Source organism: Drosophila yakuba, chromosome 3L (assembly GCF_016746365.2).
Source record: "Drosophila yakuba strain Tai18E2 chromosome 3L, Prin_Dyak_Tai18E2_2.1, whole genome shotgun sequence".
Classification (NCBI taxonomy): domain Eukaryota; kingdom Metazoa; phylum Arthropoda; class Insecta; order Diptera; family Drosophilidae; genus Drosophila; species Drosophila yakuba.
In genome coordinates this window covers 12557720-12839392 of record NC_052529.2, presented here as the reverse complement: position 1 = coordinate 12839392, position 281673 = coordinate 12557720, and the positions used below count along the sequence as shown (strand labels likewise).

General features: G+C 43.2%; 27 protein-coding genes, 5 long non-coding RNA genes and 1 pseudogene across 54 annotated transcripts; 18 read left to right on the top strand and 15 right to left on the bottom strand.

Moving 5' to 3' along the window:
* Positions 1–36707: 36707 nt before the first annotated feature.
* On the top strand, positions 36708–39813 carry LOC26534831. The gene is made up of 5 exons (XR_001454110.3): positions 36708–37030; positions 37093–37180; positions 39180–39232; positions 39287–39406; positions 39470–39813. It is a non-coding gene; the product is annotated as an uncharacterized LOC26534831 (long non-coding RNA).
* Positions 39814–43277: 3464 nt separating this feature from the next.
* On the bottom strand, positions 43278–63392 carry LOC120321466. 6 transcript variants are annotated; one of them, XR_005561089.2, is made up of 8 exons: positions 62879–63392; positions 58795–59104; positions 57209–57708; positions 57068–57149; positions 45137–45380; positions 44970–45080; positions 44874–44908; positions 43278–44818 (listed from the first exon to the last, which is right to left on the bottom strand). It is a non-coding gene; the product is annotated as an uncharacterized LOC120321466 (long non-coding RNA). The 6 variants fall into 6 exon arrangements; XR_005561088.1 differs by lacking the exon at positions 58795–59104 and adding an exon at positions 58030–58252 and having other exon boundaries at positions 62879–63390; XR_005561090.1 differs by lacking the exon at positions 58795–59104 and adding an exon at positions 55697–55803 and having other exon boundaries at positions 62879–63390.
* Positions 47091–48325, bottom strand: LOC26535116 (annotated as a pseudogene).
* A 6842-nt stretch (positions 63393–70234) lies between the features above and the next one.
* LOC6533910 (homeobox protein caupolican) lies at positions 70235–82971 on the bottom strand. Its single transcript, XM_002094574.3, has 5 exons — positions 81690–82971; positions 74916–75410; positions 74509–74627; positions 73419–73741; positions 70235–72463 (listed from the first exon to the last, which is right to left on the bottom strand). The coding sequence occupies exons 1-5, from the start codon at positions 81738–81740 to the stop codon at positions 71382–71384; spliced, it is 2070 nt and encodes a 689-aa protein (XP_002094610.1). The 5' UTR covers positions 81741–82971; the 3' UTR covers positions 70235–71381.
* Positions 82972–96976: 14005 nt separating this feature from the next.
* Positions 96977–112780, bottom strand: LOC6533909 (homeobox protein araucan). Its single transcript, XM_002094573.4, has 5 exons — positions 112286–112780; positions 106953–107519; positions 103413–103528; positions 98520–98851; positions 96977–98452 (listed from the first exon to the last, which is right to left on the bottom strand). Exons 1-5 carry the CDS (start codon positions 112334–112336, stop codon positions 97359–97361), a joined length of 2160 nt encoding a protein of 719 aa, XP_002094609.1. The 5' UTR covers positions 112337–112780; the 3' UTR covers positions 96977–97358.
* A 7160-nt stretch (positions 112781–119940) lies between these two features.
* On the bottom strand, positions 119941–120742 carry LOC120321480. Its single transcript, XR_005561109.2, has 2 exons — positions 120338–120742; positions 119941–120266 (listed from the first exon to the last, which is right to left on the bottom strand). It is a non-coding gene; the product is annotated as an uncharacterized LOC120321480 (long non-coding RNA).
* A 462-nt stretch (positions 120743–121204) lies between these two features.
* LOC26534502 (ankyrin repeat domain-containing protein SOWAHB) lies at positions 121205–146556 on the top strand. Its single transcript, XM_015194838.3, has 4 exons — positions 121205–121427; positions 121541–122202; positions 128846–128986; positions 146107–146556. The coding sequence occupies exons 1-4, from the start codon at positions 121301–121303 to the stop codon at positions 146308–146310; spliced, it is 1134 nt and encodes a 377-aa protein (XP_015050324.1). The 5' UTR covers positions 121205–121300; the 3' UTR covers positions 146311–146556.
* A 2464-nt stretch (positions 146557–149020) lies between these two features.
* LOC6533908 lies at positions 149021–156965 on the top strand. Of its 3 annotated transcripts, none has more exons than XM_002094572.4 (8): positions 149021–149237; positions 150295–150297; positions 153265–153354; positions 153459–153464; positions 154065–154137; positions 154412–154501; positions 155939–155965; positions 156026–156965. In XM_002094572.4, exons 1-8 carry the CDS (start codon positions 149199–149201, stop codon positions 156703–156705), a joined length of 1008 nt encoding a protein of 335 aa, XP_002094608.2. In that variant the 5' UTR covers positions 149021–149198; the 3' UTR covers positions 156706–156965. The 3 variants fall into 3 exon arrangements, with proteins under 3 accessions (XP_002094608.2, XP_039229479.1, XP_039229478.1); XM_039373545.2 differs by lacking the exons at positions 149021–149237; positions 150295–150297 and adding exons at positions 152619–152789; positions 155492–155537 and having other exon boundaries at positions 156026–156470; XM_039373544.1 differs by lacking the exons at positions 149021–149237; positions 150295–150297 and adding an exon at positions 155492–155537.
* LOC120321393 lies at positions 151473–152172 on the bottom strand. Its single transcript, XR_005560991.1, has 2 exons — positions 151865–152172; positions 151473–151801 (listed from the first exon to the last, which is right to left on the bottom strand). It is a non-coding gene; the product is annotated as an uncharacterized LOC120321393 (long non-coding RNA).
* A 148-nt stretch (positions 156966–157113) lies between the features above and the next one.
* Positions 157114–159109, top strand: LOC6533907 (kelch domain-containing protein 4). Its single transcript, XM_002094571.3, has 4 exons — positions 157114–157401; positions 157463–157768; positions 157828–158248; positions 158308–159109. The coding sequence occupies exons 1-4, from the start codon at positions 157288–157290 to the stop codon at positions 158988–158990; spliced, it is 1524 nt and encodes a 507-aa protein (XP_002094607.1). The 5' UTR covers positions 157114–157287; the 3' UTR covers positions 158991–159109.
* Positions 158987–159966, bottom strand: LOC6533906 (phosphomannomutase). The gene has a single exon (XM_002094570.4). The coding sequence runs from the start codon at positions 159846–159848 to the stop codon at positions 159084–159086; it is 765 nt and encodes a 254-aa protein (XP_002094606.1). The 5' UTR covers positions 159849–159966; the 3' UTR covers positions 158987–159083.
* A 1122-nt stretch (positions 159967–161088) lies between these two features.
* Positions 161089–161535, bottom strand: LOC6533905. Its single transcript, XM_002094569.4, has 2 exons — positions 161453–161535; positions 161089–161393 (listed from the first exon to the last, which is right to left on the bottom strand). Exon 2 carries the CDS (start codon positions 161387–161389, stop codon positions 161213–161215), a length of 177 nt encoding a protein of 58 aa, XP_002094605.1. The 5' UTR covers positions 161390–161393; positions 161453–161535; the 3' UTR covers positions 161089–161212.
* A 316-nt stretch (positions 161536–161851) lies between these two features.
* Positions 161852–165141, top strand: LOC6533904 (melanotransferrin). Its single transcript, XM_002094568.3, has 7 exons — positions 161852–162011; positions 162091–162518; positions 162594–162727; positions 162793–162953; positions 163013–163464; positions 163523–163687; positions 163754–165141. Exons 1-7 carry the CDS (start codon positions 161951–161953, stop codon positions 164810–164812), a joined length of 2460 nt encoding a protein of 819 aa, XP_002094604.1. The 5' UTR covers positions 161852–161950; the 3' UTR covers positions 164813–165141.
* Positions 165142–165506: 365 nt separating this feature from the next.
* Positions 165507–168463, top strand: LOC6533903 (phosphoacetylglucosamine mutase). The gene is made up of 3 exons (XM_002094567.4): positions 165507–165726; positions 166515–167958; positions 168019–168463. The coding sequence occupies exons 1-3, from the start codon at positions 165626–165628 to the stop codon at positions 168115–168117; spliced, it is 1644 nt and encodes a 547-aa protein (XP_002094603.1). The 5' UTR covers positions 165507–165625; the 3' UTR covers positions 168118–168463.
* A 561-nt stretch (positions 168464–169024) lies between these two features.
* LOC6533902 (eukaryotic translation initiation factor 2 subunit 2) lies at positions 169025–170602 on the top strand. The gene is made up of 3 exons (XM_002094566.4): positions 169025–169176; positions 169384–169783; positions 170011–170602. The coding sequence occupies exons 1-3, from the start codon at positions 169162–169164 to the stop codon at positions 170532–170534; spliced, it is 939 nt and encodes a 312-aa protein (XP_002094602.1). The 5' UTR covers positions 169025–169161; the 3' UTR covers positions 170535–170602.
* LOC6533901 lies at positions 170536–171429 on the bottom strand. The gene is made up of 2 exons (XM_002094565.4): positions 171415–171429; positions 170536–171258 (listed from the first exon to the last, which is right to left on the bottom strand). The coding sequence occupies exon 2, from the start codon at positions 171242–171244 to the stop codon at positions 170600–170602; it is 645 nt and encodes a 214-aa protein (XP_002094601.1). The 5' UTR covers positions 171245–171258; positions 171415–171429; the 3' UTR covers positions 170536–170599.
* A 355-nt stretch (positions 171430–171784) lies between these two features.
* LOC6533900 (histone acetyltransferase KAT2A) lies at positions 171785–174910 on the top strand. Its single transcript, XM_002094564.4, has 3 exons — positions 171785–173163; positions 173216–173868; positions 173930–174910. Exons 1-3 carry the CDS (start codon positions 171902–171904, stop codon positions 174457–174459), a joined length of 2445 nt encoding a protein of 814 aa, XP_002094600.1. The 5' UTR covers positions 171785–171901; the 3' UTR covers positions 174460–174910.
* A 190-nt stretch (positions 174911–175100) lies between these two features.
* On the bottom strand, positions 175101–181007 carry LOC6533899 (protein LSM14 homolog B). 5 transcript variants are annotated; one of them, XM_015194837.3, is made up of 7 exons: positions 180478–181006; positions 178951–179448; positions 177866–178407; positions 177569–177799; positions 177205–177434; positions 176785–177140; positions 175101–176726 (listed from the first exon to the last, which is right to left on the bottom strand). In XM_015194837.3, the coding sequence occupies exons 1-7, from the start codon at positions 180596–180598 to the stop codon at positions 176719–176721; spliced, it is 1986 nt and encodes a 661-aa protein (XP_015050323.1). In that variant the 5' UTR covers positions 180599–181006; the 3' UTR covers positions 175101–176718. The 5 variants fall into 5 exon arrangements, with proteins under 5 accessions (XP_015050323.1, XP_039229988.1, XP_039229990.1 ...); XM_039374054.2 differs by having other exon boundaries at positions 176691–177140; positions 180478–181007; XM_039374056.2 differs by having other exon boundaries at positions 176691–177140; positions 177599–177799; positions 180478–181007.
* A 236-nt stretch (positions 181008–181243) lies between these two features.
* LOC6533898 (citron rho-interacting kinase) lies at positions 181244–188176 on the top strand. 2 transcript variants are annotated; one of them, XM_015194834.3, is made up of 7 exons: positions 181244–181661; positions 182019–182263; positions 182322–182684; positions 182744–184111; positions 184371–185873; positions 185934–186129; positions 186198–188176. In XM_015194834.3, the coding sequence occupies exons 1-7, from the start codon at positions 181376–181378 to the stop codon at positions 187805–187807; spliced, it is 5571 nt and encodes a 1856-aa protein (XP_015050320.1). In that variant the 5' UTR covers positions 181244–181375; the 3' UTR covers positions 187808–188176. The 2 variants fall into 2 exon arrangements, with proteins under 2 accessions (XP_015050320.1, XP_002094598.1); XM_002094562.4 differs by having other exon boundaries at positions 181245–181661; positions 182322–182672.
* A 180-nt stretch (positions 188177–188356) lies between these two features.
* LOC6533897 (zinc finger protein 420) lies at positions 188357–190817 on the top strand. 2 transcript variants are annotated; one of them, XM_039374057.1, is made up of 2 exons: positions 188357–189184; positions 189744–189968. In XM_039374057.1, exons 1-2 carry the CDS (start codon positions 188500–188502, stop codon positions 189818–189820), a joined length of 762 nt encoding a protein of 253 aa, XP_039229991.1. In that variant the 5' UTR covers positions 188357–188499; the 3' UTR covers positions 189821–189968. The 2 variants fall into 2 exon arrangements, with proteins under 2 accessions (XP_039229991.1, XP_002094597.1); XM_002094561.3 differs by having other exon boundaries at positions 188361–188970; positions 189744–190817.
* Positions 190405–191924, bottom strand: LOC6533896 (ubiquitin-conjugating enzyme E2 C). The gene is made up of 2 exons (XM_002094560.3): positions 191568–191924; positions 190405–191487 (listed from the first exon to the last, which is right to left on the bottom strand). The coding sequence occupies exons 1-2, from the start codon at positions 191672–191674 to the stop codon at positions 191058–191060; spliced, it is 537 nt and encodes a 178-aa protein (XP_002094596.1). The 5' UTR covers positions 191675–191924; the 3' UTR covers positions 190405–191057.
* Positions 191925–192308: 384 nt separating this feature from the next.
* LOC6533895 (EARP and GARP complex-interacting protein 1) lies at positions 192309–193699 on the top strand. Its single transcript, XM_002094559.4, has 2 exons — positions 192309–192554; positions 192606–193699. The coding sequence occupies exons 1-2, from the start codon at positions 192384–192386 to the stop codon at positions 193575–193577; spliced, it is 1143 nt and encodes a 380-aa protein (XP_002094595.1). The 5' UTR covers positions 192309–192383; the 3' UTR covers positions 193578–193699.
* LOC6533894 (kxDL motif-containing protein CG10681) lies at positions 193554–194694 on the bottom strand. Its single transcript, XM_002094558.3, has 3 exons — positions 194497–194694; positions 194269–194441; positions 193554–194210 (listed from the first exon to the last, which is right to left on the bottom strand). The coding sequence occupies exons 2-3, from the start codon at positions 194433–194435 to the stop codon at positions 193739–193741; spliced, it is 639 nt and encodes a 212-aa protein (XP_002094594.1). The 5' UTR covers positions 194436–194441; positions 194497–194694; the 3' UTR covers positions 193554–193738.
* A 187-nt stretch (positions 194695–194881) lies between these two features.
* LOC6533893 (1,5-anhydro-D-fructose reductase) lies at positions 194882–197854 on the top strand. 4 transcript variants are annotated; one of them, XM_039374058.2, is made up of 6 exons: positions 194882–195045; positions 195175–195342; positions 195417–195586; positions 195681–196023; positions 196093–196226; positions 196502–196589. In XM_039374058.2, the coding sequence occupies exons 1-6, from the start codon at positions 194974–194976 to the stop codon at positions 196587–196589; spliced, it is 975 nt and encodes a 324-aa protein (XP_039229992.1). In that variant the 5' UTR covers positions 194882–194973. The 4 variants fall into 4 exon arrangements, with proteins under 4 accessions (XP_039229992.1, XP_015050318.1, XP_002094593.2 ...); XM_015194832.3 differs by lacking the exon at positions 196502–196589 and having other exon boundaries at positions 196093–196420; XM_015194833.3 differs by lacking the exon at positions 194882–195045 and having other exon boundaries at positions 195210–195342; positions 195394–195586.
* LOC26535343 lies at positions 196042–197710 on the bottom strand. 2 transcript variants are annotated; one of them, XR_001454109.2, is made up of 3 exons: positions 197621–197710; positions 196502–196725; positions 196042–196226 (listed from the first exon to the last, which is right to left on the bottom strand). It is a non-coding gene; the product is annotated as an uncharacterized LOC26535343 (long non-coding RNA). The 2 variants fall into 2 exon arrangements; XR_005561113.1 differs by lacking the exon at positions 196042–196226 and adding an exon at positions 196389–196445.
* Positions 197855–199090: 1236 nt separating the features above from the next.
* LOC6533892 (clavesin-1) lies at positions 199091–204915 on the top strand. Its single transcript, XM_002094556.4, has 4 exons — positions 199091–199300; positions 203481–203938; positions 203996–204286; positions 204341–204915. Coding segments are annotated over exons 1-4 (1005 nt in total). The 5' UTR covers positions 199091–199299; the 3' UTR covers positions 204596–204915.
* Positions 204916–206541: 1626 nt separating this feature from the next.
* Positions 206542–210887, top strand: LOC6533891. Of its 2 annotated transcripts, none has more exons than XM_015194831.3 (6): positions 206542–207669; positions 208341–208444; positions 208502–208634; positions 208709–208904; positions 209347–209483; positions 210131–210887. In XM_015194831.3, exons 1-6 carry the CDS (start codon positions 207436–207438, stop codon positions 210755–210757), a joined length of 1431 nt encoding a protein of 476 aa, XP_015050317.1. In that variant the 5' UTR covers positions 206542–207435; the 3' UTR covers positions 210758–210887. The 2 variants fall into 2 exon arrangements, with proteins under 2 accessions (XP_015050317.1, XP_002094591.1); XM_002094555.4 differs by having other exon boundaries at positions 206551–207669; positions 208688–208904.
* Positions 210888–210965: 78 nt separating this feature from the next.
* On the bottom strand, positions 210966–211957 carry LOC6533890. The gene is made up of 3 exons (XM_002094554.2): positions 211743–211957; positions 211366–211683; positions 210966–211304 (listed from the first exon to the last, which is right to left on the bottom strand). The coding sequence occupies exons 1-3, from the start codon at positions 211806–211808 to the stop codon at positions 211143–211145; spliced, it is 546 nt and encodes a 181-aa protein (XP_002094590.1). The 5' UTR covers positions 211809–211957; the 3' UTR covers positions 210966–211142.
* A 619-nt stretch (positions 211958–212576) lies between these two features.
* LOC6533889 lies at positions 212577–223276 on the top strand. Of its 3 annotated transcripts, none has more exons than XM_015194830.3 (8): positions 212577–212771; positions 217827–218001; positions 219582–219892; positions 220351–221211; positions 221379–221854; positions 221913–222027; positions 222088–222304; positions 222362–223276. In XM_015194830.3, exons 2-8 carry the CDS (start codon positions 217939–217941, stop codon positions 222599–222601), a joined length of 2283 nt encoding a protein of 760 aa, XP_015050316.1. In that variant the 5' UTR covers positions 212577–212771; positions 217827–217938; the 3' UTR covers positions 222602–223276. The 3 variants fall into 3 exon arrangements, with proteins under 3 accessions (XP_015050316.1, XP_002094589.2, XP_039229830.1); XM_002094553.4 differs by having other exon boundaries at positions 212577–212865; XM_039373896.2 differs by lacking the exon at positions 212577–212771 and adding an exon at positions 216241–216451.
* LOC6533887 (protein odr-4 homolog) lies at positions 223192–226066 on the bottom strand. Of its 2 annotated transcripts, XM_039373897.2 has the most exons (6): positions 225734–226066; positions 225454–225628; positions 224981–225071; positions 224795–224920; positions 224654–224701; positions 223192–224438 (listed from the first exon to the last, which is right to left on the bottom strand). In XM_039373897.2, exons 1-6 carry the CDS (start codon positions 225824–225826, stop codon positions 223445–223447), a joined length of 1527 nt encoding a protein of 508 aa, XP_039229831.1. In that variant the 5' UTR covers positions 225827–226066; the 3' UTR covers positions 223192–223444. The 2 variants fall into 2 exon arrangements, with proteins under 2 accessions (XP_039229831.1, XP_002094587.1); XM_002094551.4 differs by lacking the exon at positions 224654–224701 and having other exon boundaries at positions 225734–226061.
* Positions 226067–228191: 2125 nt separating this feature from the next.
* On the top strand, positions 228192–228475 carry LOC6533886. The gene is given in 3 exon segments (XM_039373847.1): positions 228192–228302; positions 228305–228369; positions 228371–228475. Coding segments are annotated over 3 exon segments (267 nt in total). The 5' UTR covers positions 228192–228205.
* Positions 228476–229851: 1376 nt separating this feature from the next.
* LOC6533885 (homeobox protein Hmx) lies at positions 229852–235511 on the top strand. Its single transcript, XM_002094549.3, has 5 exons — positions 229852–230403; positions 231679–232008; positions 232860–233000; positions 233127–233713; positions 233895–235511. The coding sequence occupies exons 1-5, from the start codon at positions 230271–230273 to the stop codon at positions 234744–234746; spliced, it is 2043 nt and encodes a 680-aa protein (XP_002094585.1). The 5' UTR covers positions 229852–230270; the 3' UTR covers positions 234747–235511.
* A 31635-nt stretch (positions 235512–267146) lies between these two features.
* Positions 267147–278105, top strand: LOC6533883 (paired box protein Pax-6). 2 transcript variants are annotated; one of them, XM_002094547.4, is made up of 6 exons: positions 267147–267856; positions 272550–272807; positions 275048–275188; positions 276445–276900; positions 276959–277143; positions 277324–278105. In XM_002094547.4, the coding sequence occupies exons 1-6, from the start codon at positions 267622–267624 to the stop codon at positions 277975–277977; spliced, it is 1929 nt and encodes a 642-aa protein (XP_002094583.1). In that variant the 5' UTR covers positions 267147–267621; the 3' UTR covers positions 277978–278105. The 2 variants fall into 2 exon arrangements, with proteins under 2 accessions (XP_002094583.1, XP_015050315.1); XM_015194829.3 differs by having other exon boundaries at positions 277341–277844.
* Positions 278106–281673: the final 3568 nt, after the last annotated feature.

The following is a 281673-nucleotide window of genomic DNA, read 5'->3' as shown; positions in this document are numbered from 1 at the left end:
TGGCCATAAAACATTCTACATAGATTGCTACCTTTGGCAACTTTGCCTCCTGGCGGTTTTATCGTTTTTTGTTAGGCTTAAGTGTTTATCTTGGCTCTTTTCATTCGACTTTTTCGCTCGTATCTAACAGTTGTTGTATCCATCGTGTTGTTGCACTCGCTTCAACATGCACAGGGCGTGGCTTACGGTCAGCGAAAATGCTATGGAATGGATTGAATTGGAATGGCATGGCGTGGCATGGCGTGGTATGGCATGGCTGGGAAAACGGGAAACGGAAAACGGAAAAACGGAAAAATAATGCCGCTCCTAGGGGAAGGCTATAGCCGACTCTATATACTCGCTCGCTCAAGGGGTTGCACACGTACCGCCGCTTCTTTCTTTCCGCGTTTTTTTTTTTCAGCTTTTTCCGCTTTCAGTCCGCCATGCAGGAGTTGCAGGAGCTGCAGGAGCGACAGGAGCTGCATGCGCGGCAGGACCTCCGAGGATTCGGCAGAGGGATGGCCGAGGTGGAATGTATCCGAGGGATGCGACTGTGGCATCTCGAGGATGCGGCATTGTGAGGCGCTGCCTTGCTGCATTGTCATCGCATGCCGTGCAGTTGTCGGTTATGAAACCACTCGGACATTACGCAACACGGCAAATTGGTAGTACGACTAGCTGCTATTTGCTACCCATCACAGTTGGCTGTTTCCATCGATTTTATTTGCCAGCGCAACACAACAGCAATGCCAGTTTACTTTTCACATAACTTAAAGGTAAAGTTAAGTAGCTTCTCAAACGTAGTTATTTTGGCTTACTTAAAAGATTCGAATCTAGTGATCTGCACAAATTCTTCTTAAAGTTCTTAAAGTAATTATAAATAAAGATTAAAATATTGTATTTCCAGACAACGCTGTATAATGCATATAACTTATGGAAATTATAAATATTAAACGACTCAATAAGGATTTAAAATGTATTTTTTTTTTATCTATAGCTTATCTTATTTTCGTTCCAATTGGTTTCTTTTTCATTAACATTTTAATTCTTATATAAAGTTGATCATTATAAGATAATTGTAAGATATGTATATCAGGGTTTTTTATTAACTTTGCTTATATACAAATTTTAAAAGAAAATCTATTAATTGAAACCTTTGAAAGCACATATTCTAGCTGAACCTTCAAACTTTAAAATATCATCTCCAATCTTATCTCACTAGATCCCTTCGATCGCCTGAAGATATGAGGCACTCTCAACTGCATATGACTCTAATTTCTTATCATTTGGATACTCCAATTAAGCGAGGCAACAATTGCGCCAGATTGTCAATAACGCCTTTCATAAACCAATAAAAACGAATAGCTTAATGGGATCTGTCCAAGTTGCGCCTCACTGTGGGCGATAAAGTGGAAGATTTACTTTTTAATAGACTGCCGGAGAGCTGCGGACCTCTTTGCAACGCCAATTGACAGCGCGGCAAAGATTTTAATTTCACATGTTGACTGCGGACTTTGTTTATTTTATGAACTTTATTAACGCTCTCGCACGTTAACGGCTTCACGCCGACCAGGGAGTTTCTGCCCAAGGAGTATGGGCTACCCAGTACCCAGTACCCAGTACCAGAGTACCCAGTACCCGGTCTAATATTAATAACAAGCTTGAACCTAATTCCTTATGATAAATGATATAAGTCAACAACCCTCGACTTGCGCGCGATGCTCCCCCATTTTCGCTTCTGTTGTTACCACAATCGCAGTCGTTTTTCCCGCTGCTGAGCAAAGGAGGAGGAGGAGGAGGATAAATTCCGGGTGGGGGGCAGGATGGAATGGAGAGCCAAGTGGAAGTCGGGCAGACAAGGAGAATTTCATTTACACGCGGCGGGATAATGTTCTGATGATGGCATGTTTTTTTGCATACAAAGTATGCAAACGCAAAGAAGCGGAAAATATTTATGAAATTGCCGCAGAACTGGCAAGCGAGTGTCGTAAAAAGTTGGAAAATTAGATTTTTTCTGTGTTATACACAAGGCCGAGGGCTTTCCACCCCCGAAAAAAAAAATGAAAAAAATGAAGAAAGTGGGTGGATCACAATGATGGGGCGTCTGAGTTGCAGGAAGGGGGGGAAAGTTGGGGGGCTAACCAAGAGATATTTATACTACGTTAAATATTTGCCAACACTCAACTGAAGCATAACAACTCAACTTGAGCCGAGGATTCTCAGTCGAATGCTGAGTGGACGTTCTGGAGTTTATTACTGGGTGGTCCTGCAACTCGAAGTCATTTAACGCTCAAGTTTTAAAGCCCATTTCACTTAACACTTCTACTCGTTGACTTCGGATGATTTTGGTCACGGTCTTTGGGCATTTACGTAATCTTGAAAGCATTCTCTAGCCAGGTGATTTTTTGAGCCTATGCGCAATGCAAAATATTGTGGGATATTATTATCGCTGGCATCACAATCTCCAGCAAACGGACCCACCAAACGCTGCGTTTCATAATCGGATTAACTGCGGTGGGCATGGGCACTACATACTACATGGCACACAATATTCCCTGAATTTATGTACACCCATAAATCGTAGTGGAGTTTTTGATTGGGCTCTGCGCGAAATGGAAATTCCATAGAAGAAAGGCACTCGCGAGCCCATCTAATGTGCATTTTATACGGAAAACTCATTTAGAGAGTCGAACTCTTTGGACTTTCTACGTCTCAGGTATACTTTATTTCGAATTTGGTTGAGTGAGTTATGTTGTCAGAAAGGTCAGACATAAAGGGTACGCATTCACATCGGAAGCGATCTATTACAAGATCTGGTAATAAATATAGCCCAAATTGAAATTTAATTTAATAAAGTAATTTAGTCAACTTTAGAAGCAGCCCAAAGGGGATTTTCTGGGACACCAAACAAAGTGAAATAAGAGAAGTTTACTTGGCTGTTTGATTTGTTTGGTAATATAGCAATCACGTACTTGGCAAATGTTGTGTTTGGAAAGTGGCAAACTCCGAATCCGAGTGAGCACACAAATACAAAAGGTCAACCTGCCAAACTGCTCTGTTTAATGAAGTTTTAATGAAACCAAGTGGAAGACATCACCCAGCCAGATTTGATTGGTTGTGGCACTGTATTATAGATGGCTGGCCATTCTCATGAGGCGTTACTTTTGTTTGGGCTGGCAAACAAACTTTTATCACCTCGCCTATTTGCCTTCACTTATCGCCGAGTACACACTGTACCTCAGATGTCGTGTTAATGTGCGTAAGTGTGAATTGAATTGGGCTTTGGTGGCCCCGAGTAAATAAGCGTGTATTTAAAGCAAACGCCTCGGCGACAATGGCATCTGCCGATTGTCTCGCCTTCAAGTGCGCAAGGCCCTTTCAACATAACTCCATATATGTAGAGCCAGACCGAAAACAACCCATTTGAAGATGGCATACCATTCCATACCATACCATACCATACTGTACCACAACATAGCATATACCACTCTTTGCACATTCACATTCGGCCTCGCACTTAGCTATTTAACGTGTTTTCATAATTGATTGCTAAACTGTTTTGTTTAGACCTTTGCATATATTTTTATGCAAATAATTACGGGCGAGCACATAATGGCTTTGGTTCTCCTCTTCTTCGCTGGCGGTGGTGGTGGTTGCTCTGTTTCTGGCGCGGATTCCGGGGATTTTGGTACTTGGTATTCGGGATTGGGATTGGGATTGGGATTGGGATTGGGACCTGGATGCATGCTCACTTTGTTTGCGAACATTTGGTTTTGTCATTAAAATATTTTTGGTTTTGTTCGCATTTCGACGCAGTCCTTATCACAATGCTCTCTTTGCTCTCTTTGGATCCTTTATTTAAGTATTTTTTTTTTAATTTTTGTTTGCCATGCGAGCAGAGCCTTTTTGTGTGAGGCAACTTTTTGGCGCTTTTCTATTTTAATTTCAGGAGGCTGTGCCGGGTTTAATTATGCTGCAGCCAGCACATACGAGTATATTTTTGTCTCGTCGCACTTTTTGTCTAATGATTAACAATAACGCAGTCTTTTCCAGAGACAACCAGCCTGTCAGGATACACAGGATGCGGTACATCTGCATGTGTGCATATTTATATTAAAAAACTTTTCCACAATAAGCCATTATCTATGCTTATTACATATTATTCAGCGACTGCTGCTGCTGCGGCTCCAAGAAAAGAATTTCAATTGGCCAAAGGGATGGAGAGGATGTGGAGTTGTGGAAAGGTTTTTCCTGCATTAAATTAGCTGCTTAAAGGTGGGTGAAAAATTTCACATATTTATATTTATATTTATATTTATATGTACAATTAAATAAAGGCAGGAGATCTTTGTCAGGTGCAGCAAAGGTGCAAGAAATCCCGCGGACAAGTGAAAAGGACGAGATGCATTCTGTTGGCGGGGCGAACAAGTCTTTCGAAGGGAAATCCGCTTACAATAATTAAAAAGTTGCAAATTTAAGTATTAACTCGGCGAGTGCGCAGATATGGCCAAAACGTAAGCGGATTTCGCATTAACTGCAGACAATCGGCAAAACAAACTGTCCGTCGGTGGTCCATCACCTAGGACTCACATCCGCATCCCCTGCAGGATGGCAGATGGAAATTAGAATGGGCCTGGCATGGAATGGCAACAGAGACATCACTAGCAACATTGCAATTATTAAACGGATGAAAACAAACAATGTCCGGACAAAAGGGAAGTGACGGTGACAGGCGACGGCGAATAATGGACGACTGAACGAGGATACAAAAGGGGCCAGGATTTGGCGGAAAAATGGGAAAAACTCGCATATTGTCCACGTTGTCCGGGGCGAGGTGTAAAACCCATGAAATGAGCAAATTTATAATCTCCTGCGATCGCTGTGAGTGAGCAACCTGGGCTGACACTTTGACTGTCCCCGATAATCACGGCATTAAGGTATTATTTTGAGCTGCAGGTTTTTTAATCAATCGCGCTAATCCAGATGGGAAATTTTGCTCGGAAATGCATTCGATTGAAATGCACTTTAATTATTTATGAAATTCTTTGTAGATTTAGAATGTTATATCATATTATTTTTAACAACAAACTGGTTTATTTGTTGGCATTAGTCCCTTGAAATTGGATTTACTAATATTTTTTTGTTTTTTCAGACTCATTTCATTCCGTTAACTGGATCTCTATTAATCAAATTCTAAAAGCCAGCTTAGTTCATATATTTTTTATACCACCATACTGTTTCATTTAATTGCATTAGTCGTCTGGTATCGGGTTTATTAACGCCCTAATGCCCATGCCCCTTTTTTTTGCGTACAGAAGTTCTCAGTCGTGTAGACGGCGCAAAAAGGACAATCTCACAGCTCTTTATCCTTCCTGTCGTCTGCGCCGGCAACATGTGTCTCTGCTATAGTTGAATTATGTCCTTAATAGGATTAAAGTATTTGGCAGTTGTTTTGACCTTTTTATCGCCGGCTGCCGATACAGGAATTCCGCACAACTCACGATTTGCCCTCTCTTCACCCTCCACTCTGTGCATTTCCTTCATTTTTTCCGTGGTCTCATCTTTGCAGCATCCTTGGGCCTCCTTTAATCTAATTAGTGCGGAAAAATTGAACAGCCCTGTTAACTAACGCCGACAATGAGAACGCCTATCCTGCGGCTGTCGAGTCGACGAGTTGACGACTTGACGTGACGAAGCCAATCGCATTTCCCAATGCGGAACGCATTACCCACCTAAAATCCTAGAATCGGAGCAAACAGCAATGAGTGCTGCTGATTCTGAATGCCTTCCATGCAACTGCCACAGGATGTACAGGATGTTCGCATCCATGTGGCAGGAACAGAAGCCCAGGGCGTGCTTATTGGTATTAACACTATTGGGTTTGTTAACAATATGGGGGAGATATAATCTTACAGCGCCCGATAAGGTTAATCGGTTAGATATCAATCGATAGTGTAATTAAAAATGATTATTATATTTTTAATATAATTTATTTCATTTATTATGGTAATTTTCGTAGATAGAAAGGAGTTTCAAATTGTTAACTACCATTACTAATATTTTCTATTAACAGGAATCCTTTAAATTAAAGAAAACTTAAAGTTTCTATATAAACAACTGATTTCGAGCATAGTAATACACATATGAATAAAATCCAATATCTTTTAATGATTATTATACTTTATATGTAAATGCAGACTTCAAGCAACTCATATATATAAATCCCAATTAAAAATGGTGGAAAGTGAACTGCCATCGAAATATTTTTCTGTTACCGAATAATCTACTTAGGCAACATCGGTCTATAAATGGGTGCCCATGAATTGTATACCTTACTCCCTATACGAGTATTGTATATATACACATCCAGATCTCGGCAATGACAACGAATATTTTGTAAGTACATAAATTGAGTTACATACAAATTGGCCAGGGCGGAACCAACCACCACCACCGAGGCCACCACCCCCCGGATGTATCTTCCCACCCCGGTGGCGGTTTTCCAATTCAAAAGTATTCCCGCTCTATAAATTCCCGCTCCCCGCGGCGCAACCATAATGATCGGAGGGGTGGAGTGGGGTGTACTTACAAATACCACGAAGCAGGGTAGGCACACCCGAATTTGTTGTGAGTTGTGAATTGTGAGTTGTGAATGCTGCTGCAAATACTCGTATCTGCTGGCAAAGCGCAACGACAATTTGAGGATTCCACCGAAATAATGGCCGACCATTAAGAACGACGCCTATCTGAATCTGAATCCGGATCCGTATCCGCATCCGCATCCGCATCCCTATCCCTCGTTCCGCTCGCAGGACCTCATTTGCCCTGACAATCAATTATAGCAATATTACGCATTCGGATTAAAAATGCCGAGCAGCTAGTTATAATTTGATTTCACGAATTTTCCCAAGCTCATTAGCTCAGAAAATATTTGGGAAATGGTTCGCAAGTTAACAATCGTTAGGAAGCTATCCTGGCACAATAAAAAATACAATTCACCATCCAAATTTACAATAAAGTAGGTAAAGAAGTATGTAGTAAAACCTTAAAATAAGTAGTCTTCATATCTAAAACCTAATTGGTAATTTGAGGTACATCAAATATTAAAAATTGTGGGTTCTTCGCATACCATATTATTATCATAAAGCACTTAGAAAAAATCATATTGAGCTGAATCAATATTTTTTTTTTTAAATTTATTAATTTGAATAATTGCATTGTGGCACCAACAAAATTCGTTTCAATCGGCGGAGATTATTCACCTACTCATACCACCGCCTTTAATTTTGCATCATTTTGTGATTTTCAATTAGCAGCCAGAGCGGATTACTCGATATACTCGTAGAAGGTGGGGGCAGGGATCTCGACTCCACTGCAGACTGCCACAAGTGCAGGAGCCGGCGCAGGTGCTGTTAATTTACCCCGATGCACTCCGTCCTCCAACGTCTGCCATCCGAAGGACGAAGGACGAAAGACGGAGGACGGAGGACAGTTGGCATGTCTTTTGTGGGGCTGACGCGGAACACGAGTTCAACTCACCCGCAGTTCGGGAACAAGTTGCGTGTCGTAAATTTGCGTTTGGGTTTTGCCAGGCTGAAAGGAGCTGCGGAAAGGCCAACTCCTTGGGTCTACTTGGTAGCCACTATTGAACAGGTGCGAAGCATATTTCCCGTCGACAGCTTCGACGATGCCTCAGTTTCTGCCACAGTTTCAGCCTCAGTTTCTGCCACAGTTTCTGACTCAGTTTCACTTCCAAAAACCCCCCACCAGAGTGCTGAATGTTGTGTTCTGTGTTCCTCGCTGCTGAAACAAAGGCAATTATTTTGTTTGATTTATTTCATCATTGCGTGCGCGGAGTGCTCCCCGTTTCGCGGAGTGTGGGTGTGCGTGAATTCAGGCTGGAGTCGCGGTGTAATTGCAACTTAGGCCTTTCCTTTGGCCCCTGCGATGCGAGATAAGTGCGACCTAGACACTCAAATTATAGCTCGGTGTCTTCAGTCTCGCCATTTCGCGGCAATCGGTTTGACATAAGGACATAAACGGGTTCTCACCCGAAATAATTCATTTCACTGCGACTCCACATGCACTTCTTACTACAGTGAAAGATATGCGAATATATCTTAAGATACATCGATATTCGTATGCTTGAGTAGAAGTTAGGAAGGCATTCTAATGAATGATGTGTCTAAATGTTAATAACTTGATCACTGGATACTGAAAAACACATAGCATCATCTGACAAGCTTATCTGTAATACTCAAGCCATTTTAGCTAATTTTTCTCTGTGCATTCCGATTGGGAAATGTAACGCGGTTATCCGTTCCATTTCTACCAACCGAACTTTGTTATTACATTGAAAAAAGCAGGCAGGTACATAAATTGCCGATGTTATCTGCTGACAATTGGGGCGGTTGGCTCCGCTGTCACTAGTTACTGTTCTCTGTGTTACTTTTTGTATCCGTATCTGTGGCGAGTGCAAATGTAGATACGCATGGGTTACCTATGTCAGTACGTGACTGATCCGAATCCTTAATGTGCTACGAGTTCTACGAGTGGCGGGGGGATTGGGTGGAAACAAAGTTATGGTGGCCATATTCAAATGCCAAACGGCAGACTCCAATATATCTGCACTGGTGTTGTTGCGCAAATTTATTAGTATTTCTGCTTTTTGTTTGTTGGGCTAACCGATTACGACTATTTGCCGATCGTCCGCGTTGCGGCGGTAATTGTGTATTCATTGTATTCATAGTATTCATTATCGCCGCTGATAATGCCACGCGCTGTTATCTCCGCTCGCAATGCCATACATTTGAATTATAGATTACTTTCGCAGATGCAGGCGAAAAGCGAGCTGATAGCGAATTGAATGGAGTCCACTTCCCACTTTTCCGGGAAAACCATTGCCGATGGCCAGTTCAATTAGCGGATTGAACCCATCTAGCTTTTTGTTTGTACAGCGTTTACAGGCGAGTGTTCTCATTAGGCTGTTTTTTATTTGTTCTGGTACCGAACTCTGTATGGAGTGTAGTAGATACTTTATGAAACGTCAAGCGAAGCTTAAAATATAATACTCATAATTACTTTACATCAACAAGATGATAGTTTATGTTATTTTTTGTTGGATATTAATGTAATACAAAGCATAAACATGTATATTTAGTTAATGCTACATCCCTTTTTATCCGCACCTGTCCAAGCAGTTGTCCATTTCAGCCATTCACGCACTTTTAATGGATTTTTTAGAACCCATAATGCTACTGTGGCAACACCTGTGCCCGGCCAACAAAGTGGGAAAGGATTAAATATTGAACTCCCCAACGAAGACATAAAGGAATGCCAGAGGCGAGGTTCTAAATGCTGGACCATCTTCGTGGGATTTCAGGGCATTTCAGGGGATTTCAGGGGACTCCCCTCCCAAAACGGCGGCTGTGGAAATTATGAGGCGCGGCGGGTGGTTTATCTGTATCGGCGAGATACAGATACGCAAAAGGGCGTCAATAGCCAGACTTGCAGACACCAAGAGGCAGTGGCAGAGGCAGACAGACGCCTAAATGGCTTCCAAATTAATTATTTACGCATTTGAATTGAGGCATTCAGTTAAGAACTGATTTCGAAATGGCTGGCGCGAGCAGCGGGTTGCCGCGTGCCGAATTACGGATACGAACCGGCACCAAGTTCCTCATCTTCTTCAGCAGCCGCCCCGGGTGCCCGGCCTTAATTTACCAATCAAAAACTCGTAATTAACCTAATAAGCCGGGGCGAGAGCGGCGCGTTAAGTCGCGTGCCCCACGATCCGGGAATGTGTTGCCCCTGCCACACTTCCTCCCTTTTCACTTCTCTCCAACGGCCCAGTAGAAGTCCGAGTTTGGTGGCCAGGAGGCTCGTCATCTTTGGATTTACTGACGCAACTCGCTTCGGAACAAATTATGGCGTTTACTGCTGCCGACTAAATTGAAAGCGCAGCCATCGGCGCATGCGGGCAGTGCCAACATGGAGGTGGCACTTTGCTAAGTACCCTCTTACACTGGGAGAAAAGCCTAAGCCCGTCTTGAGCCCGTTCTGAAATTAAGTATATTCTTCCCTTCTTTAATTGAGTAATATTACTAAGTACAGTATGCAGTTTTATAAAGTTCTTAGCTTCGTTTATATAAATTGTACTTTTTTTGCAATAGTTAGAACTCACTCCTTTTTTGCTAAGTGCACGCAGCTGCACTATCTGTCAAGCGTAAAATTAGCACATACGGTTATATGACCATCTATGAGCATTCGGCCACTTTTGGGTTCGCCAAGTGATGGATACTCGCCGTTCCGCGTTGTTTCCGGTAGTCATTTGATTCCTGCTCTCGGTGTTAGAAGGTAGAACTGCTGCATTTGGAAGCCTGTTTACATTGGCATTTTCGTGCCTACTACGTCAATACATTTAAGCGCTAGGCACAAACACGGATTTTTGGATTTTTCACACAATAACCACGGCGGCAACCACTAAAATCACTAAATCCCTGGCAAAACAGTCGCTCAGCAAACATCGCATTAGCAGAATGGGCTAACCCCAAGCCGCTCTGTGCAAATATTTACTTAGGACTCGTTGCGGTTTTGCGCAGGCGCAGCGACCAAAGTGACCCGAGGTCGTGTGCGTCCCAGGACCAAGAGGTTAATGCAAGGACCAAATGTGCTGGTCAGGTTGAACAGATGTCGTGCCAAAGGACGAAGGACAGGACATTGCGCATGCGGCATTACCGCAGTTAACCGCACATATCCAATAACTTAGGATGTTAAGTAATCTTGAAGGATAATAAATACACAAAGTAGAGCCTTTCAAGATGGTAACTTCCTAAACGCGTTGTTTACACACATTATGGAGTTTTTATGTAAGTAGTAAATATGGTTGCCTCTTAAGTGCGGAAGTCGTATGTACTGAAGGGTAATTAACTGAAAGAAATACTATTTCAAATATAATAATTATATATTTTTTTTATAAGAAAACAAAGATTAATCTTATAAATATTCTCTTTTATTTATTGTAGGCATACATAAAAATGGCATCTCATTAATATTTCGGTTTTGCCCATTTCGCTGTCAATCTGTGAGTATTGGAAAATCATTTGAAATATATATCAGACCAGCTATTGCAGATCAAGCCAATACGTGCAACATTTAGAGGAGATAAAATATATATGCGGCCCTAGAAAGACAATAAAATAATAATTCGGAGACCGGAAAAGTCCGTGACATCATAAATTATCAATAATCACACTTTGTTTTGACAGGATGACGACTGTCGGAACTGAGCCGCATTGTTGTCCTTGCCGTATTGACACTGCCGAACACACACATTCTCGCACACACACGAACACACACACACTGGAACACACATTCATGCTCATACAGTGAAGTTCAAAAATAAATAACTGCACAACAAGGACTAACAGGGAGGTAGAGACGTCTATTCAACTCTCATTGTCAACAGCCATGATGCGGCAACGCTCCCAAAACCCAAACCCAAACCCAACCCCATTCTCTGTGCCCATGGGCAGAATTCTGGTCCTGCCAGGAGAGCTCGGTAAATAAGGACAAATAAATGGCAGGATGCGAGTGATACGCCAGCCAGCGCTGCATTTCCTCCAGCGATGTGCGATGGATATTGCATATGTTTCGACCACCGGGCCCGCTGCATTTTCCCACTTCCACTTCCCCATTTTCCCAACTTTTCCCACTTTTCCCACTTTCCCCTGCCACACGCATTAGCCGTGACAGCGAATTTCCATCGCTTCTAAGCTACATATAGGTACATATATAGCCCGATTGGTCGTATGCCAGAGTGTGTGTCCACTATTTCTCAAAGGCTTCTGGTTCGGATCGATATACACACATCGACTATTTCCTCATTTAAAGCGGTGTTTTTGAAAATATATTGCTCTGAAGAGCTGTCAAAATTGCCAAGAATCAAATAATTGGCAAGCTAAATTCTTAGCCAAGTTAAGTAAATACGAATTAACATAATGAGATTGTAGCCCATTAAAATTAAGTTTGAAGTGATGGGAACGCTTTTAGGCAAGCAAATTGAAACAAATAAAATGTGTTATTTAATAGTTCGAAACAAAAACTTTCGGGCCCAAAATGTATTCGAATGTATTTGAATGTTTCACCGCCAAACAAAGGCCAGCTAAGCAGCTCTTGTTATACTCGAATTATGCATATTCATTTGGACGGGCGACTTGTAAGGGCCAAATGCTACCACAAAGCTCGCGGCTGGCCTGAACTACAAATTTGAATAGCTATCAGCTATCAGCGAGATAAAGGGGGGCATTTACTAGCCATTAGACACACCACTAAATAAGCGAACATGCACACGTCTGCGCTCCGCAGCGAGTCAACATTATTAATATCATATTGATAAAACGCGAATAAAAACGTATATGGCCAGCCATTTGTTTTTTAGCCATTCGCCGACCAATCGACAAAATCGAACCAGCAGCACCAACGTCAAATAACTGCGGCTCCATGGGTTATATGGGCTATGAATTTTCGGGGAGCGACACAAAATCCGATACCGCGGAATGACAACGAAACACAGATACAACAATGCCAACAATCATGGGAGAGCAGCAACAAAAAGCTTTTTAGTCAGCGATAACACTTGTGTATGTTTGTATTGTACACGTATTATTAAATGTCATGTTTTGTTAACGGCCGCAACAGAAACAGCAACAGAATCTGAATCTGAATTCGAATCTGAAACCAACAACAGGCAACTGAAAACCGAAGCCGTTCCCAAAATTGTCAGCATCAACCTACACACAAACACACACATTCACAGAAAATACAAAAGGTAACGACAACATATCGGTGTTATAGCCTGGGGTCTCGCTTTTTTGGGGCCCACTGTGCTAATGTATTTTATGGCGATCTGAAAAGGGGACAAAATAAATAGGCGTAAATTAAGCATTTCGGTTGCCACTGGTTTTTGGGCATAACACATGTATATTATTCATAACCGAACAAATTTAAATGGCCAAATGTTTTCTCGAGCCCAAAAATGCAAATGATTGGAGATTGTTAATGTTTGATTGTAGATTGTTTTTGGTATCCGTCAGATAGATATGTGGATTATAATTGCTGTTCAACTGTAGAGCCATAAAGCTGTAGATATGTGGAGCTGTTGAGCTGGTAAACTGTTGAGCTGTTGAGCTGTAGAGCTGCAGAGCTCTGGGCCACGAACAAAACACCTTAAGTGGGGTGAAGTTGTAATTGAACTACTGGAAACGGCTCCTAACTTTCCAAAGAAAACATCGTTAGAGATACATATATACGACGAGTATTCGAATGTGGAGAAGTAATGCCTCGAAAGCAGCTCCAGTTCATCTGGCCGGTCGGATGAATGACAATGAGTGAACTGGGGCGCTGAAAGTGACTTGCCATTAAACACGAAACTCTTGCAACGTCAGTTCTCATAATTGTGTTGAGAGTCAGACGTTGTTGTTGACTCTTAATGTTGTTTTCTTTGCATGCTGATTAGTTGGGCTCGGGGTATGCCCCCGATCCCGATCCGTATCCCTATCCCAGTACCCAGTACCCATTCCGCTACCAAAAGTCGGTGCCCCGATAGCAGAATGAATATCGTTATGGCCGCAGATATGAGATATCCACCTCCACCTCCACCTCCACTTCTCCTTTACCGAACTCATATCAGCTCACAAGGCAGCGAGTGTTTTGATTAATGATGATACATGAAATTAATTTCAATTCCTACTCAGCGCGATTGTTTGCGTTTGAAATGAAAAGCCTTTTCACACCGCCGCTCCCCCTCGCATGTTCGGCTTCCAATTCTTTATTCAAAAAGTAAAAAACACTATGCGAGTACTGGTCTTTTTGTTAATACCTCTTTTCACTGCATCTGCATCGGCATCGGCATCAGCATCGCAATCGAACGGATTCCTATATCAATTCAGATACCGATTCAGATTCAGATGCAGATCGAGATTCCGAATCCGAATCGAAGAAGTCGTGTCTGGTGTCATTACCGCTGCATCATCCTACTGCCAAGCACTTAAAGCCGTTGAATAAATCTCGTCAGAATGGCTTTGTTGTGCTTACATTAGCCTCCGTAATGAGCTGATTTGGATTCGAGAATTATACTTTGCACTCCATACATCCATACATCCATAAATCCATGGGCCATGGCTCGAAAAGTCGTAGTCATCAATATTGTTCTACAATATTACTCCGGAGATGGCACTCTACAGATGACTCTTTTATCTGCCTTCCATTCATGTTGGCTTTTCACTGAGTCAGCGATCAAGGTTATTACAGGCATTCCATCCTGGCCATCTTATAACCATTAAAGGGTGTATAAGCAAGTTGGCCATTTGCATGTCAAACTCTTCACATAAATTAAAGTCGTATATTGATCAGTTTTAGTGCACTTTTGTCAGAGATTCTGCGATTGATTGAGATGTAAGCGTAAAGAGAAACCGATGTATACTTAATCATATATCTTATAACAAATATGATATAAGAGGTGGTATAACTTACTTTCTATCAAGCAGTATAACATAACATAATGATAACTTTATATATATTTTAATACCAAAAACCAACATCCAAAGATTCAGGTGACAAAAGCACTAATTCCCCTATCTGCAATACCATATGCGTATTAAGTGAACAAAGGTTTTACGTGCTCGCCGCCATTGCGTAAGCGGTGAAGTAAACTATGCAAAATAATGGGCAAGGTTCTTATGAATCCCCCAATAAAGTGCAGCCAACTTACCAGGTGCATTAAACTACGACAAGCCACCGAGGAAACCGATTCCTCCGCTCTTCCGTCACCCGTTTCCCCACAAGCAGGACCATCGCATTCCACTAATGAGAGACCAGGAGGCCCAAAACCAAACCCAAGACCAATACCCAGACCAAGAGTCCAAGTCCGGAATTAACGACACACGCATGGGTGTACGAATGGGTAGATGTCGGGGTATTAACATACGCATGTCCGTGAGTATATAACACAAATTTAAAATGTTAACGTTTCTACAAGCTAACATTGAAAATCGTTTAGCGGCAATTACCATCAAATGTCCGCGGCTCTTTGATGTCCACCGATGTTTGGACGCCAGTAATCCCAACTCGGCCTAAACATTTCAGGCATTCCTTTTGCCGGTGCCGCGGATCAGCGGCTCTGCCTGCAACTGCAACTGCAACTCAGCTGCAGCTCTGCGCCATGAGTGCATGCACAGCAAGAAAAATCTAGAAAAATAATAATGAAATTAAATAATAATCTTACACTATACATATTTAAAGAAGCAGAGTTTTAAATGTATGTTAGATAGTTATTAGAGAAGTATTTTATGTACAACTCTCATTGTAGACTGTTTATATTTGTGATCTTTGCCATTATTTCTCGCAGTGCCAGCTCATGAACTTGTCCCTGCGCCAGGCACGACTACAGTGAGCCATGTACAGTGAACACGCGCACGCGCACTAAACAAACCGGCGGCGTCTGATTCTCCATCTCCATCTCCATTTCCATCCCGGTTCCACTCCGTTTCTGTCTCCTTCAGCAAAGCTGACTAAATCCGAAGCATTAGCCGGGAAAAACACGCCATGAGGCCATGCAAATCGCCTGGCAATGCAAATATATACTCATATACTCGTATACTCGGCGAATGGGCAAACAGGCCGGATGATAAATGCAGCCGAGACGGGCTCGAAAAAACAGCGCTGACGTTTGTTGTATTTGGACACTTGTCATTCAACGACTCGGAACCGATGCGAAGATCTGAGGATGCACAGATCTTCACATCTCCAGATCTTCAAAACTGAAGTGCTGGCAGCCATCGATTTCTATTTGCCATCGGCAGATGCAGATTCAGATGCAGATGCGGATTCAGATGCCAGAGCAGCAGCATCGATGCATTTGTTTGCCGAAACGCATCCGCAAAGCCAGCAATCCGTTAAATGTGCGCAAACAGCACAGCAGTCTCAGATGTCATAATGGATCCGCAGATCTGTGGACAGGCGGAGTCAATATCCAAGAGCCTATCCAAATATTTGGAGTTGTTTCTCACACGATTTCCCTAATCGCACATCGGGCATCTGCGGCGGCCATCTGAGGCCCCTAGTTGCACTCCAAATGCGCTTAGACTGTTGTCAAAACAATCACAAACGGCGTCGATGGCCAATCATCAGTCGACTCTTCACTTTACCTCACTTTATTTCACTTTATTTCACTTTTCCCGCTGCCAACGGCTTTGGGCAATGGGCAAGTTGTAAGCCATAGGCCTTTTTGCTGACACCAAAGCGGTGCGGAGTGCTCAGCCGACGAAGAAGGTGCTCCGTAGGAAGGACAAAGTCCGCCAGAGCAAGCTCAGTGCCTTGAGCTGCATTGGGATGGACCTTAGTTTGGATAAATTCGGATTTTCTAACTGTTGTTCCATAAATGTATATCAAATGCCAACGTTTAGTAGGAAACTATTAAAGTAGTTAAGCTGATAAAAGTGTGCCAATTATGTTTGATTAAAAAATACAAATAATTAGCTGCTTATAATTCATATTCACTTATTAAAATCTTTACTTACAATGAAATGCTTTAATCTGCATACGCACGTGGCCACACTGCGTATGAGTAATATGCATATATCACAATAGCACCTATGAATTGCGATACAATATCTGCTCACATTTAAATAAACCATGCTAGAATGGCAAGTTGAAATTCGTAAACTGAACAATGAACAATAGTTGTCCATATCCTGATTCCTTTTCGAACACACCCTTTACAATGCGCACTAGTGAAACACCTGAAGGTCCACCTCATTGTGAATAATGAATCGCATTCAGTCGCTGGCGGATTAACGCACATGCGGCACTTTTATGCGTGCAGCTATAGCTGCTGCTATCGGGCGATCGGACAAATCGAACCATCGCACAGGTGACGACCAGGCCCATTGGCAGGCAGCGCATGTCGTCGCAATTAAAAGACGCCTTCTTTGGCCTGGCGTATCTGCTGGAGCTGTGGAGCTGGATTTCAGCTGGAGCTCTGACTGTAACTTTGGCATGTAGGCGCAGGTGCGGCATATGTATGCAGGCTACATACACCGCCTCTGCCCATAGCCATCCAAGCCATGACGCACGACGTCGGGAACGCGTCAGTATCGCATATCCATATCCATTCTGGGGCGGAAGAGGGGTGGCCGTGAGTAAGCACGCACAATAGCCATGCAAATTCCGCGGCCCCAACTACAAGCAAATTAACGGCCAAACGCAGTCCGTCCAAAGATCAATCGCGGAATCGCGGAATCGCTGGCGACACACATTCGAAATGACGGGGAAATGGAAGCCACCAGGTGGAACACCCATTGGAAATCAGCAGTGGTGACAGTGCGCTTAACACGGGCTATAGATTAATTCTAAGTTAGTGGATATGTTTACATGCAAACAATTGGTAAATTGTGCTACCATTTGAAAGGTATACATTTGATACTATCAGCTACTCTATATATATAGCTACCTATTAAAACAAGCAGTTATTATAGAGATACTCTTAGATATTTTATAGAATTTTAATGACTTTCAGTGTGCAACATTAAAATTACATTACATTTTATTCAACATAACTACATTCCCATCTTTTAATGAGCCTTTACTATTACATTTGTTAGTACTAGCTTAGGTTTATCTTACGGATCTGTAGTTAAACCATCAGTTAACCGATCTCGGCGCCTACGCCTATACAGTTCATAATGGCTAGCTGAAAGTAAGGAGAAATATGTATGAAACACTTTTATGTGGCCATTAGGAACGCATAAGTGCTGTCTTCCCGTAAAAGAGTAAAAGAGTAGAAATTATGTACACACCATTATCGCCTGATGGTTATATGTACCATGCAGAGCATTTCCTCTTTAAAACAACAGCAGCAGCTTTGCTCCGTTTTGTACGACTTTGTTCCGGGAAAAGTCGTTAAATTACTGCGTAACACAACTGCAACAAGGTGTTAAGAAGGTGCAACTGAAGTACTGATGTACTGAAGTGTAGGCACTTCCATGGATGCCACCGGTTGGTTGGTAAGCGGTGGTAACAATGTTTGGGCTAATAGAAGTAAAATGGTTAATTGCCAAACGGTTGACTTGCCTGTGCCGCTTGATTTATGCAGTCCAGTTTGCCGCTGCCAAACGTGAATAATTACCAGCGCGTTATGGTGAGTGGATGGATGCTCCAAATGTCGTGGGAACGCTCTTAGAATTCATGGAGGAAAAGCCCCAGGAATGTGTAGCCTCAACACCTAAACACCTCAACCGAGAATCGAGAATCGAGAACGCTGCAGTTGCGCAGTTTGTGCCACATGTCACATGCAGCCATACCCATACCAATACCCATACCCATCGAATTTAATTTCTAATTCGCATGCAGCCCGGCGCCGAATGTGGCCCACAGTGGCACTACAAGCGATTTGAGCACTTACCTACACATGTTTTTCCTCCAAATCCGAGCTGTCGCCCTGTCGGCACGTATAACACCTTCGTCCGGGCACCGGGATCGCTGCGCATGGGCAGTCGATCGGGAGCGGCATTAGTGCGGACCTAATGTTCCCAGTTAACCTCCATGGAGAACGGGGAGTAAGGGATCACCCACATGCCCCGATCTGCGTTTCCCTTTCGTTGATCTGGGAAGTGACACCAAAGACACCAAAGGTCGTAAGCGTTTGTTGGGAACCAAAGTAGTTTGACCAGCTACTCAAAAGGGAATGGATATGTAAATGGATTTTATTCGTGCAGTTGTATCTGTAATCCATAGAACATTGGTTCCGAGTGTTCCTGTTTTATTTCCTAAAAGTGCTATCCCACTGAGATCTGCACTTAATTAGGCGGCTGCAGAACAAGTGTTTAGAGCATGTTATTGTGCGAATGCCTGAGCAGGCAGCTGAAATGCTGAAATACTAAAATATGCACTGCGAGAATGCTTAATGCATAAGTGGAGCCGGGCAGACGTGTCTGCAGATTGCTGGATGCACTGCATCTAGGGGCCGTGGCTCGAATTGCTCACGCAAAACGCTGATAATGAGCTGGCAATTATCACTTTAGCTGCGACTCGCACACGGCGCGAAAGCACAGTTATCACTCCAGAGCCAGAGCGGATTCACACGGAATTACTATAGTCGTACATGTGTGATACACGGAATGGCGAGAAATGCATAAAACACTATGTGTGCACTATTAGTAACGGTAGACTTCCAAGCCAGCCCATGGAACACTCGTTTCGTGCTGCCAATCTGAAGACCGTACCAACTTGCCTCGACTCACGGATCACGGATCTCGGATAGGGAAGAGTGGATAGTGGATAGTGATTCAGTGGATACTGCGGAGCACGGAGCACCCAAGCTTCCCACTCGCGTGCACTGGCGCCAAATTGAGCGGAGATGGAATCAGTGACATCGCCTCCAGCAGTGTCGTCTCCCAGCGGAACAGAAACAGTCGGGCTGGCCGAAAAATGAGAAACCTCGAGACAAAGGTGAAATCCTAATACACTGTCGGGAAATGTGAGTCCAATTTCGAGCTTTCAAAATTATGATTTTTTAGACATAATTATTCATAATATATTCACAGATTTGATGCATTTTATAAGGTATGAAAGGCAGCGTTTTCAGCTATATATTCTTATTCTGTCATGTCCATCTGTCCGCACATCTGTCCGTCCGCCCGTATGAAAGTCTTATTAGTTTCAATCTATGTATATAAGAAGGGATATTTACTTTAACAGAATATCGAGTACTCAAAGTACTCGACTACGTACTTCCTTCTTCTTTTGTTAGAAGTTTAGGATACATATATTTTAAGTATCTTAAAAATTCAATGGCTATGGCTTTCAATGGTTTTTCAGCACAGCAAACCTTATGAAAATGACCATACCCTTTGGGATAGTGCATTCGTGGTCGACGTTTAATAACATGCTTCCATAAACAAGCTTGTTTATTGCCAGGCCCGAAGATGCGAAAAGCCAAGGAGAAGGGCTGTGCTGGCATCTCCCACTGTGAGTGCGACTGCGAATGTGTCGGCGGGTGTGAGTTGCTTGGCTCTGCATTCAATTCTGCAGCATTTGCAAAAGTCAATAACACTGCCGCCCACAAAAAAAACCAAAAAAAACCAAAAAAAACGAAAAGAACAAAAACGAGCAATAAGAAGTACGCCGCGGGGGGCGGCAAGGGCAAAGGGGCGGGGGCGGAAATGGTGAGGGGCTGGAGCAGGGCAAGAGGAAGCTAGTGGCGAGTGCCAGTGAAATTAATAATAATAAGTGCTGAAACAAAACAAAATGTAAACAATTAAAATGGGCTCGGGCTTGGCGAAGCGGCGCGCCGTTGCCAATTTGCAATTCCAAGCACCGCAGAGCCATCGGTTTCATAGGCGGAGCTGCAGTTGCAGCTGCTCAAGGGAGGCGGGGCTGTTCCCCCCTTCCGCTGAGCAACCACACCCCCACCACCCACAGTTTGGCCCCCTCACTTACGTGTGACATTGAGGCGCGAATCGGCGAGCGGCGACGCCAGCTGTTGGGAGCTTGTTTGTAAAACAAGCGAGAGGTCACAAACTATTTATGTAGAGTGGCGACCTCTGGCGCCCAGTTAGCGAGTGCCACGCAGTTCCGTTTCCTCCAAACCAACACACACGCACATGCACTGTGAGAAATAAGTAGGTAGTAAGCGTAAGTAGGTTTCAAAGTAAGAAAATTAATATATGTCCCACATTACATAGGTATCAACCATTAATAACCTTTTTCATAGTATATAACTATTATTTAGATAGTTTTAAATGACAAAAACCTTAAGAAAATGACTTGTTAATCAAGATATGCTTTTTTTCTTTTACTTTGAGATCCTTAATTAGTTGTAATTTTATTCAACAAATTATTACAAATGCAAATTCTTAAGTGCAAAGCAGTCGGTGAGTAACAAAAATATTTTCTTTTCGCTGTGTAAAGCTTACACACGTAATTATGGTGATAAAGATACAGATACAGATATGGAGCGTATTTTCGAGTAAGTGTTTTAATTGCAGTTGCGCAAATAGCACAAAGGCAATTAATTAATTGCGACCGCCCACCGCCCATCATCAGCCCCGCCCACGTGACAGCAGCACACGCACACAGTGACGACGATGATGTCGGATGACTATGTGTCTATGTGGGCTAGTTGCATGAGTGGGTGTTGGTATGCGTACGTACATAGTACATGTGTTCCTGGAATGTTGACATGTGTTCCCATAGATGTATGTACAAGCACGCCCGCACACACTCACAGAACACTGAACACTGAATACAGCATACAGAACACAGCATACAGAACACAGAACAGCGAACACTGAACAACGAACAACGAACATCGAACACTGAACATTTAACCGCTGCCATGGACAGTTGCAGTTGTCATGTTCATGAATTGCCAATGGGGAGCAAAACTATGCAAACTACAGAACAAACCGAAACACACAGATACACACTACCACCAACTACTGCCATTCCAATACACTGCACTCCACTCCACTGCACTCATCCGGCGCCCATTTAAATATCCAACTAAGAATATTAATGCGAACGGCGATCGGCGCTTCGACACTCCGTGTTACTTAATCAAATCAAAGCCACATTTGCATACGGATGTACACTGTACATGGGCAACTAAATACCAACTACACGGGCATTGTGCAACAACGTCCATATTTTCGTTTTCCATTTTCAATTTGTTTGCCATTTGAATTCACACACCCATTTGCACATCTGCATGTAATGGACGCACTCGCAGACATTCCGATTGTTAATTATTTCAAACTGAATGCTCAAAGCTTAATCAGCTGCACATGTAATGCAGTTTCATGAAGTTGTGTTAAATAGTGTGCCGAAAAATAAATTAATTCATTCGGAATATGAACAAGAAAATAGAGCTAAGGAAAATATTAAAGTATGGTTCAAACTTGCAAAATTTGTTAAAGAAGTCATTAAATTTGATTTCTATAAGTATTTCTTATTTATTTTTAAAGATTATATCTTTCACTTTACTATCAATTTTTTTTATAAAATCACCTTTAAATCTATACCTTCACAAAGGGTGAACTTCTTATTTCCGAAAACAAATTCCTGGCTTCCTAACCCCGTTTCCTTGCCTAAAAGCATCCATAAAAATACCCCAGACTTCTCAGAAATTATTCAGAGAATTTGAGTCACCCAGACAATTATTTCCACATCTTTCCACTTCTAAGGGGCATCACAACAAAGACCACCTGTACGAAGTCAACTTATTGTTATTGGCACCCTTTTCGAAGGCTCCTTGAGCTCCCTCCCAGGTATGCAGATACACACCAACATTGTTCATTAGTGCTAAGCCAACTTGTATACAGTATACACAGATCCCAGAAAGTGGGAAAGATCCCAGTGTTGGCGGGATAAAAAGCCATAAAAAACAAGTCCAGGGGCTACCAGCATTCGCCCGATCTGAATGCGTAATGCCTGCAGTGCGATATCAATCTCTCATCAAACAAATTCCTAAGCTGCTTGAACAGCATTTAACAATCTTTTGATCATTTATCTATAATTCCCAGCAGCCGACCCCACCGAAGAAACTGCGGCTGATTCCCGAGACCATCACGTCAGACATTGTGTCGTCGGTTCTGGATAGGGATTGGGATTGGGCTTGGGCTTGGGATAGGGATTGGATTCTCGACATAGATGGGCATCCGATAAGTGCGTTTGGGGCTACCGACGCTGCCTAATTTGTTTTCAAAGAAACGCCGCGACAAGCCCTATTTTGGAAATGCCATCCGATGGACTCTATCAACCGGTCGTCATGGACAGTAGTTTGATTAATGACATTGGGTCGTAGACCTCTAGTAGTATAAAAACTAAAAGTTCACTTTAACTTACAACTTTAAATCCAAACTAAGTTCCACATAATACCATATCTCCATGTAGCATGGAGCTTAAAAAAATAAAAATATATTTTATACAAGCTGATTACTTATACCCTGAACCAAAGAGCACCTTCATTGGTAATTTTTCAATTTTCAGGATAATTTTGCTTATATCATGCCACTGGATCACCCACGACTTCCGTCCAACTTTCACCTACAGAATTCTAGATGAAGATGAAGATACGCACCTTCGGAAGTGGCTGATGCCAGCGATGATATGCCCTGTCATCTGCGGCTCATTATGCGTATCTTTGAGATCCTTCCTGTTTATTAATATTTACCATGCTCCTTGTGCCCATTAGCCAGCCCCGCCCCCCTTGCTCCTGCGCCCATTATCGACGCCTCCCATCTAAGTGGAAAGCGAAATTGAAAAAATTACTCATTTCCACTTCCAAGGAAACGATCGACAAGCCGCTGGACAAACCAAACGCGTATCGGCTGCGTATCTCAGGCACATTAATAAATTTCAGTTTGCTCACCTCGCAGCTCGAAGTTAGTTGGGTGTTCGTTAGCTAAGCTACCGGGCATTTGCCGTTGCCCGGGGCTCCTTATTTCACTCTCTTTTTTTGTATTTTTTACTTATAAATATATTTATGTAAATGTGTGTTTAAACATTTCTTTCCACACCGGCACTTTTTTCCATTTTGTGGACGGGACCACCCGATTCGCAGGCAAACGGCAGTTCGCGCGCTCATTTGACTGCTACGAGTATTCGTGGCTCTGGAAATTCTTCCAAAAACAATAAAATGAAATTAAGCAAAACGGCATTTTAATAATGCTGCTGCTGCTGCTTTCTTCCCCCCCCCCCCCCGAATATTTCAGGTGTTGGCCGGTGTGTGTTGGTAATGGCCCATAATGGATCTTCCTAACAATTCGATGATTTATGTTGTGCACATAGCGGTTGGCTGTTTTCGTTTTGCCTCCACTTTATAGTAGTTTTATGATGTTAATAGCGTTTTTGTCTGCATCTTTATCGCCGCTACCCACACTCTGTTTCCCCAAAACGCTAGTTAGTGTTGCTGACGATGACGTGACGAGCTCCGGTGTCTTATGGTCTCTGGTCTCTGGTCTCTGGAACGTGGTCTCTGGACTTTGTTCGTGGGTCTTCTGTTTTGGGAGTGGGTTCAGGTGCCCCGATCTGGGAATCCAAGAGTGCTGCGCATGCGCTGTGTGCCGTTCCCTTAACCTTTGTGCGCTGAAATTTGGGTTAGCGTTTGTTTTGTCATAATAAACCACTAAAACGGGCATATAAAACGTATAACGTATAAAAAAAAGTCATTTTCCGCACCTGTCCGCCTGTGCCAAGGTGGGCAACTCCGGTAGCAGCGGTACTTCAAGGGCCCATCCCGCCGCATGATTTACGACCTCCACTTTGAGATCTAATCGGCCGACAATGGTGTGCCATTCATTGGCAATTGGGCTTAATTGAATATATTCCGCTAAATTATTAGATGTTGCACAAATAAATAAGCGGCGAGTGTGATTGCTTGAAATAAGGCAGTAAAGCTGTCATCATAAAGGATTATCTTGCTGTGCTATTCATTTAACACCTGGACTTTATCACTTCATTGTTTTATTTTAAAGATATTAAAACCATCTAGGTTGGGTGCTTATGAATGGGTCATTAAATGTTTAAATAACATTACATGTATACAGCAAAATTATGTTTATTTAGATAAAGACAAAATGCATAATTTTTTAACTTTTGCGTGAGAATGGAATAATATTTAACCCACTCATAAATGCATTACAATCGTGTGGTAATTTAGTACTTTTCCATGCAGCACGAAGTTCCGATTGATTGAAAATTAAATGGTGTAATTTCGTGTCCAAATTTCCTGTCACATTTATGATAATTTCGAATTTATTATGGGGGAAAATACTTACTCACCGTGTGTCCAAATATGAAAACTGTTTTTTCCCGCCAGGTGTGACGGCTTTTATCATAGCGACAGGGCCCATTAAAGCCAAGTTCGATTCGGCCGAAGCTCTTGTTTGGTAACCAAAAATGTTTGCCATGCTTTCGGGTGTATATCTTCTTTGGTTTTTGGAATTGCTATGGGATGGGATGTGATTTTTGGGTAAGGGTCAGAGAGAAACCGACGACTAGTCAAAGACGACACGCTGCGCATATGAAGCGTGAAATTCAAATATGATATTCCATCGATAGATCGGTGGGTCGATCCGCATCGCGTCTGATTTTGGTTGTCGTCGCACGCAGTTAACAATCGCATTACAAACGGCAAATGTGTCAGAAATATTGTCGTGAGTCTTTCTCATTTGTTTCTGGTACAATGCTCGTAATTTGGGACTTAAAGAGCTTTCAATGTGTCGTTTCGGCGTGCGCCGTTGGAATTTTAAATTAATTATTTCTTTGACCCCACACAAACACGCGCGCTTCGTGCCGTCGAGTATCTAAGTATCTGAGTATCTGGTCATCGAAGTATTCAAGTATCCAAGTATCTGAATCGATACTGGTTAACCTGGGAATGGCTGGCTGACTGAGTTACTGACATAATATTATTGTAATGTACCTCGACTTCCATTCCATTCCATTCAATTCGATTCGATTCAAATGCCCGATCGGCCGGATGACCGCTCTGTGCCACTTTCTGTCGACTCACGAAGACATGAGCATATTTTGTTTGTAATTTATTAGACAAAGCCCTAGCTCTGCCTACCAAATTAATATCCCCCCCTTAATTCCCGATGCTAAAAGCACTCGAACACATAGCGATACCGATACCGATGCCCATGCCATATACTATACACTGTGGGCAAGCTTAATTCGTAAGAAACAATTTGCATATATATGTCTTGTCGTTTCAACAATGGATTGGCAAGGTGTGAATTAATTTGCTCTGCACGCCAGAAGTCAGCCTGCTGAGCAGGAGAGCCACACACAGGGGACGGATTCCATCCTTCCGTCCGGTTTTTGGCCCTGACTTTGAACTGCGAACTGGGAACTGCGAACTGGGATTCGGGATTCGGGGATTCAGGGTATGGGTATGGGTATTGGGCTCTGGGACACTGGGACCTCGTTTCTGCGAAAAAAGCCCGCGTTTGGCATCCCTTTTACCACTCTGGCCGACTTATCAATGACAAATCTCCAAAATCGTTTACTCTGCCTTTGCCTGTCAATTTGGCTGGCTGACACTTCCCCGGCTTTGTACACTAGAGCATCTTCGTCTTGCTCCTCGATCTCCACTTCTTGTATCCCGAATCCTGAAGCCCGAATCCCGAATCCCAGTTCCCTGTTCCCTGTTTTCAGTTCACAGTTCTCCCAGTTGGCGGTGTTAACAAGCAGACAGGTTTTGGTGTACCGCCGCCACACATACCGCACTTTTTTGTGTGATTTCATGTCTCGACTCCTTATTTTCCCGGTGGGATTTGTGTGCCTTTCATGAATGAAAGGCAAAGCCCTGGACCTGCGAGACTTGAGCCCCAAAAAATCGTCAGCGGACAAGCGGAAGTTGGCCAGCGTCTTAGCCTCGATTGAGACAATAATCAAACACCCATGCTCATTCCGATCCCTCTGGTGAAAGTGATGAGCGATGCTGTATGGTTGATGGTTGGTGTTCCGAGCAGTGGAGTGTCCGTTCTGGACCTCACACAGCCATTAGGTCCCAAATCGCCTTCATTTATTGAGCGGACTTTCGTTGATTGAAGGGGCTCGCCTCTGCCTCTGGATTCCATTCCTCAGGGAGATGACTTGCACTGAACAAAAAGAACGTTGCTTCTATGAAAATAACTACAAAATTAAAGATGTAACAAGGATGCTAAATATATAATAAATAAATAATGATAATAAAATTTATATATAATAAATAAATAATGCTAATTAAATTTTAAAAATATATCTAAAGAATACACTTCTTAATGATACATTTTCAATCGTTGGACATGATTTGAACATAATTTAATGATCTATCCGTTCATTAGTTTTTCCTTAAAATTGTGTTAGATACAAATGTTTTGAGATGGCTATCCTTGAATTTTTCTGCCTGTTTATCGGCCGAGTTGAACCATGAATTTGTCGCCTGCACGCCGCATTTATTGTGGCCCCTTTGGAGCCGGTAGGTGATTAGATCTACGAGCTCCATTGAGCAAAAGCCAGGCCAAAAGCCAAAGCCACCGCCACCGCCGAAGAAAAGTCAAGAGTTGGAGGGAAAAACCTAAAGCCGTTGCAACAGGATAAATATCGGTGGAGCCCGTTGGGCCCGTCAACTTGGCCCGTCGTTCCAATCGAGACACATTTATTTAAGCCTCACGTTGCTCGCATTGCAAACGGTGATTGTTGCTGCTTCTTAAATATTTCGCGTTTCGCCACAGACAAAGCTGAAATAAAAGCCAACTCGGAGGCAAGAAAAGCGACAAATAAAAAAAAAGCTGAAAATGAAAAAAAAAATAAAATAAAACAACGACACAGACACGCTGACAATCGAAATTCGAAATTCTGAATGAAGGCGCAAAGTAAAACAATATCTGATTTGAAGCATCCGGTCGCGATTGTCATTGCCACCTATGCCATGCCACCGACTTGGCGACACGCGCGGCGGTTGGAGGAGTTGCTGGAGTTGGAGGCGTCTTTCGGTGGTGTCAACGAGGAGCAGGATGGGGCAGGATGGTGCAGAAGGTGGCTCAGACGGGGGCCGGGTTCAAATGAGGGCCCCAAACTCACTTCCTGCGCTGCTCCGTCCGTCTGCCCATCCATTTGTCCATCCATTCTGGCCATTCTGTTCATTCTGGCCATTCTGTTGCCATCCTTTTGGCTCTTAGCTGCTGCTGCTTCTGCTGCTCTTGCTGTTGCTGTTGCTGTTGTTTTGCTGTCGCCATTGTCACTGCTGTTGTTGATGGTGATGCTCTGCCTTGCCTCTGCCCCACTGCCCCCACTTCCATATCCAGATACAGATACATATAGAGGAGCAGGAGCAGGACCAGGACCATAGGACCATAGGACCAGGCCCAGATACAGATACTGCGGGGCGAGAGTGTGAGATCAATCGTATTTGATTGCAGAATGCGCGGTAGGTAAGCGTTAACGACGTTTTTGAAGTCTCGCTGGCTCTGTGCTCTTTGCTTTGCCCGTTGTATTTCGAACATTTCGATACGATTCGATGCCATGCGATGCGATGCGATTCGATTTTTGTTTTGTTTTTGCGGCAAGGAGAAGCGACAAAAAATTGCGACACGTTATTTCAATTTAAAATGTTTATAATTCAGTGTGTTCTGTTTTCAGTTTTTTTTTGTTTTTTTTTGGTTTTTTTTTTGCGCTACCTCCTCGCATTCACGAGTGCTGCTGCTTCTGCTGCTGATTCTGCTGCTGTCGCCACTTTTGTCATGCTCGACGGGAAACAAAAGCGCTGGGAAACCGAAAGGCATCGAATGAATCCCATCCCATCCCATCCTATTCCATCCCATCCCATCCCATCCCATCCAAGCCAAGCCAATCCAATCCAATCCAGACCAATCCAAGCCAGATTCGGATGCAGAATCGGAATCAGTTGCCGGCACAATGCCATGCCATTAGCGTATTGTATTTAAAGTTTCAACCTCAACCTAGCCCGCCTCAACTCCACAGTTTCCCCACTGTTTCCCATTCAGATGGCTACTACATTGTTAGCGTTTGCTTATTAAGTGTACGGATGCAGGCCTGTATATAGATTACCACATCATTTTGTTCCTGCGGCGTCTTGCACTCAAGATGCAGCTGAAAATGGAGCGGGCTGATGGCGATGCTGATGGTCCACAGATCCCGAGATACAGAGATCCGGGGGCAGACGTGCTAATATCCAATAAATGCAAATTAAATGCACTCACGGCGCCTCCGCCAGCGGCACTCCACATCCAAGTCCACATCCGAATCCACATCCACATGCACATACATCAGGATGTCTTCACGGTTTTATCACTTTATAGTTGGCAGTCAACAAAAGGCTCTGTTCTCGTCGGCTGCTCCTGCTAACCGGCAACATTGTTTTCCTGGGTGGCCATCCTGACACGCAGGAAAACATTTTGTCTAAGGTTATGTACACTGCGAACAATAGTTGACCCGATAGTTAATTCAAGACCAGCACTTGATGTGGAGTTGAGAAAACTATTCGTATAGCTGTAACGATTTAATACATTTAGTATGTATTTATAATGACGAGTTGAAAAAATCTTCTTACTTTCTTGTTTTACTGCACTTATATTTTATGATTTTAGAAATTTTATATAATAAGATATAAGTTATTATTATTACCAAAACATTCTATTACATTGTTAATTATAACTGTTTCTTGATTATATATTTTTTTTTTGTTTTTTTGCAATTTAAAAGAGCGAATGGCCAGTTTTTTATCGCTGTGCTCTTGGACCCACACACAGAGTCCGGAGCCTGGTCCATTAAACGGCAAATACATTTATGACCGTAATTACACCATAAAATTCAAATTATATCAACAGACCAAAAACCGCACATTGTGTCCAAGCCGTGACTCAATCTGCCCGAGAAGTGGAAGCTGGAGCAGGAGCAGCATCATCAGCCTTGGGGCTTCCATTCAGTGCCAGGGTTCTTGGCCTTGCGGTTCGCCGGCTACATGGAGTTGGACATGACACTGGCCATAAACAGTTGGCCAGGGCCAGCTGTGTGTGCTGACGGCTTGGAGGCAAGGCCTATTTAGCATCACCATCGGCATGGCATGGGCAGCTATGTTCTCGACCACTCTCACTCGCTGGTTTTTACTTAAGCAACTTGTAGGACAATGGTTGTGTTGGTTGTGGGAGGCACACGCCTCTGCCACGCCCCCTTAAAAGCCAAGGAGAAAGCCATCGTTGACTTGGCCTGACTTCACTTGGCCCGGCCCGGATTATCCAGCAATGCTAAAAACTTTTTAGAAGTCATTAAAACCTTGTAGTGGTAAAATTAATTACTTGTAGTTGCAAACAATGTAGCCACGCCGCAGGCAACATTTCCATTCCATTCCATACCATCGTCGTCTTGTGCTTCTTTTTGTTTTTGTTTTTGTTTTCGGATTCGGATCCCCCTCCTTATAGCTATATGTATATATAGCCTATATTAATACAGGCTGTGTGTTTGTTTGCCTTTGCCGGCGAAGAAACAAGGTCCGAAGTCCATTCCATACCATCGTCGTCTTGTGCTTCTTTTTGTTTTTGTTTTTGTTTTCGGATTCGGATCCCCCTCCTTATAGCTATATGTATATATAGCCTATATTAATACAGGCTGTGTGTTTGTTTGCCTTTGCCGGCGAAGAAACAAGGTCCGAAGTCGCCAGACGCCCCAAAAAACATTCCCGGGGCAGACTAAATGCATGATGGTGAAAACATATTCACTTTGAAATTTATTAACTTTGCGTGTTTTGTTGAATTAAGAATCCGAACGTAAAAGTTTCGAAAATGTTAGCTAAAAGCCGTAGTCAAACCCAGAGTAGTAAGTAGACCCACTCAGGTCCTCATGCATATTTATGTCGCATTTCCACTGCCCCGCCGCGAAAAGCAATTCGCATGGAGCGTGGAGCGTTAAGCGTTAAGCGACTTAAAGCGCTTCCATTAGGCGGTACACACTTTCATTGAGTGATGATCGCCGAATTACGGATTACGAATAACGAATTACGAAGTACGAATTACGACCAAACAAGTGCTTAATCCATGCCCAAACAAGGAAGCCCCACATGAAATTCCAATTCGGGCGTCTTGTTTAATTGCCGTGGCTATTTGCGCTCAATAATAACTTGTTTATATAATTTTGTATGATCGGGAAATTGCTACAAAGTATCATGCAGCTTTAGCAACCTTTGAAGAATAGAGAACTATCTAGCTTTCAATATTGCATAATAAATTTCCAAAAAAGGAGGCTATTAAGATGCAATTTAAATGAAGAGCCATTGTGAAGCATTTGGCAATATTTTTGCCAGAGCAGACTTTTGGAATTGATTCCGCTGACAAGTTACATGTGCCCAACCACTTATTTTTAAATGAATTGTTATAGGTGGGCCCCTCGTCGCGAAGTGCCACTTCCGCATTCCGCGTTCCGGCGGCTCCATTATCGATAAATGTTCATTACTTTCAATTAACGCTTCTTAATTGAACATGACGTATTTATGAGTCGAACACCGACCAATCGCAGTGCCACAGGACGATTGCCGGCCGGGCGACAATTGCATTGCTCTTAATTGGCGGCCAAACCCGTGGCCAAGTCAGTAGTGGCTCCATGGGGGCGATACACAGATACAAAACCGTGAATTGGGCGATATCGGGGCACAGAGATAACTCATATAACTCAGATAACTCATCGCTGCATCGACGGCATCGACGGCGGCATCGTTAATTGTTTATAGGCGACGAGGAAAAAGTGCAGTGGCGGCAAGAAAGCAACGAAAGTGCAAAACGCCATGAATCATATTTTTGCCAATTAAGCATGATCCGATGTAACCCCACAAGGGCCCATATACCATATACCCATATAGTAAGCATAGTAAGCATAAGCAGAAGCAAAAGCAAAAGCAAAAGCCGATGCCGTACCAAAATCAGTATCAAAATCAAAAAGCAGCGAATGTGCAAAGCAAAAGCGAAATTCAAAAGCCATTGAAGGCATTCTTACACCAGGCCGGAAATCCAATGTAGACAGCATTGGCGACTGGGGCGTCGACAACGCCGTGGAAGCAGCAGCTTGTCCGTCTTTCCGTCCGTCCAATCTGTCCGTCCGTTCGTCTGTCCGTCCGTCCGTCCGTCTGTCCGTTCGCTGTCCGTCCAATCATCCGGCTGTCCGACCGGATGGGCTATTGGGACCACCAAAGAACAACAAAATGTGCACACTTTCGACTGCAGAATGCGAATATGCAAGCGCTGCACTTACATTCGCGTTTGTAAATGCGATCGCCGATCATATTTCACTGCGCTCTCCCGCGATTTGCGCCCTTCGTTTGTATTTTCTTGCTGTTGCATTTGCTTTCATGTGGGGTCCGACCCCACACAGACTGTGTGTGTGCAAATCACAAAACTTTCGTTTAATTACAATTTGCATTTGATTTGCATAGAACAAACCACTGTAATAGAGCCGAGAAAATTAGCTCGCGCCTTTGAAGGTCGTGATCGCGGAATGACGCACACGCTTAAAAAACAACCAGCGACATGTACTCATAAAATAGTTTGTTAAACAACAGCACTTGCTAAATTAGCGAAATCGCATTTGAATTGCAGACGCACTTTTACAGTGCGACATGTGTATATAGTTTACCAAAAATATGTGCATTTTAAAGACAATTTTATTATGATATATAAACATTTTAAAAATATGTGCACTTTAAAGATAATTTTATCATGATATATAAGCATATTAAGATGTTCATAAGTTAATAATATTTTCATAATTCTAGTCTATATCTTTATATCTATGCTATTAGCATGTTATAATATTTTCTTTACAAAGTTCAGAAGTAAATTTCTGATTGACGCAGCATTCGCCTATTAAAATAAATCAGATATTATATGAGTACTATTCCTACCCTCATGAGCAAATATTAAGAGAACAGCTGAAACATTTCCATTGATTTTGGCATAGCCACATGCCAACCCCCATTTCATCTGCGTCATCGGAATTAATTCACAGCAGCAGCGAACATACTCATTTCGATTTAATAACCGAGGAGAACTGCACTTCTTTCTGAATGAAAACTCAGCGCTGAACTTTTCGCAGTGCCGATGTCAGCAAAGTTAATTGATCAAGCCCCCCTACACACACACACATGCAAATGTGTACATAAACTCCGTAGCCCCAAAAACGCTGAGATCGGGCTTTAATATAAGTGAGGCCAATAAAAAATCCAACAAAAAAAAGGTCTTAAAAAGAGGCAATCTCAACGAGAAACGGAAATTGACTATAGGCTAAGCGACTGGCCGAATAAGTTTAAATATGGCTGGGGTAATCAAAGTAATTCAATTAGGGAGAATGCATTTATCATTTAATAAGATACACACAGCGCGGTTTTCTGCACTTTTCAATTAATTAAGCCGATAGCATCAGAAGGCGGGTTAAGGAAATGAAATTTATCGGCTTATGCATTCATATTCGCCGCGATATTATACAGTATTATTAAATTTTTGGGTAACAAAAGGGCGCCTGTGCTCGCCTTCTTATCGCTGTCAAAGAAAGCCGCTTCCGAAGCGGACAGACGGCGTTCAAAGTGCAGAAACTTACGGATTTGTGGTTCTGACTACGACTGGAGTAGCTGTCAGATACTTCAGCCAGCTGGAAATCCATGGAAATTAATTGCCGAACGTATGGACATGACACGGAAGATCACGAGACCGAGAGAATGAAATCGAACTATTAATCGGCGCAGTAGAGTGACAAACATCTATTAGGCGTTTAATTAAAAGTTTCGCATGAACGGCTGAGTCGGTTGCCTTTGTTGCCATTGCTATAGATAGCAGCCATGGAGGAGGCTCCTCCATAACCATCACCACCACCACCCCCAATCCTGTAGTGCGATGTCCGATGTCCGATGTCCGATACTTGGACAGAGTGTCAAATTCGAGCATTTCAAGTTACCGCTTCAGATAGCGGCGAAGAGCAAACACAAATATTTGCCTACAATTACTTACCCGCCGGATAGATAGTCGATAGTCCGTGGTCAGTTGGCCGGATGAGACAATAGCCCAGGCATCGGACTTGGTCTTGGTGTTGGCCTCCGTATCGCCTCCGTCCGGAATGTCCGTGTGTATGTACATAATTGGGCTATCTGAACGATGGACGGCGCTCCGAATAAATACGGCAATTAAAATGCGATGGATAGATAGTAAAGCCGATCGGAGCATGAAGTGGCTATGGCGACGGGCAGGCGATCAGATCGCCCAACCACCCACCATTAGAACACATATCCCCCTGTCATCACATTCCTCGATTTTACACTTGAAGTAAATATTTCGAAATCTGAATGAATGTATCTGAAAGATACTTTATAAGCCACTCTCTGTTACTTTTGGCACAAGCTATATTAAACAAATGCCCTTCTGAAGCACATCTACCACACTTTAGGCAAAATAAATCGTCATTAAACACAAAGTGAAATTGATTATGTTAAAGGAGTTGGGACGCAACCCCTTTTAGATTGCGGACAAGCTGCAGACCTTTGGCCCATGGAATCAACGTTAATTAGTGCCGAAGGATAGACGCTGCTCCACATCCCCGAAAGCCATCTCGAAATTGCAACACCTGTCCGATGGTCGAGCGGTCACCTGGCGGCGATGCGGAAAGTCAGTGACTATGTAATACACTGTGTTTTGGTCAGCCTAACCGCACGGACTACACTCATCCGATTAAACTTTTAAATAGATGTCAAACAAACTACATACTGCTAACTACAAGGACTTTCGATGTCATCGTCCAGGTTCCACTCGCCAGGTTCGTCGATGTCTTAGGCCTGTCCGTATATATCTATATCCCTATCCATATCCACATGCACATTCCCCGTGTCCCTGTGTCCCCATGTTCCCGTGTCCAGTGTCCTTGTGTCCTTGTGTGTTATCCTGGACGAGAGTTGGCCATTCAACCACCTATGTGTGTATGTATGTATGTTGCCGGTCGTTCGAGGTCGTGACGGACAAATGTCCGAAATTTGAAACTTTAAATAGCAGTCTTTCAAGCATGATTTAAGGGGAGTAGTAGTAGTCCGGGTTTCGGGGTCAGAGGTGTCTACTCCGTTGCTTGTCTGCCGCATTTGGGGCGGAGACCTGATGAGCCGGGCTTGGAAATTAGTTCTGATTTACCACTGTTCCAACAAAGTGTCAGGCGGTGTGACAAGGATTGGCTTTTTGGGGCACATGTCGCCGTCTGTGTGCGTATCGTGTAAACATTTCAAAGGACCACACCTGCCGAAACACGTGTACATAATTGAACGTGCTGGATAGTTCATAGAGCCTATTAACTAACTTTCGGGCATTGGGCTTACAATTTGTATACGCAGATTATTGTAAATGAACGTTAGAGAGCTTTGAAAGTGTGCTACTTCATTGTTGTGGTTTTGGCTATCAAAAAAACATAAGCACTTAACAAATATAATGGTAAACTTTGTTGAACAATTCAGTTCAACAAAATTTTCTCAAAAATATCGTAGATTTCATTTTCTATATTAGTATTTAACAATATGTATAAATAGTGTAAGAATATGTAATTGGTAATTTATGCTCCTTCTTCGAATTTTCTTTGCTTTTAAATTGTATCTATAGTTGTTTTATGTAAAAATAGCATATCTACGTCTGCCACGAAAACTTATTGACTGCAATTTATACTTTACTTTGATTTTCCAATTGACACATCACATTCTTCTAAATGTCAAATAGGCCGTCGAGCAAGCTGTCGTTCACCATATTCACAGCAAATTTATCTTCCCCCAAACTGGAATATCAATGCGATTGGATAAGTTTGCCCTCTTTAAGTGACAGCTTCTCTTAATAAAAATGAATTATCCAACATCCGAAGGCGCGACGCAAACAATTTGTTTCGCTTTCAAATGAAACAATTAGACTCTAATTTTAGACTTGTGCGCTGAACAAGTCAATTTTGTATTCCGAAATATTTTTGGGGCGCATGAGACAGTGTGTGATAACTGAAAAATAAATTGGAGGATACAAAGAATGCTTTCATCCCTTACTGTAAGGTGGGCTACTTTAAAATCTGAAATATAACTGAATCAAATCCATTTAACAAAGAATTAAGTTAAGGCATTACAACTTAAGGTAATAAACTATATGTGTTAGATGTATAAAAAGCTTATATTAATATTTCCATTTTAAAATATTAAATAAAAACCGAATTAAATCCATTTCACAAAGTATTAAGTTAAAGCATTACAACTTGAAGTAATAAACTGTTTGTGTTAGATGTATAAAAAGCTGGTTATATAATTTTCTAAATAATTCTAAGAACAGCTGCCTGCAAAAATTCATTCATTGAATATATTTGAATATTTCTTAAAGTAAAAACTATTTTATTACATTGAAATCTGCATGATTTCACCGAGTTGCTTTTGCCTTCCGCTCAACAAAGTTTAAGTTACCAATTTACATTTTGATCAATAAAGTTCCTGACTGCCTTAGTCATATTTCAGTTATATTAGTGGCCAAAACCATTTAGAAAACACTTGGTAAACAGCAATTAAAATGGAGCCACACATATGTACATAAATATAACTCGACGAATTCGTTTTGCTTGCCGCTGGCTGCACAGTGGTTTAAATTGCCGCTTTGGGGTCATAAATCTGCGACGCAAAGTGACACATATCGCAGATCAATATTATCGTTGGGCTTTGGGCACTTAACCCCCGGTTACGTGCACACACATTTACATGTGTTTCCAGCGATTTCGAGTGGTATACAAATGTCTCTTTCTGTTACGACTCGCATCTAATACACTCCCAGGATCCATTAGAAGTGCAAAACACCAATTAAAGTTTTGCACGGATTACCAGAGGAGTGCAAGAACACACACAAAAAATAGCCAGTGTCGTGGTATTACACTCTATCGTGTTTGTATTCGTTGAGGGGAACGGCATAGCGAGTGCGAGCAAGACAGTTGCCGCTCTACGGTCGTCTCGCTCACTCGCGTGCTGTGCAGGCCGCAGATAAATGCGCAGCCATTTTTTAACGGGCGGAGCCTAAAATAACGGATGCGCTTGGGACTTTCTGGTCGCTTGAAAATAGTGGGAAATTTGTGTGTAGTGCGGAAATTTCCCCCACTGATTAGCCAGCTGTGCAGAATGGCTGAGTTTTCCGTGAAAAGTCGAAGGGAGTGCGCGCTTTTCGAGGCAATTTTCCCGAGCCAATGCATTTGGAAAAGTCGAGCCATCGGCTCCGTGTGCAGTGCTTACGGAAAAGCTCTCGAAGTAACCGAAAAAGCTCGGTAGGGAAAGCTTGCGCCGCTTTCGCAGATGCAACTTGATGCCAAGTCAAGCTGCACCTACTTCCTACGCTCAAAATGGCGGCTCTGTCGGCGGAATGCCGATAAATCAAAGTTCCTCATTTTAAAAATGCCAAGTGACCAACGCGCCATCACACAGCAGCGGGCACACTAATAGGGCTGGCACTTTTCCTTGACATTTATGGTGAGTTTGGATCGTAATTCATTTATTTGATTGCATTTGTGATTTGGTTTGCTTTATTATAGTATGCACGCTGGTGAAATTAGTCATTGCAATTGATTATCTTCCATAAAAGAGGAGTAAATCTTCGATGGAGTAATAGCCAATTAGAAGGTACTGACTAGTGCATGATGTTGATGCATGCATATAAATCAGGAATCGTATGGACCTCGTTTTAGTTAGCCACCATTAAGATTTTGTCCGCAACTGTGGGTTCTTTTGCGGCATCAAGTGGCTGTTGAATGCTGACTAGTGAGTGGTGACTGGGGAGCGGCATTTCATCAGAGGGAATTAATCAGAGCAGATGAAGCGACAACCGAAAAATAACGACGCGGCATCTCCCAAAGAGCCGGCCGCTGCTTATCTCCTCAATCTGAATCGCCGCAGCCGGCTTTTTAGTGCGTGTCCCCCGATCGTTGGGACGCTCGGATGCCGAGATGCATCCCATTTGCAGAGTATCTGTATCTGTATCTGTACTCGCATACGAAGGTGTGTGATCCGAGGAACTGGCGCTTGGAGGCGACAGCAGCGGAATGTCACCGGGGATCCGATCCAGAGACCCTCTTCTCACAGTTTTTTTTGTTTTTGGTTTTTGGTTATTGGGGGTCTTTCTCTTTTTTTATTGGCCATTCATATCCCAGAGCATCCATCAAACGCGCGCCCGTTCATGTCAAATTATAAAATGCGAAAAAATTTAAATCTAATTTTGCCGCAGCGACACAACGACGAGACGAGGACCATATTCAAATGCCTAATGGATTTTACTTTGTCCTGACAAGTACAAGCCCATTTAATCAATAATTAACGTAATCCATCAAGTACAAAGTGTCAAATGCACTCGCGGGCGACGAGCCGCCTGATGGGCTAAAAGGATTTCCAGCGAAAAGCGCATCGCGTTAACAAAAAATCAAGTTGTCGCAAAGATACACGAAACAAATCCGCGCCCGTCGCTGTCACATCTGCATGTCGAAAAACCAGCAGACCCATCACAACCCGCGTGTATAGCCCAGCAACCCCTAATTTTAACCCCTGCTTGCCGTCTGTCACTCTCGAGATGTTTGGGGGGAACGAGCATAGGAATAGGCATAAAGCAGCAGCAGCTTATCTAAGCCGAAAAGTCGACCCTAATCAACCACTTGCGGACCAGACCAGAGTCCGTTCACGTAGATAGCCCTTGTCCTACTCCAAATGGGTATCAAACTACAAATGTCCATTTTTCAATTTACCTGGCCCTTACGCACTTCGCACCACTCCCCCGCACTCACTCACCCACTAACGCATTGAATCTGAAATGGAATAATATACGGACAGGGGACGGGAAGTGGACAGACATACGGACATACGGACAAACAAACGGACAAACACCCACCGAATCGCCCTATAAATTAGCCCTCGGCCGTGGCGACCGTTGACCAGTTGGTTTTGCTGGCGGCCAAAAGACCGTGAAATTTTCCCAATATGCTGCGTTTTATTTGCGTTTCCCTCCACACATCCTCATCGCACTGGCCATATACCATATATATATCCCATGCCATATCCCATATATAAAATGGGAACTGGGAACTGGGCACTGCTCGCATTTAAATGGACAGCCTGTTTGACGTATGAATAAATTATGTTCTGCCCCTCGAGCCCGCACGATCGATTCTTCGGCTAGTTAACATAATTTTAAAGACAAAGGCTACGCTCCACATATTATCCACGGCCAAAGGGACAGTTGACATCGCTGCGCTTCGGTGGGGGAAATTTATATGCCGCAATTTGTCAATTGTTGCAATTTCTCTTTGTGTGCGCTCGCATCTATTTATACAGTTTATACAGTTTATTTCCCAAAGAATAGCCGCTCATAAATAATTGAAATGTTTGTTTATATTTCTGGGGTGCGAGCCTGCCGATTAAGGATTTGAACATCAGGTAAAATGATAGGAATGGCATTATGCATTCAATATAAAGGGAAGATTAATGAACTTTACTTAATAGTATTCAGTATTGAAATGTATATTTCTTAGTTAGATCTTTATTAATGCTACAAGGATCGTAATATATATTTCCTTAAGAAGTACATAAAAATCACTATTAATGCATATGATTAAAATACATTTTCCTGTTACAGTAACATGACGATAAGAATGCCACTCAATCATCAACAAAGTAGTCGTGTTAAAGGTTTGTTAATGGTTCAAAAACTGACTCCAAATTATAATCTACCCAATATTTCAGCGACTTATCCTGTCATGTATACATTTCCCTGAAATCGCCAGCCTTAAAGGGATGCGACCCGAGCTACTCAGCCAGCGAAAAGTAATTGTAACCCGATCCTGTGTCGCTGGATGTACATAAGTAAATGAGCTTTAAAATAATTTAGCTATCTCTTAAGCACATGTGTTTGTTTTCCATTCGCAGATACCAGTTCCAGTTTCCGTCGATCGCGTCCAAGTTCATTGGGAGTATGGAGTATGGAGTGTGGAGTTTGGAGTGGGGAATGGGCGATGTCCGGCCTGACGTTTATGAAAAGCCATCGCAGCATCAAAGCCAATTAAGATACCGGGGCACATACAAGCCCTAAAGGAATACGCGGCTAATTTCTGCGACAAAGCCGACAAACGATCGAGTTCGAGTTCGAGTTGGAGTCTTGGGGCACAAGAAGCGGCACTTTTGTCGCAACACACAGGCCGTAAAATTAAGAACTCTGATTGGTAACAAATGTTTTTGTTCATTCGAGTGATAAAAACGTAGCGAACCGAAAAGATATAAAGTTCTCTTTAGTGTCTTGCCAGTGCGGCGATGATAAAATATTTAAATGAGCGCCGAAATGGTAAGATTCTCGGCATCGGCACTGCATTCGATGGGGATCTGCTTGGATCGAATCGGACATTTAGAAAATCAGTGGGACAGAGCCAACGAAACCTTAATGGCCGCGCACACGAACCTGGCCAACAAGCCCCAAAAACAGTGGGCTTAAACATGGCCCAAGGGCAAAAGTGTGAAACATCGAGCGGCGTAACGCCAATAGCATTCGTCGATAACCACTGTGTGTCGCCGAGTAAGTCGGTCGGCTGTCATGATTAAACAAAAGTCCAATGCCAGCTAGGATATTAAATTACAGCCCATGGCCCATGGCAGCTAGGGACAGAGTTCCAGCTTGCCCCTTTGCAACCAGCCGACGACGACCAAGCCCAAACCCAAAATCCAAAATCCAAAAAGCAAAAAGCAAAAGGCTTGCTGCAGATACGAGAAACGGCCACGACAAAATCATAAAAGGCATAAACAGTTGTAAAGACCCAAACCACAAAGGGCGTAGAATCAAAATTGAGCACTAAAACGTTATCGAGGTCGGCACAGATTAACTAGCCCTTTTGCTGTTGACTTCGGGACGGACGAGGGACATGCGGACAAATGGACATACGGACATACGGACATACGGACACACGGACAAGTGGACAAATGGACGACGACATCCAGGCAGGTAGTTCATTCTGAAATATCGAATGCATCTTAAAGATACTTGTGCGACATTACGATCATTACTCTGTGTAACAGATATACACTTCGATGGCAAGGAGAGGAGGATGGGATGGAATGGGATGGGAAAGGGGCATGGCCTGCAGACAGGTCGACCTGTCGTGTAATCCGGTCCTGCCGCATGGCAATTATAACCATATATAGCCCCCGCTGGCGTCGGTGCCGCGCTGACGACCCACAACCGAGTTATTGTCCAAAAAATTGTCATTCACAACTGTCTCGCCGATAAGAAACAATTATCGGGGGCAAAGGGACGGTATGGAAGGTAGGAGAAATCACATTGAATGGCGCCAGTTTCACAATGAATCTTCACGGAAAGGACAAGTCTTGCGTTAAGATTTCGTCATGCCCTTTCAAAATGTAGGTTACATAAATGTGTTTATGGGATATGTTATGGAATGGCTACCACCGTGATCTTACAACGTGGGAATGAGATTACAGTAGGAGTAGCTACACTTCTTTAGTCTAATAACATTTTTGCTATTTGTAGATCAGTTTTACAATTTTCAATTAATTAACTGAAGTCCGCGCTTTTGTAATCAGTATCCCAAAAGTATGCAAGCTTATCAAGCAAAGGGATTTGATAAAGTGATATATATGCTATCACTTAAATAGGTTAATCTGCTACCTTATAGCGGCGTTAACTTTTCCACCCCAAATAGTGTTTAATGGTGCACCATCATCGATTGTGCGGAGTGTCCAAGACGCACTCGTCCCAATGGCCATCCAGCCCTCCAAGGAACATAATTTACTCCACGTGTCGGGGATTACATATTAACTACGCCACTGTGCTCATTTGGGGGGCGTGGTGCTACAAACGGCGGCTGTTAATCTTTAGCTGCCTGGATAGACATTTATATAGCTATTTAGGAAAGTGTGTGCTCACGTTTGTTTACATTACAATCCTCGATGTTGCCCTTTTTGTTGCTCAGAAATAAGTATTAAATATCACTTTAGGGGATGCCACTTAAAGCAAATATGCTACTCTCACATGAGATCTTGAAAAGAAATACTTTGATAAATATTATAGTAATTTAATGCCTTATTTTTGATAAAAATGGTGATTTCATAATGCTTAACTGTTATTGTGCCAACAAAAAATTGTAGATGTGGCAACCAGAAATACAACATTTTTAAGAGATTTTAAATAAGTTATGTTAAGTCTTGGGATTATTAAGTAATAATAAAATAAAACAAAAGTAAGATTATATGATAACATGAATTTACATAAGTTCAATTAAGTTCTGTGATTATTAAGCAATAATATTATATTTATAAAGTGAGATTGTGTAAGGACAAGTCTTCAAACATCTTATTTCATGAGTATAATACCACATATAGATATAAACAGAGCAAAATAATCCAAAAGAGAGGTGGCACTACAATTTGATGAGGGAAGCTTGTAAAATATTCATTTTTATGTAAATTTGATTGTGTTATCTCTGTTCTTAGCTCATAATAAGGTTTTCTCCCGTGCACAACACACAACATACAATACAAATTTGCTACCCATATGCCAGACTGCCATTCCATATTCAAATTCGCATTGGCGCCGGCGCCACCTGCCATTCGTCGCTGTACTTTTGCACGATCCAGTGCCATCGTGTAGTTGTTACCCCTCAGCTGGCTGCGGATCGCCCCGATCCTCCCCAGATCTGGGCCAGCAACTGTGAGTGGAGGCGATCGCCAACGAAGCAACTGCGGTGTGGCCATCGTTTGCAGGATTGCAAGAACATTGTTCTCGTTAAACAGAATCATGTAGAGAGGGAGGCCTGTACCTTGGCGGTCGATCGTGGGCACAATGTGCGATCCGATTGCGCATGCGGGCCACACAGGAATCCCCCAACTCCGGGCACTGGATAATAGAGACGAACTAACAGAGAGGTAACTTCATTGAGGATCGTGTTGCTGCCCGGTTTCTAATGACATCTATGCAGTCTAGTCGGGGTTATCTCGTCCTGCAGATTCGGGACTGTAGACGATCCCGAAAACCGCAATGACCCCGATCGCCGCATGCGCATTATCCGATCCGGTCTAGCGCTAAAAGGGAACTCACGGGGGAACACTGAGGACCAGGATATGGAGGAGTGGCTAATGCGCCGACACCCCGCTGCGAGGTGAGCACACAGCCGCCTATAATTGAGTTATACATTCGACTGGCCAACTGACCCCTCCAAATCCCGAGACCCGAGTCCCGAGACCCGATCTCGAATCCCTACCTCTTCGTGGGACTGGCTGGCAAAAGGTTCGCAGCAGCTAAGCGGACAATGTTTTGACATAAATAAATGCTTGAATGACTTTAAGTGATGGCAGTTTACTTTGACTTTCTATACCCAAACTCAGTTTGGCATGATTTATGGGGCACGATCCGGGGACTGCTCAAGACATTACTTTCGTATACGAGTATACGTTATAGGTTTCTATATGTTGGCAGGGGTGGAGTGGTTCGTCCCGATGCTAATTCGCATTCAGGTAGTCAGCGGAAAACAATAAATATATTCGCAGCCGTCCTTTGTCGACCAGCTCGGTTTGGGTTATTATGACTTATAACAATGCACAATAACTGGATCAAATTTATTGTGGGCATTAAGGTGATTGAGCATTGTTCCCTAACAAATTAGTTGTCTTTTAAATATTTGAGCTTTACGATGTATTTATAAGCGTCTGCCCAAGTCTTTCAATAAAATAGTTAATATGTAACGAATTTATAATATACTGAAAGATTTAAATCACAAAAGTTACTGGACACGAATTTATAATTCACACATATTAAAATGATCGCAAGTTGCTTTAGCCAATTATAATTTAAATTGGGAAATTTGTATCTAATAAATAATGACATTTTAAGCAGTTTAAAGTATCTTCGATTTTGAGTTGCTTTTCCTTAATTCAATTCTTTACAAATGTAATTTCTATACTTTTGTTTCTTCCTTTAATGTACAAATATTACCTTATATGAAAGTATGTGATCGTCTTTTATAATTAACTAAGAAGAGGGCTCCTTTAAACCACATTGTATTAGGTATTAAAACAGTTATTTAATAATATAAAATCCAATTCGAGATTGCACTTTAACTGAATTTAGATAAACAGAAGTTGGTATGAAAATATGTTGCAGCCAATAATTAACCACATAAGTATGCTTTAGAAAGTGCATTGAAAACTATGTTGCATACTCTTGGGCATATTTCAATATTGGTGCGCACTGCACTATAGTGCACTGGTTGCGTATGGGTGGGTGATCGTCTTTTACTAAGTTGATCGAAAATAATTAGGAAAATAATTTATTTCATGCTCAAAAACTCAGAATTGAAATCACTACATTACTAATTGTCTTGATCACTAGATAAATTGAGTGAAAGTAATAATTACAATGTATTTTACATTACATGTTCTTTCAAATTGGCACACATCTGCGTACGATCCCAAATATTTGATTTCGAATTTATTACAAATTTAAAATAAACTAATATATTATATATATTTTATTATATATTCCTTGTAATCGTAATCTCCACTAAATGCATATCATGTATCTTGAGCAGTATCTAATAAACAATTTAATGAAACATCGCTTCTTAAATAATAGTTATATTTCAAAATGTATAGCCTTTTAATGGGTCTGAAATTTGTTCATTGGTAAATAACTTCAACATAATTTATTTCTCCTCACTTTATTGTATGTCACTGTCATTTGAATGCAATTTTACATATTTACATCTTGTGACATAACTGAAAAAATGTCATTTCATTTTTATAGGTAATTTTGTAATTCTCTGAATGTAAGGACTAGAATTGTATTTCTTAATTGTACAGATTTCAATATTAATATCTACAAATTGAATTTTTAAAATATAAATATACTACAAGAATTCTTGCTTCAGTGGCCATATACACAATTTTGATTGCCATTACATCCTGGCTATATAAGATTTACATAAATAATTATATTCTGCTATCGTATGTTGTTTTGCAAAAAGTGATTCAATAAGAATACTGTCGAATATCAATACAATTTGCAGATACATAAACCTTTCCAACCAAATTCAATTGGAAAGTACAAAGCAAGCATAGGCAAAACATCCATCGTACTTTGATGACCTTTCTTGATATCGTATTATTTTGTAAATCTATATAATCATATAATGTGTATTGTAAATTAACATAATAATATCCATCTGCTTTCATCCCTTCCATCAAAAATCATTCAACAGTTATATGGTAGGTTCTCTGCAATTAAACAATGGATTAATAGTTTTAATCAACACAGAAATGATTCACAAACCCTGTTCTCTAGCTGACATTCTGGTCCTTGAAAACCTGAAAGTTAAATATTTGTAATAATAATGCATCGAGTTTAAGATTTTTCCAATATACAAACATCGAAATTTATCCGAGAAGTACTCTTTACGAATCTGGTTGACGATATCCTTTCATTAAGGGTGTCCTCTGTTTTTGCAGCCTTTCAAGTCACTAATTAGCCTTAAAGAATCTGAAATCTTTGATTATTAAAATGTGTGTTTACCTTTATTCAAAATAAATGCATACTTGCGATGGAAGAGGTGAAGTAGATGGAAACGAGACTCCAGTGCAAGTGGAGACAGTTTGTCTGGTTTGACTACCTGTTGGATGTGGACACAGTTGGAAGTGGCGATGCTGCCCGACTCATCCATCGGATAAGAATCTGACTCAATGGATCGAAAATGAATGAATCAATTTCATACCAAAATCAAGTTTATTTTTGTCTTAATGCCACGAATCGAGAATGCATCGGCATTTGGGCTTTCCACATCTGAAATATCAAGAAGATTAACCGTAAGATAAAGAGTTTCCGGTCAAACAAAATAAATGACACAACGTGCTGGGTACAGTGATGACTTGAGAAGATGGTCCTATACACAAAATAAAATACTATATATTTTTGTTTAATATATAAATTCAAAATAGTAATAAAAATTTATTTTTAGTTTATTTAAATAAATCCTTCTATCTGTTTCTTTATATTTATAATGAATGGATTTTATTGCAACATTTTAATGAAATCCTTTGAATACTCTACATATTACAGCATACTAAACTCGTTAATATGCATAATACGAAATATTTATTATACCCGCTGTTTTCGCTGAAATGTTGCCTAGGGACTTCGAAGTTTTCTTGAAACTGAGCAATTTTTTTCATATGCGAGGCCCCACTGTATCGAGCGGCAAAATATTTGAAAACAAAAGAACTCCTAAATGAAGCCCCAATACATTTGGGCTGTTGAACGGGCATACAAACCAAATAAACACGTCGCTTTCCATTCGTTCCCCACACTTCACGGCCAGCTAATTAATGACGTTGGTCAGTCGGTTGGCTCAGAGTTTGGGTTCCCTCGATGCCAACAAGATCGGACCGGGCCAATATAGAGTGCAGTCCCTATAGAGTGATGCCATTTTGGTTTTCGTTTTTGGTACCGGGCTTGGGGTCTTGAAACTGGGACCCGTGGCCGGGGACTCTCCTATATATATATGTATATTCTTTGGCCTGGTGACGGTGTCGTAAGTGAAGTGCCAATAAACACGTGATTTACTTAAGCTGTGATCCGAGCGGCAGGGACGTGGGCTCTCTGGATCTGTGGAACGGTCAAAATCATGGGGCTTATCGCTGCCATCGGCCATCAAGATGCCGCTCATTAATTTTAAAATTAGGCGGGTTTTCAAGAAGCGAAGAGGCCCCGGAGAAATGATGTCCACCTTTTGGTTGAAGACCGACTAAACTGGCCATCCCAAACCCATTTCCCAGTCCCCTCTGCCCAATGCCCGTTGCCCGTTGCCCGATCCCCGAGAGAGCCCGAGATGCATTGGCGACCGACCATGAGTGCATAAATTAATTAAGTCGGTCGGAATGGGAACGTGTCGACCTTTTGTCTGGCATTGTGGCGAAGATGGCGGCTGTGGCTCACAGTTGAGAGCCGAAAGCCCCACTGCACGTATATGTAGCTACAGATACAGATACAGATACAGATACATGAACGAAGGACTGCGGACTGAGGACGTAGGACGCAGAACGTAGGACGTTGTAAATTAAAAGCCGCGGCCGGGTCCTTTATATGCAACTCCACCACAGTCGCCACTCGCAGACTGAGTCATTTGCATTTTGCCAACCGACCAGCCTGATTATGAAAGATGCTGCGTGGGTGATAAATGGTCGTTGTCAGTCCGAAAAAGCGAAAACCCCCAGCGATTGTTGCACTTTCCAGTAGCCCGGCGAACGGGTTTAATTCAACCCCATCGTTAACGCCAAATGGTAACCCCTTGCTGGGTGAAGATTAGCCCAGAAGTCCTGCCAAAAATGTATTTTGTGTGTGTGTGTTCATCCCTCGACTGCTGACAAGGGCCGTGGCCAAAAGCCAATGCCAATGCCAAAGGCTACACAAATCGAATAGATGCCGATTGAGATTTAATTATTTCACTTAATTTCATGGCTGACTTCGTGGCTAACTCGCCTGTCTTCGCTGCGAACAAGTTAATGAAGCGAATAAATTTCTTGGCAATTATTTTGCGGATTGTTTTAATTGACCGCAAAGGGCTGCCGGCATAGATAAATGAGTGACTAGCCAATGGAAGCGAGAGGATAAGACGTCGAAGGACGCCGCAGGAGTTCGCTAATTAACTAATTGGCAAGTCGTTAACTTCTGAGCTAAAGGGATTTTCCCGCTTCGTTGTTCCTCTGAAGTAACTACATACACCTGCAATTTGTAGCAGTCCACATCTATTACATACCTTGAGTATCTTATTTTCTTTTTGTTGCACAGGATCTTCTCACATAAAAAGCGACTTTGTTTATGATGAGTGATTGTTATGAGTTGTCAAAAAGGCATGCCACCCAGCCGCATGTGTGAAGGTCCTTTTTTTGTTGGAAGGGATGGCTGTGTTGTGATGGCCACGGCCGTTAAGCAGGAAATCCACCAGGCTCTGGTTAGAGTATGCCGTCAACATATGCAAATAGACTTGTCTGCGGAGTCAAACCGAAGGTGGTCACGAGGACGAAGGACTTTTCCACCCTCGCAGAGGTACAACGCTGTCGACACCGCCCCCTGATAACAATCAACCCCGTGCGGCGGCATTCGCGGGAGTTTACTTTAATGTTTTGACAGTAAAATAAACATATCCAAGTGCGGCTCTCATCAGACGAGTGTGGCTGGGTGTATGAGTGGGTGAGTGGGTGTGCTGCAGTGGTAGCTGCTGGGTGGTTTTTTGGTGCGCATGCACACGTATTTGTTCCCATACCCTTGCAGTTCGAGTGGCATCAATGTGGCAGGGTACACACATGTTAGCACCGATGGGTGGAGGACTGCCGCCCAAGCACATAGATGTCAAATATAATTCATCATCCTGGCGAAACATCAAAGCCAGCCCCTGCAAAGCCCAAGGACCAAGCACCAAGGACCAAGGACCAAGGACCTGGGCACAAGGCTACCGGCATGAGCAAACACAAAGTCGCCAACAGCATCATTATCAGTTGGTCCACTGTTTTTGCCCGGTCAAGTGGGCCAAGCCAAAATCCTGAGTTTGGTCTGGAAAGGGTGTCGAAATGAATGGAGTGCACGGGGACTTTTAGAAATAAAATAAAAGTCATCAGACTATGATTATTAGATTGGCTTTAAAAGAGAAAAAACTAGCCAAAATCAACCAATGATTATTTTAAAATTTTTTTTAAAAAATATGGATTTATTCTCTTCTATTTCAATATACTTCTAAGCTAGATCTGAATTAAAGGATTTATTTGGAGATAACAAACGTGAAAAGGATATAATCTTCCCTATTAGAATAAAAACCCTTGGAGTTAGAATACATATTTTGCCAATATTCTGGAACATTTTCATTTCTGTTTACCGTGTACTGAATAGTTGGTAGCTTTGAATTCCCATTGCACCATCAACTTTTTGTAGCACGGCGGAGTTTTTCCAATTGCTCAACTTATTTATAGCTGGCTTTTTAGAGGAGCTGCTTTAGGAGGACTCACTGCTTTACCGCAGGGCAAAGAGCGGCACTTAGGTCGAAGGATTCGCATGACGTCCTTTTAAATAATTAATGTCAATTAGAGCCAAATCTAACTTTGGCCATCAGTCGTCGGCCGCCTGGAGGACTTAAAAAGGCATGAACTCTTACTCTTACTACTACTCGTTTACCTGTTCAGTTCCGCCTGATGTTGGGCTGTCTGTCATAAATATTTTATAACATCAATTACCAAGCACTTAACTTTCATGAATTTAATACGAAAGCTTCAGCTGCTACCAAGGGTAGACACTCACTCACTCACTCATTCATTCATTCATTCATTTATCTTGTGTGCCAGTGACGAACAATCAACACTCAGCACTCGATGTCACATTTTCGCAGACGCTTTTCTTCGATGCCAAGTTCGACAAGTGTAAGCCGGCAAAAAACACACACATCTGCCCACATATGTTTATAGTATTGATATATTTGTCCTTTTATCCTGGTCCAGCCTGGTCCTGGACCACCCCATAAAGGGGACCATCCCGATTTGGTGCGAATACCGAGACTGCCGTGATTTACTTCCCCTTCGGTGGCGAGAAATCCCAAATAAAATAAAATTAAATACGCATCAGGAGCACAAGTGCTTAAGGCCCGCGGCCAGGTCTTCAGTCCCTCGTCTGCCTGATAAAAACAATATCAATGGCCCACCCAAAACGGAAAAAAAAACCCAGAACCCAACCCCCTTTTCCCGCCAGCCGAAGGACGAGCGTTTGGGCCAAGATTGGAGGCAAGTATCGCATGAAGCGGCGCGTGCCGATGACGCACAATTCCCCCATTGATATTCATGGTCGATTTTCGACCCGATACCGAGTATACTCTATACTCCATACCACCCGTTCCCATACTCATTCCCATACTCATGCCCACACTCATACCCAATCCCATTCGCAGGGCAGAAAACAGAGCGGAAAACAAAACGGTGCACACATAAATAAATAAAATTTATGGCAGCCAGTCGTCCCAATTGGATTTCGGGGCACTTGTAGTGGCTCTTTGATATGCCCGATTATTTCTGTTTGATTAGATCGGCGGACCGGAATCCGAATCCGGTGAAATGTGGCCAAAGGAAAAGCACGCTTTGTGGCATATGCTGACTATAGTGAGTTACTCCTTCGGCAGTGGTTTTACAGGGTATTATACTGATTAATTCGATAGCAGGTGCAGAGATATTAATATATTGTATTGACTGACTATCTGAATTATTCAACTGAAGGTAAAGTATTTATGATCTGTAATCTGCACACATCATTAAATTTTAACTGAATATTCAATGGATTCATGTAAACTTTTTTAATAATAATTTTTATTTATCAAGGCATACGGGGAAAACTTGGAGCCCCTTTGTATGTATACTGTCACTTTAAAGAGATCAGACGCACATTCTAACTCTCCAAATGTGTAAGCTGCTGAGTTTATAAGTTCCAAATGATAAAAACATTATTTGCCATACAGAAATGTGCACTTTCGTACTTATACTTTCCAGTTACAAATATGTTATGATATATGACTCGCTAGTATTATTGGCTTGCTTATGTAAAGGAGCATATTTCACTATAAAAGTTACTAGTAAAAGATAGAAAAACCATTCAGCCATTAATACTGTTCCTAATTGTGTTTTCCCTTCTCTGCCCCACTGCAGCATCTATTAATTTCAATTAAATGGGAAAGACAAACTCCCCTTGAAATTCTATTCAACTAATCTGGCTACAAGGACGCACCCCCGCGAAGAAGGATTGATTTCCATCTGCCCAGCCTCTCCAGCACGGCGAACATTTCAGCATTCAGAATTCAGCATTTATTCCGGCCAAATCGAAAGGGCTCTAAAGTCTCGGTTTATCTAAATGCTGCATTGTACTGCTAAAGTGTCCCCTGAGATTTTCCGAGGCGTTGAAGCGTGCCACCCCGGTTTTGGGCCAACAAAATGCAGTGGTTTCCGGTTCGCCAGCGACCCCAGCGACTCTGGGTATACTCGATGTAGCTTACAGTGGGAGTTAATTCGCCAAAGTCAGTAACCTCATCAAAGAACGGCTAACCGTCGTCTGTCGACTATGAAGTCGATTGGTTGGGGGTCCTTTTGGGCTGAGCTGAGCTGGACTGGGGGTGTCGTCTACTCCACCGCCGCCACATTAAATTCACGCCAAACGACGTGAGGCGCATATGTTTATGAGTCTCGTCGAGATTGAAAGCCAGGCGGGAGTGGACGGAGTGGCACGGAGTGGCATGCCCATGGTTAACCGAAAGCGAGCCAGGACGCTCCCTGCATAAAAGCCTCATGGTCACCGTTTGCCGATGCTCGTAGCTGTTGGCTCTTGGCTCTTGGCTTTTTCTCCTCGCCGCACGCTGCCTGCTAATGGATTTCGTGGCACTGAATTGAAGGGTTAGGGTCACGGGAGAAGTGGCAGTGGCAGTGGAAGTGGCAGTGGCTGTGGCAGTGGCTGTGGATGCGGCAGTGGATGAGGCAACGGGGCAGGAGCAGCAGTGGCCGCTTTTGGCCGCGCAGCATGCTTTCAATTTACTTCCACTTCCTCCACCAAACGCGCCGGCTTTGTTATTGTTGTTGCTCTGACTTACGCACCGTGAATGAATGCCAAAGGCGCCGGGGGGCGGGGCAGGAGGTGGTGCCCCGGGATGCGATGCCACAGGACGATGCACGGCAAGAAATTGGAAGTGCTTTAATTAGCTCTAAGATAAATTCATTATACATTTGTATCTATAAACTTGGAAGGACACTTCTTTTCACTGAAATTTCACTTTAAAGTACAATTTGTAGAAGCTTCTTAACTAAGAATCATAAATAAACAAAAAAATGTTTGATTTATGCATTATATATTACATAGTTTTTGAGGGTTGAGTATCATAGCTTGAAAATTATTAACAACTTTAAGTTACTTTCTGTATGTACACAATGTGACTTTTTAACAGAAATTGTATGCAATTATTGCTTTTGCGATTGTAAATTCAGCTTATCTTTTGTATTTTATTGCTAAAGTTTCCATTTGAAAAATACCCCATTTGAAGTCCTGCTGATTTTTCTCTCAGTGCACGAGCGGGCTTTCGGTGCACGCGACTTTCACACTAACGTAATAAAGAGCTCAACGACACTCAAATTGAATACGTCTCATGGTGCGAATGCCGTAATGATTTTCTATGTGGAACTCGATGCAGATAATGGGGCGATCTGGGAAACCGCCCAAACATCCCCCTAACCGCCCAGCCACCCATCCACTCCCCCTCCCCCCCATCACTTTTCAAGGACCACCCCACGTAGCGTCTGCGGGCTGGGCGTTTTTGTTTTTGTTTTGGTTTTTGTTTGCCTGGTGATAGAAATTAACCCCTCAATTGAGGTTGAATTTAATTTGGCGCAAAATGGCAAGGGGGTGTGTTTCATCCGGCGATGGTGTGTGTGTGCGTGTGTGTGTGTGTGTTTGGGTGTGTGTTTTTGGGTGTGTGTGCGTGCTTTCCGGCGGCTGCTCACTTTGCTGCTGAAAGTAATATCGCTGTTAACGCTAAAGGGCCATTGTCAAATTGTCTCTTATTAATTATGATGATGCGTGTGCCGGTTTTCCGATGGGGTGGCCCACCCCCTCCCTTCTACACTTCCAATGTGGAATGCAAATTTCTGGATTTGGGTCTGGGACTGGCGTCTTTAACGTAATTTATTGCGTTCTGCTCACGGCGAACGGCTTATGGCCCAGTGAAAAGTTAAGGCCCAAAGGGTGCACATATCGGGTGCGAGTTTTTCGGGGAAATCCTTACTGTACTTTCGTTGCAGGAGGGATGAGGGATGAGCACGGAGTGGAGCACGGCGATAAGGTGGGCAGAGAGAGAGTCCTTAACTCCGGGTGAATTGATTTGGGACGAAACTATGCACAGCACCCATGCAAAGTTTGCTTAATTTAGCTCAGACAATGGGGCTCCAGTGAACAATGGCGCACAATGCCATCGCCATCATCATCATCATCAGCATCAGTGGGGGCACACACTCTTGTGGTGACCATAGAAGCACCCACAATCGCTTTTTCGGGGTCCTTCGAATGCAATTCGACAGCTTTAACTCCCACAGGAATTTCGAATGAAGACAGCTAAAAATTTTAATCAAAAAGGGTTAAGAACTTTTGAAGAACTATGAAGCTTTAACTTTCAAGTGCTGGAGGATTGACATAGCTTAAGATCTCTAAGCATAAAGTTCTTGAGAGAAAACAGAGATATTTAAATACTGTGAATACTTGTGAACTTAAAATAAGGCATAGTACAAATATTAGATTTGTCTGGCTTTTCAAGCAAAGCTCACTTTTAGTAAACCTATGCGTTTTGAAGTCTCACTAATTAGCATCTCGCATCTCATTGGATTTCATAATGCCCCCACGTTATGTGACCATTATAAGCCAGTGGACACCTCAGGTGTTGCGGCATGCCACATCTCTCAGTCGCTGCAGCTGAGGCAGAGTCACAAGTGACCCCCAGAGTCACAAGTGCCACAATTTATGGAGGCGCAGCAAGTCGCCTAGCGCCCGCTGATCGCCTCCTGCGAATCGCGTTGCATTCACCGGCGATATTTCACTGCTTTATTAAGTTAATTTCATATATCACAACTGCAGGCGCCAGTCGCTTGTAGGGCATTTGACTGGATGTGGAAGTGGATGTGGATGTGGATGTGGATATTGCCGCTCTGCTTTCGACCAGGACAAGCTGCTCCTCGCAGCTTGAGCTCGTTACTTTGATGCATTTGGGGCGCGCGTTTATTTGTGGACGCCACTTGAACAACAGCGGGGCACTCCACTGAGGGAAAATCTATAGAGCACTCTTTTTCTTCAACTTTAAGGATCTTTAAGGAAAGTCAATAACTTGGGGTCCTAAGTCAGTTAGTCAGAAATACACTTCGAAGTCGAATTCATATTAAGGATTTGTATATACATATGTAGTAGCGTTTCTATGATAAGTGACAAGAAAAATATATATTATTTATTTATTTGGCAACCGACTCAGAGAAATATTAGCTGATTATTAATTTCTGTGAGTCAGCATTTATTTATTAATCGATTTTCCTAAATTTGTATCTTTAAATTATAGTAATTAGATATACTCTCAAGATACTCTCAACAAATCCTTTCTAAAGTCCAATATATTATTCCTTTTATACACAATGGAGTTTTATTTCTCCAGTCTTGTTTTTGTTTACTTCATAGTCATTCGTTTTCTTTCAGTGCACCTCCTTCAAGCTGCTCCAGCTAACTTGTTCTGGCGTTTGCAACTGCATTGAAACCAGCAACTCGGCCTCGATTAAGATAGCTCAACGAATCCGTGGCCCAAACGAGTCATGCCCAAATTGGCAACATCACTCAATTGATTTGCAGGGTCTTCCTCCAACCCCCATCCCGTAAACCCCTTCCCCTATAACCCCAACCCCCTTTTCCAAAAATATCGAATGTTTTTTAGGGCCGGCGACCGCCCATTAGCCACATGCGCGCCTGCGTGACACAACGGCATCAATCAAAGTTTCACCCGTTCCCATGACGTATTTACATACACATGTGTGTGTGTGTTTGAGTGGGTGGTGTTTCCACTTTCGGGTGGGAGGTATATTCGGCATTGGGTTTTCGCGGCTGTCGGGGCGACTCTGTCCATAGGCGTGTTGTATTGGATTTGTGTGCGCCGGCTGCGCGTAAAAAGACATTTTGACAAATTCAAGTAGCGCCATCTACACTCGACTTTAATAGCTTTTATACTGCTTGTCACGATATTTCATCAGTCAACGGGGCCGTGGCCCAAACCACGTCCAACACACAATAATAAATGGGTTGACACACACACACACACACACACACATGCCACACACTGGCAGTTTGGCTATAAACAAAAAAAAAAAACAAAAACCCAGAGGAAGCGCGAATTTTATTCGATGTTATTCCCATTTGAAAATGAGTTATTGACACATGTAGCCACCCCCGAAAAAAAGGCAGAGCCCGAAAACCGCAGGACCAGCGCTAGATCCCCAATCCCCAATACCCAATCCCTCTATCCCCCGATTCCAGTCTTCCATTTTCCGATCCCCCGGAAAAGTTGGAATCATTGCGTGGGAGCGGCCGGGCAAAGAGCGCGCATAAATTTTGGCTGCCTAAATAGAAAAAAAAACGAAATAAAAGCGGGGAAAAGGGGGACTCCCCTTTGTTTTTCCCCCCATTACACAGTGGCGTTCAGATTGCGATTTGCCTGCTTTCTTTGCTCCGATTTGATTTATTTTATTTGCTTTGTGCGGCGCCGCAAGTGCTTCGCCCAATGCTTTATTAATATCGTAGGCGTTGCAAGTAACGTGCGGCTTTTGTGTGTGCCCAAGTGATTCGCCAGCCGGATACGTTATTATATTATGGCATATTATACCACATTCCCACAGCGCGTGGAAAGCGGCTAATCAAATATCCCTCATTACGGTCGTATTAACTAGCAACACGGGGATAGACCAGCTAATTTCGAGATTTGGGGGGTTTTTGGGGTAAAATCCTTATCGAAGTATGGTTGTGGTTAATAGTGGACAAGCTGTGGTTAAACGGGTAACGGTTGAAAGTAAGCCCTTTAATTTTAAAACATTTCAAACTCATTCTGTAAAAACTCATCTTAATAAGTACTAGAAAATATAAATAAGAAAGGGGAAATAGTTTGCTAATTACTGCTTAACATTGAATGAAAGTAGCGAAATGTTTTAGTTTTAAGAAAACAGTCACTAACTCATATGCCCAAAATTAAACTAAAAACTTAATATATTTTAAACATATCTAAGTGATTCATTGCAATATAACCCATAATCTTAGTTGAAAACAAACTAAAACTTTTTAGGCTTTAAAAGGCCCAAGAAAACAAATGGCCATGAAAATCTTTAAACACAGTTGTATTTACACAAGTTCCTCCCCTTAAAGACCCATGAGGCTATGAAGACTAAATCCCGACTAAATGGAGCAGGATGCCAGAACTAGTTAGATGACTGATTGATGAAGTAGCTGAGCGAACGGACGAACAAGTGATGAAGCGGATTGCGTACGTGTGTGCCGCATTAGATATTCATACGCACCGTGGTCCGTATTTTGGCCACCAGGAATAGAGATTGAATGTAGATGGCTGCCACTTTCGGGGGGCGATGAGACGAATGCCCTGGGGCCGCCCAGTCACTGTTGCTGTCTGATAAATCACATATTTTCGCTGATCAAATCAATCTAATTGACATCACTCAAAATGATGGCGGAAAAGTTTCCACATTCATTTTCGCATTTGCAAAAAGAGCAGCAAAAAAAAAGCAGGGGCCAAAAAAATGCGAATAAATGAGTTCCACCCCCAGGCGAAAGCCCCAGGCTCTGTTTTGGTTTAATGGTGGCTCTGTTTTGCTCTTGTGGTGCGTTCCCATTCCGCAGCATTCAGCATCCATCTCCACATATATCCCATCTCCCATGTATACCACCATATATTCCATCTCCCCAGTTGCCTATGCGGTAAAGCAGCGTGATTTATTTTCATTCCGATGGCAACGCCACCCAAATTCGACGCTCCGTCATCCTGACATTCGAATTGAAATGCAAATTCTGACGAATGTGCGCTGGTTTTGCGCACACAGCCATCCGGACGGAGTGGAGCGGTACGGTGCCAGGTCGTGGGCATGGGATGGCGGGAATACGGCGGGAATAGGGCGAGGATTGACTGACGAATGACTCCCGGCAGCCGGCGGCGACAGTAGGCGGTAAATGAGCGAGCTATCCATGTGTGTTACTTTCTCGAATACTCCTATATACATCCTGCATCAATGTACACACACACTAATGCCCAACCGTATCCACATAGATATGGATTCGGATTTGGATCTGAATCTAGATGTGGATGTGGCATAGGGGGGTATGGATGGGTACACCTTAGCATGTGCGTGCCACTTCACGTGCATCCCACGCCATTTGAATTGAATAGCATCTCATTTACTCTCGCATCATTATTTTTTATTCGAGTGCCTAAGACGCTCGAGGACGAAATCCGGCTGGCAGCCGTGTCCAATCGATTACCGGAGTCGTGGAGTCGCCTCCATTCATTGGAATATATCGAAGGAGTTATCCTTTAAAGTGGATTCAAATGAGCAGTTTAAGGCTAAGACTCCAGAGCATTAACTAGACGGGTTTATTTAAAGCTGTTCATATGATATGAATATAAGCAGTACAAGTGAGTTCTCCTTTCGTTATAATTGCTTTAAATTAGTTTTTGGAATAGTTTTACGTTCCTAAGCTTATTGCAGCATACTTTAAAAAAGTCATAGTTATTGCTTCCCAAAGAGCCCAGCTTTAGGAGCCCACTTCATCCACATGCCTGTCTGTTAGTTCCCCTTATTAATGTACAAAACCCGGGCTATGTAATCAGGACTATGCTACACACACACACACACACACACACATGGGCAAACACTCACCCGGCAACTCCAGGACTTTGTCCATCCGCCTTTTCTAATGAAAGCTGTCGGGCTGGGTGGGCATCGTCGGTTAATTCAACATCTGCAAAATGCAAGGATGTACATATTTTTAAAACAATGTCTGTTACCAGGCGGGCCTACTTAAAGCCGGGGCATCATCCGCATGGAAAGTGGCAAGGATTCCGTATCCCGGCGACCGTCCATCAGCCAGGACGTATGTAGTACGTGGTGTCGGCCAGCATGTAAATGCTGCTTACAGGCCCAGACAATATTAACAATTCCCCGCAACTTGGCCGACACCGTCCTCAAAGGGTCCTTCCTGTGTGTGCTAGTGTGTGTGCGAGTGAGTGAGTGTGGGTGTGCGCTTTGGGTGAGAGCGGACATTATATGCACATAAAGTGCTCTGCTCCTTCAACTGCAAGCGTCCTGCGGCAACCATGTTTGTGTTTTTGTCCCCGCCATAGTCGCTGCTCCTTGGCCACGTTAACAACTGTATCCCTTGTGGGCGCTCTCGCTTCATGTAGGCGAGGATGTGGATGTGGATGTGCACGAGGATGAACAAGGGATTGGGGCTGGGGATGTCCTTCGTGCCCTGTAGGAAATGCCGGCAGGCCGTGTCCTGGCAGCGTCCTAAAAGTATGCTGCAAAGTTTTTCCGATTTTAGCGAAATTCGGCTTGATCGTGAGGGTAGCAAATTTATGAGCATTCAGGGATGAAAGTGCAGCGTGATATCATATGAATTTTCTTTTTTTTTGTTAAGATACCATTTAAAAATTGCAAAAGACTAAGATTGAAATAAAAAAGCTATTAAAATGCAATATGATGTAAAATAAATATTTTAAATAATTTTGCTTAAAACTTTTAAAGATTTTTGTTTCGTGAATGTCAGGACCATTTATAAGAAGTGTATACTTTGTTTTAAGGAATCATTTAATAATATATTTGTAGTATTGGTAAGATACCATTGTCCTTAATTCGTAACAAATCCGCACTGCTTCAATATATGCTTAAGCATCCGCATATGAACCATCATGTGTGACTAACACTCATGTGGATGTGCCTCCTGTGTGTTGTTCTTGGACTTCCACTGTTCGCGTTGTCAGTGACGTCGTCGTTCTCGTTGTCGTTGTCGTTGTCGTTGTTGTTGTAGTTGTCGTTGTCGGTCTCGGCGGTCCAGTGGAGTCGCTGGTGAGGAAGGAAAGTTGTTCAAGTGGCAGCTTAATTCGCATAAAATGAAAACACGCTGTCTACATTGTTCCTACAACTTTTCGAGTTTTTTATGGCACTTAAAATGGCTGCTAGACAAAGGCTTAACAAACGGCTACTGCAGGATCTACGGCTCCTGCTCTCTCATTTTGTTACGTACGTACGAGTATGTGGCCCCTTTCATTTTGGCCAACTTGAAGACAATAATGGCGCATCTAACTGGCTTATTAAAGCCGGTCTATTCGCCAAACAAAATGCCATCTACTTCGCTCTATGCTGAGGCGCAAAAAACCCAAGTGAAAAACCAGTAACTGATTCGCAACGCGGATAGGAATATGACCTGTTTTTTAAAGTGTCACCTCCACAGCTCAGCACTCAGCATTCCGGGCCGAAAATCAATAAATGCAAATTCATTTTTATTGTTAACATTTAAATAAAAGGTTGGACTTCATGGGCAGGATACAATGTAAAAAGCCGGGGAATGCCACCTCCGATAAACCAACATCAATGAAAGCACTCACATTTTTTTATAAATTCACCGTTCCTCATCCGCAAGCACCAGACCTTTGCGGATCCACATCCACATCCACATCCCAAATCTCCACTTCACCCAGTCCACCTTGTACCAGTACTCCATGGACACCAGAATCAGACATCAGCCTTCAACCATCGGCCATCGAGGTGTTAAACGGAAAGTCCGCAAATAATCGACATTTTAAAGCGGGAAATTTAAGGAATTTCAACAATCACTTGCCGGTAATGAAAATTTAGTTACAAATTCGCCACTTAATTTCATTTTCAGTTGATAAATACTGTGTCCAGAAACTAGCACTAAAATTATATTTAAAACTATTATTTTTTAGGAAAATATAGTCAAGTTATTTTCACTTATTATTCATTCACTTAGTATGGTGCAAGTATTGGGCACCATTCATAATTATTTGTAATTATTATTTATATCGTCATTTACTTTACTTCCTTGGTAATACTATAAAATAAATATTAACCTTTTAAATATAATTAAAGAATTTGCAGTAGTACAGAAAATTCAGGTGCAACAAAATGATATTTTTAAGTAAATTGTCATTTCTACTTATAAATTATCACCCCTATGAGGCTCTACGTCTAGGGATGATAATCAAGACATTATATAAGAATTTGAGTCGAGAAAATTCCACTACTTCCTGCAATTGGAGGCTGGTATTTTTTAATGACAGCCAAAGGGGTTGCCAAACAAAGCGTGCCAAGCGAATGAACAGCTTAATCGCCAGCACGAACGCTAAACACTCACTGTACAAGTGGCTCCCGCTAAATGCGACCCCTAAAAGCCATAAACCAAACCTGTTCCCCCGTTTGATAGTTGGTCTTTTCATAGCTGGACGGTTTTAATGTCCAGTCTCAGCTGGTAACTCAACAATTCTAGATTTATGAGCAGTAAAAATTGTTCCGAAAAGCTTTGATTAATATGTGTCCCAAAGCTGGGAGCACATTCATATTACTTTATTGTTTTTATAAACAAATAAATTCTTTGTTTAAATACTAGTTATGTTTACTATGCACTGTGAAGTAGTGAAGGCGTTTCCTAGTCTTAGCACAACATATTAATCACAGAAGTAATTATAACAATAAGCACACCCCGTGATTTTGCATGGCCTTCTCATTCGAATGAAATTCCACGTTTTATGGTGAGAATGGGTTGAAAGCATTAATAAAATATGTTTGTTTAGAATGAAATTAGCAATATTTCGCAATAATTTACACACCTAACAAGGCGTCCCGAAGAAATGTGCGTGCAGCGCTGCTCTGCATTGAAATGAACTATTCATACGAGTATTCATATCGCACTCATATGGGTGAATGGGTTGATGGCTGGATGGGTGGATGGATGAGTGAATGGTAGGCAGAGGCGTTGAGTTCAGTCTACCAGCAAATGAAACAAATTCTATTTTAGTCGAACGCGAGAAATACATAGTTGCATGCGAACAAAGTAGACTCGTTCCTAGACGTGCATTATGAATATTCAAGTTTGCACCGAAATGTAGAAATTGACCCAAAACCCGGGAATTCTTGCAACGCGAGCGTGTCAAGCGAGTGTTTAGGAATTACTCTACCATATTTTGCTGGCACTGTCGAAGCCCAAAATGTATTCCCCATTTCTGGAGCAATCAATCGAGTGTATTTATGTAGGTAGTGCAAGGTAGTATGGCAATTCCCACAGACGAAAGCCAGGCAACGACCCTTCGTGTAAGTCCAACTTCTTGCTCCACTGCACCCAAGTGCAATCCGGTTGCATGTGGATGTGGATATGGTCGTAGATGTGGATGTGGATGTGGATGTGGCCAAATGGCCGTCTCATTTCTACTGTGTTGCAGTTGCAGTTTAGCGGTTATATTCTGCATAAATGAATATGTAATTCATTTTATTATGGTGCAAATTGCGAATTGAATTGTTTTTAATTATTCCATACTTCGCTGGCGACCGCCAATTTTTCCTAACCGCACCACAAAAAGTCTAGCCAGTCGGTTAGTTACGAGTGTATGAGCACGAACAATTCGTACTCATACTCATACTCATACTCATTATTCGCGATCGGAAACAAAATACTTTTGGACACAAAGACCAAACAAAACTGTTAATTAAGTTGCTTGTACTAGCGGAGTTTGCATGGCTTAAGCGGAATAGAGTGAGTTTATTTAAATATAGATGTTGCATGCTTGCCTATTTTGACTTTAATTATATTGCTTAAGTCGAAAATAATGCAAATGCGGAGATTCATGAAAAATTCTTTAATCTATTTACTCCAATTAAATTTAATGAGCTTAAAGTAATGGTATATTTTATTTTTGCAATTATATTTGAAAAGTTTAATTAATAAGAAAAGCAGAGAAAAAATATAAATGGTTTTACAAATTATTCGAATTCATACTCGTATAGTGTAGTTATAATGTTACGCTTCAGATTTATCAGAATATGCTTTTATGGTCCTAAATTAAATTGGGTAAATTAAAACTGGCTTTTAACAAATTTGTATTAAATAATATGCACTCTTAGCTATTTTCTTATAAATAGTTTTTATCCTCAATCTAAACCTGCATAAATTTGAAAACCCTCGAAAATCCAAAAACCGATAAATCATAACACTATGGAATTTGACCTGTGACATGTGCACTTAACACATACTTTAGTTTAATACACTTTACGATGACCGTCCTTCGGACCTTCGAAGTGAAACAGAAGTGGTATGCAAATTTGGCCTGCGTTTCGTGTGCGCTTCTCGACTGGTTCTCTCTCTACCTTCTGGCCATAACAAGAGTGCGGCTAACCTGGCTAAAACAGCCGGCTGCGACTGCGGCTGCTTTCTTCAACTAATTAAAAATTCCAGCGCCGCAATTGCGAAATTGGCCTCTTATCGGTTGTATCATCGACGCCACGAAGGCTTAAACATGATGCGCTGATGAATAGCTGCCTAGGCCAAAGGGTGTACTATATACATACACATATACACATATATACTGTATGTTTTAGATGGGGAAAATGGAAAAGCATATTTATGAATACGATTATTTAGCCCATGATAATTTTCCGTTTCTCTCGCTTTGCAGGTTTATTTTGCAATGTCGATGCGATGTGGTGGCCGCAAAAAGCAAAAAGCACAACAAAAAAAAAAACAACAAAAGCGACGGAGGCGTTTTGCGAAACAATTTCTGTTTATGGTCCCAGACACGCGACGTACATAGTTGCGTGGCTTTTCATCATACGAATAAAAAACATAAATAACAAGCCCAGGAGAAAACTCTTTCGCGCTGCCCCAGGCATTTTTTAAACGCATTGCATATTGCAAATTGCAAGTCATTTCTATTTGCTCGCTGGGGAAAATTCATGAAAACTTGGTCCAGCACCTTTGATTGAAAGGATTCAAGAATTGTGGTAAAAAAAGATGTGAGCTTTAAGATGCCAGTTTGAAACTGAAATAACATCCTTGAAATAGTTTTTATTATTTTCTATTCATGTAAATTATAGTTAAATAAATATATAACATTAGAACTAACAAATAACGTAAGAACATAAGCCGTGTTTTTTTTAAATTTAAGTATATCGAACCTAATTCCTTTAAAGTGCTTTTAAGTATTGACACATATTTATATTAAGACTTGTTTTAAAAAGAAATAATTGTGTAAAATAGTAGTTATGCCACCTTAACCGAATAAATTGATAAGCGTTATAATAATAATAATTAATTTTTTCTGGTAACCTTTTATCTGAATTATCAGCCCGTAGATATAAATCATATATGATTTTGATTAGTCACGGACTTGCTGGATATAATTAAATGTCACAGTAGATATTGAAGTTCCATAATAACATGGTATTTATTCTAATATCGATAATAAGTTTAGTTTGAATATCTCAAAAGTTTGCTATCTTACATATAATCTCATAATAAAATGCAATAAATTCACTAGAGAACTACTTTTTGTATAACAAACTTGCGTTATAAATACATTTAGATTTATAACGTAAATAAAATGCCTAAAATGCACTTTACCACCTTGATGGCTTGACTTTCTTATACAATATCACGCGATTGTTCTAAGCAATACTCACATGAAAGCGCTGTGGCACCTGAGCCACAGTTCAGTTCAGTTTAGTTGGTGGCAGTGGCAGTAGTTAGTGGTAGTAGTTGCCGTTGGCCGGGTGCAAAGTCCACCGAGAACCGAGAACCGAGAGCCGGGGGTCACTTGTAAAGCTTCATCGTGTCCGGGGTCAGGGCGTTATAAAACGAAAACGCCAAGACGTTGTTGACAAGCACGTGACAGTAAACTTTGGCACTCTGCTGTGTTTGTTTACGCCGTGTGGAATTGTTGATCTGGTTGATACGGTTGATCTGGTAGTTGATACTGGTACTGGGATACGGCTACTTGGCCCAATCAGGGGCACGCACTTTTGGGTTATTCACAACTTTCGGATATTCGCCGCAATCGCAAACGCACCCACCTCCGCCCCACCCCTCTCTATCACCTCCTCCACCTGCCACCCACCAGCCACCCACCGCCCAGTGGCACAACCTGTTTGTTCGGCCTTGCGCGCCCACTCTCGCCCATGATGTGCGCATTACCGAGTTCGAGCGCATACTAGTTGTGTGTTGCATGTTCGCTTTTGGCCAAAAGCGCCGCACTCGGTTGCAAAAGAGAGCGAGAGAGAGAGAGAGCGTCGGCGAGAGCGGGGGTTCAAAAGTTGCGCATGTGCCGTGGAAAACGGGTTTTTTCCACACTGGTGCAAGCGGGATGGTTGCATATTCGCGGGCAGCACTGCTCTTTCCAGGTGGGCGGCGGGCGTCGGGCGGTGGGCAGTGGGCGGTGGTGGCTGCAACTGGAACATGGAACGTGGAAAACGCTCCGCCTCTTTGGGCAACGCGAGATATATGGCCAAAATGCTACGGCAGCCTTGGTATTTTTAGGTTACGAATTTGCCAGCTTTTAATTAGTACACATGGTCGGAAAAGCAGGGCGGTGGGCGTTGGGAGGTGGGTGGTGGCTCGCATGGCCAGTGGGCGGCGGTGGGTGGTGGCTAGTGCTTCTTTATCATACCTGTGATCCAATTCAGAAATACCATGCAGCCGTTCGAAATAGCCAATTAACTCGCTTCTGATCAAAGGCAGAGCACTTCCCGTTCAAGGACTCCACAAAAAGGCCACAGGCGATCCGAAAATTGGACAGCTTTTGCTGGATTTTGGTGCACTCAACAAAATTGGGTAGTGACTATGCATTTCATTCTGTTGTTCAAGCTTAGTATTATAAGCTTAACATATTATAATTTTCAGTCTGAATGCAAATGAACCGAATTGCTGACACAACAAATTTAATCTGTAGTAATTATAAGCATGTATACTAAATTGATGCTTTTTAATTTAAAATTTGTAGGTATATTATGATCCTAAATAAATCATAGTAAATCAGGTAATGCCCAACCTCCCCTTGTGAAGTGTAATATGTGGATCCACTAGTTCAAACTCTTCCTTATTCCGATTTAACTGAGCTTATATACATACATTCTAGTAGCTAATTTCCCCATTTATTTGCTTAAATATATTTCATTTGATTTCCTCGGTGCACTCGCACCCCCACACACATGTGCATTAGCTAGGTGGAGGGGTAGAGGGTGGGGAAATGGGGAAAGGGGGAAAGGGGGGTCTGGGATATGGCTGCGCAGAACACGAGATAATCAGGGGAGACCAGAAAGGCAGAAAGGGGCCTAGTCGGCTCTTTGTCGAAAATTGCATCCATGTCATGCATGCGCATCCATTCATTACCTAGTGGCTGAGTGGTTGGAAGACAGCGTTTGGCGTTTTGTATCCCAGCAAATATGCCGTGTTCGCATGTTATCCCAAATGTCCCTGGGAGCTCAACAGCCACCCCCTTTTTTCCAGCTCCCCCTTTCCCCAGCCGACCAGACAGTGTGTACTTTATTTTGCCGAACGAACAAACATCTTGTCGGACGAGCAAGCAAATGACTTTTCCCTCTCCCAAAATTTCCACTTTCAGCCGTTGTCCTTTCTGCGTGCCGTCCTTTTTTGTAGCCCATCTATCGGCACTAGTTTAATCTCTGTCTTCGCAGTTTGTTGTTGGGGGTAACGCCACCGAAATCCTTTCAGGTGATTCGAGTAAGCCCAAAATATTGCACACACTTTGGTGGGCATTACGGGATTTTAACAAGCTGCAACAGCAATTGATTCAAATTATAGAAAATGAGAGCTAAACCTTATCTAAGGTAAGCCAACAATTTTTAATTTAAGTATGAATAAAATAGCCAAAGATTTTATATTGCAAACTCAAAGTAAGTTTATATCTAAGCTAAGTTGGGAGCTATAAAATAAGCTATTTTACCGCCGATTTTAAAAGGCTGGCCATCAGTTAAATTACTTAGAAACAGTAGCTACGACTGCTTGGCCATTAGCTACTGATTTAACAAAGTGCACTTCGATTAGAATAATTATTTAAGCTGGCATTTAAGCCACAAGAAACTCTAAAAACTAATAGGTTAAATTCGCATATGGAAAAACCCATTCACCAGCGAGCAGTATTTGTTTAGCATTTTATGAGGCGCTCGGCCACAATGGCGCAAATAAATTGTATCTCATGGATGCTGGGCAGCGCATCTGTACGGATGCGAGTGCTATCAGCATATTTATGGACATGGTACAAGCAAGAAACCTATGACTCGCCTATCATCAGCTGCAGCACCATGATCTCAACGATGGCGAATTTCCGCAACTACATGAGCAGTTGGTGAGTTCGAGTTTAGCAATGCGAAATGCGAAAATGCGATCTGTGGCGCAGGTATCCGCAAGATACTTGCCTCGCGCTGCTTGCCACATAATGGTGGTATATGCTGCCAACTGGCGACAGCACAGCCATCGCTGGCCGAGAAACATGAGCCAAATAAAAAGCCCATTTGCACACAAATTTACTTCCAAAATGCCCAAGATGCGCATCATTCAAACCGAGTGTCCGAGTCTCCGAGTCTCCGTGTGGATGGAATGGTATGGTATGGTATGGTGTGGCATGGTGTGGTATGGGCCCCGGTAACTGGACACCGGATGCAGATAAATCTTTGGACCGCCGCTGCCACCGCTGCCAGTTTGCTGAATCTTTAAAAGCAAGTTGCGTATGGCGGAGCCATTGGGTGAAGTCCACACCAGGTGAAGTCCCGTCCCTGGGCTTGAAGCTCGATCGGAATCACCAGATAAGCCCGATCACCAACAACAATCCCTGCTCGCGGCGGTGCGGCGACAAACTTAATTGCGCCTATTCCTGCATTAATTGCACACACACGCGCGAGGATGGCGTCGTTCGGCCGCCGGAATGTGTTAATTAAATATTTAAATTATTCGTATTCGCATTCGCATTCGTATTCCTATTCGTATTTGCATTCGTATTCGTATTTGTACGTTTTGGATCCAACGGATCGATCCTTCATTACGCGAATATCGGTCGAGAGTGCTAAATTTAAAGATGCGGCACGCACGGCTCTATACAGCACTTCCTTTCCTATCCGCGGTCCTGCCTCGCAGGACATTGTACACTTTTTGGTCTAGACTGTTTGCGGTCATCGGGAAAATAACAACAACCGCAGCGGCAGCATCTGCATTCGTATCTGTATCTGTATCTGCAGGGGCATCTGCATCTGCTGCCTAGAGACAAGCGGCAGTCGCGTTCGATCAGCGGGCATTTTTATTATTTTTATTCGCCATTCAACATTTTCGCTGCACAGGGTAAATGTGGCTGAGTGCATTCCAAAAACTTTAAAAAGTACTAAAATAAATACTTTCAAATTTATTCTGGTTACTAGCTGTATTTTATTAGCTTCCCAAAATTAAAATTTAAATCATATGTAAGATAAGCTTGGCAATTTAAGTTATTCATTGTAGGAAAATCTTATAGATATCAGACTTTATTATATTTTCACAAAATAGTTGTTATATTTACTGCATGCTCTTTATTTAAACTCTAAAATAATACATTTGTATAGTTGTTTTTTATACATTTTACAGAAAAAGCTAAGTACTATGATGAAGTATATATCATCCTAAGAGAGTTTTATTAAAATATAGATAAAATGAAAGATTTTATTAACTCGTTGTAATCAAAACTTAAGTTTCACATTTGTTTCAATACCTATTCAAACACATTTTTTTTAAACCGAATTACAAGTAATTTAGATATGAATAACAAACCTAAAATAACTTCAAAATTTTCTCGCCGTGCGCTTTTATTGAAAAGTGGAAAAATGACGCCACGCGTCCCTTGGGCAAAAGCCACAAAACATTTTCATTTTATTTTTACACGAGCGGGCCAAATAGAAGCCATGGAGGCAGGCGGTGTCCTTGCGGTGGAGCCGGGCAATTGGGATATATATACATATATTAATTAAATGTAGTTGCCCACGGCAGCGGGGCTCATTGCCAATTGTCCAGTTTTGTTCGCCAATTTGGCCCAGCTTTTTTGCGTATGTTTTATTATTTTTGCTGAATTGTTTCCCGGGGAAAAAATGCTGCGCACATGCAAAACGACGACAGGCGAGCAATAAACATGCAGGCCATCAATGCACGTTTCGGCATAGATAAATTTGAAAATAGCAGGGAGCTACAAATTAGAGCTGCTGGCCCAAAGCGCGGCCATTTGGGCCATATATCCATATGCGAACGTGGTAGTTCCATCAGCGGACGCATTGAGCCGTTTAAAAGCCAACCGCGTGCAAGTGGAGTGCAGTGTGTATGTTGTGTATGTTGCATTTTGTGGGTTGTGCAACCGCGGAAGTTTTAGAGCTGCCACGCTAGAGGGGAGCACAGAGGGGTGGAGCTGGGGGTCAGCAGGAACAGCAGAGGCGTCCCGTGTAACCGGCGGCGGGGGCAACTTGCAACTTCCAACTACCAACTGGGCAACTGGACAACTACCAACTGCAGCGCCAGCGCCAGCGCTGTAGAATGAGTTATTGGCCTTGTTGGCGATTTTATTGCCACGGCGCAGCCATAAAATATGGTAAATTATAGCGGTTTGTTGTTTTGGCCATTTTGTAGCCGAATAATGTTCAACGTTCCACGTTCCACGTTCTACGTGTGCGTCCTCAAGCCCCAATAGACCTGTTCATGTTTCAGCCCCGGATTCGCTGCACACGCCCACAACACAAATGTGGTCTTGTCAAATGGAAAACGCGACAAGTTTCTTTGTTTAACAAAAAGGCCCAAACACGCGCCGTTATCATATATCAATAGGCCAACCGCCGAATGCAGGCAATATTTTATTATTTCCAATTTCAAATTAATCGCGTTCGCAGCGCGTAAACCAATTATCCGAACAAAATCGCATTGAAATATGTTTATTTTGAATTTATTGTTTCCACCATTTGATGGAATTGTATTAAACCAAAAATAAATGAGCAGGCTTAAGGTAAAAAACCTTTCCACTTTTTTAGTAACAGCTAGAGAAAATTATATTTTTGTGAAAGAGCTTAGTGACTTTAGTGGGTAAAAAATATTGTTGATTGTTTGTTAGTCTGTTAAACGAGCTGCAGCTAATAGTTAATGTAATTAATGGCTTGTTAAGTTATGTTTTGTTTTTATGACCCAATCGCATTTAATATCTGCAAGCGTGCACAATTATAGAGATTATTTACACCACCCCGCTTTGCATGTGGCACAAGCATTTGATTGTGCCTGACTTTTCGGTTGCAGCCACCACACCGAAATGGGGAAACTGGGCATCAGATGCTGCAATCCTTTATGCAGGCGCACCGAAATCCTTTTTGCCACACTGCACCGAGGAGGCAATTGTGCGGAAAACCCCTAAACATGTTTTGGGTTAATTTAAAATGCGGCCCAGCCCGACTGGCACAGAACAAAGCGCTAAATTAATGTTGTCATTTTCCACTCGGCGGATAAAATGGCCAAAGCCAGCCATCCAACCATCCAAACAGCCAGCCAGCCTCCACAAAAGCCAACTGGACTCATTATGATCTGGACTTTGTTGCCTATGTTGCCTTGTGTGCGGCAAGTGGCAGTTGCCAGTTGGCAGTTGCATCATCCCATGCATTTGCGAAAAAGTGCAATTGACTGCAGATGCTACCACGATTTGAAGCGGCTAATTTGAAAATTCCAAAATTTATCTAATTGTCTTCAGAGGGCCACGGACACCCATCCATTCGAGCTTTAATGAGTTTTGCCGAGCCTGCGGATTGCATTTGACCAAGTTGCAGATATTAAAGTGCACGGAGCAATGAAAATATGACAGGAATAATTTAATAATATTATACCATATTATATTTGGTATATATGTATTTTTCAGAAAATAAATGATCAAAAAATATAAGGAATGAAATTACTAAAACAAGTAATAGTTTATAGAGAAAAAGTCATTAAAAACAAAGTACTCTTTAATTTTAGATTTTTATGGTGTGACGGAATCTATTGTAATAAAATCCTTACTAACTAAATCTAAATCGCCGTATTTTATGAGACACTTAAAGAATTTATATCCCACGTATACCATCTTATTATTATTAATTCTCATAGATTTATTCAATTCAATTTATTTGTTCAAAGATATAATAATAACGATACTGATTTAATAATAGAAAATCCCCAAAAACATAAGACAGTTTTAAGAAAGAAAACTTCTTTAAAATACTTAAGTTTAAAGTCAGTACAATATGACAAATCAACTTCCTTTTCTATAAACTATTCCTTAAGCGTGTATTATTGGTTCTAAAAACCCTTTTAACTCAATGCCGAACAGCTTGAGTGTGTGAGTCATTCACAGAGTTTATATTTGAACACGGCACATTAAACTCTTACGTAAGATCACCTGAATTCCGTGAAACACGTGGGGTGAGCTGCTCTAATTAGAAGCGTGTCCCTCGTGGAGAATAACAATCTGATAAAATAGAGCTGTGGCTTCCCAGTTGGTTACGCACAGGTAGCCAACTTTGGATTCCGATATGTGGCGATCATTATAAAGGGATCAACTGTCAATCTGAATTACAGTGTTTGATATTGGTATTGATCCGAGTCCGAGTGGAATTCCAGTGCTGAGCTGTTATGGGTAGGTCGATAATTATAATGCGACACCGACGATTTATTATTTTCATTTATAGATGTGACACACGACACAAACTCATGAGTGCCGTGATTGAATGCATACGAGTATCTGTATCTACATATTTCTTCGAAAAACGCGACCGCTCCCTTTTTTGCTGCGATTAATTAAGTTCATTGGGTCGCAGCGCGCACTTTTGTTTGTTTGAAAGCTTTTTAAACATATAGAGGTTTCATATAAATATTTCTTAAAGAATATATATAATATAGTACCATATTTCATCTTGAATCAACTGCCCACAAAACCAACTCATTAATCTCCCGCTTAAACCAAACTATTGATTATTTAGTTCAAATAAGAGGCAGCGTGATAAATGATTTACTCAACTTTATTTATCGTCAAATTTGAAAATTTACATAAATACTATTTACAATTACAAAATGAATGCCATTACAAATGTCTCGAATCAATTTTGCCGAACGCAAGTGCCTTTGTGTGCGAAGAAGTAAGTGTGAATTAACTAAATTAGCGCAGATAATTGCTCGTATAGTATGTGTTTATATGCATATATCACAGATACTTAAAAATTCTCTACAAATTTATCAAACGAACGGGGTGGCTAATTACATGATTACGTTTACGTAACTATCAATGTGTGTGCACGGATTAATTATTTGGCCGAGTATACGTTATTTGAAAGTCGAAGGGTTAGGCAAAAATCTTAAAACTAATGCTCCACTTCCTTCCCATTTGGGGATATTAGCACTAATACAACGTGAAGTTTCCTCCAGATCGGCTTATGCGGTAGCTATTTAAATTATTAAGTTGTGTGGATTAAGCACTTAAGGTAGGAAATGTTAGTCCTAAGACAAAAAGTTCGCTTGATTTATAACACGGTGGAGTAGTAGCTGGCATTATTTTATTGGCTTGCCAGCGAGACTCAACGTTCTCCGCCCGACGAAAGATGAATGAGTTCGTGTGGTGTGCGTTCATTTCGAGTCATTAAACTTGGAGCCGTATGACTCAGCCCCCGGGCCCCAAAAACGCATGACAAGCACCCAAAAGTGGGCGGCTCAGAAGTCTGTGCCCACCACCAGCAGCACCACCGCACCACCGCACCACCGCACCACCGCACCACCGCACCACCGCACCACCGCACCACCAGCACCACCATCACCACCGCACCAGTGAGACATGTTCGTCTCGCAAATTTTCAGCGGTCGAGTGTGTAAATATGCTAATTAAAGTTATAAAGCGAAATAATTTATGATATGGTAGGAAATAAAGTTTTATTGCCATACTTAAGCTACATTTATTGCAAAATAATTAGTGTAGTTATCGCTATCTGTTAAACGTACTCGTAATCGTAATCGCGGATTGCCCGCCAACTTGCACTTGTCCCGCCATCTCGAAAGTAGTGTGTAAGTAGTTTCGCTTGCTATTTGGTATCTGGTAACTGCTAACTGCTAACTGGTAACTGCTAACTGCTCTCCGTAACTAACCGGTTCAAGGTCGAATTACGACCCGGAACGCCCGCCCTCCGTCAGATAGGCATTAGCAGTGACGCCCATGTGCCCATGCCCATGCCCGTGCCCATGTCCGTGCCCATGTCCGTGTCCGTGGCCGTGACCATGTCCGTATCCACTGTCCGTATTACTGTACAAAATGTTGACCATGGAAGCCACCGTCACCGGAGTGACGGAATGCATCGATGAACTGTGGCTGCTCCCGCTGCTGCTGCTGCTGCCGCCGCTGCTGTTCAGCTTCATAGTGGGCGGTGTCTGGGGCGGCGTATCGGGCTGGATCTCGGGAAACCCCACACGCTGGGGCGCCGGATGGATGTGGCTGGGTGGCAGCTTGCCGGTGGAGGAAGTGGAACTGCTGCTGCTGGGCAGATGCATGCCCATGGCCTCGGTGTACGCCGTAGGTATCCGCGAATATGGCGATCCGCCGGCGTAGCTGCTCATCATACTCAGCGGCGAACCGAGCTCCATCGAGTGGTGCGTATGATGGTGATGCGGGTGATGGTGTTGCTGCTGCTGCTGCTGCAACTGCTGCAGCTGCTGCTGCTGATGCTGGAGCGGCTGATGGGGCAACGGCTGGTCCGCCGATGAGGGCGGGTAGAAGTTCTGGCCGAGGTACGCCGCGGTGGGCGGTGGTGTCTTGCAGGCGGCTGTGTCGGCCACGCTCCAGATCTTGGGCTTGCTCGCCGGAACTGGGATGCCACAGTCTCTGCTCAGCGGGTTTTTTTGGGCCGCAAAGTCGCCCGCTTCCTCCTGGCCATAGCCACCACCCGGATGGTAGTATGGCTGATCCATCGGATGGTGCTGCAGCTGCTGATTCTGCTGCTGTTGCTGCTGCTGTTGGTGGTGTTGCATTTGCTGGGGATGTGGGTGCGTATGCGTGTTGTGGGATTGCGCATACGAACTGTAGGCCGCGTGCATGGGATGGGCGCCGGGGGGTGTGGCATAGGGCGCCAGTCCACGCATGGCCACCAGATTGTGTGGCTCCCGGTCCAGATCCAGTTTCTGGTCACCACCACTGTCCACCTCCTTCTCCGCCTTGCCCAGTTCGGATTTGATAAGTTGATTGCCGGGATCTAAAAGATTAGAGCCACAGAGAGAGGGAAAGAGAGAGAAAGAGAGGGAGAGAGAGGGAGAGAGTGAGACCATGTGGAGACACAAAATAAATTTAATTAATTTCAAGTCAGAGGCAGGAAGCAGACAAGTTCTTAGAGGACTGCAAAACTTGGCACTTCCAGGAGGTGGAACTCTTGGCAGCTGGCAGCTGGCAGTGGCAAAAACCCTTGAAATTGTTGGTGGGCGTTGATGCGTGCAACCCTCGCAGCCAGCGGAGAAAGCTTTCAGCAGCAAAAGACTCGAGTTTCCGCCGACTACCGCCCAAGTACCCCCAACCCCCCTCCCCCCTGCTGCGCTGCACCATTTCTATGTGTCGCCAACTCGAACAAGGCCACTTTGGAGACGAAGTACACTGAGAAAATCAGTTGACAAACCACTGGTTTAAGGCTATTTTAACAGAAAGATTTTCAACTTGCTTAAACTTTAAAGCTTAGAATCCGCATACTTATATTCTTCATTATTCAAAACTGGTAACTACTCTATATAAGGGCCATATTTTCGCGCAGTGCATCTTAGAATCGGAGTGCGGGCGCAAGGCCACTTTGCCAACAATGTGCTGTCAACTTCCGGGGAGGATGTCGCCTAAGCAGTCAGACAAATAAACGGACGACGGACTGCGGACGGACTTTGGAGCGACGGACACGCGGACGGACGGGCAGACGAATGTTGCATAACATTCGCCTCGCCACATAAATTGTACTTAAAAGCCCAGTGCCACAAATCTGCTAAAGGGGCGGGTCAGCCATCCTGCCAGCCAGTCAGCCATCCAGTTAGGCCAAGAAAGGCACAGGAATCAATGGGGCAAGGCGTTTGGAAAACAATATGCCGGGGCTCAAGAAATTACAAAAGGAGATCGCTGAGTACTACTAATTGAGGAGGTCAGGCATGAGCATGGGCCATGGGACATGGACTCACCGAAAGCTTCCGTGGATAGTTTGCCACCATCTCCGGCATCCTTTTCCTTCTCATCATCGGACATCATGCCATCATCATCGTCCTCCGTCTTATTCTTGGGCTCCCACGTCATCTTGTTCTCCTTTTTCAGCCGACGGCGAGCATTGGCAAACCACGTGGACACCTGGGTGAGGGTCATCTTGGTGATGATGGCCAGCATGATCTTCTCGCCCTTCGTGGGATATGGGTTCTTCTTGTGCTCACTCAGCCAGGCCTTCAATGTGGCCGTGGATTCCCGCGTGGCGTTCTTCCGTCTGGCGGCGAGATCATAGTTGGGTCCGTATCTGCAGGTTGGAAATCATATAAGTATATATAGTACACCCCGAATCAATAAGGCTCATTGGTAGTTCCGCCCTATCATGGCCACTAATGAGTTTGCTTAGGGCAACACCGATTTTCCGGCCTGCTATCAGCTTTTTGGGCAAACAAAGCCCACACACCTTAAAGACACTAATCAGTTATTGGTAACAAGCGCTGATAAGAGTCCCCCACCAAACGGATTGCATTTGCAACTTCCTCTCGTCTAGGTCAACATCAAATGGCAATGGAATTGGTATTCCCATTTCAGCCAAAACCGCGCCCCGGGGCTCAAACTCTAAGCCAGACATACCCTTTTAAGCGATAAATAAAAAGAAACCCGGCAGACGACACGACGCGAAAGTTTTTGTCCCATGGCAACATTTTAAGCCCACTTAAGTTTCCCATTTGTATATTTGTACAGTGGAACTTCTTGCGCTGCAGCTCTATTGTTTCTGCTTTCGGGTATGTAACTCTATAAGCCACAAATGTTACTATATAATTTAACGATAATATGATGTTTAATTTGATTTTTCAAGTGATTATTTAGAGATGTACAAACCAAATGTCTCTAAAGCTGTTTATTATATAATAAGGTTTTCTAATGTTCTAAAGTTGGTGGCTTAATTTCTTTAAAAATATCATTAATAGTTTCTTAAAAACTTCGATTAGATAAGTTCCACTGTATTACCCCGCACCCTGTAAGTTTTCCCCCAAGCCTTAGAATCTTAAATCTTAGTTTTGAAATGCTCACCCGTAGGCCGCCAGCGTGGGATCGTAGGAATAGTACCCGGTGGTTGACTGCAGGCTGGCGGATGTCCAGGCGCTCATCTCGGTGCTGGGACTGGTGTCCTTGATGCCGTAGGGATTGCTCTGGAATTGAGTGCGGCCATGGGCCATCAGTGATTAGTCACAGAGCTGCTGGGAGCCGGAGGCAGTGAGCCCCGTGTAAGCTGGACTCCTTGGTAGCCAGGTAATCAGGTAATCGCGGCAGTTACAAGTTACCGCGCCTAACGAGCTGACGGCCAACATGGCGATATCTGCTTGGCCTGTCGATTCGCATTTGCGCGGACTTCCGCCCGATGCACAAAGCCAATTAGCCGGAGTCACCAGCTCACCCAGCTACCCAGTGCTTCCCATGCCCACACACCCGATCCTTACCAGAGGTGCATAGAAGGCCGAGTTGTCCACTCCGATGCTGGGGTACGGATTCTGTTCGTTGGATGGGTACGGTCCGCCATAGACGCCCACTCCGACGCCGCCGGAGGGCAGGGCCATGCGGGAGTAGCCACCGATGGCCAGTCTGGCCGGATCGTACTGGCAGGAGCACACGGTTTGGCCGGACACGGGATCCGTGATGATGGGTCTGCCGTTCTCGCAACAGGAGCCCCGGCTGGGCAGGTCCTGGGCGGCAGATGAAAGGCCTCCGGGCACATCACCACCACCGCCACCGACCACATCCTCCGCCGGCGATGTGGAGAGACCTTTGTGGCCCGCATGATGCGACGACTGGGAAACTGCACCTGGACTCAGAGGACCGGCGGTCAGGCCGGTGGCCGTCGAGCCGCCCGAGGGACTCAGGGAAGCCTCATTTGTGCCGGACAGCGGCGATCCTCCGCCATGGCCGCTCTGGCTGTCGGTGTTGGCGGTAGTCAGCTGCAAAGATGCCGAAGGGGAAAAAGGAGCACATTTTAGCAATGCCGAAAAAAGGAGCTCGAACCCAAAACATTTCTGCAGCGAGGGAATCCTACACTGAGCAAAAGTAACTAAATACGAGGATTTAAAAGGTAAGTAATTCGTTCTATTAATTCAAACACACTTTAAACACACCTTTTAGTGCTGAATAATATAACTATTCTAACAGCTACAAATTGTTTAAAAAGCATAGCAAGGTTGAGTTCTCGTTCCTTTAAATGTGTTACCACTCAAACTCCCTATTTAGCGAGTTGCTTATTTCTTGAAGCCCCTTTTCTCTCAGTGCACGAACAGGTGAAGTTGGCAGGACCCGCAAAAAAGAGAAGCGAAGAGACGAGGGAGAGGTAAGAGAGGTAAGCGCAAAGGCATGTCCCTGCCGACCAGGTCGAAATCAACAAAGCAGATTAAGATGATAACTCCAAATGTCAAAATATTTTATTGGCCTGGCGCATTTTGCGATCCGTTCCATCTATTTTCACTTCATTAATTTTCAATTTATCACAGTCAGATTTCAGATACCGCTTCGTCCCAAGCCGAGCACATCGCACATTGGCCACATTGGGCACATCGAGAATCCAGAATCCAGAGCCCAGAATCGGGGCTCTTTTGAAGAGGGTTCTGTTCTGTGAGTTTTCGAGAGTCCGAAGTTGAGTATCAGTGGACCGATCGATCGACCGGGAATGGGCACGGCCCTGGCCAAAAGGGCAATCAAATGATGAGGGACAGGGCAGGTAGACTTGGCTCACCCCCTCCTCCTCCACCGATATAACCCCCTATATGCCAGCATATATCCTCTGGAGCGATAACCGCAGCGAATCGGAGACATCTGAGCCGTCGGCTGAAAACCCCTCGTGATCGGAATCGATCGATCTGAGCCGGAAAATCCCGAATGCGTTAGCATGATGACTGCCTGTCAGATGCCACTTAAGGCGTGATATTCCACTCCCAAATCGGCACTGCATCTGACACCGATTGCCTAATAACAGTATCTAACAGTTCTTATATGCATAATGAAGTGGCTACCGTTTTGACCAATTTCTCCGCCCATCGCAGCCACTGAACTGATACTGATACTGATACTGAGATACTGCCCATGTGATTTAAATAATAATGGTAATTGAAGGCTAAACGAGCTGATTCGCCAACACCTCCTGCCGACTATCTAATCATCGGGGCAATTTTGCAACGACGCCGAAAAGCAGCAGGAAATTGTTGCATAATGAAGGTGTTTCATGAATGAAATCTAATGAATACTGAATGAATGCAAGTGGAGGTGGAGGTGGAGTTAAAAGTGGAAGTGGATCGTCGACTGTCTCCACTAATGTACAAAACGCTGCCCGCGCTCATTTCTTATTATACTTTATATTCCTTCTCTTTTTTATTTACTTTTTGTGTTTTTTTTTTTTTTTGGTTTGCGATTCGAACATCAATTTCAGTTTTTGTGGCCGCCCATAAAAAACACATATCGCTGAGGACGAGGACAGCCGACTGGGATCTGGGGACCTGGACGCGGAGCTGGACTTCACTGGACTTCGGTGGACTTGGCTGCTCAAGTTTTCGCTTGGAACAGTGCTTATTATCGGCACGCAAGTCAGTTTATTTTTAATGGTTCCCACTCACCCACCACTCGACTGCAAACATATAAAAAAAGAATCGCAGGAAGTGCAGCGATGAGCGCCCAGCCGCTGAGTTTATCGCAAGGTGACTGCAGATAGGATAAGCCACACTCTGGAGAACCAACTTCTGGAGGTTGGGATTGGTTTCGGGATTGGGAATGGGCTTGGGTTTGGGTTTGAGACCAAGTTGGGTTGGGTTTCTATTCTGCGGAAATGCTGAAACTTGTCTTCAGCTCCTAAACGCTGCCTTAAAGTTGGGCGCTCTTTTTATGACTTTTTGGACAGTTTTGCAGTCGGTGTCAAATTGCGGCAGGTTTAATAAGGAATATTTCCTGGAGTTGCGAGTTGCCACAACGAATATTTTATATTCACACTAGTGGCTGGCTATCTGCCATCTATCTTAATCACTTGGTGAGTTCGCTGAGCGATGTTGCCTGCCCATCAATTTAAACACTTAAAGCTATCAAGCATTTCATATGCGTAAATATTGTGGATAAAAACAGTTCTGGGAGTTTAATATTGTAGATACATAAGAAGTATCTGGAGTATAAATGTTGTAATAAAATGTATTGTTTGGGTATAATTTTAAAGATACACAAGTTATGACTTTCGCTTGCTGTAAATTTTTGATTGCTCTAATTAACCAAATAATTCATTGAATGTTTTTTTATGATTTTATTATTCTTTATGGCACTAATAACAATCTTATAATAACTTTATATTGCAGCAAGCATTGTCCATAAAAGGAAAATCAACCCAATTTGAAATTACTTTAAAGCAATAAATATAAAAATTCAACTAAGAGCTCTTATCTTTACTTTTTAGTATTAGATAACAGATTCCCAGCCAAAACAAAGAGCTACGGAAACTAGCCATCAATATGGCCAGAATGTGTTTCCCACTAATTGCCAGCAAGAATCCATCTGAAGTGAATCGAGGAATACGAGTCCGATTTTTATGCTCCATGACCAAAGTTCAAAGTGGCAATTCAACCTTGCATCTTCAGCCGCAAAGCAAACATGAAATCTGCAAAACAGCTGGACAAGCGAAAGTATAAAACAAGCTAAAAACCAACAAATACAAGAGCATAAAACCTAAACAAGAAGCAAAAAAGCGAAAAAAAAAGCAGGCGAATATTCATTGACCGTAATTCGGTTGAACCGGCATGGACATCGTGTAAATCTCTATCTCTGCCTTTGAAGTGCCCACATCCACATCCATATCCATATCCGCATCCAGATGCAGATGCAGCTCCAGATGCACAGATGCAGATACATATCTGCAGATGCAGATACCTTTACCGATACCGATACAGATACCGCTACAGATGGCCACCCGCACCCATTGGGGCCAAGATGCTGGTGGAGCTGGTGCCGTCACTTTACGGTTATTAATTTTATGATTTATGTTAAAGCTCACGAGTCCGCCTACCAACTCCTACCATCCCCTCCCCCTTTCCATTCCCAATTCACGAATGCACGAGTACGTATAGTGCGCTGCGATATGGTTTGGTTAGGATGGTATGGTATGGTATGGTATGATATGGCATGGTATGGAATGGTATGGAATGGTTTGGCATGGCATGGTATTGGATAGTCAAGACAAAGGAGATCGGCATTGTTGTGGTTATTGGGTGCTGCTGTTGTTTCTGCTACCGCTGGGGATGCGTTTATGGATTTGCTTTTTGCACTCCTAACAACAACGACTGCGAAACAAAAGCTATTGGGTTCACTTGGATTGCATTGGGTTGGGTTGAGTTGAGTTGAGGCTGGGAGTTGGGGAGTTGGGGACTTTCCTTCAGTTTGGGGGTTCCTCCAGTTGACGCCAGGCCAGAACAATAAGCGAAAATATGAGGATCCCAGCTACCAGCGACAAGGAAGCTGGAATGGCGAAGGAGTCCCTACAAACAAACACATGTTCGCATTCGAGTTCGCAGTCAGTCCTCTTGGATTTGGCATATTCTCACATTCATCCGCAGGATTGCGTTGCCAAACGAGTACGCCGTATTCATACAGATACCCATGCCCACTTTAAAGGATACACTGGGAAAAAACACTACCAAACTTCATATTACACCCTGTCCTGTTTAATTTCTAATTGTATATTGCTTTCATATCATAAGTCCAATTCTTACTTGCTTCTTTTTTAGATACATATGACAACTCTGATTGTAGTGAATAAAATTGCATTAAATCAATTGAATTTAATTAACATAAAACTTGTAAAATGTAGACCAAACATAAACAAAAACCTACTTAAACAAGAATGTTGTCTGTAGTTTACTGGTAATAAAGAGCAACAGAGATTCTATAGAATTTAAGCATATTTAAAAATGAACTAGAAATCCCTACCAATTGCCCATACTTTTCTCCCCGTGCATTGAATGCCAAAAGGACAGCCACGAAGTGCGTTTTTGCTAATGCGAATAAGTTGCTCCGTTTTTTTGTGGAGCTCGCTTATTGAATTAAGTTGGGGCGCAGAATACTATGGTCGCAGTGGAACAACTCTTTCCCAACTCTTTGCCAACTGCGGTCTCAATGTTTGCATTAAAAATTCATAAATCAATTATGGAATGCACACTGCGAAATATTAGTTTTTTCTCGCATCATTTACGGGCATGTCCTTTTGCGTCCCGAAGGAGATGGGGCTGCAATTCAGCTTGGGGATAGGAGATGGGGATGCGGATGGAGGATTCAGATGGAGCCTATGTGGATGCAGGACTCGACATCGTCGCGCACTTTTTGCGGCCTTAGAATTTTAGTTATTTTGCCATGAAATGCGTGAACAGCTCGCATGGGAAGTTAAGAATTCGATGTGCGATGTGCCTCCGAGTTCTTTTGCTACTGCCAACTGACAGCCGTTGATTAAATTCATATATTGTCGTTTTTTCGGAATGCCGTCTTGGCGTTGAAATTAAAATTAAATTAATGAGAGCCCGACTGTGTGCACTGCATAAATTGTGCGCCTTATAAATTTGGCACCCGAATAGCCAGTAGCCAGATAGCATCTACTGACCAGTCTTTAATTGGGCTTAGTAGCTCTTAGTAGCTGTCACTAGCTTTTGGTTGCTTTTAGTAGTAGCTTAAGGTGCAAAAAGCGAATGCAAATGAGCCAAAACGATGACAAAATTCTGCTGGCTCTTAATCAATGGTGAGGCAAAAGGCCTTTTGCACATCTGCAGCCATAATTATAGTCGATAATCTGAGCGTTCATTATTTTAATTATTGTAATTTACCAAGTTTGCATATTATAATAAATGGTGCACCACTCCGGCGGCGGCTTCATTAGCATAAATTTATGCCAGCCAATGTGGTCAGGATATACATATATATACTGTATATATATGGATGTGTGTATATAAATTGGCAGCAGGATAAACGCACAAGTCTAGCAATTGACGCATTGGAGCACATATAGTATGTTAGTAGTCGTTGAACAAGGCATTACACAGCCATTGCAAGGGCTTTGTAGCTGCAAGTGTTTCACTCCTCCTTTGGCCAACCTTACCCCCCTACCCTCTCCCCTTTTGGCCAGCTAATTTGAATTACTGAGCTCCGAATACCGGGTAATTATGACCAGACCTCGGACGATGCACTGCCCCCCGGAATGCCCCGCCACCAATTTGCATCCAAGGCGGTGACGGCTGTCCTGAATTGTGAAACATTTCTTGGCGGCGGGGCGGCCATTATGGCTATATCCACATATATATACATATATATATATAATATATAGGGATCCAGGAGCTCCAACCGTTGCCCAAGTGCTTGAATATTCATGTGCAGTGGCTGCTGCCCAAACCCGCCGGCTTAATATGTAAATTTAGAGTTATTTCGCACCGTCCATTATTAAAGATTTCCCATCGCACATGCCAAAAATATTCAACTGACTCACTTGCTTTCTGCTTTTATGAAGAATCTTTTGTGTGTGCCAAATATTATAGATATATATTATAAATAGTATATTCAAGTGTCTTTCGAAATGATTAAGTTATGGCTGCATATTGAAATGGCACAGCTGTAAATCAAAATATAATAAATATATACAACAAAATTGATAAATCCAATTTCATGGCCAATATAAATTATTATGACGCAGCCATATGTGTATTAAAATTTAAGGCGCCCAGTGGCAATAATTCAGCAAATTCGCTTTAATTAGAATGATAAACTCTTTCAACTGGTTTTTCTCATTCTACTAAATTTAAATCAATGTAGCATCTTAAGATGCTACTCAGAATGCATATTTTAAACAAAGTCCTTTGTAATATTATAATAAGTTGTTTAAGGCCTTCAATTTAAACAGAAATTATGAGTTTACAAAAATACTTCGGGCAATGTTCTTTAGTGATTTTAAATTTCTTATTTTGAAATTGAATGTATTATTAAGTCTTAAAGATGTAAAATTTTCAAAGCAAAATATGAGCTATGTATAAGATATATTCTTAGTTCCAATATGTATTCTCTGTGCTTAGTAAGCGTTTAAAACTTAAGTTAAGTTGCTATTTCAGTTGCTTGTTCCTGAGATATAAAGGCACTAACTAGTTAATCAATAAACTTGCTTACTAAGTAATCGATAAGGATTTAAACAAAACGTAGTAAAGAGTTAATCTTTTAACATTTCCCACCTGATTTGCCGTCGGGTAGCCAGCGTATCCAAACTGCGCATATGCAGCCATTGTCTCGCTGGCTGAGTTGGCCTAAAGAGCGGCGACACGCGAGTTCACTGTGCCTGGCTTCACTGTGGGGCGTCCCTCGTTGTTTGCTTGTTGTTATTTGGTTTTCTTATTTTTCGACCCTGCGGATGCGGATGTCGCTGTGGATGTGAATGCGGATGCGGATGCTGGCGGAGCCCTCGAAAAAGGGGTGGCCAAGGATGTGGGGATGGTGTTGGGTGGTGGTTAAGGGAGGTTCGAGTGGGTGGCCTTTGGGTTGCCAGTGGATAGTGGGTGGCTGGGTGGATTTGGCGTGCGTGCTCGACGGCTAAGCACTCTGGGCGCTTTTGTTGTTTGCTGGCTTGTTGGGTGTTGCGCTATTGTTGTTGCTGCTGCTGGCCTTGTTGAAAATTGATAAAACAAATTGTCGATGTCGAGCAGTTCTGTTAATGTCGCCGGAGCCGGAAAATGTTTTGTTTGTTTTGTGTGACTTTGCTGTTTTCTTATTTTCTCTCTCGTTTTTTCATCCGTTTTTACTCGTTTTTTTTATTGACTCTATTTGACGCTTTGGCGGCCGGTTTCAAAAATGTTTAAAAAAAGAGACACTCACAAAACCAGCCAGCAAACCAAATTGGCTTCAAGTGTTTGCCGCAAACAGATTTACAAATGTACGCGGCTCTTCAGTCTTCGGTCAAAAGAACGTGTCAGCGGGTCTTAAGTGTTTGCTTTGCGAGTTTGCCCACTGAATGGGTAAGTATTTTAGTTTTCTCAACACTGTGTTCAATATTTTCAAAGTCAGTTTTGAAGTTATAACGAGTTTCTTTTGATATTTGCAGCGAACTTGTTTATGTAGTACATTGTATCAGTTGGTTTTGATGCATTTCCAGAGAGGTTTGCATGTCTTTTCGGGGTTCCCTTTTCGTATTTATTTTTATCATAACTATTGCACGCACTTCATTATCTACGGCGGTTGCATCTGCCGATCCTAACCGATCCGATCCGATCCGCTGGCAACGCTCCAGTAAAAACGGGTTCCGCTCCAACCTGTCAGCGGTATCTGCACGGTGACGACGGCAGTGACTGCGACTCAATAACCGACTGTGACTTATCCGGTGACTGTAACTCGTTCCTCGACACTTTCGCCGTTTTGCCGTTTCGGCCTTTTCCGAGTTTTTCGAGTTTCACTGGGCGACGCGGCGGAGATGCCAAGATGCGAAGATGCGCACCTATTCGCGTTTCGGAACAAACTGTTTTTCGGCCGCTCAGCGAGCAGCGCGGTTGCGTCTGACAGAGACAGCAGCTGCGGTGCGAACGGGATGGCTGCCGGGTCGCGAGAGAGCCAGCCAGTTAGGCGCTCTCCCATTGGCCAGCGTTCCAATCAGACTGGCAGCCACGAGCAGCAGCTATCTCGCTTGCACGCCTGTGAGAGATCCTGTGGCGAGTGAGATGGGCAGACTCTCTGGGGCTGTTGTTGCTTTGCTCGTTGAGAACGCCCACCTCCAAGCACTGGAAAGTAAGTCGACGCTCTCTTTCTGCCGGCCCCTCTCTGTCACCGTTGGAAGCGATTTGATGGCGGACCACGATCGAAAGACTTCCCAATTGGATATTGTAGCCAAAGTTGGCTAAGAATTTTCCGATTTTGATAAAAAAAAGTACAATATAAAAATAATTGGGAAAACTAGCGAAGAGTTGCTCAAGATTGGCTATCATAACGACTGGTCAAAATGGTTCTAAGCTTACTTTGTTAGGAAGAAATCTAATATTTTGGGACCATCTTAATGTACAAACTTTATTTTATTTATTTTAAGGTTGTGTTAAAAAATATGTATGTACAAGTATTAATTTATTATGTAATATTCAATATATATTTTTATAGACCATTTTAAATATTTATGTAACAAAAACCGATGTAGGACATTTGTTATAAACCATACTGACATAAAAATAATTTATAGCAAAACAAACTGAAAATAGCATTTTTTCTTTTAAGTAAACAAAACGTACATAAGTCAAACTAATAAAAACATATTTTTATATTTCATTTAAACATACATATTTGTTTTGTTGAAATGGTTTCTAATAAAGATGTATAAGCAATTTGAAAAATACAAACTACAATAACATTATATTAAACAAACATATTTTCTATTATTTTATAAGGCTGCTTGTGCAAGTAATTAAGAGCAAAACTCGAATTTTATTTTATGTGAAATAAAGTCCAAAGATATTGGAATCAACAACATTTCATGATAAACCATGTTTTTCACAGTCTGTCACATTTCTTCAGTATGTTGTTTTTAAAAATAGCTTTATATAGCACATACATTTCCCATAAAAGTGCCTTATTTTCCAGCATCTCAAGGTTAAATCTCAAAAATCGCAGCTAATTGGGACTAGCTAATCGTAACAAGATACCGAAATGGGAGAAAAAACAAACAAACAATCCGATTCCATTCGATACTCATCCGAGGAAGGGGGCGTGGCAGGTCCACTCGAGGGTCCTCGAGTCGAGTGCGTTCTAATTAATGGAAAGCGGAGTGGGGCGAGGAGGGGAACGTTTTTGGGGAATTTCTGTAAAATGAGTATTTTGATGTTTTGGGGTGTTAACGCGCTGCCATTTATTATAAATGCGAGCGCATCTCAAAGTCAAAAGAGACGCACATGTGGCACTTTTTTTCGGTACTTACAAACGTACTCACATGTAAATGTGTGTGTGTGTGTGCTGCAGTTTGTCATTTGCATAGGAAAATGAAAATGCACCGGGTATTTTTGGGAAAAGTGCCCGCCTGCCCGAAACTCGTGATCGTTACACTTATTGTGGCATCAATTGCTGGACGCTCTTGGCGGCGCCACGAAATTCTACACCCACTTCATGAGTCTGGGGATCTAAAATACGAAAGGATGCACATGAAAGAGTCGCATTTGAGAATAAATAATTTATAGAAGAAATTTAAGCAGTAGTAAAATATACGCTTTAAAAAATTCACTGTCCTAAGAACAATTAAGTTAGTATTGCTAAATCATATATTTATTCAATTTTAGAATCCCAATGACTTTAGAAGATGATCTAGATAAAAATTTCCAAAAATATTAAACATACTTTTATCACAATTATTTTTTTATATTATACATATAATGAAAGAAGATCTATGTATTTGAAATTAATAAATGTAATTTATGAACCTTTTAACTCAAACTTTGATTTTCCGCAGTGCGGAAATCCTTGAATCAATATCTCTGAGTGATTTGTTTGATGATTTCGGACATGTGAACTGTGGCACATGTCGCATATCCTTGGGAGCACCTAGTCCGTGCCCATAAATGTCCTGATCCCAGGATTCCCATTGTCTGAGCTCTGTTTTCATTTAGTGCGACACACACTCGAACATTGCTCACTCGGTGGACAGGACATGCAGATTATATTGAAAACAATTTAAATGTAGATTTTGGCGTTAAGAGATATTATTCTTCGACGCCAGGTGCGTTGGTTCAGAGACACTCGCACACTCGCACACACACACACTCTAGGAAATGCGAGTGTGTGCACAAATTTAACTGCTAATGTGTGTGAGTGGGTGGGTGGGCGCAGTGGGCTGAGTGGGTGGCTTGGATACAGCTGCACAGAGAGAGTTGCAGGCTGAATATTCACACCCACCTCCTGCCCCTGAAAGGCTTCTTACTTAAGTGTTGTTTCATGTCACCTGGAAAGCATTTGGACATGAAATTGTCGCTTTTCAGTATGTGGCACACACACACAGATACTCACACACACACACACTTTTCTCTCGGCGAAAAATCTTCTGCCGCACACACACTCACACACACATATGCAAAGGCGGAAGGATAGTGCTTCTGGTGAATATAATAAAATCCTTTTCGCAAAACGATAAACGATAAAGTCACCGTAACAAGCACAAAAAGGACTCTCTCTTCATGCAAATTGCTTTAAATGAATTTGTTTTCGTTTGTGTTTTGGGTTTGCACTAGGAGTTACACTTGGAATTGAAGTTGGAGTTAGAGTTTGAGTTCCAGTTTAAGGCACGACTCCAAGGGGAGCCATGTTGGGTGCATTCAACACTAAAGATTCTGTTACAAATTGGCCATAATCCCCGGGCATATTTCTCCATTTTTAGCCGGAACTCTAACGACAGATAGAGCCGGTGGGTGGGAGCTTCACTCACCAATCAGTGTTTGGCGTTATCAGCCATTTGAGATAAGAGGCACTATTATCATCACCTGGCCATCTTATCGATGGCACTCGAAAATGAAATTGCTGATCAAACAGAACAGAAACACCAGCGAGAACAAACACATTCATAAATGGAAACATACTTATTTACTCACTTCTCAAAACAAATCAACAAATCGGTGCTCTTTGTGCCTCAAGTGCCGATCGCCCTCGGAGTCAAAAGCAACCGATTTGGAATGGGAACGACGACTATAGCTATTGGAAATGGGAATAGGTATAGATATATAGGTATTGGTATGGGTAGGGGACCCTTTCCTCCGAATTCTTTGCGCGTGCGTTCCCTTTTGTCGGCGTTTTGACATCGACATCCCATCCGCAGTCACGATTGATTGTCGCAACAATTGACGTGATTCCGAATCTCCAATTGGTTTTCCGTCGCGATAAGTTGGCTAGATACATATAGCTATGGTGGGGCCCTGCGGCAATTATAAGTAGATGCTTTGTATGGACAGCTGTCCGTCCGTCGGTGGCATGCGTCACGACCGACATTGCCACATGCCCCTGGAAGTGACTGCGTCTCCGAAACGAAGAGGATCTAGGTGCTTGGCATGATTAGCACGTCGAAAGTGGCTCGCGGTGTCACCAATTCATTCTAATTGCGCTTTAATGAGGCGCTGGGGCAGTCCGACGAAGAAAGTGAAGGGGAAGTGGCCTCGAAAGTAGAGAAAGGGTGATCGATATCCGCTGGAATATAATTTAACATGTGGCCCTAGGCTGCACTTAAAAAAAAAAACTAAAAATACCTAAGCTCAGTTATAACATAAATACTTTTTATTACATAATTTAATTTCAATAATTATAAGGGAAATTTTGTTTGATTTCCACATTTAGCATTTAAGTCATTTGTTATTTGAATTGCTCTTATAAAAATGCAGAACTCCAAAGAGAAACCCCATTTCCATGCAAAAAAAAGTGCAATTAAAGTGTCTCACTCTGCAGATAATAATAAACACTGATAATACCGACAAAATAAAAATAAATCTTTATTAGGCACTGAGCTCAACTTTCAGTCTGCTTAATTGACTACAATCCTGGTCGTGTCCTTGCGCATCCGTTGCAACAGCAAAAGTTTCCTCCGGCGATGTGGCAGGATGTGGCCACGTTGAGTCCCTCAAGAGGGAGTGGCATGCGAAGTTTTAAGCACACACCTGTACTTCGGAGAAGCGAAATGAGTTCAAGGATATACAAAGTTTACGAAATCACCGAAAAGTTCATTCGTTACAACACAAAAAGTGCGCCATAAAAGCGGATAATTACGAACTTTGAGCAAGCAAGCGAATGTTTTGCAATAGCTTGTCAAATGGGAGTTACTTAACTTTTCGCAAAACTAATTGAAAGGTGTTAAAATTGATTTGCCAACTAACTAGATCTTACACCAATTTGATGCCATTTTCACTAAGAATTTAAGGGTAATTACATTTGTATTCTCGATGGTTCCCCACAAATGAGTGAAAGAAAATTCCAAGAAGCACGTATGGTGGCAAGTTAATTTATTTGACAGCTTCTTCATGGCATTTAACACTCCCATTACCAAATACACTTGTGCAAATGCCAACTTATAAATACACCTCGTATATAAGCATACTTATAGATCGGAGATGGAGGGTGCCCATGACGGATTGACTATGATAGCACAATTATAAATAATGTCCACTTATCCCGCCAAAGGAAATGGAAATGGGGAATGGGAATGGAAAACGATGCCAAGGGAGGCCGCGGTGAGAGATTCATGTTTGCCACCCAGCAAGTGAACAACATTCGCGAATTTTGAAATTAAATTCCGTGTCATTCCGTGTAAATCATTTGCAAAATTGCCGCGATGTCGCAAATGCATCTAGTTGGAGCGTCGGCCGTGGCAATTTATCAAAAATAAATCATGTTGACGAGCTTGCCCGGGCCAAGTTAAGGCCAATTGCAAGTGCGGCATTACGGATCCGGTAATTGTGGATCCACATGGATGACTGGCTGCCTGCCTGCTGATGGTGCACTGGGTCCCAGGGAGTACGGAGAACGGAGTACGGAGTACCAGGGTCTGAGTTTACATACCTGTCGCCATAGTCGGCTGCGCCGTAATAAATTGCAGATTAGTTTGCAAATCGCACAGTGCGTCATTGAAATATGCGTACGCTACGGCTGCTTTGGCTGCTTATGTGTGTATTTGTGCCCGTTGATGCACCTTGACAGGCACTTTACACTCGGAGTTTCCACGGTTTGGAGCTATGGCGCCCCCTCCCCCCTCCTCCAGTCCAAAATCCCCCACTGAAAATTCCGCCCATTTAGCGACGCAGCCCAGTAATTAGTGCATCATCCCGTGTTGCGCATTTCGGTACATCGCCACCGAGGGATGTCAGTTCACTTCACTTCACGTCTGTGCAGTTGAGTTCAGTTCAGTGCCATGTTCATGTGAGCCAGCTCTGTTCATTCCACAAAGTTTTCATTTCCCCGGGCTAACGAGAATACACACTCGTACCTTACTTTATTTTAAACATGTTTATTCCCGCATGGCGGGCAGGTCAATGGGAAGTCAAATTAAAAATTAAACAAAAATTAACTACTAAGCTTGAACTTATATATGATGTATTTGGCAAGCTTTTGCCTATTTCTATTGTGCCCAAATATATTTTAAGTAAAAAGGTTCATGTAATACGTATTGACAATAGAACTAGGGCGAGATCACTGTTGTCATCAGTTCACATAGTGACGAAGCGACTACATAAAGATTTAAACGTATGTATGTACATACATAAAACATCTGTTGCAGTTTCTCAACATTCAAATTAATTAAAGACCTAACAGTATATTTCATTCGCTAAATAATTAATTTCAAAAAATTTACATTGATTAATAACAAACACCTACCACACAAAACACCTGATTGATTTATCATTTAGAAAATGATTCATTTTCCGGCGCAACAAAAGTGATTATGGCATTACTGGAAGTTATGTGTGCTAGAGGTGCATGTTTGTGTCAGCAATTCGTGTAGTTGAACGCCCGTGCCGTCGTCACTATGTAGAAAAGTCAGCCCAGAAAGTGAAACAAGATTTGAAAATTAACGCGAATCGATTAAAACAAATTGAAAACAATGCCAAACCGGCTGCCAGCATTAGCATCGTAAACTAATTGCGGGCAAGTGTAAATGCCCATGCTCCGGCGGTAAAAAATGGTTTTCCACTGGTGACAACACTCGCATGTCGCCGCACTTTAAAAGCAATCATCAATTATGCAGGCCTCCGTTCTGAAACCCAAACTGAACCTCAAACTCAAACACAAACGTCTCGACATTAACGATGATTAGTCGCGAGCCAGAAGACAGAAGCCATCGACCCACTTAGCCAGGCCGATTGTTTTCGAGTGCGAGTGCTGCACATTCTGCAGTTTTTCTCTGTCAATTTTGTGAAAAATTATCCCCAAATAAACGCGAGTTTGAGTCATTAGGGCAAATTGAGTAAGTCCATCACAACACTTTTCGCTTCTCATTTATACTTTCTAATATTTGGGAGTGTGATATGGTATTCTAGTGTGATTTTACATTATATACCAATCACTTAAATAGAAACATATTTTTCATCGAGCTAAATTTCTAAAAAATATGAAAGAACTATACGCTTGTATATACAACTAAATAAAGTAGACTTAACTTATTTCAATTAATGTAGTACACATATTATGTATTTATCATCGGATACTAGTATTCAAATGCTTTAAATAGTGATTTATTTCTATCAAACTATTTCAATCAATCACCAAACAATTCAAATGCTTATATCCAAAGAAAAGATTATTATTTTTTATCCACTTTACTTAAATACCCCTTCATTACACTTTGCGCAATAAATCAGATTCATTCAAGTGTCAGATCAGCTAAATAACCCCACCAATTCAGCAATTCCATGTCTGCCATGAAAAGCACTCCATTGGGTAAATAACATTTTACGGTCGCGCGCTCGTGAATTCAATAAATAATTATGTGTTGCGTTTACCAGGGCTCAGTGCAGGATGGTCAGGATATCACCAATGCAAGGAGAAGGCATGAGAGGGGAGGGGATGATATTGGGAGTATCTGGGTCTGCAGTTAATGTACCTTTCTGGCGGCCAGCCGCAGGGCAGCAGGCGAAATGCGAAAGGCATCCGGCGAGCGGCCACGAGGCGTATGCGCATTTATTAAATGCGCTTCGGTGGTGCCTCCTTTCTTGGCCATCGGACATCGGAGTTCCAATTTGCAGCACAATGCAAATTGCATTGTAGTCGAGTTATTGTATAATTGGTGCAATGTAGCCGGGGCCGGCGATGGTGGAAAATGAAGGAGTCCGGCTCCATGGACACTCCGGACTCTGGACACACTGGACTCCGGACAGTGGACTCCGGACTATGGACTATGGACTATGGACTCCGGGCATTCGATGTCCATTGCAATGGCGCTTGTGTTCGTGTCAATAAATTAAAATGAGAATTGATTCGCTTACGCCCGATTTAAGCAACAACAGGCTATATTATGGCCAGATATCCGCAGATACAGATGCATTTGCATTGGCATTCGCAGATACAGATGCAGATGCAGTTGTAGATGCAGATGCAGATACAGATGGTATATAGATATCGGTAGATTGGTCCTCCGAGCCGGGTACTTTATTTTCATAGCAAAAAGGGTGCAGCCTGCACACGCATTTCGAAAACTATTAACAAACAAATTAAATGTTCGGACCCGCACTTTAAAAACCAATTTCAGAACGCATTACAAGAAAATTCCATTAAACAATGCCCATGGATACGTGTGTGGAATCCAATACTGAATCGGAATTGGAATTGGAATCGGAATCGGGGAATCGAACTCAACCAGACATTCTGTCTCCAACATCGGCCGCATTAAGATAAGAGAAATCGTCTAACAAAACGCATAATCTGGACGCAGCTTTAAAAATCGGTAACACAATTTAAATTTATTTCAAACAGCGTGTATAATACAAATCATGTATGAACATAACACACTCAGGAACAAGATAAGTGAAAAGAATCGAAGCGAAGTGAAGGCATTTTTTCCGTTTTTTCTGTTTTTTCAGTTTGTTCTGTGTTTTTGGTTTTTGGATCCACGATGTCTGCGGGTCGAGGTGGATATCTCTGGGAGAAACGGCGACAAACCTGTAGATAGTAAATGTCAGCCGCATAATAAAATTAGCTGTTTTAACGACAGCGGAATCGGCTGAGTGTCTGGAACCAGGTTCCTCTAGGTTTTTAGGGTTTGGGCTCCAGATTCCAGGTTCCAGTTGCCAGTTGCCAGTGGCCAGTGGCCAGTTGTCTGGGGGCCCTCTTTAGAATCTGAGATCGTTGAAATATTGGCGGCAAGGAAATCGATTGGTATACCAATCAAACGGCATCGTAAATACTATCGTGGCCATCTGCAACCTTGCATCCATAGTGCTGTCCATAAATTTCCACACGTGACATTTCTTTGTCATGTTAATTAGACCGCCAAGTTGATGCTGAAACCCGATAGGACATCTTAAATACCTGCTCTAGGAATCGGAGACACCCATTAACTGCATACCCAAAAGGTTATATTCCCGGAAAAAGTGAACTCGTGGAAAACGCAGACGATGTGGCGACATTTTCCGAGTTCTACGCTCCAAAGTCATCTCATTAAGATGTGAAAAATTCTGTTTCATTAATAAAATATTCGTTTTCCTGTCCCGCATAATTAACTGGATGCCGTGTTGCTCTGCCCAGTTTGTTTGCATTGAAATTGATTTTTCCTATGTTGGCGGAAAACAAGGAAAAACGTAAACTCCCCTATCAGTCGATATAGTAACCAGTGTGTAAACTGCTTTAACAAATACCTTTAAAATATATTCGCCTTTTATGTTCAGCAATAAACCTCCATTATTGTACATTTTTGTTTAATAGTTTTGATAACATTTGCATTTAAGAATTTAACGCTTTTAGTAGTTTCTGCGTATTTTAAACACCTTCTAAGCTGTAATGCATTATCCAGTAATTATTCCACATTAAGAATTTATTCATGCATATTTTTAAAGTCTTTTTAGGATATTTGTTTCTTTCTTTGAAAACGTGAAAAGTCACAATATATAATGGAAATATAGAAAAACACTCTATTACACATGTGTTGCTCCTAAACACCTCCAGCAAACTAGAGACTTCCAATCTCAAGTATTTATCCCACAAGGTGCCGGAGATCGCGATCGCGGAGGCATCCCAACACCCGGAGCCTAATGTGCCCTAATGGTCATAATTATTTTAGCTTGTCTTATCAATGGCAGTTGTCTAAATATACATTTGTATACTCGAGTGTGCCGCACATGATGTCAGGAATAATCAGCTGCCTTGACAAAGGTGTCCATTGGTGCGGATTGTATTGGTCCCACATATTGTGGGCGCTTTTAGTTTGGTTATTTTTCTCTTTTCGGATTTCTTCTCGCGTAGTTTAATTCCGCGTTTCTTCAAATTTCTGGGACACCAGAGACCCACCAGACACCGAGGTATGGTCATGATTGATTGCCCACCATACATGTCCATTAAATATGACTCTAAGCCGAGGCGTGCGGATCGTAATAGATGATGATGAAATGTCTTTTGGTTGGCTGTAATCAATTATTCAGGAAATCCATTGACAAATCGCATACATTGTCTGCTAGAAAAGCTTCCAGTGCTTCCAGATTAAGTATTATTCCAAAACTTTTACAATGATTCATTCAAATGAAACCTATTTTTGACGATCGTTTTTTCAAAAGTAGTTAAATACAAATATCTATAAGAAGTACACAAATCTTAGTGAAAATAAAAACTATAAAGGATATAATTAAATGTCATAAATTCATGTGCTAAGAAACCTTACTAATTAACAGTATTTCGAATACATTTCGAACTTATACAAAATCATTAATCAAGATAGCAGTTGATGAAATTTACTTAATTAAATGATTTAATTGGGATTTCCTCAAGTTAACTTCCTTTAAGCCCAACACTCCGCCCAAGATCTGTGGCCATGAAGCAGGGGTTGCTCATTGAGTTGAGTCCATAACTCACGCACACAATTCGCAAGGATGCGGATTCTCGAAGGAAGGCATTAGGGAAATTAGCATACGCCATCAAGTATACGCCCTCGTGTGCGCTGTTCCTTTGGCAGCAGCAGTAGCAGCAGCAGCCGGAATAGACAGACTACACACTCATGTCACGATGCAATTTCAGGATATTAATTGTTATAGTTGCGAGATGTGTCTGCTTGAATTGTTCCTGAGGCCTTTGTGCGTTGCAACGAATTTCTAATCCTGTTGAAAACAAACGCATCGCATCTCCCAGCCAGCCAGGCTCTGTCAAAATCAGAAAGTGGCGGAGGCCGGAGCCAGTATTCCGAATTCCGGATTCAGGATGCAGAGAGTCCTGCCATCTCGGCAGTGCACTGACACAAGGATTTCCGTACATGACAAGCGGCAGCTATAATTTATAGAAGCTGCGTAAGTAAGCTGCGTGGCTGGGAAGGATGCACCAGCCGTCAGAGGAAAGGGTTCCTCCTTGGTCCTTGGTCCTTGAAGCTGGGAGCTTGGGGTTGCTCCTTGTTTGCCATCCACATCCCACACCATCGACATGGAGAACGCCTTGGATGCTGTGTATTTGTTCTCGTCTTGTTTCACTTAAATGACACTTTGCATTCTTGTAGCATCTTGGAACTCAGCAAACCCAGCCAGCCACCACCGAAAATGAAACCCATTCCAAGGGCTCAAAGAAAATGCCTTGTCTATTTCCAGTAGAATGTCGGCATCTCAAGGAATTTTCCCTTCATTATGCCGGGGCAAATTTGTGTTCTTGGTATTTTATAATTGAGTGTGAATACTTGCGATTAATATGAAAATTTGTGAAAATTTAATAAAATATCGTACACGATTTCCGGATCAATAACGTTGAATGCAACTAATTGCTTGACCAGCCTCAAGCCTTTAAGCCGACTTTAGATAAGAGAAAGCGGCTTTGGCTTAGCCATTTCCATTGTTTATGCTTAAGACGCACGAACATTGTGTTTGTTTGGCTTAAATATTTGCGAATTAAGGGGGTTAGCATTGCAAATTTATACAGCATATTTGCTCACAGCTACGGTACGCTGATTTATCAAATAAAACTTTTTCATGAGAGCGCACAATTTGTTTTCAGCACAAAGGTTTATTGCATTTTGGCTTGCACTAGAATAAAAATGTTTGCATTCTTCAAAAGTGGGTTGAATAATCCAATACGGATAAACAAATGCAATAAACTTTTTTTTGTTGCGCACACTGAACTCTAGCATTTAATCTTTAGTTTATAGATCCTTACTTTTATTGAATATTTGTGGTGGACTATTGTATTTTTATAAATATATATAAAAAAGATTGCAAGGAGTTTTATTCCTACTTATAGCTAATTATTAATGTATTTTAGCATCAAGTAGTTAATTTCACCTGTTTCTTAACCTATGAAGTTTAGATGGACGCATTGCCATGTAAATGCCAGCCATAAATTACAAATTAGTGTCATAGAACAATATATATAATTGAAATTAACAAATGTAATGGTTTTCGAAGATTTTGCCATCACAATGCACCATTATGATACTTAATGACTGACAGTTAAAAAACCTTTAATATTCGATTAGACACGAGGGTTAAATCAACTCAACCGCTTACCGTTTTCGACACATCGAACAAAAAGAAAATTGATGTGCCATTCACTTGGGTCCCATGACATTAGAAAAGATGCCCCTTGATGCCACTTGACCATGAAGATGCCCCAATCCCAATTCCAATTCCAATTCCCAATCCCGATCCCAGTGCCCGTCAAGATTTCTCGTCTGGGATTTTAGGCATAGGAGAAGGCAACTAATCACAAATACGACTGGTACCTACTACTGCGACTGTCAATAATAAATTACCGTGATTTTCACATGGTGTTGAAGGATTGCCCACACACGACACCATATCTACTTATATTTGGAAACGGGTAGAGATCGCTCGGAAACTGAAACTGAATCTAAATCTGAATCGAAGGCTGTGGAACTGGAAAGCAAATGCGACAAGTTTCCAAATGGGTAACAATTTTCAAAGTGATTAATTCGCCTGCTGGCTGCCTGCCATCGAGCATTCGGCCATTGGATTGATTTATGGCCGCAAGACGTTAAGTGGATGCAAGATAAGTTAACTGTCGTATATCCTCGCCGCTGGTGACCAGTTCCAAGTCCATTCCCAATCCCCAATCCCCCAATCCTCAATCCCCGATCCGATTCAATCCAAAGCAAAACAATACCGGGAATGTCGAGTGGCTGCAACCGGCGCGATCCCATGGTTTATGACCCATAAACGAGATCGCTTCACAAGCGCGGCACTGCGAAGGATCTCCAATGTGGCACACTATGGTATGGCATGGTATGGTATGGTATAGTATGGCATGGTTTGGTATGGTTTGGTATGGCATGGTATCATACCTCTTGGGTACGATTAATTTACGCGGCTTACTGATTGGCCCCCTGTGTAATGGGTAGATTTTATGCCCAGCGCGGTCATTTAGCATTGTAAAACAGCCCATAAACTGAGGCCCTGGGAACTGAATGGATCTGTTTGCTTTGCTTTGGATCGGATCGGATCGGAACTAATATCCCGCTGATGGCACCATACTATAGAATTAGTGAGCAAAACGTTTAAGAAATTTGTTTCACCGGTCCATGTGAGTGGCGCTCGGCATGTGGCTCTTAAAAATCAAGTACCTGTCCGTTGTCCGTTGTCCGTAGTCCGCTGTCCGTTGTTTGCTGTCCACTATCCACTTACATCGTGTAAACTGTGTCAAACGAAACCAAATTAATCACTTGCACTTACAAATACTCGTATTGGCCATCATCGCGGCTAATTCGACTGAATCATCGCGGCTGAATCACTTGCTCCTTCGTCGGCGCTGTCAATTTCAATTGAATTGGCAATTTGTTGCATAATCGAGCCACTGCTAAATGTTAATTTATCAAACGGCGATAGTCGTTACAAATTGTTATCCCCATAAAAGCCAACTTCCACATACACACAATTGCACCGCGTTTCAGGTAGAAACGTAGCCCACGAACACAATCGCAAAGATGCCGGCTTTTCGGTTTGCTATGGTTTCAATTCAGTTTGGTTTCAGTTTGGATTCAGTTTGGTTTGGTTTGGGAGGTTTTGTCTCGCATGCGGACGGCATTTTCCATGTCCCCGGCATTTGACAATTTCAGCGTCAATTCGGCAGAAACCTGCACTCGCAAAAAATCCTATTCCATCAGAGCACTGAAATAAATGTAATTTTTTTAATATATATATACTACCTCTTCTGCATATTTCGTCTTATTGCATTCGTCTTATTTTAAGTAGTATACTCTTTAAGTTCTTTACACCTCGCTCACTTTATATGTATAAATAAATAATATGTTTTAATAATGTTTTCTTTTCCCAATTTAATCAGTATTGAAAATAATTATTTCCATAATTTTGTATATTTAAATGCGCTTGTCTTCTGTCATATTTATTTTGAAAGCCTGTTGCAGTTGTCGCTGAACTATAACAAGTGTTCAGGCTATGTATAAATTGATGTAAAGTAATGCAAATGAGAGTAAATGTAATTAGCAATAATTCGAGAAAAAATGCTGCACGAAAATAATTAAAAAATCAATAGCGAGTGGAATGTGCTGGAATGAATGTACAAAAATAGCAATTACCAAAACAAAAAAGTTTCTCCTTTTCACATTTTGCTAGTTTGCAAGCTGTCATTGAATTAAAAGATAGAAAGAGGTAGCTACTTAAATAGCAAATTAAGAAAAACTTGTTATTTACACTTTATTAAGGCATAATAACAGTCCAATGTAATATACTTTAAACTGATTTAATTTGGGGGCATAAAAAGCATTATCATATAATTAAGAACAGATTTACTTACTCTTATACCCTATATAAGGTGTATTCTTCACCAATAATACCATACCATACAATACCATACAATGAAAACACTTCAGGCATTTCATGATTATAAAGAATTTTATTAAACGAGCTAAAATTATTTAGATTATGTGTTCCATATAGACGAAGTGTTTAGTGTGAAGTCTGTTAGACAATGAAAAACGTATCACAGTTTACAATCTTAATGCGCTAATTTAGTATTTAATATTTAGTGTTTTGTGTTTAGCCTAGGCTTACATTGCAGTTTTCAGAAGAGAAACATTTGATCTGGTACTCTAGATACTCTTAGATACATATGTAGATGCATAACTTGAATGAAACTTGAAGTTACTTAACGCGCTAAACGGCTACAGTTAATATTACACAATCCGTCTGGCTCTTGCACGATCCCACAAAGTAGCATATAGTACTATATAGTATTATATATAGTACCATTTCCGATTAGTTGGTGAACTTCTTGAAGAGCGGCTTGAACATGGCCTCATTCCTGTGCAGCTGCGGCGATGAGGAGCTGCTGCTGCTGCTGTTCCCGCTGCTGTAGTCATCCCGCGGGGAGTACTCCCCCAATCTGGCCGAGAAGTTCATGGGGTAACCAGCGGTGGCGGGGAAGCCGAAGGCGTTACTGCTGCGACAGGTAGCGGTCATAGGGACTTGAGAAGCGGTAGGCAGGAGACTCAAAGCTCCGCTCAGCACCTTCATATTCGGCGGAGTTTGGGGTGGAGTATCTGGTTGGGCTTCGAGAAACCCCATCGCCCGCTGACTCGCTGTGGATTGAGATTGCTGCTGCTGCTGCTGCTGCAGCTGCTGCGGATGCCGATTGTGAAACTGCAGCGGTATTGGTCCGCTGGTCGAACTTCCCGTAGTATGGATGGTACCGCCCTGCTGCAACTGCTGCTGCTGCTGCTGCGGCTGCTGCTGCGCCGGGTGCATATTGCTGTAGGGGATACTGTTGCTCGTAGTATGCAGCTGCTGGGTCGTAGCCCCTAGAAAACCCCCGTAGGCCGTGGTGTGCGGCCTCAGGTATGGAGTGGCGGCTCCATTGAACAGCTGCTGATCTCGTCCTGCCTCCGATGCTGGATACTGGTGTTGCTGCGCCTGTTGCTGCTGCTGCTGCTGTTGCTGCTGCTGCTGCTGCAGCGGCATCGATTGGTGACCCATGTAAGCCGGCGGCGGTGTCTTGCAGCCAACTGTGTCGGCCAGACTCCAGATCTTCGGCTTGGTAGCTGGAATCGGCACGCCACAGTCCCGGCCTAGCTGGTTTTTTGGATCCCCAAGATCCGTCTGCAGCTTGGAGTTCTCCCCATGAAATGGCAACATACCGCCCTGCTGGCCAGCCTGATAGTAAGCGGGATGCTGATGATGATACGGATGGTAGCCACCGGGGTGACCACTGGAGGAGCCCCCGCCACCGGGGTAGCCACCACCACCAGCACCACTACCAGCTGCGGAATAACCAAAGCCGGCACGCAATATGTTCGCCTGACCGAGGCACTTCTGGTCCTCATCTATGGCATCCTCCTCCTCTTTGGTCTCATCTGATTTAAAGAAACAGCAGCTGTAAGTAGGTAAACCTTATGAAGACCCCCCCCTAATAAGCTATACCTTTGGCCAAACTGCCACTCTGGCTGCCCTTGCTCGGCTCCAAGTCCTCCTTATCCTTCTCATCGTCCGATACCAAGGCGTCATCATCGTCATCCGTGCGATTCTTCGGCTCCCACGTCATCTTGTTCTCCTTCTTCAGTCGACGCCGCGCATTGGCGAACCACGTGGACACCTGGGTGAGGGTCATCTTCGTGATGATGGCCAGCATGATCTTCTCGCCCTTCGTGGGATACGGGTTCTTCTTGTGCTCATTCAGCCAGGCCTTCAACGTGGCCGTGGACTCCCGAGTGGCGTTCTTGCGACGAGCTGCCAGGTCGTAACTGGCTCCATAGCTGGAATTAGAAACAAGCAATCCTCTGTTTAGAGAACAGATGCAACCAACATTATCGTATTCATAAAGGAATGGCTTTTTAGGTTTTATACAGATTTTTATACAGGTTTTTATATAGATTTATTTAGAGCTTAACAATAGGTAGCTATATATCTTTGAAACTAAAGTATTTTTTAAGTTCCTATAATTCGTATCTATACCCAGAAAACTCAACATTTAAAAGGGCTTTCTACTCTTTGATAAAATTGCAGTAGTATTATCTTTCTAATTGCGTGGCCCAAAAAAAAATATCGTGGCAGCAGCGAAACATGGAAATTCATTAAAAATGCGGAAAACTCAAATTGATGTTTTCCTACAACCTACCACTGTTTCCCCCCCGGGACCTCCGCGCTCTCGTCTCTCGTCTCTCTGCCAGTGTAATACAACGTCAAAATATTGTAAAACATAGTTGTGAAACAGGGCACGGCCACAAAAAGCAACAACATTGGACCGAAAACAGCGTCTCCGGCAATAACGAGGAGGACAAGTGGGTGCCACCGGGTGATCCAGTTGTTCCATATCCTCCACTCCGCCAGTTCTAGGTTCACTTCGCCAGTGCCAGTGCCAGTGCACTTATCGCATTTTTTTTTTCAACCCACCAGAGGCATCTCCATCATCCGCCATTCGTCCTCTGCAATAATGGTCTTTTGGTGGGTTGGTTCTGGTCCTGCCACCCACCAGAAGTTCCTAGCTAAATTAAGACCCCAACCCCTGGCGAACTCCGCTGCACATCCGGCTCATCCGCTTTTCACTTTCGGGTTTTCCCCAAATCCTCCCAAGCCTCACAATCCCCCACTGCCAATCCCTTTTCGTCCTGCTTTATTTTGCGTTTGGTCCTTTTTCATGGGATTTTTATGGAGCCACAATCAACAGTTTGTGTGCGGTGAATTTTACAACAAGATAAAGAACGAATCTCGGCCTCGCTGCCCGTCGCATGTAAATTCGACGTCCTTTCTCCTTTCTCCTTGATCCTTCTGCTTTTTCCCCACTTTTTTCTTCACTTTTTTTCTCTTTTTTTTTATATCTCGATTGCGTGCAATGTGCAGGATGTTCATAGTGATTAGCACAAGAGTTTGGAGGAGGACTCGTGAATTTGCATTCAGGCAACTAAGTGCGGTGTATGTTCTCCCTACAATCTGTTTTTTATTTTGGGTCAGGAAGAACTACTTTAATAAGCAGATTGATAGAAAAATATTATAAAAAATGTATAAGAAAATACTCTTTATTATAGAAAAACTATTTGGCATGTTCTGCGTTTGCGAAAGAGACTTTAGTATGGGAACAAGGATATTTTACTTACTTAGTAATTATTTAAGAAATAAGAAATTCTAGAAAAATTAAATTTGGTTATTTGAATGTTAATTAAAGTGAACTATTAAGAATAAATGTTTACTAAGTCTAATGTATGTAGACATGAACTATTCATAAAAGTTTTCTGCATAATAACACCCTAGATAATAATGTTGTGTCCCGCAAAGGGATCTTTCACTGTACTCCTAATGGAGTAAGATTTGTCCAATAACCGTGACCAGAGGTTGTGAAGCCCGTAATTTTCGGCACGTAACCCCACATCAGCTACATCGGCTACATCGGCCAAAGGCGTAGCTATATAGCCCGGCTATATCATTATCGCGTAGTTCGGTAGACGGATTCGTTGGATTCGACGGATCTGAGCAGAGTGATACGCTTTGTGGGCTTTTTGTGCTGTTATGTTTTACAAGCTAACAAACATCAATTTGTCCGTAATTGGCACGCATCCTATTTTTGTATTCGCCATATAATTGCAGTGCCCCGCCAGTGTGTGCATGTGCACATGTGTCTGCGTTCTTTTGGCATAACTCGTAAACAAAATTAAAAAAATGATTTGGCTGCTGTTGTTGCTGGCGGGCCATAATCTTGTTAACAAATCACATTCTTGTTCACACAAACACACGGACACGGCCATATGGTCACATATATGTAGTGTAGCCGCATATAGCGGTTGGCCGAATGGGCCGCGCTTATTAGTTTTAGACCGGCTTACACCCATTTACATTTCAGCTTTTGTTCGAGCCACATGCAATTTGGTTGGGAGCCACCAATTACGGCGGCCATTATCTACAAGTTGCGATTTTCACTGGCGGTCGCTCGCATTTCGCATTTCGAACAAATAACGCTGGCTGCCAGCACAAATGACATTGGCTCCCGTGAGCAGACACGTTTCATGCCTGTCACTGGGTAATTACGTTGCCTGTCATTCCACCAAAGCCACCCACCCACCTATCCACCCATCCACCCATCCACAGATCCACCTACTCACCACCTCCTGCTCAAGCTATTTACAGCCCCATGCAATTGCCATCTGCCAGACAGACAGACATTCGTTCAGACACACAGATAGACCAACCGGCTGACTGTCAGTCAGTCAGTCGGATTTTCCACCTTTCCATCGAGTTTCCCGCTCCGCAGTTTCCCACTCCGTTGCCAATTTGTGACAATGGGCAAAACAAAGCGCAACCGTTGCTCTCTTAAATGTTTGTCAACCCGTGAATACGTACACGCCTACGCACAGAAAAAAATACATTTAAAAAAATGTAATTACAAAATAATGTCATTTATAATTATACTCGTATCTAGATTTAATCAAAATTGCCGGAGGAGTAAAATATAGTAAAGCAGTAGTATCTTTGTATAAAATATAGAACGTGTGAGTTCCAGTTTTACCATTACAATGGTTTGGCAGATCTACTATTAATTTGGTCAATTATTGCCTTAATTAATCAGTACTTTTCAAATATATTTTATCAGTTACATATTATTAAATTTCATATATTAAATCACACTTCTTAAATTTCAAGTACAGAACAAATTAATTCTCATGTTTGGACTCGTTTTGCGAGTATTTTTAACTATGAGGCGCTGAGTTGTTCATAGAACACACTGTTAATGAATAATGCTTATCACTCCCTACTTTTGATTAAGCTTTTTCGCTTAGTGTACTGCACATACAGGTCGCAATACATACAAACACCGGTAGATTGGTAAGTAAGTGCGTATGTACTGCCGCTCAATATGGCGGCCAACATGGCGTTCATTTGCGGCTCACACCTCACCGCCCCCCTCTACCACTACCGCCCGCCTACCGACCGCCCTGCCACCGGCCACCTGCCCCTTCCTCCATCCGCCACACCCCCCTCACCAGCGCCGCCCCCCTCCAATCAACATGCATCGCTTACAACTCACTCACTCATTCATTCACTTAGCTCACTGCAGCTCGATTTCATGGGCTTTCCGCACGCAAGCCGGGCCCAAACGAAAGCGAACCAAACCAAACCAAACCAATCCACAGTCGACCCAACCACACCAAACCAAACCAAACGATACCGTCCACACCGACGGTCCAACGGGAAGCCGCAGCCGTTGCATGCCACTCAGTCTTTCAGCCTTTCAGCCGACTCTTCCCCCGATTTGGGTTCGGAATGAGGCGATTCATGCCTCCTGTCCATCGAATCTCACTCCTGTGTACTCCGCATTCGAGTATATGTGCGTACGCACTTGTGTATGCACCCACGTGTGTACATACTTAGGGCTTAATGTATGTGCATACACAACAACAAATTCTCCGTATTTTTTTTTTTGCTCAAAATATTTATTTAATAGGTGCTAATTATACGGCACATTCCGGAAAATCACGCACTTACACGGAGAATAAATACCTGTCACAGTTCATGCAGTTCATTCACTCTTTAGAAAAGGTTTCTAACTTCAATTCCTTTCTTTATTTATTAAGTTTTAGGAAAAACCTTAAAAATATATATAATTTGTAAATTAAAATTGAATTCCATTATTAATTATTTATATTTTAAGTGAACTCTTTAAAAGTGATAATTTTTCATAATTAGAAGTCAGTTCATAAAGTTATTTTAGATATGTTTTTAAATAGACATATAAATTGCTGTAAAATTTAAATTTTTATCACATTTGAACAAACCCAACTTGTTGAATAAATGATTAATGACCCCCAACTTTCTCTCAGTGTAAGTCACACATCTGTGTACCTTTAAAGTCCAGTGTATGTGGTGCGTTGCGCGCACTGGCGTGCAATTAACTGCTATTATTTTTGCAGCAATCATAAATAAATAATTTCGCGCTCTCATACAGTTTCGAACAATTCAAATTTTATTATCGCCCGTCCCTTGCGGCAATTGCGCCATCTCATTGGGCGGGGGAAAATCGCGGGAAATTGTAGGAAAACGGCGGAAAAGTGGGGAGCGCAGGGACGGCGCAGCCGCCGCAGGCAATTAAATTCAAATCAATTTCAAGTACTCGCAAATATTTTGTAATTAATTATGGGCGCCCAATTGCATTTGATTTCGCGCGACCCCATCTACTTGTATTCAAATTGGGCTAAAAGGCTTTCTATTTATTTTCTATTAGACGCAATTAATTATGCCGCAGACGCATTTGATGCTGCCACATTTTTCGCAATCAAAACGAAAACTAATTGAACGAAATTAAATGAAATTAAATTAAATAATGCTTACCCGTAGGCCGACATGGGATCGTAGGAATAGTAGCCCGTAGTGGGCTGAAGTCCAGCCGAAGTCCAAGCTCCCATCTCCGGACCCGCGCCCGTGTCCTTCAGTCCGTACGGATTGCTCTGAAAATGGAAAAACGATAAACGATAAACAATAAACAATAAACGATGGAGAATTCAGTGATTCAGTGAGAGCCATGGAATTGAGTTATTAGCGAACATAGTATTTTCCCACACTATTCGAAGTTGACAATTTTGTTAACATGGAATCTATAATTTGGCAACATATTTCGCAGGCCGAGCTGGCGAACAAGCAAATGCCCAGATGTTGGCCATATTTTAGAGCCACAAATACACGCAGCGATACAGAAAAATACATAATTTAAGGCAGACAAAATTTTGGTATTTGTTACGTGTATTAACCAAGTCGAAGCGCCGATTATTGTTATTAGATTTGAAAGCGGTTAAGTCCAAATAAAAAAAAAAAAGCACAGCTCGAACACTTTGAATTTTAATTTGGCTCGATTTCTGTTTGTGGCATGCGGCGATTTATGCCCTCGGAAAATGACAGCCGGATTTATGAGCGACAACTATTGGCCAGATCGCCGTCCAATCTGGTTGGCCCTGTCGAGCCGGGCTTTTGTGTGAGCTCTTGATTTATGAAACGGTATTAACATTTTTAATTGCTTAACATCATGTATGCCGTTGTTTATTAATTTTTCACCCCACCCCTCTTTTCTTTTCATTATGGCCAGAAAACCGCCGCCGCCGCCGCCGCCGCTGCCGAGTGACAAATATATTTATCAAAATGTCGTAAATACATATGTATACATATACGAACAGGTATTGGAATCGCCCTACGCCAGATTTATTTGCCCAATCGAAACGATTGGTTGTGGGGAAATGTCAGAAGTGAGATTTTGCTAGATCTTTCTCCCCCCGCCCCACCGAGAAGGAAATGAATTCGGTTATTAACACCTCCCAAATTCGAAATTCGAAATTCCGGCGACATCTTATCGAGGCAACTCCGAGATATTTTCTTAATTAAAAGTATGCGCTTCGTGACAGCCGATAAAAAAAAGACACTCGCTCAGGTGCTTGCCAGAAAAAAGAAAAAATAAAGACCAAAAAAACAAAATACAAAAAAGAGGAGAAAAATAAAGAACGAATGAATTTCCTGTTGTTGTAAATAACAATTTAACATGACACTTTGGTGGCTGCCGCTGCCATTCCCGCCCCATTTCCTCCGCTTTTCCTCTCCTTTCCCGGGGGTTTCCCTTTTCCCTCGCTCACATCACTGCCATCTGAAGGAGGTTTTCTTTGAAGTACTCGTCGAGAGCCGCCCAAGTTGATTAGACCCTGTGTTCGTTCATATTAATTAGATCGTTCAAACTAATGTGCTTATTACAGCGCTCGTAAACATCGGGGAAATACTGTTGACAAAGTCGGACAAGTGTCTTAGGATTTCTTGAAATTAGGAGCAATTTATGAAACGTGATTCTTTAAATTGCGCGGAGTTATTATGGGTAAGAACGTATAATTTATAGAATTTTGTGAATATATTATAACAATATGCCACTCTAGGATGCTAATAAATTTATCAACTGGAAATGAGTGCTTAAACCAACATGGAAAGTACAATTAAACAAAACTATATCCAAATTTTCGAAATGTTTTTGATTGCTTTCGAGATTTAAGTCACTTTTAGCTGCTATTACAAATTAAGAGGTTCGATTAAGTATTGCCAACACATTTCTTGACAAATAGTTACTAGATACTGAAATTGCGCACACAAGCCACGTCGATGAAAATATTTATCTGCTGTGCGATGCGGCAACATGATGTCCTTATAAAACACTTGCTCGATTATTTGGGCACTTCTAGCTAAGCCTATCCATCTCGGGCAGTTAGCTATTTGCCAAGGCTAAATACTGTCCACATTGTTGTTATACATATTGTTGCCAATTTTGTGTGTTTGTTTGTTTGTTTGCGTTGGCCTTTCATTCAGGCCAGCAGCCTGAAAAGCAAAGCAAAAGCAAAAGCAAAGCAGCAGCAAGCACAGTGTGTTTTGCTTCAGTCATGCTGTGCTCGTGTACATTTCAGCGGTCACTTAGAGACTATACGAGCACAGTTGGGGACACAATAATAGGGATAAAATAATAAAAAAAATTTAAGAAGTAGAGAGTCTTTCAAAGTGTTTTAAAACCATCTATAAATTATTCAAAAATAATTATTAAACATTATAAACACAAGTTCTTATCAAAAAACATAAAGAAAAATAATTCTCAAATTAAAAATGGGAAAAGCATTTTGTCAAAGTTGTTTAACATTATTTCAAGGCTCTAAGTATCAAATAATCGTTAAGCAAACGTGCCTTTTAAGTAAAGCTTTAATTTTGTAATGATGAGCCATTACATAAATGTAAATAAATGATTTAATTTAACTTTTAAGCACACATATTTATTTAAGCTGCCTCTATGCTAACCATAAATATGCAACTTTTATAAATTACTAACTTACTAAATTCTTGTTCAGGATATCCTAAAACTGTTTTGCTATTATAATAAATAGGTTTTGCAGACAAAGTACTGCTATTATTATTATTACTGCCCCCCACTGTGTGGGCGCTCACACACACAGCGACATAAGCTTGATTAGCCCACACATACACGAAGAGAGTGGAGTGTAATTGAGGCCATGGGGCAATATGTTTTGTTACCAATGATTTTGCCTTTCTTTATGCAAAGTATCGAATATCGCAATGGAAGTCGGCAGTTGTCAGTTTGCAGGGAAGCGGCGGAGTAAACGGGCTTATAAATTAGGTGGATGGATAGACGGCGATAGAAAAGGATTGGCCATCGGGGGGATGGAACTCCGAATGGCTATGGGTATGGGCATGGGTATGGGTATGGGTATGGGTATGGGTATGGAATTGAGTCCCAGAGAAACTAAACCCCCGATACGGAGCCAAATGAGGTTTGACTGAGCTTCAGTCAGCCATAATGATAATTCGATTTAGTCGACTGCATTGACAAGCCATCGATGTTGCTGCTTTGTAGTTTTGTTGTCGTTGTCGTTGTCTTTGTCGTTGTTGTTGTCTCTGTCGTTGTCGTTGTTTTTGTCTCCCTCCTAAGCTGCGGACAAAAGCCACTGACTACACAATTAAAGTCATACGTTGAGATAATCCATTTAGCCCTCTGGCCCATGGCTCTTGGCCAACACACTCGGAAAAATAAATACACTCATTTTAAGTGACCTTAAAAATAACTAGTTGATTGATGCCAACAAAATATGATTACATGAATTTACTTAATGGCAAAGGTCAATAATCAAGCCACTACAATAGTTATTGAAAAAAGCTAAATAGATTTGAATTACATATAAATTAAAATTATAATTAATATGAACCTTTCTTTCCTTGACTTGCTAATAATTTCTATAATATTATTAGAACATTGGTTAAAGTCCTAAATAATATTTATGGGTATATAAAAGCCTTCCAAAATTCTTGCGAGTGTTCCCCCTTAAGTTGTACAAGTGCACTTACCAGCGGCGAGTAGAAGGCAGAGCTGTCCACTCCGATGCTCTGGTAGGGATTCTGGTCCGTGGAGGGGTACGGCGTGCCGTAGACGCCGACGCTGGCCGCCGGGAGGCGGGAGTAGCTGGAGAGGGCGAGGCGGGCGGAGTCGTACTGGCAGGAGCAGACCGTCTGACCCGACACCGGGTCGGTCATTATGGGCCGCCCGTTCTCGCAGCAGGATCCACCACCACCACCACCGCCAGCAACACCAGCAGTGGGCGTCGTGCCCACGCCGTTGCCGTCCAGGGAGCCACCGGTGGCCAGATCCGAAGGTCCACCTCCGCCCGCCGAGGATCCACCTCCTGCGCCAACCACCGTCGCCGCATTCGAGTTCTGCGAAAGCGCATTGGGACTCAGCGCCCCCGAGGAGGCATCTCCGCCAGCTCCGCCTGGCGGCTGGCTGCCCTGACAATCCTGACCTCCCGTGGGGCTCATCGCCGGGGCGTTTGTCATCACCAGCGCCTCGTTCACATTCACATTCACGTTCACGTTCGCGGAAGCGTCCTCCGTCGGCTGGACACTGGGGGGCAGGAGCTGGAAGAGATCGGATGGGAAGAGGCTCTTCAGTGCAAGTTCGTCGCAAATTAAAACACAAATTCGCGGTTTCCGCCGCTTATCTTATGGGTATATTAAATTGAATGCACAGGGGAAAAATCCAATGATAAATAAAAAGCAATCTAATCAAGCAAAATTCTAAGCAGAGTGAAATTAACCTCTTAATAAATCATTATTTTAACATTTTTTATTTTAATTCTTAAACATTTTTCGGGGTAAGACTAACATAGTGATATATAATGTTTCAGATGTGAAAAACTTCATTAATTTTACGTATCGGATTGCCTTTAATGACTTTACCAGCCAAACTGATGATGTCAAAAATGAATTTGACATTATCGAAATCATATTATATTTTCCCACTGTGCAGGTACTTCTAAACTCGAAAGGCAGTCGACTGATAGCCTTAAGTGATATATAAACACACATCGCCACTGGTTTACATAACTAATGCATGTTAATCAAGGGGCCATTTTAATTTTTATTTCAAACACCAAAGGCCGATGATCGAGAAATATTTTCCCTCGGCCGCAAAAGGGTCATTTTGAACACCTTATAGAGATACGAACCTCCGATAAAACCCCACACTCGCAGCTCCAAGAGGTGGGTCTTCCAAGAAGCCCCCAATCATTGTGCCATTGAATGAAAATATTTCATTTCGAACACAAAACTCAGCCCCTAAACTGACAGTGTTTATCTGAAAACAGTTCGCCAATGAATTAGTTTATTGCGCTGCTCAAATGATAAGATAGTTTTCGTTGATGGATCTAAAGAATGCTCCTACCACAGAAGTCTGCTGAATGATTTTTGTCACTTATTTATTTTGTAGTGGAATATATAAATGAATATATATCCGATTCTATTTCAAATGAAGTGAAATTTATTAAGAAGATATTTACAATAACCGAAATAAAAAAGTCTTTATTAAAAGATTTGGTTCTTTTATGTAACCAATATTTCGCCGCAAGTAGCTAGAAAATTGAGAAGTAATTTAATAATTATCCAAACTATCCTTGAACAGCGCCATAAACTAGATGTCAACTTGTTCGCCAAGAGGCGAGGATGAAAACCTGCCTGAGAGTAGATGCCTCCATCACATCACGGCACAGGAAACGCACGTCCATGTATAATGGCTAATTTTCTGCAGCATAATGCCGAGTAAGTCATGCTAACTGCCGTACTGGAAACTTCATAAATATTGATGTCCGGCAATGTTGTTTACCCACCCCATCACCCGATCACCCCATATCATCAACCCATGTAGCCGACCATCCTCCTCCTCCTACTGAAGACACCAAATCCGCCTGAATCGCTGGGTAATTGCGAATTTAATTCGAAAAATCGACAGTAGGCCCATTACAAGATGCATCGATAGCATGTAAGCGAATATGGTGTTAACACACAATCAATGCCACTGGCCACTGGCCACTGGTAAGCGCAGAAGCTGGACGGGATTCATAATCCCGCGGCGATTAAGTTCCCTTAATCAATGGAGTACTCTGCTCTGGGTGTGGAGTTCAGGATACGCGAACTTCGTTGCAATGGCGGCCAGATCAATAACCAAGCAAATCGATTTCAAGTGCCGGATCGGCAACCTGATGTGATGTCCTCCATCTTTACAGTGGAGCTTCGCCTATGGCATGCGCCACTCACTTGGCAATTAATATGCAAAATGCGCCAAGCCCATGAAGCCAGTTGTCTGGGGGCATTTTGAAAAATGCCAGAAATCAATGAGGGTGTGGCAGCCGACGCCTATAGGTCCGCACCAGACCGACTTTTCGGACCCATCCAAGATCGGATCGATATGGATATGGATGCCTGGAGACGCCTGGAGATGCCTGGCAATGATGCAGATGGAGATGGAGTTGGGCAACATGCTGGCATAAAGGCTTCTGAAAATTACCGCGGGCAATCTGCAAAACGAGCGGACTGCTTCAATTTCCACAGTCTGAAGTCTGGAAGTCTGGAAGTCTTGAAGTCTGTAAGTCTTAAAGTCTTCAAGTCTGGAATCTAAAGACGTCGGTCTTCTGGGCGAAAATATCGGCGCATCGAACCCATAATTAAGTTGAGTGCTCCGCCTGATGGACAGCTACAAATTGATCGAAATGCCCAGCAAAAGGTCATAATATCTGGGCAGCAACAATTTTAGCCCGGCTTACACGGCTTCTGTGGCGAAATTCGCGGTCAAAACTTAAATGCAGCCACCAGAACGCATAATTATTCCGCGTCATTAACATAATCTGACAATAGAACCTTTTTCTTCGCCCGAAAAACAAAGCAGTACATGCATATTATTTTATAATTATCAGATGCGATCGATTCGGGATTGATCCTCTTAAAATTCAGCAGGTGAGTGATCCACTAGAAGGTCGCTTGTCCGATCATAATTAATAAAGTAAAAATTTCCTTTTTTTTTTGAGTCGTGCTGAAACGCACAAATAATAGAATTTCGAGGCCAAGATCGCTGCCTCTATATAGGGACATCGAAACCAAAAAAAAAAGAAATATGAAAACGCACAGCCATTTATCAAAATTTTACAAATGAATGATTCAGTTGTTTTATGTTTTTTTTTTGTGTTTTCCACCATGCCGCGTGATTTTAATTAGTAAAAAGCAAATACATTTCGGTCGATCTGTATGGGAATGTTCAGCGATCGATCGAAACGAAACGAAAGGAAAGGAAAGGAGGAGGCTGTGCTCAACGTTCCCAGAGTTTCTCGGCACAACAATATGAGAATTATGACAACTGATCTGATAGGCGACACCATATAGGGAGCTCTATGCGCCTGCCAGATTCCTCAGCTCCTTGAGCGAATGCATTATTCATGAGGCAGAGGACTCCATTCCTGCACTACCTTTCCGCTTGGAGGAAGCGCCAGTGGTCCAGTCGTCCACTGGTCCAGTGGGCCATGTGAATTGGCCACGTCTTCGCATGGAACGTGGGGAACTTTCGATGTTGGCAGTTGGAGGATCCAGACGACGACGACGACTGGCAGGCGACAGTGCGCAGATAAGATCTGCTGGCCATGTGTGTGCCCAGTAAGCAGCAGTACCAGTAACCAGTAACCAGTACCCAATGCTCAATGCCCAATGCCCAATGCCAGATACCCAACTTCTGAGTCCCAGTCCAGTTTCAGTGGCTTTGGAGATTTCTGTGAATCGCAAACGCAGCGATCTAATCGCAACTTGTATCTCGTGGGTCCACCAAAGTGGCCCGGCTACCGCGTTTCTGCATCCGAATCCCTCCCCCGACAATCTCCGCCAGATGACCAAGTTGATAGCACCGGAGTATAAGCGCCACTTCGACCCTCACCCTCACCCTCACCCTGAACCTCAACCCTCAGTCGCCAATGTAAAGTAGATCAGAGAGGAGGCCAAGTCATTGGTCCATCGATCGTTTGGTGGATGCCCGATGCTATCCAATCTGCCATCTCCAGAATCAATGGATGTGGATGCTCCTCACGTAGCCAACAGGGCATTCCCAGGGCCTGCCCTCAGCTGTCACTTTACGGTTATGAATTTTATGATTTACGATCGCAGCAATTGAATTTTATTGACTTTTCAACAGTTTCACCTGAGCGTGCCTCAATCGGCACCTCCCATCTTCTTGGCCTTCTGATTGCCACGGCTTTTCCCTTTTCCCTTTTTTTTTTTTTTTTTTTTTTTGCTTTCGTTTTCGACTTTAGTTAATTGGACTCGTGTGGTCCGAAATGGAAAAGACGCCAGAGTTCTTCGGAGGCAGAACCATGCAATTGGTAAGCCCAAGTATCATAGCCTGGGAAATTAAAGTCTAGCCTAGAGAAGCTCAATCAATGGCAAATTCAATTTACTCTAGGTCTTCTACTCTAACTTCTACCACTTTTGCTTTTGCAATCCATCATAATATTTTACAAATATTGCAGTTGCACCTGCAGCCCTCGTAATTTGGCGCAAAATCCTTAAAGCAGCAGTTTTTGTGTGAATTTTAAAGGTTGACAAAAACGACTGATTCCTTGGAGTGCCTTTTTCTCAGGCCATTTATCAGCCATCTGATTTATTATGCTTTTTTGCTGGCCTTCCACCAATTTACTGTCATAAACATGGAAAAAGTTTGCCTCAAGCAGCTGTTTTTGCTGCTTAGTGAAAAGTCCGAAAGCGCTACAATCAAAGACTTTTAGCGGTTTTGCCCTGTAGTGGGTCCTCAAGATCAAATAATCGGATAGCTTTGACTGCAGTCGGTGGAAGTACTCAGATGAAAGTTGAAAATTGAAATTAAAAATTTGTCAAAAAAAGTGTCTATAAAAAACATTTACCCAAATAAACTTTAAACCCAACCAAACCAAGGAAATACATTTAAAAAAATATGTAGTTATTAGCAGTTAACTAGTTCAGTTTTTATGATGAGATGGAATCCAGTTGGTGATGATTATAAATAGAGAAATTAAAAGGTTGTATGAATACAAATGATGACTATAGACAAATTCAATTTAAACATGATTTTACAATGTTTTTGTTTTTAATTACTCCATAAATAAGAGCTGTTACAAGTATTATACAAATTATGAATCTTTGAGTCAATCATAAAAATCTGTTGATAGTATCAGTCTGATGAATAATATTGACTTTAATTTAGATCTCATTTCCAAGTTAATAGACAGTTCTTTCATCTGCTTATCTGGAAATCTCCTGTGACTTAATGAATATGAATAACCATTATATAGTATATACTTAGTATATATCTAGATCTGAATGTTTAGGAGACCCACCTGCGAGGCCGACGGAAAGCCTCCGTATCCGAATTGTGTGTAGGCAGCCATTTCGCTATGTGACTATACGACTATATAAGACCTAGTCTTAAGATACTCTCTCTCTTTCTCTATCTCACTCCCTCTCTCTCACTCGCTCTCGTGGGCAGTCTGCTGAAGGATATATGGTAAAGCTGCTACATCCAAGGATGTGCTTAACCGGTTAACAGCTCAGTTTCGATTGGGTCTGTTCACAGTGGGCACTGGCACGAAAGGAACCATAAACGACATTGGGCCAACCGAAAGTATCTCGTGGATTTGTTAGGTATTTGCAGTTGTATCTGTCACTTGTGTTGGATTTTTTTTTTATTTTGTTTATGTATATTATTTGGCTGGCACACGCAAAACGCGGCGGCAACGAGAAATCGACGAGAAATATCGACGGCAAAAACGCGGCGCTTCAGCACACGCTCCCTTTCAGATGTGCACCTTATAACGTTCGAACACGAACTGGTTGCGAATGCCGTTGCTGTTGGCCGTGTTTGCTGCTGTTGGCCGTCTTGCTGCTGTTGTTGTTGCTGTCGTTGTTGCTGTCGTTGTTGTTGTCGTTGTTGCTGTCGTTGTTGCTGCTGTTGGTGGGGCGCATTCCGCTGCAGTTGGCGCGGGAGCGGGACAACAATATGCCGTTTTCCCCGCTACAAAGGGGGGAAAGAGGGCATGCCGCTCGCCTTGGGAGCGAGCAACAAAACAATGAAGAGCCGGCAGTCTGGAAGTGTAAGCACTTTCGGGCAACGCCCACCCGGTTCTCCCGGTTTTGTGTGGTGGTGGCATTCTGGCCGCTTTCTCTCTTCGCACTTCCAATACGATTCCCCGCCAGCGACTCGTATTCGCGGCTCACTGGAAGTGAGGCCATCGCAACCACCAATCGTAGGGCTCCATGGGCTTCGGCTGGCTGATTTAATGGACAGGTGCGAGTTCGCCAGGCAGAAGAAAGCGAAAAAGAATACAAATGAATTGGGATGGAAAGGGAAGGGAAAGGGAAGGGCAGGGGTATGCATTTTCACAACTGTCGATGGTCTTGTTTTCCCCACAATTCCCGGGCAACGCCCATTTGTTTTGTTTGGCTAGTCATTTGTTTGTTTACTTTTCACAATTGTGCGCCCAACTCGCAACTGGAAGTGCATGCGATCGCCAGCTGGAAGTGGCAACAAAGTGGCGCGTTGGGATGGCCAAAAGTGGCGACACAAAAGCGTTAATAAGATCAGCAAATTCCAAGGCACTCGCACTGTATTTATCGTCTGTCATTATCTTCATCGCTGAATTGCGCTTTAGTTAACTGCCATTATCGATCCTCGCTAATTAATCTCGCCTAATCGGGTTTATATGAAACATTTCCAGCGGTCTTTGCTTAAATATCATGCCACTTGAATACCAGTTGCTCGAAATATCAACAAGGTTTCAGCTTTTTATGGTAGGAATTAATATCCTTACTCAAGCTGTCACCATGCCAATAATTCTTGGGCTTTCGCAGTATCAACGTTTTTACTTAGCTGTGATATTTATATTTTCTCTTGAATTTATAAAATGTTCATTTAAGAAGTATATTTATTATTTTGAGAATTTAGAATTTGTTTAGTCACAATGGGCAGACAATTAAAACGCTAACTAAACTAATTGCTGTGCTGCTTTAGTCTGCTAGCCACTTTATCTCCCCCACTTGAAATCACTTCTAGTACACAAGCAATTTTAATTGCAATTAAATAGCATTTGATGTGTATCCGAAAAACAAGAAAAGTCTGACCTAATTTTCTTTTTCGACGAATTGCATGCAACGAATTTTTCTGCGCAATAATAAATAAATTGCAAAACAAAATATCATTTTGCTAAGATATTTTTAGAGGCAACTTAAAACTCTTGAGTTTTGCAGCCAATTCAGTCGTTAGGAAATCATAAAAAATATATTATACTCACAAATGTGCCTTTTAAATTTAGAGCAAGGAATGACATATTTATTATGAACTTTTAACTATATTTAAAAAACAAATAGGTTTAGTGGGTGAAGAGGACTCACATGAAAGTGCTGGTTTTGGAAAAAAGTTTCGTAGTTAATGCGCACTAACATATTTGGACATCCGCTTTACGATCTATTTTTTACGATTACGATTCCCCGGCAGGATGAAGGACACCCAGGACACGCATTCCGGAAATGGAGTGGAATCTCCGGCGAGAGTCCGCCGTGGTTGTGATGCGATGCGATATGATGTGCCGTGAGGTAAACCTCAAATGTTTTTTTGCGGGTGCCGCGGATGTTGGCAAGCTTGTTTGCAGCGTGTTTCTGTTTGTTCTCTTTTGTTTTTTTGCTTTTTTTACGTTTGTTTATTTTTATGATAATGTAATAAAAGCAAATTAACCTATAAAACCGAAAAAGTGTGACTTACACGATGGAATTGCACCATAAGGTCTGGGCGTGTCCTCACCTCGCTCCGCACAAGAAGTATGTGTGTGTGTGGATGAAACGATCCACGTGGTGCGAATGGAAGTGTGGGTGGAGTTCGCAGTTCGGAGCTCGGAGTATGGAGTGGCCATGGCGAGTGGCTATGCCAAGTGGGTGTGGGTGGTTCTGGGGGTGGTGGCACCACCCACCGCGGCCAGGCATCGCCGGAAAATGAGAGCAGCCTGTTACCTCAAAGCAACAAATGACCAAAGCTGTTTCTCCCCCTGCCAAATGCAAACCCAAACCCAAACCCAAACGTGAATTAATTCCAAGGGAAGCCAAGTCATGACCAGGCCAAAGGCAAAACCCAGCGGCAACTGCACACTTGGCCAAAATTGGTCACCACTTTACGAACCATCGATTATTATATATTTGTAATATTTTATAGAGATTTTTTGGTAAAAATTTATCATTTTGCTTTTAAAAGTTGAGAAAACCATACATAATTACTATCGCAAATATTACGTGTGATACATTTTTATGAAAGATTTTTAAAAGCATTAATAAATATTATTTAGATGTACGTGCATCTATAGGGAAATCTTAATAATTCGCCTATAGTTACTTTACTGGCTAAGTTAGAAAAAATACATTCCAAGCCATATTAAGTATATTTTTATGCATATGTTTGTTTTATATATACTAGAAACTAAAAAAAAAAAAATAAAGTGGGCTTTTTAAAGTGGTTAAATGCATATTACTATGTTATATTAGATGCCTCAAGCAGTTTTCCTAGCAAAAGGCCTTTAAAAATATAACAAAATAAATTGAAGGACGCATTTTTTGCGAGTGCAGCGGCAGCAACAAGAGCGAAGAGTCCGTTCCAAGTGCCCCTCCGGGTGTTAAGTACAATATTTGCTGTGTTGCGCGTTTTACGAGTGGCGCTTTTGCAATCGCCGGGCTCAGGGGCGACAGGGGAGGGGGAGGCATAGGGCGTCTGGGGGCGGATTGGCGGCGGGGGGCGTGGCAGCGACGGGCAGCAAATGCAATCAATCAATGGGTCAGCATGATGGTACACACCAGACGACGACGAGTGGCAACCACATGGGGCGTTTCCATTTGCGGCAGCCACACACTGACCACCCTCTGAGTTGGAGATTCGAGTGGCCAGAATCCCAGAAAAAGCCTGAATCGGATCCGAGATGCGGACTGGCAACGCAATTGGCAGTTGCCACTTTCGGTGGCAAGAAGTGCACTTCACTTACAAATCAGTCGACGGCACTTAAAACCTATTTTGACAATTGAGCTGTCCGCCAGTCAAACTGACAGCGCTCACTTTTCACGCCACTCGATAAGTTATACACATATACTCTGTATAAACGAATATACGAGTATACTCGTATTTTGATCAAGGATATAGGCGTTTTTGGTGGTGGTATATTTCCTCCACCGTTTTATGCCGTTTTAATTGCAACATCTGTCACTGCGGTTTATGCATATATCAATTTCAAAATAGCCAGCAAATGGCAACGGCAATGATTGCATACCATTCCATTTCAGAAACGGAGACCAAACCCAAAACCCAAACTCAAACGAAAACCCAAACGCCGTGGAAAATGATATATATATTTTTATTTTTATTATATTCGCCGGCAAAAACTGTCACAACACACTCGCCGTTGACGCCTGTCGAGTTCGGTTCCGTTCCGTTTTTGGCTGGGATCCTCGTGGGAAGGGATGGGAAGGTATGAGGGATCCGGGTCTGAAAGAAGGGTCAGGATGCGATACGCACCACACACACACTCTATATGGCAACCTTTCCCTTTTCTCTTTTTTTTTTTAATTTGGTTTTTGTTTTTGGTTTGATGCCGCCACGTTTATTGTTGTCATTTTCAGCGGGCTCGACTTTAATGGTTGTCAGAAAACATTAAAAATTGTCACATGAATATATCGCATCGCTGCAAGCGCGTAATTGAGTTCTACTCATTATGCAATGTTTGGCTGATAGAATTGTAAGTACATACACATGTACCATTCACTTTCGAAAGTGCAACGATTTCACTGACTTTAACGGGCTCAAAATGTGCACAAGAATAATGGTTTAATTAAACAAACAATTGAAATCGAATTTCAAGGGAGATTAAAAGGCGTACTAAAATATATTCAAAATAAGCAATCATTTCATAATCATATGCCACAGGTGTTAGAAAGTTGGACACGCTATAATCCTTAGTAAAATATGAAAGCCTCATAAATTTTGCAATAACTGTCAGTAATAAAATCGATGATTGAAATTCAAAATTTGTTTGGTTGCGCCTACATTATTAATCATTAAGAGAAAAGCTGCTGAAAGGTGTTTATATTATGTTAAAGTTGATTAAAAGTATAAAAAGTTTATTAAAAGTAGTAAAGTGCACACAATTTATGTGTATTTCATAGCCTACAGTATGTTAGACTTACATAATGTGTAATATAAAAATTATTAAAAAAATGCTATAATCCATAATTAAACCATTTATAAATCTATTAATATTTAAAAAGAGGCAATAATCTTATTTAAATGTATATACATTCCTTAAAAGCGCTTAATTTCTAAAAACCAAAGTAAGTAATTCCCATATATAACATAAAATATTATTAGCTATTAATATTTAGATTTCCCCTTAACCCATTACCCTCTTAATCGACAAGTTAATAATTATCATCAGCTTAAGTTTGATGAACTTGTCACCCCCAAAGCGTAAATATTTTGAATCAAAGCACTTAAATACCGATTCATTGTTGCTGAAATAAGTGTAATTGAAAATCTCTTAAGCGCTTGGCAAATATATCCACTCGAAGTTGGTCGGGCACTTCGGGGGAGAAGGGCGGTGTGCAGAGGCACAAGGACGCAGGATGCAAGGACGAAGGACGAGGGACGCTGGCTGAACTGAACTGAACTGCAGGCGCTAAATGAGTTTGTCAATCAAAATGCAAATGTCACCGGGGAAGTGACATAATCCCACTTGGGAGTCGGGCTAAGCCGAGCGAAACCATCCAAAATCCCGGTGCGAGCTAAAGCATTTGACCACAGTCGTCAGTTCCCAATCCTCAGCACCACCAACAGCATGGAACCCACTCTATATGGCCATACTATATGGCATATGAGCGAATTCCCGGGCCCGGCCGACGGAAATAGCAACATATGACGAGATCTGAAGTTGACGTGATGCCATCGAGCAACGCGGAGAATTCTGCAGGGGATGAGGACCAAGTGCCGCACCAAGTGGGGGTGTTAAATTGCAGTAATCGGCTCTTGGGCTGGGCGACAACGTTTATGTTTTATGTGCTCATTTATAATGCGCATTGCTCATTTGGTAATGGTTCAATAATGACAGTCAGACTACTTAAAAGGCTGCCCAGGATTGCGTGGCATCGCCAACATCTGCTGGGCATTACGGCATTTGACTTCCCTCCAACAAGCCGTGCCAATCCAATTCAAAACCGATTCCCGGTCCCAATAAATCTGCGATCCTTGAGCCATCCGCGGTGACAGCTGCCCCGCATCCGCAAAAGGCCTCGTGTAATTTTAGGCGCCACTCTCCAGGGGTCAGGAGGAGCTAAAGGAGAGGGGATATAAATAATGTCGAATCGCAGGTTAGAAATGAGCGAATCTTGGCTAAAACGAACACAGAAACAAACTCAATCCGACCACGACTTCGATGTGACTGGGCCAGATAGACAGCCGGCATTAGTGGCCACACTCGAAAAACTCAACGGACTCTTAAACTGAAAATATAGTCAAGAAACAAATGATTTTAACTTCAGCGAGTTGCTTCATAAAGCAGTTATTTATTGATTGGGGTAAATATAAAAATTTTTGTGGTTTAATTTTCTTAAGCTATTAATTGCAATGAGTTAGCTGCTATTTTAAGCACTTCACAAGCGGTGGTACGAATAATTCTTCGAGTGAATCTGCCAGTTGGCAAAAAAAGTCATAAAGTCGAGTGAGCCCAGTGCCATTCTCATGCCCATTGTCATTCCTATTTCCAATACACAGCCATTCCCACTCCCGTTGCCATTTCCCAATTGCCAATTATGCCGCCGCAGCAGCCCATTCCATCTTATAGCCATCCTATACCATTCCATCCCATAGCAGCCCCATCCGCCAGACAAGACAAACGCTGCAAGTTGCAAGTTGCAAGTTGCAACTATCGAGGATCGTTCGCCGTCGATCGCTGTCTGCATTCAACACTGACGCCAACCGGTGTACAAAATAAGTAAAAAAAAAAAACGAACTAAGAAGTGCATTTTAAAGGGGGGTGATGAAAAGTATCTGAGGGATACACCAGTCAGTATGCGCAGCTACAAGATGGCTGCTGCCAATCCTCGCCCGCACCAATGCCAAACTGCCTCGCATCCGAGAACGCGACTCCCGTCTCCTGGACTCCTTGGGCCAGACGTTCTCTGGTCGTTCTCCCATCGTGGCATTCGATGGGAAAATGAGTGCCTCCGGATACAGATACAGAGACTCACTCACTCGCACTTCATATGGCACATAATTCCATTTGCGACGCTTATCAGGCGCCACTTTGCCACACAATCGGTGACAATTGCATAATCCGGCTGCAAATGCCGAACATCGCTCTAATCGCACTGAGTAGTATCTTCTCGCCTACCCGCAGATTGGAATGCCTTTAGTTGTGAGTTGGTAGCAGGAAAAGCTTTTAGTTAATTAATGTCCTCCAAGGAGCACTTGAAATTGCCTCGTTTTGAAATGTCGCGTTTTCAAAACATGGAGTAGAGTAGTAGAGTTCATGGGAAAGCATAACTAATATTTGATTTTGAGTATTAATAGAAATCTACAAAGCATATACAAGTGAAGATATTTTTTAAGTAATATGAACTATTTATATATTAAATAATATAAAATATTATGAATTTGATTCGAATTGATAAACTAATAGGAATAGGAGATAAGAACAACCATCGAAATGGTTTTGAGTATGAACTTAGTTGTAAAGTATAATTGATATAATAATGTTAGTATTACCAATCTCAACTTCATTATTATACTTGTAAACTGCTGAGCTAAACTCCCTTTACCCATCTTATTGTTCCAAAGAATGGTCTTCATTCATTTAAGTATTATTGTGGGGAATTTATTATGTTATAGCAAATTAGCAGGCAAATACCTTGAACAAACATGAGTTATATACTTTCTTCGCTCGTGGCGAAACTCGGATTTATATGGAACCCCAAATAAAATGATAAATAAGGGTAATTTATTTGGGCACATTTATGAGGCGAGCAGGCTGCCAAGATACATTTAACCATTTAACCAACGGAAAACGAATCCAAAGAGTGCGGGCATACAAATTAGTGCGCATCTGCGCCATCGAGGCATTCTGGAATTGAATCCTTCGAGAGGGGGAGGTGGGAGGTGGAAGGGGATGGAAATCCAGAGTACAACACGTCTTGACATTTGCATCTTGAAATGCAAGTGAAAGATACAATCCCAATCTGTGTATCCAGATGCGCCATTGTCACTGTCATCGGCTGTGGCTTCCTTTCGACTAGAACTCTGCTCTGCGGATGATAAATGACGTCGATTCAACAAATTGCCACACATACATGGCCCAAACCCAGCCCCAACGTACCATTTTGGCCAATTGAGATGGAAATCAACTCGGTCTGTGCCCCACATACACGTACTTGCATAGTTAACTCCCCGATTTCGGTGGGTATATGGATGGGGATTTGGATGAAGCTTTTTCCGCCCGATCCGCCCCTGAATTTACATTCGGCTGTGTCTCAGGAATTAATTCGGAACTGTTTTAATAATTCTTTGCATGGGGAAGCTACTTGGAAGCTACTTCGAAGCAGATGGATTCAAGTGGAATTAAATTTTATGCAAATTAACTACCACTTTGATTTACAAGTTAGCTTTCCAAAGGGATTTCACCATTGCTTATCAGCTTTTTACTTTTTAGTACTTGAAAATAACATTTATCATAAAATTTTTGAAAAAATATAAAGACAGATTTAATGTTTAAGCAAACTTATTGATGTAATTTTCTATGTGAAACAACGTTTTTTAATATATCCAACTGCTTGAAATATTGAAGAGAATAATAGAATAATACAATTTCTTATATTTCACTACTTCTTTCTATTATTATATTTTATGCATATATCATAAAAAACAACATTAAAATCGCACTTTAAATGTTCTTAAATAAAAAAAAGTTTATCATTCGAAATATAACAACTGCATCAATTTTATTGGTTATTTACCTTAATCGATATCAAAATTCATCAATTTGCTTATATTAGATAATATAAAGTTAAAATAACCTAAAAATGCTTTCCCTGTTATAACGTACTAGAGTTCAGCATTTATTTTTATAAAAAATAATAAAGATTCGAAAAATCTTTCCAATTTGCGAGTTACCCGACAGCCAGCCTTCTGTCATGCAGCGAAATCAGCGAGCTTTTTTCCACGAAGCATGAGGGATGCAACAATCGCAGTGCGCACAGTGCCCTGGTCGAATGTTTTTGTTTGTTGTGTTTTTTTATTTATTTCGTGTTTAAAAGTGTTTTAAAGTGAGGTTCCAAGTGCAATGGAGCTGCCGAAGGAGCTATCCATTGCGGAGATCCGCAATTACATGTTGGCCAACGAGTGCAAGGTGACCAATCACGCCTTGGTGAAGCACTTCAAGAAATTCCTAACTCACCCGCAGTCGCAAAGTGAGTCATTTGTGTTTGTCTTTTTGGATTTCGGATTTTGGGACCTGTTGAATGGCCAAGAAAACCCCATGGAGACTTGGTTATGAATTGGATGTTCCCATGATTAATTGCAGATGAGGCTCGCAAGCGATTCAAGACCTATGTCACACTGCTGTCCACGATTAAGAACGAGAACAATCAGAAGTTTCTGATATTGCGCAAGAAATACGTGAACGAATGCCCCACGGACGAGGTTGTGGAGCGCGCGGTGGCCGCCGCATCCAGTATTCCGGAGCCCTCGAGTCCCGGCGGCGCATCCCTGAACTTTGACTCGCCCATGCGGCAGCCACCGCCATATAAACCCCCTCCCATGGTCACCTCCCCGCCAGCGGTTTCCATGGCCAAGGAGCATCAGGAGAACTACCAGGAGTGCGTGGACGAATTCACGGCGGCCATAAAGCGCATTGAGCCCGCCCGTTTGGAGCGGCAGCCATCGGTCAAGTCTGAGGATCTGGATCAGCAGGAGAAGCGGGAGAAATCCTCTCGATCGAATTCCATCGATGTGATCGAGAACAAGGAGAACATACCTCGTTTCTCCTTCTCCTCAGAAGCCTCCTCGGCGTCCAGCACTTCCATCGAAAAGCCGGAGATGGCTGATCCCACTGCTGCCTCCGCCGAGGGCGATGCGGCCGAGAATCCCATCAGCGTGAAGGAGGCCACGCGCAAATTCAACCGGATGGCGTCCGAAGAAGAGGCTAAAATCATATCGCCGCCAGCCAAGAAGAAGCCAGAGAAGGTGAGTGCCTTAGAACCGGTTCCGGTTAACCGCGGCATTAGCCATCATGCGGGTAATGGGCAATGGAAAGGGTTCGTCTCGGGTGCGGGTGTTTTTAGGGGCTTTCCCTCCCAGCTCTGCCCCAATTCGTTCCACTTCCTGTGCGTCAGTGGGAAGATTCGCTCCAAGAGAATTCAAATATGCGACGTTTTTTGCACGGCTTAGTTGTGATTAATTAGCACAGAGCTATGAATGTTTTTATAGAAGTGTCCACTGTGGCGGGTAGAAATGTCTGAAGACGTAATTCCACTTACCCAGCTATTTTTCACTCCATCGTGGATTGTATCTACCACTCACTGCCTTTGTTTAAGCCAAAGAGGAACGACTCCTATTATTCATACCGAATTCTTCGCTTAGTGATAAGAGTTTTAGTTAGACAACCTGAAGTAGTTCTTAGCGTATATACACTGTAGAATGTGATTGAAAGCAGTAGTAGCTTTCCCATCACAGCATATGACGGAATGGCAACAAAGAACTGGCTGATATTCCGCTACAAATCAGGGTCAGATTAAATCTGCTGGCCCTGGAAACCCCGAGCAATTATTGTCAATGCATCAGTGGCTGTCCCAGGCATTGGGCCACCTCAAGTGGAACTGCTGGCGGACAGCTAGATGGGCAGAATGGCAGAGTGACTGGCTCGAACTAAGCCGGTCGGTTGGTCGGTCGGTCACCCAACTGTCTGTCAGTTCCCAGAGCCATGTCACGAATTGCCACCAGCACAGGCCGAATTGAATAAATCCATTAATTTTATTAGTGGACAATATAAATGTAAGTCTCATAAAACTACATGCGCCTGCATCGTTCCGTTTGCCGCCGCCTTCCTGTCCACTTTTTCTGTCCCGGCTTTTGTAGCCGCGCATTCAAGAGCTGGCGAACTGGAGAGCAGGAGAGCTGGAGAACTGGCGAGCTGATGCCCGACATGTGTACGTACATGTGCGGACACATGTACTCCGATTCCGAATTCGATTCCCGCCCGAGTCCGATGTGTTTAGTAACTTTGTTCCATCAACTGGCCATGACGACACTTTGCAAGCTCTTTTCCCCCGCGCCTTTTCATTTCTTTATTTTCCTTGATGCCCCAAAAGCCTATTATGTGTACAAATACATCGAGGACATGCCAAGTATGAGTTACGTGAGAATTTTTGCGGCCAGCAAATGGTATGCAAACACTCAGAAAAATGTGCAATGAGATGCAATTTTTAATAGTGCATCTAAATGTTTGAATTTAAGCTCATGGAATATTATTTATTTCTATTTTAATCATGTATTCCATTACAATTGAGGGACTAAGCTGCATCTTTTCGAATACCGAAAGTCTTTTAACATAGTTCATATCCCAACTGAAGTAAATGGGAGATAGAAACCTTTAGCACTTCAACAAAATCCACTCCACATACATACATAATTTGTAGCGTGTCCATTTCGAGTCTCTAATTTAGAAATATCAATCTCGGGGAGCATGTGGCAGTGGAATTTGTCAAGCGTTACGGAAAAATCGTTCCTTAGTTAATGTTACAAGCTATAGTAGTGCAATTGGGCCGAGTTGTCAAACAACTGTCATCCACTTAGACCTGTCAATCACGCAATTTAGAGTTGAAAACGAATATCCCCAGTGCATAAATCATCCGAATCTGGAATCTGTCTGCGAGACGGATGGTCCCATCCCCATCCGCATCCGTATTCCATATCTGTGGAGTGAGATATTGTATCTATTGTATCGTGTTTAGAGCAAGATGCTCCGCAGCAGTGGATGTACATCAAAGTGAGATTGTCAACGGCACGTCAGATGCTATAAAATACCCACTAAAACATCGGGAAGCGAACTTAAGTGCCTATTTGTACAGACACTCGGACATGGAGTCCTTATATTGGAAATCTGTTTCAAAGCATCAACGTTGCCGCAACTTTGAATTTCTCACGTATTTCATGTTTCCGGATTTACGCAGCCCACTTTTAAAGCAGCCAAATTAAAAATATCCAAATTAAGTCTATATTAAATGTAAGCAAAAGGGGGATTTTTACTGGCATTGGCTCTTGAAAAATATACACATTTCATGGAAACAAAGTTGTCTAAATTTCGTTGAAAGACAATCACTATTAAAAAACATACAGAATATAAATACTTCATTTGAATGAATGAATTCACTTGAATTGCTTGGCTTAGGCAAATTCCGTCTATTATTTCGCAAGTCATTATTAATTTGTCTGCAACATGAGTTCGGTAAAAAGAAGGGCTATCATTCACTTGATACGGATCGGGTTGATAGCTGCTATTTGGACCACTGAGAATAAAGAAAGTATCTGTGGCGTTTTAAGCGCTTACAGCTTGTTAACAAATTGATTCGCTAACAAGACACATACGCACACCAGCATTTCTGATGGCGCCAACCGTCTTCACGCAATTATTAAAATTCAGTTGTAAACAATATTGGGATAGGTTTGATGGATGCCCGTTTTCCCTATTATTCATCAGAGAAACTAACTAATCATCGCTAGACGAAAAGAAAGTGGCTCATCATCATCATGTTCCCCAGGAGTTTTAAAGGCGGCATTCTAGTTCATGGAATTCGTGGGATTGAAAAAGTGGGGAGCCAATGGATTAAAGTGTAGTAAAGTGAAGTAGATCCATCATGATGTACCGTGAAATTTTTGGCGTTGCAACTGTAACCATGGGATTCGGAGGAGCCTCGGCTAGCTGATCAATTAAATTCGTTTCGATCGTTTTTAATTAGCCCGATGATTTTGCATTTTGTACGCTCACTCAGCACCGTTGTGCGATGGCAGAGGATTGATTAATTTACGCCCCAAAACAACAAGCGGATTTAAAATGGGTTTTTCATTTTTTTTGTTTTTGTTTAAATAACTAATATTGATAGTAGTACTGTAGCTGGAGTGTTTGCTTTTGATTGATGAAATTTTAGAAGGCTAACGGGAAACTACATAAACTTTTCGGTTCAAGGGTAAAGTTATCATGAATTCCAGCTAAGCCTTCAAATCTAAAAGTAGGCATCGTGTTGTTAACTGAAAGAGATATGTTCGAAATTCGCAGAATTTTTGCAGAAATCGCTAATCGAAATCTTTATCAAATCAATCAATAACTTAAAGAAATACATTTTGCCCAAAATAGTAATTAAAATTGCAAATCCAGCTAAAGCTTCATGAAGCAAACACCTTTTTCGCTTTTAACCATCAAACTAAAACTAATGCAAACTCTGCTGATGTTCTGTGAATCTAATTTAAGTCCCTTTGGCATCGCAAATATTGTCCGAAAGCAAAGTTCCTCGCCCAAAAGTCCGCCTGCAGCATCAAACAGACCGCATATATATTCTTATTAAAAATAGGAGGGCTCCTCCGGAGTCCCAGAGTGCATATAAAACTGCCAGGCGACCCACATTGAAATGCGGAATGGGGGCAGTGGGCGGGGTCGGGGTCGGATGCCCCGGGATCGGGGGGCGTGGCTGGGACGAGGGGCGGGCGGCGAAACGAACCCTTTGCATGGAACAAGTTGGTGAAACATGTTAACATAGCCAATAAGCAGCAATAGAAATTAGTTAGGCAAAGCTATTCTCATCACGGTCATGCCAGCCACAAAGGACCCAATTAAAAATGTAAGGAAACAAACCAAAAGTTGTTATTGCTGTTAAACAACAACGGACTGTGTCCCGAAGCGGTTAAATTTACAACAGCAACAATACCCACCCGTTCGCCGCCCAAGTTCCAGTCCCAGTCCCAGACCCAGTCCCAGTCACTCAGCCACAGACACAGCCACTCCCCTGGACAAAAACGGACAAAAAACGGACGGAGTTGAATCCCTCCCCGTAGCCTGTAGTCCGTAGTCCGTAGTCCGTATCCTGGCAATGGAAACACGACCATTTTGTGGCATCGGTGCAAAGGTAAGACTCGCCGGGCCAAACGTAAACACTGAAGGGACATGGCCCAGACCCCCAGTTCCATATCGTATCCTCTCGTCCTGGCTACCACACTGCCTGTATCCTGGGCGCATGGCCATGGCCACATCCTGGCAAAGGACAACGGCCAGCTGTGTGATATAATATCGGGCATAAAGGGACACGGGACATAAGAAAACTGGCCAACAAACAAGCGATTGGGTGGCCAGCACTGTACGATAGACCAGGGCAACCCCCAAGTCCCCAAGTCCCGGCTTCAAAGTTGGAGTTCGAGCTGGAGTTCCAGTCCGAGTTGCTCTGGGTTTTGGCCTTTTCTCTACTCTATTTTTTTGTTGTCTCCTTCCAAAGCCATAAAAAAGCAACACACCATTAAAATGGGGGATCCTTTAGGATGGCTGCTTGCAGTCGGAGAAATGTACATCATTAGTTTTAAAGAATTTATGTTTGTTTTATTAGAAATAAAATAAATGAAAGACGTAGCAATACCCCAAAAGTAATGACATTGTTTCTAAAAACTAACATTAGTTACTATGATTTTTCTGTTCTATATTGAAACCTTTATTCACTTTGGAAATTATTAGACTTCCTACAGCAATGATGTTGCATATCATCTTTATATTAAATATCGTTGATTTAAATACAATACCAATCGAGATTAATGTTGCCAAACCATGAATATTTATGTAGTAGTACTTCATATTTACCTACTACCTCCGTAATTGGCCATCATATTGTTTTTCCCAAGTGTGGTGGGCGTTTCAGTTCGGTTAAGTTCGGTTCGGTGGGTTCTGTCGAATGGTGGGGTTCTGTTCCGGGTTGGGCCCTTTTGTTTAGCATTGACATGGCCACTTGGCCAGAGGGCCTGCGTCTCAATGTTTGTACTGTTTTATGATGTTCGGCTGCTGTTTCTGTTCCTGTTACGCCTGTCGCCTCGCTCGCTCAAATGCCCGAATCCCGAATCTCGCATCCGAATCCCGCATCTGAATCCTTGTTCCAGTTCGTCCGTAATTTCGATATCTAGAATGGCTTTTGCAAATGGCGACTGCCCTTCGCTTACCTGGGAAAGCGGACGGAAAAACAGGCGTCCGTAATTGGAAAAACGTGAGCTCTCCAGGAGTCAAGTGGCGTGTAAATAGAGTGCAGGGGATGACGGAGGTCCTGGCACGCGTTTTGCGCATCCTGCGGCCAAATGCGGCATTCAAATGTCGTTGTATTTATTAGCTATGTTACGATGGGCCAGGATAATAGAGGCCCAGTGGCATGGAGTGGGTGCTGTTGTTCAGGTGAAAGTTGGAAGCGGGTATTCTGCGTATTCTGGGTATTCCGGAGTTACCGGGGATTCCGGGGATTGCACAGCTTGTACGGCCCGCGAACATTACGCGAATGGATAATTAGTTGCCGAAAATGTGTTGTGCGCTCGTAAATATGAGGCACACATGTCGGCTGCTTCCATTCTTATTGTCGCTGGCACATGTGTGTGTTTGGTAAGCATTCACTGCTCCTGCAGCCGCGGAAACCCCAACCCCTCGGAAATCATTAGAGGGCTCATTATCAGCGCACCCGACTTTTGCGGGTGTGTGTCTTTCCACCGCCGCCGCCACCGAGCAAGTAAAAAACTCTGTAAATCACCGAACCGAAAAAACATCTACTACTTTCTTTTCGAGAGGGAGATGAGATGCTCAAAAAGAAGAACCCAAACACCCAGCGCACTTTCTGCCTTAAGCACGCGCCTAATAAATAAAAATTATTACCTTCATAATTAGTGGAGGAACATGGCGATGGCGCCGTCGAATGCGTGAGCATAATTACCATCCAGCTTTTACACCCTCGCAACAACACACATCCCAATTCCATCCCCAACCCCCATCTCAATGGCATCCCATCTTGACACTCGGAAAAATGGGCTGAGCAGATATGGAAATCCTCCTTGAAAGTAGTAACTTCAATTTCACTTCTTCAATTGGAGTTTCTAGTAAGAGTTTCAAATCAAGTAATATGAATTAGGTATACTTATAAATACAAATGTATCTAAGTTTAAAGAGATTGGTTGCTAGTTACATCGGCTGGAATATCCTTCTTTATCTTAATGACATAAAACATATTTAAATCAAATTGCTGATTTTTGATTAACATATAGCAGTACTATAGTAAGTTCTGTCATTGGAATAAATGCGTCATTATTTTTGCTACATTTTTAACGCGTAACAGCGTTTCCCTTCTGGCTTCGATTAGTGCGCCTCTTCGTGCTCGATCTAATTAGGAAAAACTAGATATTTTTGAAAGTGCACCTCCTGCTCGAAAGCCACCCGCTCCATGCCCCATATCCCATATCCCATGTGCCCATATGCCATATCCAGTGGATGCCACACACTGGGATTGTGGGGCAATGTTGGCCGTGTGTGCGAGTGGGTAAATTAGAATCGTATATTCCGGGAGGCGACGACTGTGTTGGCGTTAATGCTCTCAATGGGCTTTCTATGTTTTATTCCCGCTTCGTGCCGATGTTTTTCATTTTCGTTTTGGTTTTTTTTTGCTTTTCGATTTTTTGTTTTATTTTGTTAGCAGTGGTACAACGCCTCCGCCCACGCCCCCCGACCCCGCCCCCGCCAAGTCGTAGACAAAGTGGCAGAAACATGCATAATTAATTTATGCCCCTCCGGGCGCACCTTCTGCTCTTCTCCTCCACTCCCTTGCAGCAATTAATCGAGGAGAAGGATTCACCGGAGGTTACACTGGCGCATCCCAAGGCAAAGGAGTGGATCGTCTCGATGGCGAAGGCTAATTACCAGGAGCTGGCCAAGATGGCCAGCGAGTATCCGGAACTGGTTAAGCTGCAGGTAAGTCACACTCTCTTAGATTCCTCTGCCACTTTTTAGCCACCTTTCAAGCCACCTTTTAAGCCAGCTTTTATCCACCTTTTAAGCCACCTTTTAGCAACTTTTAAGCCACCTTCTAGCCACTTTCCACCCACGTTACTCTAACAAATGCGACAAGTACAAACTATTCATAAGCATTAATTACGACAAATTAAGCAGCAACGCGTTGTTTTTGCCATGTCGAACAACACTTAAAAATGCGAGGAGAAATATAATAACGACAACTGAGGGACCGGCCACAAAGAAGGGGCGTGGCATCCGCGGGGGGCGGTTGTCGCATAGCGAGCTGAACAAAAACAACAAAAAAATAAATTAAATAAGCAACAACAACGGCAGTCGCCGGGCGACAATTAATTGTGAAATATGTTTTCAGCATTTTTAGCACTTGTAGCGCATGTTAAGAAGTGGGCGTGAGCACGACTGCGATCGGCCATAGATATAGACAGAGATATAGACACAGATGTAGACATAGATATAGACATAGATATGTGCGTAGACATAGGCGTAGATATATGGCCTGGCATTGGGTAACAACTGACGAGTGATCATCTCGCAGAGATCGCGGATGAGGAGCGGACTTGAAGATCTCCAGGCGCCAGATACGATCGCATTTTTTCGCACTCCTGTTTTCCGGAATGCAATTTGCAATGTCTAATTGCCAGCAAAGGGATAAAAGATATATACAAGGACATAGAACATCAAATTGGCAGGAACGAGGTTTTATAAGAAAGATCTTTTCTCATTACTCAACGTTAAAAGTTAACCAAATTAGCAAGGAAAGGCTGAGGGAATCCATATCAAAAAGTTTACTTGTTGTATTATTCACTTATGGGATTGCCTAATCAAATAAACAAATTATGACTATAACATTATTACTTAGAAATATGTGCTTAAATGCATCATATTTTACCTTTATTTATTAGCTTCTATATTTATATTGAGCTTGTTCAATCTTAAAACTTAAAAGTAATTAATATAGTTCTTTATTTTTTAGATAACTTTTGATTTATTCGTATTTATCAAGTTTTAGGGGGATTTTAAAAATTATTACCTGGGCTTCTTTTAGAAATTGTTAATTGTTGGTAATCAAAAATGTTTTGACACCATGTCTGAATGAATTTTCTCCTAACTTATGGCGATGGAGAAATTTGGTTTTAAAGTATCATAAATAATAAAAAACAAGGGCTTCATTTCTGATAACTAGACTATTTTTAGTGGGTGTATAAAATCTGGAAATCTATGAACTTATGTACATACCTAGCTCCTTCTAAGCTATACATATTAGATAATTAGCATTATTTTGTGCAGTTTAACAATTGGGTGTACTAGCCAACACTTTCACTTAATGGTTTTAATATCTGGCATTCATTACCGGGTATTCCCTGGTCCATCACCCCTAGACCAGTTTCTTACACTTATTTATGACGTGCGTGTGACCCCACTCAAAAACCTCAAAAAATTGGGGAAAAGATCGAGCTCCAATTCTCGAGGGGTCGCCGCAAATGAGACATGGAAATATGGCTCCGCTCGCGACATCTCCAGATTCGGATTGGAATTGGACTGAGAATGGGAAAGGGCAGGGGCAGGAGGATTGGGGGATTCTCGAGCGGGCTCAGTGTGAGAACTCAATATGCGATATGCCAGATTTGCTGGCCGTGTTCGTCGCTGGCTGCCTCTGGTGTGGTGGTGCCTCTCAATTAGACAGCGTTTTTCGGAGTTTTGTACGTCCCCGGGTATTTATGTCCCACATATAGCCATATATATCCAGCACTGATGATGATACTGGGGCGTCGGCCCCGTTGCAAGATGATTTATGTCGTCCGCAGTGGAACATGGGCCCCTGGGTTTACGTCTCTCTGCTGCGATGGCAAAGGCGATGGCAAAGGCGTTGGAGATGGCGAAGGCGTGGTATATTATGTTCGCAAGCGGACTAATTGCCGTACAAATGCACTGTTCCCGGAAATAATGAATTCCGCACTCTGCATACGCATTCGCAATCGCATATGTACATACATGCAAATCTTGAATCTTGATTCTTGAATCTTGGGGGCCATAAGTGCAATCAATTAATGTGTGAGCCACCAGCACCCCGGAGGCCTTGTGGATGAGCAACTGCCAACTGGCAGCTCATTTGCGGCGCTTCCAATTCCTTGAATCACTGAAATCGCAACGAGACGGAAATAGCCATAAATCAGACCGCGATTGCCACTTAACCTAATGCCTCGAGTTCCTCCTGGCTGCTCGTTTTGCTCATTCTGGTGAAGATGAATGTGAATGGCCGAAAAAGCGGTTGTATCTTGTGGCTTTTTAAATGTTCACGTGCGGATAATCGCTGCACTTTTAGATAAAGATATTCTCTAATGAGCACTATGAAAAGATTAAATTACCGACTATTATTACTTAAAAATGAATTTCTGCGATACATTGGTATATTATTCGTTGTGATAAGAGCATCAAAGCAGATTTTGCATTTTTTGTGTTTTTATAGTACTCAACTTTCCACACTTTCGTAGTGCGTTTCGTCACTACGTGCAAAAAAAAATATTTGATTTCATATTGAAAAGTTTATATGTTTTGAAATTCAAAAAAACAATTACTTTTCAATTTTATGGCTTTAACCAGCTAAATTAAATTCTAAGTGAAATCGTTCGGGTGGCCCAAAGTTATGCAGATGGATTCAGTTACACTTGTATGCTAACAGGATTATGTACAAAGTCCGGGGGACTCACATGCCACTGACCATTTACATATGTACGCGTATGTAAATAAATGGGCGAGAATTTCGTGGAGAAACTCCAACTAAAAATTCACCCAGTCATCCGGCGGCAGGGTGTAAAAAACGGCAAAAAAAAAAGAAAACAAAAAAAATATTTTTAATTTGAATAAGTAATTCGTACAACGGGGCAAAATCAAAAAAGAAACAACTCGAAACAAATGCGAAACAAGGAAAATTCAATTTACCCGCATGTCAAACCGAATTGCCGGCTAGGTCAAACACGTTGATGGATGGACGGCCAAACGGACGGACAAACGGACGAACGGACGGACAAACGGACTGGCTGGCTTACGGCATGGATGCATGGTTGGCCAACTGGAGGGGATGCGGCGGAGGAGTTCGGGAGTGGAGGCGAGACCCAACAGTACAGCGGCAACATCACGGCACCACCACCGGCAACGTGGACAAGCTGAAATTGCAAAACGGTGCATGCTTGTCTATTTTGGGGCGGTCCCATCGCCCTACCAAAATCGGGTGGACTGCGAACAATAGACCAAAGCCCAGAGCCCACATGTGTGTATTTATATAGAGGAAAACCTGAGTGGGCAAAGGAGCGGAGTACAAAATGAAAAAGCAAAGAAAAAAAAAAACAGAATATATATAACTTGGTAAAAGTACACACACGAGCCGAAGTTTTTAATTAATACAAAACTTGTAACATTTTATAAGCCGCTACTACATATTAGCAGCGACTGGCGTTTTGAATATGCACATACTGATACATCCAGCCATGTGGTTTCCATGCCCGGACAAGGGCATTCCATCAGCCCATGCCATTCCAAACCGACGACATTAGGCACTCTGGATTGGCTCTGCGATGGACGATGTGGACTTGTGGAGTTGTGGACTTGTGGATGTGGATGCGGATGGCATGCCCAGGTGGACTATTTAACCGAATTCAAATGTGCATGTCCGTTTACACAGAGTCATGTCCATGACTGTGCATCTAACCCATGGTGTTCCATGCGGCAATGGTGACTGTGCCGAGTCCAATGGCAATGGCCGATGCCGATGCCGATGCCATGTTGCCAGTGCTTGATTGCTGATGTCGTATGCCAGAAATTTAATTAAACTTGGGATACAAACAAACTCAAGCGGCTGGACAAGCCCATATTTGAGTTGAGTACGACTACATTGCTGGCAATCGCAATCGCTGGCCACCGCTCTCTGTGTGCCGCCATAATGTGTTTGGGCATTAAAATACGTACTGGCATTTTGGGCAATAAAATGGGCAAACAAATGGTTTTTCTAAATACAAGTATCTCTTTTTACTATTACACCTTTTTCTATATGGAAAAAAAACCAATACAAAACTTCATAAGCTTATAAATGAATTATATTTCGAAAGAGCAACAAGGAGCTTAACTATAAATAGCTTTGTTACACATTTTGATATTTTTATAACCATTTTGATGTCATTTTTTAATTGAATAATACCGGTGCAAAACGCATGAAGTGCCATCAAGTGCCAAGTGCCCAAGATCTGAGGAGCATCTTCAAAGTCCGCCTGCCACTCGGAACACTCCACACATCGTGACCATGAACTTTTCAACAGGTCGTCCGCAAGGCAATAAAACGTCTGACACCTTTGACAGTCCCTGCGGCGCACTCAGACTTCTGGATCCCCTCCAGCACATAATAGTGGTGTCTATGTGTGTCAGCGGCATTGGTGGCGCCTTTGGCCAAGTGCCATATGATTGGCCCATTCCAAAAATCCCGATTCCGGGTGGGATGACATCAAACGGCGGCTTGTGTGAAAGATACTTTCCCTGGGCGTCATTAAATCGAGGTGACAATTCAATCAACAAAAACACCGGCGAAAACGTCAAATGAATGAAGCCTGAAGTCTGAAGCCTTTCCAGAAATCAAATCAAATGTGTTTACGATGTCTGCCACGTTGGTGGCTCAATTTTATGTCGCTGCGCGGCTATTAAATTTAATTAGAGCTCTGTGCCGCCGTTGGACGTGGATAACGCATAAATGTCATCAAAATATTCCCCCGAACGGTTGCTTTATATTTAGTTACTCTGCAGTTTAGAGTTCACAACGAAGTGCTGGAAATACTAGCAGTTGACATGCGAAAGGATTTCCCTTCTGGGAAAGAGCACTACTAGTGGCACCGCCAAGTGGCAGTGGCGGTCATGTCATCCGGCCATCACTCCGCACTGCTGGAGGTGATGTACTCGGACATAAAACCGCATTTAATTGTCGTTGTAGATGGTCTTTGAAGTCGCTTCCAGATTTGGGTCATGAGCTTTCACTTGGCTTGGTTCCTGTGTGGGTTGTGCGATTAGGTTGCTGCGATTACATGCTTTGCTATTAGTAACTTCACTAGCTTGCCATTCAAATTGAAGTACTCTTTACAGAATATCTTGATAGGTTAAATGATTAAATGATTTCTACTATAAGAAATAGCTAGTGGGATTACAAACCACTTGGTGCCACGGCGCACATGTGTAACTGTCCACTCGAAAGCGCTCTTTAACTGTCATCCCATGCCAAGTGGCGATTGCATCCGGAGCATTCGGACCATTCCCCATTCGCCAGTGGAATTCGTCTTTATTATTATCTCACTGGCATTATTGGGTGGCGCTGTTGGCGCCAACATCTTGCACGTTCCAACGGATGTCTCCTGGGCAGAATGTGGCCAAAATCACCTCTACACGGTTCCGAACTGCCGATTGTCTCCACAATTATTGTCATTCACAATTACTGCCGGCTGCGTTGGTAATTTCGTCATTCAGCCAAGTCGAATTGCCCATACCCTTTGCACACAGAAACAGTCGAAATTAAGTGCAACTTACTTGCCAATGTAGGAGGCAGTGATTTGGCCACCAAAGGATATACACTCGGTTATGACCAATGCGATGTATAATTCAAAGGCAGCGAGTGAACGGTTATGACCATTAAGGAGTTGCCAGGGCCCAAAGGAAGAAGAGGTCTTTTAGCGTGTTTAGCTCCGTGACTGGGACTGGACTGGGAGTGGAATTTCTTATTTTTGTGCCATCCGAAGAAATCGGCGACATGTCTCGAAAACGTGAATCCCGGCAATGCTCCGTTCACCATTCGCCGATCTCCGTTCTCCGTTCACCGATCTCCGCTCCTTGGGTCGCCGGTAAAGTGTCAGCAAAAACGAAATTGAGCTTATCTGTAAATGCATCGGCGGGAGTTCGTCCAGACTGAAGAGACGTCCTCTGCTCGACCGGCGAGCATCCTCTTGATGCAATCGTGCAGTCGTCAAATTAGCGACATTCGAAAAACTTCCCAGATAACTACTACGAAAGCCCCCAAAACGAAGTTCTGCTGTGGCGAACTTCTAAAAGAAAAAAAAACAAACCAAAAAGGCACAAAAAACAGAATCTCAGGAGCCTGTAGCCGTGTGCATTTTTTTTTGTTTTTTTGCCTCCTGCCACAGAACCCACCAGAGATCTGTCACAGCTCTAAAAAACCAAAAGAAAAAATAAACCAAAACCAAAAACAAAGCTCTGGTCCACGATCATTGAGTCCGTTCTACGTGATTTATTTGCTGCCTCAATTGAATTGTTTTGGAGTGGACCCAAACTCGATCCATCCTGGATCCTCTGAGCTCCTTCACGAGGAGCACCTACTTTCGCATAGTCAATCAGCAATGCGATTTCTATGACTTGATTGACATTTCATGAGCCGGCCACGGACATCCATTTGCCGCAGTTGCCGCCGTCGCCAGGTAAAAAAAAAAAAGGAAGTTAAATAAAGTATAAAAAAAAGAGAAACAATGGATGTGGCAGACAAAGGAGTGGAGAGCGTCAAAGTCATTGACGATCTGATGATCATCCCGACTGATGATCCGCTGACAATTCCCAAAACGACAAACTCAGGCGCCATGTTAACCACCAAGAAGTCCGGCAGACAATCGCCTCGCCTGGCTGACGAAGATGGATTCCTGACTCCTCATTCTTGATACTCGACTCTTGATTCCTGATTCTTGATTCCTGATTCTCGATTCCTGATTTCTGATTCTTCATTCCTGATTGACGACTGGCTGCCGAATGACCATTGTTTCCTTTTGGCCAAGCGATCTGAACTGATTACAATCGCCCGAGAAGGCAGTAGAAGGCGATCGCCGAACGCTTTGCATTTTATTAAACACGATCCTTTTGATTATTACGCCCCGTTTTTTGTTTTTTTTTTTAAGTTTTTTTTTTTTGATGGTCCCATAGCCGGTCGGTCAGTCGATTTGCGATATCGGTTTGATGGAGGTCATTGCTGCTTTATTTGGACATGCAACTTGTCACGTTTAATGGCATGAACCGGCGGAATAGCGTGTGTGCGATTATCTCTACACTCGGAAAATAAATCAGCAGTATCTCAGGGATTATATCGTTAACCAGTGCACCGGGCGAATAAATGGCGAGTTTGATATTCAAAACAACATTGATTTGCATGTTGAAGAAGAACTACTACTACTTTAAAATCCAAGGAATAATAAGGATATTATTTAACCCAAACACCTTTCTGTGGACTTGATTTGAAAATGTTGTTTCTTTTGAGTGCCATTTCTATATATGTGGTTTTGTTATTCGCTTTTTTTTGCCAGTGCATCCATATCGGCCAGTGTGTGAGCACCTCGGCAAAGCAATCAACGCCGATCCCAGCCAGGCGAACGTATGTATATTGATTAGCTTTCGCCTTGGGAGAATCCGTGTTCCTGTCGCAGCCAGTGCCACCGTTCCATGTACTAGCGCCAGCTACCGATTTCCGATCCTCCGATTCCCTGATTCCCCGATTCCCCAATGGCCAAAGGCGATCCCCAAGCGCAGATACTTAGTCTGGCCCACTCCCAATCCCATTCCCATTCCGAATCCCAATCCCATTCGCAATCCGGATGCCTGTCAGCGGCGGTGGCAGTGGGGCCCTGCAAATTTGTCAATACGTATGCCAGCGAATACGCAGAAGGCTCAGCCTGCTCATAAATTGTGCAAAATGAATATGAATAATACTGCACACTGAGAACCAAACCAAACCAAACCAAACCAAACCTAAACAACAAAAATAAAAGGAGGAAAATTGCCAGCGGGCTGGAGAAGCTGGTTACCCCACACATTGTTCCGTATACACCTCGGACAAAAGGAGGTGTTGCCTGGTTGTTATGAGTTTTTAAATCCGACTAAGCCCATTCGCCAACATTTATTCGAATTTAATCGATTTTTCAAATTGACTCCGCACTCGCCGTTCGCCGTGTTAGTGTAAACGCAGTACAGAAATCGCTGACCGCCCATCGGTACGCCCATATTGGTTTTGCCCGTTTGTTTATTTACTCCTTTTTTTATTTAGCTACTTCTGGGAGATAACAAAATAAACAATTATTTATAGCCCCCATCCTTTCAACGACCCCTGGCTCCTTGGTTTCTGCCGAAGGAACTGGGCCTAGTCCACGACTGTGGCCAAAAAGTAATTAATTCGCTGGGCTGGAACGCGTCAAATGAATTGAAAAAGTACAAATGATTTGTAATTATCGGGGGTATCGTTAAATGAAGTTATATTTCTCACGTCGTAATGAGCTGGAACTTGCAAAGCAGCCACTGAAACTAGCTTTAAAGAGCAGTTTGTGGCCCATTGACAGAGTCACCATTTCCCTCGCTCAACCAATCCTCCACAATTATATAATAGTTTGAAACAGATGAAATTGGTTTCCTTCTCACAGAGGAAGAAAGGGTGCTGAATGGCACAGGGACTTGTGCATAATTAATGAGGGAACCCAGGCAGGTGTGCTGGATGCGTAGGACGACAACCGTTGCTGTCAAACATGATGACAAAAGATTACATTTCGCAACTTGTGGCAGTTGCCGCTGCTGCTGCCAACCCAAGATTTCCGATGTTAGGCTGGCGGAGCAGCAGGCAACATGCTTAAAAATTTACATAAAACTTCTGATAATAGTTTTGCCTGCGCCTTCCAGGGGCAACCTCATCCTCAGCCTCATCTTCAGCCTCATCCTCATCGTCGTCACCATCATCCTCCTGCTCATACTGGAGTTCTTGGGGTTCGCACGTTACCTAAAATCCTTGGACTGATGCTGCGATAGCGACATCATAAATTACGAAACTAAACTTTGTGCGAACGGGACGAATGCAGATGGAGCTGATGATGAGGACGATGCGACTGGAGCCTGGACTTTGCGACTTCAACCCAGAGTTGGGGTCTTACAAAGAAAAAAAAGCAAAAAAAAAATTAAAAGAATAAGAGACATGCAGCGGGTCGCGATCGCACAGGCTGAGAAGCCATCTCCGCCAGGAATAAACCTCTGCTGGAGAAATAAAAGCTGTGGTGCTACATTTTTGGGCTGAGTGCAATTGCTTGTCAAACAGAAAAAGGTTATGCTGCCCAAAAAGCCAAAAAATATAAATAAAATCGAAAAGGCAAAACTCTTGACCAGCTATGCAAAGAACTTGCAACGGAAATTGTACGCTGAAAACCATTGTAAAATCAATTAACTAAATGTAATTAGGAATTTTTGGTATAATTCAAAAAAAGTTTATAGAAAGAATAAACTTCGTAGAAAAAATGTTTTATTGCATTGAAGCTTCATACAAATATTATATACGATCTAATACGATCTTGGTATTTAAAGCCAGTTAGTACTGAAAACCTTGAAGAAAACGCTGATTTTCCATCTCCAAATCACACTCATTAATATCAAAGATTTAAGTAGCTTCTCTTTGCTTAAATTCAGAGTTCATAAAGTACCTTCTTACTCAGCTGCAGCTAATCACGGCAGCTGGCGTTAATCGCGGCTGCTTCATTAAGCATTCGCCAATTACTCAATGGCCGCTTATCGAGAATTCAATAATTAATTAGCAAAATTAACAAACGATTACGATGGTGGAGTCGTGGACGTTGCCCGCTTGCAGCACGACTCGCAAAAGGGAGCAAAGGAGCCAAAGGAGCGGAGTCTCGGCCGCGAATAACAAAATTCTGTTAGTCACGCATGCTAATCTTCGTGTTGTCTCAAAAAAAAGCTGGCAACTGGCAACTCGCAACCAGAAGTTGGCAGCACAAGTTGCAGCAACCTCAGCAGCAGCAACCTTTAAAAATCAGCAGCGGAAACGACAAGGCCAGAGGTAGAAGAAGAGCAGGTCGTCGACGGTGGTGGCCTGGTGGCGACTTGGTCATGAGCTTGGTGGTTCGCTGGTTCAGTGGTGCTGGGCCACTCTGGTGGCTTCTGCGTTGCCCCGCTATCGATAGCGCATTGTTGGGGCCCCGAAACAAATGATTATTGTGGGGCCTATTTAAGGGTAATCGTGTCGTCTGAGCAGGAGCCCCAAAGTCCCTGCTTCCTCGTGAGCCTGTGTTGGGTCCTTTGAGGTGCCCCGGTTACCCCGATAACTGCGATTTGCCCCTCGATTTGCTGCTATGGCTTTACTATATGCCTAGAATAATTAAGGACGGTGCCACGTTTTTGGGTTAATTATGCCTGCAGCCTAGACAGTCGCACACTGAGCGAAAAAAAAGAGATTGCAATCTAAAACCAAGATAATAAATACATTGAATGGAAGAAGCTTCTGAAGTAAGCGATATTTTATTAGGCTATTTAATAGGTGGGCAGATATTCATGATTAAGGAATAATATTAACTTAAGAACGGAAAAGGTACTGAAACTTGTAGTCGTATATCACTATCTCAAGTTCCAATTAACTTCCCTTCAAAACTTATGGCAATCTTAATAAATAGCAGAAAGACGAAACACATCTTTATTACGTACTTATATACATGCTAAAATTTGGAAAGAATTTCCAAGTTAAGTTTACCATTGGTTTGATCAGAAACTCAGTGGTTTCAATCTCAAGTTAGTAACAATTCCTGTTAGCTGAAGTAGCAACTTCTACATTCTTTTCTCCCTCACGACAACAAATTCCCAAAGACAAACGCCACTTTTTTACTGTGCATGCCATGTTCAGTGGCTCAAATTAAATACGCCATTTAATAAATATGGTGGCCATTATCGGATAAGCTTCTGGATCTTTTACTTAAACATGTCACTTCGCATTAATCTGGAGCCGTAATGCCTGTGGCTGGCAATCTGGCAACAGGTAAAGGCCGCCGGCGTCTGAGAACCAGAGGAATCGGAGGCACCAGAGGAATGGGAGGCACCAGAGGAATCGGAGGAACCGAACGTATCCAACGAATCCAGTCTTTGGGGGGCCACACGCAGTGCCCCAAGTTTTGATGTGATGTTCGCATGCGCATGCGCAACGCCAGTGGCTCCAAAATGAAAGAATGACCTGACGGACTCACTGACTGGCTGACTGACTACTGGCTCACCTCGAACTGGGAACTTGGAACTGGGATCTGAGATCTGGAGTTGGAGTTGGAGTTGGAGTCGGAGGTCTGGGCCTGCCACAGAATCGAGATTATCATAAATAATGTGGAGTAACAGTTCCACGCGCTGTGAATGCCTAGGATGGCCAGCCATGCCCATTTGTTGCACGTTCCTCAAGCAGTTTCTTAATTTTTTGTTGGTTTTTGATTTCCCAGAAAGGATGAGATGAGGTCACTGTGGCCCGCTCACTCTTAATGACGTCTAATTTGTCATCGTTGAGGAACTAATTTTTTAGCCCGCTGATATAGGCCCAATAGAGCGCTACCTGTCTTGAACACGAACCTCGAACCTCGGACCTTCGAGATTTCTGCGTAAGTTACGAAACCGAGGGTCCACTGTGCCGCTGGAACCCTTGAGATGGGTTTTTTTTCAGGTTCAGGCTTTGGGTTTTGGGTTTTTGGTATGGGGTTGGTGGCTGATGGAGACGCATGTGAGAAGCGAAATTTACATAGCCATAGTTCGTGGAATAATAAGTATTTCCATTTAGTCGCTTCACAAAAAAAAAAGGAAACCCAAAACCAAAAACTCGCGATAAGATAAAGCTGTTTTTGGCTTAAACCAAATCTTACCTGTAAATCCATGGGTAAGAAAATTTAAAATGCGGCGTGAAATCTATCTGTTGTGTGTAATTTGACAATTTATTTTATCAGTAAGTCTGGCAGTCAGACAGTCAGTAGTAAGAGGAACTAATTTACATTTTGGCCACAAAATGAAAACATTATGCTTGTAATGCGCATTTATCTGCTGAAGATTTCCGAGAAGGCAAATGCGATATTACACTTTAGTTTTTATAATTGTGTCATCTTTCTGAAGGGCTTTGTTATGCTTATATACATATATATTTGTTTTATTTGGACATTAATCGTTTCGTTAGCAACAGCTTTTAAAATCAATTTAGAATACCCATTAATTTGTACACTTTGATCTTCAAAGTTTAGAGTAGATTTTGTATTGAACTTTAGTGCGTTCTAGAAGAACATAAAAGTAGCTTTAAATATGTTAATTATGATTTAAGAAGAGGGATCCGGCAATTTATTACATTTAAAGGAAATCACAACAATGTCGATTGATTATCATTATATTAATTATTACTGAAATGTTGTAAATAGAAGTCAGACGGACTGAACAATAAAATGACAGGGTGTCCACATCGGAGATGATATGTTTATGAGTAATATAAATAAATCCTAATTTTGTAATTACTCATGTCCTTTTTATTGCGCTTTATCTATACGAAATCGTCATATCCTTTGTAGTTTTTAAAGCACTTCCACTTTTATTAAAGAGACCTAGGGAAAGTACAAGATAGACCCTGCCACAAATCGGCTAAACGGTGTGTATAATGGATAATGGTGGCAGGAGCAGGAGGAGCAGGAGCAGGAGGAGTAGGAGCAGGAATGGGCAGGAGGAGGAGCATGTTTTACCGATTAACATATCCGGCGCTTATACCTGTGTACATTTCTGCCTGTACGAATGTACATAGCCACAAACATTCAGCGCTGTTTAATGTTTAATGTTTTTATACTTTTTTGCTGTTTTAGTTTGTGTATTTTTTTTTGTTTGTTTTTGCGGCTGCCTAGCGCCATCTGATTGTCTGGCTGCATGTTCAGCGGCCATATTAATAATTTTTGAGGCGTTTTTTGATTTAGGGAGCATTTAAAGCGTGAACGACTGCATCAATAATTTCGCTTGCAATTTTATTGTGCATAAATTTCATTAATTTATAATTTTGGCCGTTGCCTCGCTGCGGCTAACATCCGACCCGCTGATCTCGCTTGCCAGTTGCCAGTTCCCAGTTGCCAGTTTGCTATATGCCTGTGCCCCTGCCACTTTACCTTGCCGCCGCCGCCGCCGCAGTATGGAGCATGGAGCATGGGGCATGGGGCATGGAGCATGTTGCGCCAATGTGTTGCCGCGGTCCGTCGACTGGGGCATAAATTATTTTCCGTAGTTTTGGCAGGCGCCCGATGACCGCGCGCTGCGTAGATTTTGCGATTTTGCGATTGCGCATGAGGTGAGGGTTATTCATTTGCCTGCGTATGGCGACTCCAGCTCCTCAGCTCCCCCAGCTCACAAGCTGCCCAGCTCATCCACATCTCCGCATCTCGAACTCCCCAACTCCAAACTCGCCCCCATCTCTTCGAGGTCTGCTCTTCTTCGGTGCGAATCGCTGACCGCCTGTGCCGAAAGATATGCACTGATAAAAATGGGGTGAGGCAATGATTGCAGAATAAGTAATTATATATTTCTATAATTTTCTATATTCTATGTATATTTTTTAAGAATTTTTTAACATGTTTTTTTGCATTAAAGGGATTTTGTATGTAGTGCCAATCAAAAATGAGAAATCGTTGGTGGTTTGATTTATGAACTTTTAGCTGCAAAAGTTTTGTTTAACATTCTTATATGTTGAAAGTTAGGGATAAAGGACATATTTTGTAGTAAATTAGTTTTCCACAACCACTCCTATGCCTCTTTTCTCGCAGTGCAGACACATGGCTGATTTGGCTGTAGGAGTATCTGCGCTTGTTGCTGGCGTTGTCGAATTCTGGGCAGATGCTGTGGAGCTGCAGGCTTCATTGAGGAACTTGCGATTTGGCTCGGGCTTATGCTGGTGGTGTGTGGTGTATGGTGTGTGGAGTGTAGGGAAGCATAAGTATTTGGCTGGATCTGGAGAACCGAGAAGAGTCCTGCAACTGGGCAACTGGGCAGCTGGACAACTGGACAACTGGGCCCGGCATGTCGCCTGCAAATGTCTTCGGTTTGTGGCCGCGCAGTTAATTATAAACGCTTGGACATTTTCGCTTGAGTTCGCCTCGCATCGCATCGGTTTGTTTTCATTTCCAGATGCAGATTACATTATGATTTATGCAAAATAGTAAATGCGTCTGATGGCAACATGCGCCAGCTGCCAGACACGAAATCTCTGGCCCAAACCAACCAGCTCCTCCTCATTGGGCCATGTTCGAGTGCAGCCATCGCGATCGGCAAACAAAATCGGAATTAGAAGTTCCACCAGCTAGCACTACGCACAGAACTCAACCAATTGGCAAAGAGTAGGATTCTATATATATCCATTGAATGGAAATGGGAGTATTTAGCGTACGGCGATTTTATTCGAGCCGATTTGAGGCCAATCGTAAAGCAGCGCCGTCCCACTGGCCGCCAATAAATCAGGAGCGCCATGAAGAGCGGCCTCGTAAAAGTGCTTAAATTAATCATGCCGAATGTGTGTCCCGGCTTTACGATGCCCAGATCCATGGGGCGCCCCAACAGTCGCAACAGGTTGCCCCCGCTAAGCGCCATCCATTCCGATCATAGGCACCATAAACCATAAACGCTAACTTTACTGCTTAACTGCCCCGGATTGCTGGGGCATCATTTTGCATAACGAGACGTGCATGTCCGGTTGCCAATATCTGTATCTGTATATGTATCTTTATCTGTATCTGCATCTGTATCTGTATCTTTATCTGTATTTTTAACTGCATCTGTATCTGTATCTGCATCTATATCTCTCTTGGTTGTATCTGCATCTCCATCTGCATCCATCTGTCGTCGCCGATGGAAATGTACATGCACATAAGGAATGCCACCGGGAAAATGGCCAGCGCTTTATTAAATACTCACTTTGATTTACTTGCGGCCGATGGGCAACGGGCGATGGAAAATTGCGCTTGAAATTGCATTGTTATTACATGTTTGGGTCAGCGCAAATTAAATTCCATATAGAAAAGCAATCTGCCCGGCGTCGAGTGTATTTATTTTACAAAGATCGCGTACGTGACATGAGGGGCACGCGGACTCAAAGGACCAACGAAACTACAAGATGTTTAACAGCGAAAATGTGGTGCAAGTTTACTGAGAGAGTCGGCTGGATATATATACTCGTATAGGGGCAAGTCGAATGCACTCAGAATCGCTATTAAATTAGTTTAGTGGCATTTAAGTTAATCGCCTACAAGGGAGTTAAAATTTTCCAGGATCCGTCCACTTTCCGTCTCACTCTCCGTTTTTCGCTTTCGAGTTTGGCAAGTTTTGTGAGTTTTGCACTGCCTTTTGAGTTGGTCAAAAATTGGGCGGACGTGATTCGATTTTAAAGAAGCTCCCTGCGCTGATGGCAACAAGTGCTTTCGTCTTAATATCTTTGAATAGGCCACTCCACTCCACCTTGGCCCTCTGTTTTTGGCCCTTTTGGCCAACCTGCATTAAGGCCAAACTGCGCGCGTCATCAACTCGCCAATCTGGCGGCCAAATTGAGTTGTGCATCAAAAAAGCGACGGATCCCTGGGGGAAAATGCAACTGCATCGTGATGTCAGCGCTGTGATACGGCTTCTGATCCCACTCCTGGCTCTCACTCCTGTTCCAGTTCCTACTCCAGCTGCTGCTCCTGCTCCTGCTTCTGCTCCTGGTTCTATAGCTCTGCTCCCGAAGAGACATTCCCGATGCGTATGCTTAGTCCATATTCTTTGCATAAATCTCACCGATGTCCCCGGATGGACGGAGCCTGTAATTAAATTGCGACACGGGGCAGCTAATGGCGCCACAACATAGATTCGCTGGCAAACAAGCAGCCGGCATATGCATACAGACGTGCACTTCAAAAAAAATAGTTCAACAAAGTTAGCTTTTCGATTTAATCGCCACTAAATTGCTTGTACTCTAAGTAAAGGCATGCTAGTCACAAATTATTAGTCAAAACATAGCTTATAGTACTTTCTTTTGGCAGATATTAGTTAGTTTAAGTAGTGAGATCAATATATAAACTGGGAAGAAGAAATTATGTTTAGTTAAGCTTTGTTTTAATACTAATTGATATTATTTAAGCTATGGCTTGTATAGTTACCTTTTTAGCTAAACAGAGATTTCTGATCATTTCTCTAAGCTCTAAACTAATTTCAACTAAACTCTTTCCACTTTTCATTCATTTATGATTTGCTAGTTATGCGTTAGTCGCTTCTTTCTCAGTGACACAGATTAAAGTGGGTAATTGTTTTTATCAGTGCACCTCCCGAACATTCGCAAGTGGAGATGGTCATGACAAAGCGGCGGGGACACGACCTCAGTTTAGTCGGTGTCTCAGCGTACAGGGCACGTTTCTCAATGAAATTCCAGACCGCTCTGGTCGAGCGTTTCTGTGTGTTCCAGCCTTGTCTGCCCGGTCATCAAACATCGAACTGGGAGTCAGGAGAAGGGGATCCGGAGTTGGGAGTCAGAAGTCAGGAGAAGGGAATCGAAAGATGGGAGCTGGAGACGAAGATGGAGCCACAAAAAGTACTACGCTACTTGGGCGGCGGCGACACGAAATGAGTGGAGTGCAGTAGTTTAGTAGCCACCGCGGTTAATTAATTCTGCATGAAATTTAAGGTTTTTTGCGACTCCGCAGTGCATAGTGCATATATGGCGAGTCATTGTCGCCGATCAGACGATGTTGGTCAGGATGTTGGCCACGTTGCTGCACGTACTCGGTTGTCTGTGGATCTCTGGATCTCTGAGCTTCCCAGCTTCAGCTGCAGCTCCAACTTCAGCTCCAGCTCCAACTTCTGTCCCAGTGCTTGCTAATCAGCCGCACCTCATCAGTCTGGCAAATCAAGTCATTAAGTTAACCGAGTGCCAAATGGAGCAAATAATGCCGCATCTTGGGGGTTCGCCAGTGGGGCAGTAAAAAATCTCTCAATTAGTCAAACAATTAAATCAGCTATCGATCCGAACCTGAACTGATTCCATACCGGACATTACGTATTCAATTATGTACTTCATTTCACAGAGTTTTTTTGCTCAATTCACTTCCTTACTGGCTTCACATCTTAATTGTCTCATTGACTTTTAGCGATTATAAACAAGCAAAGGTTTCCACTTTCTTATGAATATGTTTTTATTAGATTAGTAACTTACAAAATAAGTAAATATATTATATTAATTTGCCTTTCTTTCTTTTCAATTTCAGTGTCCAGCAACGGTGAGTTTTCTGACAACTTTTATTCCCACCATTTACATTGCCATAATTCCATCTACCAATTTAATGCATATGAATTCGCATACAAAACCGTTTTCACGTTATAAAACAAAACAATTGACACGTTACTTTTTCGACCATTATTTCCGCGATCGTCAAGGACTTTTCGTTTGGTCGGAAGCAAACCCGTTTTAATCGAAATTCATTATCTGCAGAATATTTTATTTTAACCACAAGGGTGCGCTCCCATTGCCACTTGATATAGGGGTAAATTTTGCAATTATCTTTTCTTTTTCGCGTAAATGCAACATGGTTATCTGCCAAGTTTTTACACCAAATATTCATACATTTTATTTATGGGCTAACTTATATTTTAGTAAATGCTCTGTGCCTCAATGTAAAATGTCCCAGAATTTATAATTAATAGATATTTTATCAAAGTCCCAATTAAATATAACAAACTATGGAAACTTTGGCTAAACTAAATAAAATCATTTTGTTTAATAATGAATAAAAATTCCACCATATTCCCCCTGCTAAAAAGGGCATACTTCACATTGGCTAAACCCATAAACATATATTGAATTAGCTACTACCATGTAGTCATTTGTGTTAACATTTAGATATTATTGCACACGCGTGCTCGATATCTTGTTAATAGGTATAAATGCACGAGCTGTTAAATGTCGCCAGTGGCGAGGAGGTAAACACAATACACAATAAATGCATAAACAACGGGAAAAAACAATAATTTAGCTTAACAACTTAATAACAAAAGAGCACTGTGCTGCGGATCACCTGTTCGTTGGCATCGCCAGGAGACGAGGATCGTCATTCCTTTGGACAGCAGTGAACCCTCATCGCCGCGACTACTGTGCAACTGGATGGTGAAACCAAAAACAAAAAAAAAAACAATATACATACAACAAAAAAAGCTTAAAAAGTATAAGGAACCTAAGCCGCTGCAGTCGCAGTTATGAGTTTCCACCTGTTCGCGAATTTATTGATTGCCACATTGACAAATGAGCCACCCTGCTGTTATAAAACCAATTAAAGGAAGGGTCCGTTTGCATGGCCGGCTCACTGGGATATTACGAATAAATTAGGTCTGGTGAGAATTAATTCGACAGTCGGGCCACCGGACACTCGGTGTGATATATAAATCATGGCAGCTATGCGGCCATAACAGGATTATCCAGCCTCGAATTAATTTGGCTTAGCGAACAAAAGTGCGTTCGCAGCGCTCAAAATGCGCCAGAATTCTGAAAGCACTGAGAGAAATAGTTTAGTGTTCGATAAAACACCAATAGAATATTTTAAAAACCACTTCACAATTGACTTCATTGCAGTAAGGCTAAGCTACAAATTTCTAAACATTAATTGGAATTTTGAAAAAATAAATTTTAAACTTGAAATATCTAGAAAAACTAGCAACTAACTAGAAAAAAACCTTTTACACTGCTATCCATATTTCTTGTATTATTATTATTGCAATATCAACTTAAAACTTGAACCAACGTACGTAGGATTTCTTTATTTCATTTAAAGAAATATAAAACAGATTTATATTAAAATAATATAAAAATAGTAATAATAAAAATAAAATTTTAAAGTTAAGTTTAAAGTCCATAGTTACCGTTGAAAATATTAATCATTCTTGCCTATGATTTTTCATACAAAATGTGTAATAAAATATTTTTTTCAATGCGATTCACATTTGGCAACCTAATATAGTTGGATAAAAGAGTAAAGAGTAAAATAACTTTTTTTTATATAAATAAGATCAGCGATTTCTCGCAGTGCTGCCCTTTTCGCTGAGTGCACTAATTAGAGACACTCTCGGAGATGCCAATAAGTAGTCCCCGCGGCAGTGTTGGCCACTGGAGAGTGGCCAGTGGACAGTGGCCAGTGGTCATTGGCCAGGAAAGAGCAGCTGCCAGAGCGGTGGACGCATCATTAATAATTCCGAGGGAGCGGCTAAGTCAGCCGCACGCATAATAACCACGATTAAAGCAAACAAGGCTCATTGTCGGTTAAATGACAAGTTTTGACAACTTGTGAAACGACAAGTGGCCAGCGATCGGCCCACGGACCAGTGACCAGTGACCAGTGGCCAAATTGAGCAGGGACTACGGTACGGAAACGGGAGGGGAGGGGAAACCCAGTTAAATTAATAATCCGCATAATTGGAGAACTTAACTGGCGGGCGCAAGAGAAAGAGAAAGGACATGGTGACGACAAAAAGAGCGTTATTTGCTTTGCGCTTAATATATCATTTAGATTGTTTGCCGCAGATAAAAACGCTGTGAAGACTTTGGCTGTCATTATAATTCTTGTTTTATTTTATCGCGCCGGGTGATTATTGTTGTTCGCTTGTAAGGATTGTTAACTATTCTGTGAGTATCATAGACTCACTGAATGGCGTGGCAATTAGACCTAGTTGTCGATTTGGTCAGCAGCGGTATTGATTATCATGCATTTATGACTCGCCGGGCATAAATCGAAAATAATTGTTTCCATTTCACAATTATGTCCCACAAGACTGGTACATTGGCTTTCAAGCACTCTGGGAACTCGCACACCTTTCGCATATGATATCCTAACTAGATAGCATGATTCCAGTCTTAAATGCCAGGGGTCAAATTATTTTTCCAACTGATTCCAATCTCTTAATACCGATATCGTGATTTATATTAATTCTGGGTCAATGCTGCTGGAGCATTTTAGGGAAAATTGTGGTTTACTAAAGCTAAAATTATTAATAGAGTACAAATTTAATAATATTTATAGTATAGAATGCGCCTCATATTACAGACAAAACAAGAAGCTTATAGGATAGCATAAATATCTTCAATCAATTAAATTCTCATAGGATAGCATTAATATCTTTAATCATTCCAAAGTTAAGTTCTTGTAGGATAGCATTAATATCTTCAATCAATCTAAAGTTAAATTCTTTAAGTTTTCCAGTTGTACATTTGTATGTCTAATATTAATATCTACACTGTATTAATATCTACACCTAACATCTTTTTTAATTACCATTTCCATGCTAATGCTTTCTTTTTCGGTCACTTACAACCATGTACCAACATTCCCCGATCGGAAATACAAAACAGGGCGTAAGTATGAACATGACCACTCTGCTGCGTAACTAGCTCGGAAAAACAAACACAAATTAAACTCTCATTAATGGGAGCAGCTTGCCAGCCTAGGAAAACATGACTTTGTTGCTCATTATTTCAAGATTGCCGAGCTCTTGACAGTCGAAAAGTGGAGCGAGTGCACCTTTAATGATAAATTAATTTGCGAGTAATCTGCAGAGCAGTCTTTGCTGCCCACCGATCGGTCTGGGATCTGTGATCCCAAGTGCAATTACGCCAAGGAGCAGCGAGTCTTAATTATAACCAGAGCTGGCCATGTTAAACATGACAGTTTTCGTGTCCTGGCGATTCATCAAAGTGACAGCTTCTGGGTTACAGCGGTCATCGTTTTGCGGGCTCCGTCAAGCGATACTCTCATGCCCATACCCATTCCCATTCCCAAAGCCATTTTCATAGCCATTCCCGTCTTATCAGCGCTATATCGAATTTCGATCAAAACGCCTCCGGGCGACGGAACGTTGGAAAAACAGGCGCTCGACTTTTGGCGCTAAACGAACATCCGCACATCGAAGTCACTTTGCCACCATGCCCCTCCTGCACTTGGCTGCACTTCATCATCCGCCCGGCCCGCATCGGAATTCCAGTTGCGACGACCCTCATTATCATACATAGTTGGCACCATTGCCACCATTAGGGCTTTTTGGCACAGGATCTCTCGCACAGGAGCAAGGACACTCACTGGCTGGTATGACTAGCTGCCGTTTCGTCCTCGTGATATTCGCGATATCCATCTGCCAGAAAAATGAAATGAGGGGCTGTAATTGCCGTTGAAGCTGCCTCCTGGATGTGTTATTAACTTGTTAAGCGAAAATGGCACATATAATGGCCACTTGTCGGTCTTATCCAAATCCTGCCCAGAGGATCCTTTCCTCTTCTTTTTTTGCTGCTGTGTGGGGAAGTTTAATTTGTGTCAGTTTTTTTGAGTGGTTTTGTGCGCCTTATCGTGACCCTAATTTTATTAATTATGCTTTCTGTTTTTTTATTTTATATGCCCATTGGATGTTGCGGATTCCAGTATGTAAGTATTACTATGTATTTTCAATGAGCTTTTACATAAATATTTAATCGATCAACTTGCAAATTAGATGCTAGTTTAAGCTTGTGACGAGTATTAACTCATCTCACATAAATCCAACAATATTTCATATCCTAAGATGATAGAAAAATATTTTTAAGCTAGGGATCTAAACAATTTAAACTCAGTTTAAAAATGGATTAAAATTAAATAATTGATTTTAAATCTTTCTGTTTATAAGACATTCTGAAACAGATTGGACTGTTAGTGAATTTGCTGTATAAAGTTTAATATCTAGAATAAGGGGAATATTTTGAATAAGTCAGTCGTGAGATATAGCAACAGAGCCTTGGAAAATGCTGTCCTCAGCCACCTTGAATAGTCCTTAGGAGCACTTCCCAAAAACCAAATGGTGTGTGAGATATGCGCAAACATCCTTTTATGATCATGAAGCAATAACGGATCAGCAAACACGGTTAAATGTCGCACGACCTAGGTATTGGAATCTCGGCCGCTGGAATTTCTGGCCACTTGGGTATGCGTATGCCATGGGATGCGAAGCGAGGGCAGGAAGGATTCCGCATCCGAATCCGCATCAGAAACTGAAACTGAATCCACGCCGACGAGCTGAGGATCGGAGGATGGCGGTGGAGGATTCCGAGGATCTGGTGGATCCGGAGGCGAGGCAAATCGCTCTGTTTGCTTGCGGTGTGCCAATACAATGCCACAGCGGAACGAGACACAAGAATTTATGGCATTTCACTTTCAAAGACACAAAATTCCTGTCCCTTGCCACCATTAATGGAATGGACAATAAATTTAAACGTGCAGACGGACAACGTGCCATATGTAAAAAGGCTCAGACACTGTAGCGGCAACTTCCCCAAATGGCTAAAATCGCTCCCCAAGCCCGCCAAACTGCGCGTGAGACGATTTGTAAGCCCGGCCCAAAAACCGGTCGCCACAAAACCTTTCAGCATCTGCCATCCAGCCGGCTAACAAGGCGATAATCCACGGACAATGCCAACTTCGATGCGAATCTCGGCCCTTTTATAATTAAACGCAGGCGGGAAAAGATGACGGCGGCTTGGTTATAAATTCTATGTTCTAATTATTGAGGGAACTTAAAAAATATCTACAGAAAAACAAGGAGTATGTCGATTAGTCAGAAAAAAGTATTTCAAATTTTAAAAAATCTACCATTTTAATTAGTAATTTAAGTATCAGTTGATTATTAAAGTAATAGGTTTTAAATCTAGTTTGTCAGAAAGAAACAGAAGACACATTTGAAATGATATTCTGTGAAAAATAGTGCCACAGTATTTGCTTCAATATTTGACTTAAAAACATATTTTATATCAAATAGCAATCATCCCAATAGAAATCAATCAAGATAGCAACAAATGCAGAACAAATCCGCTGATTGCTTTATTGTTTTCCCGGAGCCAACTCGGTTTTTGCCACCATGTCGTATCGTTTGAGAATTTAATTCCCCTTATCTAATGTGCTAAAAAATGCGCTAATTGAATAGAGACGAGTCGCAGTATCACTGTAACCAAATTATACCCACATTCCACCGCTCACGCTGCCCCAGCTCCTCCCACCTTCTCCCAGAGATTACCAGATGCCCAGCACCCAGCAGCCGGCAGCCAGCACCGCTTCCCAACTGGCAGCTCCTGGCCGTGATCATTGGTTGTGGTCGAAAGACAATGGACGAGATTAAATGCCAGGCTGGGCAGATTAAGATGCATCGACAGCAATAACTACGTCAGCGGCGGGAACTGGGAGTTGGAGATGGAGATGGAGCTGAAGCTGGATGTGGATGTGGATGTGGAGCTTCTTAAACGGGAGACACGAAACAAATTTCCCTTGAAAAGAATTACATACCACCGATCGCCTGGATCGGCCAGACTATGGGAATTGACTGAAGCTCTGAAACTCTATTTGTTCGCAGCGATCTTGGGCCGTTCCGTTTGCGATCTTCCGATCTTTCGATCTTCGGATCTTCGCCGTTTGTCGCCGTCCAGCAAAACCCAGAATGTCCAGAAAGTCAGGAAAGTGACCGTCTTCATTGTCAACACATTGAGGCTACATACGTGGGCTGCAGTGCGGCGGCAAACAATTCTATAGAAAATCAGACATGCACCGCCGCGCGCCGATGGAAATGCACTGGTGGTGGCGGGATCTGGCCAAGATCTGCCGTCCAAGATGCTCCAGCTCCCAGTTTCAGCTTCAGCTTCAGCTCCAATGTCCAGCGTCCAGCTTCAGTTCCGTCCAGCCAGCAAATGGCTTATCGCAGCCGGGCGAATCGTTTTGCCATACTAAATTATTATGTTAACATGAAAATAATTGAGGCAACAGGCATTCGGCGGTGGCTGGCCAATTTATTTATATCGCGGAATCTCGGATACGGCAGCTGGGTCGAGTCCTCAACCTCAACCTCATCCTCGTCCTCGGATCCTCGAGTTCGGCGGTCCAGGGGCCAATTGATGGCGGTACAAATAGTTCCAGAAGTGGGGCATCTGCCTCGCGATTGGGACACCGACTGCCGTTCACATGGCGTGTTTACAATTAATCCCTCAACAAATATCTGTGAAAATTCGAAAATGGATGCTTACATCATTAAATTAGATGGTTTTCAATGGCTTAAAACAAGCTGACATCAGCTACCTAATTGCAAATGATAAGTTACCAAAATTAGAGATATGAAGATAAGCTGCCACAATTTCAATTTAAATTGAATATTAGTTTAAAATTATAATTCAAACGGTTTGTAATGTAATGCGTCTGAATATTCATATTTATTATAGAATAAGACAGTTCTCAACAGTTCTTTTAGTATATGAAATATTTCGATAATGTCACTTTACCAATGATTTAGCTTGGTTTTTGCTTCGCTGCCTCTGCACTATTAAAAATTTTAAAAATTCCCCTAGATAGACATACTAATCCCAGACTAATTCCTTTCAGACCGCTTTGCACTGGGCAGCCAAGCACGGAAATGAAGATGTGGTTAAGCTAATTGCTGGCACCTACAAGGCGGATGTGAATGCCAGAACGGTAAGCGATTTATCTGAGCTGCAGACGTGTAAACTTCAAGATATTAAAATGCCCCTTCATTCCATGTGATCGCCTGCGCCAACTGTTCGTCAACTTCAATGCAGAACGGGGTGAGTGTGAGATATGTACATACATACAATTGGGGCAATTTTTTAATAATATACGAGAAGCGACTTATTGGCTTGTCCCAGTCGCGCGTGAATCTGCGTCACATGTCACCGAATCGCGGCGAAACATAACCCTTTCCCGCAGGAATTCTGCATTTTGGATAGAGCAGAGCCGGCTGTGACAAATCATGACGAGCATATCCAATTGGGCCTCACCAGCCTGTCACCTCCAAGCGAACGCAATCCTTTGCCCAATTCTGGCCCATTCGAGTTTACAAAATTTTAAATTGAACGCTCCTTTGTTCCGGCGAAATTAAACGCACTCAATTGTATTCAAATGTCACATACAAATTTGAAACAAAGTGAATTGTCAATCACAATCCGCAGCATTCGAAACGCCTCTTGCCAAAAACAAAAAACAAACCCCAAAGTGGCAAAACACGCATTTGATAATTCACATGGGAATTTAGAGCGATTTAACTCTTTTAACAAATTGATTTTTAGTTTCTATAAAATTATAAGTTACTAGAATACGTACTTAATGAACTATTTACATGCATTTATTCATGCACTATTATTGTTATTTATTTTACTTGTATTCAGGGGTACACACCTCTGCATTTGGCCACCCAGTTTGGTAGAGATAACATCTTCGAACTACTCTGGAATGTCTACAGTAAGTATTATTACTATTATTAATATTTAAACAAAAGTCAAAAATAAATATCTAATATTAAATATTATTAATACAAAAGTCAAAAATAAATATCTAATATTTACTGTTCACTGTTTGTTATATTGCTTTAAAATAATAGTTAAGTAGATTATTTGTTCTAAACGATATAGAGGTTTGCTTATTTATATGCCATTTTTGGGCTTTAAAATGCCTGTATTTATTTAAAATATTCGAAATAAGCTGATATGAATTCTTCTTTGTGGCAATCCTCCAGAGGCCAATCGGGACATCATGGACTGGAGCGGCAACAAGCCACTGGACTACAGTCGCCAGCGGTCGAGTGTCTCGGCCTCGACGTGCAGCAGTGAGTATGAAAAGTATTTCCTCGGTGCGGATGTGAACAGCAACTTCCGCACGTTGGGATTCATTGAGAGTAGTCAGATCACCGGCGGCACACTGGGCAGTGCACTAACCCGGGGCAAGAAGCGGGCCCAGAATCGGTTTGCCACCATCAGCGGTGGTTCGCTTGGCGGCGGCGGTGCGGTTTCCCGCACCCAGTCGATGACGGTCAGTCGGCGCTCCAAGAAGACGCCGGCACAACCGCTGCCGGGTAACTTTAAGTCCTCCACCGAGGACAGCGATCTGTTGCCCTGCGAAATGGAGGGACAGCCGGTGCCGTTCCGTGGCGCCACCACGCGTCGCAAGGAGAGCTTTCTCCGCAAGACCTTTCGAGCCACCGCTGGTGGCAGCCGTCGACCGTTGGCCAAAGATGTGTTTACTAACCCACCGGAGCACGGTTAATTGGTACACTGGCTTGTCCTCAAATCTGTAACCTGTATTTACACTTCCAAAATTGCGCTAATGTAAATATAGTTACAACAATTGGTTGGGGCTGAACTAAAATTATATTTTCTATACTTTTACACTGTATGTACATGATCTGGGGTCTACCTATGAGATGTTGTAATGTCACTAAACTTCAATAGCTTTTAAGTACCAAAGCATGGCCTTATTATAATATATATTTTACCAAGGTGTATTAACCTACTATAAGTAATCACACTTTTATGTACATATTTTTAAATAATCGCATGTTTATCGGAAGGAAAAACAATAAAACACTGGCGCCTTCAAAACTAAAGTATTAATTTATAAATAAGTCCTATAAACCTAAACAACTTAACAATGAGAATGCGCCTTGCGAAATAATAGTATTTACACTCGTTTGCAAACATTGTTGCCCATCATCAACAAACTTACTGAAAAGTAGAGTATACAAACCCCAAATCGAGCTAGTAATTAATGTAACATGGGAACCTATCTATCTATCTATTTCCAATTTTGCTGCATGTAGAGATTCAAGCGATGCGATTCAGCGGCGGACTCAACGGAACCTGGAGGCAGGTTGAGATTTAACGATCTTGAGTATTTCAAACCCATTAGTGTTGATTTTATGCGATGTTCAATTTATTTGCTAACTTAATTTTGAATTTGCCACATTTGCTTTTATATTTAGCCTGTATATATATATTGGTTTCTGTACGTTGGTAGCTTTAAATCTTGTATTTTAGTTATACTTTGCTAGCACTTGAGTTGCATATCCCGTTTGCGTTGCTAAGTTGGTAAGTTTTCTTTCTATTATTTGCCATGTTTATTCTCATCGCCTGCATTATCTTATAATTGTTTCCAAAAGTCCGCTAACCTCAGGCACTTTCTTCAGTTTATGCACGTTCATTTGATATGATCATTGTTAAAAATGAATAAATAGTAATCCACTTTACTTGTGTTGTCTACTTTCCAGAAATCAAGGCTCGCAAAAAGCATGCAAGTAAGTCATTTATAGACGCAAATTAAATTGTATGATTAAGTTGCTATTTTTCCATTGCAGTCGAAAAAGATTTGGGCTTCCTACGGATTGGTTCACTGAATGTCCGGGTAAAGAAGACCACCGAGGCGTTCAGCAATTTCTTGGGAGTGGGCAACGGCAGTGGGGTGGCTCCGACGGGCTATGGCAATGGCGGGGGAGCGGGAACGGGAGCAGCAAGTCGCCATCACCCTCGAACTCACCGAGCCCCTCATCAGCGTCATCATCACCACGTTGGTACGACACGGAGTCGCAATCCGAATCAGAGGGCAGCGATGACCACACCCTACGCAACGAACGGCGGCCTTCCATCGAGGGCGAGCGTTCCCAATAACCGCAACATCTACGACGGGGTGCACAAGTCTTGGGGATCGGCGGACAACATACCACATCGATCGGAGGAACTCATGCCGCCGCCCAAGACGGTCGACTATATCAGCAAGCGGAACAAGTCTTCGAAGCGTTCGTCCTATGCATCGAATACCACCGATTCGCCACGTGATTCCATCTGCTCCTCGCACTCCAGTTCGAATCTGAATGGCGGATATAGCAGCATGCCCACGACGCCGAATCAGTTGCGTGCTCCTAAGGGCATTGCCGCATCATTCGCCGTGGATTCCGACTCGGACTCCGCCTGCGGCTTCGACTCCAGCTGGTCGGTCAATTGTCGCGGATCCTCGAGCAGCAATCCGTCGCAATCCTAATTACCTGAATATCGTTGTTAGCCCAGCCTGAATGTCTACATACCACACAACATTGTGTTTAACATTGACCATGTAATCATGAAAGTATTTGTTTTTTCACTTAACTAAAGTATGTTTTAAGTATTGACTTTAAAATTTACATTTTCTTGTGTTTGTAAAAGTTTATATCTAAAGAATCTAGCATTTGTTATTTCCTATTTTGTATTCTTCTTCTAGGGACTTATAATATATCATATAATATGTGTATTTTTGATTTGAAATTAAAGCTTGTATGCGTTTTATTGCATTTATGAAAAATCGTATGTTTTCCTTTAATGGTTATTACTGTTGATATCAATATTCCTGATTTATTAGTTATTATATTTAAATCTTATAAATATATTGAACTTAAAATTTGAATTTGTTTTGCGCGCGCTCTTTAAAAAAAAACCCGTTAGGACATTTCTCACAATTTCGTGCTAAGCGCTCAAAATATGGTAAACTTGAAAATAGCGCTTCCTCTTCTTCTATTTATAAACGATACACGTGCGGCAAAAAAAAGTTTGTTGATTTAAATTTCTGAGCCGAAATAAAACAATTAACATGGGCAAGAAGGACAAAAACAAGAAGAAGGGCAAAGGAGCCGAGAAAACCGCCATGAAAACGGACAAAAAGCAGGCGGCACGGCAAAAGAAAATGCTGGAAAAACTGGGAGAAGTACGAATCAAGTGAACTAGCCATCATATATTGTTTACTAATAAGATAAAACTTTTTGTAGGCAAATATAGCTGATATCATCCAATTACTGGAGGCCAAGGAGGGCAAGATTGAGACCATCAGCGAATCCGTTTGCACGGCGCCAACTCCCCGATCCAATTTCACCTTGGTTTCCCATCCGGAAAAGGAGGAACTCATCATGTTTGGCGGAGAACTTTACACTGGCACAAAAACCACAGTGTATAACGATTTGTTCTTCTACAACACCAAGAGCGGCGAGTGGAGGCAGCTGAAGTCGCCATCGGGACCCACGCCCAGAAGTGGACACCAAATGGTGGCTGTGGCCAGCAATGGAGGTGAACTCTGGGTAAGTTATCAATAAACCACCTTTGTGTATGAAAAGTTATTATCATGTAAACTCTACAGATGTTCGGAGGCGAGCATGCCAGTCCCTCACAGCTGCAGTTCCACCACTACAAGGATCTCTGGAAGTTCTCACTGAAATCCCGCAAATGGGAGAGGATAATTGCGCCCAATGGACCGAGTCCTAGGAGTGGCCATCGAATGACCGTCTCCAAGAAGCGCCTGTTCATCTTTGGTGGCTTCCATGACAACAACCAGTCGTACCATTACTTCAACGATGTTCACATCTTCTCCTTGGAGTCCTATCAGTGGCTTAAAGCTGACATAGGAGGTGCGATTGTGCCAGCTCCTCGTTCTGGCTGTTGTATTGCGGCTTCTCCGGAGGGAAAGATCTATGTTTGGGGAGGTTACTCGAGGGCCTCCATGAAGAAGGAGGCGGATAGAGGAGTAACGCACACGGATATGTTTGTCCTGAGTCAAGACAGTACGATTGAAAGTATTTGATTCATTACCCACATATTAACACCAATTGTTTCCCAACAGAAAACGCTGGCGATGCGGATAACAAGTATAAGTGGGCACCCGTGAAACCCGGCGGTTATAAGCCCAAGCCGCGAAGCAGCGTTGGCTGCACTGTGGCTGCGAATGGCAAGGCCTATACCTTTGGTGGCGTCATGGACGTCGATGAGGACGACGAAGATGTGCACGGTCAGTTCGGCGATGATCTCCTGGCCTTCGATTTGACCGCCCAAACATGGAGATTGCAGGAGATCCAAGCTAAGAGCAGCACCGCCGAGAAGAAGGAATCGGAGGAGAGCAAAGATGTGGAGATGTCCGCTGTTGATAAGCCAGTGACCACCACCACAGATGGCATTTTCACGGTCACCGTTGGGGGTCCCAGTACCAGTACGCCATATGTGTCCAACATACCCAGTCTGTTCGCCAAGCCCAAGCCCACCAATGTGCCATCGCCGCGAATGAATCCCGGAATGTGCGTTTGCAAGGGAACACTGTATATTTTTGGCGGGATCTTCGAAGAGGACGCCAAGCAGTTGACCTACAACGACTTCTACTCCCTGGACTTGCACAAACTGGAGTGGAAGGTGATAATCCCCAATAGCCTGAAGGCCCACGAATGGGAGGATAGCGACAGCAGCAGCTCGGACGAGGAATGCAGTAGCGGCGAGGAGGATAGCTCCAACAGTTCGGACATGGACACGGATTAATAATTTCAAAGGACTATATATTAAATTTTGGTTAACAATTGTACACATGTATAAAAATGGAATATTTTTAACAGCTGAGTATGCTCGGAATTCTCACAGCTCCAGAATCTCAGTGAGAATGCGTTGCGTATCCTTGGGAGTATATACCCTATGGCTGATGGTTCGAGGATCGCTATAAATCTCATAATCATTGCCGCCCGGCTCCGTCTTATCGCCGAAAAAGTGGATTTCCTTGAACTTATAGTGGGCTTCGATGTGTCGCAGGCAGTAGGTCTTATCCCAACCGTGGGGGAAGACATCAAAGCTGATCTGGCCACCAATGGAGTACGTGAGATCCACATCGGCAAACTCCTGCTTCAGGTCCTTGATCATCTTCTCCCGCACCTTGTGCTCAATGTCGTATTCGGCGAACATGTTGCGCTCCTCCCGAGTGCACTGCCTTCCAATGGGACACACGTTCATCATGCCGTTCCGGAACTCGATGAAGGTGCCCCTCTTGATGGGTACATCCAGGTCGGACAGATAGCGCAGCACAAAGTTAATGAAGCGCTTCAGGGTCTTCTCCCCCAGATGCGAGATAATATTCTGCTTTCCCACCTCCTTTCCGCCCTCAATCTGCACCAGCCCGTTCTCCGGGAATATGAAGTCGAACTCGTTTAGTATCTTCCTGCCGTTCAGCTGCTCGAACATCTTCTCCAGGTCCGATCCTCCAACGATTCCGATAGTCGCCCTGGGTTTCACCTGCGAGTAGAAAAACTCCTCAAACTCCGGCGTCACCATGGATCTGGGCATCGTTAGGGTGCCGTCCACGTCGAAGAGCAGCAGGATTTCATCACGCTTCAATGTTGCGGTGCTCATTTTGCATATGTCTTCTGATGAAGCCCACAGGTATTTATTATCCAGATATTTATGTCCACGTATGATTTGAGATAAAGAACCTTGTAAGCGGCAACGAATTGGTGAGAAATCCCCTAAAGCTTTTAATGCACCGGCACGGAACCAGTTCCGGAACCAAAGTGCACTCAGAATTCATATTTATACCCGTTACTCGTAGAGTAAAAGGGTATACTAGATTCGTTGAAAAGTATGTAACAGGCAGAAGGAAGCGTTTCCGACCATATAAAGTATATATATTCTTGATCAGGATCAATAGCCGAGTCGATTTGGCCATGTCCGTCTGTCCGTCCGTCTGTCCGTCTGTCCGTCTGTCCGTCTGTCCGTCTGTCCGTCCGTCTGTCTGTCCGTATGAACGTCGAGATCTCAGGAACTACAAAAGCTAGAAAGTTGAGACTAAGCATACAGACTCCAGGGACATAGACGCAGCGCAAGTTTGTCGAATCATGCTGCCACGCCCACTCTAACGCCCACAAACCGCCCAAAACTGCCACGCCCACACTTTTGAAAAATGTTTTAATATTTTTTCATTTCTGTATTGGTGCTGTAAATTTGTATCGATTTGTCAAAAAACTTTTTGCCACGCCCACTCTAACGCCCACAAACCGCCCAAAGCTGCCACGCCCACACTTTTGAAAAATGTTTTAATATTTTTTCATTTCTGTATTCGTGTTGTAAATTTGTATCAATTTGTCAAAAAACTTTTTGCCACGCCCACTCTAACGCCCACAAACCGCCCAAAGCTGCCACGCCCACACTTTTGAAAAATGTTGTAATATTTTTTCATTTTTTTATTGGTTTTGTAAATTTCTATCGATTTGCCAAAAAACTTTCTGCCACGCCCACTCTAACGCCCTCAAACCACCCAAAGCTGCTACGCCCACACTTTTGAAAAATGTTTTGAAATTTTTTCATTTTTGTATTGGTTTTGTAAATTTCTATCGATTTGCCAAAAAACTTTCTGCCACGCCCACTATAACGCCTACAAACCGCCAAAAACTGTGTTTAAGACTCTCCTTCTCCCTTTCACTAGCTGAGTAACGGGTATCAGATAGTCGGGGAACTCGACTATAGCGTTCTCTCTTGTTTAAACTCCGTTTAATTACATTTAACTTCTTTGTGTTTAAAGCAATAACAATGCAAACATTTAAGCAAAATCATTTGTCATTTCCAGGATGCAATATAATTCATACAGTTCATGCTATCAGAGGTCAAGTATAGAAGCTTGTATTTAAATAGGAATATTTACATTGCAGCTTTTTATCAAGTGAACTAGAATACACATATTAGGGCTCTTAAGTGTGTTAAGTGTAACGTGATAGGGGGTTCTACTGCCTTTTTATGTGCTGCAGTTCATCTCGCTTAATCTTGCTGTATTCCTGCAGGGATTTGTATTTATCAGTGTTCAGCATCGGGTCCACAATCACGGGGTATAGGGTCAGGCCCACTGCGCCAATAATGCAGGACACAAAGCCGACGAATCTCCATCCTCGCAGAACTGCCATTTAGCTGATTAAATTGAATGTTCTAACTTATTGCTCGGTTTGTTATTATAAAACACAAAACACCTGGTTGTTCGTGAGATGCTAGAAAACGCCAAAAGAATGGTCACACCACAGTGGTGTGCTTGCCGTAAAATACAGTTAATACTTTTAAAGATGTACGTATAATAAGTTTATTATGAGGAAAGGAGACTAAATGCGGAAATGTAAAGGTAGAGTTATTAATCAAGAATATACTAATTGGATAAGCTTCGGAAATAGTAGGAGCTATAATTGGATAACAGCAGCAATGGGTCTGAAACGACTTGTCTAAACTTAATTTTAAAATGTAAAAAATGAAAATCCTATTTGAATAGTCATTTGTTCATATGTTTTCTTGAGCAAATCACATTTAGCCCATCTTCACTGTACGTACATGTTGGTATTTTTTCAAACTATTCGGTTGTTAAATCTCCTCTAAGTCTGGTCACACTGGCTTTCTTAAGCTGGGCTTGGGTGTGGTGTATTGTTTGAGTAATTGTTGTGTAGATTGATCTTTTTAGTTAATATACTTATATTCCGAATATGGCTAGGAGCCTCGTTTTTGTGGCTCTAGTCGGCGCTTTATGTTTTACACTCGCCAACGGTAAGTTGCGTCAGGAATGCGAGAAACGCCGATTTCTAGGGCGTTGGTTGGGCGATGAATGTAAACCACGATTTTGCAGCACAACATCACTATGATGAGCACAAGACCACACGGATGGTGTGGTGCACCAAGAGCCAGGCGGAGCAGTACAAATGCCAGAACCTCACGGTGGCCATCGAGCGGGATCGCGCCCTATTCGACGAGGTGTTCCTCAATCTCACCTGCTTAATGGCCTACAGTGCTGATGAGTGCATTCACCACATCGATCGCGAGAAGGCGCACATCACAACGCTGGATGCGGGAGACGTGTTCACTGCTGGACGGTACAACTCCCTGATACCCATCATGCAGGAGAAGCTGGAGGGCGGCTTTGCGGACTATCAATCAGTGGCCGTCATCAAGAAGGGATCTCTACCTGACTTAAACAGTCTGCGCGACCTGCGTAACAAAAGGGTCTGCTTCCCCTGGGTGGGCAGCCTGGCCGGTTGGATTGTGCCCATTCACACGGTGAGAATTGCCTTCCTATTTTATGATTTAAGTGTTTTCTTCAATAACTAACCAAACAACAATCTAATATTGCAGCTCCAAAGGGAGGGAGGCATGGAGGTGGTGGACTGTAACAATCAGGTGAAGACGGCCGCCAGCTATTTCAATAGTTCGTGTGCTGTATACTCGCTATCCGACAAATACAATCCCATTGGCGACAACTCTGATAAGTAATACCAAAAGAAAGCTGCATTTTACACACTTTTAACTAACAACAAATAAACTTCCAAACCAGACTTTGTACGCTGTGCACTGGAAAGATTCCTGGAGGACGTTGCTCGTCTGCAGATCCCTACTTTGGCTACGAAGGAGCCTTCAAATGTCTGCTGGAAAAGGGAGATGTGGCCTTTTTGCGCCATTCGACAGTAAATGAAATGCTACAAACCACCGAATTCAGTGAGTCACCAGAGTCAGTCTTCTCAGAGACCTATTACTGAATTAAACTGCATTTTTAGAGAGCATATCACCCGACACCTTTGAGCTGCTCTGTCGTGATGGTCGTCGTGTCCCCATCAACGATTATCGCCAGTGTAACTGGGGCCAAGTTCCCGCCGATGCCGTTGTCACATCTTCAGCTCGCAGCTTCAGCGATCGGAAGCAGTATCAGCTGTTCCTGAAGCGCATCGCCGAGCTGTACTCCGATGGCATCCGTGATGATCAGAGCCGGCAGGGAGGACAAGGGTTCAACAGCCGCAACAACTACAACGACCAGAACGGCTACGGGCAGTTTGACAATAACGATCCCTACAGACAGCAGAATCAATACGACCAGTATCGCAGCGAACGATTGGACAGCAGCTTTTCGGAGGAAAGAAACCAGCAGGATGCCACCAACACTTCCATTCTCTATGAGAAGTTCCGCATCTTCGAGTCGAAACGATATGGCAAGCCAAACTTGCTCTTCCAGGTATGGAGATTATATATTTCGTGATTTGGAGTACATTTTTAATTATTTATTGTTACAGGATTCAAGCCGTGCTCTGACCATCATTCCTGAAGATGATCAGTCGTTTACCAAGTACCTAGGCCCTGCCATTAACTTCATCTACGGCATCCGTGAGTGTCCAGTTCCAGCGATGACGCTCTGCGTGACTTCGGAAAATGAGCTCGAGAAATGCATCAAGATGAGGGTGGGTTGAAACCTGAATATGCTGTCATCAAGATCCCATAATTGAACTTTTATAAAATCCTCTTAGACTGCCCTGAAAGCTCACCTGCTGAAACCGGAACTCATCTGCAAGAAAATGCACTCGCACATCAACTGCATGCAGTTCATCGAAGCGGGCAAGGCAGACATCTCTGTTTTCGATGCCGGAGATGTCTACACTGGCGGCCTGAACTACGAACTTATACCCTTCATGTCGGAGGTGTACAATCTGGGCGAGCCGGAGTACTATGTGGTGGCCGTGGCCAAGGAGGATGATCCCGATACGGAGCTAACTTACCTGAAGGGCAAGAACACTTGCCACACGGGCATTAATACCGCCGCTGGATGGACATATCCGATGGCGCATTTCATCTCAAACGGATGGATCCGACCCTACGGATGCGATTCGGTCCGAGCTGCCGCCGAGTACTTCACCAAGTCGTGTGTGCCGGGTGCCATTAGCAATGAGTACAACACAGGAGTGCCCTACGACAGCATGTGCGATCTGTGTCACGGAACCAGCTACCGATACTGTCGTCGCGATGCCTCGGAGGATTACTATGGACACACGGGTGCTTTCCGTTGCCTCGTTGAGGGCGGCGGTCACGTTGCGTTCATGAAGCATACAACGGTGATGGAGAGCACTGGCGGAAAGCGTAAGGAATGGTGGGCTAGGAACGCCCTTAACGATGACTTCGAGCTCCTCTGTACGGACGGCACTCGCGCCGAGATCCAGGAGTACAAGCGCTGCAATCTGGGCAAGGTTAAAGCCAACGCCGTTGTGACTCGCGGTGGTGCCGCCTACAATGAGACCCAGATGAATGCCTACATCAACCTGCTGACCTATGCCCAACAGCTGTACGGTCGGAAGGAAGTGGATGCCTTCAGTTTCAGCATGTTCTCCTCGCCGATCGGACACTACGATCTGATCTTCCAGGACGCCACTCGGCAATTGCAAGTCATTCCGCCAAATAAGCGTACATACGATGCCTACTTGGGCAGTGATTTCATGCGAGCTCGCCGCATCACCGACTGCTACGCTGGTGCCTCCCAGTTGGCGTTATCCGTGGGCCTGCTCCTCGTGGGCTCCCTGGTTGCAATGCTCTAAATCACTAGAATCACTTAGATTTCAGAATTGTACAAGCATCTCTAGCACAAAGAGAAACATATCAACCTTTTTACATTCCAAATATGATTAAGTTTTAGCACGAAATCCCTTCCGTCCGAAAATGAAACTCAAACTAGATTTTCTCTAGCCGAAAAATAACTAAGAAAAGGCTATAATTTAATTTATGAAGTGCCTGTGCCTTATTATAGTTTTTGTTTGTGTACGTACCAACTAAGTCCGTCCAAAAAATGTACCTTTGTACGAGATGTAAGCCGAATACTTTACAACCGCTTATATAAGTATACAAATAAATTAACGAGAAAAAAGGAGTTATTGGACTTATTTTGATTTCCGTTTTGTTTTGTGCAGAAATATTGGTATACGTTATATACATAAATTATTAAGTTTAAGCTACATCCTTTCAAAGAATGCTATTATCTTGACCGCCATTATAGCCGCCAAATTCAAATTGGTTATCTACGCAGACATTACTTTAAAACAAGCTGGTTTTTAAATATTCGCGGATATATATGGCGTTTGACCATAGGAGATTTTGTTTAAACACTCTGTAATGTTTATTAAGCCAGCAAAACTTTTGAAATTAAACAATTTAACATAATTGCAAGATATGACACAGTGTGACCGTACGGCAGCAGGAGCAATGCGCTTAGTAGGGTGTAACGGTGCCGCGAACCAACGGTCACACCCGCCAGCTCACATCTGTGGAATTGGTAAATTTCGAAAATCCGGAAAAACCGGACGGAACCTTTCACCTTGCTCTGGACCAGTGGCACCACCCTCGAGTTTCGCAAGATGTCCATTAATCTGCGCACCGTCTACGCGTTCGCCCGCGAGATGTACCCAAAGACTTCCAAGGAGACCATCCAATACGGAACAGCTGGCTTTCGCGGCAAGTGAGTTGCCTCCCTTAACGATCTCTGCGCTAATAAGCTAATAATCATTATGCTAACACACCCACACGCTGCACACGTTGGCGCATTTGATTAGCACACCGGGATTGTTTGATTTCTGATAGATGGGCGATTGCATAGATGGATGGGCCGTGTTGCGGGAATTGGGCGTTTATTTTTAGATATTCTTCACCTTTTATCAATGGACATGCCCTTCTTTCGCCGCCATGCATGTATGTGCGAGCATAGGTGTGCGTGCATGTGCATGGGCGCATACATACTGACGCACAGTCGGGGTCAGCGAACTAGTGCCACAAGTGCAGGATGCAACGGGCTGCCTTTTACAGATCCTGCTTACTTGCAACTTACAAGTGTAATATAGAAACAATTTTAAAGCTAGATAGTTGATAACATTTTTGTGAAGGTATCCAGCATGTCTAAAAAATTTACAGATTTAAGAAATTGCATATGTATATTTCCACAGTTTTATTGCCTCCAGCAATTTCTGGAAAAGAACCAACCAAGTTTGATTGTAAAGTCTGAGGTTTCTGTGCCCTATTTTCCAACCACTTTACACCACAGATAACAAAGTTTTCATGACACACCAACTGATAAAAGCAATTGCAACTAAAATGAGCAGTATTGTGCTTTTATAGGCTTATCAATTCGCAAAGATAAAATAGATAGCACGTAAATAAACAACATTAGGTACAACAAATTCCGCAATATGCTGTCTATTATATACATAGGCATCCATATAAACCAGATGTACTAACTTCTCTCTTTTTCAGGGCTGAGTTCCTGGACAGCGTGATGTTCCGCATGGGCGTTCTGGCCACCCTGCGCTCCCGGTATCGCGGAGGCTCTGTCATCGGCGTGATGATCACGGCATCGCACAATCCGGAGCCGGACAACGGAGTGAAGCTGGTCGATCCCAAGGGTGAGATGTTGGAGGCCAGCTGGGAGGCGATAGCCACCGATCTGGTCAACGTCAGCGACCAGGAACTGGAGCAGCAGGTGGCCAAGATCATAAAGGACAACAACATCGATGTGACGACCAGTTCGCAGGTGTTTGTGGGCATGGACAACAGATATCACAGCCCAAGACTGCTGAAGGCGGTGGCCGATGGCGTGATTGCACTAAAGGGCAACGTCAAGGAGTACGGCATTGTGACCACACCCATGCTGCACTACTTCGTAGTGGCGGCCAATACCAAGGAGGCCTATGGCAAGCCCACCGAGGAGGGTTACTACGAGAAGCTGATCAAGGCCTTCGAACTGCTGCGGAACGGGCGCCTGGAGAACGGCAACTATCGCAACAGCATAATTTACGATGGTGCCAACGGCGTGGGCGCCCGCAAAATGCTGCAGTTCATCAAGCGCATGAAGGGCTCCCTGAACGTGACGGTCATTAACCAGGGCATTGGTGTCGGCAAGATCAACGAGGACTGCGGCGCCGACTACGTGAAGGTGCAGCAAAGGCCGCCAAAATCCATGCCCGAGGTGGAGCCCTTCACGAGATGCGTCAGCGTGGATGGAGATGCCGATCGGGTGGTGTACTTCTTCAGCGACGACAAAGGCGAGTTCCATCTGCTCGATGGCGATCGCATAGCCACCTTGGTCGCTGGCTACCTCATGGAACTGGTCACGCAATCCGAGATCAACTTGAGGTTGGGTTTGGTGCAAACCGCCTATGCCAATGGAGCATCCACTGACTACATAGTGGACAAACTGAAGTTCCCCGTCTCGTGCGTGCCCACGGGCGTGAAGCATCTGCACCACAAGGCCTTGGAGTACGATATTGGTGTTTACTTCGAGGCGAATGGCCATGGAACGATTGTGTTCAGTGACAATGCCAAGGCGACGATTGCCCAAGCCGCCGAAACGAAGGAAAGTGCCAAGACTTTGTTGCTCCTAATCGATCTGATCAACGAGACCGTGGGAGATGCCATATCCGATATGCTGCTGGTGGAGACTATCCTGAACCACAAGGGCTGGGACGTTCAGGACTGGATCTCATCATATAACGACCTCCCCAACCGACAGCTGAAGGTGAAGGTGCAGGATCGCAATGTCATCGAGACCACGAATGCGGAGCGGGAGTGCGTGAAGCCCGAGGGTCTGCAGACAGAGATCAACAAGGTGGTGGCCAACTACAAGCGGGGTCGCTCCTTTGTTCGCCCCTCTGGAACCGAGGATGTGGTGCGTGTCTACGCCGAAGCTGCCACCAAAGAGGTAATCCCTGAAAGTTTGCTTTTAAAAATAGAACAACACTGACGATTGTTTTTTACACAGGATACCGATGATCTTGCCTACGAAGTGGGTCTGCTGGTGCAGAAGCTGGCCGGAGGTGTTGGTCCGGAACTGACGAAGCCCAATAGTGCCCACCTCTAAACCGAAATAACGAACCAACCTCAAGGAAATCCACAATTGACACAGGTCCTAAATGGAGCAATAAATCTCTTTACTATAAGGTGCTCAATAACTTAAAAGTTTTAACTCTCAAACGCATTTATACTGCAGCTGTTCACTGTCTTGTGTGTTCTAAAGATGACATGTTTTGCCACTATTTATAAAGTTCTATTATTTATACGTTGTGGGAGCTATTGTTTTATGTACTTTGCTAATCAGAAATGAAGAGCTTTATGGAAATGCACTCGCTACGTTAATTTTTTGTTGAGCTAGTAGCAGTAACTATTAAAATGATTAAAGAATCGATAATAGAGATTAATGACCCTAATCAATTTTGTATTGCTATTTTCTATAAAATATTTTTTAAACAAACATTTTAAGCTTTTTATTTTATGGGAAATAAGAATTCATTTTCATTTGATTTGGAATTTATTATGTTGTACATACAGTTAACCAATAGGGAAGGATATATTTATGCCTAAAAGCTTAGCTTAGCTTTGTAAATTGGGATAAAATTAAATAATTCATTTGCTTATTTTTATCATTCAACTTAACATTTATAAAATGTTGCTACAGGTTGTTTTAACATAGATGTTAGCTTTAGCTGACTGTATTGAAATACGCCACCTGGCGGTTGGTGGCAGAGCCATGCCATGCAAGAGAGTAAATTGATAAGAAATACTGTTAACTCTTACAATGTAAACAAATATTTTGTGAACTAAAGTTTATGTTTATAAGTCGGGTTAAATTATTGAAAGTTAACTTTTCTGGCATGTCGTAGGTTGATCAGACAAATAATTTAATAAGCAATTATTTATGTAAAAGTTATATTTTAATAATGTATATTCGGCTTATTAGCAAATAGTATTAAAAGTATATGTTGTCATGCCGGATGGTTTACTTGTCTTTAACTCAGCCGGTCACACTATCTGATTGCCGTGCTGTCACTTTGGCTGATGCAATTGCAGTATTTTAGCTAAAACAAAATTAATTTCCAGTCACTAGAATTCTAAAAGCCCAAACACAATGGACGCGGAAGACGTAAGTTCCAAAAACACCGGGTTGTGCGTTTCAAATGCGGAAAACTTGGCAAGAAAATTCGCATATGTCCGTACATGTGCGCCCTTGTTTGTGTGTGCGTGTGTGTATGCGTATTTAAATGTTTGTGTATGAGAACTGGGCGAACAATGAGGTTATGTTTGCTTGATCCGGATTTAAACCATACCGAAATTCCAATGTTTTCCCCAGGGTTTTGATCCGACTTTGTTGAAAAAGAAGAAGAAGAAGAAGACCACCTTCGACCTGGACGCGGCATTGGGCCTGGAGGATGACACCAAGAAGGAGGATCCCCAGGATGAGGCATCGGCGGAAGGAGGTGCCGCCGCCGAGGAGGATAATCTAGATCTGGAGAGTTTCGGCAAGAAGAAGAAAAAGAAGAAGAAGCCCTTCAACATGGACGACGTGGAGGCGGCGATCCCCAGCTTCGGCGGCGATGATGTGGCCGCCACCGAGGAGCCCGAGGAGGAGGAGATCAACCTGGACATGGACTTCTCGATGGCCAAAAAGAAGAAGAAGAGCAAGAAGAAGGAACTGGACGAGCTGTTCGCGGACAAAGCGGACGACGATAGGAGCGAAGACAAAGAGAATGGTACGTTGACGACCAGCATAGGTTTCACTAGTCTAGCAGCTAAGGAATTCATTATTTTCGTCAGAAGCTATGGGCTATAGAATCATTCGCATCTAGAGTAACACAGTCCCCAGCTGCTCTTAATCGAATTCTTAAAGCTTGAATACTCCGCCTTCAGCATTCTTGTTTAACTAGATTAGTATAAGCCTTTTATTGAACGTTTCCCTAACGACTTCTTTCTTTTCTAGTGGAGGACAATAGCTCGACCTGGTTTGGCTCCGACCGCGATTACACATACGACGAGTTGCTGAAGCGGGTCTTCGAAATCATTCTCGACAAGAATCCGGACATGGCCGCCGGTCGCAAGCCAAAGTTCGTGATGCGACCGCCGCAGGTGCTGCGCGTGGGAACCAAGAAGACCTCCTTTGCCAACTTTATGGACATTGCGAAAACGCTGCATCGTCTGCCCAAGCATCTGCTCGACTTCCTGCTGGCCGAGTTGGGTACCAGTGGCTCCATGGACGGCAACCAGCAGCTGATCATCAAGGGCCGTTTCCAGCCCAAACAGATCGAGAATGTGCTGCGTCGCTACATCAAGGAGTACGTCACCTGTCACACCTGCCGCTCCCCGGAGACGATATTGCAGAAGGACACGCGTCTCTTCTTCCTGCAGTGCGAATCTTGTGGCTCCCGCTGCTCGGTGGCCAGCATCAAGTCTGGTTTCCAGGCTGTCACCGGCAAACGTGCCGCCATTCGAGCAAAAACAACCTAACTTCTCCTTATTTAAACTTTTTGAATTTTTATTACCAGTAAAATTTCAATACAAAAAACCCAATACTATTTCTCTGTCGAACTCTGTGTCGTTTTGTACCTTCGGTGCCAGTCGGTCAGGTAGTCCACGAAGCCAATTTCCATATCCCGAGATTTGCCACTGTCTATGCAGAACGAAAAGGCGTCCAAACCCATCTTTCCCCGGAACTTATTCGGTCGACCACGCAGGAACAGGCTTTGGCCCCTCGAGATGCGCGTTGGATCTATGTACTCCATGGACGCTTGCAGCAAACGCATCAAGCTGACGGCAATGCTCTTGTAGGTTTCGGTGGAGGCCAGCGAACTGGCTTCATTGTACAGGCTGGTGACGATCCGTCCGTGGAATGGCCTCTTGCTAATGCTGGCCTCCAGGGAGCCGGTGCCATCGTCGATCATGTACTTCATGAAGGACTCGTTGTGGGTGCCATTGCCAGCCACAAAGGCGTACACGATGCAGGTGCAGAAGTGAATCGGATGCACGTCGTCTGTGATGAATACATTTTCATTTTCCGCATCCTGGGTTACTCGCTGGATCTGGGATATGGTCAGCGGGACGTTTTCGTGGACCTCCGGACCACACTTTCCGGCTGTCTTTTCTCTTATTTGCTTCTTGCGTATCACGAAGTTATCCAGCTGGCTTTCAATGTCCTCGAAGCTCTGATTGCAATCCATTCTATTTGCTTAGTCTGCAATTTCAAAAGAGATTTCTGGATTGCAGTTCATTTTTCTTTAGCGCCAAACGAGAACAGTTGTGTGCATGGGCGTAGGAACAAGATATTTGATTTAAGAAGGGGGTCACACATTTGACAGTCGCATTTCGCTACGCCTATGAAAATACATACGTTTCTTATCGTTATCGCGCCCATGGGTGTGGCATGTTTTTTTATATTGTTATAAATATCATTAAATCAGTATCAATTGAAAAATAAATATTTCATACGTTTTAAAAAAATCTAATTATATGTAAAAACTACGGTCACATTAATTTACAATTCCGCAAATAATTTTGTAATAAAAAAATGTATGACCCCTTTTTTATTGCCAGATTTTCTGACTACGCCCCTGTAAATTTTTACTTGTTAAAATTAAAGTCTAAAAAATAAGGAAATAAAAAGAAAATAGACTATATACACAAACGTGATATCGGTAATAAAATATATATATCAACCATTATTTCACCATAAAGAGAAATGCATTTGCACAAAACGCCAGGTTGGCATCCCCGTATCGCGCATAGCAAGTGGGCAGTTGAATCGCTTGTGAAATTTACGAAAAAGTACACTTTGTGCAAAACTAACAGCGGAAATCGCAGCAACGGCCGATCTTGGAATGTCTGGTGGTCCATCCATAACGCTGAAAAGCCAACCAATCGATGGTAACAACACGGGCAACGCTGCGGCGCAACAGCAGCAGCAGGGAGCGAATGGCGCAGCATCCGCTGGTGCATCTGGAGGCACCGCTGGCACCGCCCAGAATCCAGGACACGGAGGGGCTGCGGGCGGCGCAGGCAGTGTGCCGGCGGAGGGAACGCGTCAGAACAGCCTGCAGCGGATCCAGCAGCGAAAGCTGAAGGTCTTCAATCTGCCCGTGCCACAGAAATTGGCCAAACTGTCGATGTATTCCGCCTGCCAGTCGGAAGGATGCCGCTGCACCGGCTGGAAAACACCGCAGGAAAATCGCCATCGCGACGTGGAGTCCTCCTACTGTCCGGAGTTCAACGAGGAGTGCCGCAACGCTAGCTGTCGCCATTCCCTGAAATCGCACATAGCCCATCTGGACAATATATCCAGTTCCAGCATGGACGAGTTACTAGGCGCCATCATAGACATGGAGAACCTGTTCATGTCCATGCAGCGCGTCGAGGACGAGGACACCAAGAAGGTGTACCTGTATCTCTTCCGTTTGCTGCGCCAGTGCGTCCTCACGCGCCAGCAGGCGGTCATCCGCGGTCCGCTTGGAGATCCGCCATTCGAGGCGCCCTGCATCACCAAGGCTGTGCTGTCGCTGGTCTTCTACAAGTACCATCACCTGAACACGCCTGAACTCCAGACCATGACCGAGGTGGCCAAGACGTTCTTGAACTTTCTGAACCACTACAACTTTGAATCGCCGTCGACCAGAAGGGGAGATCTCACCCACGAGGATGCCTCTAACTACAAAATTAACTACACTAGGTGGTTGGTCTTCTGCCACGTGCCCGCCTTTTGTAACTCCCTGCGCCAATTTGAAACGTCCCTAGTCTTTGGACGAACGCTCCTGCGCACCGTATTCCAGTGCATGTCGCAGCAGCTGAAAAAGAAGTGCATCTCCGAGCGGGATCGCTTTCCCGAGGACAAGCGTTCGATCATCACGCAGATGCCGAAATTTCTGGAAACCCTTCGCGCCGAATTGCTCAAGGATGATTCGCCCATCTGGGATCCCAACTACCGCCCGCCAAATTCCTTTGTCATCCAGCAGCGAAAGCGTCACCAGGAGGTGGCAACTGTACCCATCGGTCCTAGTGTAGCCAGCATTGGAGGCACAAAGAGGGCCAGTGTGGGTGAACCGCTCCAAAAGAGAATCAAAAAGGAGCCCACAGAGCGACCAAGCAGGTTGGTAAACGTTGTTCTTCTTAAAATACTTTTTCTAATCGCTCTGCCGCAGTGAGAATTTGGATGACCTGCCCACGGATGTGGTGATGCACGCCATGAAATCGGTGTCAGAGTCAAAGACCACCAACAAGGCGGAGATACTCTTCCCGGTAAATGTGTCGCGCGATGAGAACGTGAAGGCGGAGGAGCAGAAGCGAGCCATCGAGTTCCATGTGGTGGGCAATTCGCTGACCAAACCGGTGGACAAGCAGACGGTTTTGTGGCTACTGGGCCTGCAGCTCGTATTTGCCTATCAGCTACCCGAGATGCCACGCGAGTACATCAGCCAGCTGGTCTTCGACACCAAGCACAAAACCCTGGCGCTCATCAAGGAAAACCAGCCCATCGGCGGCATCTGCTTCCGCCCGTTCCCGTCGCAGGGTTTCACCGAGATCGTATTCTGTGCGGTCACCATGTCGGAACAAGTTAAGGGCTATGGAACGCACTTGATGAACCACTTGAAGGACTACAGCATACAGAGAGGCATCAAACATCTGCTCACATTCGCCGATTGCGATGCCATCGGGTATTTCAAGAAGCAGGGTTTCTCCAAGGACATCAAGTTGGCGCGACCAGTTTATGCCGGCTATATCAAGGAGTACGACAGTGCCACTCTGATGCACTGCGAGCTACACCCGAGCATTGTGAACACGCAGTTCATTGCTGGTTAGTCAAAGAACCCATAAGGAGTCGTGGTCACATTTTACACTTGATTTCTTCCTTTCAGTGATTCGCAACCAGAGCGAGATTCTGAAGGAGCTCATCGCACAACGCCACAACGAGGTGCAGAAAGTAAGACCCGGCTTGACTTGCTTCAAGGAGGGTCTGCCCTCCATTCCCGTGGAATCGATTCCTGGTCTACGAGAGATCGGCTGGAAGCCACAAATGCGCCCGGCACGCTCATCGCGACCCCTCGAGGAATCCTCCGATCCGGAGAAGCTGGCCACGTCCTTTGCATCCGTGCTGCAGTCCGTGCGCCAACACACCACCGCCTGGCCCTTCCTGCGTCCGGTGACGGCGGCCGAGGTTCCGGACTACTACGATCATATCAAGTATCCCATGGACCTGAAGACCATGGGAGAACGCCTGAAGAAGGGATACTACCAAACGCGCCGCCTGTTCATGGCAGACATGGCCCGCATCTTCTCCAACTGTCGGTTCTACAACTCGCCCGACACTGAGTATTATCGGTGTGCCAACTCCCTGGAGCGCTATTTCCAGACCAAAATGCGCGAGCTGGGGCTGTGGGACAAATGATGCAGCGATTCCGAGGACTGAGGAGCCCTGTCCCTGTATAAAGCCGAATATTTAATCTAACGAACAGAGAATATTACTTCTATTTATTTCTAGAATTCTCTGCAGCAAAAGACAAGCGCGGATAGTTATTTGTCAAAATTGAGACTTAGGTTAAGCTTAGTGTCCGTCTTGTTCTCTTAGACGGACGCGCGATGTCTTTGGGAATAATAAATCAGATCTATCGCCTACTAATTTGCCATCATGTGGTAGGGAAACTCATTAACGAACCCTTCAGCACCCAGAAGACAAAACCAAAGCTGGTTAAATGATGTGTAACCACTACGTTTCGTCTTAACTGTTTATTTCACTTTTGATTTCCTACATTCATTGTTTTGCATGCTTTTAAAGTTAGGATTTCACTTTGCTTTCGTTTGGTTTAGTAAACATTTGCTTAATGATTTCAGTTATAAAATTATACCGTATTTTATCTTAGGGCCGGGCGTTAAATCGAATCTCTAGGTCATTGTACAAAGGCGGTCCATGCACACATAAATCCGAGGCTCCCAATCACAGTTTCCTGGTTAGCTGCGTCGGAGATGTGGGTAAGGATATATCGCGAATATATACGCCGATGGTACAATGAAAATGTTAACCGTAGTTGCTTACTGCTTGAATTCAATTATCCTTTATTACATGGTATTAGGTTTTAATTTCAATACGTGGTAGTCTTTACAATTTAGCCATTACTTGCGAAACGTGCTTTTTAGTGTTCAACTCGATAATTGCGTATTTATATACATACATACATATGTGGAGCTAATCGGAGTGAGCATATATGGAGATATACATATTACATACAGGTAGATACATAATTTATGATTACATAATATTGAAATGTGTGGTGACTCCGCATCCTCCTCCTCCTCCGCCTGCTCATTCCCATCCTCCTCCTTCGCCTCCGTGCGCGTTAACTACTGTCCACCGCTGGCCATTCGGCACGCGGCGGTTGTGCTGAATTCAATACAAATATATATCTGGATACAAGGATAACAAACAAATATCTAAAAGGACTTCAGCTGGAAATACATATGCATGCACACGCGCAATTTACTCGCTTTCAAGGCCTCGGTTTCAGCCGCAGCAGCCAGTGATCACACAATCTTAACATTTACATTGAGAACATCATCTTCGTATCGCTTCGAATCGTAAGTAAATTAGTAATAAATTCCCTTGCAGGCGTGGCGAGAAAACGTGCACTTGTTGTGTAGCCCAACCGAGATCAGAAAAAAAATAAACTGCACGAAAACCTAACTTTTGGGCTTTTCTTACTGGACTTTAAATTAATGACAAATTTGCTAATGAATTATCTTTTTGTTGGTTTTTTTTTTTGTTCACATTTTCATTCGAAGACTTTACTCTTCAGCTGGGCTGCATTGACTTTTTACAATTGTGCTTTTTAAAGAAGCGCGTAGCTGCCGATTTTATTTTCTTGTTTCTTTTTTCATGTTTAAAATGCTCTTAAATAATAGTTTTAAATGCTAGTAAAACGGCTCGAGTGTTTGTCGATGTTTTACGCCCACAAGAAATACATTATTACAATCGATCTGTTACTCTTTCATTCAAATAAAAACGTATTAGTTAGCTTTTATTTTAGATTTGGGAATTCCATGGATTTAATTGGTTTACTCCATTAATTTCATTATTGTTATCGGCTCGGCTCCTCCGCTAAATCTCCTTGCTCCTGGTAAATGGTTTGTTTGTTTGTTTTTTTAGCTTTTCATACTTATGCTTACTATGTTCTTCACATCTATTACTAAATATATGTATGTATGCAGGCGTGCCATTATCTTCTCCTTATCAATACCGTGCTTTCTGCTCAGCGCAAGGCGTTGGAACCAGCCATTTACACAAAACCTAACACATGGCCGGTTCACATTCACAGTCGCTAATCGCTAGTCGTTAATCGAATCGTAGAGCGCTTATCATCGCCAAGCACACGGTGGTGGGCGGGCAGCAGCGAAGTGCGCCCCAGGACGTCGTGAGAATTGTAACACTAAATTTAATTATACAAATATATTATGCCGCTGGATCCATAACTCGAAATTCCTGATAATAAGAGCCTGTGTGTCGTCGATCGTTCGCTCGGTCGGTCGGTTGATTGGGTTGCTTCGAATAATTAGCTTTGCAAAGAATAGGATATTTACTTTACGTTCTTCTCAATTCGCATCTATCAATTTGTGGTTGGTTTATTTAAAGTGGCTCTCCACTAGCTGGGCGGCACTATTGAGCTGCAAAAGGTAAACACACATGTTTTCTACGAAGTGTATAGGCGTAATTGCTACTCACAAACTGCCGCCACCTGTTGCGTCTGCTCTGGCAAGAGGGACGTCGACTTTGTCGTCGTGGTTGTGGCATTTGGTGCATTGGAGTCCGTGGCATTGGATCCGTGCCCAGCATTGTTGGCCGCCTTCAGCGCAGCAGCCGTGTTGCCGTTGGTGATGTTTGGCATTCCGTTGCCGCCACGACCGCCGCCGTTGTTGCGATTGTTGCTCCTGTTGCGGAAGTTACCGCCGCCGCCTCCGCCCATGCGATAGTTGTTCCTGTTGTAGCCGGGCGCACCTCCGTATCCCGAGTTCATGCCGCCGTTGCCCGCTCCGCCCATGTTGCCATTATTGTTGTAGTAATGGTTGCGTCCGCGGTAACTGTTTGCAATACATTCAGTTGATGAGCCGCACGAGATTTGCATGTCTGCATTGGTTGACTCACCTGCCACGTCGTGTAGAGGACACTCCGAAGGTCTCCGTGTTCAACTTGCGCTCCTGGCGCCAATCGTTCTTCTTGTTCTTGCTGCGATCCTGGGCAGCCTCGCACGAAATGTTGTCGAAGAACGATTTGGTCTTGTCGTAGCACACAGCAACGTCATCCTCCTCGGGCTCGTGCTCTCCAGCGCCGGTCTCGTTGCCAGAATCATCCTTCTTATCGGTCTCGCCATTCAACTGCAAATTGCAAATGTATATGGTGAGTAACTAACTTACTTTAAACTTAATTTCTAACAAACATCAAATAAAGAAGCTTAAATATATTTAGTCTAATTTGTTGTGTATAAAAATAAAAAGTGTGCTGGACTTACTGTGTGAACGCCTTCAACCTTCTCACCCACCTGCTCATTGGTTGCAGTTGTAGTGGTGGCCGTTGAATTGGTGGCTGGCTTGGGGGCACCATCCTCGGCCACCTTGAGCTTGGCCAGCTGGGAGCGCAGTTCCTCGAACTTGTTGTTGGCCTGCTCGAAGTCAAAGTCGCCCTCGAACTTGATCTTGTTGCGCGGCTTGTTCTGGTTATTGGCCGACTGCGGACGATAGCCCTGCAAAATTAAATCACCAGGGGTTAATCAACCATCTAAAGCACTTTGAGTCATCAGCAGGCGTACCTGATTGGGTCGCATGGGGCCGCGATTTCCCATGCCACGGTTGCGCATGTTCATCATGTTGTTCGAGTTCTGGTTGCCGCGGTGCATGTTCCAGGCCGGGTTGTTTCCACCTCCGTTTCCGCCGCCTCCTCCACCGCCGCCGCCGCCGTTTCCTCCTCGCTGCTGTTGTTGCATTCCATTGCCGCCGCCGCGATTGCGCTGATTATTATTGTAGTTGTTGCTGAAGTTGTTGTCCATTTGACGGCCGGAGTCACGACGATCCCGCTGCTGGTGCTGCTGGTTATAGAAGTCCGTTCCACTGCCACCGCGTTGCTGCTGCATGTTGTTGTGACCGCTGGGACCGCCCCGCTGCTGCTGCGACTGCTGCTGCTGATTCTGGTGGTTCTGGCGCTTATGTCCTGCATCGCGTCCGTTGCCACCCTGGCCAGCGTTCTGTTGCTGGTGCAGCTGCTGCTGCTGGGTCAGCTCCGCCGTGGGACTCACAATCAGGCTAATGGGCGTCGTCGAGCGCGAGGCTCCGGCCAGCATGTCTAGAACGGAAACTGTACACATATAGAGGACGCAACGAGGACGAAAGGGAGAGAGTAATGCGTGTGGGCACCAAAAACATTAGTCCAAACAAGTACATGTGTATTATGTTGCAAAATCACAGCAATAAAATAAGTACATTTTTGTTGATATATTTAAGAGGTGTAATAAACTTTATAAAGGGTTGAGTTTTCAAAATTTCAGATAAGATAAAGCCATTTCCAAGTACTCAAACGTACAATGTATGGCAATAGAAACTTTGGATATCAACAACTTATTTTTAAAAATTAATTTTTAACTGCCTTTTGGCACAGAGTATGTGCCATTTTCAATGGAATCGACATGCTCACTTATCTGATAAAACCACAAAATTCACCATATCTCAAAGTATTTCCGGAATTTGAGGTTTTGGGTATCGATAGAGCAGCCAGTAAAATTAAAATTAAAAAAAATTTCAAATATATTATGTATGCAATAAACAGAACACTAACTTTGATTTAAGACTGATATATAATGAAAAATTAAACTTGTAATAAATGTGCTCTAACCAAACTCACTTGGCTGTTTCTGCTGCTGAGGCTTTTGCTGTTGCTGGTTGCCGCCGATGTGCATGAAGGGTCCGCTGCCTGGAGCTCCGGAACCGGGCGCAAGTGATCCGCCCGCATTGCCCACGATATTGGCCAGATTGGGACCGCCCAGGTTGCCGAACGGATTTCCATTGCCGTAGCCGGGTCCGCCAGGAGCTCCTCCACCACCAGCACCTCCACTGCCTCCTCCGCCCGGCATCTGGGCCGGTTGCTGGGACGGCACCTGCTGCTGTTGCTGGGGCGGTGCGTTCATCCCGCTGGGCATGGGGAAGTGCTGCGGCATCTGGGGCGGTCCGTTCTGGAGCTGCGCCTGCATGATCGCCGGGTCATTGTGGTGCGGTAGCGTGTGGTTGTTGACAACGCGAATGTCCTTGATGTCCGAGCCACGGAAAAGGATGTAGTCGTAGATCTGCGACTGCGGCGCTATCTGGAACTGGGTGTCCCGATCTTCAGTACCGAAGGATCGCACTGGAATAGGAAAAAGGATAAAGATGGGTTATGTCGTACTATTCAAACTTTTAAGTATTTGTGGGTACAATACAAAACACACGGGTTCACTTCATTTCTATTGCAAAGTTTTCTTATCACATCAGCCATCTTCTCCATTATTCTCGGGAGAGTCTTCAACAAAGCGAAACTTTCGAATTGGTAACTTGTTTCAATTTAAATAAAGTTAGGAACTACCTTAAAAGAATGTATAACCGGCATTTTGAGTCGGTTTTTTGATTGTTGTTCATCTATCAAGAATAACTTTCAAGATTGTAATCCATTTGTTTTAAAATTTATGCAAAACATTTGACACATTCAACATTATATAATTGAATTGTTAACAAGTCGAAAATCTTTTATTTTCGGACCCTTGTAAACCCATTAAGGTTAGGCCGCGCTTCCAATTTAACCTCAACTGGGAAACGCATGTTTTGCCGGTATTTGTGCGTTCTCCGTTTCTCCTTTTCGACTTCCAGGGCACTGACATCCGTAACGGGAGCCCGTGGATCCCGTTATCTGGCGCCAAATCGAAATTGTATTTGCAAATAAACAAATTGCATTGGGGCCTTGCTGGTGTTCGTTACTTTGTGTGCGCGTGTATGTGTGTCATGTAAATTGCAAAAGCAACACTGTACAACAACAAGCCAAAGACAGAAACAGGCCAAAGCCAACATGACAAACAAAAAGCATAAGTGAGAGAGAGCGAGCGACGGTGGCGAAATGGATATGGAGAGAACGCAGCGGTGGCGGCAATTGCACTCTCCGTCTCCACAGAGTATGAAATTACTGTAAAAACTAACAAAAAGAAACGAACAAAAAAGAAAGAAAGAGTAGAGCCACACACACAAGAGAAATGGACAGAATCCATTTTCTTTTGCGATGAACCGTTTCTTTACAGGGATTTCTTTTTTTTTTGGCGCAGATTACGGCACCCACTTATATCCCGTATATGTAGATATATGGGGCTAAATGGCAATTACGTGGGCGCTTTTCGGATTAAATACTTACCACTCGAGAGCGCAATGGTGCACTCCTGCGGATCCACCGTGTACAGGCGGCCCTCGTATCGAATGTCCGCCTTGGAAATGAGGCTGATTTTGGAGCCCAACTCCGGCAATCCCCCGCTCATCTTGAACTTCTTCTGTACTTCACTGCGCACTCACACCGAAAATACAAACTTTTATTAAGTGTTTCTGCCAACAGGCACACGAATTTCTCTGGCCAAAAGCAAACAATTACAGCGAGCGCGACGACAACGATTTCTCGACGGTTTCAGTCTCTGCTCTTCTTTTACTTTTTTTTTCCGACTTTTTTTTCACACGCAATTGCCTTTCCGTTCCAGGGCGAATGTGCGGCCAATCGCCTTCTAGCCGCGTTTTCTTGATGGAGCTGTGTTTTTGCACAAGTGCGGCAAGCGCTTTTCCAATGTCTGTGGTGCTGCACACACGGCTCAAAATGTGAAAATTGCAATTTTCGATGCACAAATCTTTGCTCCGTCCGTCTGCGAAAACCTACCCGTCGAAAATGAACGATGGAAACGAGCGAGTCCCGCGACGGTGTTGGAAAGCGCGGATGGAAAGCAGCGGCGGCGGCAGCGAAATAATAATAATAACTGTTTATATGTAAATTGGGAAAATTAAAAAGGGGACGCTGCTGCATTTTGGCAAAAGTAAAACAGTCTGTATAAAAGTGCTTTATGTGCCCAAAAATTTCAAATTCATCATTTTCCACCGGGCAACCCTGCTTGCAACCCTAAATGCAACAGTGCTCAGTGGGCACGCATCCCTGGTTTTTCGGCTTCCCTCGGCGCATTTTTTTCAAAGCAAAACGGCAAAGAAATGCTCTGGCATTTAACGCGTTTCTAAGTGTATTATTTATGTGAAAAATCGCAAATAGAGAGTCCATCATGCCACCCAAGCTGGAGCCGATTAGCGTGCGCACTGCGCGCCTAAACAACCTGATTCTGGGCAAAGGAGCTGGCGTCTGTGCAAAGCCCGCCGGAAGCGCCGCCGGATCGGGTATTCCCACACCCACCAGAAGGAGCATCATTCCCGTGAGCACCACCAGCGCCGCCGTGGCCGAGGCCATCTGCCGCGAGGGACTCCTGGACGCCTTCTGTCTGCTGTACAACGAGTGCGACAAGGACACGCTGAAGAAGCGCGATCGCAACATCGCCGAGTTTGTCAACAAATGTGAGTCAACTGCACTGGTCAGCAGGGTTTTAGGATGGCATATCTACCATCTATACAGCCATGGAACTCAGAAAACCGTATTTACTTTCTTGTCGTGTTATAAAGTCTATTTCTGCTGTTCATATTTCATTTATAATGTTATAATATAATAATGTAGTAATGTTAATTTATTCCATTCTGGTTGGTATAGTTTTAAAATCAGCTCACAACACCAATACTTCAGTAGATTACTAGCCAACGTAAAGTAGATGATCTCTTTAAAATTTGTGTTAGTTTTTTAGTTTGTTATTTGCTTCCTTAAAAATCGAGCTCATGCCTAACTACCTATAACTATTACTATCTAATTTCTCGCTCCAGTTCGTCCCATCATAGAGGAGACCCGCAAACTGAGAGTCAATGCAGATGACTTCCTCATCAAGACGCTTATTGGCCAAGGATACTTTGGCAACGTTCACTTGGTGGTGGAGCGCCAAACCAACGACATATATGCCATGAAGAAGATCAAAAAGTCGGTGGTGACCACGTCACAAGTCAAGGAGGAGCGCGACATCATGTCCATTCGCAATTCCGAATGGCTGATCAATTTGCAGTACGCCTTTCAGGTTTGTTATTTCCATACTCTCCCATAATTCAGCATTTCAATTAATTTTTGTCTCTCAGGATAACGACAACCTGTACTTGGTCATGGAGTACATGCCCGGCGGAGATCTTCTCAGCTTGATGTCTCGCCATGGACCTTTCGATGAGGACTTGGCTCGTTTCTACCTGGCCGAGCTCACAGTGGCCCTGCACACATTGCACGAAATGGGCTATGTGCATCGGGATATAAAGCCAGAAAATATACTCATTGATCGTTTCGGTCATATAAAACTGGCCGATTTTGGTAACGCCGCTGCCCTGGATCGGGATGGCCATGTGCTGAGTTTGTCGCCCGTGGGAACACCAGATTACATTGCTCCAGAGTTACTGCAGACCATTTCCACCTACAAGCTGTCCAAGTCGTTGCACGATGTGAGTAGAACTGTACGATCGCAGAGTGTGATTTCGAAAGTTCGTAGCTAAAACAAGAAATCATTTTGTAGGTCAGCTGTGATTATTGGTCCATGGGTATAATTGGATACGAGTTGATATGCGAGTCAACACCTTTTCACGAGGATAATGTACACGAGACGTACTCCAAGATCCTCTCCCACTGCGAGGAAAGTCACCTGAAAGAGCTCATCAGCTTTCCCGCCGACTTGAAAGTGTCTGTTAACTATAGACATCTTATTGAGTCACTGGTCACAAATCCCTCGAAGCGATTGTCCTATGAGCGCATTAAAGATCACCCCTTCTTCAGCGAAGTGCCGTGGGGTTCCATTCGCTCCCAGGTTCCTCCCATTATACCAACTGTTAGATCTGACGACGATACGTCCAATTTCGAGGACGGAACTCGTCACAAGACTCGCAGGGAACAGGGAGTAGCTAAAAAGTCCTTGACAACCAACATGAAGTCGAATGACTTTAGTGGCAAGGATTTACCATTTATTGGATATAGTTTTGTCCACATGGAAAAGTCGACAATGTCCGCTACGACTGATGAAAAGTTGCAGGAGAAGCTAAAGGAACTGCTGCAGAAACTGAAGACTAGAGAGAATGAGATTTCAATGCTTAAACAAGATCTTTTGCGGGCACAGCAATCGCTTAGAAAGACCGATAACAAATCGCAGGTGGTGGCCGATGCTAAAATGGAAATTAAGAAACTGCAACAAATTATAAAGGAGAAAACCATGGAGCTGACCACCTGCAAGACGCAGATTAAGACCCTCCAAAGTTCGGCCAAAATAGACGAGGAAATGTGGTCCAAAAAGGAAGCCACTATCACCGATCTCCTTCGCCTGAATCGCCAAAAGTACGAAGAAGCCAAGATCGCTTCGGAGCAACGATATGAAAAACAATTGGCGGACAAAAAACAAGAGCTGGCTTCCACGTTGCAAAAGTTGGATGCCCGTGAACTGGAGTTCACTGCCAAGTTTGAAGAGTGCAAGCATATTTCCATGAAATTGCAAAACTACAAGGATATGCTGCAGCAAATCAAGGAGCAGAATCTCAAATCCGAGACGAACCATGAGGAGCAGAAGCGCCAAATGGCCGAGTCGTATGAGCAAAAGCTGGCAGATCTCCGTAAAAAGGTTCGCGACTCACAAGATACACACCGCCGCATGACAATGGAGATAAAGGAAATCCGCACCGAGCTGGATGAGTCTATATCCTCCAGCAAGTCAACCCAGGAAGCGAAGAACGCTACCGAGCGTAACATCGAGGATATATTGCGGCGACTGAACCAGGAGATCGCCTCCAATAATGAGCTTCATGCGGAAAAGGTCAAACTGGAGACGAAGCTGCAACTGAAGGAAAATGAAACTCAGGAAGTTAAAGCAGAATGCCATCGACTCGAGAGGGAATTGCAGGTAGGTTATTAATTCTAATAATGTTTAATTTAATCAATGCAATATTGTGCCACAAATAGAAAGATAGATAGTCATGTAAGCAGGCTGTGATTTTTCTTTTTCATTTTGTATCAAAGTGAAAGTCAGTTTAAAAATGCTTAATAATTCCTATTTAAACATATAGCCTTTTATTTAATTAGTGAATATAACAAGAACTAGATGCTGTATAATTTAAAGATATGTAATCTATATATATTCTCGAATAATCTTTTTCAACTAGCTCGCCGAATGCCGCTGTCAGCTGGCTGAATCCTCACTAGCCAGCCACGTTTCCCCCTACGAAACTGCGCCTGGATCTTTGACCGAACTGAATGCCATCGAAGACCAACTGCGCGCCGACTTGTTAGCCGCCAAAGAAAGTGAAAACCATCAGAAAGGACGCGCCGATCAACTCCAGACACTGGTCACTAAACTGGAGCAAATGCTGGAGCGTTTTAACGAACAGAGTCTTTCACCCACGAAATCCCACTCATCGCGTAAGCAAGAAGGCGAAACCGTGGGTGATATGCTAGAGCGGCAGAACGAGAAGCTGGAGGATAAATTGGCGGCAGTGCGGGAGCAGATGATTGTGGAACGTCAGGCAGCGCGTACAGCCAATCTTTCGCTCTGGAAGGTGGAGAAGCAGCTCGAGGAGGCTTTGTCCGAGAAGAAGTTACTGGCACGTCGCATGGAACTCACCGAGGATCGCATCAAAAAGGTGCAAAACGCAGGCGATGAATCACAGAGAATGCTTAAAACGTCTCAGGAGGAAACTCGCCAGCGGGAGTCTCGCATCGAGGAGCTGAAGCAGGAACTGGCGGCCGCCAAGAGGGATGTCCTCAAGGAGCATCGCCAATGGGAAAAGGCCGAGCAGGAGCGCATGAAGTGCAAGTCGGACATAATCGAGCACCTGGCCAATGTGCACAAGCTGGAACAACAGGAGACTGAACTGCGTCAGAAACTAAGGCAAATCCAGACCCGATTCGATGGGCTAACGTTGGAACAGAAGAACACCATGCGGGAATTGCAGGAGGAGCGCGAAAAGAGTAGAAAAGCCAATGACTCTAGTCTCTCCTTACAGAAGGAACTTAAACAGCTCACTGATAACTTCCAGAGGTTGAAGTACGCTTGTAGCATTACCGACAGCCAGCTTACCGAAGTTGAAACCATGCTGAAATCGGAGCAGGATCGTAATAAATCGCAGAAATCTCAACTTGATACCCTTCATGAGAAATTGAGGGAGCGCAACGATCAATTAACCGAACTGCGAAAGCAGCTATCTGCGTTGGAATCCGAAAAACGTCTGGCGGAGCAGCGCGCTCAAGTTCTGGCATCGGAAATCGAGGAACTGCGTCTGAACCTGAAGGAGCAGCAAAAGAAGTTGGTGGCGCAGCAGGATCAGTTGGTGGAGCAGACAAACGCGCTGTTTGCCACCCAGGAGAGAGCTGAGCTTTTGGATGGCCAAAATGCAAACTACGAAGCCCAAACTGCGGACTCCAATCGCGAAATGGTTAGTCTAAAAGAGGAAAATGCACGAATTCTCAGCGAGCTGTTCCACAAGAAGGAGGAGGTGGGCAATCTGCAGGCGGAGATAAGCAACTTGGAGTCTGCACAAGCTAGCTTGCACGCGGAGATCGATTCCCTACAGGACACTTTGGCCGAGAAGGAGCAGTTCTATGTGCAGCGGGACATCAAATCAAATGCCACTCTTGCCCAGCACAAAAAGCTGATTGACTACCTTCAGGTAAATTAAATAGATATTTTTAGAGAATATTTTATGAAACTAAATACATTTTTCTATTAGCTTAAAGTAGAGGACTTGTCTTCCAAGAAGAAAAAGACTTTGGCGGACAAGCTCTTCGGTTCCAGCCACACAAACAAGGAGAACGTGTCACCCAATGACGTGGAATCTTCTATTCTGTATCGGGCGCTTAAGGAGGAACTGAAGCGCGAACAAAAGATGAACAGCTTGCTGAAGGAGCAGCTGGCTATGTTGAATGGTAAGGTTTTTCTAAATTTCAATTGATTAATTTACTAATTCCTACAATTATTTGAAATTTTCTTTTAGGAACCGCAACCTTGCGCTCGCCCCGCAAGTCGGCAGCTGTGAATGGCGACTCCGATGCGCCCAAACAGAGACCAGTGAGCATTGCTGCCTTGCCACGTTCCCCGCAGAAGCAGCAGTCCCTGAAGCGTACCACCAGCCAGGTGGAGTTGAAGACCACGGAGAAACCAACTAAAGTAACTAGCGAGGAACAGGAGGCCCATCATCGTTTTGAGTTGGCCCTGCAGGAGTCCAAAGTGGATGCAGCTAATTGTGTAGTTTGCGGACAGGCCGTTGTTGCCGGTTCGCCCTTCTGGAAATGCAAGGAGTGCAAGGATGTGACGCATCGCAAGTGTCGCTCCAATGTTCAAGGGCAGTGCGGCACCAAGCCAACTGCACCTCCAGCCGATGATCTTAGCAGTGTTCAATCTGTCTCCAGCTTAACCTTAAATAGCATAGATGTTGCAGGTGGTACTACCAACGGCGGCGAGTACATTGGATCGCTGGTCTACAGTTCGGATGGTCCGGAGGATCAGGCGCGAAAGGAAATCGAAGTGAACTGCGCCTTTGAAGTGGCCCAGCAGCAAATACTCCTCTTGGGCTGTAACACGGGGTTGTATGCGTATCACTTGGACTCTCAGCGACTGGTGCACATTACGGGCCTCGAGTCGGTGAGCTGCATGTCCATCTGCAAGCGCCTGGCGAAGGCTATCATGGTGGGCACGGTGGGCGAGAAACTATACCAATGCGACTACCGGCAGCTGGAGTCACGTTGCCAGAGCTCCAGTTCGTGTCATAAGCCTGTGCTGGAGACCTCTGCCATTGAGCTGCCCTTTGCCAATCGCACGCCCTCGGAAAAATGGAAGCTGGTGCTGATTTCCGATGAGGCGGAGAACGCATTGGATTCGGTGGCCATTGCAGCCACGTCCACCAGGATTGTCATCTTGAAGTACGACCTTAAGCTGCACATGTTTAAGCCAGTTCGAGCCTTGGACACCGCCACTCCGGTCACGTCCATATTCTTTACGCGCCACTCTGCTATCGTTAGCTCGGATAAGTTTTACGAGATCGATCTGGATAACTATGCGGCTGAGGAGTTTGTGGACCTGTCCGACAAGTCAATGGAGAGCACTGCCAAGTGCCAGCCTCTCACTGCTGTGCGCATTTCGCGGCAGGAGTACCTGCTCTGCTTTGCCGAATATGGAGTCTTTGTGGATGAGTTTGGCTGCCGATCCAGGCCCTACGATGTGAACTGGGTGTATGCACCCACTGGATTTGTTTACCGCGAGCCATTCTTATTCATTGCCCACTACCAAAGCGTGCAGATTGTCCGCTTGCATCGCTCCTTCAGCAAGGAAATGACCAACGGGGACAATGCCTCGCAGACTTCGGAATCGCCGGAGCTGCAGCGCGTCTACTTGCCACACTACATGTCCACTCTGCTGGCGAACAGTGGCGATGTCAATCTCTATGCCGTGGCCATTGATCAGAGGCCATGCAACGGAACTCAGAAGATCTATCACCTGGACACGATGCAGGCATTCAAGCAGAAGTTCAATGTCTCCATGGAAACCCTTTCCTCCGTGGCCACTTCAGTGACATTGGGCTCAACGGTCACCGGAAATAGCTTGTAGATGAAGAATTTATTTTGTAAGCAAGTTGAACAAAGCGTAATACTACAAACTCAGTAGTAATTATTTCTAGTGATAAGATATACCATATATTATTATTTTAACTTGTCAGAACTTTTGTTTTTTAACCATTTAGCCATCGTTCCACATAAGATTGTCTAAATCACTTGACAAATTATAAGCAGAATCACTTAAATATTGCCTAATTTACTCTTTACTTTGTGCTATATACACAAATAAAACTTGAGTCTTGCAAAAGAGATTTCCATTTTAATAATATAAAAATTAATATTATATATATATTTTGTTTGGATTACAAAAAGATCGAAGCATATTAAAGGAAATATTGTTCTTCTCGAAATAAGTAAATAATTAAAGAATTTGTATAATATCTTAAGGCAGTACTACTATGCAGGATAGCTTTTGGATTCAAATAGTTGGGGGCATGCAGTCGCCAAGCTTTTGGGGCTGATCCCACACAGCTTTTCGGCAGCAGCTTTTAATGTCCCGCAATTCGAAAGCCCCGGAAATGGAATCGTGGTGTCTGGTGTCTGCTCTCCGCTGGCATTACTGCCACCGAGGGGTTAGCCGCTGGACGCCCGACTGCCGCACTGCCGCCTTAAATTGCGACAATTGATTTCAATTTGCTCCATGCCGCTTGAGTGGAGGGAGAGTCGCCATCAACGCCATCAACGATGTTTGACTCGAAGCTGAGTTTGTGCGCGGGTCGCATGGTCGCCGATTCCACCACCACCACCACCTCCGCCATGGAAGGACGCAATGTGGCCAAGACGCTGATATGCCGAGCCTGTCTGGTGCTGCTGGGTCCGCAGGATGCCAGCCACAATCTGGACAGCGAACAGGATCTGGCCAGCAAGTACTACGGCTGCACTGGCGGGGATCCGGGCAAGGATTTGCCACCCCAGTTGGTGCTGCAAAGCATCTGCGAGTGCTGCTATCAGATGGTGCAAAAGTTCCACGACTTTCAACGCATGTGCGAAGAGTCCTTGCGCAATTTTGAGAAGCTGCTGCACGACATCGACATGGGGTGCCTCAAGCTGGAGGACCACATGCCCGACCTGGACACCCCCTCGGAGAGCAACGAATCCACTAATCCGGAAGCCCAAGTGGACGCACCCCGCCTCCCCGAATCGACGCAGGAGATTGTGAGTTTTATCTGGCCACAAGTGTGCGCCTCTGCCGTAATCTTATCTAGAATCACATTCGCTGCTCCGCTAGAGGTGTTGCCTAGCAGCAAAGACACTACTTCTACCCATTCCCCCATCGCGGCCATAAACAAAAACATTTCGGGCGTTTGTTTGTGTTGTACTATTTTTGTTTGTGGGAGAATGTTTGGCGGTGATAGCACTCGAAAAGGAGGCGCGTCTAATCTATTGGTTATTTTTAATTTTTCCACAGCACATATAGGAATTAATAAAATTAGGCATATAGCTCACACCTCAATTTATGGCTGTTCCTAGAAACTAGAAAGCTGATTTTTAGGCTTTTAGATATATCCAGTTTTATCTAGAACAGTGCTCACATATTTATTGTTTATGCCTTATGTTATGTTCATTTTGAATTATTTATAGTATTTATAGTACATTTAGGTATCAATCAAAAGCATAAGCTGATCAGTAAAAGTGAAGTTCAAGTCCCAAAACATTACTTTCATTTTATCATCTAAGTCAGGCGATAAGATAATAGCTCAGTAACTTCTTAGCATGGGAAAATTTCCACTTCAAAGAAATAAGTACACACACTTAATTCTTTCTTACTTTGTTTTTCATATCATTTAATGGTCTTACATTTTAAAGTCGCAGGATAGAAACATACCCCTTTAATAGATGACTAGATGATTTGGATATTATACCTACTTAATCAACCACCAACTTTCTGTTTGCTATGGTAATCAAATCTAATAACCTTTCTTTTTCAGGAGGAAGTGTACGTGGTAGAGGACGAGTCGGCCCAACTGGATCTGGGCAAGGAGAAGCTACCCACAGCGGGCATTAGAAAGTGGTTGGGTGCAAGGAAGCGACGAGGAGTGCGACACACCCTCGAGTGCCGCATATGCCATCGTGGCTTCTACAAGTCGTCGCTGCTGGAGGCCCACATGCAGCAGCATGAGGGTCTGCGGCCGCATACCTGCGTCCATTGTGCCAAGAGTTATGCCAGGGCCAATCTGCTGGAGTCGCACCTGCGGGAGATGCATCACAATAGCGCAGCGAGGATAATCCATGCCTGCCCGCTCTGCAATAAGGTGTACACAGCGGACCGAAGTCTCAAATATCACATGAAAAGGGCGCACGAGAGCAATCATAAGCCAGAATCCCCTGATGCAGTGTACATTTGTGAGGAGTGCGGCAAGTCCTTTGTGCGAAGGGCGCATTTAACGCGCCACAAAAGGGTCCATGGCAGCATAGAGGGTCGGAGATACTGCTGCGAGTGCTGTGATCAGAGGTTCTACACCAAGGAGAACATGGTGGATCATCTGCAGCGGAAGCACGGAAACAAGAATCTGCTCAGATGTAGAAAATGCGGACGCATTTTTAGGAGCAGTGTGGAGCTTAGCGCTCATGCGAAGAAACACGAGGCGATGTAGTTCAATAATTCGTTTTATTTGTGGTTTCAATAACATCAAGCTAACTCAACTGTTACAATGATTCGAATTACTTGGAATTTGTTACACCAGTATTGTGGGAGAATGCCGCATAAATGGAGATACTAAGACGAATGGTTGACGAATCGATGAGGCTGCCCTAAAATTAGCTAACATTCACATAATGGCCGGCGCAGCACAGTCGCTTAAAAATCATCAGTACAAAAGGCGGGCGGCGATGGCGGCGCGCGCACTCATTCTCAAAAAATAATCATGCGTATAAAAACAATTAACTAAAATTTATGCTTAATCTTAAAGAACGGACAGTTTTAAAATTACATTACCAATACATTCATATATCATTAATTTGTAGGGAGGAAAAAAATGAGAATAAAAACCAGATTATCCGTCTATCGATCGACAATTACATAAGAAATGCACACGGGGTCTTCTGCCAAATGAACTATCAGCATTAAACGTTGTTGAAATTGATCTGTTGATCCAGTGATCCGGCGATACGGTGATACGGTGGTGATTGATGATTGGTTGTTGGTTGGCAGTAGGATCGGATGAGTGGAGTTGCTTGCACTATATGTAAATAAATACGCCGCAATATGAGCATAGGAAATAGGACATTAAGATTGCCAAGCTCTAGGTGTCCTTGTGTTTCTCATAGAAGGCGTCTAAATATTTTTTGTACTCCTTTTGGTCGTTCCACATCATCGCGGCCTGCGCATTCAGTGGACTCTCGTTGTTCGGTTCGCCCAGCAGGGATTGTATGGACAGCAGAATGGTGCGCACATCGTACAGGGCGGACCACTTGTCCTTCAGTATGTCCAGGCATATGGCGCCCTGCAGATCAACATTGGGATGGAAGCAGGACGTCAGGAACTTCACCACGGGCGCTGCATACGGGTAGGAGTTGGGAAAATCCAGGGACAGGCGGTACGTCTGCCCCGAATACACCGTATTCCGTGGTCCCGCAATGGTGCCCACCCACTTGAAGATGTTCTCGCCGTCGGGGAACGCTGAGATGCCCTTCTCGTTGGCCATCATCAGGTTCATCAGTTCCTTGTGCAGTCTGTGGGATGTGTGAGTGTGGCGACGTTGGATTATTTAGGCTGCTCCATGGGCGCATGGGCCACACCATGTGCTACTCACCTTTTACTCACAGCGTGATTGTCTTTCACGGGCATGGAGTCATCGCTGTGCTTGGTGCCGCCGCCTCCTGCTCCTCCACTTTGTTCGGGGCTGATATTCTGCGCCATGACTATATCTCTCTATGTGGGATGCTAGTGCTATCCGCTGTTTGGTTTACAGTATATGCGTGTCCTAATTTTGCGCGCGTCGTGGCGGTCGGGTCTCAATTCTCGATAATGATTATATGTACTGTATAGTGGAAATTTTGTTTGATCGGTCGGAATACGCGTCTGTTGCTTTTTCAGATATTTTTTTTCACTTTTGTGTGAAAACAAAATGGAAGGAGAACGAGAAGAAACTGTGTTTGGGCACAGGGTTGTATTTCATGTTTTTTTGGGGGGAGTCGATACGCTCGCTTGGCTTGGTTGAACGGTCACACTGGCCGAGTGATAACGGACAAATATTTCAAAAATTGTTTAGGCTTAGAAACATATAAAAATCAAATCTTGTATTGAGAATTACAAATATGTTTAGTTTGTACATTGGGTTACTTCTTTGTAGGCCTAACAGTAATTCTAATGAAAAAACGTGAAAGGATTTTAAATACCTATATTATTTTTTTTATTTTAAGCATTTATCAAATTAAATCTATTTAAACCTCTTTAGCAATTAAAATATTTGTATTTCATCAATTTAAAATTTACTTTTTTTAATTATGATCAAGAGCTGCCACCTGGTGATAAACGCTTACCAACACTCTTAGGTACGCCGTTTTGTGTACGTGTGTTTCGTACCTAGATATCTAGCAAAATAAAAACATTGAGTCAATCTTTGAAAATGGATGAAAACAGCTTGATCTACGGACTGGAACTGCAGGCTCGCGCCCTAACACCTCAGTATGGAGAGAGCAACGATGTGTGCTTTTTTATAGCCACCAACTCCTTGAAGCCCACGAACCAGGTGCACTTAATCCAGTACGAGGAGGAGCAGGGATCCGTGCAAGCAAAGGTGAAAATCTGGGATTGCCAAAGGATGTGCTAAATATATATACCCAAACAGGTCTTTGAGCATGCCTTGGGTGAAGTGTGGAAACTGAATAGTTGCCCTCGTAATTCTCGCCTGCTGGCCTCCGTCTACAATGTGCAAAAGGGAGCACAAGTGCTCACCAAAGCGGCTCTGTTTACGCTGCCCGAGGATCTCAATCCGGAGCTGAAGTCGGAGTACCTTCCCTGGGACCAGGTTGAGGTCCTGGACACTGAAGCACTGGGCGAACGCGTTAAGACCATCGAATTCCATCCCAGTCAGGACACCCTCGCCTGCGTGGTGGACAACAAGGTGGCTGTGATGCAGCGCGCTGAAGCCTCCACTCGCGTGGTGGCCGAGGTGCCGGCTAGCGGGTCCTCCAGTGGATCTGCAAAGCACACACAGCATTTTACCACCGGCAAGTGGTCGCACCACCATCAGGGACACCAGTTTCTCACCCTCCAAGATGGCAATCTGAGTGCCTACGATGTGCGGGATACACAGCATTGTGCCTGGAGCATTAACGATGCGCACGGACAAATGGTTCGAGATCTGGACTGCAATCCCAACAAGCAGTGCCATTTGGTAACCGGCGGTGACGATGGTTACTTAAGGATTTGGGACTGCCGCATGGCCAAGGCCCCGGTTTTCGAGCGCTCCGATCATTCGCATTGGGTTTGGTGCGTGCGCTTCAACACATTCCACGACCAACTGCTCCTCTCCAGCTCCAGTGATTGCAAGGTGCTGCTCACCTGCGCGGGCTCAGTGAGTTCAGAGACACAGGTTCAGCCAGGACTAGATGACTCCAACTTCAGTGGTGCAGAAGCCGAGGAGAGGCACAAACTGTTGCCAGATGGTCTGCTGCAGACGTTTGATCAGCACGAGGACTCTGTTTACTGTGCCGAGTGGAGCAATGTGGATCCGTGGATCTTTGCTTCCCTCAGCTACGATGGCCGCGTCATAATCTCAAAGGTGCCCAAGCAGTACAAGTACCAGATTATATTTTAAGCCAATAGTTTCCTAAATTATTACACATATTTCATAGTTTATACTAACTAAACGAATTGTGTCCTTGTATGCAGCAGGTTATATAAATATTAAACCAATAAGTTATTATATGTAGACATATATATCGAAGGAGTAAAGCTTTTTAGGAGCAATTGCGATGTTCAACCTGTATCCTCGGATGTGCAGTCGGAGGAATCATTGGGGTTGGCAGTTTCCACGGAGCAAACTCGTTTGATCAGCTCGTTTTCGATCTCCACAGTGCCATTGTCCACCGCCTCCTCCATCTGCACGTACTCGATGGTGGCGGCACTCTTTTTGGTGGATAATACTGGCTTTGGTGCAGCGGGCGCAGGTGTTTCTGTACTCTTTTTTGCCTGGGCTTCCGCATCATCCTCGGCTTCCTCCGCCAAACTGCTTCTCTGCGGCTGAACTTCGGCGTAAATGGCGGGGAACTGCACCTGCAGCTTTTGCTTGATGACCCGTATCTTTCGGAATATATAATCCAGATCCTTCTTCATTTCGCTAAGGCATTTCACATGCCTTTTGAAATCCTCGCTGGCACTTTTCAGTCGGCTCTGCGATAAGGCATTGCAGTTCAGCAGCATCTCATTGGTTTTCTCAAAGCGTTGCAGCCTGTGGAATGTATTTTGGTTAATTGACATGATCTCTGTGGTAAAGTTGCATTGCTTACATTTGCTTTTGAGCCCTAATCATGGTTTCCACATCGCCCTGATTAACCATTCCTGCGAGGCTTTGAATGAAAGCCTCTGCGGCGGTGTTGCCAAAGCCAGTGAAGGATTCCAGGTCAGGTGTGGCATCCGCTGACTGGTGCACATCCGTAAGGCCCAAGTGGCTCATTGTTGCCTAGAACTCATTTGTTTATATTAAAGGACAAAAAATAATTGATTTGTTTACTTACTTTTCAAGGTCTGTTTCTTTAAGACAAGCTGAACGCTGCTTTGTGCGCGTTTACTGGCAGTTTTATTTTTATTTAAATTGTATTTACGTTTTCAGTTAGATTTCATGTTTGTATCTATTTTAAAACTTCTTTTGTTTAGTTTATTGTAGGAAAATAAAGAATATATTCGTAACAGCTGTTTTATTTGTTAGGTGTAAACCAGTGCTGCAAAATGCCAAATTGCAAACCACTGACCTAATACATTTTGAACATTTTACAAGAATAATAATAACTTTGCCATTGTTTTATTACAACATTTGTTTCTAGAAAACATGCCCTTTTTATTAACTATTTAAATAGTTAAACATATTGCAATAATAAAGCTTAGCAAAATGGCTTGGGGTCTTATAATGCAAAGCCGTTTTGGTCACACTGCGCTCACCGGCTTTCATATAAGCAATTGAATTATTTCATTTATTCCTAATTTAAAAGTGCAAAATGAAGCTTGCTCCGACTGTTAAGTTGAACAATGGCTACGAGATGCCAATTTTGGGTCTCGGCACCTACAACGTAAGTTTATCCTTATCATCCGCAATGCTTATCAATCAGCAGCCAGGCCTATATGTTCATGGAACATTCTACCTTTCCATTCCAATAAGGCGCCATTGTGAAATTGAAAGTTAATTATGTTATCTGTAGCTCAAAAAGTCTCGCTGTGAGGCTGCAGTGTGCCACGCCCTTCAAATGGGCTATCGGCATATAGACACCGCCTATCTGTACAGGAATGAGAGCATTATAGGCAAGGTGTTAGCTAAACTTATAGGCGACAAGATTATAAAACGCGAACAGGTGTTTCTGGTCACCAAGGTAGGATATAGTATATAAAGTGGATATCTAGTTACCAGAACATGTATACAGATCGAAAATCAATATCCAATTAGCTGTGGGACATATATCACGAACCCAAGATGGTGAAATACGCCTGCGAAATGCAATTAAAGCTACTGGGCGTGGACTATATAGATCTATATCTGATGCATTCGCCCGTGGGTGTGGACTATATCTCAGATGATGATCTGATGCCCCACGAGAATGACCAGCTGAGGACCAAGTGAGTGATGGATGCAACTATATGTTAGCTTTAGGAAGCTCGATGCGGAAAAACGAATTTTTGAAATTTTGAAACTGATCTTCGGAATTCATAGCGATGTGGACTACGTGGACACCTACAAAAGTCTGGAGCATCTGGTGCATCTGGGACTTGTGCGCAGCTTGGGAGTGTCCAACTTTAATGCCAGTCAGCTGAAGAGATTACTAGAACACTGTCAGGTCAAACCTGTGAGCCTTCAAATCGAATGCCATCCGGAATTGGTGCAAATTCCCCTAATTGAACTCTGTAACATGCACAACATCACGGTGGTTGCCTATTCGCCACTGGGGCGTCCCAAAGCCTGCAATCCGCTGCCGGAATACTACACCGATTCCAAACTACTGGCCTTGGCAGCGAAATACGGCAAGACACCAGCTCAAATCATCCTAAGATACTTGGTATAAACAACGTTCGAATTGTAAAGTGATGAAGATATTTATTGGCTAAACAAAACAAATGTTCCACAGATCGACATTGGCACGGTACCTATTCCAAAAGCTGCCCAGCGAGCCCATCTCGTCGAGAATCTGGACATATTTGATTTCCACCTAACGCCGGAGGAGTTGCTTCAGTTGAAGATCTTCAATACAGAGCGGAGAATCTGGAAATTTGAAAAAGCCAAGAATCATCAGTACTATCCTTACTAACAAGTTATATAGTATATAAAGAATCTCGTTAGTTAGTTTACAGCGTTTCAATTAATAACTAAAGTTTAAAATTTTTGCTTTATTTTTTGTAGTTTAATAAAATGTATTAGTTTTTCTGCTATAAATGCCAAACGTTATCATATATAAATATATTTTGTGCTAGATATGATCCTCTGAAAGCCGAAATTAAATTATAAAATATAAGAAAATTAACATTTTAAGTGCTCACCTGGATAAATAATAATTTGTATTATAAATCGTCCTTTCAAAGATTATCGAATCTTTCCTGCGCCTTTCGACGTTGCTCAGACATATAAGCTCGAATGTTGTTTCGATTGGTCATTTCGCGACTATCCGAAATGATGATAGTGTTCGGTGTGAAACGAACGTGAGGTCGTCGAAAAAAACCATAAACTGATCTCCAAAGTCGCTTTATCAAACACATATTTGGTTCTGTCGAAAGGAAGGAATATTAATGGTGTATTTGGTATACTTTATTTACAGTCCAAGGACAACGAAGGCGAGGCCGCTGTGAAGCACGCCATCGATGTGGGCTATCGCCATATAGATACGGCTTATTTCTATCAAAACGAGGCCGAAGTGGGCAAGGCGATTCGGGACAAAATCGCCGAGGGAGTGGTCAAGCGAGAGGACATATTCTTGGTCACAAAGGTAAATGACTTGAATATGTTCTAGATCTATTAATAAGGTTATATATTTTGCTACAGCTATGGAACGTTTTTCACGATCCTGAGCGCGTTGAGGGCATTTGCCGCAAGCAGCTGAGCAATTTCGGCTTGGACTACATCGATCTGTATTTGATGCACATGCCAGTGGGCTACAAATATGTTGATGAGAACACTCTGATGCCCAAGAATGAGGACGATGTGCTCCAACTAAGTGATGTGGACTATCTGGATACCTACAAGGCCATGGAAAAGCTGGTGAAACTGGGGCTGGTCCGCAGCATCGGAGTTTCCAACTTCAATAGCGAGCAGCTGGCACGTGTTTTGGCTAACTGCGAGATCAAGCCCGTCACTAACCAGGTGGAGTGCTCTCCTGCCCTCAACCAGAAGGCTTTGACAGCCTTCTGCAAGAAGAACGACGTCACTTTGACGGGCTACACGCCTTTGGGAAAGCCCAAGCCGGATATCCAGAAGCCGGACTTTATCTATTCCCCGGAGGTGGCGGTTATTGCCAAGAAATATGGCAAGACTGCACCGCAGATTGTTCTGCGTTACTTGGTAATTGCCTGGAATTAGCCGACCTCAGCGATAGCATCTAATTTACCTTTACTTCGCAGGTTGGTCTGGGTGTCATTCCCATTCCCAAGTCATCGAATACTAACCGAATTTCTGAAAACTTCGATATCTTCGATTTTGAGCTGACGGCCGAGGAAATGGCCGTTCTCGATGGATATCACACTGGCGAACGTGTGGTGCCATTAAATTTGATCAAGGGCCTGAACCACAAGTACTATCCCTTTTCAATTGAGTTTTAAAACCAAAAGAGTGCCTTGGTGCTGTAGCACAAATATAATATAATAAATTTGTTACACATACATCTATGACAACAATGTGAATGCACGAATCCCCATACTTTTTCCTACTTATCCAATGACAAGGTCAATGTGCCTTGATGCTCCATTAAATCCGTCCAGTTGCCAACGATCCACACACCACCGTGGAAGGTATTTCCAGAAAAAGGGGAGCCAATGGAAGCATCGATCTTTGGCACGGCACGTTTGACATCCAAGCTGAAAGGTGAAAATGTTTGAATACGGCCGAATGAAAATATTACGCTTTTACGAGCAATGGTAATGCGAACTGCTCGAACTTGGAGATCAGCAATGGAGGGTGTACAGAGCTCAATTAAAATTCAAGTTACATATGAAAAATACTGTTTACCTGCATTATTTCAATCATTGTTGAGCCTAGACATTGATTAATGATTGTTTTGTGCACGGAGTGGGCTAACTTGACTGCTATTTTCAGAAGTGCTCAAAGCTTTTTTAGAGTAACTTTAAATATAGATACTAGAAAAAAGTGAGTAAATGAGATGTGGAAAAGTATGAGGATACAAGATGGATATGAACTATATGACATTTAGAACACATTTTCTTAAAAGAACTTTTGCTGATTGCAAGCTGCAATCCTTGTTGTAATCCTTTTATTTCCATATCATTTTTTAGGACAAATTTTTGGTTCTATGCGTTTCCTTATCAATGGATCTTACATGCTGATGTATGGCCAAAAATATCATGCGGAAGTTATTAGTTGCGCCAACCGCAGAAATGAAGCATGAAAGTATTATGGCTATTAGTTGATGTACCTATTACGGCCGAATGGCTAATTATTTTGGGATTGCTGAGTACATTTTGGGTTAATCGCTGCCAGAGACCTTTGTAAATAGCACCTCGGCCTGGGGTGACGTCAGAGCCAAATAAGATGAGCACGGGCTGAATGAAATTGGGGTCGTCTAGCCTTTGAGCCGCCCCAAAACTGCGGTGACTGCTGGATGGCAAATGGAGGGGGAGTAGTGGAGCCTGCTGCTCCACGAGGCAATTAGGGGAGAATCTCTGGCATGCGCCACCTTGACCCAGGCCAAGAATAACATAACAAGAAGACGTCAGCCTTTCGCAAACCACTTTCCATGCAGATGGCTATCTCCAAGCTCGGATTCGATGCTCGGCTTCTGCTCCACTGAGCTGCTAAACTGTGGAGCCTCTCCACTCAACCAAAATCCAACTCAAGCGATTGAGTGAGTGAAATCGCCGCGGTCGAGAGCGAGGTTTAAATAAATTTTCAGTCAAAAAATTGGCAGTTTCGCTGCAAGCGTGCCCACGTTCACATCACGTCGCCAATTCAGTTGCGGAACTCACACGGATATACAATATATATATTCCGGCGATCAATTAGAGCCCGGAGTTCAGCCACAAACCCCCTCCACTCAGGCAACGCGTATAAATATTGTTACATAAGATTAACAATTTGTGAAATCCACGCAGTGCCAGTGCTTATAACCAAAAGTGAGTTGAGCTCAGAATTACCACCCCCCCCCCTATAGCGTCACAAACTTACAAAACTGAAAACCAAAAAGGATCCAATCGTGCATTATGTAAAGGCTGGCGAGAAAAGCTGGTGGCGGTGAAAAACTTTCGCTTTCACCCAAGTACAGCTCTCTGCAGCTCTTGGCAGCTGTTGCGCATGCGCAGATACATTTTGCAGATTGCTACTGTTTGCCGGGCATTTCCAGGCCTCACTTTGTGGCGTTGAATGAATCGGGTTTTGAAAATAACATATTATATATTGGTCATTTTTGAGGAAAAAAAGATAGGTTCCTAGTGATAGTGATAATATACATTATTTAACTAGGATTATTGATAAAGTGTCTTGTTTAAAAGTCGCAGATTGGTTAGTATCTAATGGATATAGAGTTTAGTATCTGACAGATATGATATGTAAATTGATAACATTAAAATCAAATTTTATTTTTTTATTTTTGTATTTTTAAAGCAGTTTCTTGATAGGTATAGTGCGAGATTCAAATGTTTACTTTGTAAATGTGCCAACATATCACAATATAATATTCAAGCAAAACTAGTTAGAATTAAAATATTATATTCAAGTAAATTAGAGCTATTTTTGGCATATTTAGCTAACTCCATTTTCCAGCTCCCTGAATTTTTCCCAGTGTAGCACTTGTGCACCCTAGAAGATTGCGCCAAACTAGGTGCGTGGGTGTAGCCAAACGAAAATCGTATAGTTTTTTAGAGCCTTTTAATTGTGCTTTATTGACCCACTGCGAGCAAGTGCTGCGCGCAAGTCAATCATTTTACGGCCGATAGTTTGCGGCTCTTCGAGAGTTTTGTAATTCTGTTTGCTGGCTTAATTGCCCAGCCACAAGAGGCCTGGCCTGGCCTACAAGGTCTACAAGGCCGACAGCCGAAGTTGGCCAACACCACCGTAAAAGCCAAGTGGTTGAAAAACGTACTCGGTGCAATGCAATTTGTGCGGTTCGCATATAAATATTCATGGCAAGTGGCTATTGTGCAATTGCCAGGGACAAAGCCATCGACGTGACGGTTTCCTTTGACCAACAGCGACGACCTCGTCGGTAATTCTGCAGAATGGGTGCCACATATCTGGCCAGTGCCCCCTTTGGTGGCCAGTTCAGTTTAAGTTTTTCACTTTTCCAGCTTTTCAGTTACAAGTGCAACAGATTGCGGTTGCCTTGACCAACGGAATGGGCCAGAAAGCCTTGGGGCTGGGAACGTGGTTAGCCTGGCTAATGAATTCCGCCCTGTAATCAGTAATCAGTGGCATTAGATTCTGACACATGAATATAAAGCGCTACTCATCCGGGGAACATTAGCGAACGAGGGAACTATTGTCGTAATTGTGGCAAAATGCAATCTGCATGATAATCCGGAAAGGCAGATGCAAATCGCAGCCGAGTCGTAAATTCAACTGTTTGCCCATTCAAAGCTCGAAATTGAGTCAAAGCAAACCAATATTGCCAATGTGCACGGTCATGAGGTGGGATTGGGCAAGTGCACGGCGAGAAATTTGTGGGTTGTTTGCGCAAAAACCTTGCTCTTGAATCTGCCCTAATCCGATTGGTGTACAATGAGACATGGCTGGTAAAAAACACAAGTCATTCGATGAATACTGCGTAGCAGTTGCGCCAAACGAAATGTATTCGACAAGGGGCTTTACATAAGATTATAGGGTATTTATAATAAGAGGCATAAGGTAATGGGTAAGACAGAGTATCTTTCATGTTAGGATAGGATGGGATAAGATCACTTAGAAGGATCATGATACGATATAGGATAGAATAGGATATCTATCATGAGCTTTAGATTAATTGGGCTAAGATATATTTGAAGGATCTTAACTAGATATCATCAAGGGAACATCATATAAGGATAGTACAAAACTCCTATCGTTGATCTTCCGAGTGATTTGATAAGTCATCTCAAAAGTTAAGCTCTTGATGGTCCAAAATCGCTGGATGAGCAATGCCGGATGTGAGGCGCCGTCATTTCTCGCCGTGTAATGGGAGTGGATTGGGTCGAGTGGTGGGATGGGAAAACCAGTTTTGAGCATTTCTCGGGGCCTGCACTCTTTGCTCTTACCAAAAGTTGGCGACTCGATGGTGACTTGGTGTGCGCGGGATCGGTAAGATGGAGGTACATACTTTGGTTTGGCAGCTTTTATGCTGCGATATGATGTAACCGGCGGGCTAATTGGCGGAGCGGAAGGCGGACGCAACAGAAACGATAACGAAATTACAAATCGCATGTTTCACTGGTCCCAGTGGACAGCGGACATCTTCAGCACGTCATGGGTATCGCATGGCCCATAAATGATCGAGTTACCACAGTCCGGACTTTCATACCATATATATACCTACATGTATTGGACGTATTCAAAGCAGGGCAATTCCACACGTTCAATTTATTTTACTTCAGCGCCCATCGCAGCGGATCGATTGCGTTGGAAACTGTGTGAAGGCCATGAAAGTGAACAAACTGGTCATAAACAGTTTGTTGACCAAAAAATAGTTGGACCATTCAACACACAGCTAACCAATTTGGCCTGCCAGTCAGCCAACCAGCCAGCTGTCATCCGATCCGCAATTACTGGGCGGTTACTCCGCAGCCTTGCGCATCTTTCTCTCGACCTTCGCCGGGGTTTTTACGACTAGAAATTTAAATGGGCTCCGAAATGACAACACCCGTGAGCCACCAAACATTCGATTCGATTCGTATGCAAAGCAGCCAGTCGTCAGTCGGCCGGCGGCTTAGATTTTTGGGTCACGGTCAATGGACCTGTGTAAAGACCCGACGAAATGTAGTAAGGCGAAAAAATAGCGGAAATGCCAGCATCTCTGGGCGGGATTAGCCAATCGATCGCTTTTGGCTGTGGGCGGCTTCTTCGCTTCCAACTCGCGAAGTAACCCACGCAAGGCATTGCACCCTGGTCATCGCCATATCCAGTTTAAGTTTCAGTTTCCCTCCATTCGCCTGACATTGTGCAGTCAAGAGTCAAGTGGGATTAATTGGTATGCATAGATATGCGAGTGGATACTCGTCTAGAGCAGCTTGTGGTCCAGTAAACTGCGCTGACCCTTGAGAGTTCGATGAATTTTAACATTTCAGATTGCACAATCGCCACCGACCAAGGGCAACCGGCCAATTATGAGTGCTGCTGGTGTCAGCCGTGAAGAAATCTGGCAGCGGCCATTTAGCCATTTAGCCATTTAGCCACTTGGCCATTTTAGCCCATTATTCGGCTTACAATCAAAAACTGCACTGGTTAATTGATATATCGCTTGGGGTGGAGAAATATTTAAGCTGGTCTTTAAATTGCTTAAATGCATTCGAGCGATCCCAATTTCAGATAACTATGACTTCATTTTACTTTCGTTTACATGCATTTCGTTCATTGGGTTCAAGTTTAAGTCGGTAATTAATATCGCGAAAATAAACTCATTACTTTGTAGTGCTCGGCTTTTTCAGCAAAGTGTACTTTGTATAAAAGTTGTAATTATCTATAATGAATATTGGGGAAATACGGAAGTGAGCCTTAGATTTTTAACAAAGTTCCCCTTTGTAAAACAAAAAGCATTTATTTTAAATAGTTATCTTATTAGTTGCGTTCAAACACACATAATTGAAAAATACAAATAAATAAATAGGTTGTATTTTTCTTTCTTTACAAATTAGTTATCTTTCCTAAATATACAATAAATTGTTAAGTACGTTTGTGTGTTTGATTTCATCGCAGTTCAGAGTTTATCTTCTTAATTACAATGCTGGAAATTTAATTAATACCTTTGTGCTTAAGCACGTATCCATGCATCATGAATTTAATGCCGATTTCATTTGGAGCAGTGTAGTCAAAGGGAAATTCAGCAGGTAGATCGTAAACCTTTTAGGGAAATCGAGTAAAAATTTGGCAGCTGTGGCCTAAACTAAAAGTGAAAGTGTTAATTGGACAGATAGCAATTCGAGCTTTTCAAGTCTAAACTTAACCACTGAAATCCGTGACTTTATGAGTTCTGCTCTCTTGATTTTGGCCAAATAAATTGCGTAATATACTATTGGAATAACGCATACCCCTCGAAGTGCATCGCTTGCACTTGTGCAATAGAATTTTGCAATTAAAACGTAAATATGTACGTATTTTGCCCACTTTCAGTGCTTGAGACCGAGGTGCTGCAACAACCGAAGCTGAGCGGACCGGCTGCCAGTAGCGGCGGCGACTATGACTATCCGTACGTCTGCGGACTGAGTCCGGCGATGAAGCAGGTGGCCAAGGAGGAGCTGCACGAGGACGAGAATATACGGCGACAGGCGCTGGCCCAGTTCCGCGAGTGGATCGAGAAGCATCCGCACATCCGCAAGTGCCGCACGGATGCCGTCTTCCTGCTGCGCTTCCTGCGCACCAAAAAGTTCTCCGTACCATCCGCCTGCGAAATGCTCGAGCGCTACCTGACCATCCGCCAGCTGTTCCCGCACTGGTTCAAGCAGCTGGACATCAACGATCCGGCCATCAACGAGATCTTCGAGAACGGCTACCTGGTGCCGCTGCCGCAGCGCGACGCCACCGGACGCCAGGTCATCTTCTCCGTGGCCGCCAAGTTCGATCCCTATAAGGTAAGGATCAACAAGATGTGCGAAGTATATCTATTTATTTATAATGTTACATTACAGTTCACTTCGGTGCAAATGGCGCGTGTGCACAGCCTGATCTGCGAGGCGCTCCTGGACGACGAGGACTCCCAGGTGGCCGGATACGTGTACATCAACGATGAGAGTGGCATGAACATGGGCTTCGTCAGCCTGTGGTCTCTGACCGACCTGCGCAGCATTGTCAAGTGCATCCAGAACTCGACGCCCATGCGGCACAAGGAGACGCACTTCGTCAACATTCCCCACTACGCCAATCGCATCATCGAACTGGGCGTCTCCATGCTGAGCGACAAACTCAAGAAGCGCATCATTGTGAGCTTATTTTCATTGACATTATTTTGCATGTACTCACTTGCTTCCTTTTAGGTGCACAAAAATGTAGACATCCTGAAGACAAAGATTGATCCTGCTATCCTGCCCAAGGAATATGGTGGCACCGTGCCCATTGCCGACATGATCGCCCAGTTCAAACAGAAGTTGCTGAAACGCCGGGCGGCAATCCTTGCACTCGACGACATGCAGATCGAGATCACCAAGGATGCGGCCAATTTCGCCGGCAATGATATCGGTGACATCGATGCCGGAGTCGTGGGCAGTTTTAGGAAACTGGAGGTGGACTAGGTGAACCCACCATTGAACATTTCCCAATTCCGTAGGCTAAGCTAGCATAGGTCAGGATACCATTGAGACAATCGACAAGACGCGCGGGCATGCACACTTCGTACCTATTTAAAAGCATCACCACTAAGTTGTATAACTACGGTCTCGCCGGAACTGTGACTCCCTCCAGTGGGTGCAGTTCCTCCAATCCTCAGAAGCCCAGAATTGCTGGGACTGGGGCTGAGGCTCCCAGTTGTATGTTATATTCCATCCATGCGTTATGTTATGTTAAATGAATGTCTATTTAAATATATGTATATACTTATTCTTGTGAATTTGAATTCTCGACTTATCGACTTTTAGCTTGGAGATCTTTTCTTTTCGGCCATGGGTTTCAATTAGGCTAATATAAGGCTAATATGTACCTAGGCAGTACCTACGACTTATGTACCTAGGCAGTATCTGTAATGTACCATGACAATACGGTTGGAAATTTAATTACGAATCCAACGAGGTATGACATTCCATAATCGGACCAATATTTCGAATGTTCTGATCAAAATACTGATATTTATAGTCGCAAAAGCCCGAAAAACGATTTTTGGCCAATATTCAAAATTCATCATCAAAAATTTGCAAAAAAGTAAAAAAAATATAATTTTTTTTTGGAAACACAGTTCGACTGGAAATTTAATTTCGAATTCAACGAGGTATGACATTCCATAATCGGACCAATATTTTGAATGTTCCGATCAAAATACTGATATTTATAGTCGCAAAAAACAGATAAACGATTTTCGGCCAATATTCAAAATTCATCATCAAAAATTGCAAAAAATGTGAAAAAAATTTAATTTTTTTTTGGAAACACAGTTCGACTGGAAATTTAATTACGAACTCAACGAGGTATGACCTTCCATATTTGGACTCATATTTTGAATGTTCTAATCAAAATACTGATATTTATAGTCGCAAAAAACCGAAAAACGGTTTTCAGCCAATATTCAAAATTTATGATCAAAAATTACAAAAAATGTAAAAAAAATTCAATTCTTTTTGAAAACGCAGTTCGATTGGAAAATCAATTACGAACTTAACGAGGTACGCCATTCCATATTCGGACCAATAATTCGAATGCAGTGATGAAAATGATGAAAACAGAAAAACGATTTTTGGCGAATATTCAAAATTCATCATAAAAAATTTAAAAAAATAAGTAAAAAAAAATGTAATTTTTTTTTTGAAAACACAGTTTGATTGGAAATTTAATTACGAACTCAACGATTACAATCTAGAAGAAGCTGTATAGGACGCTACTGGGCATTACCTTGGGTTAAGACGGTTGTAGTTCTAAAGTTACTTGATAAAAAAGCAAATAATGGGTATGGGTTTGAGTTTGGGATTAGGTTGCGGAATAGGATAGGTTGACCACCTGTGTGGCATATTCGTTAGGGCATTGGTTGGAGTATTGGCTAAGGTATTTGGTAACGGCAGCGAAACACATTTATGCTAATTTCGGAGTACCAATAACTAATTTCAGCTTATATTATTATTACTACTGACTGAAAGTTCATGGATATATTCACTGTGTAAAGTGTAAGAATGGGGGAATGGTAACGTGAAAATTGAATCTACAGTCGAGTCGCTAAGTGGTTAATTGTGCGGTGAGCTGAGCGAAGGAAAAAAGTCGTTCCGCCGATCTTCGTTTTCCCAAGAGGTTTGTACCAGGTTGTCTATGGCTGCTGTTCGCTTCTTTAGCGGTAACTATGACACAAATGGCGTTGCATTCTACAAGCACAATAAGAGAACAAAAGTTCTTTGGCTTTAGGTGTGAGCGCTTGTTTGTGTCGACACTCGTGCTCACAAGTGGGGTCAATGAAATACAATTTGCACTTCGTTGCCAGTCAAATAATTAATTACCTTTCTATAACTTAGGTACACATATATTTGCTATAAAAAGAATATACTTCTATATACCGAATTATAATGCCAAAAGTTAGTAACATCCCTTTCCTTTAGTGACATCTGTGAGAGGCGCTATATTTTTACCCGCTGCTGTACGTGTGAGCGCGCGAATGTGTGTCGGCATTATGATTGTACGCTTATTATTATGGCCGCATACGAAGTAATTTCCAAGTTAACTTTTCAGTTGAGCGCTGGAACAGCTGAAGAACGCGAGCGTCCAGATCGGATCGCCATCCGATTCCGATTCAGTTTCAGATTCAGCTTCAGATTCAGATACTCGTTCTCATTCTCATTCTCGACTTTAGTTGCTAATTGTCGCGCCAAGTGCTCCGCTTTGTGTGCTGACCCCAAACACTTGTTGACATCTCAACATCGCGAGTTGGGCAATTCCGTGCCATCCGTTGGTTTTCTGTGATCTAGTTCGGATTTTATGACCGCTTCTGCTGTGAAATGGATTAGTGAAGTGCATCTCTTCTTTAGCACACATCCATAAGATAGATCCGCTCGCGTATCTAATTCCAACGGTCACGATTACCTATTGGATTCGGACTGGGAGTGGTGGAGAGTGAGCTTTGCGGTGCAAAAGTTTCCAATCATCAGCTGTTTAGGGAGCTTTGGGGTTTATTTTCCCCCATCTCCAAGCTGAGAGCACTGCACTTTGCAGAACGCGCGAGAGAGAGAGAGACAAAGAGAGAGAGAGGGAGAGAGTGCGAGAGATAGCGAGAGTGGGGCAGGTTTTATCAGTTTGAAGTACGATTCATAGCGATAAGGAAAAGTCGGCGGCGGGTGTTAAGTCACTTACACAATTTATCGCTTCTTCGCCTTTGCGCAATCGAATGGAAAGGCGGTTTGCATTCCATTCCCGGTTGAAGTAGAAGCCGGACTATCCGGACATCATGAACAAACTTCGCTCCCTGCTGCCCGGTCAGCACTCCGGCTCCAATGGAGCATCCCGGCACTCCGTAACTCTGGAGCCAGAGATCGGATTCCAGATCACCATCGACAATCCGAAGAACAGTGATCAGAGCAAGGGTTCCACGGCGGTGCCCGAACTCAATGTCCACCTCATCGCCGCACGACATTTGCCCTCTCTCTTCGGCTTCAAGATCGTCCAGGGGTATCTGATAAAGGTAAATTAGTGCTAATTAGTCACGATATGAGACATGCCACGGAAATAGCCTGAGATAAAGGCCCTCAGTTTGACAGAAAGGAATATGGCTTTGATTCTCAGCTAAGTTGATAGGCTATAGAGTCAATATATACCGATATGCAAACAGTTTTTCACGCGGCAGACAATTGTTTCCTTGTAGTACTATGACACAATTGAACAAAGAAACTTTTTTTTTATAAAAGAAAATATATAAACTTTGTTAGCAATATTTAAACTTTGTAATAAAATCAATTACTTTGACACGCTAGAAATAATAAGGAGTTCTTCTCCAAAGACTTGATGAGTAAATCTTTTATTCTTATTCTTCGGATGACTAATTAACTTGATCTTAATAATATTCCTTTTATAATAATAACAAATTTAAAAGTGATTATAGTAAACGTACATTTTTGTGGCCAGCACTTGAACAAATAAGTTCTGTTATATTTTGATGTTTAGAACATGCACGATTTTTTATTTCGAGATATGTTGCCAAATAAACAATCCATTGAGATCAAATGATTTGAGTCCACTATTTACACACTAGTGTTGAGTTATTTTCTTATCTCACTGTGAAGATCGCAGCACATCCCATAATTTATTTATTTGTGTACCAAAATATTTCAAATTTCCCTCTTTCTCGATTTAAAGGTAAAGCTATTTCCCGGATCGAAACGCTTGGACAGCAGTATTCAGACGAATACATGGCCAAAGTTCAATGAAAACTTCAAGTTTCCCCTGGTGCCAGATATCAAGTATGTGCGATATGCAAAGAATTAGCAATATTATCTTTCAAAACACTAATTGCCCAGGTCCTCCATGAAGCATGTGGCTCGACGAACCACAAATGGACAGGCAAACAGCGCGGATCAGGAGCCAGATCAACTCTTCTCCGGCCAATTTGTGGTGTTCACGGTCTACGCCCTGCTGGAACTACCGGCAACAGTAAGTTGGCCATAACTAGCTCACTAACGTGAATTAAATGCCCTTTCTACCAGAACTTCAATCGCTTTAACAAGACATACCGCTCGCTGAAAGACAGAAGCACCAGCTTCGTGCAGCGTTTCGTGGATCCCACTGCGAGTGCTCCAAGTGACCCAAAGACTGAAGCTGGAGGCAAGCCAGGTGACCAGGGAAAGGGGAAGAAGAAGTCCGAGAGCTCCGCCCGGGATGCGATGCCACCGCTGACCATCAGTGAGTCGCGCCGGAATATAGGTAATGTAACAAAGATCTATAGAAATTAGTTGCAAGAAACTCTTTGGCTTGCACATCTGAACTAAACACCATTTCTACAGCATACTTTTGGACAAATTTCGAATTTCCTAATAAGCTTATTGGCTACAATTTGTGATAGTAAGGGATATATTTTCGTTAATGGAAGCTTAATATATAGCATAATATACCATTTTTGATTGGTTTTTTCAATCTTCCATTCGTACATTCGTTAGATACATTTTTTTGTATCTTTTTGTCATATATCTATAATTTGCCCTAATAACTAAATATATAAAGCTACTTGGGTAGTGTTTTCTATGATTACATTACTTTTTGCTATAACTATAGTATGCTATATCCTCCATTGGTACATTTGTTATATCTTTCAGTCAAATATCTATAGTTTCCCCTTTGATCTGTGTCTTCTGTATCTCCACCTCAGGTTCCGTCACCTGCTACCTGGAATCGAAGCTCTTCCAGCGCAACAGCCGCACGGGCTGCTATTCCACGGAAGAGCTGTGGCTGCCCATAAAAGATATCACCACCACGGTGGCCAAGTCGTCACCCAGCAACAACAATGTGAGTAGGAAAACATGTGTAGGTACCTGTGACCCAGAGCATTGCCAAACAAGTTCACCCGAAATTGGTGTTACAAAACAAAATGCGACACTCTCGGAGCCCCACAGTGTTTTCAAATGTAATGGAGATGTGTGCGCCTTAATTGTGCAAAGTGAAAGCTTCCCGTTTGGCCGGGAAAACGACAACAACACAGCCGCTATAAAATTTTAATGAAAGCAAATTTTTTAATTGCAACCAAAAAAACAAAAAAATGAATTAAACACTAATGTGCAAGCTGAGTCAATATTATGCCGGAAAAAATGAATCGAAAGCCAACCCTTCGCGCTTTTCCCCTTACCCAATGTGGCGATATCTGAATCACCTATATGTTTGAACCAATTTTCAGTGTGGTTCAATTTGGCTTTTATCTTATCAATGGCAATGCGATTTCAATTTGTTGACAAACCTTATGAATGCCTAGCTTTTAAAGCACCAGTGGGTAGCATATCGTCAGAATTTTGTTTACGAAATCCAATTATTGATTTAATGCAATGGTCATAAATGCATCAATTATGAGATATAGAAATAGTTGCAGTTTATTAGGATACATTTCTTAGATACTTGCCATGTCGAATGATTTCTAGTTAATTAGTATTATTATTTTTCAGTTGGTTAACTCCACCAAGGGTGTGGTCGAACTCGCTCTCGAGGTTCGAGATCTCTTGGAGTGCGAATCACCTGTGGATACTTCACTGCCCCCTGCCACGCCCTCAAACACGCCCACCACGCCTACTCCACCTGCCATCCATGCGGCCAACAACTGGCAACGGATGACCGCCGAAGTGAAGCGGAAGATGGGCATCAGCAATGCGGGCAACAGCGACTCCGGCAGATACCTGCTCCGGGTGACCACCACACGGATGCGCTGCTCCAACAAGGTCAAGGACGAGCTGGAGGCCACGGCGAGCTCCGGTGTGTATGTGAAGACCACGGCCTTCGAGCACGGCATCTACATTGATGCCTGGAAGTCGCCCATCTTCTTTCCCTCCCTCTCCACCAAATGGGACGATGGCTCCGGCGAGGGAACGATAGACATTCCGCTCCAGCGGCTAGATCAGTTGGAGGACATCGTGCTGCGCATCACATTGGCCACCAAGAAGATGGGCAAGAAGCTGGTACTCGGCACCGTCATAGTCGGCGGAAATCAGGCTGGAGATACGGGCTCCGAGCAGATGCGTCTCATCCGGGAATCCCCGCCAGGTCAGCGGGTGGCCGCCTGGCACTGTTACCACTAAATCGAACTCAGAGCTACACTCCAAACTAAATGTAAATAGCAAAAATCTTAAGTTAATTGATTTAGAAATTTCTGTCTGCTGTATGCATTTGCTTTTCGATCGTTAAAAATATTAAATTTAATTGAATGAATTGCAAAATGCTTCTTTGGGAAAGTTTGGCTCATTTCAACGTCCATGGAGTGTAACACTTGGTTTACTGCCCGCTCTCCATTGGTAGTAGCTATACACTGAAAATAATTATGGTTTATTTGGTTTTTTGGAAAATATTTGCTTAGATTTGATAGCAGAGTTAAACAAAACCGCCTTGCGTTCCCTCTAGCTGAGTAATGGGTATCAGTTAGTCGAGAAACCCGACCACAGAGTTTTCTTTTGTTTTGATGTATGCTTATGAGTTAATGAGATCCTCTTTATAAATAAAAGTAACATTGGTATCGAACTGGATCTTTTTGTCGAAAAACCACAGTAGAGTTAGCATATACTCTCCAGACGGAAAGGGCAGCTTTAATAACTCGGGCCTGAGATAAAAATCCTTCACAACTTGGAGGCCCTGTGGTTATTTCATATATATAGTTAAATTTATACGATTCAAAAGCACCTTAAGCACTTACGACGAATGGACACGTGTGGTTTATGTTGGAGAAATCCTTGAATAGATCGAATATAATCCTAACGAAAGGATGAAAGTTGTTCTCCAAAGAGCGACACGCATCGATTTTCACATCTAGTAACCAAGGCTTAAATCCATTGGCCTTTTTAAGCAGCTTGACATGAACTTTTATATTATTGACCGAATGTAGAACAGTTCCATTTACGTTGAGAAAGACCTTCTCACGACTGATCGCCTTTAGACGACAATAGTGGAACACAAACCAGGATTGATTGCGGCTCAGGCACTCGACATTCGTAAACTTAAAGACGATGGCATCCTGTAAAGATTAAATTCTTTTAGTACTTAAACTAAATTTTATTCACAATTTTTGTTTACATTAAAATCAGTGATGAGCATGACAACTGCCACGCAGAGAAGACTTGTAACTAGCTTTGGCAACATGGTACTAATTCTCCTTGTTATTTGTTCTAATTGTATTTGATGACATTATAGAACGTCTAATCGATTTAGTAATTTTGTCAGTTACCACTGTAATTTTGTAGAATCTAAATGATTTTTTGGATGAACAGTTTTCATTTATTAAAGCGAAGGCACCACTTTTTAGCTCCTACTTAATGATATCACCAATTTTTGTAATATTTTTAAAGAACCAACTAAACATTTAGAAAAAACCATTATTGGTTAACTTTTATAATGTTAAGTTTCCAAACTATAATTGCTTGTTTAGAATGTAATTATTTTCGAATTACATAAACAACTTTAATTATTTTTATGCATCATTTCTATCAGTTATATACTGTGATAAACAAATATAGTTGGCATTGCCACAGTATTGGGTATCTGTTAGTTGGGATAAAACAGTTCATTTTAGTAGTTAGAATGTTTTTATTTGTAGCGTTTTGTAGATTAATAAGTTATCTCCATAGGTTTCCTTTATGAGTAGCAAAGATGTTTAGTTAAAAGATCTGCTATTTAGTTTTACAACTTAAATTTTTCTCGGTGTATTAGCACCTTTCCCATTATTCGCATTTCGCAGAAATAGTTAAAGCATTTGTGCGTCTGCCTGGGATTTTCGAAGCGATCCGCACATTTTTCACCCGGTTCCAGTCCACTGTGCACGGCCAACATGTGTGTGGAAAAGTCAACGGCAAACGCGACGTTTTTCAGCTCGCCGCAGAGCGTTGGCGTTTGCTTCGCTCAGTCTCCTCAGTTCTCGAGAAGACGTCGGTTGGATCGGATCGTATCGGATCGGATCGGATGGTATCGTATCGGATTGGATTGGATCTGAACGGAACGGAATCGAAGTCGGAATACGGAATACGAAACGGTTGGGCTTGGAGGGGATCCGGATTGTTTACGCGGAGTTTGCGAGGCGACATCCGACATCCGACGTGGTTCTCCAATGTAAAAATAACAATTTTTGCTCCAATATGTGTGCGCGAAACGGATTTTGAAACAATTTCGAAAAAACCCCGAGCGATACAGTAGTGTCAACCAGGTAATCGTTGGATAAATTAACGCTAAACGGTTGACAGTTCAATATTCAAGTCATAAAAGCCAAATGTATGGGCCAGTTAGCCGTGTTTAAATGCAAAGTGCGTCGGTTTTTGTATGTGGATGCGGATTGGTTCTGAACCGATTCAAAAGTGCTCCAAGTCGCTAATCGAAGTGCAGCTGAAGGAGACATGGTGCCAAGTGATAAATGGAATTAAGAATAAAAAAATGTTTCATTCATGAAAACAATCCGCGTTCACATAGCCACAAACACCCATGAACGCAGATGTATTTGGATCTGCACGCATGCTATTCTACACATGCAGTCAAAATAATAGCAATTAAAACGCACAAAAACTGGAATATAGTGTGAAAGACTTTATTGTTGCATATTTGCCATGAATCATACAAGATTCCCCAAGAAAAATAGTGCTCTGTTGTAGCGCCTAAGGAAAATGCCCCCAATTAATTATGTTATTTGGTCAAAATTTATATCTTTGGGCCAGAAAGTTCCCCAGAAGACATTTTTGTGGTTGAAATATTCGGTTGTCTTGAAAATAAATTATGTTAGTGAGAATTTGGAGCGGAAATGTTTATGGAACTAAAACACCTTCCTTAAAATATTTTGAAAGCCATTTCACAAAAATCATACGTTGAGTTACATTTATTAGCCTTTTTACTAATTAGGCTGAGATGTCTGTATAAAGCATTATATACATTTATATTCCCTGTAATATCGACAGAGGTATTTAATTCTTATCTACTTACATCCATCATGAATCGAATGATGATTGATTGATCTATGAAAAAGAGTGCACAGTGCGTTTGTTTATCAATCTTGAAGATACATGTGTGCTATTATGCACTGCTATTATTTTGACCCCATCTGTTGGTGTGTTGCATGTGTGTTTAAAATGCATTTAATTCATCTGTGGAAAATTGGGTGTTCTGGCGGTGCGGCGGGTGGCAGGGGATCCACGGATGCGTGGATGTGGACTGCTGGATGTTGGATGCTGGGTGTCTAGGGATCGCCGGGATGTGGGGATCGCTGGGAGGAGGCAGTTCGTCGGCGTCTTTGCGATGCCATCGATGTCGATGAATTGCGTATTTGTGTGTGTGTGTGCCGTGGATGCAGTGTGCGTGGATGCGAAGCATGATTTCATGATTTATTTCCAACACTTCCGCTAATACTCATGTGGCCGATGTCGCACAACGGACTTAATGTCCAACCGATTACAAAAGGCTGACTAATAAATAAAGCCAGCCAAAATCTGTAGACAATACCAAAAGCCCAAATGGCCAAATGCTCAAATGCCCAAATGCCCCATACTGCCCACGAACTGCCCACTTAGTCGGCAGATAAATAGGAAAAACAAAAGCCAGCGACAGTCAACTCGCTGCGATTTGGTTTTTTAGTAGCTGGTCACGTCATTAAAATTGCATTTGCTTAAACGGGCCCGCGGACATGCAACACACACACACACAACTACACTTGATTGGCCATACCAGACATTGTGGCTAGCCGGCCAAAAAGCCACAAAAAGTAAATCAGCCAGCTGCACTGGCAAAAAGTTCTATCGGTTGCGAGAAAAGTAAAAAAATTCTATCCTTTATCACATCGTATCTTATTCATCACGAAGTTGTTTTGGTTTTCAGATAAAGTAACTTTTGCATATTTATGAAAACCACGATAAATATGAAATCAAGGATATGCATGCTCACTTTATCAAGTTTTTAATTAAGTACACAGCTTCAGTGATAGAACAACAAAATAAAAACAAAAACAAACAAACGAAATTTGTTTGTGGAACTACTAACATATTTGCACGGCAAATAAAAAAAAGTTTTACAAGCAATACAAAAGAAACTTCAAATCTAAACTACATAAAGAAATATCATACCTTTTGCATGATGTTTCTCTAATATTATTCCTAAAAATATGACATAAATCTATTACTTTAAGTATCTGCACAAGTATCAATTATTTTTAGCAGTGCAAAAAACTGTAGTCTCGATAAGCGGCTGGCCAGATCCAAATTAGTACATTTTCATTCATAAAAAATCGTGTGGTCTACTCCGCAGCCATTTAAGGCCGAATAAAAAAAGTGAAAAATAGTACGACCGCATGCCGAGTGGGCGTGGGCAGTGGTGGGAGGTGGGCGGCGGTCGGTGGGTGGGCGAACCACCTTGTTTGCGGAACTGGTAAACACATCACAATACACGCAATTGAGTGCCCCTTGGTCACTGGATACGCGATGTGCGCCATCTGGGAAATATTATGATATTTATGAGATGCGTACTCGACCCCGTCATATTTGCCTTCTAATCGCACTTTGTCAAGGTGAGGCGGTTGTTCGGGGGCGGGCCAGCTACTGCGGTTTGTTTATACGGAACGGACTGGAACGGATCGGGATGAGGGCGGTACGGGAGCGGTTCGGGAGCGGTTCGGGGGCGGTACGGGTGTGGAGAGACGGGGGGCTGAGGTTGTTGCTGCTCTGTTTGCTATGCGGACGCATCGCGATCTAAATTAAGAAGCAGCGTCGCTCGAAGTACACACAAATGTACATAAACATTGTGTTTGAACGCTGGGGTGGACATTTTAGTAGTTTTCAAAAGCGATCAGTTCAGTCAAATCAGCAAAAAAACAAATATCTTGATTTTTAGTATCCGTTTTGGCGTTAATTAGCCATTGCATACTGCCAGTACGTGCAAAGTTTGGGGAATATGAAACCTTTGATGGACCAATCATCAGAAAAAATCAATTTAAGGCTGTATAAGCAAACAAAAGTAGAAACCTATTGAGTTTATTTGCCAAACAAAGAACAGTGTTTAAAATAAATGTGTTTAGAACTAAACTTGCCAGACATATACAATTTAATAATGCTTTAGATATTTATGTTTATACAGGAATAACTCTCTAAATTTAGAGACATTATTATTAAGGTTCTTTTATTATGCAAAACATTTTAGTTAAGGAACACCTTACTTTCACTTTCGCTTTCTTCACTTGAAACCAAGTGCAACTGGTAGTAAGTTACACAAATGCTATTAAAACCTGTCTCAGTTATCTGGTCAAGAATTTAACTCTCTCCAAACATCGTTTTCCGAAATAGTTTATAAATCATTGTGTTTACTTGTAGATGACGTCACATAGATTTGGTGGGGAAATGTCCGCTGCGAAGTATAAATCATGTGTCGTCAGGTGTGTTAAAATAGTTTCTAGTGGTTTTGTGGTTTGTTGTGGATCTTTGTATCCATTAAACCGGCAAAAAAAAAATTCTTCACGCATCGCGAGTTACTCAATATTGGATGCTTATAAAATTGAATATATATCCGCATGTTTGTTCAGTGGGCGCTGGATGTATTTCACATTGTAAATAAATCACATCGAACGATTGGTACAATCCAAAGAATTGGGTTCAGTGTCTTGGCTTTGCGCTTTATTGTTGCACCGATTTTATTGGAATTTAGCGCGGCATATAAATGGCCAATTTGCAGCAACCTGGCCGGGATGGCAGTGTCCAATTTGGTCATTTGGAATAACCAGAATGCCGAATGTGGGAGCGAGGATCGTGCGATGCATTCAACTGGTAGGTTGTCCCAGTGCATCTGACCTTATATGATCGTTAGTAGTTGGGGCGCTACTTGGGTATCTGAGTATCTTAGTATCCCAGTATCTGAGTATCCGAGTATCTTAGTGTCCGCGTATCTCAGTATTCCAGTATCCAACTATCTAAGTACCCGAGTATCTGAGTATCTTAGTATCCAAGTATCTGAGTGACCAAGTATCTCAGTATCTCGGATGTGGCCAAGATCCAGTGTTGACGCAAGTTCAAAGTACATTGTACTTGTTCGGTTGCTTCTGGGTCTACTTAAAATTCCGCGGTGCAGTTGGAAAATGAAACGAATGAGATACAAAACCAGACCTTTCATACCAAACCCACTTATGCAGGAAAGCATAGCATCAAAAGCACTCGGCACAGCTATATGTTTTCAATTTTTTTTTCGTTCTGTTTGTAATTACATGTACGGGTATGTAGCTAATTAATTTCACTTTTTTTCGATTTTTTTTTATAAATTTTACCCACGCTTTTGATCGCTTTGGGCTAAGGTCCCAGACAAGTTCACATATTTGCTTTGTAGTTTGTGGCCGCTAAGATAGGGAGTCGGATGAACGAACAGATTCACCAGACTCACCAGATTCAGCAGATTCACAATATATTCACTCGATCCAACAGCGGCATTGGCATCATTTAATTGTGCAGTGCGTGGGGGGCACTCTTTATGTTTTTTTGGATGGGTCTACTTTGACGCAAATGAGTCGCTTAGTCTGGGTAAATTAGGCACTCAAAAGCATAATACAAGCACAAGTACAGGTTCAAGTACGCCTATGTGGCATTATAGGGTATTATATAATTTAATTGGGCTACCCCAGAGTGAAGAGGAATTTCAATGGCTTGTATGTTGAGTAAGCCCATGGGGTCAGCATAATTGTAGGAAAAGACTTTCGAATGAGAGCATTCCAGAGGAATGAGAATATATTGAATAAAATCATAGCTATTTTGAATCGATCATTTACTAAGGTTAAAAATAGGTTTAAAATCTTATAGATTTAAGGATCCAAATAAACATTTCAGTCTTAGTAATATTTTAGAAGCTGCTGTAAGATGATAAAACTATGCTACTTGATCCGAGTTCGTCAATAAAACCTTGCTATTTTCCTAAGATATAAATGAACTACAAAGAATTTTTATATCAACAAGTTATGTGTGAGGAACTTAAGCTATTTTTTTGGGAATTTCTATATCAACAAGATACGAAAGTCTATAATGCTCATTATCCAATTGAATTTCGTAGAGTTCAAGGTTAAGTTCGAAACTTGAAATCCGTTTGCGCTTCTGGAACACCCAAATACACACATCAAACCATTCAAACCACTCACCCACATTTTATTTCTATTCGCAGTGCATTTGTCAGGGTCTTTGGATTCACGGATACACGGATTCGATACGGCGGTATATGAAATTACCGATCGATTTTCGAGCGAGACAACGAGTAAAACCAGAAGCAATTGAGCATGAAAGTGGTGTGCTTGGTTTTTGAATTCCTGACGGTGGTTCAGCTGCTGGTCGAAGCTCAGGTGAGTGTATAAGTCGATCAAGCACCCACTTGTCGAAATCAAAATAGAAATCGAAATCGAAACCACAATCAAAATCGTAAATTACGTCAACTGGAAGCAATTCGTTTGGGAACTGCGAACTATTTATTCACGAATGCAAGGTCAATTACCGCAACCAAATTAGTCGCACTCTCGTTTATTTGTTTTTTTTTACAATTTTTTTTGTATATTGTTATATCGGAATTGGAATCGGAATCGGGTCCGGAACGATATAGTTAGTTCTCCTTGAGCTTGAGGTGCACAGAGCGGTACGCATTTCCGCATGATTTGATGGGAATGTTTTGGTTTTCCATTTGTGAATTTCAGTTTTCCGATTTTCCAATTCGCCCCTGACCTACGTCGATTTTCAAGTGAGTCTGATTTATTGGCACCTCATTATGCGAACACAGTGTGTTGGTTTATTTGATTCGACTAATTTCAGCTGTAAACATGGTCATTAAAATAATTTAGCTACTCAATTCATTCACTAAAATCTCTTGATTACCCCGTTTTGTTCGCTGGAACGATAATAGCTTCCTGTTTTTGCAATAAAGCAGATGATTAGGTGTAAGAATTCGTTAGCTGTTTGAATAAATGAACTATTTTGTTGCTGGATTGTCATTTGAGTGTACCGGTTATGCTTATGTCCCCAGCATTTTTAGAGCCAGTCATTGAACTAATAAAACTTTTTGAAGCCGTCGTTAATTTCGAATCTCCCTTTAAGGTCAGACGGGCCTTAGAACTGAAGCCGCATAACCATAACTGGTACTAAAACTAGCTCGGTGAATTTCAAATAAAAGTTTGCCATCTTCTATTCAGAATTTTCTCAGCTCATTACAGCTAATTTCACAAGTTTTCACTTCAAAACATTGACTTACTCAAATTCATATCGGCACTATAGTTATGAATATTATTCACTATCCATCAGTGACTCAAAATGGATCATGATCGCCTTCCAGTAAATGTACGTATGTTCATTACTCTTTAGAGGTTGTAAAACTTGGCCCATTTCCACGACAGACGCGGCACCAGAGAGTGTCCAGTTCCAGGGTATCTGGCAGCTGTGGGGCGTTGGTGAAGAGGTTATGGCAGGCAATCGGTTAGGTCGCTCCTCGACAGACGTCGAAGCCTATTTTAGACTGGGACGGATGCAGGGATCCGCCGGATCGGTCGGCGAAAAGCGTGAGTTATTTATAGAGCGGCGTCGCCTGGCGTCGCCGGGCGTCTCATTTGGAACTGGAGCTGGGACCGTGGTGCACCATGGTATATCGCACACTTTCCTCGGGGATCGCACTGCGAAGGCAGACACGAAACTGTCGAGTGCAATGACACTTCAAATAAAAAGCGGCGACATGTCTGATTTATAGTGGTTGGATGCGGATGACGATGAGGAGGGCAGAAGGGCAGGAGGCGACGGCAGGAGAACAGGGAAGCTGGGCAGCGAATGTGGGCTCCTTGAGGGCAGTAGAAGTCGTAGGGCGCAGATCGCATTTCACAGTAAAGTGGGAAATCCAAAACCCAATCTCACACACGTACATATGCCTATTGTTTCCATCCATCAGAGTGGCTATGTGCAGGAGGCGAAGCGAGAGATTTGGGACGCCATGGCTCACCATCGCCACCATCAGCACCATCAGCACCACCACGGATCATCGCATTGGGTGGATGGGCGGCGTGTGCACCGCCTGCGGGTGCCCCACCCACAGCGCTGGAGTGGGCGGCGGCGATCACTACATCACCACCACCAGCCCTTCAGCCGCTGGTCCCAGTGGTCAGCCTGCGACGAGGAGTGCGTCCGGCGGCGAGAGCGCTTCTGCAAGGTGAAGCGCAAGTGCGGACACACCAAGCACGTGGAGCAGAGCAAGTGCAGCCAGTGAGTAGCTTTAAATAAATATACAATTAGTTGTATAATAAAATTTGTTGGAGATTATGTGCGAATCGGTTTCACATTAATTCAATTATATTACCTTTAAGTTTTACTTTTTAGAAAATATTTTATATAATTATAGAGACTTTGCTAAAATTTATTTGCATTTCTCTAAGTGCATCCAAGTTGGTCTGGCGCAAATTAAGAGTTCATAAGTATATTGAATTATTTTTAAACCTATTTAGCACAAAGTCTAGCACTACAGTACATGTGCATTTACGAGTTTAACTATTTATAGCCTAGCATTGGTTCACACAAATATTAAGAATATTTTTTAGGCCACATTTTTTAGTTTGTTTATTCCTACAGAGTTCTAATTTAGGCAGCGTCTCGCATTACTTGCCATACTTTAGTGTGAAATACCTTCAGATCTTGAGTAACTTTTCGTACTGTTCATTCCACAGTTGTCATCCTGCACCTGCAGTAAAGTGGCAGACGCCGGTAATTCTGGATGATAGCCACATCCGCGAGAGAAACCCACCGCTTCCGCAACCACAGCCACAACCACAACCACAACCACCACCTCCACCGCCTCCGTCGATAATCATCAATGCGGCGGCTGCGGCGTCAAGTGGACCCACCGTCGATTATCGCCACACCGAGTACAAGCCCCCACCGAACTATGCTCCACTTTATCCATCCACACATCCACCTATTTATGCCCCAACTTACCCCGCCACGCATCCACCACCCCACCCACCCACTTATCCGCCAACTTATCCGCCAACTCATCCGCCAACTCATCCGCCAACTCATCCGCCAATTCCTCCAACAAATTCCGAGGAAGTGGTTCGCCACCTGCCCAAATATCCGGGCCAAGATATATTTAGCGACGAGGATGTGGAGGATGAACCTGAACTCGAACCTGATGAAGACTTAATAAGTTCCGATGAGCAAGGTGACTTCTTTGTGCTCAAACATCATCGCCACCGAAGAAGGCAAAATCATGGAAGGCCCTCCCATAGGAAACCTCCAAAGGAGGAGGACTATGATGACGAGGACTTTGTGGACTTTGGCGAGAGAAAGTCACTGAGACACAAACATTTGGGCGAGGATACCAGTGTGGAGGGTGATGTTTTCCAGTACGAGGACTTCGACATGCCAGACACCATGTACGGGGATTCCGAGGAATCGGAGGGGGAATTCCGCAACATCAGCTGGGTGCAACCAGCCAAGGATGGAGTTGCTCTAAGACGACGCAGGGTCTACTCCAAGTGGAGCAGATGGACCAAATGTTCGCCGAAATGTACGACGAGGAGATACAAGTAAGCTACATATTACTTTGATGATACATATAATATGTATATTAACGCAGAACACAAAAAGATATAAAGATCAAAGAAATGTCTTCAAAAATCCAACCGATAAACAATTACAATTTATAATCGTTCTTCACACAATAAGGTCAATAAAATATTTGTAACATCTCCAGGAAGTGCCGCCTCATCGATCAGTGTGGCCGGGAAGTTCTCCGTGAGATCGCCTACTGCTACACGGAGGGCAGCTTCTGCCAGCAGTGGCTGCAGACGCAGTTCCAGAAGACTCCGGCCTTCGAGACCAGGCCGGGATCGGGGTCACCAGCCAGTGCGATGCGTAGGATGCAATCGGAGCAGCCGGAAAGGTCCATGAATGACCTGAACTACATCATGACGGGAAAGGGTTACCGCGGACCGGAGTACACTCCCCTGAAACTGAGCTGCGGCATTGTTCGCAGCGGAACGGGACGGAGGAGCATGTCCAACATGCTGAAGATCATCGGAGGACGGGCGGCGCGCAAGGGCGAGTGGCCATGGCAGGTGGCCATCCTGAATCGCTTCAAGGAAGCCTTCTGTGGCGGCACCCTTATTGCTCCTCGTTGGGTGCTGACCGCCGCTCATTGTGTGCGGAAGGTTCTATTTGTTCGAATAGGTGGGTTCTGCATTATGGCTTACGGATTTCGAAGGTTACATCTCTTTTGGTGTTTTAGGTGAACACAATCTCAACTATGAAGATGGCACGGAGATACAGCTCAGGGTGATGAAGAGCTATACGCATCCCAACTTCGATAAGCGTACGGTGGACAGCGATGTGGCACTGTTAAGGTGGATTTGAAGTTCATAATATAGTATTAATATCTCATTGAATATGACCTTACTTCACAGGTTACCCAAGGCGGTTAATGCCACCACTTGGATTGGATACTCCTGTTTGCCGCAGCCCTTCCAGGCGCTGCCCAAAAACGTGGATTGCACCATAATTGGCTGGGGAAAACGGCGCAATCGGGATGCCACGGGCACCAGTGTGCTCCACAAGGCCACCGTGCCCATCATACCGATGCAGAATTGCCGCAAGGTCTACTACGATTACACCATCACTAAGGTACTGCCTTACTCATAAAGATTTAGTTATGGAATAACTTATAACTATTTGTTGTAGAACATGTTCTGTGCCGGACATCAGAAGGGGCACATTGACACGTGTGCTGGAGACTCGGGTGGACCGCTCCTGTGTCGGGACACCACAAAGCCCAACCATCCGTGGACCATATTTGGCATCACCTCATTCGGCGATGGATGCGCCCAGCGAAACAAGTTTGGCATCTATGCCAAAGTGCCAAACTACGTGGACTGGGTGTGGTCGGTGGTGAACTGCGATGGCAACTGCAAGATGCACTAGCATCCGGCATCTCGGTGGGTACTTAGTAGACATGGACTTGGGTCCGTCAAGTTGCAGAGGCTGTGAAAAACTAATTTACACTTTAAGTGTCCGATCCGTGGGAGAAATCTTCGCATCACAATTATAATGTGCTCATTTTTAACTAGAAGTTGCAAAGGAACAAAGTCGATTGTAATGTAGACAACCAAATATTTATGTAAATTAATTCTAAATCATCTACTAATTGAAAGTGTCTCCCATGAAATCCCCTAATATAGTTACAATTTTAACTTTCCTAATGTACATAACTGAACTCCTTATTTCGTATGCTAAAAATATACTAATCAAATGATTAATTTATTTTTTAAGGTAAATATAAGTACAGTAATCGTAAGTCAAAACAGGAATCTGAGATTTAAGATTGTAAAATAATAAATAAATCTGAAGACGATATATGATTGCAAGCCATATGAACCGTAAAAAATATGAAATGGTAGTAGCTCGACCACTGGAACATACTACATATAACACTCAGACCCTCTAAAATGGAAATATGTAGTCTTAGCAAAGGGCAATTTCCCTTGTAGACGTACCAAAGAATCACAGATATGTATATTACTTATTAGTTTATTATATTGGTGTTAAATGCTGCACAGTTTTGCTTCCACAATAAAACTATTTAACGTGATCCCTATACACATTCTTTTTTTACTACTACGAGTACACAATGAATTATAAAAACAAACGATCACAATAGAGAGGTGAGTGCGTGGGCACACATGCAAATAATGTATCTGTATAAAAACATTTCGTATAAATTGGTTTATTGGTTCGGGTATCCCGGCATCACAGCATCGCAACTGCCTACTGCTCGCCAAGGACATAGTGAAGTGCCACAGACGACAGGAGGACCAGCAGAGCCACAGCGATTCCCACCATGTAAAGGCTGCGCGAAAGTTCCGGCTTTGGCATCGAGCTGGGCATAATCCTAGAATCGTCTGTGCAATCGGCATCTGTCTTGCCATGGTTGAAGTTCGCATCATCCGGGAGGCCCTCTGCCTCCACGGAAATTGTCTCTGGGTCCAGCTCTACGTCCAGGATCTGTTTGGCCTGGGCCACCACAACAGTGGGTGCCTCACCACGGAATAAGTACTCGGAAAACTGAACCACTGCGCCAACCGACGTACTAGGGCCCTCTGATGGCAGGCTGAAGAACACTCGTCTGGGCGGCTCACTAATGTATAGAGCTTCGTTGGTCACATAGGGATCGGTGAGTCCATCGCAGTACACTTGAATACGAGTGATCAGCGAGCGCAGCACATCGTCGCGTACGAAACGCTTAACATCTGCTATACTGTTGCGTGGACTGCAGAAAACCTTTGTGGCAATAATGCCGCTCATGTGCAACGTGCCACTAAACTCGCGCACCTTGATGTCCGTCGGTTTGCTTAGCTGGCATTTCATTGGGAGCACGATGCTGGCACGGATGGGTTCAGCGCCTCCGATGATTCCTTCCGACGCAAGCTGGGGCAGGGAGTCAGTGGTGTTGCTCGCGGCACTGGCCGTGCCACCTGTTGTCGATGTCGGTTTCAGCTTGTCCACTTTTGCCTTTTTCTTTTTGATATAGGCCTGCAGGTCGATGGTATCCTCGACGACTTCGTTCTGCAAGAACACCTCACTGGCCAGCAGGTTCTTGCGTATCGACACAATCATACTCTGGAACTGGTCTTCGATGTTGACGCGACGCGATGAATCCAGTATGGGCAGCACTTCATCGAAATCGTAGTTGCAGTCCAGCTGAATCCACTCGAAGGGCTTGTCCACAAACCTGAACTCCATGTTGGAGAAAGTGCCGCCGCTGTCAAAAGAAATACTCGTATTATTTTTATGTCAAAAATAGCCTGAGGTATAATCAAACTACCATATAAACATTAACAAATCCTAATGGTTAACTAACACATAAAATGCATTCCAAGAAATACAAAAAACACAAGGACAAGGATAGCAAAGAAAGTTATTATTGAACATAGAACATAAGTTATGAAAGTACATAGTTCTCAACTTGTTAGTTACCATATGATGCATTTTATGTTTGCCGTAAAATACGTTTTTTTGCAATGTCTAGTTTTAAATTGTAAGCGGTTCGTTCGGTGAAAGAAAGAATGCACAGTGAGACCCGTATCTGTGATCAGGGGTTACGTTTCTGATACTCACTTTCCATAGCTGTAGTTCTTGCAGAGCACCTTCTTGTCGGCCAGTGAATACGAGAGGAATACGAAATCAGTCTGTGCAATGTCGGTGGTGTAGACGCCAAACGCGCTGTTGCTTTTCAAAAGCAAGCTAAAAGACAGGAAAGTGGTAATTTCGGATGGAGATTCTTCTATGAAGTTAAGGACTTACTCGTAGATGTCTGAAAACAGCTTTTTGGCGTTCTTAAATTCGGCGCTCTGTTCATTAACAACATCGGATCTTACTGAAGACACAAAGATTCCTGTAAAGATAGACAATTATTTAATAAATAACTCTAATTAGAGGTAGTAAATCTTGGGATGTCAGAGATGACTAGTTTGTGTGTTTATCACTAAAATTTCATTTATGTACGTGTAAGTTAATTAACTAAGTTTGTAATTTACATTACTGGTTTTACTCCCCATTAAATTATAGATATTATATATCAATATTGTAAGATCAAAAGTTGCAGATAAAACAGACAAAGGGTGGGCAAGCCATTCTACTATGCCATATAGCAAAAGGGTTTGGCTGAAAATCGAATCCCTGGGCGAATACATTTTCCCATAAATAATATTCCCTAGCATTCTATGATGTTTTCTGGGTAGGGCATATAAAACTCCAGGGGCAGCACGCAAACCCACCGATGACGTCAAAGGATCCGGGACACATTTTGCTGGCGCTGAGCCACTGGGAGGCCAACGCCTGTGAGTTGATGTCCGAGATGGTGAGCCGGACGTCCGTCAGGTCCTCCAGATCCGCATCCTCCTCGTTGTTTCGGGCCAGGTGGACCACTACGCTCTTGGTGAGGTCCGCTTGCTAACGTATTCCATTTCGTATCCGGATGAAAGCAGGGGAAAGTGAAAGGGGAGATTCAGTTGAGCGGGGGAACCAAACAAAATCTACGTGGCGAATGGCACTTACATGGCCCACGATTATCCCGTACGAGAACTGGTTCTCCTGTGCGCATTTCTCCAGGTACAGCTCATCGTGTTTGCTCAACAGCACTGTGCGCATCGTGGATTTCGGGCTTTCTGTTTGTTCCGTAAATTTAATGTTAACTATATGTTCGTTCCGAAATGACCAATTTTTAGAGCTGGGTGCACCCCCCACGATAGTAGCTGTAATCGAATATGTATCGAGGCTTAGTTTCGATAGTAAGCGATAGTGCGTAGCTATTCAAATTTGTGCATCACTACAGTGGACGTTAAACGCGCTCTTCCTCTTCCTTTTATTGGAATTAAATATTTAACTGAATCATGTAATTTTAAGAAAATGTCGAATATATTTACGAAACTTAAATAGTTTTGAATATGTCGACGCCTCCATACGCCTACGCTCCACGTTTTGTTTGAATTTACAAATTTGCCATCTCTAGAAAAACTGCTAGATTTAAAAATACATTTAATGTTTTAGAAAGCAATAATTTATACTGCTTCACTTTTCCTTACCAAGAACAGCTATTAATTTATTATATTTATGGTCTGGAATTAAACGAAAATAAATATTTTGAAGACCATCATTTGTTAGTTTATACCTAAATAAATATTTTTTTAAAGTTGGTAATCTGTTTCTGGCAATTCAAACAAAAACGAAACTTTGTCAATAAATCTTGACTAAATATTAATTCATTTTAAGACATATGTTAATGTATTGATGTGTATTTGTAAGTTTTATTAGTTTTTTGAATATAAGCACCTTTTACCTGTATTAAATAGAAAACAATTAATTGATGATTTAATCATTAATTTTAAGGAACTGATTTGTGAAAATCCAGCAGGAACTTAAGGAAGACCCTTCAATATATAGTTGTTTATTATTGAAATGTAATTCCAGCTTAATTTTAATTTGTTTACGATTGCATAAAGTTCTTGAGTGTTTATTTGCCTAATCTTTGGGCACTCGACCTAAGATATTAAGACTTAATTTACCTCCGTGGCTTCGAAGCAAAGTATGTATGGCAAGTTCTTCAATTAAGGCCCCCTGCTTCAGCTGCAACATAATTTCCATCTCAATTTCCATCTCTCAATCCAGCTGCAGTGCATCTACTGCCGAGGGGCGATTACGCACGAAATCTGGTCGAAGAGCGGACCCCATAAGTACGGATCTGTGCCACCCAAATGGTCAAGTGACCGGTGGACTATGGCGCGAACGGACGCGATCGGTAATCGAATTAGGTAAACAAACACTCCATAAGGCGGGCGTACGTTGATAATGTGTGCATAAGCAAATAGGAGACGGGACTTGGATTGGGATTGGGATTGGGGCTGGATCTGTTGACTGCGGACTGGACTGGATGGATGGATGGAGGGATCTCGAGGAGCGGGTTGCGATTGCGGCGGCGATGACGGGCGAAAAAACTAAATGAAATTTCATTTAGGTGGTCGCCAACGGCTGCGGACCATCTGCTTGTGTGAATGCTTGATTGTTGAAGTGCCACTCGATGGGGCGAGGGCGCACGCTACTCGCAGGGATCACACTGCCAGAAATGGGGATCAAATGGTTACGAAATAAACATGTTTTACATTACACTCTATTCAATAGAGTCCCTTAGTTCAACTCGTCCTCTAGGATTCATTTAATTTGATGAATGGATTACTGAAAATTTATTTTAAAATTTTTCAGATTTTAATTAGGATTTACTATTGTCAATTTAAAAAAAGTTCTTAAAACATATTTATGCAACTTAAACTTTGCCAGAAACCATTGACTGTTGATTGTTAACGTAAAATATCTCAGTGCAGTGAAGTTTCTTTGGTTGGGATTGAGTGCACGCATTTTCAGCATAAAATGGACAACAAACATACGTAATTTCTCACCGTGCAGCGATCGGTATCCAGATATTATTTACTTAGTAAATTATTCCTGTTCGATTGTTTGCGTTTGCTCTGGATCTCTGGCATGAGGGCACTCGAACGTCATCGTCAGCAGCGTTTCATTCATGATTCGCCTTTCACAAATCGGAGGAACACATATGCACGAGTGTTCGGCGCATTGTGCACTTTGCATTCGAACAGACAAATAAATACAAAGGCAGTTCTGATCAGCTTAGTGAGACATCTCATTACCGCCAGGTGATTCTGCTGAACCATACCGTTTCGCATCCACATTTCTGGATCCCATCCTCTTTCCATCCCAACCCAAACCATGCCATCCCATCCCATTCGGGAATCATTTCTGGTAATTGCTTTTTAACTCGACTCTCAGCTTTCAGCTTTCATCTTTCAGCTTCCAATTGCAATCCTGCAGCGCCGGGAGCCACTCAATCCGTGGGCTTTGATGCAATTTGGCTTCTGTGCAGGCCACTCTGCCAGTCTGCCACTTGGAGGAGCCTGTTCTGCAGCGTTCTGTTCTGCGAGCTGTTAGCTGTGATCTGTGTGGCTCCCCGATCACGCCATGTGTAGTTTAGTTGCAGTTTCGATTCACATCGGATTGCCTTGCCCAGGCAGCACATCAATCATCCATCACGCACCAAATCCCGGGAGACAACGACCCAAACTGGCAGAACAAACCTGAATGGCAAACGGCCCATGCCACGCATGCGATTTGTATACATATAGCCAAGGTCCAGGTTGGATCGCAATGGATGCAATTTGGCCACTTCGCTGCACATTTGGCCAGATTAAAATTCCTCTCAAATAGTTATACGCCACTAACCTCATTTAATATGCAGGCTTTTACTTATTAAGATCTTTATCCATTAGGATCCTCGTTAGGATATCTCACATTGAAATAAAAGATTTAGTTTGGCTAAATCTCACTTTAAGACTTAAATTATGATTTAATAAGTTAATGTTTAAAAATTGAGTATAAAAAGCAACTTATCAGTTTAAAAACGGAAGTCTAGGAGAGAAGTCACAGGACGGAAGCTATATATTGCTTTTATGGTGCTAAATATATTTAATAATATATTTATATATATTTTATGTATGTTCCAATAACATAAAGGGTGGTTAAACTATTTCTTTGGTAGCAAAAATAAATAATCAGAAATAGAGTGCTTAATATCAGGTTTACTTCACTTAAATAGTTTAACAATTCTCCTTGTTTAGCCAACATAATTTAGTATTGAATAAATTTTAAGGTATTTTGTTGTTGTTCTGTTATGTTAAATTTTATGAAACAATGGTGGTGTATTAGATAATTTATATCTGTATATAGTTGTATTTTCTTAAAGCTAGAGTGGTATACCAAAGAACAAGCATGCGGCCATTTAAGTTATCTGTATAATTGTATAATTCTTAAATAAAAAAAATCTTTTCTTTTTCTTAAGTAAATATACCTCGGTTTCAATATATTATAACTAAAATTCTTATTTTTAAGATTTCTTTTGTGCTCTAATTTTTTGAGACTGTATATATGCGTATCGGAAAACGTAGCTCATTTGTGTGTACATGCATAGATTGATATGATAATAAAGAATTGGTATTTGAAAGTGCCTACTTATTGGGGCCATGGTCTCTGGCTCTAAGTAACGAAAAATTGAGTTCATTACTCAACGGAGAACATTAAGAACTAAATGTACCTAAGTGATACGATTAAAGCTGTACCGCGAATTCAATCAATTAGAATGGTGCATTAGGCGAGAAATGCACCTAAAGGTTGATTTCCAACGCGCTGTATCCTAAGTATGTAAGTAAGTAAGTTTGTGGTAAAAATAAAAGGGTTCCCCAACTCTTCTTCTTCTACTTCTTGCTCTGGTTCTTCTTCTTGCCACTTCCCCAAGGCGTTCCCTCTCTCTGTCACACTCACTCCACTTCAATCGCCTTCTCTTCTTCTTGCCACTGTTTATACTCAGCGCCTTACCAACAACAACTAGTTTATAATTGTTTGATTTGTGTGCGCGCATAGTGTACATATGGTTGTCCCGCTCTCGCACAGCAGAGCGAGAGAGCAAGAGTTTGCCTCAACGGGCGCCATTATGAAAGTACGGTACTCGCAAACCGGTTGGGCGTTTCGAAAAGCACTCAAAAATTGAGAGAAACGGTTTGAGTGGAGCGGTGTGACCCGGGTGACCAGGTGAAATTCAAGCGCTCATTGTGCTGAGAGCAGCTTTCGCGTGAACAACGTTTCAACGGAGCGCAGCGTTCGCAAGAAATTCAATAAAAAGATATTCTACAATAAAATTCAATAAAAAAAAGACGAAGAGACACGCAGGAGCGTTTTCTAACTGTTTCTGTCGGGATCGACTTTTGTGCATCTGTGTGCGCGTTTCTGTGTGTGTGTGAGAGTGAGCGGCACGCTATGAATCCAATTGACCGCATTGCGTTTCCATTTCCGTTTCCGGTTGCATTCGCTATAATCGATACCTCTGCCTTGGATGTGCGACATTAGTGACTGTGATTGTGACTGCACTGTGTGACTTCCACTTGCTGGAACCGTTATACGCAAACAAAATTTATAACAAAAATATATAATAACAATAAATAATAAAGAGAATTGGAAAGAGCGATTCTTAGACATGTTGATTGAGCCGACTTTAAACCGTGACCTTGGCTCGCTTACTGTCGCTAATTCTGGCCTCTCGGCCGCGCACTGGAAAATGGAGCCCCATCCCCAACGCATCACATCGCTGGCCCCTCACGCTTCCAGTGGTAAGTGCCCCAAAGCCCCAAAGATTAGCCAGTTGGAAATAAGCCGACGGCAAAGCCAAGCTTGGGGATTAAAAATGGAAAACCAAGATATCTTCCTCAAAGAAATCAGATGCTAGGTGAAAGGTTTAACAATTCATTTAATAGAAATTGCAGTATGTCTGAATGAGCATTTCAACAAGCTAGTTCTAGTTTTTCGCAATAAAACGAACAATCTTTTACGGAAATTATGTAGAAATAAGTTGCACAAGTTTTTCGGTTACAACATAAAAAGAAATCCAAAACTGGGTCAAAGGTGTTATATGCATGTTAGCTGTCAGCAAATCCATTAATTTTGTGTCAATTTTTGAGTAACTATGTACATATTGTTTAAACTAGTGAGTTTAAAAGTGTTGAAGTACATACATAAGTATATGGTACGTAATTACGAATTATGTAAGCCAAGGAAAGAAAATTACAATTATATCATACAAATGTGTAAATTATTGAGCAGCAGAGTAATGAAGTGTAATCCTTATAAAACATTTAAAATGTGTTAAGTGTGTACTGAGTTAAGTCAAAAGAAATGTTTTATGTTAATCCGAGTTAAATCTTATGCTATAACATAACAAAACACAAATCGTTACGCATGTCACAATAGCAAGTGCGTGGCTCATTTGGCAGTTCCATTTCCTTGCTTTTCACCTTTCAATAGACCAAAGTAAACAAAACTGGTTCTCATTTGATGGGCGGCACAATTGATTATGGGCCCATATATACATATAGTCAGTTAGGCACGACTGGAGGTGCGCGTATTTTAAAAATATTTACTTGGCAAACAACAAAAGTGAAACGCGCATTTAAAACGCTAATTGACAATTTGAGCGACGAGTTGCCCAAGCCGAATGATATATGTAGGTTTTTTAAGCGAAGGTAAATATAATATTCTGTCGAATTAACGTAATACACAGTTGTTTTTCCTCTTTTTTTTTTATTTTTTTGCTCTTACCCAGCTGAGTACATATTTTAATTTTCGCCTTTTGTACTAAAAGATCGTTGTCGTTTCAATTAGCTTGATAAATCTGCTCGTGCCTGGAAGATTCGTTTGCGTGTCGCCACCATTTTGGCTTAGACATTCGCTGTGGGGAATAGAAAGGCTAATACTCGTAGGAGCCATCAGTCATTTCGGTTCAGTCAACACAATTAACGCTTAATTTATCATAATTAACCATTGTGGCCGCGACAGCTAAAGCCACAATATACTCGCAATAACAATACCCAATTATCATTCAATTGCAGTAGCGGCGGCATCCGTGGCAGCAGCAGCAGCAGCAGCGGCGGCGGCGGCAGCAGCGGCGGCCGGAGCGGGATCGGGAGCGGTATCCGGTGGCGGAGGGGCCACATCCACATCACCCACATCTGTGCAAATACCACCCGGCTTTGGCGGCGGCGGCGTTGGTGGCTCCACTGGCGGCATTCCGCCGGGCGCAGGTGGAGCCACGGGGAGCACCTTGAACACACTGATGTCGCAGCATCGCCTCCTGGAATTCTCACGTTTCGGTGGACTGCGTGGCTACGATATCGCCCAGCACATGTTAACCCAGCAGGGAGCTGTCTCCAAGTTGCTAGGTGAGCCCTTTGGAAAGGGAAAGGGACTTGCAAGGGACGACCCCTCAGTTCTTTGATCAGATAACTAATGGGTACTTTGTTTTCGATTTGTTTGCTAATTTTTATGATAAACATGTTATTATCCTGCGAGTTTCCTCATCCTCATCCCTCGTGTGCGCAGCCGTGTAATTTGGCCACTTAAAATTGCATAAACTCCTGGCTGGCGGTGGCCAAAACGCGGCTGGCTCTTTAATCAAAATGCGGCTTATTCACGGGCGGGTACTCCTTAGTTGTTGTGGTTGTACTGGTGGTTGGTGCGTGCTGTCCTCGCACTGAGAAAAAATATGTTTAATACAAATAGGGAACAGAAGTATGCAGCACTTTGAATGTATCAAATAAAGTAATGAGTGCCATTGAAACTTAATTTATGAATGTAAACAGTTTTGTTAACTTCTTGAGTTCTTTACCACTCTCGCCAGAAATATGACTTAAAGTATTTAAAATCTTTAAGTGTTTCAATTCTTGAGAGCTTAACTTTCGCTAATGATGTGGGGTTGAGTTTTAAGCTTTTAGAAGAGAAATTGTGTAAGACATCTTAAACAGATTAAGCTTTCTTATAACAACAAAATGCCTGTTAAAGGACTCTCCGTTTCTACCAGTGTATTTGCATAGGCATGTATTGTATTCCCATTCATATTTTCCATACCGCTACACTTTGATGAAACGAGCAGATAAAGATATTAGCAACCAGGGATAATCCTGGCTGCCAGCCAAAAACAGATGGATTGCCAAAACCAAAACATAGCAAAACTGACAAACCCATAAATCTATTGTCTCATAATTTAACTGGTATTCCGCTTCGATACTTGCAGGCTCACTGCGACCACCGGGCTTAATTGGTGGCTCAAAGCCCAAGGTGGCCACGCCGACGGTCGTCTCCAAGATCGAGCAGTACAAGCGCGAGAATCCGACGATCTTCGCCTGGGAGATACGCGAACGCCTGATCTCGGAGGGTGAGTGTTCCACATAATTGCAGCTAATCCGCGGACGCAGATTGAACGCTGATTGATCGGCGGTCGCTTTTAGCTTTTGATCTCGATCTCCGACTGCTCGGTAATTGCGTAAATCCCGCCTTGCAGGTGTCTGCACCAATGCCACCGCTCCCTCGGTGAGCAGCATCAATCGCATCCTGCGCAACCGGGCCGCCGAGCGGGTGGCCACCGAGTTTGCTCGCACCGCCGCCTACGGCCTCTACCCGCCACCCCCCCATCCGTACGGTAGCTTCACCTGGCATCCGGCCGGCAATGTGCCCGGCGGCCAGGGGGTCCCACCCCCGCCGCCTCCATCCGCCCTGTGGTCCGTCGCCGCTCCCACGCTCGCGAATCTGCCACCAAGCGCGGCAAGCGCTGTGCCCGTCTCCTCGTGCGGCTCCCTCAGTGCGGCACACTTGATGGGTGGCGGCGGAGCAGGTGGCACACCCACCAATCGGGCCATCTCGCCCGGCTCTGGCAGCCACGATACCTTGGAGTCAGCGGATGAGAACCGGCACATCGACTCCGACTACCTGGATGACGATGATGAGCCCAAGTTCAGGCGCAACAGGACCACCTTCAGTCCGGAGCAGTTGGAGGAGCTGGAGAAGGAGTTCGACAAGAGCCACTATCCTTGTGTGAGCACCAGGGAGCGGCTGTCCAGTCGCACCAGCTTGAGCGAGGCTAGAGTCCAGGTGAGTCCATCAATCTTAAGTTACTTAACTTTTTCATAGAACGTGATTTAAAGTGCATAATAAAGTAGTTGCCTAGTATTTGGTTTACATTTATAAAAAAATCATAATTGCTTGGAGTAACCTCTTCCAAAGACAGTTAACCATATCCTTTATTAATCCCATTTATTTGTGTCCATTCCAGGTGTGGTTCTCCAATCGGCGCGCTAAATGGCGTCGCCACCAGCGCATGAATCTCCTAAAGCGCCAGCGCTCCAGTCCCGCCAATCCGCTGCACTCGCAGCAGTCGAACGATGCGCCGGCCAGTTCGCCCACGCCCAGTAACCACAGCAGTGCCTCCACCTCCGCTCCAGTGGCTCCCGTGCCGCCTCCCCAGCAGCCCTTGCCCCTGTGCGGTGATCACTCGCCACAGGCGCCGCCGCCATCGGTGCTGTTGCATCCACTGCATGGTCCGCCTGGCGGCCACCATCACCATCATCCTCTGCACCTGCCCACGCATCCAGCTGCCCTCCAACTCCTCAGCCACTACCACCAACAGCAGCAGCAGCAGCAACAACAGCAGCATCAGCAGCAGCAGCAGCAACATCACCAACAACAGCAACTCTCACCCACTGGCTGCAATCCTGCGGCGAGTCACCTGTCCATGGGCGGGGAGCGGAGTGCCTTCAGGAGTCTGGTGAGCTCACCCTCGGCGGCTGCCTTCCTGGGATTGGCCAGGCAATATGCAGTGGCTGCCTCGCTAACGGTGGCCGAGGAGCAGCGCTCCAGATTGCACTACTCCACGGGTGGTTTGGGCAGCGGCGGTGGTGAGGGCACAGGACCCAGCACCAACAGCAACACCGCAAGCGGCACCACTCAATCTGGTGGCTCAACCATGACGGTGGACAACTCGTCATCGGACTCGGATGAGGAGATCAACGTGCACGACGATTCGGATGGTGAAATTGAGTCGTCGGCGGCAACGGCGGCAAAGGTGGCCCGCCTGTCATCCTCCGATGCGCCGGCCACGTTGCAATTCCTAAAGCATGACCGCTAGATGGATGGGCCACATGGGCCACATGGTCTAGATGGTCTAGATGGGCGGCGGCAAAGTCTAATTGAAAACCTGAGTTGTGCGCGCCTCTGTGATTGACAGTGACAACAAAAACAAAAACAAAAACAGCAACAGCAACTACTGATGCAATTGCAATTGCATTTGAAATTGCAGCTTGGTGGACTGAAACACGAGAAGCGACTACACACACAGTGGGCAAACAAATCGAAAAACCAAAGTTAAAATGCTGCTCACCTACTTGGCTGCGGTTCGGGGTCGCTAGAAAAAAATAAAAATAAAAAACAAAATAGAAAACAAAGTAAAAAAAAACAGAAAAATGAAGCAGAAAACAGCAGCAGCAGCAGCAACAACATAATGAGCGGCTCAAGATTAGCTGAAATTGTAACTAATACCACATGCGAACGAACACGCTTGTCCCACTTGAAATGCACATACATACCTATTGTATACCCTACAGTTATGCATAATTATACTATACTTGTTCATTCGCCGGCTGCCGACTTACCTCATCACCATTTAAGGCTATAGCATATGCAATATCTAACTATATGTAACTCTAACTCTAAATAGTCCTAGGCGAATCTATTTATGAATGCGTATTGTGTAAGGATTTGATTCATGAGTTGGTTGCGTTTGAACTGATACTCGTACTTTGTATAGACTAAGTGTTTTTGGCTCAAATCGCAATTGGGCAACCAACCTTCGCCGAGTGAGAAACCAATAAAAAGTGCAAGAATTAATCAAAAATCTCTTACTTTCTTTGAAAAAAAAAAATCCAAAAATATTACCAGGAAATCGGTTTGTATAGCCTTGCTTTGGTTTGACAACAAATTTATAAACAATTTATACGTTCGATTTCACGCATAATTAACCATTCAAACACACAGAGAAAAACACACACAAAACACGGCCGACGAGCATAAATAAGCATTTAACACTCGAAAGCTTCTTAAAACGTTATTAAATATTAATACAATCAATATTCATTGTGTGACCACCGAACGAAGACAGTAGAAAAGTCCAACGAAATCGAAATCTGATAGAAAAAAAAAGGAAGGAAAATAAAATCCAAAATACGCGCATAGAAATCGCTTAAATTTCGAACGTAATGGCCAATATGTCCAAATCTGGCTGATAACATCGACATTTTAATTATAACCAAATGAAGCCGCGCGCACAAACACAGTGGGGACAAGCTAAACGAGACGAGGAGATCGCAATGGGAATGGGATGGTATGGTATGGGTATGGTATAGTGTTTTGTATGGCATGGTATCATATGGTACTGCGCTGACCGATTAAAAATGCCGAGCCAACTAAGCACATAAATCAATGTAAATTATGGTGTTAACAAAAGGCGAGCTTGCAGGCTTGGATTGGATCCGATCGGATCGGATCGGATGGGATGGGATGGGATGGGATGGGATCGGTTTGGATCGTTGACTTTTGTAGGTTGGGAAACCGGGTGGATGCGCGTCTTTATTTCTGGCCTGGCCGAGATTTAAATGAGCTCCGGCCTCCTCGCTGCCCTCGCATCTGATAAGCGAAAGAGCGTGGAGTCGATACTTACAGCTCCGCTTCGATCTGAATCGGAATCGGAATAGGGATCGGGATTGGGGATCGGGGATCTCAGAGTTTTGGGCTCGGATGGGCATCGGGTGTCCACAAATTCAATTTGCTTGGGCTTTTATGAGCAAATGGCCCAGCCTCTCCAACTCCCTCCCCATCCATCTCATCCGAATCGACTTATTCTAATTTAGTGCGGAGCTGCTCGTGAGCATTCCTTTAATAAATTTAAATCACCTTCTATTGAAAATATTTTCACCTCGGGCCCATAAATTATACATTATACGATATTTATACAGTCTGCGCCACGGCTGTGCCCGCTTGAATATTTATTTTCGGCTTTCATTTGCCGTTGGCTTTGCGCCTGTGTTCAGTGATTTCGTTTAGTGTACTTAATTCTGATTTGACGTCCACGGGATTCCATCAACGTCCTTTTGTTTTTTTTTTTTTGGCTTTAAGGGATTCGAATGGAGGATTCCTTGGTTTGATGGAGCAGGGCAAAGTGGCGCTCGCATGAGCGCCATATAATCGCAGTCAAACATTTTTACGATGCAGCATCTCAAGCTCGTATATCCCAGCAACCCAGCAGCCGCGACGAGCTGATCAGTTGACCACTTGATGGGCCGAGGATCCTGCAGATTGTCCTGCAACTTTGTTGCCAAATGTTTGTGGCCCGCTGTTGGCTATGAGCAGTTTTTATTGTTTTGGGTTGGCGGAAATCGATGAACTTGACCAAGGCTCCACCGCCGGAATCTTAGCGCACAGATAAAGAAAATGATTAAAAATGCCGTATTTACATATGAAATAATATAAAGATAGTTTTAAATATAATTGATGGGAACTAGGCTTAAGTATGTGTGATTTTGTGATTGCAAACAGTTTTATTGGTGCCTATAGTAAATAACATATATATTTATATATTTTAAAATATTTTGCATATTTTTTTTCAAGTGCAAGTGAGTCTTTTGGGCCTCCACTGGCAAGGAGCCGGTGATAAATCTGTTGGCGAGCCGGCGCACCATCGCCATTGCATACTTCTAAATGGACCATAAACGTGCGAAGTCGCAACACCAGCAATAACTAAAGTTAGTTACGTTTACTAATATGACAACAATGTTGTTCCACCATCGCAGCCCTCAGATGTAAATGCGAGCTAACCAGTGCCAGGCGAATATCATTCCCAGGTTGTGAATGTGAATGTGAATGTAAATGGGTATGGGTATGGGTATGGGGTATGGGAATGGGTGTCGTTATTCCGCCATTACGTTTACGGCTTACAAAAACAAATACCTCAAATGAAGGGCTCTCGCTGGGCCCCGAAAGTCGCCTCCCCGGCAATCAAACACGCAAAAGCAATTAAGTCGCACGGGCCGAAAAGTTGTAGAATCTGCAATTACATATCCCATGGTTTTCATATGGTCACGAACTAAGGGTTCTAAATACATAAATAGAGAAAGGGTAGGAAATTTGGTTTGGAGTCAACTAAAGCGAATGCTAATCAATAATAATTTGTCACAAGATCACCTTTGAAGTATTTGTTTTAATTTGTAGACCTAAATTGATTTCCAGGTATCTACAGTCAAAAATTGTTAAAGTGGTTTTTGAAGCAGAACAACTTAAAATTAATCCCTTTAATCCCTTGTGCAATCATTACTTTCATTAATATTGCAAGTCCTGCAGACAAACTTATTATGATATAAGTAAATCAAAAGTAACTTTATTCTATTAACATCGCTTAAAACTAATTGAGTTAATATATATAGAGGAAAGTATATCCAAAGACATGCCTGTGAAACATGGGATATTGAAACGCGTGAGAGTGTCGCCGTCCAGTCGACTGATTTATGCCCAAACTTAAATGGCCACAATGGCGATTCAGATGACCCGACCCAGGTAATCCCCCCAGATCCCCCCACAGATCCCCCAATCCAAAGGTTCCACGTCAGAGCCGCTGTTAATGAGCCGAGCGATTAAAAAATGTGCATTTGTGTTTGTCCGCTCCTTAAATGAGCTCGAGCTTTTAACGCGCAGCCCTAGGAGTTTGGATGGGATCTTGGTGACTTATAGAGGGGGTATACGAGGCGAGGGGACAGAGTGATTTTGTCTCGTTGTCATCTCATTTGGAATTGGGCGATAAGACAAATTTGTTTTCTTTGTTTATAACTTTATGCAGATACAGGTTTCGGTTTCGGTTTCGGATGCGGATTCGGATTCGGATGCGCTGCTCCAGCGACGAGCATCGTTGACTTTTTCCAACAAACCCAGTGTACCCAAATACCCAGTAGAGTATCCCAACTTCGCCGGCAGCTAATTGAATTGGTATACTCGTATGTGTATATACATATATGTTTAATCTTTGTCGCCTCGCAAGTCGAAGTCTCCAGTCTGGTATGCTGAACATTGATTTGAATTTTGAATTCAAATGTCTCCGTTTTTTGTGGCTCTTTATGGGGTTTTATTTCATTTTGGCTGCGGCGGCAGCTGCCGGTGACATCTTCATTAACGAGGAGTGTGATCAAAAGAGTAATGAGGTGTTGATAGTGCCCCAAAAGCGAGTGGGGCTTTATGCATTCCCCCGTGAATTAATTAGGAACAATGCCACTAGCTCAGCACGCTCACTCTGCAGAAGTTGTTCTAGTATGCCCCCATCGGTAATTGGTGGCCTCTTGTTCCTCGGATCGTTTCTGCTCTTTGATGTCTTTTCACTTCTTTCGATGTTATTTTCAAATTATTTACTGTGATCCTAAGTCTGGCTGTGGCTCTGATTCCGATTCTTGTTCGTGCTCAAGCTGAAAACCGAACCCGTATTCAACGCAGCTGGGGCCTTTGTTATGCCTGAGCAATTTGCATATGATAAATCTGCTTCCATATTTTGTTAAATTGCTGTGCGGGTTTTCTCTTATTGGCCTGGCCTAACCCGAGTTGGCCTGGCCAAAAGCAAAACCATTGGCGCGTGGTAAATTGGTTGTATTGTAAGGCATCTAATTAGCGGCCGGCTACCGAATTATGACCAATTATAACTATTGATTGATTGTGGGCTATAATCACGGGTCTCCCCAACTCCCGTTGCTGCGGATTTCGGATTCTCAAAGCATTTCATTCTTTCGCATTGTTGTGAAAGTTTATTTGGGAACAAAAAATGTCAAAAGGTTAAGAGCCCCACACTCAGCAAGAAACATATATATATCTTTGAAATGGTAGAGAACTATTGGTTATCTATGGCTATTATCTATTTTAGGAATAATTTATTTTAATAGTATATATTATTTGAGAAATGCTTTGCTTATTAATATTTACTATTGGTACCTTGTTCCCATAGTTAATGAATTTAATAATAACATTTAAAAAGTCTAATACATTTGGAGAGATTGGTTAGGAACCCAGAAATTCGTTAATATTAACTTCGAGTCGCTAATTTATATGCGTATAAATCTTACTTTTTTGTTTCTTTGTTTCTGAGTGAAACACTAAATATTTAATTAAGTATGTTTTGAGTGCAGGGTCAGTGTTTTGCCATAAAATAGAACACTTCTTGGGCAACTGGCCAGCCAAACAATATCTAATTAAAGGCGGTAATCGCCTGCAGTCGAACCACTTAGTCCGCGCATAAATCTCGCCAGTCTAAAGTTGCCCAGCGCCCAAAAGAAGTGGCTGCCACAATTAACCGAGACTTATGACGCTGCACCTGATTAAGATGCAGTCGCGTCCCGTCCTGGCCATCCAAAAGATCTCTAAACTACGCCTATTGTTCGGCACAGAGAGATGCTACGAAATGCCGACTACTACTTACAAAAATGTTAAACGGCTTCTCGGCCAAGATTTATGGCCTGTCCCAAAATCACAGAAGACCCGTTGCTGCCGACCGAGAAATCGATCGAGCAGCAGTCCCCTTTCCCCTGTCCCCCCATCCCCAATCCCTTCCAGCTTTATGTGTTGATGCGGATCGGCGGATCGCATTCCGGCGAATCACCCATAAACGAAGTCACCGTCTGGTGTTCGCATTAACCCCGGCATTAACGTATTAATGCGCCTACATCGCCCACTAATTGAGCCACACCAGCCACACCAGTCACACCGACCTGGCTGATAAGTTGGATAAGTTGGCTCCGATCTGGGAATATATATACATATATATGTATATCCATTTAAGCGCGGCACTAGCTGCCACATAATGCAAACAATATGTCTCTATAGGATTTCAGTGGCTTCATTGATTCTTATCACCCTATAAAATACATTTCGTTTGATTATTTGTATTTCTCTCGCTGTTTATAAGCCTTCTTCAGTTGTGCACGGCAAGAAAAATCAAATGCAAATCAAAGTTGGTGTTCATAAATTATTAACATTTAGTTCTAGCGATCATATCAGAATATTTATTATTGACTGCAGATACTAGTAAAAACATTATTTTCCAAACAATAATTACACATTTGTTTTCAAGAAAAGAGGTATCTATGTAAGTTTTAAAAGTCATTGATAATACTTTTATTATCCCTATAATTCACTTAGTTGATCATGATGATCTGAAAACAAGTAAATACATTTTATTAATTAAAAAATAATGTAACAATTATTTCTTTCAGTGATTCCGCCGGGATGTTGTCGTTGTGGTTGTCGTTTTTATGCCGCTTGTGTTGTTGTCACCATTGTGGCTCATCGCCGGCTTTTGTGCGCCAACATTTTATTTTCATTCAACATAGATGGCTGCTTTTTATTTGAACTCGATTTCGGATCGCATCGGATCGGTTGGGATCGCTTGCTTGCTGCTTCAGTTCAGAACGGGTCGACATCGGCATCGAGTTCAAGTTTGATCGCGAGTGCCGCGGTCTCCATGCCCATAGAGCGATTCAGAGTGTAATTTATGTCTTTATTTAGTAAAGATTTCGTTTCCTAATTTATTGTGATATCTCTTTGGACAACGGCAGCAGAAGCCTCCACAGTTCCAAGCCCATCCGCTCCTCCTCCTCCATCCAACGTTGTTTTTCCTTTTGTTTTTGCTTTTGTTTTGGTTTTGCCCTCTTGTCGACACCTTGGCCAGGCCAGCTCTTCCTCTTGCTCCCATTTGGGCCCGGCTTAGAGATTGTGGCCATGCGATGATGTTGTTTGTGCTCACCTCTTTGACCGCTCGTTCGTTCCCGTGATTCCCTTGACAGTTTTCGACTCGCCGTTGACCATCATCATCACCTGTGGCTACTCCTGCTTCTGTCAGGCCCTTTCTCGTGGCTCCCACTCCTCTCCAGTCCCATTTCCCAGTCCCCAGTCCCCAGTCCCCAGTTCCAGATTCAGTTCCCATTAGGAGCGTGAAGTGATCCCAATTTATCTGCTATCTGCTGATAATGCTCACCGAACAAAGTGAATTAAATTGAATTTGAAAATAGCCGCAAATGAGTCGAACAAGCGAGTGGGATGGCTGAAAGATTCAAAATTCTTTAGAGTTCTTTAGAGTTTCTAACTCTGATAGTTAACCCTAATGTGCCCATTTGAAACAGCTTGTTAGTTTCGGAACCTCCTTTGGTTTTTTACTTAAGCTATCTTCATTGTTTTTGTATTATTATGATTGAAATGTAAACTCGTTTAAGAGTTCAACCTATAAATTTAAACTAAATGCATTCTTTTTCTTATGAGTTAACTTTATTTAACTTGTATTAAATCGATACATATAAACAGTTTTTAAATTGTTTTTAAATCTATTAATTTTTTGCGAAATCTTATCTATTTTCTTTTTTTAAGTGCTTAATATTTGGCTTCGATTTTACTTTATAGTGAAATAATCACTTCAAGATCATAAGCATTCTGTTTCAAACCATGACTATGAATTCCTTGCTGGACATATCCGAATGGAACTGCTGTGTGAAGTCCTTTATTTATGTCCTCATAATTTATAGATTTTTTATTGCCCAGCCAGTGACGTCAGCGCTAAGAGTTAACCCGAATGAGATTGGCCGCGGGCCAATCGAAGAAGACATCTTCATTAGGAGCGGAGAAATGCGGCGCGTCCGGATTGAGGAGATTCGCAGTGGTCCTTGGAGCCGGGCGACAAGTGCTTTTCCTTGTACCGAATGTCTGCTGGGCTAATTGGATTACTCTTGGCCATTGGGCCATTGGCCAAGACCGGCGAGTCTGTCAATTAAAGCCGCGAATGAAATGCTTACATAAATTCCGAAATTGCTTGCGGTGCGCATCGATTTTAAATGGAAGCGGCAGCGGCAGCAGCAGCGGCATCGACATCGGCAATTTATATGCAAATTTATTTCAGCTGCGTGCCCAGATTCAGCTACAGCTTCACCTACAGCTTCAGATACAGATTCAGATTCAGTCGCCTTTAGAGGTTCGCCAGGTGATAACGATAGCGCCCCGTAACTATATGACGGCGATTATGATTGCACCTAAGCGATGGCAAACTTGGCAGCTTGCAGGTTGGAGGCGGATTCCACAGATTTCAGCTGAAGACTGGAGGGGCGCACTGAAGACCGAAGACTGAAGACTGAGGAGCGGAGACCGCTGCCCGAAGACCGGAGCAATTTGCATACAAATGTTGAATGCTCGTAGTCGCCTGCGCTTCGTGATTCCATCGAGATTCTGTTGGTTTGGCGATCGCCGATGCACTGGGGAAAAACAAGTCACTTAGCATAAGCAGTAAATGGTGTTGTTAAAAAACTATAAACTTGAAACCATTACTAAAATGTGGTCCTTGAATCAAACAAAATGAGACTCATAATTGCTTGACTAATTGCGATCAATAATACTTTTAAGTGCACAAACTCAAATGCACATTTAAACTGAATCTCAGTTTGCAGACCCGTTTTCTTCTCAGTGTTCCCGTGCAATTAGATGGCTAATTTATGCGATCAGCTCTGGCAAAGTCACATATGTGGAGCAAACTTAACGGTGCGGAGTGCGATCTTCCGGCGACAGCTGCAACTCTCTTCTGGGATTGGGGATCTGGGATTTGGGATCTGGGATTTGGCATCTGGGATCCGGGATCTGTGATCGGGAATCAGTGATCTGTTGGCCATGGCTGGTTCGTGGCTCACTTTGACTGTGCCATCCAAGTCCAAGTGGAACGGATTTCGAACCCATCCCGATGATTTATCGTGGTGACGGTGCGTTTTATGTTTTATTTGCGCGGTGACAATGCGCGACACGGATAACGTGACATTTGCATGGGTCGCCACTTGCGACATTAAAACATTAAAGGGCATTCTGCTGTCAGCGAGGACTGTCGCATTTGCTGACACCTGTGAGCTGTGGCCTGATCCAGAGCCCCAACCCCCCTTCCCTGCCTCCACCCTGCAATATGTGGCACATATTTAACAGCTCTATTAGCGGCTATATCAAAGGCATTGGCAGCGGCAAAGGCAGAGGCAGAGGCGCCAATACCTGATTGTGTACAGGTAAGGTAATTGCAAAATGAGACGGACACCCTCCTCCTTTTCAGCCGCTAATTGTTGGCAATTAATTTACTCGCTGGTATTTTACACATTTGGGTTATGTGCTAATTTCTACACAATGTGCATGACGGATGGCGATAAACATGATGCAATGACATAATAAAGCCGACAACGCAAACGACGGCGACAACAATGCAGATGCATCAAGTTGGAATATGCAAATAGCGCCGGAAGATAGCGATCATGGCAACCAAACTGCAGCAAACTGCAGCAACTGCAACAACTGCAGCAGCAACATCATGTTGCACGTAGCTAGTCGTAGTAGCTGTCATGTTGACAATTGGTTGGCCGCTTTGTTTCGGCGGCTGTTGTCATCATTGTGTTGCCACAATTAACACACAATGTTGGGCACTCAACCGCGCTGCATGTGTCCTTTTGGATCGCAGGTGGTCCTGGGTTCCTGGGTTCTTCGGTTACTCTGCTCCTGGGATCCTTGCGCTACATAGTCGCCCTACATCACTTATGCAAAACGAATTCAATTAACACCTCGACACAAAACATTCAAGCGATCTGACCACGAACGCTGAGCACGGTAGCTGGATAGTTGGTTAGCTGGGTAGCCTGGCACTTGGGTAGCTTGGGCACCCCGACACGCAGGACTCGTAACCTTTCTTTCGTCACCCCTGCTCAGAAAGATATGGCACAGAAAAAAGGGGACTTCAGAAAGAGTGTGCACTCGGAAAAACAAGGAACTGCAATTTAAATAATCGGAATTTCCCCCAAGAAGACAGCAAAATGGAAAAATATCAGAATATTTAAATGGTTTTTTAGAATGAAATCATTAGTAACATAATCAATATTAATCTATCAATATTTATTTATTTATTTATTAGAGATGTTTGTATAGTTACTGTAAATCGGTGGGTTCCCTTTATAAGTCATGGTACTATAAACAGCTTGAAGTGTAATGAAGTAACAACCTTGTAAAGAATTGGTAGAGTTTATAAAGTACACATATACACACTTTTTGAACAATTTGATTAACTCACATACATATATCAAATTTATTACACTTGTATATAATATTTTATATTAAATAGGCAACGCAGGCAGTATTTTTGTGCAGTGTATCTAGATCGCCCCTCACAGCGGGAGATTCCTGGCCAGAGTTGTGTGTTAATCGGCACGCTGGCGCAACTTCCGTGGCCACCAATTGCAATTGCTGGCGGAAGAGTGGCCACCACCAGACCAGCACCACCACCACCACGACCATTGAGAACCACCATCGAGAACCACCGCGAAGTGGTTCAGTGGTCGCGATCCTACGACAGGTGATACGCGAAAGGAAATGCGCCCCGCGAGATCGCCTAGTTATTTATGTGACAAAATTTTGCAAATAATTGGATTGACTGATCAAAGCGATAGTTGGCAGAGAAAACGGCGAATGGAATTGGAATTTAATTCAATTAAATGCGTACTGCGCTGCAATTCCTCAAGTGACCTGCCAGTTGTCGTTGTGTTTTGCCGTTTTATCTTCGAATCCAGTGAACCAGTTAGTGGAGGGCAGCTGACCCAGGTGACCCCAAGTTCCTCCATCCGCTGATGTCTTTATGGCGACTGATATACGATCGAGTTGAGGCTGAATGATGAGGGCACTGTTTATTAAATATGTTATATGTGCCCCGTCGGCAGGCGGCTTCCTTCTTTTCTTGTTGCTCGTTTTTTGTTTTTTTGTATATTGTTTTTTTATTTTTTGGGTAGGACAAAAGCTTTCCCATAATTTGGGTATTATTAGGGCTTTGGCCAGCGAAGCACCCAACGGAATGGCTGGCTATCCTAATTGGATTAGGCGGAATCGAAACGAATCGAATTAAAAACAAAATCAAAATCAAAATCAATATCGAACTTGAAATCTCCGCAGCGATATGCGAATCATGTTTGTCATTTGCCTTGGCTCGCTGGATTTTACCTGGAAGCATAACCAAAAATATTTTGTGAAATTGTTCAGTTGAGCGGATCAGCCGTGTCGCAATCTATGACATCCGCGTAATGCTGATATCCATGGGAAAATGGAATACTTGATATTTTATATTTGATATTTCGGTCAGGCGGCCATCCCAAGATGCCACCACAACCTGTGAGTCACCGGAGTCACCCAATCACCCAAAAACCATTTGGGTTTTGTTGGGACAACTTAACCTTAATGATCGTGCCGTGGAGTCAGTCAACCCATTTCTGGCGACCAGTTGAGTGTGTCCCTCCGCAGAAGTAACCCGCAATTTAAGCCATAACATTTAATTTGTATTATTTGGTCTTGGCCGAAAACGAAAAAACGGTACTGGGTCATTGTACCTCCCAACCCGAAAACACAAAAAGGGCAGACAAATACGAGTAGTATGTAGTAGGGGCTGAACCTCTGAATGTTTTATGCTTACTGCCCCAATGTGGGTTTGATTTCCAGAATACTGCAAATTATTAAATTCGAAATGCAAATTATTGTTACGATTAAATTGTGGCCACTTCCCTGGCATTACCACTAATCGAATTCAAATCGAGACAGGCGAAGAGGTTTTATTCTGCGGTCGGACATGTGACTTGTGGTTGCTCCACGGAGTCCACTTCTTGACTCAGTGCCTCATCGACATTGCCTCAATTATACGCATGGCTTGGCTATGGAACAGGCACTGGGAATCGCACTGGGAATGGGGATGGTATCGTGGATGGGGATGGATTCGAGAATGGAGATGGGGCAGGAGAGCTGGGAGTCCGGAACTCGGTCAGATGTTGGTTTACCCTTTCGGTCATGGGTTACACCTACTGAACTGTTCTAGAATTCATTTTCGAGGAGTCATTACCAATGCAAAGTGGTTATTAAAATAACAAATATCACATGCAGATGCTCTCAAAATTAGGGGAACGTGATACCACTTAAATGAACATATTTTGTGGTATTTTTTTCAGACTACATTAATTCGATTATGTTGAATTTAGAGTGGATGCTATCCTAAAGATTCTGTTTTAAGGGTTAGAGTACTCATTCTTTCTTCCAATAAAATGCCAGTTTTGGCTTGCATATACCAATAGCTATTTAATTATTATTTTGGGACCACATAGCATATAAAGGTATCACTGCGAACTACTGAAGTTTGCTTACATTTCGTTGCATAACCTTTGTACGCCAAATCCCTTTCCTCAAACACGGCAAATGACAAACTTAAGTACTGGTTATTCGTCTTGGTGCCGGGTCAAATGTATTACCGTTTGAATATAATTATTTTCGTGGCCATTTTCCCGCACTTCCCTGCTTGCCACCCTTTTCCGCGCCCAAAACTTTATGGACGCCAAGACAGCACAATAAATAAAGATAGCCAGGCCAGGAGGAGAGGTCCGTCTGTCTGGTGCATGATTATAATGGCATGGCTACTGCAGTGGCAGTGGCAGTGGCAGTCCACTGTGTGCTCCGCTCCGCTCCCTGGAGGCCAACTCCGGATGGTTATGGCCGTAAGCAGCGTTGGTAAGTGCGCTGATCGCCATCGCGAGTGCTTCCTGTGCACATGAGCGGCCATGGAGGGGGGAGGACATACATATATGGATAACCACGGGGCTTTTTTTTATTTGTCCAGGAGATGGAGGAGATGGAGGAGGAGGAGGGTTTGGTTCTGGGACAACTGGCATGGCGGACCAAGTCGCGCTTTCGAGTGCTATTCGTCTAGAGAAGGCGTTGTGCGCCGGTTAGTGGTTGCCTGCTGCTCGAATTTGGACCAGATAATGGCCATATTTACCATTTGCATTCCACTCCACATACGTACATAGATACATATATACCATATAGCTGAATGTACATATATATAGCGTACGTGTGCGTGTGTGTGACTGGGTAATTACGAGCAATTTTCACTCCTTTTCCATTGAGCCACAGGCTGGCTGACTGACTTGTCCAGCGCCAGATGGTCCGGCAGTGCCACGCCCACTTTTAATACCGCACACACCATGCACGCCTCTTACCGCCTTGAGTGGCCGCATTACACAACCTCCATTGTTTCCGTTTTCCGCACAATTATTACTTATACAAAATGTATAAATTAATAAAAAGAAAAGGCCATTGCAGTTACCTTTACCTTATGCCTTTTGCCTTTTGCCTTTTGCATTTGGTATTGCCACGTTGCCGTGACCGCTTTTACGGCCACTTAACAAATAAATAAATGGGCCTCAAATTGCCAGGCAAAATATAAAAAAAAAGTATATATAAAAAAGGAGCAGGACGTTATGTCTAACCACACTGCCGTATCGAAACTGGCAGACCAGCCCAGCCGTTTTAGCCAAGATTAATAGCTGTAATTGTTATTCATTGAGCGCCGTGCACTGCCATTGTCTTAACACTTGAACACTCGAACACCCCAACCTTTCTGGCCAAAACAGCTGCCCTTGTTCCGAGTACTCCTCGACTTTTCACTAATATCCCAAACCACAAGATCCGGGGTCGTGAAATTGCCCATATATTTTTGCTCACCTCTTCTGATCGTCTGATCTTCTGATCTTCGCTTTTGCGATCCGAAATTGATATGTTCCGCCTCGGATACAAAATGTTTATTTAATTTGCCGTAATTTCCATAATCTTCCGCACACAAGATGCTCCAAATGAAGATGTCAGTGACACATCTGTGACTTAATTGATTGGCGATGGGATGACACTAAATTATAGAGTAGGCTGTATGAAATATTTCAAGTAATTTATTATCAACTGCTCTTTAGCAACTTATTATAGATCTTTACTTGTTGGGAAATTTTCTAGATTTAAACGATGAATATAAACAGCTTTGTAAGTTTAAACAAATAAGTATAAATTAATATGAAATGAAGACCCATGATTTTATTTGTATTTTGAAAAGAAAAGTAAAAATAGTAATGATAAATCATACTGTTTTAGCATATTTTCCGTTAATTGTTTCTCTTAAAAGAACTTCTTTTAATCTCACAATCCAATCACCACGAACAAATCGAATTCACAGCTTATACCCAAAGAATTATTTGTATATTTTCCAACATTATACACTTTTGCTGAAAATCCAAAAGGTAATTCCGAGTCATGTAAGCACTGGCTCAAGCAAAAGTCCTTCACAACGTGGGCTTCCGGCCAAGTCGGTGGCGCATGAAGATGTGACAAATGTGTGGCAATAGCTGTGAAATGGGGGCCGAATGGCGGCAAAAAAGCAGCCGAGAACCTGGCCAACTTGGGGCGGATTTGGCCGGGTTACCAAGAGCTGACAAGAGCTGCCAAGAGCTGGACAAGAAGTGCCAAGAGCTGGACAAAAAGGGTGACCAGCTGTGGAATCGCGGCCGTGTCCACGTAGAAGCCGCTGGCAAAAGCCGGGCGCGTAGCCAGCGAACAATGTGCAAGTGAAGCCCCATAAATATTGTTTAATCGATGTTTGCTCTACGTTTTATTGCATTTATGGCGTTTTTAATGAGCGCGCCGTGTCGCCACAGACTCAAAGACACCAATACTGAAGCACTTATATATACTCACACACTCATATACTCGTACCCGGATGGTGAGTGTGCAACATTTTAATTTTATGCCCCGTCCGGCGGACGAATGCCCCATTCTGCGAGTGCAACGTGTAAGCCGCTGCAGCAAAAGCGGCAAAAGCTGCAGAAACTGCAACATCGACCGCGGGCGGAGGCATTAAAAAATCGCACAACAGTCGGATGGTTAAGAGCGGCTTACAGCATTTTTGTCAGTGACTTGGTGACTTTGAACCAGAGCTCCACATTGGTTGGGGTATTACGTCTACGGGCACCCGACTGGGTCGTCTTTTGTGTGTAAGTGCACAGGAGAAATGGGAAAAATTACTAGATATTTATGCAATATTTAAATAAAATATTTCATTACTAGACTGAATCTCCTAAGTTGCTAAGCAAAATGAATGAATGCAGTTGTTTCAAAGATTTCTATCGCAGTTTGCAGATATAGTTTCACTCAAATAGTTAAGCAAAATAAATACTTTTTGGTTTGTTGTACTAACCAAATAATACTTTATATTAAAAACTGTGGAAAATGGAATGCAGATTTGTTGCCAGTGCCCCGCCAGCGTCGCCATTCATCAGCAGTTAATTTTGTGCGCCTCGGCAACAAAGTAAGTGGGGAAGCAGGATCGTAGGAATGGCATTGAATGTGGGATTTCGCTGGCAATTGGCTCGTAAAATGGCTATTTCGATGGACTACGCATATTGTTTGTGTTGGCTGGAATGGCTGGAATAGGGCGTTATCGCTTTAACGGTGATTTAGCGATCCTGTAGCGATCGCCTCGCGGCGTGCCATTAAAATTTCTCATCAAGTTTTATCGGCCATTAAAGCGAAATCCGTATTTAATTAACCAGGCCAAAATGTGAGCTTGAATTGGCCAACGGCGATTATTCCGGGACTCCTATTTAGTTTGTTGCTGATTATGGGCCATAAAATGGCTGCCCCGCCAACAGGATCCAATGCATCCATGGATACCACATCCCAGTTCCCCGTTTCTATATCCCCATTGCGCAGGCGTGCCAAATTGGTTAACAAGCGCCGAGTCCAGACTTAATAGCAATCTCAATTCAGGACCCCGAACCGGACGATCTGGCAGGGTGTTGAGTGGCAGATTACATGCATTAGGCTGCCCAGGCTGTCTGGCCACTCCAGCCCCGTTCCCGATCCCTATCCCGATCCAGCCACATCCAATTTATCGCGCCATGACAAATTTACGGCTTGTAATTGCAGTCAGCTCGAAAATTAAACCGGCGAAAAATCCACAACTTCATAAACACAAAAAGCTGCAGACGCAGACTTCAACTCCCAAACTCCACCGCTGCCGCTGTCTTTGGAACTATTCCCCGATCCTGATCCTGGTCCAGTTTCAGATCCAGATCTCATTCCCGATCCCGATCCAATCCAATTGCCGGTAGTTGGCCGCTCCTCCGCCCGCCGATCTTTCGCCTGAAATGGCGCTACCCTGCAATTTGCGTCTTCGATTTCCTGCAAGCTCTCGAACCCTGACACTGCCCTGCATTATTCAATTTGGCTCCATACACTGCGCAAAAAATATTAAAAAAATAATCACAATGTGTACAGGAATTATACTATTTTTAAGACATTCTTTTATAACAATTTGTCTTTTAATAAATAGTTTAGTCAAGAGCAAAGCAAACAAATAGATTTTAAGACTACTGCAATCGTTTAAGCCAGTGTGATAGCTTTAAGAAATGATTAATGTTATACTATTCTTTTTTTAGAACCTTTTTTCAATCTTTTTAGAATCCTATATCTTTGCCTAAATTTTTGCCAGTGCATTGCTGTTTGGGACGATGCTCACCCGCCGCCTTTCACTGCAACACCGATGGCGAGCGCAAATAGCCAGTATTGACTACCGGTGATTGGCGATTTTAATGGCCGTCGAATTGCAGAATTGCAGCCACTCCGCCCGCATAGTGTCACATAATTTATTCGTAAATTAGCCTGGCCAGCTGGCCTGCCAGCCACGTCAAAATAGCAGACCGCAAACACCCCCATCTGGATGGCTGTGGATATGATGTGGTTGTGGTTGTGGATGAATGAGTGGATGGATGGCTAGATGGATGGATGGATGGATGGCTACTGCCGGCCAGTAGCTACTTGGCACCCACTCAACCCATGAATTTTTTGAGTACTGAGGGGGTGTTCCATATACATTGCCATAGAGCTGGAGGTTTTGGGTGAGCTGGGCGCGGATTCGGGTGACGCCCATTAGCGTGCGTCAGTCGGCCATGTTCATGTTGCCACTGCAATGTCCACTGGAATTTCTGCTGCTGAAGGGGCTGAAAGTATTCAAGAAATATGTTGGCTCCACTTTTGCCAACCCCACTGGTGGTGGTGGTGGTGGGTCATTAATGGGTAATGTTCAATCAGCCTACTTTCATGGGTCATAAACCACTAAACTGCCAAGGAGTAAAGCTATTTCGTTTACGTAATTGTTTGCATACCCAAATGAATCCTAAGATTGGCACAGTATGGCCAACATAAAGTTAATGTGTTTTCGATAATCACTCTTTATTAAATGGTAATTAAATTTAAAGTGCTTCCATATTACTATTCAAACTTGCTATTTCGAATAGAGAGCAGTTCGATGAAGCCATCTAGCGATTGACATCTCTGGGGACTCGATCACATTCCTGCCACTCAATTTTCCCGAGAAGAAGGAGTTGCTCAGGATGGGGGACGCCACTTCACCAGCCAGGCAGCTCCAGCTGTCCATCCGCAAGTGACGGGCTAAAAAATGAAGCCAACGTGATGGACAAAAACGCAAATAAATTATGAATTGGCGGCGAAGAGGAGAGCATTGTGTCCGGTCCTCGAATGCGGCGCTATCTGCACGGTCTGATTGATGGTTCCGCGCCTACGCCGCACAACGGGGAATTAAATGGTATTATTAAAAGGTAACAAGCTAAACGCCTTTTAAAAATTTTCGGTGAGTGGCCGCTGTAATGGTGCAGTAGCTGCCAACCAAAAGGGCTGGGAATTCACAGCAAAAGAACTAAAAAAAAATAATAAAAGCCGGGAACGTGTTATTTATGCATTAGCGTTGTGGCAGAAGGGTCATCGCGATGATGCCACCGATCGGAGGAGCTGTGCAACTGCACCTGCCAAAATGGAACGGGGGCGACGAACCACCGCGATGTGACTGACTGACTGGCTGGATGCCTTCCCCTTCCAACGACCATTGTGGATTTAAATAAATTCCAAATTAAGAAAAACCAAAAAGGGTTCGCTGTGCGCTAGGCGTTTTTCCAACGTATCCAGACCCCGTCATCAATTCATCAAAACAGGGTTTCATATCAAGGTGAAGAGGATATGCGATGCAGGCACTCGGTGATTAAAACAAAAAGGACGATAAGCAGCGGAAAAAATTAGAGCAGTGTGCGCAAGGACTCGTTGAATATGGAATAAATTTGGAAAAAATGTTCTCGATAATGACGCAACATTCGAGGTTTTTGTGCGTTCCTATAGCTTCTGCATTTTATTCATGTTTTTTTTTAAGAGTAGCCGGCGGAAATGCCGATGAACAGACAGGTGAGTTTAAGGCCTTTGACGCACGACAAGACGGCTCCTCTGGGCTCTCCTCCCGAAAGACATCATATGGATGGGATGTCGGGTAGCCCAGAGATCCCAGATACGCATCATGCGCGTGTCCAGCGTGCGCTGTCTATGAAAATTAGCCCACACTTTCAAACAAACTCCGCGGTGGTTTTTTAATCAATCGCGTGCGCGCCCATCAAGTTCGGTTCGATTCTCCGATCGTCAGATCGCTGCATCTGACCAACACCAATTCACCAACTCACCCAAGATTGGGCTTCTCATCACTGGTCTAATACAGGTATCCATCCGTACAAGAGCCTCGCATGATGGCTCATCACCTGGCTGTCGGATGAAGCAATCGCAATCGACCTTTCGCAGTTCGTGCTCCTTCAGCTGCCGCTAGTTCACTGGGAGTTGCGTGATTTTAGCATTTGTTTCCTGATCGATCGACTTTAATTACGGACTCACTCGATCGCAGCATCTGGAGTACGCCATCCGAATCGGAGCCAGTGAATTGGAGCACCCCGATTTGGGCAGGTACATCATAAGTATTCAAATGTGCGTGTGTTTGGAGTCATTATTCGAAGCGGATATGGAAATAGCTCGGTTCATAAATGTTAAGAAATATCACATATGTAGTTCAATAAGTTTATCAACATAAACTTTAATCCTTGTTATGTATTACAGAGGAAAATTTGACATTCAATTCAAGTTTAATTCAAGTATTAACAAACAAGAAGTAAATCCTAAAAACTTCATTCTTAAATATAGAAATAAATTAGTCAGATGCTGAACGTAGTAAATAGCAGTATTATCTATTTTATGTGTTTTTCAATATTTTTCGGTTAATTCTTTTACCTCTTTTCATTTCCTAGAGCATTTCTCTTCTTACAAAAATACAAAGTAAAGTCTTCTTTTTCAGTGCAACATGGCACACCTGCTCGTAAAGCATTTATAATTATTGCCGGACAATAAAAAACAGATTTTGATGTGTGAGCATCTATCACCTGTTTATGTCAATGTTGTCAATGGCATAATTTTTATTCGGCTATCATTATCCAAGGATGGCGATGAATGGAGTCACATGTGTCTCATCTTGTTTATCCGAGGACTTGTCTGCTAGGCAAACACTTTTGATGATGCGTTTTATTGACTCGAGAAACGGTTAATTGGTCACGTCGCACTTTATTGATAAATGTTTGGCCATTTATATGGCTGATCGCCCCGAGGCGAGGCTATATACATACACATACATACATGCATGGATATATGGCTGAATATGAGGCAAGGCAGTCAGAGTCGCGCGACTTCAATCGGTTAGCTACCACAGCAATTTATAATTTACCAGTTAGTTAGCTCTGGATTTAACCCCCTGCGATGTCACGTTGCTCATTATTAAGATTGATTCGGGGTCTAATCACGTGTTAACACAAATGAACAGTCATTACGGAAAACGTGTGTGTATGAGAGGCTTTCCCATTCCCAGGCTCATCATTTTCACCTCTGGGCAGGCGACAAGTGCGACACAGGCACTGGAAAGCTTCCAATTTGTGTATTCACACTGGGAAAAATGGGGTGCCCACCTATGATCTGTTTTAATTGGGAAATGATTGGAACAGCAATGGGAATTTCAGATAAATAAATGGCACAGCTATGCTGAATAGATGGGATGATCAGAAAGTTGTTTATATTTTTTATATATTTATTTTCTATATAATTTTATATTTCTAATATATAAAATCATATTCAATTGTCAGACTTATTAGTACAAGAAATGATGCTAATAAGCTGGAAGGTCATTTTATTGAAGGATATGAATCAACACATATGGTAAAGTTAATTAAAATTGATAATAATAATTAATTATTAAATAATCTTTGATATTTATTGTTCTTTTAACTCAAAAAGTAATTTAATTGGGTGATAAATATTTAAAACAGAAGCAATAATATAGTTTAACGCATTTTAAAATCTTTTTAACCATTCATAATACGACATTGGTAAGTATAACAATAATAATTGTAGTATACGCGGCAAAATCGCACCTATAGCTGTGATATTGGTTTACAACTTTTCGCGCAGTGCACGTTGCACCCCATCGGGCTGTCTTTCATAACCTTTTATCGGCTTCGACAGAAATCTCTTGTTCAACCCACACAGCCACCACCGACTCGTCCTTTATGCGCCGTGATACCTTGATACTATGATACCTCAATACAAAACATCGATCCCTTGGCGATGGTGATGATTTTTGATTAAGTGGCCTGCGATTTGTCAAAATATTTCACGCTGCCGCCAGAGGAGTAAAAAAAAAAGAGGAAACCAAAGAAGATATGGTGAGGGGCGCACGTGAGATGAAGCCGGCTTGTTTGGGCGAGAATCGGTGTCATCGGGAATCTGTCTCTATATCTCGACTGGCTGTCACACGGCGGCAAAGTATCCCATAATATCCACTGGTGACAGCGACAACGACAATGACAATTGCCGGCCACTCGGTTACCTGCAACTGTGCGACTCCCAGTGGCACACAGGTGAGTGCTGCACATCCATATCCCATATCCCATATCCAATCTGGGCTGACATTTAAAAATAACCATAATGCGTTATACGCTTCGTGTTTCAATAAATGGCCGGCAGGACAATAGCCAAATAGTAAACAGCCAAAAAGCCCGAGGCACTGATTCTTATTCTCAATCCCAAACCCATTCCCATTTCGATTTCGTGATTTAGACTGCTTGATGCAGTGTGTCAGGAGTGACAAAGAGTGACTAATTGGCGACAGGTCCGGTATTGATCTGCATTATCAATGATTTGTGCCACTTTGGCTGCCGGCGGTATTTGATTTGATATTCCGGGATCCCGAGTGTCAGCTAATTGATGTGCCTCAATAAATCTGAAATTCGGGGAGCGTAAGTATGAGTGGTTCCCATGGGGCTGTGTTTTCAGTAACTTGGCCGATATTTTGGCAGTGCGAATGAGGCTCTTCGGTGGAGAGAAGGCAACTCAACTCAATCCAAACTCAATCCAATTACTCGCAACGCCCCAAGATGCCGGTTAAGTGGGGCTAAGCCGCTGCCCCGGAACGGAACGAATCGGATGGGCTTGGATCGGAACCAATGCCAATGTCCAACTCGATCGAGGATCTGGATCGAAAGATGCAAGTTGCGAGTTGCAAGAAGTGTCCATGGAGGCGAGAGGTGAATTGGAAGGGGGCGCCGTGCCGGGTGACACATGCGAGCTATCTGCTGCCATAAAAGCAGCAACAGCAACCTGGATAAAAGCGGCTTTCACGGGCAAGCGCACAGTGGGCCCAATTCGCGAGGAACCACATAAAAATAAAAAATTATATATATAAATTTAAATATGTTTAATAAATCATAATTTATTCAATAGCCAATATTCTGATGGTATATTTAATTTTTTGACTTAATTGACATGTTAAGGAGAATAAAATTTTAAGAAGTCTTTTGCAGTAGGACTATATAGACTGTCATTTGTTTGTGGCGGAAAAACACATACAGTTTTCAAGTATATTTTTTAAATATTTAAAATATATTAGTTTTCTAATTTGCAAACTTAAATCGCAGCCACTGTTCGAGGGACGACCGGCTTTTGGTTGGGCAGCGGCGACAAAGGCTGACGCTGAAGTGATGACCGGACAACAAACTACATTCAGCAGATAAATACTGAATTTATGACTTAATTTAACTGCGAGCCAACGACAATTTTGATGATACGGACCAGGGGAACGCGACGAGATGTGGCAAGATGGTTCTGGATGGGAATGGGATGGGATCGGCCGACTGAGTGGGCAGTGGCAGCCACGGAGCGGACACAGCCCGAATCCAGTACATTAGCCAATCCTGGTCGCACATCGCTTCATTCACAGCCCGAGACACACATAACTCAAGTGCTTGTGCCCGAGTGGGAAAAGTGGGTTCAGGGAAGAGGCAAAGGCAAAGGGACAGGGACTGGGATTGCGTTGGGTTAACGCCGATGGTGATGTCTCTATTGGCCGCAGAATCAGGGAAGCTGCACAGAGTTTTCCCCACAGCCCTAAATGCAAGGGGAATGCGATCGTGGAACAGGATCTGGCCAGGGAGTGGGTATCGGGGAGCGTTGGATCGGGAGGAAGCGATGGTTATCACTCAGCTAGCTGGCCAGGGCATCAATTAATTTATGGCCATGCGCAGCGCACAAATTGAGGCTGAATTGGAGCAAACCCAGCTGAAAAAGGGGGGAAATTCGCGGAAAAAAGAGGCAAACGGAACAAAATTGCAGGAAAATTGTGCTCGATGGGAAATATGTTCTTCTAAAACTAAACCGTGTTCTAGTACGTTGAACATTTAAGCATCATAATATGTAGTCAAACCAATAACATACATACAGCATATGATCACAAAATCACATGATCATAAAATAACAACACATAGGTATCAATAAATGCCTAAATAGTCATAATTAAATCCCATAAAGGTTTTCCCATGCAGCAACAGATGACGGAGCAGTGAAATCTGGCCAAGAAGGAAATCCCTCTGATTCGATGTCAGCCAACTGACGGATGAATTAGCCATGTCGGGGGTCACGAAGTTCACGGAACGGAAGGAAACGGAGATCGCACACAAAATGTGTTCTGCACCTTTGACTGGCCTTGCGTGTTCCACCAGGTGGGTCTTTGTCTTTGCCACAAAAGATTTTCACCTGCACTTCACTACCAAGAGCCACTTCCAATTCCAATTCCGATTCCGTACTCCATCTCGAGTCCGTCTTTTGTGACAGCAATTAACCGTCTCAGTCAGCCGGATTGTTCCGTCTGGAGGCGGGTCAGGTCGCCTTTCCTCCTGGCTTCTTTCACCAAAAAAATATACATATGCGTACAAACTGTTGCCCTCCAGTTCACAGAGCCACGTTGGTGAACTGTTCGTGACCCAAACAAATTATTAATTATTAATTGGGGAAAATATGCTGTAATTGTAGCGGTCGCTCTTCATCTTCTACCATTTTTCTATGGCTGAGTGGCCGAAAATTAAATGAAATTAGCCCTACAGGTAATTTCACTTTGCATGTGACGAATTTTCTTTCGGCGAGAAAGGTGCCGTGAGTCCATCGAAAACTTTTGTGGTATCTTGGTTGGCTGGGTGATCCGTTTGATTGAACCGACAGCTGGAAATTCAGGCAGGGTGATAATTGAGGCACTAAATGCAATAACCAAAAGACTCGCCATAACGAGCACCAGATTTGTCCACAAAAGCGAGCTAATGGAGTGATGATCTGGGACTCGAACTTAACTCAAACTGCCCAATCAGTCGCGACAAGTTCGCAGATTGAATGCATTTAACACTTTCGAGCAGTTAACAGGCCCAGTTCTTAACGCCCATACCCAATTCGCGATTCTGGGGCCTTCAAAACAGAATGCAGAATACAAAATAAAGGGCATACTGAATACTGCTCTCCGGAGTCTGGAGGCTCGATAATTTTGATTTATGTGGGTAAATCATGAAGGGAACGCAAAGATTTACGATGGATCAGCGGCAGATTTATTACTTTTTGATAGCGGGCGAGAGTCGAGCAGAGTGTAAAGGATTCGCGCCTAAAAAAATCAGTGAAAAAAGGCGCAAAAGAACCGCATTGAACTGAGTTCGATTCTGTTGACCAGGAACAGAAATCGAAAGGAGCTCAAGAGCTGAAGATGCCGATTCCTCAGATTGCATCGCCTGCAGCCGCTTAATGCGTGCCGCCGTGTCTTTAAGTTATTCTAATTTGCCCGCCGCCGCAGATGTTCCTCTGGCCCAGTCGATCCAGTCGAGTCCCAAGGTGTCAGCGGCACAAAAGTGTCCCATTGTCGTCGCCCCAAGGAGGATGAGGTGCCTCCTCAGGCGCTGGAACTGCATTCAGGTAACAGGTCAGGGCAGAGATAAGCATCTGAGGCGGTGCCATTGCAACAGGCTCCTTAATATGACCAATTTATTCAAATTCAACGCATCTTATCAAGTTATGGGAACACCAAATCGATGGGACAACAAGTCTATAGAAGGGTATACAAATTTGGGTATTTTCTGGGCCTTCGAGTAACATGTAAAGTATTGATGACAGATGGTATTATATATAGGTATATATATAGGTATATATAGGTAATTGTTAATTGTTAAACTACTTGTAATTGCTTAACTTTGTATGAATCTAACTCTTTAATAAAACTTCAGCTTGGAGTGGCATTTGTTGCAAACACGGATAATAATTCAAACAACTAATGATCAAAAGTTAACATCGAGGGAAAGTCAAAGTAAAATTCGAAAAAAATCAAGTTTGTGTTTAACTTTACGTCTTAAAGGGAAAGTAAATATATATTAAAACGAAATTAAAAAGAAAATATTTTATGATGCTTACTCAGTGTTCGCCTTATAAGTTTTCTTTATTTAACTAACTCTTAATTTTTGCTTATGCCCGTCTGTGTAGATTTGCACTACCAAGCCGTGGCAATTGTAAACCTTTAAAAAATTGTAAAAGCCACCATCGTGTAGTTTTGTGTCTGCCATTTAAACGGCGTTTCGAAATAGCCAAGTCGAGTGGATTTCGCATGTGCGATGTGCGGATTGGGCTGCCAAAAGGGAGTTTCAACTGAGCAGCTACTGCAATTAGTGGCAGCAACATCTTGTTGGCGGCTTCGATTTTCCAGTGTTGTTTTCTTGTTGTTTTTCCCTCATTTCGGAAAGCTGCAACGGTGAAAAGCTGAAAAACTGAAAAGCTGAAGAGCTAAAAACTGCGAACTCCAAACTGCGAACTGCAATCGCGATTTCTAGCTGGGCTTCGAGTGCAATTATAACGGTGCAGCGTGGTAATTACCTGTGAATGGCATTTGCATAATAACAGCCGTGCCGGCGGCACAATGGGTGATATCAATGCGGGCTACGAGGTGCCTTGTGGGTGGGGTAGTGGGTGGTAGAGGGTGGAAGTGGGTGGCAGTGGCAGCGGGGCTGTGGGCAGGTGGGCGGTGAGTTGGAGGTGGGGGACGCGGGTGGTCGCGTTTCTGCAGCCAATGCCCCGCCACTCGAACAAAAACAATCGCAATTACCAAACCAACCGAGAGTTGGTCGGTTCGCCTCAAGTCGGTGGCCAAAGGGTCTTAAAGAGGTCTGGGAACACCATCAGCCAAATAGCCAGCTACACTGATAGACTCTCGTATTTTAAGTATTATAAGGAATTCCTTAAAAACAAAGTTATTGTTTGGGATATGCATATAAAATACTTCATGCTGCTTTCCAATGTTTCAGTTATGGATTATTGTATTTAAGCATTTAATCACTTCCTTTTAATGTGTTTGCCAAGTTGAGCTTACAACAGTCGTTAAAAATAAAAGCTTTTAGTTCAAAAAGCTATCTGACAACAATTAAAAGGCTGTAAGTAATAATTTCGATAACAATTTACATACAAATGAAATGTCTTACTTATTTGCTAAGCAAACATGAGCTGTAATAGCAAAATATTTTTTAAAAATCATAAAATAATGAAGAGTCATTTAAGCAGGAACAACTTGTAGTCTAATCAAAGAGATAAGTACATATTCAAAACTTATTATATATTACTTGCACTTCATGACACCTTAATGCACTTTAGGTGTAATGCTTTATTTGCTTTGCTCCCAGGAACTACTGATTTCTTTCACTGTACCAGGAGGTCGAGGCCATCTGCTTGGCAGCAGAAATAGAAGTGGCAGTCCCTTGGCCACCGAGCCAACACGCTTGATGGCACCACCATTACCATCACTACCACCACCACCATGGTGGGGTGTTGGTTTTTGCTTGGTTTTGGTGTTGAGGTGGGGAGTGGAAAGTCGGATTCCGGGGAGTTTGGGCTGCGAATCCAGGCTGGTGTTGGTGCCACGCTCCGTCGGCTGTTCCGCCATTTTGTTGCGATTTTGCTGTTGCTACTGCTGCCACTGCACTTGGCTGCGATGTTGGGAGTTGCGAGTTGCAAGCTGCCCCCTGTGGCGCCTCTGCCTCCCACGCCAGCTCCTTCTTGCCCCCAGCAAGTCGACAACAATGTTAATCGCTCCTATGGTTTGCTCAAGATTCGGGTGACTAAAGACGTTTCTACGTTCATTTATATGCAAATTGCGGTAGTTATCGCCATTTTGTTTTCCATGTTTTTCATTTTCAGTTTTCCCCCAGTGTGTTGTGTTTTTCCTATTGCGCTTTTTGTGCAACTTCTAATTGCAGCTGCAATGGAGAGCTGGTAGCTTGCAACTTGCAGCTTGGCGTTTGAAGTTTGGCGTTGGGAGCTTGGAAAAGTGGAGGAGTGGAGAAACCGTCGTGGAAACGGGAGCTACTGTATCTGCATTTAATTAACCCTATAACGGTTCGCTAGCCATTCGATGGTTTGAATTTGAATTCGTGAATTATATGATGCGGTCACTAAACACGTACATTTTTCCCCCACATTTCTTAGCATTTTTCCAACTTTTCAGGCCATGCAGTTTGGATGTATTTTTGTGTTTTTTTTTTTTTGTTTTGAAACTGGCTCTGGAGCAGCGGCTTTTGTTATCGAATGCAAAACTATTTAGCCATTGCATGTTGTTAATAATTTTAAAATCAGATTTCCGCAATTTTGACGCAGACACGAAGGTAGTCGGCACAATCGACTTAGCTGCAGGAGTTTTATACATGCCTTTTTTTCTCCCTCTTGATTTTCTGTAGTTTTTTGAGCTCCATGACGTGTCCGTGTCTTGATTGCGGTTTCTGCCCTTAAAAGAGGCGACCGAAGGGGCCCAAAACAGCGCCAACTGCTACTTAAGCAGCCGCATTCAGGAGCGGATCGGCGGAAATCGGGGCCAGCGGTGGAAGCTATAGCTCCTGACAATTGTTGCGCAATTACACAGAAGACCTATGGGCACGCAACTTTTGGACGGTTTTGCGGTCTGCAGCCAGGATTTCGTACCAGCTCAAACTTAAACTGAAACTGAGAGAGTCAAATCGAATTGGAGTCCTAAACCCAAATCACGCCTCACAAAACTGCAGCACAAGTGGCTGCCGCATGTGGCTAATGTTGATGTTGCACGGTGGAAAAAGGGGAAGTTGTTAAGGTAGGAATGTATTCTTAATGTCATTTGACTTCTTTTCCCCGAATCTGTTGAAAACAAATCATAATTTTTAAGCAATGTGATAATATCTAGAACTAGAGAATTTAATTTTCATAAATTAACAATAAAAACATGTAATGTTAAAGCGTATGTAGAGTAGAACCCGTGACTTGGTTTGTAGGTACTTTCAATTGAAATTAATGGATTTTGTACTTTGCATTTCGTTTTGTGCAGTATTTTCTCTGTGTGTACTATTGCTACCGCTGCTGATGTGGCCGCTGCTCCCGTTTTGCTGACGTTGCTACTACTGCTGATGTTGCTGTTGTTGCTGCTGCCGCTGGTGCCGCTGTCCTCGGGTTCGTCCTCGATCACGCCATCGCCATGCACATGAACTACATTCGTAGCGTCTTTGTCTTGGATCCGCTTAGTCCGCACTGCGTCCCGAATCCCGGCGAGGAGTTGGAGCAGAGCAGAGCAGAGCGAATCCCTGTTTGGATGTTTCTGTTGCTGCGAAATCAATGTTGACGCAAATACGTGTATGTAGAATCATTTTGCCGACAGTTCAGACTTATTTCTTTCGCTACCGAATTTAATTGGATTTTCTCCCTGACTTAAGGGCTTTAACTGCTGTGGTATGTGGAAATCATTTCTGGCCCCAGACACGCAATGCCATCTCCATTCCCCCAACCCCTCTGCCCCCTCATTTTTCAGCTGGCCAACTGCAAGTTCACTCCTGTCGATGATGCAGTATCCACAGCTCGGCGACACTCCCCAAACAGCCCCCCCTTGCGGCCCCCCCATGCGGGGAGCAGTAAAAACTCACTTAATTTAGCAACTGCGAGGAGTTAATCATTACATTCCGCCGGCCGAGTGGTGCGTGCTCGCCGTGATACTCGAATCGATGGAGGAGCACATGACTCAGTCGCCCGCCGATTTCAGTATCGAAATCTGAGTGACGGACCCGAGAAATGGATTAAGGGATTACATCGCCATCACACCTAAATCGGAAAATATTACAAAGTAATTAATATTTACCTAAAATCAATCAAATTATGAAACATGGTGTATACTTAGCTTGCTAATATCATGTTTTATGTATTTACTTATATTGTATTGTTTGTATAGTAAAGTAATCATAGAGTAGATTTAGCTTTCTGATATTATATGTTCCTTTGATTGCATATGTTTAATATAGATACACTAATTTTTGTTATTAATTTATATACTTTTGAAATGATGTTAGAACGCAAGTGTTTGCCAACTTAATATTCAACATGCCATAATTTACTAAATACCATTCAAAGATTTTGTACCAGAGATCACTTTGATTACAATCGACATCAGTGTACATTAGTGTACATTTACAAAGTGTGACCTTCTTTAAATGGAAATATGTATGTCCCGTAGAATGTTACAGTTAATGGCATTTCAAAATCAATTTCGCGGCTACACCAACTTTTAAGAAGAATCAGGAAGTCGTTGCAATTTAAACAACAATGGAGTAATGGAGTACGTACTATTTGTTCGCTTTCGCGTTACTCAGCAAAATTTTGAGCAACATTTGTATGCAAATGGGAAAAAGCAACTGGAGCCAGACAAAAAGCGACACTTTAATCATTCTGAGCAAGCGCTTAACATTTCCGACCAACAAAAACAGAAATTTGAGCATATTTCCGCTGGATTTGCTCTATGAAAGAAGGTCTGGCGCTGAGAAAAATATGTTTAACTACATATCTGAAGAAAGACTACTTCTAACTTAAATAGAGACGAAATTACCCTCTACATAGATCGATATGGATAAATTGTCACAGTACAATTTGCGTTATTTTATGTGAAAGTTTACATTTCATAAATATACTTAACAATTCAAGATAGTAAATGGGAAGTTAAATTGCAATGTATTTTGTATCTTGCGGTTTGAGATATTATTCTCTTTGTGTAGGGACTTTCCAGCGAAAGGTTTTTCTCAATGAGGAAGCTACATTGCTGTGCCTAAAAGTTATTTTCTATTTGTTTGTTAGCTTTACGAAATACCAACTCTGTGTTTGGGTTGGAGGAGAGTTCTACCCCAGGGTTCTTCACGGTTCACCAAGCTGGCGGCCCACTCCTCCAGCTCAACCTCCACCCTCCGAAAAAAAGAATATGACCCCCGCCTTGGTGGAAATCAGCATATGCATATGCCTACATGTGGGTAAACACCACCGCGTCGCTAACCACGGCCACAAAAACTCCGCCCGGCCTGAGCACTTCTTGTCTACATTGTTTGGAATATTTTCAGCCGGACAACGGACATACGGACAAACGGACGGCGGACAAACGGACAGGCGAGCAAACAAAAACAGGAAGCGTGGCTACCACAAATATGCACGGCACACAGGGCTGGGCCCTTAGTTTTGGGTAACTCTGGGCTGGGATGTAGATACTAGATGGCTATCTGGCTGGAACTTGACCACTTTGCTGCCGAAATAATGGCGGCCGGCAGGCGTTAGCCAAGGCGGCCATAATTAATGCGCCCATCCCCGAAAAAGTTGCACGAAACGCAATTAGAAGCAGGCACACAGTCGAACGCCCTTTAATGAAATTTCCATATGTTACATAAACTATAAATTTAATATAAAAAAACAGTACGTAATTTTGAAGGATAGAGTTATAACTTCAAGAAAATGAAATGCTTTCTATTCGAAACGATTTGTAAAAGATTTCAGGGTTAAATTAAAATCTTCTTTCTATTAAAATTTTATAAAGGCGTATACGGAATTTTTGTTTTAGATCTTACTATCATAAAATGCACATTTAATTTACTAAAATTATATGTCGTAATATGATAACTAATAAATAAAAAATGTAAATGTGTTTTATTAACATAAAATAGGCACTATTAATATTAAAAAACAAGCTTGTATTTAAAGAAGTTGGCCTGTAGCAGCGGGCATAATTTGTGTTGTTTTGGAGGGTTAATTTGCGCCCCATCGGGCGGTTTGTTAGATACAGTGATAAATGTTTAATTAGCCGCGTTATTAATCTAATCAATCATGCAGGCCGAAATCAATCAGGAGAGGGGAAGTGGAGGGACTGGGCAACGCGAGTTAATTCCGCTGCTTAACATCCGATCAACACTAAGCCCCCTTCCAATCCCCCCTCTCTCATCATCACTGACTCTTTGGCTTTCTTTGAGTTTTCTTAGTCGGCGCTCATTGGACACATCTCTGTATTGCAGTTAACAAGGGAGTGAAAGAGACAACTATGTAGCTTGTGCGCAGCTGCGCCTCTGCTCTCCAGACACGCCTCTCACTCGCTCTCACTCAGTTTGCCAGCCAGCTTGAGTTTGGCTCAAATTATGTAAGGTGAGTCCAGCTCAACGCGCTCTCCCTCTCTTTAAATTTGTTTTTTTTTTCTTTTTTTTTTGATAAGTATATACAACATATATATTTTTTAGTGGAAGCAACTTTTGCCTAGTCTTCTACGAGCATAAATAAATTAGTACGCCTGCGTTGGACAAAGTTCTGTGTGCTGCGTGCATGGTTGTGCATTTTGAATGGCAAAACTTGTGCCTCTCTATCTGCGTAGAATCATTGTTATTTTGCGCTGGCAAATTATAGGCCATTAAAATTGATTATTTTCTATTATCAGTGTGGGCGGTTGTCCGTTCGCCGCCTCTCTGTCACACCCCCTGGAAAAACGAGGGGCATAGAAAAGCGCGGCAGCAATGGGGAGTTGCAAAAACAACACCTCTGGTTGTGCAAAAATCATTTCAACTTAAAAGGGCCAAACAAGCACACATGCATATGTATGTATGTATGTACATACACAGACTTAAAAGTTGGCGGCCATTATTACACGGCTCCTGATTTCTGTAAATCAGCCAACCAGCGAACAAGTGGGAGTGAAAGGGGAACAGTGGGCGAAATAAATCAATTAGCCGACCCATCTTCACCTCGTGCCGCTCCAGTCACTCCACTGCAATCGCAATGCATCGCACCCTCCCTCTCGCTCTGGCTCCTTTGCTGCGCAGCCCTATCTCGCTCTCTCTTTCTCTCTGCCTAGTTAATCGGTTACATCGCTGCTTACCACCTTCTTGCCACCCAAACTGCACACCCCACCTGGCCAGTAGCCACCGCGGTGGTTGGCCAAAACGAGTGGAGTCGCGTCCAACGCGGATTCATTGGTTTCTCGTCCGGCCAAGTCACTTATGTCCGCCAATGTCCCGTGTAATGCGTTTTTTGCGCATCCTCGTTTTTGAGGCAGCAGCAGAGGATAGCAGCACCAAGGATATTGATATCACGCAGAAAAATTAGTTATATTATACAATTACTATTTAATAAGTTCGAATTTCGGCTTTAGGTGTTGCAAGCGGTAAGACAGAGAAATCGCTTTTCAGTTATGTGTTAAGCGTTATTTATAATATATGTTTATCCATAACTTTTGCTAGAACTTATCCTAAACTGTTAGTATTAGCAGTAGTATAAGTAGTATTGTAAACATTAAAACAATTTTATCATATATGTACATGAATTTAATATTTTAAAATATATTATTAATAGAATCTGCCTTTAGTACTTTTGTTGTATTTTTTAAAATTATACTTCTAGTATATGTTAAATTAACGGATGTATATAATACAGTTTATTGCATATGTATTTTTACTACCATGTTAAATAAAAAAGTAACATTATAGACGCTTTTAAATGTAAAAGCAATATTAATTTTTTAGGAAATATAGACCTTTTCCATTTTTATTTCAAGATTAAGTAATCTCTTAGTTACGATTTTATCATATTATTTTGTTTCCATTCCCGAAAATCACATAAACTGCATACAAAAAGCTGCTATAGGTTTTTTTCAGTGCTCTCTTTAGTGATCGATGATTGACAGCCATTTCGTGGTGTCGGCATTTCCATATAAAAACTTTTCCAACTCACCAAACACCACGTATGTATTACCAAACAAAATCGCTGCTCAATTAAACGGCCAAAAGCAACTGGTAGCGCAGCTCTGGCCACAAAAGTTTTCATAAACAATGCACTGAAATCGAATGGTCGGTCGAGTAATTAATTATTGAACTTTTACAACTGTTTCGCTTTTCTACACATTCACATCCACCTCTGATTTTGCCTCTCATTTTCACAGCGAAGTGCTCAATGGGGCGACGCTCAAAGCGAGCACACACACACACAAACACACTCACATACACACACTCAGACTCAGAGGCGGTGAAAAAAAAAAAACCCCTGAATGCTCAGTGGCAAACCGACCACAACCACAGGCAAACCAGAATGCAGCAACAACGGGCACTGGCACTGGAACAGCTATAGCAACCCGATCCAGGTTTTGGCCAAGTAAGATATTGCGCTGCCGGTGGCTCCGAGTTCAGTCTCATTCAGCGAGTCGGCGGGCGTTGAGTTTGAGTGCGAAGTGCGGTGCGCGTCGAGTCAGCGAGCGTTGAGCAGCGGCAGCAACAACACGACGCAACAGCAACATTAGCAGCAACAGCAACAGCAGCAGCAACAGCAGCAGCAACTGAAGCAGCAACAGCAACTTGCAACAGCAGCTAGCGAGCGGTTCCGGTGCGCGTTTTCGAGTGGCGTTCCGAAAAAAGTTCACAAATAATCGCATCAAAAAACCGTCGGTGAAACAGAGAGCCCCACAAAATGCCGCCTGTTCACTGAGAAAAAAAACCAATATAGAGCAAACACCAATTGCATTGCTGGCGTTTTAGAGTTCAGAGTGGAAGCGTGGCATGGCAACCAGCACCTCACCGGGGCCCACAAGGACAACAGCAGCCATCAAAGTCGCCCTGCCAGGAGGAGCAGCATCCGCAATTCCCGGCACCGCCGCCTCCCAATCCCCCGGCGCAACCATGCCCATGGCCGCCGTGCCATTGCCGTCGCATCTGCAGCTGCTGGGCAGTTCCGCCGGAGGCGTTGGCCAGCCGGCGGCAATCACGCCCGTTTCGCCCACGGCAGCCACCACAGGTGAGTGCTTGGCTAATTAGTATTAAAAGGCTTCTTTAGCACATTTTAATTTATTTCTGGTTCGAGTTGAATCGAAACAAAACGATTCCTTCTAACGGAACAACAACATTTTATTGACTTTGTCGACTGCGAAACACGTTAACTTACTGGGCGGAGTTGAGAAACACTTTGGGCTTGCACAGATTTCAGTTTTTATTTAAACATCTTAAATGATGACTTTTAAAATATATAAAAACTCACATCTAGAAAGAAGCGGGTTTAGTTAGTTTTATTGAAATATTTTTTATTGGGAAGCTTAAGCTAGAAGAGTAGTAAATTATAACCGAAACAACAAAAAATGTATTTCGAATAAATATATTTTTAAATCATCATAATTATTATCAATAAACATCCAAGCTTTTGGTACTTATAACCAAATGTCATATTGAATTTGACTAGGCAACTTCCAAAAAGATTTTCGTTTTATGTTTCTAGCAACGAGATATAAAAAAAATACGATTACAAATATAAAGTACGATTAATAGCACAAGAGCATGAAATAAAAAATGTGCAATTTTTATTCTTTTAACATTTTTTCATAGCAGGAAATTATGTTTGTTGTTTTTAAATACAGGTTTGATTTACTTTATTTAGCAGATAGCTTTAAGAGCTACTAAAGTTGCTTTTAAACTCACTGATTTTCCGGTTGTTCTATGTTTTATTTTGCAAGGGAACTACAAATGTTTTATCTTCTAACATTTAAGCTAAGTTCGGCGATTTGTTAGTTGATTTTACTACTAATGTTGCCGCGTTGCAGCGTCTGTGGCTGCTGCTGCCTCTTGTGGCATTGCTGTTGCTGCACGCTCCATGTGAGCCGCAAGTTTCGGGCGAATTCCGTGAACTGACAGGGATATCGGAATCGGAGGCCCGAAACAGTTTAAAACAAAAGCCAAGCGGCCGAAAGAAACTGGTGGCACTAGTCAAATGCCTGCTGGAGCAGTGCAATGATTTGGAAATTTCACAACAGCAACAGCGACGCAGCAGCAGCAACGCTGCAGCAGCAACACGCAGCAACACAAGCTGTGGCAACTGTTTTGGTCTTTCGCACATCAGTGGCAATTTGTTTTGCACAAGTATGGGTTGTCAAATAAAATTAGTTCACGTCGGCGGCCATTGAATGTATCTGCAAGATACACACTCACACACACACACACACACTCAGTATATTCCCCGGATGGAAAAAGCGGGGAGCAGCGGGCAGCAAAGCTTTGACTTGTCTCTGGAAGGTGTTGGAAGTTGCACAATAAATAAATAATTATAAAAAGAGCCCCGAGAGGTAGAAACTCAGAGACTCGCTGAAAAAGAGACACCAAACTGTGAGGGCCGGGGGGCTGGTGAAGGGAACCATCAGTGGGGGGGTAGCAGAAAGGGGCAGTAGGTACATGGCATACATTGAAGTTTAAGCATAGGGCAGAAACCATACTTAGGGCTCTCAGGTTACGTGGTGCGTGTATTCGCATTATTCTTAGAAAGCCAAGCGTATAAAAGGTGTGCACAATGATTCCGAAGAGTCCGAAGAGTGCCTCAGTTCGGTGGGGCCCAGTTTGGGTTATATGGTTTATAGTTCGGTTTTGGTAAGGTTAGGTCTGCGATTTCATATGTACAGGGACCGAACACCACTCCTTACGTTACTGGCCACTTGCGTTACGTTTGCGCATATGTGTGTCACCCCAGATGGCGATTCTTCCGGCTAAGGAATCGGGGCTACCATTTCGGGACTCTTTGGGCATTTTTGAGAATATGATGAATAGCGTAGTATTACTAGTTGCTAAGTGTGCCACCTTCAGTGGAGATTACCTACTATATAGAGACTATAATGCTAGAATGCTTAACCTGCAAAGTTTCGAAAAAATTGTAAATACATAAAATATTTATATACGGAACATTTTCACCTTCCTAAAGCACTTTAACTAACGTCTAAACGAAGCTCATCATCCAAACCGCTTTATTCCATGAAAAATCCTTACAACATTATTGCATTGTTATATTGTCTTTAAGTTAATAACAATTCCTTAATATATATACATTATCATAAGCATTTATCTGGGGATTTTTAAATTTAAATTTAAATTTAAATTTAATTTACTACCAAACTTGTCATGAGAGATCATTATAATCCAATTCTTTTATTTCATAATCTACAAGCCAAACATAGAACAGCAGATACATAATTAAAAAGCAATTATGCACCTCTGAGAAGATCAAGGTGTTTAGTTTCAATTTGCATATGTGTGTACCATTCAGGTTAGTCGCAATTAATAGGCGACCATAATCCAGAGCCGTACAATGAAATCCCATAGAGGATGGCATAAAATTAGAGTGACTTATGTAAGAGCACGTCGCCCCGCAGCAAAATTCTTGGAGCTTAGGAAAATGTGCGAAGATCGCAGTAATGCGCACTGGCAGTAAAAACCAGAAGCTTCGCTTTCCAGAGGACGAGTAATGCGCTGCGCGCGACAAACAAGATCAGCGAGCACTAACTGAAGGGGATTGGGATTGGGATGGGGATGTGGTTAGGAGATCGGGATGAGGATGCGTCGAGGGGCCACATAAAAAGCGAGCAACTTTAATTTATATGCGCTGACTGGGCGAGGGGGGAGGGAGGAGGGGAGCGGAGTTGGAGCGGCAAAAAGTTACCGGTAGCAATAAATCAAACTATCAATTGAATTCCGAGGCGATCATCACTTGTGGCGAGCTGCGATCCCCAGTTCAAGTTCGAGCTTCAGTCCAACTCCGATCGGCATCGCTTCTTGTTATAAGTCTCACGGTGACGTGCGAACCGATACACTGCGACAAATCATTAGCTACTCCTAAAATATAACCACTTTTGGGGGATATAACATCAACAACACATTTAAATGCACTTTTTAAATTAGCAACAGCTGTAAATATTAACTTAAACATAACTATAGCTTTTCATTTAATTTTCATCAATCGTTTCATCCTTTTATTTAAGAAGAAATCATTATTCATTTACCATAAATATTGCAAGCTTACAGTATATAAACATATAGTACTTCAGATAATCATGTATAATATCTTTTATATATTATGAAACGTTTAACTGACTACTGTACAAGAAGAGCATAGCTCTTGAACTAAACAATATAAATGATATATGCAAATTTGGAGCACCCAATTAAAATCGCAGTGTACCCCACGTAGAAGAAAAGCGAATGGTTTGGCTTTTGGGCCGTGGTTCCAGCGATTTTAAGCCGCTTTTGCAATTGACTGAGGCGCATCGCAGGGCAGTCGGAGCTGTCGCATGGCGTAGTAAATCATCGGTCGATCCATAGAATCTGGACTGTGACTGCAACTGCGATGGTGAGTCCAGGATCGGGACTGGGACAATCCGGGGGCAAACCCACCGCCTGTTGACATCCAAGTTGGCCGACTGCTGCGGCCGGCGGCATAAATCAAGCATGGCCATAACCGCGGCCACAACAATTGGCGCAACATGCGAGTGCAACAAATTGCAGCCGGTCACTTTTAAATGGAGTAAGCTGGTCCATGTCCCAAGTACCAGTCCCAGTTCCAGTCCCAGTCCCATCTGCATGGGGTTTAATTAGCCCGGGAGCTGATGGAGCTGCTGGAGCTGGCGATGCTGGCGGAGATCCCCAATCGAAGTGCATACTGGGAACACGATGGCATGCCGTCGCCACACACGGAGCTCGATCGCACCAAAAAAGAGGTGTTAAAATGTGTGCAGTTCTCGCGATCAGATAAAATGTCAAAATGAACATAAAAGCTTCTACATCCGAGGAATGGCCAATTGCTGCCAGCCAAGTGACAAGCGATCTGCCATCCCATCCCATTCTGCGATCCTGCGATTTCGATTGTGATTGTGATTCCGCGATACAGAGATCCACACATCCAGAGATCCAGAGTTCCAGCGATCCAGAGTACCAGCTCCATCCTACAAATTGCCAGCGAGAATTTCATAAATTCCGACTGGAATCAGCAGTCGGTGTCAGCGGTAATGGACCACACCGCGTCCATTATGCCCATAAACGTTGACACTTCCGCCACTGGACGGGGGATAGAGGATGGAGCAGCTCCTCCTGGCAGCTCCTCCACCTCATTCTCTTACTCCTCGACTTTGACTTTGACTCTGACTTTGACGTCGTCGATCAAAAACACACCGAAATTTGTCCGCTGTCCATCGCAGCTGCCCCCCAAAATGATCGGAGCCCCAGTCCGAGTCTCCAGATGATCGGGCTACAAATTTCTTGGTGTTTCTGTGTCACGCGCGGAATGCCGGCAACAGCTTCGTTTAAATTCCAATTGACGTTTAATGATTTGGCGACCCTGCACTCAGAAAAATAGTGTTTACTAGAGAAAGATCACAGAAGACTTGGAAGAAATAGCAATACCATTTAATAATGCAATTTAATTGGATACAGCCTATAAATGTGTTACCTGTTTATTTAAATAATATTACTTTTGAATTTCAAATTTATCCTGAAATTGGTTACAAAAATTAAATTTTTGTTCTTCAGATACAAAATATTTTAATTATGAGCTATATTATTTTCTATAATATAATATTTTCTTCCTTAATATAAAATAAAATCTTAAAAGGTGCTTAAGTCTCCTTAAAACCTTCTAGCCACACTTTTTTTTCAGTGTCCTAATGATTACTCTCCCATTTCAGTTCTCGCCCAACCACACAGCCTGAGTCCCTCCACGCCCATCCTCACCCAGGGAGCACCCCCCGCTCCGGCGCTGGGCGGCATCTTCTGCGGAGGCAGTGCAGCAGCGGGACCAGGAGCAGCAGCAGCAGCGGCGGCCACCAATCTTAACGCCCTGGCCTCGCAGCATCGACTACTAGAGCTGTCCCGCTTTGGATTGCGAGGATATGATCTGGCCCAGCATATGCTGTCCCAACAGGGAGCCGTATCCAAGTTGTTGGGTGAGTGGAGGGGGATTAGCGAGGGGCTGTTGAAGAGTGGGGAAGTAGGAAAGTGGAAAAGTAGGAAGTACGACGTGGTCTAGACCAGCCTGACCAATGCGATCAGCGGCATGACGCGGAACCACAAAACACGCGCCCCAAATGCAATTGCCAAGTGTCCCCAAGTGTTCCCAAGCGTCCCAATCGATTTGCACGGCTCCGTTTGTTGGGGTCACGTAAACACGACAAATCGATTGGCAATCGCCATCGCCCCCACCTGCACCTGGACACCCCCACGTCCACTCCTCCTCCCCAGGAAGTCTGCAGCAGCCGCACACCTGTTGCCACCTGTGCCCAGAACACCCAGAACACAGCCATGTCAATCTCGATTTGCACACATCTGCACTCGAAGTGGCTAATTGGAATTGCAAGCTTAAATCTTGAGCCGGAAGCAAAGAATTCTTCGGCTTTTAGCGACCATAAACAGCTATAAACAAGAAACATAACAATGTGATCTAAAAGATACAAATGTGTATCTCTCTCTGTGTTAACTCTATCTCTATCTCTAACTCTATCTTTGACTCTATCTCTATCTCTAACTCTATCTTTAAATGTTAACCCTTTAGTATGTTCCATTTCTTTTGGAGCACAAGCTTATAAGTCAGACCCATGAATAGTAAGAAATTGAACTACAACAATGAATCATTTTTTAGAAACACTTCCTGATGAAAAGAACACACTTGCAAACCCTAGGAAAATGTTAAACAATAATTAGTTAACAAACCGCAATTCAAATGATATAGCAACTAACTGTGGAAGTGCTGTTTTGTTTAGTGTGTCGGGAAAAGATACGCCAAATAAATCTGCCCATTCACAAATATTCACTAGCGTAGCTGCCAATCGCGCCAACCGATCTGAGTGGATGCCATTCATTCCCATTCAAGTCAATTTAAATTGTGTAAATAATTTCCGTTTTGCACAAAAAGCTAGCTGGAAAACAAATGTACAAGTACATTTGTGCCCATTCATTAATTTAAGGCAGCCGAATGCGCCGAGAAAAAATCTTACTGCCACTGTGATAAATGCAAAATTGAGTTTTTATTACTCGAAATCAAAAGTAATGTTAGTTAATCTGGGTTTTTAATCTAACTATATCTCGGTATTTTCCACTAGTGTAATTAATTCGCTATAAAGTAGCCGAAATCAAAGATTAACCAGCTCATTCGGCGACTTGAAGGAAAATTACTGGCATTTTCTCGCTGTGTAAGCCGGCGACAGAGCTCAATTTACAAGATAAACGCGCGCGCCTGTCAACTGCTTCCGACGAATTATCATTTGAGCCGACTTTGTGACTCCGGTGACTCTGGTGGCTCTGGTGGCTCCGGCGGCTACCAATGCGACTTGGAGTCTGGGGCCGCTGAGCTGATGTTGTCAAATATTCAAATTAGCGCTCTGCTGAATGGACGCCGGCTGCTGGCTTAATTGTCTAGTTAGTTAGTGGCTCGGAGCAGGCAGTCAACAGGTAGCAGGTATCTGCCATTCCATCTGCCATCTCTGCTATGTGTGGAAGTATCTACTATCTACTATCTAGTATCTAGTATCTAGTGTGTGGAAGCCTCCAAAAGCAATACAATGCACTGCGCCCGCAGGGCTTTTGACCCATTCGAAACGCCCACACGGGCACGCCAGCTTTGAACAATGTGAAAATTATGCGAGTCGCACAATACTCAAGCCCAAGGCACCGAAACTGGCAATAGAAAATAAAACAGCCAAATTGATTGCACAACTGGGATGGAGATGGGGATGGGGATGGGTATGGGGATGAGGAATAGCGGAATATGTCTACTTAAGTTTACACAGCCGGACACGCCCTTTAGAGCGAACAGATTTTGTGGCTACCAAATTCATTTGGTTAATTGACCACATTTTTCACAAACAATCAGGGCTAAATTTGTTCTCAAAACAACAAAAGTCTCAATGATTAAACATAAATTTACATCGTTTTGAATAACATTAAAATGGGGGAGAACTCGCTGCTTTTAATATCTACAACTTAAAGATAAATATTTACTTAAACTAAATTTATTTTATATATCACTTATTTAGTTTAGATATACATACCACTTTTCTGGTGATAGAACCATATTAATTTAAACTATATAAGGCATATCCTTCTTTTATAGCTTCCTTGCAACTAAAGATGCATCTACCATGTACCATGTACCATGTCTAACCCGCAATTTACCATATCCATCTTGCAGGCACCCTGCGACCACCTGGCCTAATTGGCGGCTCCAAGCCGAAGGTGGCCACCCCGACTGTCGTCTCCAAAATCGAGCAGTACAAGCGCGAGAATCCGACGATCTTCGCATGGGAAATCCGCGAGCGATTGATCACCGAAGGTAGGTGAACAAAGGCCGGGAGGATACCGATTTCGATTATGGAGTAGGGATAGTGAGTAGGGAGTAGGGAGTATCCAATGGGAAGGGACACAATGCGAGTAGCTGGGCTAATTAACTGACAGGGAACCCCCGAAAGCGAAATTGCCCAACAAATGACAACGGTCGCGACAGGCGACTGGACTTGGTTCCAACTCGCTTACGCGCTTCTCCAGCTTCCCAGAACCTATAGCTCCTGTAGCTCCTCCAGCTTCTGCCCTCAGATTGACAGGAGGAACTGGATGGGAGCAGCCATCAGCAACGGGCATCGGCACCGGATTGATGTGTTTATGGTGCTCGTAATGCTCGAATACTCGAATGCCCGCCGAGGGCTCATTTAATGTTGTAAGGCATCGATCGGTAGGATATACATACATTGGATATTGTTCCACTGCGGCAGATTTCGATTTATCGATTGGCTAATTTATGAACATCCGCTGCGAGTCGTCCGATTGATATGTAAATGTGCTCACATTTGTGTCACTCATTTCGGTCTCCCTCCGCCGAAGTTGCGAGATAATCGCGTTCAGAATAGGAGCCAGTTAAGTAGTCCAATCGGCAAGTCTCAGCCAGCAGTCCATCAGTCGACAGTTGTCCGTGGGCAGTGGAAGATGGTCAGAGGAGTGCGGACTGTGGACAGTGGACACTGGGCAAGAGGACAGTGTGCAACGAATCGATCCGATAGCCATCTCTCGCATGAGACGCACGAACACACACACGGCGAGATCGCAATCGCTCCGCTCATTACAGTCAATCTGCAGCTCATTGCGGGGTCAGCAGCAGGTCATGATGCACTGCATCCGGTGCAGGAGACAGGGAATAAATGGCTAGCCAAATCAGCTTCCTTTTCCCTTTCAATACTGTCATTAACAATTGAAATGAACTGATTTTAAGCAGTAGGATTCTATTCATTCATTATTTCAGTAGCTAATCTGTTGTTTATTAAATAGCTTACAAAAAAAATGTTTTCATAAATATTTAATGTTTTAAATATTGTAAACTATCTGGAGATAAAATCGCAATATAAATCCTATAAAATAAATTTAATACAGAAGTGACAAAAGGTTGAAGCTTTTAAGATAACAATTTGATTTGTTTGGCAAGCAACAAACTTTAGGAATATTTAGAAAAAAGGCTTGTTTTAGGTATCATAGATAATTCTTAGAATTTTGAAAATAACTTCCAAAAAATCATTAATTTTTTTTTACCATATCCCCAAGGCGTCTGCACCAATGCCACTGCTCCCTCGGTGAGCAGCATCAATCGCATATTGCGGAATAGAGCGGCGGAAAGGGCAGCTGCGGAATTTGCCCGGGCGGCGAGTTACGGCTATGCCATCCATCCCACGCACCCGCATCCGTACACCAGTTTCCCCACCTGGCCGGCGCATCATCCGCTGTGGGGAGCAGTGCCCCTGGCCACGCCACCTGCTGCACCTGGTGCTCCACTGCAGCCGGGTGGCAGTGGGAGCAGCTATGGCAGCGATGGCAACATGAGCTCAAATCCCAACAGCAGCAACAGCAACACCAACCACAGCAATGGCCACCACACCAACAGTGGCAGTGCCTGCGGAGATAGTAGTGCCGGGAGTGGACGCCTCTCGCTGCCGGCACTGTCGCCGGACTCCGGGAGTCGGGATAGCCGCTCCCCGGACGCAGATGCCAACCGGATGATAGGTGAGCCAAGAAATATCAGAGTAAATGCCATTTAAACTAAACCAAAAATGTTTTGCAGACATCGAGGGCGAGGACAGCGAGTCGCAGGACAGTGACCAGCCGAAGTTCCGGCGGAACAGAACCACCTTCAGTCCGGAGCAGCTGGACGAGCTGGAGAAGGAGTTCGACAAGTCGCACTATCCCTGTGTGAACACCCGCGAGAAACTGGCCGCCCGAACGGCGCTGAGCGAAGCCAGGGTGCAGGTGAGTCGATAGAACCTCCTCGTTTTTTTTTGGCATACCAACAAAGCTCCCAATATCGAACACCCCCTACTAACCAACACACAGACGGAGCTAGCAGCTCCAGTGATGAACACACACAGCGAATCCCCGTCTCTTCTTTTATCGACTAACAAATTGTCTCTTCACCGATTGATCAACCAGGTTTGGTTTTCCAACAGACGAGCGAAATGGCGGCGCCACCAGCGGGTCAACTTGCTCAAGCAGCGCGACTCGCCCTCGACATCGAGCTCACCCACGCCGGTGGTCACTCCGGCGGCCACGACCACAACGGCTCCCGTCCCGGTTCCAGTTCCAGTTCCAGTTGCAGAATCTGGCCAGCAGAAGCAGCCATATCCATACAGCCAGCACCACCACGGCAGCACCAGCAGCAGCATGTGCAACACCAGCAGCAGCCACACTTGCAACACCATGAGCTGCAACACCACCACCACCAGCAGCAGCAGCAACAGCAGCAGCATCCACCACCACCACATGGCAGAGTCAGCAGCAGCGGTGGTGGCCACTGCCTCACCCACAGCATCAGCTCCATTATCAATGGGCGGTGAGAACAGCGCATTTCGCGCCCTGCCCATGACCTTGCCGATGCCCTTGACCTTGCCCACGGCTTCGGCGGCGGCCTTCGCCCTCAGTTTCGCCCGCCAGTACATAGCCAAGTACATGGGCACGCCCATCAATCTGGGCCATGGTTCGTCATCGAGCCAGGCCCACGCTGGACGGGATTATCGTTCGGAGGAGGGTGAGCATGAGGATGAGGATGTGCAGGAGGTAATCAACGTGGAGCACGACGCCGAGTGACCATTTCATTCCTATCGCTTTAAATCGAGAATATAGTGCAATTTTTTATTACATAATTTATTCAGTTTCTATCACTACAAGCAACTTTTAACCGCGTGCTGAGTACAAATAAAATCGAAACGATACGAGTTCTCACGAGTTTCGTATAATTGGTTTGGGAATTCACAAGATGACACCCTTTGACACCTGGCGAAACACAAACGGGGGAATTGTGGAGATCTCGAAAGAGACTTTTCGAAAATAACTCAAGTGGACAAATCTGACAATTTTGTGGCTACCAAAAGCGAAGTGAAAAGCAGACATCGAGTTGTAGTCTCCCAGTGGCACACAGGCTGCTTCACGAACTCAAGTGCCTGGCGAGAGATGGGTTTTGGGTATGCTGCGGATCTGGAGGAGATCTGAGGGGTTATGGAGGGGATCTGGTGGGGATTTGAAGGAGATGCGAAAGGGGATACGAGGGGGATCCATCGCTGGAGCCGGGTGATTAATGTGGCTTTAATTACATGCGCTGGCGAGTAGTCGTCGCCGTCCTCGTTTTTGTCGTCAATGTGTATGCTCGGATGGATCACTATAATTATATAGATGGCCGAATTAAATTTTAATTTAACGCCTGTCAAATCAAAAAACCACTGCCATAATCGTTCGCTCAAGAGTTGATTCAAGATGATCCACGGGGGCAGCACCCGAAAACAGTTATTCATTTCATCGCTGATCGGTGTGAATCAATCGCGCTATGCGCCAACTATTTCTCTTTACCTTAGCACCATCCATCCATCTATACATCCATCTATACATCTGGCAATCCATTATTGATTGTCCGGATTGTAATGAGCCACCGAAGGCGTCAATTCCAGCGTCGATCGGTGATGAAAGAAAGACGCCTGCCTGACTGACTGCCTCCCTTGCAGGGGAATGCGAAACAATTAAAGCCTGAATCTCCATACCTGGATGGATACCTGCGGCTTTCGATGAGTCGTCGAAATGGTTTGTGCTCCACATGACAGCGCTACACCGGAAAAAATGCAATTAAAGGTCCATTTGACATGAGCTGCTTACAACAACAGTGCGGGAATTTCTCTTGTCATCAGGGCGCCATTAAATTGATATACAAAATATGTACTGAATCCAGTCAAGAGAATGGTAAATGGATATTTCAGAATTTTTTATTTTGCTCTTACTTTATGAATTGATTTAGGTTGGATATATAAAAAATATTATAGAGCATTAATTCAGTGAAATTTATCATCTAATTACTGTATATATTACTAGCTTACTAGTAGTAGGGCTTAATGTGTTATTGCTTTATATTTAACCATCTATATACATATATATATCTCAAATTTAGTGATACAACTTTGCTGCCAGTTGTTTATATCCCCACATATCCATTATAGCAGACAACCCTTTGTTTTAACAATCTATTATGATATGAGTTACAAAATGATCCATTATTATTACTTATTATTTCGGATCTCTATGTATGCTATCTACTTTTATCTCAGTAAATCTGTTGTATTGTAATAGTTTTTCTCCGAAATTGCCTTTGTGTCCAAAGTGGCGCTTTGGGGTCATGTGCCGCTCTATTTTCGTAGTGGCAGCCTCGTTTGCGATCCCCAATATCCCTGAATGGAACTGGAATACCCAACCAAGACTGGACTGCATATCATCGCAGAGTTCCGATTGCATCCTTGCCGCCAATTCAGCCGTTGTCCGTTGGCTGTACCTGTTAATTGCCAAAGGCGTTAGTATTAAGTGGTTTTCGTGCTTATTATAAATATCTCTTAATTTTCGCCATCCCCACGTTGTTGCTGCTGGTGTGAGTGGCAAAATCTTGAAATGGCAATCACCGACCTGCGACTCCCAGTTCCCCAACTGCTCAACATCCCAATATCCCAGACCAAAGGCAGCCAAGTGGACATCGTCTGCGGACTCGAACTCGAACTCGTCGTCGTCTGCTTTGTTGTCATTATGTTGTGTTATTTGGCACGATTTGTTAAGCTAAGGAGCAGGAATGGGCCGCAGTTGAGGACCGGAGTTCAGGGGCGAGTGCTAAAGGGATATTAGTTAAGGTTTATATATATATCTTAAATTTTTTGCTAGCCCTTGTCAACTAAGTTTAGCTTATCCAAGCAGCCATTGCTTAGATATGTCTGCTATGAAATGTATTATTTCTGGGTAGAATGCACCCTTTTGTGGGTTGCTTTAGCCCCATGGAACCCCCTTGGTGGCACCGCTGTACTCGGATCTCCACGCCAAATGCTGAAGCTGAAGGCTGTGCGCGGTTGCATGATGCTGCCGATCGATTGGCTCCGAATCGATCAGCGGCGCGGCGTGGAACGGAGTGGCCAAAGCCTTGCGTCTCCGGTAGCCGGATCACTAGTCCTGGCTCCACAGCTTCCTCCCCTTTGGATTTGGCCCTCTTCACAGAGAGTTGCCGCTTTTGGCCATGGGATCGGGAGCCAAACTGGCGTCGCACAGCACAGAGGGCCCCATATAATTGTCGCATGCAAGATCGCGGCCATCGACATCGGCATTGACAACTTGGAAAAGTGATGGAGGACGGGGGGGTATCCAGTGGGGGGGGGGATGCTTCGGACAGGAGGACATGAAAGGTAACGCATTGCTGCGACCAGGAGAATAAGTAATTCACTTAACGCTTTAATATCGCTGATAAATGCAGACCAATCTGCATTCCCCCCTCTGATTTCAGTTCCCTTTTTTTTTTGTCCTTTGGTCCTGGACGATTCGCTCCATACATTTCCACTTAATTGGTGCAATTTCGAGCGATTTTATTTTATTTCGCCTGAGTTTTTTGTTTTCCACCTTAGAGATCACCTGTGCCTGCGCAGACTTTGTGGCTGCGGCGTGCGAACAGTCAGCTCATTTACATAAATTCAAATTCATTTGCACGTCATTGGGAATGGGAAACCGAATGCAAATCCGTATGCGAATGCGAATGCGATTCGAGCATTGTTTTGCACGTGTTGACAAGTTGCAAGGGGCTTGTAGATCCAAAAGGAAACAGAAATAACAAGGGGGGGAAATTAAGCATAGGAGGAGCCAACACCGGATGCCCCAATGATAAAATGCGCATCCTCTCCAGAAATGCCGAGAACACATGGCTGCACCTTTGCCCGCGACCAACCGACGACGTCTATGCGAGTTTAATGCAAGCCTAAGCCTATAATTTGATCGTATCCACACAATAACTCAGCGCAGCGCAGCGAATAACCCCAAAATCCCACTGGGACGGGACCCTGGGAGCTGGACGAAGGAGGGATCCCGGACCACAACGCACTGCCAAATGCCCAGTGGCGCTTTAGGGGGCGTGGCCGCGCCCAGCTTGAGCAGTGACAGAGCCGATAATGGATGCGCAGCAATGCCATTTCTGGCAGATCGGGGAGTCCTCCGCGGCTTCTGATAAGACCACCACCAGCGGAGCACACTTCACAAAATTGGGCCAACCAAAATCAGATTCAAATGGTGTTATATTGGGGAAGAACATGACTTAAATGCTCACAATATTATTAATAAATAATCAATACTAATCGTATCTATAATGAATTATAAAGCAAAGATATGGTTCAAAATAAGTTCGGTTAAAGCTAAATTAGCTATAAAGAACAGCAGAAGATCAAAGCATACATATATGGATGAACTTAAAACAAAGATATGTTAAATGTAATACAACAAATT

Excerpts from the sequence above, each read along its gene's own strand:
- LOC6533910 (XM_002094574.3), bottom strand. The coding sequence starts at position 81,740 with ATGGCTGCATATGCGCAGTTTGGATACGCTGGCTACCCGACGGCAAAT. Across the intron at positions 75,411-81,689 it reads GCTACCCGACGGCAAATCAG|CTGACTACCGCCAACACCGA; the intron begins GTGGGAAATGTT and ends GCATCTTTGCAG. Across the intron at positions 74,628-74,915 it reads CGGCCTTCTATGCACCTCTG|AGCAATCCCTACGGCATCAA; the intron begins GTAAGGATCGGG and ends ACTCAATTCCAG.
- LOC6533909 (XM_002094573.4), bottom strand. The coding sequence starts at position 112,336 with ATGGCTGCCTACACACAATTCGGATACGGAGGCTTTCCGTCGGCCTCG. Across the intron at positions 103,529-106,952 it reads CTGCCTTCTACTCGCCGCTG|AGCAATCCGTACGGACTGAA; the intron begins GTAAGTGCACTT and ends TTCCATTTTCAG. Across the intron at positions 98,852-103,412 it reads GATCCCATGTCGGCCTACGG|CTATGGAGCCAGTTACGACC; the intron begins GTAAGCATTATT and ends TTCTAATTCCAG.
- LOC26534502 (XM_015194838.3), top strand. The coding sequence starts at position 121,301 with ATGGAGCTGCCGAAGGAGCTATCCATTGCGGAGATCCGCAATTACATG. Across the intron at positions 121,428-121,540 it reads AACTCACCCGCAGTCGCAAA|ATGAGGCTCGCAAGCGATTC; the intron begins GTGAGTCATTTG and ends GATTAATTGCAG. Across the intron at positions 122,203-128,845 it reads CCAAGAAGAAGCCAGAGAAG|CAATTAATCGAGGAGAAGGA; the intron begins GTGAGTGCCTTA and ends ACTCCCTTGCAG.
- LOC6533908 (XM_002094572.4), top strand. The coding sequence starts at position 149,199 with ATGTACCAACATTCCCCGATCGGAAATACAAAACAGGGC. Across the intron at positions 154,138-154,411 it reads ACTACTCTGGAATGTCTACA|AGGCCAATCGGGACATCATG; the intron begins GTAAGTATTATT and ends GCAATCCTCCAG. Across the intron at positions 155,966-156,025 it reads GGCTCGCAAAAAGCATGCAA|TCGAAAAAGATTTGGGCTTC; the intron begins GTAAGTCATTTA and ends TTTCCATTGCAG.
- LOC6533907 (XM_002094571.3), top strand. The coding sequence starts at position 157,288 with ATGGGCAAGAAGGACAAAAACAAGAAGAAGGGCAAAGGAGCCGAGAAA. Across the intron at positions 157,402-157,462 it reads TGCTGGAAAAACTGGGAGAA|GCAAATATAGCTGATATCAT; the intron begins GTACGAATCAAG and ends AACTTTTTGTAG. Across the intron at positions 157,769-157,827 it reads GCAATGGAGGTGAACTCTGG|ATGTTCGGAGGCGAGCATGC; the intron begins GTAAGTTATCAA and ends TAAACTCTACAG.
- LOC6533906 (XM_002094570.4), bottom strand. The coding sequence starts at position 159,848 with ATGAGCACCGCAACATTGAAGCGTGATGAAATCCTGCTGCTCTTCGAC.
- LOC6533905 (XM_002094569.4), bottom strand. The coding sequence starts at position 161,389 with ATGGCAGTTCTGCGAGGATGGAGATTCGTCGGCTTTGTGTCCTGCATT.
- LOC6533904 (XM_002094568.3), top strand. The coding sequence starts at position 161,951 with ATGGCTAGGAGCCTCGTTTTTGTGGCTCTAGTCGGCGCTTTATGTTTT. Across the intron at positions 162,954-163,012 it reads GCTACAAACCACCGAATTCA|AGAGCATATCACCCGACACC; the intron begins GTGAGTCACCAG and ends CTGCATTTTTAG. Across the intron at positions 163,465-163,522 it reads AGCCAAACTTGCTCTTCCAG|GATTCAAGCCGTGCTCTGAC; the intron begins GTATGGAGATTA and ends TTATTGTTACAG.
- LOC6533903 (XM_002094567.4), top strand. The coding sequence starts at position 165,626 with ATGTCCATTAATCTGCGCACCGTCTACGCGTTCGCCCGCGAGATGTAC. Across the intron at positions 165,727-166,514 it reads ACAGCTGGCTTTCGCGGCAA|GGCTGAGTTCCTGGACAGCG; the intron begins GTGAGTTGCCTC and ends TCTCTTTTTCAG. Across the intron at positions 167,959-168,018 it reads CCGAAGCTGCCACCAAAGAG|GATACCGATGATCTTGCCTA; the intron begins GTAATCCCTGAA and ends TTTTTTACACAG.
- LOC6533902 (XM_002094566.4), top strand. Across the intron at positions 169,784-170,010 it reads GAGCGAAGACAAAGAGAATG|TGGAGGACAATAGCTCGACC; the intron begins GTACGTTGACGA and ends TTTCTTTTCTAG.
- LOC6533901 (XM_002094565.4), bottom strand. The coding sequence starts at position 171,244 with ATGGATTGCAATCAGAGCTTCGAGGACATTGAAAGCCAGCTGGATAAC.
- LOC6533900 (XM_002094564.4), top strand. The coding sequence starts at position 171,902 with ATGTCTGGTGGTCCATCCATAACGCTGAAAAGCCAACCAATCGATGGT. Across the intron at positions 173,164-173,215 it reads CCCACAGAGCGACCAAGCAG|TGAGAATTTGGATGACCTGC; the intron begins GTTGGTAAACGT and ends GCTCTGCCGCAG. Across the intron at positions 173,869-173,929 it reads GAACACGCAGTTCATTGCTG|TGATTCGCAACCAGAGCGAG; the intron begins GTTAGTCAAAGA and ends TCTTCCTTTCAG.
- LOC6533899 (XM_039374054.2), bottom strand. The coding sequence starts at position 180,598 with ATGAGCGGGGGATTGCCGGAGTTGGGCTCCAAAATCAGCCTCATTTCC. Across the intron at positions 177,435-177,568 it reads AGGTTGAAGGCGTTCACACA|TTGAATGGCGAGACCGATAA; the intron begins GTAAGTCCAGCA and ends TGCAATTTGCAG. Across the intron at positions 177,141-177,204 it reads TCCTCTACACGACGTGGCAG|TTACCGCGGACGCAACCATT; the intron begins GTGAGTCAACCA and ends TATTGCAAACAG.
- LOC6533898 (XM_015194834.3), top strand. The coding sequence starts at position 181,376 with ATGCCACCCAAGCTGGAGCCGATTAGCGTGCGCACTGCGCGCCTAAAC. Across the intron at positions 181,662-182,018 it reads CGCCGAGTTTGTCAACAAAT|TTCGTCCCATCATAGAGGAG; the intron begins GTGAGTCAACTG and ends TTCTCGCTCCAG. Across the intron at positions 182,685-182,743 it reads TGCACGATGTGAGTAGAACT|GTCAGCTGTGATTATTGGTC; the intron begins GTACGATCGCAG and ends ATCATTTTGTAG.
- LOC6533897 (XM_002094561.3), top strand. The coding sequence starts at position 188,500 with ATGTTTGACTCGAAGCTGAGTTTGTGCGCGGGTCGCATGGTCGCCGAT. Across the intron at positions 188,971-189,743 it reads CCGAATCGACGCAGGAGATT|GAGGAAGTGTACGTGGTAGA; the intron begins GTGAGTTTTATC and ends TTTCTTTTTCAG.
- LOC6533896 (XM_002094560.3), bottom strand. The coding sequence starts at position 191,674 with ATGGCGCAGAATATCAGCCCCGAACAAAGTGGAGGAGCAGGAGGCGGC. Across the intron at positions 191,488-191,567 it reads AATCACGCTGTGAGTAAAAG|ACTGCACAAGGAACTGATGA; the intron begins GTGAGTAGCACA and ends CACATCCCACAG.
- LOC6533895 (XM_002094559.4), top strand. The coding sequence starts at position 192,384 with ATGGATGAAAACAGCTTGATCTACGGACTGGAACTGCAGGCTCGCGCC. Across the intron at positions 192,555-192,605 it reads AGGGATCCGTGCAAGCAAAG|GTCTTTGAGCATGCCTTGGG; the intron begins GTGAAAATCTGG and ends ATACCCAAACAG.
- LOC6533894 (XM_002094558.3), bottom strand. The coding sequence starts at position 194,435 with ATGAGCCACTTGGGCCTTACGGATGTGCACCAGTCAGCGGATGCCACA. Across the intron at positions 194,211-194,268 it reads ATTAGGGCTCAAAAGCAAAT|GCTGCAACGCTTTGAGAAAA; the intron begins GTAAGCAATGCA and ends TACATTCCACAG.
- LOC6533893 (XM_039374058.2), top strand. The coding sequence starts at position 194,974 with ATGAAGCTTGCTCCGACTGTTAAGTTGAACAATGGCTACGAGATGCCA. Across the intron at positions 195,587-195,680 it reads AATGACCAGCTGAGGACCAA|CGATGTGGACTACGTGGACA; the intron begins GTGAGTGATGGA and ends CGGAATTCATAG. Across the intron at positions 196,024-196,092 it reads AAATCATCCTAAGATACTTG|ATCGACATTGGCACGGTACC; the intron begins GTATAAACAACG and ends AATGTTCCACAG.
- LOC6533892 (XM_002094556.4), top strand. Across the intron at positions 203,939-203,995 it reads CCAAGTTCGATCCCTATAAG|TTCACTTCGGTGCAAATGGC; the intron begins GTAAGGATCAAC and ends GTTACATTACAG. Across the intron at positions 204,287-204,340 it reads AACTCAAGAAGCGCATCATT|GTGCACAAAAATGTAGACAT; the intron begins GTGAGCTTATTT and ends GCTTCCTTTTAG.
- LOC6533891 (XM_002094555.4), top strand. The coding sequence starts at position 207,436 with ATGAACAAACTTCGCTCCCTGCTGCCCGGTCAGCACTCCGGCTCCAAT. Across the intron at positions 208,635-208,687 it reads TGCTGGAACTACCGGCAACA|AACTTCAATCGCTTTAACAA; the intron begins GTAAGTTGGCCA and ends CCTTTCTACCAG. Across the intron at positions 208,905-209,346 it reads TGAGTCGCGCCGGAATATAG|GTTCCGTCACCTGCTACCTG; the intron begins GTAATGTAACAA and ends TCTCCACCTCAG.
- LOC6533890 (XM_002094554.2), bottom strand. The coding sequence starts at position 211,808 with ATGTTGCCAAAGCTAGTTACAAGTCTTCTCTGCGTGGCAGTTGTCATG. Across the intron at positions 211,684-211,742 it reads TGCTCATCACTGATTTTAAT|GATGCCATCGTCTTTAAGTT; the intron begins GTAAACAAAAAT and ends TAATCTTTACAG. Across the intron at positions 211,305-211,365 it reads ACCACACGTGTCCATTCGTC|GGCCTCCAAGTTGTGAAGGA; the intron begins GTAAGTGCTTAA and ends AAATAACCACAG.
- LOC6533889 (XM_015194830.3), top strand. The coding sequence starts at position 217,939 with ATGAAAGTGGTGTGCTTGGTTTTTGAATTCCTGACGGTGGTTCAGCTG. Across the intron at positions 218,002-219,581 it reads AGCTGCTGGTCGAAGCTCAG|AGTGGCTATGTGCAGGAGGC; the intron begins GTGAGTGTATAA and ends TCCATCCATCAG. Across the intron at positions 222,028-222,087 it reads AGCGATGTGGCACTGTTAAG|GTTACCCAAGGCGGTTAATG; the intron begins GTGGATTTGAAG and ends CTTACTTCACAG.
- LOC6533887 (XM_039373897.2), bottom strand. The coding sequence starts at position 225,826 with ATGCGCACAGTGCTGTTGAGCAAACACGATGAGCTGTACCTGGAGAAA. Across the intron at positions 225,629-225,733 it reads ACGGGATAATCGTGGGCCAT|CAAGCGGACCTCACCAAGAG; the intron begins GTAAGTGCCATT and ends GGAATACGTTAG. Across the intron at positions 225,072-225,453 it reads CGGATCCTTTGACGTCATCG|GAATCTTTGTGTCTTCAGTA; the intron begins GTGGGTTTGCGT and ends CTATCTTTACAG.
- LOC6533885 (XM_002094549.3), top strand. The coding sequence starts at position 230,271 with ATGTTGATTGAGCCGACTTTAAACCGTGACCTTGGCTCGCTTACTGTC. Across the intron at positions 232,009-232,859 it reads AGCTGTCTCCAAGTTGCTAG|GCTCACTGCGACCACCGGGC; the intron begins GTGAGCCCTTTG and ends CGATACTTGCAG. Across the intron at positions 233,714-233,894 it reads TGAGCGAGGCTAGAGTCCAG|GTGTGGTTCTCCAATCGGCG; the intron begins GTGAGTCCATCA and ends TGTCCATTCCAG.
- LOC6533883 (XM_002094547.4), top strand. The coding sequence starts at position 267,622 with ATGGCAACCAGCACCTCACCGGGGCCCACAAGGACAACAGCAGCCATC. Across the intron at positions 267,857-272,549 it reads GCCCACGGCAGCCACCACAG|TTCTCGCCCAACCACACAGC; the intron begins GTGAGTGCTTGG and ends CTCCCATTTCAG. Across the intron at positions 275,189-276,444 it reads CGAGCGATTGATCACCGAAG|GCGTCTGCACCAATGCCACT; the intron begins GTAGGTGAACAA and ends CATATCCCCAAG.